This window comes from Bombina bombina, chromosome 4, assembly GCF_027579735.1.
Source record: "Bombina bombina isolate aBomBom1 chromosome 4, aBomBom1.pri, whole genome shotgun sequence".
In the NCBI taxonomy this organism is placed as follows: domain Eukaryota; kingdom Metazoa; phylum Chordata; class Amphibia; order Anura; family Bombinatoridae; genus Bombina; species Bombina bombina.
Window position 1 is genome coordinate 871189125 of NC_069502.1, and position 281158 is coordinate 871470282.

General features: G+C 39.1%; 3 protein-coding genes and 1 long non-coding RNA gene across 6 annotated transcripts in view; 1 reads left to right on the forward strand and 3 right to left on the reverse strand.

Annotated features, from left to right (window-relative positions):
* Positions 1 to 60289: 60289 nt before the first annotated feature.
* Positions 60290 to 110694, reverse strand: LOC128657367 (oocyte zinc finger protein XlCOF6.1-like). 2 transcript variants are annotated; one of them, XM_053711690.1, is made up of 6 exons: positions 110576 to 110694; positions 109453 to 109557; positions 106326 to 106433; positions 102877 to 102981; positions 102144 to 102248; positions 60290 to 61873 (listed from the first exon to the last, which is right to left on the reverse strand). In XM_053711690.1, exons 2-6 carry the CDS (start codon positions 109502 to 109504, stop codon positions 60936 to 60938), a joined length of 1308 nt encoding a protein of 435 aa, XP_053567665.1. In that variant the 5' UTR covers positions 109505 to 109557; positions 110576 to 110694; the 3' UTR covers positions 60290 to 60935. The 2 variants fall into 2 exon arrangements, with proteins under 2 accessions (XP_053567665.1, XP_053567666.1); XM_053711691.1 differs by having other exon boundaries at positions 109453 to 109552; positions 110576 to 110663.
* Positions 110695 to 110779: 85 nt separating this feature from the next.
* On the forward strand, positions 110780 to 218226 carry LOC128657371 (oocyte zinc finger protein XlCOF6.1-like). Of its 2 annotated transcripts, none has more exons than XM_053711696.1 (5): positions 110780 to 110874; positions 112370 to 112475; positions 117841 to 117945; positions 131038 to 131185; positions 217811 to 218226. In XM_053711696.1, exons 2-5 carry the CDS (start codon positions 112398 to 112400, stop codon positions 218188 to 218190), a joined length of 711 nt encoding a protein of 236 aa, XP_053567671.1. In that variant the 5' UTR covers positions 110780 to 110874; positions 112370 to 112397; the 3' UTR covers positions 218191 to 218226. The 2 variants fall into 2 exon arrangements, with proteins under 2 accessions (XP_053567671.1, XP_053567670.1); XM_053711695.1 differs by lacking the exon at positions 217811 to 218226 and adding an exon at positions 154551 to 156849.
* Positions 218227 to 221750: 3524 nt separating this feature from the next.
* Positions 221751 to 222733, reverse strand: LOC128655671 (uncharacterized). The gene is made up of 3 exons (XR_008401874.1): positions 222678 to 222733; positions 222128 to 222184; positions 221751 to 221981 (listed from the first exon to the last, which is right to left on the reverse strand). It is a non-coding gene; the product is annotated as an uncharacterized LOC128655671 (long non-coding RNA).
* A 23679-nt stretch (positions 222734 to 246412) lies between these two features.
* Positions 246413 to 281158, reverse strand: part of LOC128657373 (gastrula zinc finger protein XlCGF57.1-like) — a 44394-nt gene continuing 9648 nt past the window's right edge. Inside the window, exons 2-5 of the mRNA XM_053711700.1 lie at positions 276607 to 276711; positions 268715 to 268822; positions 264636 to 264740; positions 246413 to 248199 (exon numbers count right to left, since the gene is read on the reverse strand). Of these exons, the coding sequence (XP_053567675.1) occupies positions 246671 to 248199; positions 264636 to 264740; positions 268715 to 268822; positions 276607 to 276658 (1794 nt within the window). The 5' untranslated portion in view covers positions 276659 to 276711 and the 3' untranslated portion in view covers positions 246413 to 246670. The remainder of the gene's footprint in view (positions 248200 to 264635; positions 264741 to 268714; positions 268823 to 276606; positions 276712 to 281158) is intronic.

Consider the following 281158-nt stretch of genomic DNA (forward strand, 5'->3'; position numbering starts at 1 on the left):
GAGAGGGGTCTCTGTGTGTGAGATAGAGGGAACTTCTCTATAATCTTATATAACTATATAAAGATCAGAGGAAGGTGCTGTGTGTGTGAAGCAGGTGAACAGCTCTATATTATGATATACCTGTATGTTAAGGTGACCATATTTTTAAATTGAAATCCGGGGACATTTTTTTTTTAATTGGCAAATGGTAAAAAAAATATTTTATTAGCACAGGATACTCCACAGTTGCTTACAAATTGGGTGATATTATGGGGGTGTAATAACATTTTGGTTGGGAGATCAAGGATACAATATTATAAAAAAAAATACAGCAATTAAAAATATCTTCCTACTAATTAAGCAAATAGTGATAGAGGCTTGACAGTCAGGCAATGAGGACCTGCAGTGTTTATCTCACTGGCTGCTTACTGTGACAGACAGCTCAGGAAGCAGCAGGGTTCACCGGCTGGTGGCAGATGTAAAAGGACACAGGGGGCAATATAATATAATAAAACATAACCTGGCTCCAGGTTCTTCTAGTGTCTCTTGCTCTGTGTGCCCCATCCCTCACCTAAACTCTGCTCAATTAGAGCCTTATTGCAGGAAAAGATCCCTGAGCCGAGTGTGGCCAGAGAACAGAGGGAGAAGTTTAAATCAAGCACACAAATGTCAGGGATCAAAATGCCAGCTCCTCTCACCTCCTCTCCCTGGACATGCATGCTGATGGTACAGGATTACAGACTGCATACATGTTTAGCGTGCTGCAAGAAGAGGTGGGCGGGGCTAAGGTGCAACTAAAAAAGCTATGGTAGGATAGTGTTACTTACAGAGCTGCCACCTATGCCGCACAGTTTGTTAATGCTTGTGCTTGCTGAACAAAATACAGTCACACAGTGCATGTGCTGCCGATTGCACTGAATATAGCAACTTCTGCACCGCTAGTAGTAGCTCCGCCCCTGGCCAACTGAACGTGCTGAAGATGTGAGAATGTTTTGTAACAGGAGCGGTACAGACCATCTGTCTTCCGGGGACATTTCCGGGGACATAATTTGTCCGGGGACAGTCACCTCAATCCGGGGACTGTCCCCGGAAATCGGGGACGTCTGGTCACCCTACTGTATGTATAAGGAACTAGGGAGAGGACTATGTGCGAAAGTCAGAGGAACTCAGGAACCTCTCAATAATATTTATATATTCGTATATAAGGAACTGAGGAGATGGCTGTGTGTGTGTGGCAGAGGAACCTCTATAAAATATTATATGTCTGCATATAAGCATATAAGTTACTGGGGAGGCGCTGTGTGTTTGAAGCAGAGAAAACGCTCTATAATATATATCTGTATATAAGGAACTGGTAGGGGGCTGTGTGTGAGAAGTATATATAGGGGACTTAATATATATATATATATATATATATATATATATATATATATATATATATATATATATATATATATATATATATGTTACTGGAGAGGGGACCTCTCTAAAAATTAGAAAAAAAGGTATTAAGGAGTGGGCTGTGTGTGTGATGCAGATGGAACCTCTCTATAATATATATATATATATATATATATATATATATATATATATATATATATATATATATATATAAACAGTACTGGAGAGAGTGCTGTGTGTAAGGCAGATGGAGCTTCTCTATAATATTATATATCTGTATATAAGGTACTGGGGAGGGGGCTGTGTGTGTGATGCAGAGGGAACCTCTCTATAATATATCTGGACATACAGTACTGGGTAGGGTGCAGTGTGAAGCAGAGGGAACCTCTCTATAATATTATATATAATATATATATACAAATATATATATACATAAGGGTTTGGTGTGCGAGGAAGCGGTAACCTCTTCATTGTGTTAAATGTGTACATATAAGGTCCTGGCAGGTGATTAAGACATAGAACATCTCTTTAGTACTGTATATCTCTAAATTAGGTGCTATAGGAGGCGTGGTGTATGTGAGGCAGAGATAATCTCTCTATAATATTATATATCTGTATACAGGCATACCTCGTTTTTATTGCGCTTTGCAGATATTGCTCTTTTTACAAATTTGTGGTAACCCCGAGCAAGTCTATTAGCGCCATTTTTCCAACATATATACAAATATAAATACACATGAATATATATACATCACCAGAAAAAAGATTATGACTCACTGTAGGCTCAGATGATGGTTGGCATGTTTTAGTAATTAAAGAGACAGTCAAGTCCAAAAAAAACTTTCATGATTCAAATAGGGCATGTAATTTTAAACAACTTTCCAATTTACTTTTATCACCAATTTTTCTCTGTTCTCTTAGTATTCTTAGTTAAAATGCTAATTTCTTAGACCTTAACCCCTTAATGACCACAATGTACCCTGTATGTCAATGGTCATTAAGGGTTTTTTCAGGACATAATAGCACAAGTCTAGCAAGAACATGCTATTAATGCCCTCCCTCCAGCAGGCTTTGTGGAATAGAGCAGTCTCAACGCTGGTGGCAAGACCGCGCTATAAAACAATCAAGTCCCAAAAAAAGGCCAGCGACATACAGGGTACGTCGCTGGTCCTTAAGGGGTTAAAGGCCGCCTCTAAGCTGAATGCATTTTGACCACTAGAGGGTGTTAGTTCATGTGTTTCATATAGATAACATTGAGCTCAGACACGTTAATTTACAGAGGAGTGAGCACTGATTGGCTAAAATGCAAGTCTGTCAAAAGAACTGAAATAAGGGGGCAGTCTACAGATGCTTAGATACAAGGTAATTACAGAGGTAAAATGTGTATTATTATAACTGTGTTGGTTATGCAAAACTGGGGAATGGGTAATTAATGGATTATCTATCTTTTAAAACAACAATAATTCTGGTGTTGACTGTCCCTTTAAGTTTTTTTTTTAGACATTATGCTATTGCTAGGCTGACCATATTGCCGCTTTAAAAAGGGACACATATGAAAAATACATGTGTCAGGGCTGTTTTCAGGGCTGTTTAAAGAAATGGTTTTGTATAAGAACCCTCACATATGTATTTTTCATATGTGTTCCTTCTTAAAGCGGCAATATGGTCAGCCTAGCTATTGCACTCTTAATAGACTACAGTATAGTGTAAATATAATCTTTATATACACTGTGACTCACTTTATTTCTATATTCACTTTATTGCAGTGGTCTGGAACTGAACTCACAATGTCTCTAAGGTAAGCCTTTATAAGGAACTGGGGAGGGACTGTGTGAGGCAGAGGAACCTCTCCATAATATATATCTTTATATAAGGAACTGGGGAAGTGGGCTGTGTGTGAGGCAGAGTGAACCTCTGCATTGTTTTATATGTTTACATATAAGGTGCCGGCAGTGTGTGTTTAAGACACATGGAACCTCTCTATTGTACTGTATATCTCTACATTAGGTGCTATAGGGGCAGAAGCTCTCTCTATAATATTATATATCTGTATATAGGGAACTAGGGAGGGAGCTGTGTGTATGAGGCAGAGGGTATCTTTCTATAATATTGCATATCTGTATAAAAGGAACTGGGGAGTTGGCTCTGTGTGTGACTGAGGCAAAGGAGCCTCTCTATAATATTATATATCTTGGCCCCCCTGGTAATAAAGTGAGACACCCTCTCCTAAGGAGCGTGGATAGAGCTATACACTCCCCTCATTAACCATAAAAGCCTTAGAGAGACACCACCCCTTCCTTCTCCTAGTTGTGTCCCCCAAGGCAGAACATACTGCGATGTGTGATCTCATCGCAGAAAATGTACCGTTACTGCAGAAAATTTGTTTTGTCTGCACTTTTCATTTCTGCCTGCAGGTGTCACTGTTTCATTCTTAATGTAAATATTTACTACGTTCCTCTATCTTCAATTTCCTCCCCCTTCCTGAACTCCAGTGCGTACAGGGTAACAGCACATTGCAGAAAAGGGAAGTCAGGGCTTAACAAATTTATTCTAGGTGTCTAGGAGCCAACCAAAATACTTTGGAGCCAGATTTATTTTGTGTGTATATGTGTGTATATATGTATGTGTGTGTGTGTGTATATGTATTTGTGTGTGTGTGTATGTATCTGTGTGTGTGTGTATCTCTGTGTGTGTATGTATCGCTATGTGTGTATATCTGTGTGTGTATGTATCTATGTGTGTGTATGTATCTGTGTGTGTGTATTTGTGTGTATGTGTGTGTGACTGTGTGTGTTAATGTATCTTTGTGCGTGTATGTATCTGTGTGTGTGTGTATGTATCTGTGTGTATATACTGTATGTGTTTATGTATCTGTGTGTGTATCTTTGTGTTTGTGGTGTGTTTGTATCTCTGTGTATGCGTATTTGTGTATTTATCTGTGTGTGTGTGTGTGTGTGTGTATGTATCTCTCTGTGTGTATCTGTGTGTGTATGTATCTCTGTGTTTGTGTATATGTGTGTGTATATATCTGCGTGTATGTATCTCTGTGTGTGTATTTCTGTGTGTGTGTGTGTGTGTGTATCTGTATGTATCTGTGTGTGTATCTCTGTGTGTGTGTATGTATCTCTGTGTGTATGTATGTATGTGTGTGTATCTCTGTGTTTTGTGTGTGTGTGTGTATCTGTATGTATCTGTGTGTGTATCTCTGTGTGTGTGTATGTATCTCTGTGTGTATGTATGTATGTGTGTGTGTGTGTGTGTGTGTGTGTGTGTGTATGTATCTCTGTGTGTATGTGTATGTATCTCTGTGTGTGTATGTATCTGTGTGCGTGTATGTATGTGTATGTGTGTCAATTTCCTCCCCCTTCCTGTACTCCAGTGTGGTACAAGGTAATAGCACATTGCAGAAAAGGTAAGTCAGTGCTTAACAAATTTATTTTAAGTCTAGGAGCCAACCAAAATACTTTTAGGAGCTAGATTTTATTTTTCTTTAATAAATGTGTGTGTGTGTATATGTCTGTGTGTATATTGTGTGTGTGTGTGTGTATGTGTGTATGTATGTATGTGTTTGTGTGTATATTATGTGTATATATGTGTATGTGTGTGTATATTATGTGTATATATGTGTGTATGTATATATATATATATATATATATATGTATATGTGTGTGTGTGTATATATATATATATATATATATATACAGGGAGTGCAGAATTATTAAGCAAATGAGTATTTTGACCACATCATCCTCTTTATGCATGTTGTCTTACTCCAAGCTGTATAGGCTCGAAAGCCTACTACCAATTAAGCATATTAGGTGATGTGCATCTCTGTAATGAGAAGGGGTGTGGTCTAATGACATCAACACCCTATATCAGGTGTGCATAATTATTAGGCAACTTCCTTTCCTTTGGCAAAATGGGTCAAAAGAAGGACTTGACAGGCTCAGAAAAGTCAAAAATAGTGAGATATCTTGCAGAGGGATGCAGCACTCTTAAAATTGCAAAGCTTCTGAAGCGTGATCATCGAACAATCAAGCGTTTCATTCAAAATAGTCAACACGGTCGCAAGAAGCGTGTGGAAAAACCAAGGCACAAAATAACTGCCCATGAACTGAGAAAAGTCAAGCGTGCAGCTGCCAAGATGCCACTTTCCACCAGTTTGGCCATATTTCAGAGCTGCAACATCACTGGAGTGCCCAAAAGCACAAGGTGTGCAATACTCAGAGACATGGCCAAGGTAAGAAAGGCTGAAAGACGACCACCACTGAACAAGACACACAAGCTGAAACGTCAAGACTGGGCCAAGAAATATCTCAAGACTGATTTTTCTAAGGTTTTATGGACTGATGAAATGAGAGTGAGTCTTGATGGGCCAGATGGATGGGCCCGTGGCTGGATTGGTAAAGGGCAGAGAGCTCCAGTCCGACTCAGACGCCAGCAAGGTGGAGGTGGAGTACTGGTTGGGGCTGGTATCATCAAAGATGAGCTTGTGGGGCCTTTTCGGGTTGAGGATGGAGTCAAGCTCAACTCCCAGTCCTACTGCCAGTTTCTGGAAGACACCTTCTTCAAGCAGTGGTACAGGAAGAAGTCTGCGTCCTTCAAGAAAAACATGATTTTCATGCAGGACAATGCTCCATCACACGCGTCCAAGTACTCCACAGCGTGGCTGACAAGAAAGGGTATAAAAGAAGAAAATCTAATGACATGGCCTCCTTGTTCACCTGATCTGAACCCCATTGAGAACCTGTGGTCCATCATCAAATGTGAGATTTACAAGGAGGGAAAACAGTACACCTCTCTGAACAGTGTCTGGGAGGCTGTGGTTGCTGCTGCACGCAATGTTGATGATGAACAGATCAAAAGACTGACAGAATCCATGGATGGCAGGCTTTTGAGTGTCCTTGCAAAGAAAGGTGGCTATACTGGTCACTGATTTGTTTTTGTTTTGTTTTTGAATGTCAGAAATGTATATTTGTGAATGTTGAGATGTTATATTGGTTTCACTGGTAAAAATAAATAATTGAAATGGGTATATATTTGTTTTTTTGTTAAGTTGCCTAATAATTATGCACAGTAATAGTCACCTGCACACACATATATCCCCCTAAAATAACTATAACTAAAAACAAACTAAAAACTACTTCCAAAACTATTCAGCTTTGATATTAATGAGTTTTTTGGGTTCATTGAGAACATGGTTGTTGTTCAATAATAAAATTAATCCTCAAAAATTCAACTTGCCTAATAATTCTGCACTCCCTGTATATATATATATATATATATATATATATATATATATATATATATATATATATATATATATATATATATATATGTGTGTGTGTGTGTGTGTAGTGAGACACTCCAGAAACATTTTCACTAAAAAAAATCTCATTGCAGAAAATAAAATATAATTTATGCTTACCTGATAAATTCATTTCTCCTGTAGTGTAGTCAGTCCACGGGTCATCCATTACTTATGGGATTATATCTCCTCCCTAACAGGAAGTGCAAGAGGATCACCCAAGCAGAGCTGCCACATAGCTCCTCCCCTCTACGTCATATCCAGTCATTCGACCGAAACTAAACAAGAAAGGAGAAACTATAGGGTGCAGTGGTGTCAGGGATTTATCTCTTTTCCTACTGTGCCTTTAAGGATGTCAACTCACTACCACTATTTAAGGCTCCTCCCAACAGAACTCATTGCTTGGTAATTTGTTGCTCAGTGTGAAGCTGCTTCAGAAGAGACCTAGCCGTTTATACTACTTTGTATTCTCAACTTATTGCTCCCCAGGAGTATCTGCCTATTTGAATCAACTTGCAGATTCTCTTTTGTGCTTGAAGATTCACCCCGTTTGTTCACTAAGAGATTTCTCAGTCTCTCTCCTGTAGTGAGGTTGTTCCCCTGCAGCGTGTGACGTCACGCTCCTGATTCTCCCGCCGCGGATCTCTGCCAGGCTTACTGCGATACTCCTAGGACTTGTTGCTGTGTGGTAACTGTATCGCTATGTGCTAATATCATCTACAATATTTCTAGTCTATATATATTGCATTCTATGAACTGTGTGTATTGCTGCAACCTCATCTTTCCTTCACTTGCTATATATTGTGGAACACTCATTTGCTGGATTTCCATATTCGCTTCAGATATCAAATATGCACTAAACCTTTTTACTGCTATTTACCATATTACAAACAAATAACTGTGACAAAGATTATTACAAAGTACCATTATTCATTATCGGATTGCATAAGCATAATTCAAACTTTACGCAATTAACCTCTATTGTGCTTGAAATGAACTGTTTGCTCTAACTTAAACTATATCAGTTTCCTCAAGTTTACCACAGCTTATATTACTCTGATTGAACAACTCTGCAAAGTATTAATATTCATTATCAAAGTATGGTTTGCAAAATGACCAGAGGTTGATTTATTCACTTATCAAAGTACTGTGTTAATTTCAGTGTGTTTGTTAAAGCCTGCTGCATAAACTATTTCCATTGCAACTCTGTTTGAATTGAGGCACCTGCACTAATTAACTCTTTCACTACTGCTGCAGTCAATCCTATAAGACTTACTCTCTTTTCTGCTTTAAGCATTTATTGTTGCGTGAAGGTTCCGGTTTCACTCAGCAACCCTGCTGTAGTGACCCTCAGATCAATGAGCATATCAGGGTTCCCTTAAGTTAAATCTGTGGGAATCCGAGGTAAGGTGTGAGACTGAGTGGTCCTGCATAAAGCAGGGGCTGTAATTGTAGTGTTCTCTAAAAACAACTAAACATATCCTTACAAGTGGTGACTGGAGTTTAATGAAAATTTAGACCTGCCGTAAAAAACAGGGCGGGCCGTGGACTGACTACACTACAGGAGAAATGAATTTATCAGGTAAGCATAAATTATATTTTCTCCTGTTAAGTGTAGTCAGTCCACGGGTCGTCCATTACTTATGGGATACCAATACCAAAGCTAAAAGTACACGGATGACGGGAGGGACAGGCAGGATCTTTACACGGAAGGAACCACTGCCTGTAGAACCTTTCTCCCAAAAACAGCCTCCGAAGAAGCAAAAGTGTCAAATTTGTAAAATTTTGAAAAAGTGTGAAGTGAAGACCAAGTTGCAGCCTTTCAAATCTGTTCAACAGAGGCCTCATTCTTAAAGGCCCAAGTGGAAGCCACAGCTCTAGTAGAATGAGCTGTAATCCTTTCAGGAGGCTGCTGTCCAGCAGTCTCATAGGCTAAGCGTATTATGCTACGAAGCCAAAAAGAGAGAGAGGTAGCCGAAGCTTTTTGACCTCTCCTCTGTCCAGAATAAACGACAAACAGGGAAGAAGTTTGACGAAAATCTTTAGTTGCCTGCAAATAAAATTTCAGGGCACGGACGACGTCCAGATTGTGCAGAAGTCGTTCCTTCTTTGAAGAAGGGTTAGGGCACAATGATGGAACAACAATCTCTTGATTGATATTCTTGTTAGTGACTACCTTAGGTAAGAACCCAGGTTTAGTACGCAGAACTACCTTGTCTGAATGAAAAATCAGATAAGGAGAATCACAATGTAAGGCCGATAACTCAGAGACTCTTCGAGCCGAGGAAATAGCCATTAAAAACAGAACTTTCCAAGATAACAGCTTGATATCAATGGAATGAAGGGGTTCAAACGGAACACCTTGCAGAACGTTAAGAACCAAGTTTAAGCTCCAAGGCGGAGCAACAGTCTTAAACACAGGCTTAATCCTAGCCAAAGCCTGACAAAAAGCCTGAACGTCTGGAACTTCTGCCAGACGTTTGTGTAAAAGGATAGACAGAGCTGAAATCTGTCCCTTTAACAAACTAGCAGATAAACCCTTTTCTAAACCTTCTTGTAGAAAAGACAATATCCTAGGAATCCTAACCTTACTCCATGAGTAACTCTTGGATTCGCACCAATATAAGTATTTACGCCATATTTTATGGTAAATTTTCCTGGTAACAGGTTTCCTAGCCTGTATTAAGGTATCAATCACTGACTCCGAGAATCCCCGCTTTGATAGAATCAAGCGTTCAATCTCCATGCAGTCAGCCTCAGAGAAATTAGATTTGGATGTTTGAAAGGACCCTGAATCAGAAGGTCCTGTCTCAGAGGCAGAGACCATGGTGGACAGGACGACATGTCCACTAGATCTGCATACCAGGTCCTGCGTGGCCACGCAGGCGCTATTAGAATCACTGATGCTCTCTCCTGTTTGATCCTGGCAATCAATCGAGGAAGCATCGGGAAAGGTGGAAACACATAAGCCATGTTGAAGACCCAAGGTGCTGTCAGAGCATCTATCAGTACCGCTCCCGGGTCCCTGGACCTGGATCCGTAACAAGGAAGCTTGGCGTTCTGGCGAGATGCCATGAGATCCAGATCTGGTTTGCCCCAATGATGAAGCAGTTGGGCAAACACCTCCGGATGAAGTTCCCACTCCCCCGGATGAAAGGTTTGTCGACTTAGAAAATCCGCCTCCCAGTTCTCCACGCCTGGGATGTGGATCGCTGACAGGTGGCAAGAGTGAGACTCTGCCAAGCGAATTATCTTTGAGACTTCCATCATCGCTAGGGAACTCCTTGTTCCTCCTTGATGGTTGATGTAAGCCACAGTCGTGATGTTGTCCGACTGAAACCTGATGAACCTCAGAGTTGCTAACTGAGGCCAAGCCAGAAGAGCATTGAAAATTGCTCTTAATTCCAGAATGTTTATTGGAAGGAGTCTCTCCTCCTGAGTCCATGATCCCTGAGCCTTCAGAGAATTCCAGACTGCGCCCCAACCTAGAAGGCTGGCGTCTGTTGTTACAATCGTCCAATCTGGCCTGCGGAAGGACATCCCCTTGGACAGATGTGGCCGAGAAAGCCACCATAGAAGAGAATCTCTGGTCTCTTGATCCAGATTTAGCAGAGGGGACAAATCTGAGTAATCCCCATTCCACTGACTTAGCATTCACAATTGCAGCGGTCTGAGATGCAGGCGCGCAAAAGGTACTATGTCCATTGCCGCTACCATTAGGCCGATTACCTCCATGCACTGAGCCACTGACGGGTGTTGAATGGAATGAAGGACACGGCAAGCATTAAGAAGTTTTGATAAACTGTCCTCCGTCAGGTAAATTTTCATTTCTACAGAATCTATAAGAGTCCCTAAGAAGGGAACTCTTGTGAGTGGCAATAGAGAACTCTTTTCTACGTTCACCTTCCACCCATGCGACCTTAGAAATGCCAGAACTAACTCTGTATGAGACTTGGCAGTTTGGAAACTTGACGCTTGTATCAGAATGTCGTCTAGGTACGGAGCTACCGCTATGCCTCGCTGTCTTAGTACCGCCAGAAGAGAGCCCAGAACCTTTGTAAAGATTCTTGGCGCCGTAGCTAACCCGAAGGGAAGAGCTACAAACTGGTAATGCCTGTTTAGGAAGGCAAATCTTAGATACCGGTAATGATCCTTGTGAATCGGTATGTGAAGGTAGGCATCCTTTAAATCCACTGTGGTCATGTACTGACCCTCTTGGATCATGGGTAATATGGTTCGAATAGTTTCCATTTTGAACGATGGAACTCTTAGGAATTTGTTTAGGATCTTTAAGTCCAAGATTGGTCTGAAGGTTCCCTCTTTTTTGGGAACCACAAACAGATTTGAATAGAATCCTTGCCCGTGTTCCGACCGCGGAACTGGGTGGATCACTCCCATTAGTAAGAGGTCTTGTACACAGCGTAGAAACGCCTCTTTCTTTATCTGGTTTGCTGATAACCTTGAAAGATGAAATCTCCCTTGTGGAGGAGAAGCTTTGAAGTCCAGAAGATATCCCTGAGATATGATCTCCAACGCCCAGGGATCCTGGGCATCTCTTGCCCAAGCCTGGGCGAAGAGAGAAAGTCTGCCCCCCACTAGATCCGTTTCCGGATCGGGGGCCCTCACTTCATGCTGTCTTAGGGGCAGCAGCAGGTTTTCTGGCCTGCTTGCCCTTGTTCCAGGACTGGTTAGGTTTCCAGCCCTGTCTGTAGCGAGCAACAGTTCCTTCCTGTCTTGGAGCGGAGGAAGTTGATGCTGCTCCTGCCTTGAAGTTACGAAAGGCACGAAAATTAGACTGTTTAGCCCTTGGTTTGGCCCTGTCTTGAGGCAGGGCATGGCCCTTACCTCCAGTAATGTCAGCGATAATTTCTTTCAAACCGGGCCCGAATAATGTCTGCCCTTTGAAAGGAATATTAAGCAATTTAGATTTAGAAGTCACATCAGCTGACCAGGATTTAAGCCACAGCGCTCTACGCGCTTGAATGGCGAATCCGGAGTTCTTGGCCGTAAGTTTGGTTAAGTGTACTACGGCATCAGAAATAAATGAATTAGCTAGCTTAAGGGCTTTAAGCTTGTTCATAATCTCATCCAATGGAGCTGTGCTAAGGGTCTCTTCCAGAGACTCAAACCAGAATGCCGCTGCAGCAGTGACAGGCGCAATGCATGCAAGGGGTTGTAATATAAAACCTTGCTGAACAAACATTTTCTTAAGGTAACCCTCTAACTTTTTATCCATTGGATCTGAAAAAGCACAGCTATCCTCCACCGGGATAGTGGTGCGCTTAGCCAGAGTAGAAACTGCTCCCTCCACCTTAGGGACCGTCTGCCATAGGTCCCGTGTGGTGGCGTCTATTGGAAACATTTTTCTAAATATAGGAGGGGGTGAAAAAGGCACACCGGGTCTATCCCACTCCTTGTTAACAATTTCTGTAAGCCTTTTAGGTATAGGAAAAACGTCAGTACACGCCGGTACCGCAAAATATTTATCCAGCCTACATACTTTCTCTGGAATTGCAACCGTGTTACAATCATTCAGAGCCGCTAATACCTCCCCTAGTAATACACGGAGGTTCTCAAGCTTAAATTTAAAATTTGAAATGTCTGAATCCAGTTTACTTGGATCAGATCCGTCACCCACAGAATGAAGCTCTCCGTCCTCATGTTCTGCAAATTGTGACGCAGTATCAGACATGGCTCTATTATTATCAGCGCACTCTGTTCTTACTCCAGAGTGATCGCGTTTACCTCTTAATTCTGGCAATTTAGATAGTACTTCAGTCATAACATTAGCCATGTCTTGCAAAGTGATTTGTATGGGCCGCCCTGATGTACTTGGCGCCACAATATCACGCACCTCCTGAGCGGGAGGCGAAGGTACTGACACGTGAGGAGAGTTAGTCGGCATAACTTCCCCCTCGTTGTCTGGTGATATTTTTTTCACATATAAAGTTTGACTTTTATTCAAAGTAACATCTATACATTGAGTGCACAAATTTCTATTGGGCTCCACATTGGCCTTTAAACATAGTGAACAAACAGCTTCATCTGTGTCAGACATGTTTAAACAGACTAGCAATAACACTAGCAAGCTTGGAAAAAAACTTTTAAATAAATTTACAAGCTATATAAAAAACGCTACTGCGCCTTTAAGAAACAAAAAAATGTGACACAGTTGAATTAACAATGAACCAAATATGTTAAAACAACCAAATTTTAACAGAAAATGTATAAAGTTAGCAGAGGATTGCACCCACAAGCAAAAGGATGATTAACCCCTTAATACCCAAAACGGATAACAGTTGAAATAATAAACTTTTTTATCACAGTCAAACACACTGTCACAGGTCTGTAGTGACTGATTACCTCCCTCAAAACTAGTTTTGGAGACCCCTGGGCTCTGTAGAGACGTCCTGGATCATGGAGGAAGAAATAGGAAAATTGTGACTAAATTTTTACTGCGCAATAAAGCGCTAAAATAGGCCCCTCCCACTCATATTACAACAGTGGGGAAGCTTAGTAAACTGTTTTTATTCAGAAACAAACGACAGCCATGTGGTAAAAATCATGCCCATAAAGTTTTATCACCAAGTACCTCAGAAAAAACGATTAACATGCCAGTAAACGTTTTAAAATTGAAAATTATGAAGTGTTATTAATAAGCCTGCTGCTAGTCGCTTTCACTGCAGTGCAGGCTCAAATATTACTTTAATATAGACAGTATTTTCTTAGTGAAATTCCATTCCCCAGAAATACCTCAGAGTATACATACATACATATCAGCCTGATACCAGTCGCTACTACTGCATTTAAGGCTGCACTTACATTACATCGGTATTAGCAGTATTTTCTCAGTCAATTCCATTCCTTAGAAAATAATGTACTGCACATACCTCCTTGCAGGTGGGCCCTGCATGCTATCCCCTGTTCTGAAGTTACCTCACTCCTCAGAATGGCCGAGAACAGCAAATGGATCTTAGTTACGACCGCTAAGATCATAGACAAACTCAGGTAGATTCTTCTTCTAATGCTGCCTGAGAAGAAACAACACACTCCGGTGCTGTTTAAAATAACAAACTTTTGATTGAAGAAATAAAAACTAAGTTTAACACACCACAGTCCTCTCACACGTCCTATCTTTAGTTAGGTGCAAGAGAATGACTGGATATAACGTAGAGGGGAGGAGCTATGTGGCAGCTCTGCTTGGGTGATCCTCTTGCACTTCCTGTTAGGGAGGAGATATAATCCCATAAGTAATGGATGACCCGTGGACTGACTACACTTAACAGGAGAAAAAAAGTTCTCCCTCTGGGGTTCTGTCCAGCCTGTTAGGTGGACAGGGCTAGGAGTCCCTCTCCGTTTTCCTACCTTCTGGGCTAAAAAAGTTTACTTTTGTTTCCATGGCTTCTTGTTGCCTATTGTGAGCTGGTGATGCTTCCAGCTGTTTGTTGCTGTGGCTATGATCACTAATTTGGCATTAGGCGGTGGGAAAACCGCTCCTTACTGTTTCCTTGTGGGGGCCACCATGTTACTGTGACATCATCTGTAAGGGACGTTATGGGGGCCGCGTCTGAGGGCTGTCATTTTAGTACACAAGGATATCTTTTGAATCTCTTCAATCACTCCTGAAAAGGCAATCCTGAGATCCTTCCTCCAGCTTTGATTCAGAATTCAGCTTTTTTTTTTCAGGTGTAACACAAATATGTATTTGGCTTTAATTGCAGGCATATTTATACATGTATTGCAGAAAGAAAAGGATATTTTGTCCTAAATAAACTGTTGTCTTGTCAGGTTTGCAGATGTTTTTAAACCAATAACATTTTCATTATCAACCAATAAACATTAGTAGAAAATGAACATTATTACGTCTGTAAAACAGCCTCACTGCGATTGCTTCCACAGTAACAATATATCAGGTTTCTAATACCTTCTCTATGGGATAGTTGCGCTCAGCATAGTTGTTTTTTTTTTGGAGCTGCAATTGACAAAGCTTGTAATTGTTTTTTTTATAGAGGTTCATTACAAGGCATACAACATTGTCAGAATAATGTGCATATCACATGAAGTAATGTCAGGTATACAACGACAACAACCAAATGGGATAATGAAAAAGTACACATAGGGTAGTACAATTATGTGAATAGTTTAAAAGGAGTATGCATCTAGAGACCTGCTAAATGACACAATAGGCTACTCTTGGACCTCCAAAAATAGAATGAAATTTTAAAGCTACAGGTGATCATTTGATCCTAGAGAGACCACTCTTGGGTTTTGGATACCAAACCTCTTTTTTTTTTTTTTTTTTTTGTAATAATGAAAACATATGTTTTTCTGTTACTTATATATTTCAAATTATAGCATTAGAATTATAATTATAGCGTTAAGGGTACCCCAAATGTAAAGAAGGTCACTTGGTAGTTTGAGCTGTACATATATAACCTTTAGGGGTATCAAACTATGGGCATATGCATCTTGTATATTTTAAATAATAACATTGGGATTATAAATATAGCATCAAGGGTCCCCAAATGTAAAGAGGGTCACTTGGTTAACCTCTTTGAGCTGTAAATATATAACCTTAAGGGGGTATCAAACTATGGACATATGGATTAGAATATATGCGGAAACAATGGAATAGTAAAGTCTAAGCAAGAACCACCATGTATTAATTAAATGAGTTACATCAAAATAATGGCTGTTCACTATAAACTGAACTATGCAAACATATAAGAAAGTGGTAGCACCACAATATAGTGTAGCGGCTGACTCTAAACTAGAAGGTCTAGGGGACAAATATGTCTCTCCTGCTAGTGAGGAAAGGAAATTAATATATATACCTGGCAATAGTGACTCTGAGCGGCACCATTATATAGGCCTGTAAAGATAACTAAGGTACAGCTAATACATATACTTATACAGGGCCGGCGTTTGTGTAAGGCAGTTTAGGCATCTGCCTTAGGGCGCCTCAGCAGGGGATTATATAACAGCAGAATTATATAACATTATTTTTAAGGTTTACTGTCCCTTTAAATGTTAAGGTGACAGGTCATTTGCCGGTACCGGAGCAGCAGCGCATTCTATGCATCAAACAGTAACGTCAGCTGGAGAGACACATAGATACAATCGAGTCTTCCCCCTGGCTCGGAGGCTCCTATGCTGCTGACTGCCAAACGGTGTGTGTTTATCTCAGACTCTGCTATGCAGAGCAGTGCTACCATCATGTACTCCTGTCTGTGTATTACTGAGAGAAATTAATATGAATGAATATAGGGTGACCGACCATAAATTAAATGATAAAGAGAGAAAAAATAGACTGCAGGGCTACACAGCTTCAGCATTTATTCTTACACAGGTTACTGAAATGTTAAACATCGGGACCCACGCATCGCACATGCTTTGTTTCTATTTACACACAGACACAGCATTCTTTCAGCAAGTATTTTCCAGGATGCCCACTGTCAGAAAAGACCAGCGCAGCTTGCTTTATATAAAGGTAGGTGCTATCGCGACAGGAATGAGGAACAGTTAGGTAATATTTATTTTTACTAAAAAATGCTACTGCAGAAAGTAATTTTTTAATGTTTTTTTTTTAACTAACTCAAACTGTTTGAAGGGTTAACAGTTAGCATGGGTAGGTTAGCTGATTGCTCTAGGTGATGAGACAGTATCACATCTTATACTTAGCTAGCAGCTGAGCTGAGCAGAGGTGGAACGGCAGGCTGTAAAGGCAGTGTATTTACACATGAGCCTGTGGAGGGGGGAGGGGCATCTCACCCCAGACAGCTTGAACTGCAGTGCGGGAAGAACTCACTGAGATGTGACACACAGGCAGACAGGTCACAGGAGCCACGAAGGTTAGTTCTGAACTGTACTGTACAAGCAGTAAATTAGTTTCCAGATGTCCTAACAGGAAGAAATAGGGTCCAGAAGTGCTTGTGTGTGTTAGGAATGGGCTCACTATCCCACCATGCCAAAACAAACATTTTGTTTATATGCAAGCTACATAATCATTTTACTTTCAGGTGTATTACTACTATATGGTAGCTGAAGGGAAATAGTTTTTTTTACAGCTTTGCTGATATTTCAGACGTTTACTGACTTGCAGATATCACAAAATTGCTCCCTTCTTTAACCTTCCCCCTATAACACTTCTTTTATCTTTGAGTGTGGGAAGGGGGGGGTTATAAAAAAAATAGCTTTTGCTGAGCCCTATTTACTCTAAGCAACTTTTAAAAGAGTTCCCACTCCTTGTTTAGAGAGTATTGACCAATGCATTAAATATTTGCTGTTATTTAGGGTCATTTTACAATGTATTGTGGGCTTTGTTGCTTCCCTTGCATCTGAAAACCTAGTCATAACCTAGTGTGTTTATGTGTATTAGTGTCTGTGACTGTGTATTAGTGTGTGTATATGTGCATTAATGTCTGACTGTGTGTCAGTTACGTGTGTATTAGTGTCTGTCACTGTGTGTCAGTGTGTATGTGTATATGTGTATTAGTGTCTGACTGTGTGTCAGTGACGTGTGTATTAGTGTCTGTGACTGTGTGTGTTTGTATATGTGTATTAGTGTCTGACTGTGTGTCAGTGTGTATGTGTATTAGTGTCTGACTGTGTGTCAGTGATGTGTGTATTAGTGTCTGTGACTGTGTGTCAGTGTGTGTGTGTATGTGTATTAGTGTTTGACTGTGTGTCAGTGTGTGTATATGTGTATTAGTGTCTGATTGTGTCAGTGACATGTGTATTAGTGTCTGTGACTGTGTGTCAGTGTGTGTGTGTGTATGTGTATTAGTGTCTGACTGTGTGTCAGTGTGTGCATATGTGTATTAGTGTCTGATTGTGTCAGTGACATGTGTATTAGTGTCTGTGACTGTGTGTCAGTGTGTGTGTATGTGTATTAGTGTCTGACTGTGTGTCAGTGTGTGCATATGTGTATTAGTGTCTGATTGTGTCAGTGACATGTGTATTAGTGTCTGTGACTGTGTGTCAGTGTGTGTGTGTATTAGTATCTGACTGTGTCAGTGACGTGTGTATTAGTGTCTGTGACTGTGTCAGTGTGTGTGTGTGTATATGTATATTAGTGTCTGACTGTGTGTCAGTGTGAGTGTATATGTGTATTAGTGTCTGTGTTAGTGTATGTTTGTGTATATGTGTTAGTGTCTTTGACTGTGTGTTAGTGATGTGCTATGCAGCACTACTACTGTTTGATTTTAATTTAGCCACCAATCAGCAAGTGCTACCCAGAAACTGAACCAAAAATGGGCTGACTCCTAAGCTTACATTCCTGCTTTTCAAATAGATACCAAAATAACGAAGAAAATTCATAATAGGAGTTAATTAGAAAGTTGCTTAAAATGTCATGCTCTATCTGAATCATAATATAAAAAAATTGGGCTTCATATCCCTTTAACTAGCAATGGGATAGTATGTAATCGGGGGGGGGGGCGGGGGCGGCAAAATGTATCTTCGCCTGTGTGGCCAAAAATCCTAGCACCGGCCCTGGTTTTAGCAAAGGTTTAATGACCATCCATATTTATTTCTCGGTCTCGTTATTAAGATACAAACAGAAAATACAGGAAATATGTACACAAAATATAAAACCCCCCACAATATTCAGAACAAAATGGCTTCTTCAGGCTAAAGTCAGTATTTAGGGGTCAATTTATCAAGCTCCGTATGGAGATTGATGCCCCGTGTTTCCGGCGAGCCTTCTAAAGATTGCTGCTCCATAACCTGTCCGCCTGCTCTGAGGCGGCAGACAGAAATCAACCCGATCGAATAGATCAGGTTGATTGACACAACCCAATCTGCAGGGGGCGGCATTGCACCAGCAGTTCACAAGAACTGCTGGTGCAATGATAATTTCCGACAGCGTATGCTGTCGGCATTTATCGATGTGCGGCGGACATGATACACTACATTGTATCATGTCTGTCCGCACTATCATAAATAGACCCCTTAGTGTGACCTCCCTTGGCACTAAGCACATCTTGGACTCTTTTGGGGAGACTGTCCTGAAGTTTTCTGAAGTAATCTTCTGGTATATTATACCAGGCTTCTTTCAGCACTTGTCAAAAAAAGAGAAAAATGGTTCAACGCAACAGAACAAACAATTTACTGCTTTAACTTAAAGTCCAGATATAAAAAAAAGACATATATATTCTTTTTATGATCCCAGTGGTAATCAAAAATGCAATTGCAATATTATGCCTCCCTCTCTCATGGAAAAAGTAAAGACTAAAGGTAAGCGTTATATTTTGTATATTTATCTTTCTTCTGTGATACGCTATTCATTAACTAAGTCACTATGCTCAGCATATCCCCAATTCACAACTTATGACCCAGCGTGGCCAAATCAGCAAAACAGCATTCAAGGAAGGTCCCACATATATATATGACAAAGTCAGGTAATCCATGTTCAATTTTATTTGCCCATGTACACTATGCGTACCTCCGCTCCCTCCGTGCCCCAGTACCTCTGACCTGAGCTCCTTAGTCCTCTGTGCGCTGTTCCGGACCCTCGTCCGTCCACACCATGCGGATTCAGCGTCTTTCGTCTCACCCACGTGTGGCGTGATGTCACTTCCGGGTCCTCCTGCTTGTTTGCGGTATTCGATAGGTACACTGGGCGTGGAGCCTGAGGGCGTGGACCAATCGGCGTATGCCTTCTGACTGTCATTCAAATCCCACTGTACGTATACATATGGGAAATAGTGTGACGATATATCCAACAATGCGTTCCAAATGTTTTATAGAAGCTGTTATGTTGTAGTAGTATTTAGGGAGCCAAAAAGTCTTTATCCAAGGAGAGGGTTTAGGCAAATCCGGACCACAGTGCAGCTTAGGTGTTATAACAGCAAACTGACCTGGGCAAAAGATTCCAGCTCAGAAAATAAAACAAAATGTCAGTTGCTGTTATTTAATTAAAAAGTCTCTTTATTGAAAAATTTTGAGATTGATGCCCCGTGTCTCCGGCGAGCCTTCTAAAGATTGCTGCTCCATAACCTGTCCGCCTGCTCTGAGGCGGCAGACAGAAATCAACCCGATCGAATAGATCAGGTTGATTGACACAACCCAATCTGCAGGGGGCGGCATTGCACCAGCAGTTCACAAGAACTGCTGGTGCAATGATAATTTCCGACAGCGTATGCTGTCGGCATTTATCGATGTGCGGCGGACATGATACACTACATTGAATCATGTCTGTCCGCACTATCATAAATAGTCCCCTTAGTGTGACCTCCCTTGGCACTAAGCACATCTTGGACTCTTTTCGGGAGACTGTCCTGAAGTTTTCTGAAGTAATCTTCTGGTATATTATACCAGGCTTCTTTCAGCACTTCCCAGAGTTCTTCTTCAGATTTAGGTTGTCTTTTATTTATGTTCTATGTCCAGGTGATACAACAGTCCAAAAGACAGCAGCACTCACCACTTCCAAAATTGCAGAAATTTATTGAAACACCAAGGTGCACAAGTATAACAACGTTTTGGACCTCAGTCCTTAATCATATCAGTCGTCCGAAACGTTGTTATACTTGTGCACCTTGGTGTTTTCATACATTTCTGCCATTTTGGAAGTGGTGAGTGCTGCTGTCTTTTGGACTGTTGTATCACCTGGACATAGAACATAAATAAAAGACAACCTAAATCTGAAGAAGAACTCTGGGAAGTGCTGAAAGAAGCCTGGTATAATATACCAGAAGATTACTTCAGAAAACTTCAGGACAGTCTCCCGAAAAGAGTCCAAGATGTGCTTAGTGCCAAGGGAGGTCATTTATACTTGGGACCTGGTGTGGAGCCCTTGACAGAGTTGCACCTTCTTGTCTGTTGTGCTGTTCCTATTTCTGACTATTTCCAGGTGATCCCATACTGCCTCTATAACATTCAGGTCTGGACTCTGTGGAGGGCAGTCCATGACTGTCAGTGTTTTATCAGCTGTTTTTCTCTCCAAATATGATTTCACTGCATTAGCAGTGTGCTTGGGATCATTTTCATGCTAAAAATGAATTAAAACCTGTCTGTACTTTTCAGCATTCATGAACCCATCAATTCGGACAATATCGCCAACACCAATGGCAGATATGCAGCCCCAAACCAGGACACACCATCTACCATGTTTCACTGAAGGCTGCAAGCACTAATTCTTCCGTCTCTCTATCTCTTCTTCTCACATATTGTTGATGATTGGACCCAAAAATATAAAACTTGGATTTGTCATTCCATAATACTCTTTTCCATTGATTTTTATTCCAATATTTGTGAGCTTTAGCATATCTTAGCCTTTTCACCCTGTACCCCTTCCGAAAAAGTGGTTTCTTGGCTGCTACCCTTCCACAAAGACCATTTCTGATCAAGCTTCTTCAGACTGTAGAAGGGTCAACTTGGCATCTTGATGAAGCTGCCAGATGCTGAGCCAGGTCATTGCTGGACATCTTCCGGTCTCTCAAAGAAGAAACTCTGAGAAACTTCTCAGAAGAATTTTGAAAGTTTTCTTGGCCTTCCAGTCCTTTTTTTTGTCCTTGACTTCTCCTGATTCTTTACATTTCTTTATAACAGTTTCAATATCACATCTTGAGTGTCCAGTTTGCTTGATTATTTCCCTTTAAGAGTGACCTTGCTGATGCAAAAGTATGATTTTATGTCTGTCGAATTATGTGATCTTTGGCATTTTAAATGGAATGATGTGAATAAAAGTTGGTTTTATTAACAAGTTTCCAATTAATTAAACTCATACCACCTATGTATGTAATGCTCAAGCATGTCTTGCACAAAACTAGTATAATAGACCTTTTTCACAGCAGTCATTTTGACATGAAATAGTAGGACAAATAAAGGTGTTAGCAAATATGTTAAAGGGACACTGAACCCAATTTTTTTCTTTTGTAATTTAGATAGAGCATGCAATTTTAAGCAACTTTCGAATTTACTCTTATTATCAATTTTTCTTCGTTCTCTTGCTATCTTTATTTGAAAAAGAAGGCATCTAAGCTTTTTTTCTTGGTTCAGTAAACAGGACAGCACTTTTTTATTGGTGGATGAATTTATCCCTTAATCAGCAAGGACAACCAGGTTGTTCACCAAAAATGGGCCGGCATCTAAACTTACATTCTTGCATTTCGAATAAAAATACCAAGAGAATAAAGAAATTTGATAATAGGAGTAAATTAGAAAGTTGCTTAAGAAAAGATTTGGGTTCAGTGTCCCTTTAATTAGGGTTCCATTCCATTTAGGTTTACGAGAGCCAGGTTCCTGTTATTGCTCAAGTGTAAGGGCAGGTCACACTAAATACTTGCCACTTTAGCCTATTGAAACCATTTTTTTCTGGGGGGGTTTCTGTTTTTTTTAATACTCTTTTTGAACTGGCATTCTATTGGCTGATTGGAACAGCCAATAGAATGCCAGCTCAATCCTATTGGCTGATTGGATTAGCCAATAGGCTTGAACTTCAATCCTATTGGCTGATTGCATCAGCCAATAGGATTTTTTCTACCTTAATTCCGATTGGCTGATAGAATTCTATCAGCCAATCGGAATTGAAGGGACGCCATCTTGGATGACGTCATTTAAAGGAACCTTCATTCAGTCGTCGGCCGTGGAAAGAAGAGGATGCTCCACGTCGGATGTCTTGAAGATGGACCCGCTCCGCGCCGGATGGATTAAGATAGAAGATGCCATCTGGATGAAGACTTCTGCCTGTCTGGAGGACCACTTCTGCCTGGTTGGATGAAGACTTCTCCCGGCTTCGTTGAGGACTTTGGCCCGGTTGGGTGAAGACGTCTCCCGGTAAGGTGATCTTCAGGGGGTTAGTGTTAGATATTTTTAAGGGGGGAGTGGGTGGGTTTTAGAGTAGGGTTAGTTGTGGTTGTGGTGGTGGGTTTTAATGTTGGGGGGTATTTGTACTTTTTTTTACAGGTAAAAGAGCTTGTTACTTTGGGGCAATGCCCCACAAAAGGCCCTTTTAAGGGCTATTTCTAATTTAGGGTAGGGCTTTTTTTTATTTTGGGGGGGGCTTTTTTATTTTGTTAGGGGGATTAGATTAGGTGTAATTAGTTTAAAAATCTTGTAATTTCTTTATTATCTTCTGTAATTTAGTGGGTTTTTTTCCCTACTTTAGATCATTTTATTTAATTGTAATTAATTGTATTTAATTTAGTTAATTTATTTAATTATAGTGTAGTGTTAGGTGTTAGTGTAACTTAGGTTAGGTTTTATTTTACAGGTAAATTTGTCTTTATTTTAACTAGGTAGTTATTAAAAAATTAATAACTATTTAATAACTATTCTACCTAGTTAAAATACATACAAAGTGGCCTGTAAAATAAAAATAAACCCTAAGCTAAATACAATGGGGCCTAGTTATCAAGCCGTCAACCTCAAATACGCTGGAATTCCGCAGCGTATTTGTGGCGAGGCTGATTCGCCTTAGTTATCAAAGGCTCGAGACCGGCAATAGTAGAATTTTGTGACGTAAGCATCGATCCGCCGGACTCAGTCCGACACAGATCGATTCTTACGTCACTCCAGATGTTCTGCACACAAGTGCGGCACATTCTCACTACTTTTGCTAGTTATCAAAAAACTAGCAGGTACGCTCGGCACTTTTACGGCCCAGCGTACCTGGTTTTCAATCCGCCACCCCTGGAGGCGGCGGATCCCATAGGAATCAATGGGAGTCTGACCATAGCGAAAGTACAAGTTCGCTGCTGACAGACATCCCATTGATTTGTATGGGAGCTGTCTACACCTAACACCCTAACATGTACCCCGAGTCTAAACACCACTAATCTGTCCCCCCTACACCGCCGCAACTAAATAAAGTTATTACCCCCTAAACCGCCGCTCCCGGAGCCCACCGCAAGCTACTCTATACATATTAACCCCTAAACCGCCGCTCCCGGAGCCCACCGCAACTATAATAAATGTATTAACCCCTAAACTGCCGCTCCCTGAACCCGCCGCAACCTATATTAAATGTATTAACCCCTAATCTGCCCCCCCTACACCGTCGCCACCTATAATAAATTTATTAACCCCTAATCTGCCCCCCCTACACCGTCGCCACCTATAATAAATTTATTAACCCCTATCCTGCCCCCCACTACGCCGCCGCCACTGTAATAAAATTATTAACCCCTAAACCTAAGTCTAACCCTAACCCTAACGCCCCCCTAACTTAAATATTAATTAAATAAATCTAAATAAATTAACTCTTATTAACTAAATGAATCCTATTTAAAACTAAAGTTATTAACTATTTAATAGCTTACCTAGCTCAAATAAAGAGAAATGTACCTGTAAAATAAATCCTAACCTAAGTTACAATTACACCTAACACTACACTATACTTTAATAAATTATTCCTATTTAAAACTAAATACTTACCAGTAAAATAAATCCTAAGATAGCTACAATATAATTAATAATTATATTATAGCTATCTTAGGATTTATATTTATTTTACAGGTAACTTTGTATTTATTTTAGCTAGTTAGAATAGTTATTAAATAGTTATTAACTATTTAATAACTACCTAGCTAAAAGAAATACAAAATTACCTGTAAAATAAATCCTAACTTAAGTTACAATTAAACCTAATACTACACTATCATTAAATTAATTAAATAAACTACCTACAAATAACTACAATTAAATACAATTACATAAACTAACTAAAGTACAAAAAATAAAAAAAGCTAAGTTACAAAAAATAAAAAAATAAGTTACAAACATGTTAAAAATATTACAACAATTTTAAGCTACTTACACCTAATCTAAGCCCCCTAATAAAATAACAAACCCCCCCAAAATAAAAAAAATGCCCTAACCTATTCTAAATTAAATAAAGTTCAAAGCTCTTTTACCTTACCAGCCCTTAAAAGGGCCATTTGTGGGGGCATGCCCCAAAGAAAACAGCTCTTTTGCCTGTAAAAGAAAAATACAACCCCCCCCCCCAACATTAAAACCCACCACCCACATACCCCTAATCTAACCCAAACCTTCCTTACAAAAACCTAACACTAATCCCCTGAAGATCATCCTACTTTGTCTTCACTCAGCCGAGCAGCGATGGAACTGAAGTGGACATCTGGAGCGGAAGAAGTTAATCCTCCAAGCGGCGCTGAAGAAATCTTCCATCCAATTAAGTCATCATCCAGGCGGCGCTGAAGAAAAGTCTTCGATCCGGCCGATGTCATCTTCAAAGAGGCGCTGAAGAGGTCTTCTATCCGGGCGAAGTCATCTTCCAAGCCGGGTCTTGAATCTTCCTTCCGCTGACGCGGAACCTCCTTCTCCACCGACAGACTACGACGAATGACGGCTCCTTTAAGGGACGTCATCCAAGATGGCGTCCCCTCAATTCCGATTGGCTGATAGGATTCTATCAGCCAATCGGAATTAAGGTAGGAAAATTCTGATTGGCTGATTCCATCAGCCAATCAGATTCAAGTTCAATCCGATTGGCTGATCCAATCAGCCAATCAGATTGAGCTCGCATTCTATTGGCTGATCGGAACAGCCAATAGAATGCGAGCTCAATCTGATTGGCTGATTCCATCAGCCAATCAGATTTTTCCTACCTTAATTCCGATTGGCTGATAGAATCCTATCAGCCAATCGGAATTGAGGGGACGCCATCTTGGATGACGTCCCTTAAAGGTTTAGGGGTTAATACATTTATAAGAGTTGCGGCAGGGTCTAGGAGCGGCGGTTTAGGGGTTAATACATTTATAAGAGTTGCGGCAGGGTCTAGGAGCGGCGGTTTAGGGGTTAGTAACTTTATTGAGTTGCGGGGGGCTCTGGGGGCGCCGGTATAGGGATAGAACAGTGTAGTTTAGTGTGAGTGCTTAGTGACAGGCTAGCAATAAAGCTGGGAAAAAGCCGAAGAGCAACGAGATCGGATGAGTGATAACTGTCACAGTCCGCTGCTCATCGCCCCGCGGCTTTTTGACAGCTTTATTTGATAACTTAGGCGTATTTTTTCAGGTCCGCGGCGGCGATGTGAGGCGAGCTTAGGCGGGCGAAGCCAGAAAAGTAGACGGCTTGATAACTACCCCCCAATGTAACTATTAGTTATATTGTAGCTAGTTTAGGGTTTATTTTATAGGTAAGTATTTAGTTTTAAATAGGAATTATTTAGTTAATTGTAGTAATTTTATTTAGATTTATTGTAATGATATTTAAGTTAGGGGGGTTAGGGTTAGACTTAGGTTTAGGGGTTAATACATTTAATATAGTGGTGGCGACGTTGGGGGCGGCAGATTAGGGGTTAATAAATGTAGGTAGGTGGCGGCGATGTTAGGGACGGCAGATTAGGGGTTAATAATATTTAACTAGTGTTTGCGATGCGGGAGTGCGGCGGTTTAGGGGTTAATATATTTATTATAGTGGCGGCGATGTCTGGTTCGGCAGATTAGGGGTTCAAATATTTATTTTAGTGTTTGCGATGTGGGGAGGCCTCGGTTTAGGGGTTAATAGGTAGTTTATGGGTGTTACTGTACTTTTTAGCACTTTAGTTAAGCATTTTATGCTACTGCGTTGTAGTGTAAAACTCTTAACTACTGACTTTTAAATGCGGTACCAGGCTTGATAGGACAGGGTCTACCGCTCACTTTTGGTCAGACTCGTAATACCGGCGCTATGCAAGTCCCATTGAAAATATAGGATACACAATTGACGTAAGTGGATTTGCGGTATTTCCGAGTCTGGCCAAAAAAATCATCGTTACACCTGTACCTGCAAGACTTGTAATACCAGCGGGCGTTAAAAAGCAGCGTTAGGACCTCTTAACGCTACTTTTTAACCCTAATATAGTTTTCAAGAAAGTGATATTAGCGCTCCACTGTGTAATATCAGCGCATGCTAATGTGAGCTGGTATTATAAGTTAACAGCTATGTGAACGTGAGCTCACGTTCGCCTTGCTGGGAAGCATTGCGCCTTATTCTGATGCCGTTAGCGGTCGCGTGATAATTTAGTGCTCCACTTTTAATCTAGCCCTATATCTAAAATCTTTGAAATAAAATGCATGGTCATGTATAATACATCTTAGTTTAGATATTGGATATATAAATTAAAATAGATATTCTTGCTTGATGTATTTATTATTGTAAATAAAAATATGTTTTTAAAATAGATATTTATGTTATAAAAGACAGTTGCATTATAATTATAGTATTACATAACTGCATGTCTGTTATATAACAATACAATTGTAATACTAATGCCTTTTGTAACATGAATATACATTTTAAAATATATATTTACTAGTCCTAAAGCCCGTTCACACGGGCCATTTTTTGCAGTACAGCGGTCCCACCCCTTGCTCTCTCTCTCCCCCTCTCTTTTGTGCTCTCTCCCCCTCTCTTTTGCGTTCTCTCCCCCTCTCTTTTGCGCTCTCTCTCGCTCCACCTCTCTCTTTTGCTTTCTCTCTCCCCTCTCTCTTTTGCGCTCTGTACCCCTCTCTTTTGCGCTCTCTCCCCCTGTCTCTTTTGCGCTCTCTCTCCCCCTCTCTTTTACGCTCTCTCTCTCTCCCCTCTCTTTTGCGTTCTCTCTCTCTTTTGCGCTCTCTCTCTTTTGTGCTCTCTCTCTCCCCCCTCTTTTGCGTGCTCTCTCTCCCCCTTCTTTTGCGCTCTCTCTCCCCCTCTCTTTTGCGCTCTCTCTCTCCCCCTCTCTTTTGCGCTCTCCCTCCCCCTCTCTTTTGCGCTCTCTCCCTCCCCCTCTCTTTTGCGCTCTCTCCCTCCCCCTCTCTTTTGCGCTCTCTATCTCCCCCTCTCTTTTGCGCTCTCTATCTCCCCCTATCTTTTGCGCTCTCTCTCTCCCCCTCTCTTTTGCGCTCTCTCTCTCCCCCTCTCTTTTGCGGTCTCTCTCTCTCCCCCTCTTTTGCGGTCTTTCTCTCTCCCCCTCTTTTGCGGTCTCTCTCTCTCCCCCTCTTTTGCGGTCTCTCTCTCTCCCTCTCTTTTGCGCTCTCTCTCTCCCCCATCTCTTTTGCACTCTCTCTCCACCCCTCTTTTGTGCTCTGTTTCTCTCTCCTTTTTTTTTGCTCTCTCTCTCTCTCTCTCCATTGCTCTCTTTTGCTCTCTCTCCATTCCTCTCTTTTGCTCTCTCTCTCACCCCTCTATTTTGCTCTCTCTCTCCCCCCTCTCAAGTTTGATACGAGTCAAAGCCTGTACGAAACAGTGAACATCAGGAAGATTAGCAATCTTTCTGTGAAATAAAACAGAAAGAGCAGATATTTGTCCTTTCAAAGTATTGGCAGACAAACCTTTATCCAAACCATCCTGAAGAAACTGTAGAATCCTAGGAATTATAAAAGAATGCCAAGAATAATCATGAATGGAACACCATGAAATATAGGTTTTCCAAACCTTGTGATATATTTTCCTTGAAACAGGCTTACGAGCCTGTATTATAGTGTTAATCACAGAGTCAGAGAAACCTCTATGACTAAAGACTAAGCATTCAATTTCCATGCCTTCAAATTTAGAAATTTGAGATCCGGATGGAATAACGGGCCTTGATACAGAAGGTCTGGTCTTAGAGGAAGTGACCAAGGTTGGCAACTGGATATTTGGACAAGGCATACCAGAACCTGTGAGACCATGCTGGTGCTATAAGAAACACATAAGATTGTTCCATTATGATCTTTGAGATCACTCCCAGATGTGAAAAATGTAAGCAGGTTGGTAAAACCATGGAACTGCTAGAGCATTCATCAATTCCGCCTGAGGATCCCTCTTTGGTAAATTGATCCTCCAAACATGTCTTTGAAGAAACAACAGAAATTGTTTTGTGTGAGATTCTCTAAATGAAAAGATTGAGTTAGTACCAAGATATTGTCCAAATAAGGAAACACCGCAATACCATGCTTTCTGATTACAGATAGAAGGGCACCTAAAACTATTAAGACTATTCTTAGTGCTGTTGCAAGGCCAAACAGAAGAGCGACAAATTGGTAATGCTTGTTTAGAAAAGAGAATCTCTGAAAACAATAGTGATCTATCAAGCACATCATAGGTAAGTCCAATATGTACAAGCACCAAGGTAACCCCCACCACTGGGGTTGCAAATTTTTTAGGTGTGCAAGCTAACAGACCAGCACCGCGGTCTGAAAAAATATTTAAAAAAATTAGTATAGCAGCACCACCATTATGTAAAAAAATTTCTTTATTAAGCCAACATAAAACAGACGTTTCGGATTTTCATCCTTAATCATGTCTAATGTGAATACATTTAAAATCAACCTTAAATAGGCTAAAGCCACGTCTCCACATATACCTCCACCTGTCTTAACCCTTACTTAGACCAAATCATATCATTTTCCAAAGATAGTGCCATCTAGTGGCCAAAGCATATATTGTTTAAACACATAGTAAAAGATAACCCTTAGATCTATTTTTTAGAATCATTTAGTCAAATAATTACCATAATTAAAATTTAACACCTAACGGAATGGTTATCTATTCATTACAAGCATACCCCCCAATCCATTTCCTTATTCATCCCATTTGGGGTCATAGTCCCTAACTCATGTATCCAATATAGCTCCCTATTCTGTAAAAATGTTGTTCTATTTCCCCCTCTTCTGGGTATTCTTACATGTTCAAGTACCTGAAACCTGAGCTGATTTATTTGATGTCCAGCCATAATAAAATGGTTGGACACTGGGGCCTCCAAGTTACCTGTCCTGATATTACTTTTATGCTGGTTGATGCGCTCACACACCTTGCGAGTAGTCTCACCAACGTACCCAAGGACACTTAATTAAATATACCACATACTTTGTATTACAGGTATAATGATCTCTTAGTCTGTATTTTTTACCTGTACGAGGATGGGTGCAAATTGGGCCTTTGTTACAATTTTGGCAACTAAGACAGGGAAAATATCCCTGATTTTTCTCACCAATATAACTTTGGTTAACATTCTTTTTTGGACCAACATCTGCCTTGACCAATGTATCTTTAAGGTTTTTACCCCTTCTGAATGCAGTCATGGGGGGGCTTGTAAACTCCTTCACATGTGGATTTGAAATCTGTAAAATATGCCAATGCTTTCTCAAAACTTTCTGTATTTGACTGCTCCAGGGAGAATTTTCATTTATAAATATCATTTTGGGATTGCTCTTGACCTTTGTTTTATCTTTAAGTAAGGTGGTCCTAGGAATTTGCAATACATCCTTCATTCCCTGTTCAATTATATCTGCCGGGTATCCCCACTGTTTGAACCGTTCACCCATTTCCAAAAGCCTTTTTTCAATTAAATTCTCATCAGAGACAATCCGTCTCACACGCATGAATTGTCTTCTGGGTAAACTCCTCACCAGAGCAGGAGGATGTGCACTTTTAAAGTGCAACAAGTTGTTGCAGTCTGTTTGCTTCTTAAAAAGATCTACAGCCAACACGCCATCTTTCTTGTACACAGTAGTGTCCAAAAAAATCTATTCTTTCTTCACTCACACTTAGTTTAAATTTAATATGCTGTGTGGCACAATTTAGATCCTTAACAAAATGCTCCAGGGTTCCAATGTCCCCCAACCATATGCCATAAATATCATCTATATAGCGCCACCATGTGGCACCATATAGATGAAACAACTGATGACTATAAAAATATTCCTCAAATGTATTTATAAAGATGTTGGCATAGGTTGGGGCGACATTGGAACCCATAGCCGTACCCTGCAATTTCAAATAAAAATGGTCTTGGAACAGGAAAAAATAACACCTAAGGACAATATATAAGAGAACCAAAACAATTGCTCTCTGTCTCTCACTTATATTCAAATCTTGTACTAAACACCTATTCACAGAACCCATGCCTGCCTCATGAGTAAGATCAAGGTGTATAGACTTGTCACGTCAAGGCTGAATACCCTTGTTGTTATCCAGTATCACATTGTGGACTTTATTGACAAAGTCTCCTGTGTCTTTAATATACGAGATGGAGCAAAGAAATGGCCTAAGTATTCTATCAACACATATAGATGCTTTAGAAAGTACAGAGCCTACCCCTGCCACTATAGGATGGCCTGGAGGCCTTTCCATGTTCTTGTGGACCTTGTGAATAGATAACCATTCCTTTAGGTGTTAAAATTTAATTATGGTAATTATTTGACTAAATGATTCTAAAAATTAGATCTAAGGGTTATCTTTTACTGTGTGTTTAAACAATATATGCTTTGGCCACTAGATGGCACTATCTTTGGAAAATGATATGATTTGGTCTAAGTAAGGTTTAAGACAGGTGGAGGTATATGTGGAGGCGTGGCTTTAGCCTATTTAAGGTTGATTTTAAATGTATTCACATTAGACATGATTAAGGATGAAAGTCTGAAAAGTTGTCTGTTTTATGTTGGCTTAATAAAGTAATTTTTTTACATTAATGGTGGTGCTGCTTGTTACAGAAGCATTAGTTATTTTGTTGTGAAGAAACTTATTTCCCAGCAGCAATGCCTGAACCAGCCAAGCCAGCGCCTAAGAAGGGCTCCAAGAAAACTGTAACAAGTATCATTTCATAAAGGGTTAACTCTGTTCAGTTTTGAGAAAACTATTTTCTGAGGCAGGTTTCCTAGCATATTGTGTACTGTAATTAAGTTTGTGATAAGCATTCACTGCTAGGTGATAAGAAGGACTCAATTGTTTTCTTGTGTGTACTTGTTATCTGCGGTGGCCTGTCCAAGGGCTTTGTCTAAATGTGTGATGGGGGATTTTATGCTTCCCCCCCTGGGAGTGCCCTGTGTGCATGTAACCTAAATAAAAAGCAGGCTGGGCATCCCAGTCCTCAGTTCTTGGTTGTCCCTCAATCGCAGCGTTGACTCGTTTTTGTGGGCAGAAGGGTATCCTAGCTGTACTACAGCTAAGGGGGATTATTCTACATTTGCGAGACTCATATAGAATACTATGGAAAGCAGTTTCTCCCCTCTTCAGCAATAGGAATCCAGGCTACTAAGCGGTCCATCTCTCAGCGAGACTAAGGGTAACCGTAACATTTGGCGGCAGCGGTGGGATTTTTCCTGGATTTCCTAGGAGAGGTACAGAACGGATGGAGAGCGCTTACGAAAAATTGAAGCGTACAACCCTAAAGGATTTACTTGAAAGCAGAGGGGGGTACGCCAGCAACCGGCCGAGGAGAGAGCTGATCGCAGAATTGACCGAACTGGATCAGAGCTTCACAATGGCGGAAACACCGACCACGATTAGTGACGAAAAAAACCAGGATTGTTCGGGAGAGGCTCTCACTGTACGGGCCGAACCCCTCCATGGAATTGGTACAGCAGTTGATGGCGGAAGCGGACAAGGATATACGAGAGACTCGAGCCCACGAACTCAACCTAGCGAACGCACACCGCAATGCTGAAGCCCCGCAGGTAATCATCCCTGTCGAAAATGCTGGGAGGCCCAAGATACCCTATGCGGCATTTCGACCCTTCCTAGAGAGCGAGACAGGGATTGATGAATATTTGGCGGACTTCGAAAGGCAATGTGCCCTGCACCAGATTCCCAACAGGGAGTGGCCCACGATATTGTCTGGGAAACTATCCGGGCGAGCCCTGGAAGCCTTTCGTACTCTGGGTGCTGAGGAAGTGACACAGTATGAGCTAGTTAAGGAGACACTGTTGCGACGGTACGCAGTAACTCCGGACGCGTATCGCCGACAGTTTCGGGGCACGAAAAAGAAGCCTAACGATACCCATATGGAATGGGCGCACCGAATGCGGAGAGCGGCAAATCACTGGATGAGCGGAAGTAAAGCGGTGACTGGTGAGGAAATTTTACAATTGTTTCTCTTAGAACATTTTTATAATGGCATGGAACAGCAAGGGAAGGAATGGCTGCGAGACAGGCGACCTTCTACCTTAGAAGAAGCAGCCAAATTGGCCGATGAACATTATGACTCCCGTCTTCACGAACCCAGAGAGGTTTACCGTGCACCCCCTCGTGCTGAATTCCGAGCCCCGGTGCCCGCAGGGCCCGCCCGACACTCAGGACCACCCAATAACAGCTCTGAGCGTCCCAGACCGACTTGCCACCGATGCAAGCAACCAGGGCATTTCATGGCTAGCTGCCCCCTTAATACGCACCAGACACCCAGGAATTACAATTACCCCTCTGGGGCATATCGTCCGGCCCGGACCCTCTGTGTTAACCAAGAGGCCCCTATGGAGGAATATTTGGGGCCGCTTCACGAGGCGGACCCTGTATATGCTGCCTCAGATAACCGCCAGCACCATCGGCAGAAGGTATGGCTCGAGGGGCGATCTACCGAGGGATTGAGAGACACAGGGGCTACTATCACGCTGGTACAGAGTCATTTGGTTCCGGAGCACAAGCGATCTGGACAGACTGTGGCCGTTAGAGTGGCGGGGGGGGATGTGTACAAAATTCCAACAGCTAAAGTGCATCTTGATTGGGGAGCGGGAAAGGGGGCTGTGAACGTGGGCATAATGGATAATTTACCTGCCGAAGTACTACTGGGCAATGATTTGGGCCCCATGACTTCTGCCTATGCTCCAGTATGCAACAACGAGGCGGACCCAGTGACTACACGGGCCCAAGCCCGGACGGAGCGAGAACTCTCACCAGTGCGGGAGACACAGGTAAGACCTACCCCGACATTGCCTGACATGTTAGGCCCCATACCCTGGGACACCCCAGATGCTTTCGAGACAGAGTCTAAGACTGACCCGACCTTACAAAAGTACCGGGAACGAGCAGAGACCGGAGGGGGCGGGGCAGATAATGAAACATTCTTATGGGAAAAAGGGAAACTATACCGCTGGACAGAGAAAAGGGGACAGCGTAGGCGACAGCTGGTAGTGCCCCACAAATACCGTCAAGAAATCCTCAAGATAGGCCATGACATCCCCTTAGCAGGCCACCTAGCTGTAACCCGTACCCTACACCGCATTACTCACACGTTCTTTTGGCCAGGGGTACACGCCGACGTTAGAACTTACTGTAACACCTGCGATGTGTGTCAACGAGTAGGAAGGCGAGGCGATCACCCTAAAGCCCATCTAGTAAATATGCCCATTGTAGAGGAACCCTTCAGCCGGGTTGCTATTGACCTAGTGGGACCACTGGCTACCCCTAGTCCCTCCGGTAAGCGCTACATTCTTACCGTAGTGGACTACGCTACCAGGTACCCAGAGGCTGTCGCCCTATCCAACATACAAGCGGATACGGTAGCGAATGCACTAGTACAGGTGTTCTCCCGGGTAGGATTTCCAAAAGAAATCCTATCCGACCGAGGCACCCAATTTACGGCTGAATTGACCCAACAACTCTGGCAGGTTTGCAAAATTAAGTCCCTCCTGAGCTCCCCATACCACCCCCAGACGAACGGGCTGTGTGAGAGGTTCAATGGGACCCTCAAGCAAATGCTCAAGACGTTCACTCAGGAATACCGAGACTGGGAACGCTTCCTGCCGCACCTCCTTTTTGCTTATCGGGAGGTGCCCCAGGAAACGACAGGGTTCTCTCCCTTCGAGTTGCTCTACGGAAGAAAGGTACGGGGACCCCTAAACCTGATCCGGGAGCACTGGGAGGGAGAGATGGAGACTGACGGTGTCCCCATTGTGCCATACGTGCTGGAACTCAGGGACCGAATGGAGCAATTAGCCAAATCCGTGCGGGCTAATCTCCAGTCGGCCCAGAGAAGACAGAAAGTATGGTACGATCGGGGGGCCCGAAAGAGAATCTTTACCATAGGACAAAAGGTGTTAGTACTTAAGCCGGTGAAGACAGACAAATTGCAGGCGTCCTGGCAGGGCCCCTACCAGATCGTAGAGAAAAGGGGAGACACCACTTATGTGATAGCTAGCTGCCACGACAACAATCTTAGAAAGACATTCCATGTAAACATGCTCAAGGAATATTTTGAGCGACCAGAGAACGTGACGGCCGTATGTTGTTCCCCTCAGGAAGGCCCCGACAGTCTACCCATTCCAGACCTATTAGAAAAGAGTCTCCCCACAGGTATAGTGGCTCAGGTTCAGATAGGAGACCGACTTAGCCCCACTGAAAGGGAGCAGCTCAACCAACTCCTACAGTCCAAACACCTCACCTTCTCCCCGAAGCCAGGGTACACTACTTTAACCACCCACCAGGTAGATACTCCGGGACAAGCTCCCTTGCGCCAGGCTCCGTACCGAATCCCCGAAGCAGTTAGGATAGGAATGAAGAAGGAGATCGATGAGATGCTCCAACTCGGGGTAATTGAGCCCTCCGATAGTCCCTGGGCCTCCCCAGTTGTCTTGGTGCCCAAGAAAGATGGGACCACCCGGTTCTGCGTAGACTATCGGAGGCTCAATGAAAAGACCGTGACGGACGCTTACCCTATGCCCAGGGTAGACGAGCTACTCGATCGTATAGCCAGGGGAAATTACCTGACCACTATTGACCTCTGCAAAGGTTACTGGCAGATTCCCCTGGCCCCGGAGGCTATCCCCAAGTCGGCATTCGTCACCCCATTCGGCTTATATCAGTTTAGGGTAATGCCGTTTGGGATGAAGAATGCCCCAGCTACATTCCAGCGCTTGGTGGATAGGCTCCTGGATGGCTTCCAGAGTTTTGCTTGCGCCTACCTGGACGACATAGCGATCCACAGTGAGTCATGGGAGGACCACTTAGCTCACATAGGAATGGTTCTGGATCAGATCCGGGCTGCTGGCCTGACTCTGAAGCCAGAAAAATGCCACTTTGGGATGGCCGAGGTACAGTACCTGGGTCACCGGGTGGGGTGTGGAAAGCAGCGACCAGAGCCGGCCAAGATAGAAGCTGTCGCCAATTGGCCCACCCCCATCACTAAGACTCAGGTCCTAGCCTTCCTGGGCACGGCAGGGTACTATAGACGGTTCGTACCAGACTACAGCACACTTGCCAAACCCCTGACTGACTTGACCAAGAAGAACTTACCTCGACAGGTCCTGTGGTCTCCCCACTGTGAAACGGCTTTCCAGGCTCTCAAAAATGCTCTAATTAACGCTCCTGTCTTGGCGGCTCCAGCCCTTAACAAACGTTTTATCGTCCACACAGATGCTTCCATGTTCGGGCTGGGAGCCGTCCTCAGCCAAGTAGGCGAAGATGGAGGGGAGCATCCAGTTGCCTACATCAGCCGGAAGCTCCTGCCCCGCGAAGTCAGCTATGCAGCGGTCGAAAAGGAGTGTTTGGCTTTGGTGTGGGCATTAAAGAAATTGACTCCCTATTTATATGGGCAGGAGTTCACTCTGGTCACCGACCATAACCCGTTGGTGTGGCTGAACCGGGTCTCTGGAGATAATGGCAGGCTATTACGTTGGAGTTTATCGTTGCAACCCTTCAATTTCACCATTACTTACAGACCTGGGAAACAGAATGGCAACGCCGACGGGTTGTCCAGACAAACCGACCTCAGCCCCGCATAACCAGCGGTCTGGACAGCCTTAGTCTGCCCCGAAAAGGGGTCAGACCGTGTCTGCCAGAGTGTTCCACAGAAAGGGAGCACTGTTACAGAAGCATTAGTTATTTTGTTGTGAAGAAACTTATTTCCCAGCAGCAATGCCTGAACCAGCCAAGCCAGCGCCTAAGAAGGGCTCCAAGAAAACTGTAACAAGTATCATTTCATAAAGGGTTAACTCTGTTCAGTTTTGAGAAAACTATTTTCTGAGGCAGGTTTCCTAGCATATTGTGTACTGTAATTAAGTTTGTGATAAGCATTCACTGCTAGGTGATAAGAAGGACTCAATTGTTTTCTTGTGTGTACTTGTTATCTGCGGTGGCCTGTCCAAGGGCTTTGTCTAAATGTGTGATGGGGGATTTTATGCTCCCCCCCCTGGGAGTGCCCTGTGTGCATGTAACCTAAATAAAAAGCAGGCTGGGCATCCCAGTCCTCAGTTCTTGGTTGTCCCTCAATCGCAGCGTTGACTCGTTTTTGTGGGCAGAAGGGTATCCTAGCTGTACTACAGCTAAGGGGGATTATTCTACATTTGCGAGACTCATATAGAATACTATGGAAAGCAGTTTCTCCCCTCTTCAGCAATAGGAATCCAGGCTACTAAGCGGTCCATCTCTCAGCGAGACTAAGGGTAACCGTAACACTGCTATACTGATTTTTTGGTATCAAGCACATCATACTTCACCACCTCCTAAGGAGGCAAAGTTTGTAAAACTGAGGTATGAGTGAGGTGGGAGGTGTATTTATAGGCATTTGAGGTTTGGGAAACTTTGCCCCCTACTGGTAGCAATGTATATCCCATACATCACTAGCTCATGGACTCTTGCCACCTATATGAAAGAAATGGCCTTTTGAAGGGTATTTCCCTAAAGTGATCAGCTCTTTTGCCAAAAAAAAACAATTACCACCCCTTACAATACAAGTAACCCCCAAAATAAAATCTAACTCAAAAGTGCTGGAACAGCCAAAAGAATGCCAGCTCAATCCTATTGGCTGATTGCATCAGCCAATAGGATTTTTTCTACCTTAATTCCGATTGGCTGATAGAATTCTCAGCCAATCGGAATCTAAGGGACGCCATCTTGGATGACGTCACTTAAAGGAACCGTCATTCAGTAAGAAGACACCGGATGAAGAGGATGCTCGGCGTTGTATGTCTTGAAGATGGAGCCGCTCCGCTTCAGATGGATGAAGATAGAAGATGCCGTCTGGATGAAGACTTCTGCCCGTCTGGAGAACCACTTCACCCGGCATGGATGAAGACTTTGGCCCGGTTATATGAAGACTTCTGCCGCTTCCTTGAGGATGGATGTCCGGTCTTCAGAACAGTAAGTCGATCTTCAGGGGGCTAGTGTTAGGTTTTTTAAGGGTGTATTGGGTGGGTTTTATTTTTTAGCTTAGGGTTTGGGCCGCAAAAGAGCTAACTGCCCTTTTAAGGGCAATGCCCATCCAAATGCCCTTTTCAGGGCAATGGGGAGCTTAGTTTTTTTTTAGATAGTATTTTATTTGGGGGGTTGGTTGTGTGGGTGGTGGGTTTTACTGTTGGGGGGCTGTTTGTATTTTTTTTACAGGTAAAAGAGCTGATTTCTTTGGGGCAATGCCCTGCAAAAGGCCCTTTTAAGGGCTATTGGTAGTTTAGTTTAGGCTAGGGTTTTTTTTATTGGGGGGGGGCTTTTTTTATTTTGATAGGGCTCTTAGATTAGGTGTAATTAGTTTAAATATCTTGTAATTTGTTTTTTATTTTCTGTAATTCAGTGTTTTTTGTGATTTAGCTAATTTAATTTAATTTATTTAATTGTTTTTAATTTAGTTCATTTATTTAATTGTAGGGTAGTGTTAGGTGTTAGTGTAACATAGGTTAGGTTTTATTTTACAGGTACATTTGTCTTTATTTTAGCTAGGTAGTTATTAAATAGTTAATAACTATTTAATAACTATTTTACCTAGTTAAAATAAATACAAACTTGCCTGTAAAATAAAAATAAACCCCAAGCTAGTTACAATGTAACTATTAGTTATATTGTAGCTAGTTTAGGGTTTATTTTATAGGTAAGTATTTAGTTTTAAATAGGAATTATTTAGTTAATGATAGTAATTTTATTTAGATTGATTTAAATTATATTTAAGTTAAGGGGTGTTAGGGTTAGACTTAGGTTTAGGGGTTAATAAATTTAGAATAGTGGCGGCGACTTTGGGGGCGGTAGATTAGGGGTTAATAAGTGTAGGTAGGTGTCTACGATGTCGGGGGCGGCAGATTAGGGGTTAATAAAAATAATGTAGGTGTCGGCGATGTTGGGTGCAGCAGATTAGGGGTTAATACATATAATGTAGGTGCCGGTGATGTCCAGAGCGGCAGATTAAGGGTTAATAAGTAAAATGCAGGTGTTGGCGATGTCGGGGGTGGCAGATTAGGCAGATTAGGGTGGCAGATTAGATAAGTGAAATATTAGGGTGTTAGACTTGGGGTTCATGTTAGGGTGTTAGGTGTAAACCAGGGGCGTATTTACGTTTTGTGCTGCCCTAGGCACTCAAAATTCTGCTGCCACCCCAGTTTAAAGGCATTTTTTATAGACATTTTTTTTGTGTGGTCAGGGTGTAAAAAAAAATAAAAAAAAATAAGTCTTTAAGTAGATGTTCACCAGGGCTTGCATTCACTATGGTCACACACACACACACACACACACACACACATATATATATATATATATATATATATATACACACACACACATATATACATACACACACATATAAATATATATACTGAGTGAGTGATATATATATATATATATATATATATATATATATAATATAGTGTGTGTGTACATGTCTCTCATATATATATATATATATATATATATATATATATATATATATATATATATATATATATATATATATATATATATATATATATATATATATATATATATACATACACACACACTACTAAGTCCCAGTCCCATGTCTGATCCCATTCCCCCACTCTTTCAAAAGTTTCAGAAATAGCACTGAGTAAAAGCTTGCTGAAGACACAGCTTTCGTTACTGACAATGCAGTAAAGAAAGAAGACCAGCAGCAAAAAAAGAGACAGCATTTATTCAGTTAAAGTGAAAGTAAAGTATTCCTCATTGCAATATATCCTAATACTCTATATGTTCAATATATCATTTTCGCCAGTTTTTTTTTGCTTTTACTTGGATCTAATCATTTATATTTACCTTATTTATTTCCCTACCGTTATTGGCTTTACTCCTCCCACCCTCCTCTTCCTGGATTTTGTAGTCATTACGTATAGAGCAGTCCCACCCGCTCTACACATAGTCTTCAAAGCTCGTTCACGATATTGGTAAGTATTGCGCATGCGCTAATCGGCGAACGGCGTCCAAATGCGCATGCGCGACGCTGAAAATCTTGGCAGCAAATGATCATCTGGAATACGCATGCGGGAATTGTGAACGCGCGACTGACATCAATTTGCTTTTATTGGACTCCGCACATGCGCATTCGATGCAAGCAGGCTGTGACGTAGCTTTCTGGCCGCCGATCGGCCAGAAAGTCAATTGGTAAATACAAACAACGTGACCAGGAAATAAAGTGACTCAGCAGAGACGGGCTGAATTGAAGAGGACAAAAATATGCGGTTACATGCGGCGAAAAGGGTATTTATGTGCACAATTTAAAAATATCATGAATGAAACTGCTAATGTTTTTTAATCATTTATGTAAATCTGCAGAGCTGAAGAGATAAGTTTACTTTCACTTTAATAAACATCATACCCCCCTTGTCGGCTGTTTTCTTCATACTGACAGCCCAACCCACCGCTGCTGCTTTCACTGAGTTCCGTGGGAGTCTGGGAGAGCAGACATTCTCCAGCTGTCATTACCTCAGGAGTAGGAGTCGGAGTCTTTAGTGCACATACCGGCATTTCAAAAGCATTTTTTTTGCTTCTTAATGTGGCTGGGCCGTGGGCAGTATATTAGGCATGCAAACAGAGCTTATTAGAAAGGCAGTATTTTTTTTTCATTTCAGTGAGCATGGCAAAATTTACTGAGCCTTATTTCCCCCCTGCCTTTTTAATAAGCTCTGTTTGCATGCCTACTATACTGCCTAGCGGCAGCCACATTGAGAAATAAAAAACTGCTTTTAAAATGAGCGGGTAACTTGAGACTTAGAAGTTCCTCTAATGCCGCCCTCCTCCTCTGCTAGTGCAACAGAGAAGTGCCGCCCACAAAATCTGCCGCCCTAGGCACTGGCCTCGTTGGCCTATGCAGTAATACGCCCCTGGTGTAAACATAAATTTTATTTCCCCATAGGAATCAATGGGGCTGCGTTACTGAGTTTTACGCTGCTTTTTTGCAGGTGTTAGACTTTTTCTAAGCTGGCTCTCCCCATTGATTCCTATGGGGAAATTGTGCATGAGCACGTTACACCAGCTCACCGCCGCTCACTTAAGCAGCGCTGGTATTGAAGTGAAGTGTGGAGCAAAATTTTGCTCTACGCTCACTTTTTGTTTTTTAACGCCGGATTTGTAGAAACTCGTAATACCAGCGCTGTAGGAAAGTGAGCGGTGACAATAACGTGCAAGTTAGCACCGCACCCCTCATAACGCAAAACTCGTAATCTACCCGTAAGATAGTATTTTGAGTTAGATTTTGTTATTTTGGTGTGGGTAAGGGGTTACTTGTATTGTAGAGGGTTTTTTAAAATATTTTTTGGCAAAAGAGCTGATCACTTTAGGGCAATGCACTACAAAAGGCCCTTTTACTGTTAGGGGTTTTATTTATTTTTATGGGGAATGTAGATTAGTGTTAGGTATAATGTAGTTTATTATTTCTTGTAACCTAGGGTTTTAGTTTAGAGGGAGTTAGGTGTTAGGTAGAGTAGGGTTAGATTGCTTTTGGGGTGGTGGCAGATTTTTGTTGTAACTTACAGCTAGATTACGAGTTTTGCGTTATGGGTATATCGCTGCTTTTTCACTACCGCTGGTATTACGAGTCTTGTAGGTATAGGTATACCGCACACTTCTTTGGCCGTCACGCAACGTAACTACCGCACCTTTCAAAAAGTCATTTTTCAATGGGACTTTCATAGCGCCGGTATTATGAGTTTAACAGAGAATAACTGAAGGAGCGCCTAAATAGAGGCAAGGTCTACTAGCAATGGGATAAAGAATTTGGAGGTAATCTATAGCTCATATAAAAGTGTAAATATTTAATAACAAAAATTGTATATACTAGTTATACAAAACATCAATTAAAATATGAATAAAAGATTACAAATAAATGCATGGATCCATGTCTAAAAATGAATGTAATCTTAAAACAAGACAGATAAAAAGAAGCGTTGTATATCAACAAATATATGCTCTAAATAGTGCGACAGTCAGTTAAAAACATAAGACATTGGGGACAATATTAGCAGTGAATAGGATACATATAATATCAACATATGAAATGTTTTAATTAAAAGTTCATCGTATAGTTCAATCAGTTATAAACAGTTCTCCTCCTCCTATTGGTCCAAAGTGTAAGTGCAGAAAATGAAGAGAAATCCACAATATGTGATGGTGCAAAAAACGACTAAAAAATCCAAAAGAGTCCAATGAAAAATACAATAAAAACAAAAAATCAAAATATCAAAAATATGTGAAAGCTTGTGAAAAAAATAAAATATAATAAAACATTATAAAACGTTTGTGAGTATCCAAAAAACAATAACAAAAAACAAAAGGTTGCAGACCAAAAAAAGAATGTATAATCTAGTATTGGTCAGAGAAAGTATTCAGTGACAAAAAAAAACAATTTATAAAGTGGTATATCCAAAAGTGTGAAAATCCTCAAATCCTGTGAATAGAAAACAATAACATAGTACAGTAATGTTTAAAATATGTAATAAAGAATTGAAATGTAGCTCACCATATATTGTTAACGCGTTTCGGCCCACTGTAGGGCCTTTCTCAAGACTAATATATGGTTTTGGTGAGTCAGCTCTTATATACCTTTGTGTGGCCAATCAAAGTGTTTCAGAATCGCCAAAATTAATCGTGTCAGTTGTTACTGGAAATGGTATACCGGATCCATTGACCTCTTGATCCAGATATAGTATACCGGAGGTGATTCTAAAATCTTATGTTACCTTAGTTATCCAAATTGTCCCATTACCCTGGTATGTGTTATGAAAATTGGTGCCCAGATGCTCAGAGATATTTATATATTTCCTCGAATATTCTATTGAGTACTTTGGCCCCTTACGCTATGTTATATTCTTACCGGAAGTGGTTTGTTTCTTCAAACCGGAAATATGTATGACACGTACATCCGTTATCTGCCGGATATGGAATGATGTGTCTTTTGTTTATCGGCCAGGATGTATGATGGGTATAATGGGGACTTTGGATAACATTATGATACTATTGAAGCCATAATAATATAGATCCAAAAAGAGTTGGGATCGATAAACAAAGGTATATTACATATTGACTTAAATTAAGAAATATAAAAGGTTAAAAACATACAAAAAGTTATAATAATACAACAATGTTAAGAAAAAAGCAAAAAAATTAAAATATATAAAAAATGCTAAAAATTAGGCATTATAGCCCATGTAGAATGTGGCTATCAGAAATGATCAAAAGATGATGATGTAAAAGATAATAATACAGATAATTGGGTCATTATCATACAGGTACAACCCCTAAAGGGACAACGATAGAATGTATTTCGCAAGATAGAAAATAGATGTCCCGATATATATGGAAACCTCCTCCAAATGTACATGTGTGATAATTATAAGGTAAATTAGATGTATGGCACCAAGTGCCCATGATGAGTGATGTAACACCAACCTAAAAACAATATCTGGAAGTCGTGTAATAAAAACATAAAAATGTAAAACTGTATTAATAATGTCGGAATAGAAATCATAATAGTCCGATCGGCATAGAGAGTAAAACAGCAACCTATTGATAAAAGTCATAATAGACTGGTAAATACTATACAAACTATAAAAATATATAGAAATATATAAACATTTATGTAACTGGAAAAACAATTAAAGATATACAATGATAAGATGGTACATGAAATTGATCTGTCCTGGAGTCGTAATAAGTATATCAAGGGATTGATAAAAAAATCTTCCGGATCCACCCTATGACATATAACACCTTATAACCGATTGCATGGATATAAGTAATTCTGTCTGGTCTTACACAGATATCCCCTATTGGGTGAGATAGCTAATCTATGGGTGATATTCAACATTTTCTATGTACAGTATAATAATAAGTAATCAATTAAAACACTAAGAGATAGTAATTAATGTTGATAAAAGGGGTGGTATAAAAGATAGCTGTCCTGGAGGGGATATCTATATCTTATGAATATTAATTTGTAATATAAATAATATTTATGGATCACACTGAAAAGCGGTTAGTCAAGGTGTATGTGGGACTAACTTCTCCACAATGGGGTAAGGGAGACTGATCCCAGTGTTGTTGAAGATATAACCATAACAGGATCTCTTGGTATATGTCGTGTTTTGGTGCCCACTAAACCCAATTAATAGAGGAGTGGTCATCATCATACCAGTCATTTGTGTACTTGATGGGTTCTCTTGTGCAGTATTCGCTAGTTCAATTTACTTAGAGTATTATGAGTTTGCCTGTCCGGCCGGTATTATGAGTTTGCCTGTCCGGCCAAAAAGTGAGCAGTACAGCCCATAACTACAAGATCTGTACCGTCATCTGAAAGTCAATAGTTATGGGTTTTATATTTGTGTCAATAAATATTGCATATTACAAAAAAAAAGAGACACAACCCGCTCTCAGGTTTACGTGATACTCATTACTGACTGGACGCTTCATCATTGGCACCAAAGAATAGCACAAACCTACACTGCACCCAGCAAGGCACTAGGATTTGGTTAAAACTGAAACTTCTGGAGTTGAAAAACTTATCAAGGGTTTAAATAAACACAAGCTGCACAGACACGGGAGCCATAGCTTTGTAACTGCACCGCACCTGTCCTGAAATCGTGCAGACACCTGCCTGATTGCGCTTTCCTTTTGGAGTGTAGTGTTTGGTGGTACAGCTGCAAGACAAGCAGCGTTTTTGGAGTAGCTGCATCTGTGCTTTTGAAGGAGTTTACTGGGATTGCATCTATCAACAGTAAGACTGTTCACATTTTTTCCATTAAGACTGTTCACATTTTTTCCATTAAGACTGTTCACATTTTTTAAATCTGGACTATATGTGCATCAATCTCATTGCCATATATTTGTCAATGGTTGCATTTTTAATTGTTCACTCGTTGATATAGCAACAATACTAGTATAACCAATTATTCTGATATATGTTCCACTATCATCATATATTCTAATTAGCATCTGATATACTATGCATATATTTATATACTTATTATTCATTATATATAGGATTCATCGGATCACTGAGTGAGTTTTGCGCTGATTTTTTAGTTCAGTGTGTGCGTAGTTATGGGCTTTACGTTACAAATCTGTACCATAGAACTCATAACTAAAGGGCTACAAAGTACACTAACACCCATAAACTACCTATTACCCTAAACTGAGGCCCTCCCGCATCGTAAACACTAAAATAAAATTATTAACCCCTAATCTGCCACTCCGGACATCGCCACCACTATAATAAACATATTAACCCTTAAACTGCCGCACTCCCGCATCGTAAACACTAGTTAAATATTATTAACCCCTAATCTGCTGCCCCCAATGTTGTCCCCACCTACATACACTTATTAACCCCTAATCTGTTGTCCCCAACATCGCCGCAACCTACATTACTGTTATTAACCCCTAATCTGCTGCCCCCAATGTCGCTGCCACTATACTAAAGCTATTAACCCCTAAACCTAACCCTAACGTAACCCTAACACCCACTAACTTTAACATAATTAAAATAATTCCAAATATTATAGAGACAATAACTAGTGCTTCAGTGATGGCGTCACTAAAGCTCTTGTAAGATGCGCCTAGGATTGGTATTACAAAAAATAATAATAATGATAAGTTGACGGTATGTGAGTTATAAAAATAGAAATAATTAATATATGAAATAGCAACAACAGTATTGTGATATTAATATTAGAGCATCAATATAATGGCACTCCAAAGTGAAGATAATAATACAAACTGTATAGTTCAGTGTATGTATTCTAATACAAAGTCCAGGAATACACAATGGCAATTCCAAAAACTGACAGATAGACGGGGGTATTCCAAGAAAGTGTAGGCCGCTCCTCCAGGGTGTTGTGCCGCAACACGGATGATATATCTAGGAAGGAAAGAATAGAGGGCGCCACATGGTGCAGATCATAAAAATAGATAAAAGCAACAATTGGATCACAAGAATCCTACTCACACAGTATAAAGCACCAATGTGCAGTATTCGCAGTCCGGAACCACACGTCGTCCGGTAGACCTCTTTTGAAGTGTGTCGTCAGATGGGATTCCTCGTCTCACCAGGGAGAGTCCAGGGAAATCCAAAGTGGTGAAATGGGAGCAAATCAGTGTCCAAAATAGCTCACACCAAAGATCCAAAAAGTTCCAAATAGATGGTAATACAATATGATAGGCCTAAGCCAAAATGATGCAGCAGGTAGAGAGTTAAAAAGTAAGATAAAATTTATTCCAAATTAAAAACAACAGCAGCGCGTTTCTCAGTGTTAAACACTGTTTCATCAGGCTATACAAACATACTCTCAACTGCCATATTTAAAATAAACAAGAACCAATCATTGATCGGAACAAAATCCACACCCTAATTGGGGTATACCATTATACACATAATAAGGTGAACAGCAGTTTTTATTTATAACATTGTTTTGATTAAAACTACATAAAATTCTATAAAATCTGCAGAACCTATTGTAGTATGCTATATAAGCAATCATTTTCCAAAGACAACAAAATGTGGTATCTTATTAGAGACATAAAGTAATTCTAGTATGTTATCATTTGCAACCCTGGCATAGTCAGATAGTGGTATGAACTGTTAATAGCAACAGCCTTTTGTTAGTAACAACTTTTTATTACATGTCATTTTGAACATACCAATATTTTTTATTATTAATAATGTAGTTACATATATTACTCCTTTACTGGTTTGGGGAATATAAAGAGATGATAATTAAAATGTTTATTAGTTTAGAGGGCGACTATAATAGACACTTCATGTTTCTATAGTAACCCTCCTGTGTCAATCTCGAAACAGGTTTGATGACAGAGAGGGGGTGTGTGGTTAAAGTCACGCCAAAAACTCTGGAACGGTCAGGCCAAATTTACAATTACCTGTTGAAGTGATATCTATAAATTGTAGACCACATCACTCTCGCTGTTTAGAAAGATCAGTTAAGATTAACAAAGTAACATAACACGGCGTCTGAGCTGATAGCGTCAATGTTGACCAGGGGGTGTGTGGATTACGGTACAGGGGTGTGTATCAGTGAGCCAATCAGAGTGGCCGAAAAATTCGGAGAACCAATCAAGTGAATAGATGAAAGCAAAGGGGATGGAGGATGTGACGTACACCCGTGTAATGGGGGCGTGAGTGTGAACGGACATAAGTGGAGATTGACAGTCTGTCTATTTATGGGGCCTGTCAGTGATCAAATATATGATGAGGGGAGCGGAACACACTAAGTCCATTCCTAACATCATAGTAGATGGTTAGATAGCATAAGAGAAAGCATAACGGTGATAGGTAATAAGGATTAATTAAATCTCGTGATATGTGCATACAAAATAATTTGATCAGATAATAAAGTCTATAAATTAACATGTTATAATAAATGGATGATTAATAATACCTTAAGGGTATATAAATATAAAAGAAAGTAATGATTTTTATAGTGCAGTGAATTAATATTAAAAATGGCCAGTATGGTGAAGATGCTAATATCCGTGATGTGACTACATGCATGTGAATTCTGCATGCAGTATGTGTAATCAGATGGGCTAACATTCAGTACCAAGTAAGGGCAATCTCATATAAGGTTGGTGTAGTGTGTATAGAGCCGTGACCGGCAACAATTAACCATCATAAAATATATAGGATATATGAATGAGAACTAGGAACCTAATATCTAATTCTTAAAAGGGAGGTTAAAGGTATATAAGGGTTAGTACTTCTTAAAGGGACATTATTATATGTGTCTAAAATATAGCCAATGTTATTGGCTACCAGTATTATAACAATATATAATCAGAACTGAATACCGAATGACTAATTAAACATAAGATATAATAAAATTAAAATTAGTAATAAATTCCTTAAAGGGACATATAAATGGCTACCAATGTTATAACATTATATGAACAGGATTGAATACCGAATGACCACTAGACGTGAAAAATAATAATATATTCCTTAAAGGGACATAAATAATATACAATACACAATAAGTGTGACCAAAATTACTGGTCTTAGTACTACAATATGGATTGTAACTATGCCAATAGGCAATTCGTGATGAGTGATAGTAGAAAGCAAAAGACATGGAAGGACATATGTGCTATATAAAGAATAGTACATTAGGGGAAGGTGGGTATATTCATACCAGTTAGTACCTTAATTATGTGCAGGCCTAAATATATAGAAAAAGAGGGTTTAAAAATCTGCTAGATCCATGTTAAGGTTGAGACCATAGGGAAAGAGTGTCCTAAGCTTATAAATCCAAAAAGTTTCCCTCTGTCTCAACCTATTGAATCTATTATACAGATGGGAATGGGGAATCATCTCAATTGGACAAATGTTAAATGTATTGGTGGTTCGTTTATGTATATTATTACAATGTCTAGGAACACTATGATGTTGGTACTTATTTTTAATGTTCCTTAGATGTTCGTTCCATCTATTCCTGACTACCCTACATGTGCGACCCACATATTGGATCCCACAAAGTTTACAGGTTAATAAATAAATGACGTAAATTGAGGTGCATGTTATAAATTGATGGATATTGTATGATTTCTTGGTGACACTAGATGTTAAAGTTTTACTACCAAATGAGGTATATTTACACATATTACAATTTTTCACAGAACATCTCCCTATTCCATTCTTTTTGGTTATTGCATGTGCATTTATTCCTGTACTACGTTTATGGACAACCACCTTACTAGGTGCTAAAACGCTTTTGAGTGTTGGAGCTCGTCTAAAAACACATTTGGGTTCAGGATCTACCAGTTTTCCTAAGATTGGATCTTTTTTTATTATACTCCAATGTTTTTGATGATGCGTTTGATTTTGGTATGATTAACATTAAATTGAGTGATAAACAAAGGATTGGAATAATCGGCTGATAAGGTATTTGCCTTATTATTCCTCGGTTTATGTGTAAAGTATAGATTTCTATTGTCAAGTTTTGCTCGTTCATATCCAGTATCAATTATTTGTTGAGGGTACCCTTTTTCTCTAAATCTGGCTTTTAGGACTGTGCTTTGTTGTTCAAAATCCTCAATATAACTACAGTTCCTGCGTATCCTCTTAAACTGCCCATATGGAATATTATTAAGCCAAGAGTTGTAGTGATTACTTTTATAGTTAAGGTAACTATTACAGTCAACTGTTTTGAAATGTGTGGTAGTAATGATTTTATTGTCATTGGAAAAGGATAAGCACATATCTAGAAATACTACAGATTGATGATCGATAGTGCTAGAAAAAGTAAGACCCATATTATTGGAATTTAGATGGGCAACAAAAGATTCGGCAGACGAGATATTGCCTTTCCATAAAAATAACAGATCGTCTATGTACCTGCCATAGAAGACCAGGTTCGCTCCAAAGGCAGATCTATATATGTACCTCTCCTCGAACAACCCCATGAAGAGGTTGGCAAAACTGGGAGCGAACCTGGTCCCCATGGCAGTACCTAGTATCTGTAAATAATATTCATCTTGGTAAACAAAATAGTTGTGTTCCAGAATAAACATAATCAGTTGTACAATGAACTCTTTCTGCAGTGTGGGAATGTAAATATCCTGTGACAGAAACTCAGAAACTGCTTCAATCCCTAATTTGTGTTGGATGTTAGAATATAAGGCATGGACATCACATGAAATCCAAATCAATTTCTCATCATAATTGATATGTTCCAATTTTTTAATCAGATCAGGAGAATCTTTGATATATGAATTTAATGTGGTGACATAGCGTTGAAGATACCAATCAACATATGCAGATATATTATCCGTTAGACTCCCAATGCCGGCTATAATGGGTCTACCTGGTGGGCATTGGGCATCTTTATGCACCTTTGGCAAATGATAGTAAAAAGCACAATTGGGTTTTATAGGGATTAGGAAGTTTTCAGTGAAATTTTTCAGTGGGGTCAGCATATAATTTTCTATAATATTTTTGATCACTTAATATCTTGTTAGCCTCACATAGGTAGTCTGAAATGTCCTGCAAGATAATACCTCCGCCCTTATCTGCCTGGCGTATTACAATGCTAGAATTATTCTTAAGGGCTTTCAATGCTTTTATTTCATTAGAAGTAAGATTATTATTTTTATAATGAGAGGTGGTGGGAAGTCTTTCTAGGTCTTCCAGTATATATTCTTTAAACAGTTCTAAATGGGTATTATTTTTTAGTACAGGAGTAAAGTTAGATTTCCTTTTTAGATCAGTATGGATATAATCATTCAAGAGGTGATCAGTTAAATTTTCGGGTTCATGATATATTATATTTTGGGAAATTCTAGCCTGCATATCATCTGTTAGTATTGGGCAGGTGTTTGATTTAAGTTTTTTTCTCAGCAAAATATTTTTGGAGTGACAGCTTACGAATGTATCTATTCACATCAACATATAATTCGAACATATTGTGGGAATTTGATGGGCTAAATGACAGGCCTTTTCCCAAAACTCTAATTTCATCATTAGACAGTTGATGTGAAGATAAATTAAATATGCCACTAGCTAATTTCTGTAGTCTGTTCTTTTTGAGGGTTGATTTTCGTCCCCTATTTCCCCGTCTTCGTGGGCCCTTTTGCCTCTCTGATTTGGAGTATTGGTGACTAGTGGCTGTAAAAATTCTGCTATTTTGGGTTGATGTAGTCTGGGTGTTGGGCGCTTGTCTAAAAAAGACTGATCGTAGTTATCATTACCTCTTCTACATGACTCAAAAGTGTTTGATGTTGATGGTTGGTTAGGATATTGTTCATCTGATCTATGTCTAGATCGTGTATCAAAGTTAGTTGATGTTGATGGGTGATTGGGATATTGGTCATCTGGTCTAGATCTAGATCGGGTATCAGGAGATTGTCCTGCTGATCTCAGTCTAGAGCGTGTGTCAGGATAAGAAATATGGGAAGAAGGGTTATGATGATTATGATTGGAATTTGAAAAGTTCTGATGCTGATTTTGACGTCTATTGGAATATGAGTAATGTTCTGACGTGTTATTCTGGTGCTGACCATTCTGTTTTGGTTTGGGATAAATTGGTTTATTATAAATAGGTCGATTACTATTATTGTTAAAATGTCTGGGGCCATGTTGGTATTCTGGCCTAGAGTTATAATTAGTGATGCACCGAAATGGAAATTCTGGACCGAAACCGAATCCGAAAATCCGGGATGCACTTGGCAGAAAACCGAAACTAATACCGAAAATGTATTTTTTCAAATTATTTTCAAATTTTCTTTTTTTTTTAGTTTTATTTTTGCAAAATTAGAGCCAATAAAAAAAGCCCACACTTTTATTGAAAGTAACACACTAAGATTGGACAAAAAGAAAAAGAAAAAAAAAGGCAAAAAATAATGCAATTTTCGGCTAAAATGTTTCTGCGACCAAAATTTGGGTGCATCTCTACTTAAAACAATTATAAATGTCAATATACTGTATTATTCTTCATTTAGTTCTATGTAACAGAATCATATTTAACAGGTTTTTTTTTTTACCAATTATCCAAATAAAGTATAGTCCTAGAAAACTCATTATATGCAGAACAGTAAGTCAAGTAATAAACCTAAACAGCAGCTCTAGGCTAGCATCAAATTTGAAACATCTACACAATAATTTTACCGAAAATAACAAGCAAAAAACCCGAAAACAGAAATAGCCAAAAATGACATTTTCGGCGGCCGAAATTTCGGTGCATCCCTAGTTATAATTAAACTCAGGTCTATTGAGGGACTTGTCTCTTAGCATCGCAAATCTATTATGAGATTCGTATCTATTGTAATCGATATTTCTATTTTGATCCGTATAATGTGTGGATCCTCTATGTGAATCATTCTGATGGTGATGTCTATTGGAATAATAATCATACTCAAAATGGTGATTGGAATGATTCCTGTGAGTATGATTCATATTGTTATTTGAATAATGTTCTTTGGGTTCATAATGACGATTGGAATAGTTATTGTGATGGTGATTGGAAACATCATTATTTCTATGTCTGTTACGAGTTCTCTCAACTAGTGTCCATTCATGTGTATTCTGTGGTTGATTATCCCTAGATGTTTGGGTGGTTCTACTTTCTTCTCTTTGGTTAGTACCATTAGTGTCTTGTGGTGTTTTTTTCATATAAGTATACACCACGCCTTGTTTGTAGTATTCGTTGTCTCTAGCTAATTTCTTGTTTTTAAGGTTAATAATATCTTGTTCATATTTGTCAATCCTATCCAATACTAGCTGATTAAGACCTTCATATTTCTCATTATTTTGTTCTATTAGTAGTTGTTTCTGTATTGATTCAATTTCTTTACTTGCTTCATTAACTAGTTTCTCTCTATGTGATATTAATATATTAATAAATTTAAAAGAACATTCATTGAGTGCTGTTTCCCATTCAGATAATAATGTGGGGTTATCTTTGAAGGAGCAACTTTTAAACATGCGCAGACCCCTGGGTATCTGTTTGAGACTCAGGTATTTCTTTAAAGTGTCTAAGTCCCACCAGTGTCTGCATTCGTTTTTAAGCTGCTCCTCCAATTTATAGAACATAGTTTGTATAGGGACTCCAGATGTATGTTCATTCATGGAATCATTATCAATTAACTGTGTGCTATTAGACCCTAAAAGTAGTCTTTTATTATGGCATTCATTTATAGATAACATCCTGGCTGCTCTCTTAAAGGGATTCGGCAAGTGTTATAATGTTATAACATTGGTAGCCATTTATATGTCCCTTTAAGGAATTTATTACTAATTTTAATTTTATTATATCTTATGTTTAATTAGTCATTCGGTATTCAGTTCTGATTATATATTGTTATAATACTGGTAGCCAATAACATTGGCTATATTTTAGACACATATAATAATGTCCCTTTAAGAAGTACTAACCCTTATATACCTTTAACCTCCCTTTTAAGAATTAGATATTAGGTTCCTAGTTCTCAGTCATATATCCTATATATTTTATGATGGTTAATTGTTGCCGGTCACGGCTCTATACACACTACACCAACCTTATATGAGATTGCCCTCACTTGGTACTGAATGTTAGCCCATCTGATTACACATACTGCATGCAGAATTCACATGCATGTAGTCACATCACAGATATTAGCATCTTCACCATACTGGCCATTTTTAATATTAATTCACTGCACTATAAAAATCATTACTTTCTTTTATATTTATATACCCATAAGGTATTATTAATCATCCATTTATTATAACATGTTAATTTATAGTCTTTATTATCTGATCGAATTATTTTGTATGCACATATCACGAGATTTAATTAATCCTTATTACCTATCACCGTTATGCTTTCTCTTATGCTATCTAACCATCTACTATGATGTTAGGAATGGACTTAGTGTGTTCCGCTCCCCTCATCATATATTTGATCACTGACAGGCCCCATAAATAGACAGACTGTCAATCTCCACTTATGTCCGTTCACACTCACGCCCCCATTACACGGGTGTACCTCACATCCTCCATCCCCTTTGCTTTCATCTATTCACTTGATTGGTTCTCCGAATTTTTCGGTCACTCTGATTGGCTAACTCATACACACCGCTGTACCGTAATCCACACACCCCCTGGTCAACATTCACGCTATCAGCTCAGACGCCGTGTTATGTTACTTTGTTAATCTTAACTGATCTTTCTAAACAGCGAGAGTGATGTGGTCTACAATTTATAGATATCACTTCAACAGGTAGTTGTAAATTTGGCCTGACCGTTCCAGAGTTTTTGGCGTGACTTTAACCACACACCCCCTCTCTGTCATCAAACCTGTTTCGAGATTGACACAGGAGGGTTACTATAGAAACATGAAGTGTCTATTATAGTCGCCCTCTAAACTAATAAACATTTTAATTATCATCTCTTTATATTCCCCAAACCAGTAAATGAGTAATATATGTAACTACATTATTAATAATAAAAAATATTGGTATGTTCAAAATTACATGTAATAAAAAGTTGTTACTAACAAAAGGCTGTTGCTATTAACAGTTCATACCACTATCTGACTATGCCAGGGTTGCAAATGATAACATACTAGAATTACTTTATGTCTCTAATAAGATACCACATTTTGTTGTCTTTGGAAAATGATTGCTTATATAGCATACTACAATAGGTTCTGCAGATTTTATAGAATTTTATGTAGTTTTAATCAAAACAATGTTATAAATAAAAACTGCTGTTCACCTTATTATGTGTATAATGGTATACCCCAATAAGGGTGTGGATTTTGTTCCGATCAATGATTGGTTCTTGTTTATTTTAAATATGGCAGTTGAGAGTATGTTTGTATAGCCTGATGAAACAGTGTTTAACACTGAGAAACGCGCTGCTGTTGTTTTTAATTTGGAATAAATTTTATCTTACTTTTTAACTCTCTACCTGCTGCATCATTTTGGCTTAGGCCTATCATATTGTATTACCATCTATTTGGAACTTTTTGGATCTTTGGTGTGAGCTATTTTGGACACTGATTTGCTCCCATTTCACCACTTTGGATTTCCCTGGACTCTCCCTGGTGAGATGAGGAATCCCATCTGACGACACACTTCAAAAGAGGTCTACCGGACGACGTGTGGTTCCGGACTGCGAATACTGCACATTGGTGCTTTATACTGTGTGAGTAGGATTCTTGTGATCCAATTGTTGCTTTTATCTATTTTTATGATCTGCACCATGTGGCGCCCTCTATTCTTTCCTTCCTAGAATTCCAAATATTACAAGAATACATTTATCTAAATTCCAAAAAATAATAAACACTAAATTACACAAAATAAAAAAGAAATGATCAAATATTTAAACTAATTACACCTAATCTAATAGCCCTATCAAAATAAAAAAGCCCGCCCAAAATAAAAAAAAACCTAGCCTACACTAAACTGCCAATGGCCCTTATATTTATTAACCCCTAATCTGCCGCCCCCAATGTCGTCGCAACCTACCTACACTTATTAACCCCTAATCTGCCGCCCCCAATGTCGCAGCCACTATTCTAAATTTATTAACCCCTAAACCTGTCTAACCCTAACCCTAACACCCCCTAACTTAAATATAATTTAAATAAATCAAAATAAAATTACTATCATTAAGTAAATTATTCCTATTTAAAACTAAATACTTACCTGTAAAATAAACCCTAAGATAGCTACAATATAACTAATAGTTACATTGTATCTACCTTAGGGTTTATTTTTATTTTACAGGCAAGTTTGTATTTATTTTAACTAGGTAGAATAGTTTCTAAATAGTTATTAACTATTGAATAACTACCTAGCTAAAATAAATATAAATTTACCTGTAAAATAAAACCTAACCTAAGTTACACTAACACCTAACACTACACTACAATTAAATAAATTACCTAAATTAAATACAATTAAATAAATTAAATTAGCTAAAAAATCCCCCAAACCCCCCACTAAATTACAGAAAATAAAAACTAAATTACAGATCTTTAAACTAATTACACCTAATCTAATAGCCCTATCAAAATAAAAAAAAGCCCACCCAAAATAAAAAAAAAACCCTAGCCTAAACTAAACGATCATTAGCCCTTAAAAGGGCCTTTTGCGGGGCATTGCCCCAAAGAAATCAGCTCTTTTACCTGAAAAAAAAAAATACAAACAACCCCCCCAAACCCACCACCCACACAACCAACCCCCCAAATAAAAGCCTAACTAAAAAAACCTATGCTCCCCATTGCCCTGAAAAGGGCATTTGGATGGGCATTGCCCTTAAAAGGGCATTTAGCTCTATTGCAGGCCCAAAGCCCTAACCTAAAAAATAAACCCACCCAATACACCCTTAAAAAAATCCTAACACTAACCCCCGAAGATTCACTTACCGGGAGAAGTCTTCATCCAACAGGCAAGATGTCCTCAAGGAAGCCTGCAGAAGTGGTCCTCCAGACGGGCAGAAGTCTTCATCCAGACGGCATCTTCTATCTTCATCCTTCCTGCGCGGAGCGGGTCCATCTTCAAGACATCCGAAGCGGAGCATCCTCTTCTTCTGACGGACTAACAACGAATGAAGGTACCTTTAAATGACGTCATCCAAGATGACGTCCCTTAGAATTCTATCAGCCAATCGTAATCTATCACCCAATCGGAATTAAGGTAGAAAAAATCCTATTGGCTGATTGGACCAGCCAATAGGATTGAACTTCAATCCTATTGGCTGATCCAATCAGCCAATAGGATTGAGCTCACATTCTATTGGCTGTTCCAATCAGCCAATGGAATGCAAGCTCAATCCTATTGGCTGATCCAATCAGCCAATAGGATTTTTTCTACCTTAATTCCGATTGGCTGATAGAATTCTATCAGCCAATCGGAATCTAAGGGATGCCATCTTGGATGACGTCATTTAAAGGTACCTTCATTCGTCGTTAGTCTGTCAGAAGAAGCAAGCTGTTATTTGAGAATTCTGTACACCACACTGTATATCGGAGATTGTATCATACACTATACAGCGCTTTTTTATATCCCCTTAATGACCAGCGCCGTACCCTGTACGTCGCTGCAGTCCTGGGCTTATCTCTGCCGTGATTGCGCTCAAAATTGCGAGATTGCGCTATATATATGCATGCCCCACGAGTCGTGCACTGCAGAAATAGAGTTGCAGAGTTACCAAAGCAGACAGGGCCACTCTGTGGCCCTGTCTGCATTGGACAGCAGTGGGACTGATCGTTGGTGTGTGGGAGCGTAAGAAGGGAGGTGGGTGGGCGGCCCATCGCTGGAGGAGGGCAGGACCGCTACACCACGCTACAGGGAAAAACAAAACAAACTTAAAGCTGCGTGATTGAGGAGGAAGGAGGGGCAATGTGGGGGATCCTATGTGGGATAATTTGAGGAAAAGGGATCTGGGAGGGGGGTTTGGGTATTGAGGGGGGCAGCTACACTACAGAAAAATGGGTATTATATATATAGGTGGCCCTCGTTTTACACCGTTTCAGAATAACAACCTTTTTTTTCCTGTCATGTGACTGCTATTGAAAAGCATTGAGAAGCAGTGCATTTATTAAAATAGCCAGTAGATGGAGCTGTCCGCTTGTGTTGCAGCAAAGCCAAGCAAGCTGAAATAAATCAGTTTAACCAGACCTGAGCTATCGAGCAGATTTCAAAGGAACAAGATCTTCCTGTCTATAAATCAGTCCAGATTGGAATGCATAGAAAGAACTGTTTGCAGAAAAATGCAAGTTAAGTCTGTGTTGTGTGATTATTTTATTAGGTTTATAATGCTGTTTAGCAAATGTTTTTGTTCATTTAACTTAGTGTAATTATATATTCTGTGTTGTGTGATTATTTTATTAGGTTAATAATGCTGTTTAGCATTTAAAGTCTTCATTTCAAAGCTTCAAAAATAATGTATTAGGTGTTACTTATGACAATTTTGAGAGGGGCCCGGAACCTCTCTCCCTCACTTCCCATTGACTTACATTATAAACTGGGTTTCAATTTACAACGGTTTCGATTTACAACCATTCCTTCTGGAACCTAACCCGGCGTAAACTGAGGGCTACCTATATATATATATATATATATATATATATATATATATTTTTTTTTTTTAAATTGCCTATTTTGCAGCAAACTGGGTACTGGCAGACAGCTGCCAGTACCTAAGATGGCTGCAAATAGGTAGAGGGGGGAAGGTTAGAGAGCTGTTTGGGGGGATCAGGGAGGTTGGGAGGTAAGGGGGGATACTAAGCTGCAGAAAATATATAATTAAAGAAAAAGCAAAAAAAACAACAACAACCTTTGATTTTATACTGGCAGATGTTCTGCCAGTACTTAAGATGGGGGTGACCTTTGGAGGGTGGGGGAGAAAAGAGCTGTTTGAGAGGGTTTAAGGAGGAGGCTGATCTCTACACTAAAGCTAAAATTTACCCTACAAGCTACCTAATTAACCTTTCCACTGCTGGTCATAATACAAGTATGGTGCGCAGGGGCATTTAGCGGCCTACTAATTATCTAAAAGCAATGCCAAAGCCATATATGTCTGCTATTTATGAACAAAGGGGATCCCAAAGAAGCATTTACAACCATTTGTGCCATGATTGCACAAGCTGTTTGTAAATCATTTCAGTGAGAAACCTAAAATTGTGAAAAAGTTAACAATTTTTTTTATTTGATCACATTTGGCGGCATGAAATATACCAAAATGGGCCTAGATCAATACTTTGGGTTTTCTACTAAAAAATATAGTTTTGATAGGGAAAAAAAAGGCTCTATTTCTGTTTAAATGTGATACTGAGACTAAAATATAATTTTTATTGAAATTAAACTAAAAAACAGGGAGCAAATTAAAATGACTACCTGGGACAGAGTAAGCATGATAGAGATTACTAATGCTGATAATACAGTGGTGTGCAATGGTTCATTGAGAGTGGTGTGAATAACCAATAAATGTGCCTAATCAAAAGGACATCACTAGCAGCTGTACAATGCTAGAGATATGATAGTACCTTTGATGATAGGCACGAGTAACTATTGGGCTCTATATTACTTTGCACCTGTACAGTACAACATCCACACATCAACACAGCGGTGGTTATAAGGAGAAACTAAAAGTTAACACAGTTAAACGTAAGTCACTGTTATGTATCAGTGATGGATTGTTATAAAATATAGTTAAACTCTACATATCTCCATCATTAGAATGAAGTAATCTTCACCATTGTATGGTACAAATAAAAGTAATCTCTTTGACAAAGCAGACAAGCGGCGAAACATGTTAGGGCTCTGGTGAGGAGTCTAGGGAACTCCTGTGTTTTAGGTTAGCGTTCTGGTGGCACGAGTAGCGTGACCCCTTATTTTTTGTGCACAGTCTTTTATTGCTGAATGATCCGTAATATACCGTTATCGATAACTTATTGAGAGTAACTCTTTGGGCTCTAAGGGCTCGGGCAGCCTGTGATACAATAATACTTTCGGATCACAACGTATTATTCCTTTACAAACCGCTACCACGGCTACTCATATATGCGGTCACATATTTACATTTGATCTCTAGACTCTTTGTTTATTATACCGCATAAAATACGAATGCTCATGCCCCTACTATAATTGGCACTGGTACATAGTGTGCACTTCAACAGCTACTGCTCAAAGAGGGTATCTATGGTTACATATGAATGTTCACAGCGATCTCCTACTTAACCGTTTGTGTCCTGTATTAAACGGGATTAATGCTGAATGCTTTTTAGTATTTAAGGCATATTCATATATTGAGCATTTATATAATACCATCTCAAGTTAAGCTCAACATTCTTGCTTGTTCAAATAAAAATAGAATGAGAATGAAGAAAAATTAATATTAGGAGTAAATTAGAAAGTTGCTTAAAATTGCATGCTCTAACTGAATCGTGAAAGAAAAAATGTGGGTTTAGTATCCCTTTAAGAGTGGCTACTCTGTTCTCAGGTTTACACTATATACCTAGCAACTAAACAGCATAATGTTGGTATGTTCTTAACATATATATGCAGACTTAAATATTATATGTGGAAGTCAACCCACTGAAATATATTACAGCATATTAACAGTTATTCATACTGAGGTGGGGAATAACTTTGAGCCCAACCTCTTATAATCCTGACTACCGGATTGGCCTGACAATTTGGTATCAACTACTGATATTCCAATATAAGCCTCTCTCTTCCTTTTCCTCAATATTGTATGCACCAATCATGCCTTTAACAATACAATGTTGCTAGGGATTTAATAATAATGTTGAATTAGACACATACTTTAAAGTTGGGCACGCTTATAAATATCACTACTGCAATCCAGTAAAGTATTGTATATTCAAATTAACAATGCTGGCTTGTGCAGTTATGCATTAATAATAGCTCACTTTTGAGTTATATCCCAACACTCGTATATATTGTATTACGCATCAACATTTGTTCTCTACAATATTTGGTATATATGTAATTTGCACTTATTTAGTAATTGCTAACAACATTCTGTGGCTACACAAAGAGATTACATCATTCTAATGATGGAGATATGTAGAGTTTAACTATATTTTATAACAATCCATCACTGATACATAACAGTGACTTACATTTAACTGTGTTAACTTTTAGTTTCACTCTCCTTATTATAATGATGTGTGGATGTTGTACTGTATAGGTGCAAAGTAATATAGAGCTCAATCGTTACTCGTGCCTATCATCGAAGGTACTATCATATCTCTAGCATTGTACGGCTGCTAGTGATGTCCTTTTGATTATGCACATTTATTGGTTATTCACACCACTCTCAATGGACCATTGCACACCACTGTATTATCAGCATTAGCAAACTATCACGCTTACTCTGCCCCAGGTCGTAATTTTAGTTTGCACCCTGTTTTTTAGTATATTTTAATATTTTAATCTCAGTACCCGAGCCAGATCTTTTGTTTATTAATTGGATTTATCCTGGACTCTAGAGTGCTATTTGTGTATACTTAGGAGGGTCTTACCCTCCCATCCTCCCTTTTTTTGTCTACTAGTATTGTACACAGCACCGCGCCTTGAATCTACAGCAATAATATTGTGGATTTTACAAATGAGGCAGTAGTCCTCACTCTTAGTAGTGCCAATGTTTTTTCTTCTCTATTTAACAAGACATTTACCTAAACTATAGAAACTGAGGGGAATTGGAAAGCCACAATTTTTAGTGACCACATATAAAAGGGACAACATAAGTAATCAAAATATTGTGCAAAGTAGTTTTAATACCCAAAATTAAACATATAAAAAAAACTACATTTACATCATTTCGCAACATGACAATTATATTGCATTGTCTCAATTGTTTACAACTTCATACAAGGTATCATTTATATAATCAATTTAAACTTCATTGCTTTTCTATAAAAATATCAATTGAAAATCAAAAGTAAAAATCTGTATTTTTTATTTGTTTCTGCACAATGCATTTTATGCAACCAGGAGGGCTCATCCCGACAAGGGTTTTTGGGGGGCCTCTTACACTTTTGATAATGTAGGCGCTCATCCTGTACACCTAAACAACTGGTCAATCTAAATTCCCACTAGGGAATGTTGTCACCTGAGCAATCACCTGACTATAATGCCCTCAACAGTACCTAAGTTTCAAAGAGGGGTTTATCAACATACAAATATAGGCCTTTGGATTTATTTATATAACTTTGATCTACACATGGGGGCTCTCCCAGGAATGATGAATACACTAGGCCAACTTATAACCATTTAAGATGCAGAGGGGGAATTAAACAGCTCCAAAAGTGCACCCCTCAGACAACATGTAGTCATCATCTGTACTCTAGGCATAGTGCGGATGATGACTATGTGGCACTCTCTGAACTTAAGAGGTTAAGCTCTAACTTCCATTATTTTCTTTAATATCAATTTTCTGATGAGGACTATGATTTGACTTCTGAGTAAAACATTTTCCATATTCAGAACATGAAAATGCTTCCACTCTTGTATGAATTCTCTGATGACTAATAAGATATGGTTTCAGAGTAAAACATTTCCCACAGTCCGAACATGAAAATGATTTCTTTCCTGTATGAATTGTCTGATGCTGAGCAAGAGTTGATTTCCGACTAAAACATTTGCCACATTCAGAACAGGAAAATGGCTTCTCCCCAGTATGAACTTTCTGATGTGAAATAAGATTTGATTTCAGAGTAAAACTTTTTCCACAGTCAGAACATAAAAATGCTTTCTCTCCTGTATGAATTTTCTGGTGCCTAATAAAATCTGATTTCAAAAGAAAACATTTCTCACAAACAGAACATAAAAATCCTCTCTCTCCTGTATGAAGTTTCTGATGATAAATAAGAGTTGATTTCCGAATAAAACATTTCCCACAGTCAGTACAGAAAAATTGCTTCTCTCCTGTATGAATCTTCTGATGATGAATAAGAGTTGATTCCCTAGTAAAACGTTTCCCACAGTCAGAACATGAAAATGCTTTTTCTCCAGTATGAATTGTCTTATGCTGAATAAGAGTTGATTTCCGAGTAAAACATTTCCCACATTGAGAACAGGAAAATGGCTTCTCTCCTGTATGACTTTTCTGATGCTTTGTAAGATTTGATTTTAGAGTAAAACATTTTCCACAGTAAGAACATGAAAATGCTTTCTCCCTTGTATGAATTTCTTGAGGGTTAATAAGAGTTGATTTCAGAGTAAAACATTTCCCATATTCAGAACATAAATTTCCTACTTGGCTGCTTTGAGTTTGAAGAAAATTCAAAGAAATATCGGCACTCTGACCATGACTAGATGTATTGCAGTTTGGGAATTCACCTGTTGATAATAAATATGAGAGTGATGTTATTTATTAATTATATATTTTTTTATTTTGAGAGAATTTGAACTGTTCTAAAGTCTAAAACAAGGAAAAGACTATGACCCCTACACTTTTTTAGCTCCATGCTAAAGCTTAAAGGGACACTGAACCCAATTTTTTTCTTTCGTGATTCAGATAGAGCATGCAAATTTAAGCAACTTTCTAATTTACTCCTATTATCAATTTATATTCGTTCTCTTGCTATCTTTATTTGAAAAAGAAGGAATCTAAGTTTGTTTTTTTGGTTCAGGACTCTGGACAGCACTTTTTATTGGTGGATTTATTTATCCACCAATCAGCACGAACAACCTATGTTGTTCACCAAAAATGGGCCGGCATCTAAACTTACATTCTTGCATTTCAAATAAAGATACCAAAAGAATGAAGAAAATTTGATAATAGAAGTAAATTACAAAAGTTACTTAAAATTTCATGCTCTATTTGAATCACGAAAGAAAAAATTGGGTTGTGTCCCTTTAAGGGCAGTCTACTAGACATCCTATACTTGTTAATTGCTGAAATAGGTTAAAAGAAATAGGTTAAAAAAAAGCATTTAAATGTATTTTTTTTTTAACTTGGTCACAATCATTTCAGTTCCAAAAGTTCTCTTTATAACTATTGCTTACACAAAGCATTGAACTTAATTTTTTAAAATTTTGCTTTTCCACCATTTTTTTTTGTAATGAAGAGTTTCTGAACATCAAATTATCATTTCATATAAAAAAGTAATTAATGATGTGTGCAAATTATGACTTTGTGTCTTCTTCCTAGGAGGTCCCCTTTCCAATCCTGATACTGGGAACCCCCTACATCAGAGCAAGGAAAGGAGGCTACAGTCTCCTTAAGGCATGGGCATTTGGATCATGTGTAAGGATCCAAATGCAGAAGGCAGCCCCTTGCAACATTTGGCCTTTTTTAAAGCCAGATTTCTTAGTGTGTTGTGCTTTCATAAGAAGAAATCCATCTCAGAAAAGAGCTATATGCTGCGAGCATCCACCTTATTCAGTATTCAAATCCTCCAAATGTATATGCCTAGTCTCATTCTTCTTTACCAGGTCTTGATGGAACTGCCTGTGATGCTGCCACGCTCATGTGTGATGATGTCACAGATATCCAGGAACTCCCTGCTGAGTCAGGGGATTATTTGTTGTAATCCTTGGTCGGGGGGGGGACGGGGACGGAGAAGAGGACAGAGGATTATAAGAACCTATATATATCCCAAACCCCAGACTACTAACAGGACAAAGAGACCTCAATTTGAAAGCGGCCCCACTAAGATGCAAGTGATCACCATAAAAAGGCAATAACCTGCAGCAGCACATGATGTTATGTGTACATTAAAAGGACAGTTTATTTAAAAATGTTCTCCCATTTAATTTGCTCCCAATGATCCACTTTAACTGCTGGAGTATATTAAATTGTTTAAAATTATATCCATTACCCTTATATTGGCATTTGATTAGTTTATTTAGCCTATGGTATCCCCACCCATCCTGAAAGTTTTTGGCCTCAAGGCCAAGCTGTATTAACACAGCCAGTTGAAGAAATTACACTCCCAGTGGGTTATAGAAGAGATAAGGTTATAAAATGTTAATTTTCCATTGTTCTCTCCAAGTATTGGTGATTGATTTATAGACAGATAAGGAAGCAGGTATATGTACACAGTGTGATAAAGAAATTAGATCTGATTATGCCTACAAGCTCAACCCATTTGATTAGGTTGTGGCTTCAAACCACAAAATCAGCTCATTCATATACACAGATAAGCCTTAAAAAAAGCAAATCTCATACATTGTATACTCTGCTGCTGGTACAAAAAGTAATTGGCAACACATTAAGGGAAAAACAATTTTATTTTATACTGTTCCTTTAAGGGCAAGGAGGCTCTAATGGAGTCCCTACCTCCCATTATGTTAATAAGATACAAGTGATCCCTCATTTGAAAGAGGGGTGCCTGCCTTACTGAACATAGTTTTACGGGTAATTGCAGCTTTTAATTGATTACCCACATCTTACAGAGACAACTCATTTGAAAACAGGGAGTCAGCCCTTTTAAATTAAAGTGGCAATAACCTGCAGCAGCAAGAAAAATAGCTGTTTACACTGACAAGGAAGGGACCCTAACAGAGCTCTTGGGACCGATCCGATATGCAGCGTCGCCCGCAAAAGCCGGCGACGCCGAATTTTGCGCGGGTTTGGTATCCTATATACGGCGTAACCTAGAAGTTACGCTCGTATATTTCTGCCTTCGGCCGTAGTTTTTTGGGCCATAGGCAGGTATACCAAACCCGCGCAGTTTGGTATCCAATATACAGCGTAAGGACTTACGTGGCGAAAATCTTACTCCATTTCACCTCGCCACAAAAAGCAGCCGTAGTAAGCCTTACGCTGTCTATTGGAGCCCCGTAACTCCCTAAACTACCTGCTAAATAAAACCTAACACCTAACGCATGCGCAATGTCTATCTACCTGTCAACCGCGATCCCCAGCCGCAATCCCTAATAAAGTATTTAACCCCTAAACCACCGCTCCCGGACCCCGACGCCACCTACATTAAAAGTATAACCCCCTAATGTGATCCCCCTACACCGTCGCCAGCTACATTACCTACCCCCTAATGGGAGCCCCTTACACCGCCACCACCTACATTACCTACCCCCTAATGTGAGCCCCTTACACCGCCGCCACCTACATTACCTACCCCCTAATGTGAGCCCCCTACATTAACTACCCCCTAATGTGAGCCCCCTACACCGCCGCCAGCTATATTACCTACCCCCTAATGTGAGCTTCTACCCCGCCGCCACCTACATTACCTACCCCCTAATGTGAGCCCCTTACACCGCCGCCACCTACATTACCTACCCCCTAATGTGAGCCCCCTACACCGCCACCACCTACATTAACTACCCCCTAATGTGAGCTCCTACCCCGCCGCAAGCTATATTACCTACCCCCTAATGTGAGCTCCTACCCCGCCGCCATCTACATTAACTACCCCCTAATGTGAGCCCCTTACACCGCCGCCAGCTATATTAAAATTATTAACCCCTAATTTAATCCCCCTATACCGCCGCCAGCTATATTAAATACATTAACCCCTAATCTAATCCCCCTACACCGCCGCCAGCTATATTAACCCTAATTATATTAGGGTTAATATAGTTAATATCGTTATTATATTATATATATATATATATTATTATATTATTATATTATACTTAATATATATATATATATATATATTAAGTATAATAACCCTATCTAACTCTAACATCCCTAACTAAATTCTTATTAAAATAAATCTAATTAATATTAATAATTAAAATATTCATATTTAAATCTAAATACTTACCTATAAAATAAACCCTAAGATAGCTACAATGTAATTAATAATTACATTGTAGCTATTTTAGGGTTTATATTTATTTTACAGGTAACTTGGTATTTATTTTAACTAGGTACAATAGCTATTAAATAGTTAATAACTATTTAATAGCTACCTAGTTAAATTAATTACCAATTTACCTGTAAAATAAATCCTAACCTAAGTTACAAATACACCTACACTATCAATAAATTAAATAAACTACAAATATCTAAACTAAAATACAATTAAATAAACTAAACTAAATTACAAAAACCCCCCCACTAAATTACAAAAAATAAAAAAAGATTACAAGATTTTTAAGCTAATTACACCTATTCTAAGCCCCCTAATAAAATAATAAAGCCCCCCAAAACAAATGTCCCTACCCTATTCTAAAATACAAAAGTTAACAGCTCTATTACCTTACCAGCCCTTAAAAGGGCCTTTTGCGGGGCAAGCCCCAAAGAAATCAGCTCTTTTGCCTGTAAAAAAAAAACCACAATACCACCCCCCAACATTACAACCCACCACCCACATACCCCTACTCTAACCCAAACCCCCCCTTAAATAAACCTAACACTACCCCCCTGAAGATTTCCCTACCTTGTCTTCATCCAGCCGGGCAGAACTCTTCATCCGATCCGGGCGATGTCTTCAATCAAGCGGCAGAGAAGAAGTCTTCCATCCAGCGATGTCTTCATCCAAGCGGCAAAGAAGAAGTCTTCCATCCGGCGATGTCTTCAATCAAGCGGCAGAGAAGAGGTCCTCCATCGGGGCGAAGTTTTCTTCCAAGCGGCATCTTCAATCTTCTTTCTTCGCTCCTCCGACGCGGAACATCCATCCGGCACGACTACTTCCCGACGAATGAGGTTCCTTTAAATGACATCATCCAAGATGGTGTCCATCGAATTCTGATTGGCTGATAGGATTCTATCAGCCAATCAGAATTAAGGTAGAAAAATCTGATTGGCTGATTGAATCAGACAATCAGATTAAAGTTCAATCCGATTGGCTGATTGGTTCTCTGCCGCTTGATTGAAGACATCGCCGGATGGAAGACTTCTTCTTTGCCGCTTGATTGAAGACATCGCCCGGATCGGATGAAGAGTTCTACCCGGCTGGATGAAGACAAGGTAGGGAGATCTTCAGGGGGTAGTGTTAGGTTTATTTAAGGGGGGTTTGGGTTAGGAGTAGCTGTATGTTGGTGGTGGGTTGTATAATGTTGGGGGGTGGTATTGTGGTTTTTTTTTACAGGCAAAAGAGACGATTTCTTTGGGGCATGCCCCGCAAGAGGCCCTTTTAAGGGCTGGTAAGGTAATAGAGTTGGTAACATTTGTATTTTAGAATAGGGTAGGGACATTTTTTTATTTTGGGGGGCTTTATTATTTTATTAGGGGGCTTAGAATAGGTGTAATTAGCTTAAAAATCTTGTAATCTTTTTATATTTTTTGTAATTTAGTGTTTTGTTTTTTTGTAATTTAGTTTAGTTTATTTAATTGTATTTTAGTTTAGATATTTGTAGTTTATTTAATTTATTGATAGTGTAGGTGTATTTGTAACTTAGGTTAGGATTTATTTTACAGGTAAATTGGTAATTATTTTAACAAGGTAGCTATTAAATATAATTAAAAAAAGGCCACACAAAAAAACACACCATGAAATTCTGAATGAAAAGGAACTATGATGTAAGAGTCCAAAAAGATCAGAATCATAATACAAATTGCTTTCTTCTCGCTCAATTCTTACAGCAGATGAAGAAAGGACAAAAGTATATTCCCAGGGACAGAAATGTTGGATAGTGACTGAAAAATAATGTAATCTGATAAAACCTGGAGGCCATAAAAACAATTTATGGTAACCCAAAATAATGGTCCCTACTAGCTGCCATTCCATCTGGAAAACTCTGTCTTAAAATTTGTGTACCCTGAACATCAAAAACAGCTAGAGCGTGCACAATGTTGTGCCTACAGCAGGATGACAATACTTTTGCTGCTATCATCTGAGTTCTTGAATGTAAATTCTAGTTCTGTTAACTGTGAGAACCTTCACTGTTCTCCCTGAGGCCCCAATGTTCAAAACATCGACGGACCACTGGGAAACTGCATAGATTTTCTTATCGGCATCGCAGCCCAACGATCTGTCGGGATTTTCTGAAAAACATAATTTATGTAAGAACTTACCTGATAAATTCATTTCTTTCATATTAACAAGAGTCCATGAGCTAGTGACGTATGGGATATACATTCCTACCAGGAGGGGCAAAGTTTCCCAAACCTTAAAATGCCTATAAATACACCCCTCACCACACCCACAAATCAGTTTAACGAATAGCCAAGAAGTGGGGTGATAAGAAAAAAAGTGCGAAGCATATAAAATAAGGAATTGGAATAATTGTGCTTTATACAAAAAAATCATAACCACCACAAAAAAGGGTGGGCCTCATGGACTCTTGTTAATATGAAAGAAATGAATTTATCAGGTAAGTTCTTACATAAATTATGTTTTCTTTCATGTAATTAACAAGAGTCCATGAGCTAGTGACGTATGGGATAATGACTACCCAAGATGTGGATCTTTCCACACAAGAGTCACTAGAGAGGGAGGGATAAAATAAAGACAGCCAATTCCTGCTGAAAATAATCCACACCCAAAATAAAGTTTAACAAAAAACATAAGCAGAAGATTCAAACTGAAACCGCTGCCTGAAGAACTTTTCTACCAAAAACTGCTTCAGAAGAAGAAAATACATCAAAATGGTAGAATTTAGTAAAAGTATGCAAAGAGGACCAAGTTGCTGCTTTGCAGATCTGGTCAACCGAAGCTTCATTCCTAAACGCCCAGGAAGTAGATACTGACCTAGTAGAATGAGCTGTAATTCTTTGAGGCGGAATTTTACCCGACTCAACATAGGCAAGATGAATTAAAGATTTCAACCAAGATGCCAAAGAAATGGCAGAAGCTTTCTGGCCTTTCCTAGAACCGGAAAAGATAACAAATAGACTAGAAGTCTTACGGAAAGATTTCGTAGCTTCAACATAATATTTCAAAGCTCTAACAACATCCAAAGAATGCAATGATTTCTCCTTAGAATTCTTAGGATTAGGACATAATGAAGGAACCACAATTTCTCTACTAATGTTGTTGGAATTCACAACTTTAGGTAAAAATTCAAAAGAAGTTCGCAACACCGCCTTATCCTGATGAAAAATCAGAAAAGGAGACTCACACGAAAGAGCAGATAATTCAGAAACTCTTCTAGCAGAAGAGATGGCCAAAAGGAACAAAACTTTCCAAGAAAGTAATTTAATGTCCAATGAATGCATAGGTTCAAACGGAGGAGCTTGAAGAGCTCCCAGAACCAAATTCAAACTCCAAGGAGGAGAAATTGACTTAATGACAGGTTTTATACGAACCAAAGCTTGTACAAAACAATGAATATCAGGAAGAATAGCAATCTTTCTGTGAAAAAGAACAGAAAGAGCGGAGATTTGTCCTTTCAAAGAACTTGCGGACAAACCCTTATCTAAACCATCCTGAAGAAACTGTAAAATTCTCGGTATTCTAAAAGAATGCCAAGAAAAATGATGAGAAAGACACCAAGAAATATAAGTCTTCCAGACTCTATAATATATCTCTCGAGATACAGATTTACGAGCCTGTAACATAGTATTAATCACGGAGTCAGAGAAACCTCTATGACCAAGAATCAAGCGTTCAATCTCCATACCTTTAAATTTAAGGATTTCAGATCCGGATGGAAAAAAGGACCTTGTGACAGAAGGTCTGGTCTTAACGGAAGAGTCCATGGCTGGCAAGATGCCATCCGGACAAGATCCGCATACCAAAACCTGTGAGGCCATGCCGGAGCTATTAGCAGAACAAACGAGCATTCCCTCAGAATCTTGGAGATTACTCTTGGAAGAAGAACTAGAGGCGGAAAGATATAGGCAGGATGATACTTCCAAGGAAGTGATAATGCATCCACTGCCTCCGCCTGAGGATCCCGGGATCTGGACAGATACCTGGGAAGTTTCTTGTTTAGATGAGAGGCCATCAGATCTATCTCTGGAAGCCCCCACAATTGAACAATCTGAAGAAATACCTCTGGGTGAAGAGACCATTCGCCCGGATGCAACGTTTGGCGACTGAGATAATCCGCTTCCCAATTGTCTACACCTGGGATATGAACCGCAGAGATTAGACAGGAGCTGGATTCCGCCCAAACCAAAATTCGAGATACTTCTTTCATAGCCAGAGGACTGTGAGTCCCTCCTTGATGATTGATGTATGCCACAGTTGTGACATTGTCTGTCTGAAAACAAATGAACGATTCTCTCTTCAGAAGAGGCCAAAACTGAAGAGCTCTGAAAACTGCACAGAGTTCCAAGATATTGATCGGTAATCTCACCTCCTGAGATTCCCAAACTCCTTGTGCCGTCAGAGATCCCCACACAGCTCCCCAACCTGTGAGACTTGCATCTGTTGAAATTACAGTCCAGGTCGGAAGAACAAAAGAAGCCCCCTGAATTAAACGATGGTGATCTGTCCACCACGTTAGAGAGTGCCGAACAATCGGTTTTAAAGATATTAATTGATATATCTTCGTGTAATCCCTGCACCATTGGTTCAGCATACAGAGCTGAAGAGGTCGCATGTGAAAACGAGCAAAGGGGATCGCGTCCGATGCAGCAGTCATAAGACCTAGAATTTCCATGCATAAGGCTACCGAAGGGAATGATTGAGACTGAAGGTTTCGACAGGCTGTAATCAATTTTAGACGTCTCTTGTCTGTTAAAGACAAAGTCATGGACACTGAATCTATCTGGAAACCCAGAAAGGTTACCCTTGTTTGAGGAATCAAAGAACTTTTTGGTAAATTGATCCTCCAACCATGATCTTGAAGAAACAACACAAGTCGATTCGTATGAGACTCTGCTAAATGTAAAGACGGAGCAAGTACCAAGATATCGTCCAAATAAGGAAATACCACAATACCCTGTTCTCTGATTACAGACAGAAGGGCACCGAGAATCTTTGTGAAAATTCTTGGAGCTGTAGCAAGGCCAAACGGTAGAGCCACAAATTGGTAATGCTTGTCTAGAAAAGAGAATCTCAGGAACTGATAATGATCTGGATGAATTGGAATATGCAGATATGCATCCTGTAAATCTATTGTGGACATATAATTCCCTTGCTGAACAAAAGGCAATATAGTCCTTACAGTTACCATCTTGAACGTTGGTATCCTTACATAACGATTCAATAATTTTAGATCCAGAACTGGTCTGAAGGAATTCTCCTTCTTTGGTACAATGAAGAGATTTGAATAAAACCCCATCCCCTGTTCCGGAACTGGAACTGGCATAATTACTCCAGCCAACTCTAGATCTGAAACACAATTCAGAAATGCTTGAGCTTTCACTGGATTTACTGGGACATGGGAAAGAAAAAATCTCTTTGCAGGAGGTCTCATCTTGAAACCAATTCTGTACCCTTCTGAAACAATGTTCTGAATCCAAAGATTGTGAACAGAATTGATCCAAATTTCTTTGAAAAAACGTAACCTGCCCCCTACCAGCTGAACTGGAATGAGGGCCGTACCTTCATGTGAACTTAGAAGCAGGCTTTGCCTTTCTAGCAGGCTTGGATTTATTCCAGACTGGAGATGGTTTCCAAACTGAAACTGCTCCTGAGGACGAAGGATCAGGCTTTTGTTCTTTGTTGAAACGAAAGGAACGAAAACGATTGTTAGCCCTGTTTTTACCTTAAGACTTTTTATCCTGTGGTAAAAAAGTTCCTTTCCCACCAGTAACAGTTGAAATAATAGAATCCAACTGAGAACCAAATAATTTGTTTCCCTGGAAAGAAATGGAAAGTAGAGTTGATTTAGAAGCCATATCAGCATTCCAAGTCTTAAGCCATAAAGCTCTTCTGGCTAAGATAGCCAGAGACATAAATCTAACATCAACTCTAATAATATCAAAAATGGCATCACAGATGAAATTATTAGCATGCTGGAGAAGAATAATAATATCATGAGAATCACGATTTGTTACTTGTTGCGCTAGAGTTTCCAACCAAAAAGTTGAAGCTGCAGCAACATCAGCCAATGATATAGCAGGTCTAAGAAGATTACCTGAACATAGATAAGCTTTTCTTAGAAAAGATTCAATTTTTCTATCTAAAGGATCTTTAAACGAGGTACCATCTGACGTAGGAATGGTAGTACGTTTAGCAAGGGTAGAAATAGCCCCATCAACTTTAGGGATTTTGTCCCAAAATTCTAACCTGTCAGGCGGAACAGGATATAATTGCTTAAAACGTTTAGAAGGAGTAAATGAATTACCCAATTTATCCCATTCCTTAGCAATTACTGCAGAAATAGCATTAGGAACAGGAAAGACTTCTGGAATAACCGCAGGAGCTTTAAAAACCTTATCCAAACGTATAGAATTAGTATCAAGAGGACTAGAATCCTCTATTTCTAAAGCAATTAGTACTTCTTTAAGTAAAGAGCGAATAAATTCCATCTTAAATAAATATGAAGATTTATCAGCATCAATCTCTGAGACAGAATCCTCTGAACCAGAAGAGTCCAAAGAATCAGAATGATGGTGTTCATTTAAAAATTCATCTGTAGAGAGAGAAGATTTAAAAGACTTTTTACGTTTACTAGAAGGAGAAATAACAGACAAAGCCTTCTTTATGGATTCAGAAACAAAATCTCTTATGTTATCAGGAACATTCTGCACCTTAGATGTTGAGGGAACTGCAACAGGCAATGGTACATCACTAAAGGAAATATTATCTGCTTTAACAAGTTTGTCATGACAATTATTACAAACAACAGCTGGAGGAATAGCTACCAAAAGTTTACAGCAGATACACTTAGCTTTGGTAGATCCAGCAGGCAGTGGTTTTCCTGTAGTATCTTCTGGCTCAGATGCAACGTGAGACATCTTGCAATATGTAAGAGAAAAAACAACATATAAAGCAAAATAGATCAAATTCCTTATAAGACAGTTTCAGGAATGGGAAAAAAATGCCAAACATCAAGCTTCTAGCAACCAGAAGCAAATGAAAAATGAGACTGAAATAATGTGGAGACAAAAGCGACGCCCATATTTTTTGGCGCCAAATAAGACGCCCACATTATTTGGCGCCTAAATGCTTTTGGCGCCAAAAATGACGCCACATCCGGAACGCCGACATTTTTGGCGCAAAATAACGTCAAAAATGACGCAACTTCCGGCGACACGTATGACGCCGGAAACGGAAAAGAATTTTTGCGCCAAAAAAGTCCGCGCCAAGAATGACACAATAAAATGAAGCATTTTCAGCCCCCGCGAGCCTAACAGCCCACAGGGAAAAAAGTCAAATTTTTGAGGTAAGAAAAAATATGATAATTTAAAGCATAATCCCAAATATGAAACTGACTGTCTGGAAATAAGGAAAGTTGAACATTCTGAGTCAAGGCAAATAAATGTTTGAATACATATATTTAGAACTTTATAAATAAAGTGCCCAACCATAGCTTAGAGTGTCACAGAAAATAAGACTTACTTACCCCAGGACACTCATCTACATGTTTGTAGAAAGCCAAACCAGTACTGAAACGAGAATCAGTAGAGGAAATGGTAAATATAAGAGTATATCATCGATCTGAAAAGGGAGGTAAGAGATGAATCTCTACGACCGATAACAGAGAACCTTATGAAATAGACCCCGTAGAAGGAGATCACTGCATTCAATAGGCAATACTCTCCTCACATCCCTCTGACATTCACTGCACGCTGAGAGGAAAACCGGGCTCCAACTTGCTGCGGAGCGCATATCAACGTAGAATCTAGCACAAACTTACTTCACCACCTCCCTTGGAGGCAAAGTTTGTAAAACTGATTTGTGGGTGTGGTGAGGGGTGTATTTATAGGCATTTTAAGGTTTGGGAAACTTTGCCCCTCCTGGTAGGAATGTATATCCCATACGTCACTAGCTCATGGACTCTTGTTAATTACATGAAAGAAAAAGGTGTGTGTCCAAGTGATGTCGCTTCCATAGAAGTCAATGGGAGTGTGAGGTCACCGCCCGCAGCAGGGGGGGGTGCCCTATTCGAAGTGTACTTACACGGGACAAATGGTGCACTCACTGAAACTAAAATTATTTTCAGTCTAGGCACACTTCAAATATTGCCATGGGGAGATTTTAATTAATTTAATTACAGCTACACTAACTTGCTCAGGTGATGCTGGCGAGACAAACATGTCTGCTAACACCCTCTCAACCTGCACTTTGCTGTTTTGAACATATTGATCTTGTGACGATGTGTCCAAAGCAAAATACAGGCTACTCCTAGCACGCCTTGCTAACTCCCCCTGAACGCCTACAACTACGTCACACCTAAGCTACACTCCCCCTGCTCTGCCTCACTAACTCCCACCGACCGCCTACATCTACATCACGGCTTACCTACACTCCCCCTGTACCGCCGAGCTAACTCCCCATGATCGCCTACACCTACATCACTCCTAATGTACACCCCCCAAAACACCCATTTAAAGGGACAGTCAACACCAGAATTGCTGTTGTTTAAAAAGAAAGTTAATCCATTTATTACCCATTCCCCAGTTTTGCATAACACAGTTATAATAATAATACACGTTTTAGCTCTGTAATTACCTTGTATCTAAGCTTTTGCTGACTGCCCCCTTATTTCAGTTATTTTGACAGACTTGCATTTTAGCCACAGTGTTTACTCCTAGGTCACTTCACATGCACAAGCTCAATGTTATCTATATGAACAAACATGAACTAATGCCCTCTATTGGTCAAAATGCATTTAGATTAGAGGCAGTCTTAAAGGTCTAAGAAATTAGCATATGAACCTCCTAGGTTTAGTTTTCAACTAAGAATACCAAAAGAACAAAGCAAAATTGGTGATAAAAGTAAATTTGGAAGTTGTTTAAAATGACATGCCCTATTTAAATCATAAAAGTTTTCTTTGGACTTGACTGTCCCTTTAAGTCCCTAATACCGCCTACACTAACGTAATGTGTAAACAACACTCCCCCTGTAACACCAATCTAAATGCCTAATTTTACAGGTAATTTTGTATTTCTTTTAGCTAGGTAGTTATTAAATAGTTAATAACTATTTAATAACTATTCCAACTAGCTAAATAAATACAAAGTTACCTGTAAAATAAATATAAATCCTAAAATAGCTACAATGTAATTATTAATTATATTGTAGCTATCTTAGGGTTTATTTTACAGGTAAGTATTTAGTTTTAAATAGGAATAATTTATTAAAGTATAGTGTAGTGTTAGGTGTAATTGTAACTTAGGTTAGTTTTTATTTTACAGGTAAATTTCTCTTTATTTTAGCTAGGTAGCTATTAAATAGTTAATAACTATTTAATAGCTATTGTACCTAGTTAAAATAAATTGAAAGATGCCTGTAAAATAAAAATAAATCCTAAAATAGCTACAATATAATTATTATTTATATTGTAGCTATATTAGGGTTTATTTTAAATAGGATTAATTTAGTTAATAAGAGAAATATTATTTAGATGTATTTCATTAATATTTAAGTTAGGGGGGTGTTAGGGTTAGTGTTAGACTTAGGTTTAGGGGTTAATAATTTTATTACAGTGCCGGTGGTGTAGGGGGGGCAGGATAGGGGTTAATAACTTTATTATAGGTGGCGACGGTGTAGGGGGGGCAGATTAGGGGTTAATAAGTTTAATATAGGTTGCGGCGGGGTCCGGGAGCGGCGGTTTAGGTGTTAAACTATTTATTTAGTTGCGGCGAGGTCCGGAATCTGCAGGATAGGGGTTAATAACTTTATTATAGGTGGCGACGGTATAGGGGGGGCAGTATAGGGGTTAATAGGTATAATGTAGGTGGCGGCGGGGTCTGGGAGCGGCGGTTTAGGGGTTAACATATTTATCATAGTGGCGGTTTAGGGGGTAATAACTTTATTTAGTTGCGGCGGTGTGGGGGGGGGGGCAGATTAGGGGTGTTTAGACTCGGGTACATGTTAGGGTGTTAGGTGTAGACAGCTCCCATAGGAATCAATGGGATGTCTGGCAGCAGCGAACATGAACTTTCGCTATGGTCAGACTCCCATTGATTCCTATGGGATCCGCCGCCTCCAGGGCGGCGGTTTGAAAACCAGGTACGCTTGTCCGGAAAAGTGCCGAGCGTACCTGCTAGTTTTTTGATAACTAGTAAAAGTAGTCAGATAGTGCCGCACTTATGTGCGGAACATCTGGAGTGACGTAAGAATCGATCTGTATCGGACTGAGTCCGGCGGATCGAAGCTTACGTCACTAAATTCTACTTTTGCCGGTATCTAGGGCTTGATAACTAAGGCGAATCAGCCTCGCCACAAATACGGTGCGGAATTCCAGCGTACTTGAGGTTGACGGCTTGATAACTAGAGGCCAATGTGTCCAGATAGGTCAAGGAGGTTTTGCCGGTGCCACTGGCATTTTAGAGCATCTCTGTGACAAAATATGCATAGTCATGTACAATGTAGATTATTTAAAGTATTGGATACATCTTAAAAGCTGCTTGCTATTATTTCAAACAAAGATATATTTGCAAACATTAAATCTATTTTAAGGTATCTACAATCATTTAAACAATATGCATTGTACATGACTATGCATATTATTTAAACATTAACCCCCTAATCTGCCATAAACTAAAAACTAACTGTATAAGCTTAGGCCCAAAACATAAATATTAAAAATGTAAATGATGCATTGTTATGTACAATGCATAATGTTTAAATATTTGCATATTCATTAAAATGTGATTAATAATATAATATAATTAATATTAGCTACATACCTGTTATCTAAAATATATGATTTAATGATACCGACTACTGTGACAAATATATATTAACATATATATGTATGTTATCCCTAATAAAACAACAAGCTTACATTAACACATTTTAATGTATATGCAATAGTTAAACATTATACAATATACATGCATAAGTGTTTAAATAGTGAATATCAATGCAAGGTCTGACTACATTATGTCTACAATCTTTGAAATAAAATGCATGATCATTTATAATGAATATTAGTTTAAGTATTGGATATTATAAATTAAAATGTAGATATTTTTTAAAATAGATATTTAAGTTATAAAAGACGATTGCTTTTCTATTTGATAATTTGAATCAGCCAATAGAAATAACTTTTTTTATATTTAAATTCTAATTAGCCAATAGGGAATGACTGATTTGAAATCAGCCAATCAGAAAGGGGTTCCACGCATCCGGGTTGTGGGGCCGGAGATCGCATGAACAGGAGGGCTCCCTGAAGAAAAGCAGCGAAGCGGAAGCGGCTGCCATAGTCCGCCTCCGCGAAGATGGGCCCACAGCACCTTGAGGATGGATGAAGATTGGCCCCACCATTGATGAAGATTGTGGAAATATATATACTAGGCGATAAGCCTGCGCAGAGGGAATTTTTTTTTTTTAAAACTACAAACCCCAAAGCTAATATTACAAAAAATTAAAAATGTAAAATGACAGAAAAAAATAAACAAAGCTATCCAAAATTAAAACATTAAACCTAAACTAATACCCCTATAAAAAATCACCCCCAAAATAAAAAAACACCCCCTCAATCAATAAACTACCAATAACCCTTAAAAGAGCACTTTGTAGGGCATTGCCCTAAATAAATCAGCTCTTTTTCAAACAAAAATGACAAAGTAACCCCTAACAGTAAAACCCTCCACCCAACCAACCCCCCCAAAATAAAAAAAACTAAGTCTAAAAAAACCTAAGCTACCTATTGCCCCTAAAGGGGCATTTGTATGGGTATTGCCCTTAAAATGGCATTCAGCTCTTTTACTGACAAAAAAACCCTAATCTTAAAAAAAAAAAAAAACCATCCCAAAAAATAAAAAAAAGACTAAGCCCCAAATAGGTACTCACCGTTTCTGAAGTCCGGCGGTGAAGGTCTTCTTCCAGGCGGCTCCATCATCTTCTATCTTCATCCAGAGCGAAGGCATGGAGCAGTCTTCCCCGATGTGTGGATTCGAATCGGCGGTCCTCAGTGGTGTGGAGGCTCCTCTTCATCCGATCTCCGTCGTACACTAAAAATTGAATGAAAGGTACCGCATTTAATTTAGGGTACCTTGCATTCCTATTGGCTGAAATTTTGAAATCAGCCAATAGAATTAGAGCTACTGAAATCCTATTGGCTGTTCAAATCAGCCAATAAGATTTCAGTAGGTCTCATCCTATTGGCTGATTTAAAAAATTCAGCCAATAGGAATGCAAGGTGCCCCATATCTTCAGTGTGCAGCGGAGGATCACATGAAAAACATAATTTATGTAAGAACTTACCTGATAAATTCATTTCTTTCATATTAGCAAGAGTCCATGAGCTAGTGACGTATGGGATATACATTCCTACCAGGAGGGGCAAAGTTTCCCAAACCTCAAAATGCCTATAAATACACCCCTCACCACACCCACAATTCAGTTTAACGAATAGCCAAGAAGTGGGGTGATAAAAAAGTGCGAAAGCATATAAAATAAGGAATTGGAATAATTGTGCTTTATACAAAAACATAACCACCACAAAAAAAGGGCGGGCCTCATGGACTCTTGCTAATATGAAAGAAATGAATTTATCAGGTAAGTTCTTACATAAATTATGTTTTCTTTCATGTAATTAGCAAGAGTCCATGAGCTAGTGACGTATGGGATAATGACTACCCAAGATGTGGATCTTTCCACACAAGAGTCACTAGAGAGGGAGGGACAAAATAAAGACAGCCAATTCCTGCTGAAAATAATCCACACCCAAAATAAAGTTTAATGAAAAAACATAAGCAGAAGATTCAAACTGAAACCGCTGCCTGAAGTACTTTTCTACCAAAAACTGCTTCAGAAGAAGAAAATACATCAAAATGGTAGAACTTAGTAAAAGTATGCAAAGAGGACCAAGTTGCTGCTTTGCAAATCTGATCAACCGAAGCTTCATTCCTAAACGCCCAGGAAGTAGAAACTGACCTAGTAGAATGAGCTGTAATTTTCTGAGGCGGAGTTTTACCCGACTCAACATAGGCAAGATGAATTAAAGATTTCAACCAAGATGCCAAAGAAATGGCAGAAGCTTTCTGGCCTTTTCTAGAACCGGAAAAGATAACAAATAGACTAGAAGTCTTTCGGAAAGATTTAGTAGCTTCAACATAATATTTCAAAGCTCTAACAACATCCAAAGAATGCAACGATTTCTCCTTAGAATTCTTAGGATTAGGACATAATGAAGGAACCACAATTTCTCTACTAATGTTGTTGGAATTCACAACTTTAGGTAAAAATTCAAAAGAAGTTCGCAACACCGCCTTATCCTGATGAAAAATCAGAAAAGGAGACTCACAAGAAAGAGCAGATAATTCAGAAACTCTTCTGGCAGAAGAGATGGCCAAAAGGAACAAAACTTTCCAAGAAAGTAATTTAATGTCCAATGAATGCATAGGTTCAAATGGAGGAGCTTGAAGAGCCCCCAGAACCAAATTCAAACTCCAAGGAGGAGAAATTGACTTAATGACAGGCTTTATACGAACCAAAGCTTGTACAAAACAATGAATATCAGGAAGAATAGCAATCTTTCTGTGAAAAAGAACAGAAAGAGCAGAGATTTGTCCTTTCAAGGAACTTGCAGACAAACCCTTATCTAAACCATCCTGAAGAAACTGTAATATTCTCTATATTCTAAAAGAATGCCAAGAAAAATGATGAGAAAGACACCAAGAAATATAAGTCTTCCAGACTCTATAATATATCTCTCTAGATACAGATTTACGAGCCTGTAACATAGTATTAATCACAGAGTCAGAGAAACCTCTGTGACCAAGAATCAAGCGTTCAATCTCCATACCTTTAAATTTAAGGATTTCAGATCCTGATGGAAAAAAGGACCTTGAGACAGAAGGTCTGGTCTTAACGGAAGAGTCCACGGTTGGCAAGAGGCCATCCGGACAAGATCCGCATACCAAAACCTGTGAGACCATGCCGGAGCTACCAGCAGAACAAACGAGCATTCCTTCAGAATCTTGGAGATTACTCTTGGAAGAAGAACTAGAGGCGGAAAGATATAGGCAGGATGATACTTCCAAGGAAGTGATAATGCATCCACTGCCTCCGCCTGAGGATCCCGGGATCTGGACAGATACCTGGGAAGTTTCTTGTTTAGATGAGAAGCCATCAGATCTATTTCTGGAAGTTCCCACATTTGAACAATCTGAAGAAATACCTCTGGGTGAAGAGACCATTCGCCCGGATGCAACGTTTGGCGACTGAGATAATCCGCTTCCCAATTGTCTATACCTGGGATATGAACCGCAGAGATTAGACAGGAGCTGGATTCCGCCCAAACCAAAATTCGAGATACTTCTTTCATAGCCAGAGGACTGTGAGTCCCTCCTTGATGATTGATGTATGCCACAGTTGTGACATTGTCTGTCTGAAAACAAATGAACGATTCTCTCTTCAGAAGAGGCCAAAACTGAAGAGCTCTGAAAATTGCACGGTGTTCTAAAATATTGATCGGTAATCTCACCTCCTGAGATTCCCAAACTCCTTGTGCCGTCAGAGATCCCCACACAGCTCCCCAACCTGTGAGACTTGCATCTGTTGAAATTACAGTCCAGGTCCGAAGCACAAAAGAAGCCCCCTGAATTAAACGATGGTGATCTGTCCACCACGTTAGAGAGTGTCGAACAATTGGTTTTAAAGATATTAATTGAGATATCTTTGTGTAATCCTTGCACCATTGATTCAGCATACAGAGCTGAAGAGGTCGCATGTGAAAACGAGCAAAGGGGATTGCGTCCGATGCAGCAGTCATAAGACCTAGAATTTCCATGCATAAGGCTACCGAAGGGAATGATTGTGACTGAAGGTTTCGACAAGCTGTAATTAATTTTAGACGTCTCTTGTCTGTTAAAGACAGAGTCATGGACACTGAATCCATCTGGAAACCCAGAAAGGTTACCCTTGTCTGAGGAATCAATGAACTTTTTGGTAAATTGATCCTCCAACCATGATCTTGAAGAAACAACACAAGTCGATTCGTATGAGATTCTGCTAAATGTAAAGACTGAGCAAGTACCAAGATATCGTCCAAATAAGGAAATACCACAATACCCTGTTCTCTGATTACAGACAGAAGGGCACCGAGAACCTTTGTAAAAATTCTTGGAGCTGTAGCTAGGCCAAACGGCAGAGCCACAAACTGGTAATGCTTGTCCAGAAAAGAGAATCTCAGGAACTGATAATGATCTGGATGAATCGGAATATGCAGATATGCATCCTGTAAATCTATTGTGGACATATAATTCCCTTGCTGAACAAAAGGCAAGATAGTCCTTACAGTTACCATCTTGAACGTTGGTATCCTTACATAACGATTCAATATTTTTAGATCCAGAACTGGTCTGAAGGAATTCTCCTTCTTTGGTACAATGAAGAGATTTCAATAAAACCCCATCCCCTGTTCCGGAACTGGAACTGGCATAATTACTCCAGCCAACTCTAGATCTGAAACACAATTCAGAAATGCTTGAGCTTTTACTGGATTTACTGGGACACGGGAAAGAAAAAATCTCTTTGCAGGAGGTCTCATCTTGAAACCAATTCTGTACCCTTCTGAAACAATGTTCTGAATCCAAAGATTGTGAACAGAATTGATCCAAATTTCCTTGAAAAAACGTAACCTGCCCCCTACCAGCTGAGCTGGAATGAGGGCCGCACCTTCATGTGGACTTAGAAGCAGGCTTTGCCTTTCTAGCTGGCTTGGATTTATTCCAGACTGGAGATGGTTTCCAAACTGAAACTGCTCCTGAGGATGAAGGATCAGGCTTTTGTTCTTTGTTGAAACGAAAGGAACGAAAACGATTATTAGCCCTGTTTTTACCTTTAGATTTTTTATCCTGTGGTAAAAAAGTTCCTTTCCCACCAGTAACAGTTGAAATAATAGAATCCAACTGAGAACCAAATAATTTGTTACCCTGGAAAGAAATAGAAAGTAGAGTTGATTTAGAAGCCATATCAGCATTCCAAGTTTTAAGCCATAAAGCTCTTCTAGCTAAAATCGCTAGAGACATAAACCTGACATCAACTCTGATAATATCAAAAATGGCATCACAGATAAAATTATTAGCATGCTGAAGAAGAATAATAATATCATGAGAATTGTTGCGCTAAAGTTTCCAACCAAAAAGTTAAAGCTGCAGCAACATCAGCCAAAGATATAGCAGGTCTAAGAAGATTACCTGAACACAGATAAGCTTTTCTTAGAAAGGATTAAATTTTCCTATCTAAAGGATCCTTAAACGAAGTACCATCTGACGTAGGAATAGTAGTACGTTTAGCAAGGGTAGAAATAGCCCCATCAACCTTAGGGATTTTGTCCCAAAATTCTAATCTGTCAGACGGCACAGGATATAATTGCTTGAAACGTTTAGAAGGAGTAAATGAATTACCCATTATCCCATTCTTTGGAAATTACTGCAGAAATAGCATTAGGAACAGGAAAAACTTCTGGAATAACCACAGGAGCTTTAAATACCTTATCCAAACGTTTAGAATTAGTATCAAGAGGACCAGAATCCTCTATTTCTAAAGCAATTAGTACTTCTTTAAGTAAAGAACGAATAAATTCCATTTTAAATAAATATGAAGATTTATCAGCATCAACCTCTGAGACAGAATCCTCTGAACCAGAAGAGTCATCAGAATCAGAATGATGATGTTCATTTAAAAATTCATCTGTAGGGAGAGAAGTTTTAAAAGATTTTTTATGTTTACTAGAAGGAGAAATAACAGACATAGCCTTCTTTATGGATTCAGAAACAAAATCTCTTATGTTATCAGGAACATTCTGCACCTTAGATGTTGAGGGAACTGCAACAGGCAATGGTACATTACTAAAGGAAATATTATCTGCTTTAACAAGTTTGTCATGACAATCAATACAAACAACAGCCGGAGGAATAGCTACCAAAAGTTTACAGCAGATACACTTAGCTTTGGTAGATCCAGCACTAGACAGCGATTTTCCTGTAGTATCTTCTGACTCAGATGCAACGTGAGACATCTTGCAATATGTAAGAGAAAAAACAACATATAAAGCAAAATTGATCAAATTCCTTAAATGACAGTTTCAGGAATGGGAAAGAATGCCAAAGAACAAGCTTCTAGCAACCAGAAGCAATAAAAAATGAGACTTAAATAATGTGGAGATAAAAGCGACGCCCATATTTTTTAGCGCCAAATCAGACGCCCACATTATTTGGCGCCTAAATGCTTTTGGCGCCAAAATGACGCCACATCCGGAACGCCGACATTTTCGGCGCAAAATAACGTCAAAAAAATGACGCAACTTCCGGCGACACGTATGACGCCGGAAACGGAAAAGAATTTTTGCGCCAAAAAGTCCGCGCCAAGAATGACGCAATAAAATGAAGCATTTTCAGCCCCCGCGAGCCTAACAGCCCACAGGGAAAAAAGAGTCAAATTTTTTGAAGGTAAGAAAAAAATGATTAATTCAAATGCATTATCCCAAATATGAAACTGACTGTCTGAAAAATAAGGAAAGTTGAACATTCTGAGTCAAGGCAAATAAATGTTTGTTTATAAAGTTCTAAATATATGTATTCAAAGTGCCCAACCATAGCTTAGAGTGTCACAGAAAATAAGATTTACTTACCCCAGGACACTCATCTACATGTTTGTAGAAAGCCAAACCAGTACTGAAACGAGAATCAGCAGAGGTAATGGTATATATAAGAGTATATCGTCGATCTGAAAAGGGAGGTAAGAGATGAATCTCTACGACCGATAACAGAGAACCTATGAAATAGACCCCGTATAAGGAGATCACTGCATTCAAATAGGCAATACTCTCTTCACATCCCTCTGACATTCACTGCACGCTGAGAGGAAAACCGGGCTCCAACTTGCTGCAGAGCGCATATCAACGTAGAATCTAGCACAAACTTACTTCACCACCTCCATCGGAGGCAAAGTTTGTAAAAACTGAATTGTGGGTGTGGTGAGGGGTGTATTTATAGGCATTTTGAGGTTTGGGAAACTTTGCCCCTCCTGGTAGGAATGTATATCCCATACGTCACTAGCTCATGGACTCTTGCTAATTACATGAAAGAAAGGAGCCTCCACGCCGCTGAGGACCGCTGCTACGGATCCACGCATCAGGGAAGCCAGCTCCGCACCTCCGCTTCTGCGCTGCTCTTGCTCCGGATGAAGATAGAAGATGATGGAGCCACCTGGAAGAAGACCTTCTCCGCAGGACTTTAGGAATGGTGAGTAGCTATTTGGGGCTTAGTCTTTTTTTTATTTTTTGGGATGTTTTTTTTTTTTTTTAAGATTAGGGTTTTTTGGGCTGTAAAAGAGCTGATTGCCCTTTTAAGGGCAGTAAAAGTGCTGAATGCCCTTTTAAGGGCAATGCCTATACAAAAGCAATGGGTAGTTTAGGTTTTTTAGTGTTAGGTTTTTTTTATTTTGGGGGGGTTTGGTGGGTGGGGACTTAGTATTTTTTTTACATCTAAAAGAGCTGTTTAATTTAGGGCAATGCCCTACAAAAGGCCCATTTAAGGGCTATTGGTAGTTTAGTTTAGATTGGGGATAGAAACATAGATATTGATGGCATATAAGAGCCATAGGCCCAGCAAGTCTGCCCGATATTACCTAACAGTATAAACTTATCTAGTTTGTAGGATAGCCTTATGCCTGTCCCATGCATTTTTAAAGTCAAGTTTTTATTTGGGGGGAATTTTTTATTTTCATAGGGGTATAAGATTAGGTTTAAATTTTTTTATTTTTGATAATTGTTTTTTTTTTCTGTAATTTTAGATTTATTTTTTTGCAATTTTAGATACATTTATTGTAATTTGTTAGGTATTATTTTTAAATTAATGTTAGGATTTAGGGGTTAGTAATTAAATTAGTTATTTGCGTTGTGGGGGGTTGGAGGTTTAGGAGTTAATTGGTTAATTAGGTGTATTGCGATGTGGGGGTTTGGCAGTTTAGGGGTTAATAGGTTAATTAGGTTTATTGCAATGTGGGGGGCTTGGCGGTTTAGGTGTTTGTTAATATTTATTGCGGGAGCTTAGGGTTTTTTGTTAATACTTCGTACAAGCGGTTAGGTTTTTTTGTGTTATACTTCGTTCGGGGGGTAAGGTTATTTTAATATTTTGTGCGGGTGGTTACGTGTTTTTTTTGTTATTTCGTGTGGACGGTTGAGTGTTTTTTTCTTAATGCTTCGTTTGCCTACACTGCATCCATGTGGATTCTGAAAATGCCAGGGTGGTGAAAGAATCCACCTGGATGCTTCACTGCATCCAGGTGTATTCTTTTGGCTGCCTTGCAAAACCAACATTCCTTTGAGGATGCGTGCGCAACTGGTGACGGACGCATACACACACATACATATATATTTATTTATTAAACTCTCAGTTAACCAGAACTCAAGCAACCGGCACTCTCAAGCAACCAGAATATTTTTTTTTAAGATACTGTACATTAAAATTAACATTTACTTTGCTCCGCAGCTTCCTTTCTCTATAGTGGGTTCTCAAAGGTAAAGGCAAGCCCTTTTCATGCCACCAGACCCTACATAACGGCTCTTGAAAGTTGTGAACACAAGGCAGTCTGATATTAGACATCATGCTGCCACTGGGTGCCCGGGACTGAACGGTGGCGGCATTAATATTAATCATTTGCTTTTATTTAAATATTAATATCAAGTAAATACAGCATTTATAGTATAGTGAGGGATATAGAACTATTTAGGCCTATTTTTAATAGTAACTCTCAAGCAACCAGAAACTACACTTAACCTGAATCTACCAATTCCCATGGGTGCAGGTTAACTGGGAGTTTACTACGAGCAGCAGTGACATCACTTCCGGTTCTCACAGTCCAGGCAACACGGACAACACAGAAGCCGGAGCTGCATCTTGCATCTCGAAACAAGACTCACAAAGGATTCACACAAAATTAACTATTTTAAATCTATATATGCTGGATGGGTATCTCTCGATAGATTATTAGTATGTATGGGACTTCCTGGGCATCTTACATAAGAGCTGATTATTTTCTCACCAGCATTTTTTTTACAATCACTCCCTCTTGTTTGTGCACTTTGGTTAAAAATAGAAGTGTTATAAACACGAGCACACAGACATTATTGCTGCAGCCTAAACACAGTAGAAGTTTTATACCAAACAAAGAAATCAATTTACTTCTTGTAAATAAAATATATTCTGTTTTGTTAAATATGAAAAACTGCAATAAGCTATGTGTATAACACCATTACACTCTACCACTACATTCATAGTAGGTAAAGTACAAGGAGTTAAGAACACCATCTTTACCACAGTGTGGAAATATTTCCTACCCACGCTAGTCACTTACCTCATATGATTGAGGTAGTACCAGGTAAGAAGTTCTCATATTCAAGCACAATAAGCCTCTGTTTTATTACACTATAAGTCTCTCTCTTTTTATTGTCCCCTTTTTTTGCCTCCTCCTCCTCTTGGCTCTTATTTACTCACTCATACCCCTTGGGCACAGTCCTACCCATACAGAGTACATTTCTCTACAACAGACTCCCCTCAGAGATGGCACTGAAGGGCAAAGTCTGAACTGGGTCAGCAGCACAGGGCTTTTTCTGCATTTCTCCTTCTCTCTTTTTTCTGAGATTTATTGTATATTGCTATTTAAACTCATAGCTATATCAGACACTTCCACTTAACTCAGTATTACTAGCTCTATTACCACCCCCCTAATACACACTCCACACACACACATATATAAAATATATATATATATATATATATAGATATATACACACACACATATATAAAATATATATATATATATATATATATATATATATATATATATATATATATATATATATATATATATATATATATATATATATATAGATATATACACACACACACATACATGTATATGTATGTTGTTAAAGCCCTTTGCTTGTCTTTCTTTTCTCTAACACCTGAGACCTCATATCTCTGAGCCTCTATAACAATTGTGTGCAATATTTTTTTTAAATCATTTTTATTAGATGGTGTTTTTATCAGTAACTGTACTTTGTAATGTATTTGTGATGTATTTTCTGACACCTTTGTTTCGCGAAACAGTTAACCAGAGTGTTTACTTTCAACGTGTAATACGAGCGGTAAACCCGACGAATGCAAACACCCGCAATAAACCCCTTTTACTCACGTGTAACTGTTAGCACTCTACTTACAATCATAAGAGGGGGAGCGAGTCCACAAGCCATTACTCCTGTGAACCAATACCTAAGCTGTAGATCTACAAGTAATTTGTGAGGGACAATTTTGTTTTATTTATTTTTTTTTTAACTGCTGCCTGGAGGACTCTTACAAGAAGCAAAAACTTAAGTGTTAGAATTTAGTAAAGGTATGTAGAAATGACCATTGCTGCCTTGCAAATTTGTTCAACAGAAGCCTAATTTTTAAAATCCCAGGAAGTACAAACTGATCTGATAGAATGGGCTGCAATCTGTTTTGGGGGAGAGACTACCCTGCCGCAAAGTGAGTCTTGTGAATCAGAGGATCTACCCTCTAAAAGGATCGAAAGTAATGAAGATAGTTTCAGTATGCTCCATTACAAAAACAAAATACAGACAATATTTAAAGGGATACTAAACCCAATTTTTTTCTTTCATGATTCAGAGAGCATGCAATTTTAAGCAACTTTCTAATTTACTTCTATTATCAATTTTTTCTTCGTTCTCTTGCTATCTTTATTTAAAAAGCAGGAATGTAAAGTCGGCCCATTTTAGGTTTAGCACCCTGGATAGCACTTGCTTATTGGTGGGCTACTACAGTAAAAGGAACACTGAACCCATATTTTTTTCTTTTGTGATTCAGATAGAGCACGCAATTTTAAGCAACTTTCTATTTTACTCCTATTATCAATTTTTCTTCGTTCTCTTGCTATCTTTATTTGAAAAAGAAGGCATCTAAGCTAAGGACCCAGACAATTTTTGGTTCAATACCCTGGACAGTACTTGTTAATTGGTGGGTGAATTTATTCACCAATCAGCAAGAAAAACCCAGGTTGTTCACCAAAAATGGTCCGGCATCTAAACTTACATTCTTGCTTTTCAAATAAAGATACCAAGAGAATGAAGAAAACGTGATAATAGAAGTAAATTAGAAAGTTGCTTAAAATTGCATGCTCTATCTGAATCACAAAAGAAAAAAATTTCGGTTCAGTGTCCCTTTAAGCCACCAATAATCAAGCATAACCCAGGTTCTGAACCAAAAATGTGCTTAAAATTGCATGCTCTTTCTATATCATAAAGATGGAGATAATAGTGCCAAATACTGAGAGGCTTATAGCAGCAAGCCCGAGAGAGAGAGAGATAAAAAACTGATGGACTAGGAAATGAGGTTAATAAACACAATAAATGTATATTATATATATATATATATATATATATATATATATATATATATATATACACACACACACACACACACATATATACACACACACACACACATATACAGTTGATATATATATATATATATATATATATATATATATATATATATATATATATATATATATATATATATATATATATATATATCTCAACAGTAGAACAAGAAGAGGTAGAGGTTTACAATAAAACCCCATCAAAGACTGGGTATTCAACACAAATAATGTATGAAAAAGGAGGTATTTTTAATTCTCACACTGTGTTAAGCTCAGGCCCTCAAAAAGACAGTATCCAAACAGATGGATGTTGTAAATATTATGTTAAAATCATGAAATATATAATATCCAATATATACATATTATCAAGAATGCATTAGGACCGGTCCATGTGAAAAGACATGCATTAGAAAGTAAATATGCTGTAATAGCTGTACCCAAATATATGATAATAGTCTATAGATAATAGAGTTGTCCAGGCACAAAATGCAAAATGTAGCTCCCAAAATATGTGCAGACCCGAACAGGTTTTAATAGAACTGAGCATAAGGATTAATACATATGTGCATGGACATCCATATCCTTAGTATGGGTAAAGATAAATACCATACATTAGTGTATACAATCTGGGCTTAGCGTAACATAGCCTAAAGACTAAAAAATCTACACATATATGGGGTATGTTGTAAGAGGCGGAAAAGCGGGTGTTACAATGATATCAAAACCAACAAAAATAATGATACCAGAATTTGAGAGCCAAATAGACTATATAGTCTCCTTTGTAGATATCAAGCTTCCTTTATAACCGTAGGTAGAATTTATGGTAGGTTATATTGAACATCTTAAGTCAAAGCATACGTGGATATGGAGCAGATGGTTTAGCATTTGAAGCATAAGTATTAGTATTGCGGCAGGAAAAAGTAGTAGTAACACAGACAGAGATGCAGGAGGATATCTTGTGTTAGTAAGAGTTTCCCTCTGTCAACTGCACCAATCTAGTATAAATCCCCAACAGATACTTAAAATGTAATAAAAGCAGAATTAATCAGCACAGTATTGGCACAAAAAGCAAAGTTACAGGAGGATACAACGTGTGTGTGTCTGTATCCCTCTGTCGACTACACCTAATTGCTTGCCGGGCTTCACCACTCCTCCTTCCACTTGGCGAGACTGAACTTTTTCTGTTGGAGCAAACGATCTGCTGCATATATCATCAGAATAATGTCCATATCCCTTGAGACATCTTCCAAAGAGAGTAAACTTGTTTTGGCTCACGAGCTTTGTTATACACACAAATTTATCCGCAAGCGATCCACAAACAAGCGTGTCGAGTCACATGGAGCAGCCAGCCAATTGCCGACGCGCGTTTCACCCCCTCATCACTAGGGAGACAGGGTTTCCTCAGGGCTTTGTAAAGTGACGTTTCCTTAGGCTGTTTTTAAGCTACACAGACTCCGCCCTTCTGGGAGGTGAACTTTTCAAGCTTAAATTGAGATATTTTACTTTACAATAGAAATACACAGTATTTATCAATCAACTAATATTCATCCATAATACACAAGTATTACTTATCAAATTTATAATGACCTTTAAGTTTTAGACGATTACATAAAGTTTCAAGTAGATATTTCATAGGAAGCAAGCCATATCAAGTCTCTCATTCATCCCATTGGGACCAATATTAGAGAGGCTAAATATCCATTTACATTCCTTCTGGAGTAAGACTTTATCGTTATTGCCACCTCTGCCACTGGTTATACCTCTGGCTATGCCTGTCACTCTCATGCAGTCTGGACTACTATTGTGAAAACATTCAAAGTGTCTTGCCACACTGCTATTTTGTATTTTGTTCTTAATGTCATCTCTATGTTCAAGGATCCTATCTTTCAAAAGTCTCTTTGTTTTCCCAACATAGAAACTGGGACAATTGCAACTAAGTAAATACACCACTCCCTCCGTATTGCAATTAAAGAAGTATCTTAATTTATAGACCTTTTCAGTACAAGCAGAAAAAAAACTTTGGTTTTGTCATAAATTTGCAGGCAACACATTTTTTACATGGAAAGTTACCTACCAATTTTTGGCTCAGCAGCCAATTCTTTTGTGGAGTAATGCATCTGCTTCTCACAATTTTATCTTTTAGATTGGGTGCTCTTTTTGCTGTTAATGTTGGAATTATTCCAACTTCCTTCGCTACATTCTCATCATTGAGTAGAATTTTACCTCTGTTGACGTCTTGCAAATAATTAACCTGTCCTCCTTTAGCCTAAACCAGGCGCATATAAGTGTTCTTAAAAAGGGTTTGTTATTTTGCCCCACAAATGGATTTGATAAATTTGAATTCATAAAAGATCTATATGGTTTTGCTAGGCGTATAGTCCTATCACAAATGTTCAAAGGAAAAAGTAAGAACCTTATTGATGACCTGTCTTTGAGTAAAGAGGATAAGTTGGCTTTGCATGACTTAGAAGAACTCTTACTATCCAATACTACTGACGCAACCCAATCCCACCCAACCTCCCCACCTTTTCAAGTTCAAACTAAAGTAAATTCAGATTTTAGACCAAAATCTATGTTTATGCCACAACTGTCCACAGTTCCAGTAGTGAACATTTTTGTAAGACAGGTAGAAAAAGTCATACGTAGCATGACTTTTACAAATATAGTTCATGACAACTTAACCAAATCTGAAAGAAAATCTTGGTAACTATATTGATTTTTTACTAAAACCCTTTCTGAGCACTATGCCGTCTTACGTGATAGATACTGCAGATTTTTTGAGGAAAATTGATTGTCTCTCCATTCCATATAATGCACTTTTAGTTTCATTAGACGTAGAGGGTCTTTATTTGTCCATTCCGCATAATATAGGAATTGAGGCAGCAAAGCATTTCTTAGATTCTAGAGGAATGAATGGCCTTTAGTAATCACACTGACTTTGCTATTGACCTGCTACAAATTGTGATTGAGGACAATGTTTTTACATCTGACAATAAGATTTACAGGCAAGTTAGAGGTACTGCAATGGGGGCAACTTGTGCCCCCACATATGCATGCCTCCACCTTGGAGCCTGGGAAATGGAAGAAGTATATCAGAAAAAAATCTTCAATGAAAAAGTCCACCTATGGCTTCACTATGTGGACGACATATTTGTTATCTGGGAAGGCTCTCAAATTGAACTTAACTCTTTTGTTGAGGATCTGAATTCAAATAGTAGAAACATTGTTCTCACTGTTAATTCTAGCAAGACCAACCTTTCATTCTTAGACATTGATATAAAGGTTGAAAATGATATCTTAGTAACTGAAAATTTTTGCAAGGCAACTGCAACAAATAGCATTCTACTAGCAAAGAGCCATCACCCGAATCATTTAATTAAAGGTATCCCTAAAGGACAGTTTCTGCGTCTTCGCAGGAACTGTTCTTCGAAATCGAAATATGATAAACATGCTGCCCTTATGATAGACAGGTTTAAAGCTAGGGGCTACCCCAAACGTATTCTAAAGAGTGCCAACAATGAGGCAAGAAACACAGATAGGGAATCTCTTCTTTTCCCTAAAGAAAAAGAAAACAGTAGCATCATTAGGCTAGTGACAAAATACAATTGCCATTGGAGTGGAATTAGAGAGATTCTTAAAAAGAATTGGAAAATTCTACTCAATGATGAGAATGTAGCGAAGGAAGTTGGAATAATTCCAACATTAACAGCAAAAAGAGCACCCAATCTAAAAGATAAAATTGTGAGAAGCAGATTCATTACTCCACAAAAGAACCGGCTGCTAAGCCAAAAATTGGTAGGTAACTTTCCATGTAAAAAATGTGTTGCCTGCAAATTTATGACAAAAAACAAAGTTTTTTTCTGCTTGTACTGAAAAGGTCTATAAATTAAGATACTTCTTTAATTGCAATACGGAGGGAGTGGTGTATTTACTTAGTTGCAATTGTCCCAGTTTCTATGTTGGGAAAACAAAGAGACTTTTGAAAGATAGGATCCTTGAACAGAGAGATGACATTAAGAACAAAATACAAAATAGCAGTGTGGCAAGACACTTTGAATGTTTTCACAATAGTAGTCCAGACTGCATGAGAGTGACAGGCATAGACGAGGTATAACCAGTGGCAGAGGTGGCAATAACGATAAAGTCTTACTCCAGAAGGAATGTAAATGGATATTTAGCCTCTCTACTATTGGTCCCAATGGGATGAATGAGAGACTTGATATGGCTTGCTTCCTATGAAATATCTACTTGAAACTGTATGTAATCGTCTAAAACTTAAAAGTTATTATAAATTTGATAAGTAATACTTGTATCTTATGGATGAATATTAGTTGATTGATAAATACTGTGTATTTCTATTGTAAAGTAAAATATCTCAATTTAAGCTTGAAAAGTTCACCTCCCAGAAGGGCGGAGTCTGTGTAGCTTAAAAACAGCCTAAGGAAACATCACTTTACAAAGTCCTGAGGAAACACTGTCTCCCTAGTGACGAGGGGGTGAAACACGCGTCAGCAATTGGCTGGCCGCTCCATGTGACTCAACATGCTTGTTTGTGGATCGCTTGCGGATAAGTTTGTGTGTATAACAAAGCCCGTGAGCCAAAACGAGTTTACTCTCTTTGGAAGATGTCTCATGGGATATGGACATTATTCTGATGATATATGCAGCAGATCGTTTGCTCCAACAGAAAATGTTCAGTCTCGCCAAGTGGAAGGAGGAGTGGAGAAGCCCGGCAAGCAATCAGGTGTAGTCGACAGAGGGATACAGACACACACACGTATCCTCCTGCATCTTTGCTTTTAGTGCCAATACTGTGCTGATTAATTCTGCTTCTATTACATTTTAAAAAGTATCTGTTGGGGGATTTATACTAGACGGGTGCAGTTGACAGAGGGATACTCTTACTAACACAAGATATCCTCCTGCATCTCTGTCTGCGTTACTACTTCTTCCTGCCGCAATACTAATACTTATGCTTCAAATGCTAAACCATCTGGTCCATATCCAAGTATGCTTTGACTTAAGATGTTCAATATAACCTACCACAACAAAGGTTATAAAGGACGCTTGATATATACAAAGGAGACTATATAGTCTATTTGGCTCTCAAATTCTGGTATCATTATTTTTGTTGCTTTTGATATCATTGTAACACCCGCTTTTCCGCCTCTTACAACATACCCCATATATGCGTAGATTTTTTAGTCTTTAGGCTATGTTACGCTAAGCCCAGATTGTATACACTAATGAATGGTATTTATCTTTACCCTTAATAAGTATATGGATGTCCATGCACATATGTATTAATCCTTATGCTCAGTTCTATTAAAACCTGTTCAGGTCTGCGCATATTTTGGAAGCTACATTTTGCATTTTGTGCCTGGACAACTCTATTATCTATAGACTATTATCATATATTTGGGTACAGCTATTACAACATATTTACTTTATAATGCATGTCTTTCACATGGACCGGTCCTAATGCATTCTTGATAATATGTATATATTGGATATTATATATTTCATGATTTTAACATAGTATTTACAACATCCATCTGTTTGGATGCTGTCTTTTTGTGGGCCTGAGCTTAGCACAGTGTGAGAATTAAAAATACCTCCTTTTTCATACATTATTTGTGTTGTTATATTTTCTAAGTTAAAAAGAGTGCTGAATTCCCAGTCTTTGATGGGGTTTTATTGTAAACCTCTACCTCTTCTTGTTCTACTGTTGATAATTATTTAATGGGTCTGCACCATATGCACTAAATGCTGACCATCTCACTAAACTTATATATGAGTTGGTTTTTTGTGTGTATACTTGAGGATATCCAAATATACACTCACAGCACTATATAAATTATAGCAGTTTTTCCATCCATTTTTTTAAAATTAGTTAGGTTATATATATAGGAAAACATCAAGCAGGGGATCTGCACACACAATAAATTTCCAACTTCTAGTGAAATGCTTGTGCAATGCTGCCCCCTACACACTGGAGGCCAAGCGGCCGCTAGCACAAGCCATCAATCATATCGATCGGATCGGGATGATTAGGTGGCGGAGAAGTTAAGGAGCAGTAGTTGTACGACCGCTGCTTAACATCCTTTTCTGGCAGACCAGAAACGGTGGGGCTTCGATGCAGCATCCGCTGCTTAATAAATCGACCCCATAGACTGAGTTTTGTACCTACTAAAAATTTATTTTTTTCAGGACCATGCTGGATGTGAATAAACTAGTTTGCAATGTAACCTTACAAAAACATTTTTATAATACTGATGCCGGTGATTTGCATGACAGCCCTAAAATAATATGAAAAAATCTAATTTATTTAATTCATCTGAACTGAACTTTGAAAAGACTTGCGATCTTATTTCTTTACAAGAACAACTTGAACATAAAAGTTATTCTAGTACATTTAATACTAAAAAATATTGGTGGTATACATTATATCCAATACAGAGTAGGGGCTCTGTAATAGACTTTCTACCAGAGAGTAGAGAGTTTTGACTAGTTTGTCTGAAAACTGTACACTTAAAAATAACAATTTAACCAACCAGGAACATAAGGCTCGAGATGATCTGAGTAATAATAATGAAATAGTGATCTGAAAAACAAATAAAGGAGGGTTAGTTGTTGTTATGAATCGTAAAGATTATATTAAATGAAGCACTGTGACAACTATCTAATGATACAAACTATTCTGTTTTGCAGTTTTGATCCCACTAAGAAATTTCAAAGAGAACAGTATGGACTTTTGGATGATGGACTGGTGGCAAAGCATTTGGATTGAGACACGTTTGAGTATCTTTATGTGCATTATCCGGTCATGCCCATTTTCCATCTTTTTCCAAAAGTCCATAAGTCATTAATTGATGTAAAAGGACGACCCATAATTAGTGGGATAGGTTCGCTCTTTGAATATCTGTCACAATGGCTTGATGACAACCTCCAACCCTATGTTACAACATTACATAGTTACTTAAGGACACCAAACATCTATTGTATACAATTTCAGGGATATCCTGGCAATCAGGGTTTGGATGGTTGGCCCTAGATGCAGTTAGTTGGGTTAAATACATCTGTTCCTCATGATAAAGGACTCAAAGCTATATAGAGTTTTTTTTTTTTTTTTTTTAATTATTCGAACTCCATCAGGGAGTTTCAACAATATGTTCTCCGAGTGGTGTCATTTCTCCTTACCCATAACTTTTTCCGTTTAAGGGGGAGTTTTAACTCCAGATATGTGGGACAGCAATGGGGGCAAAATTTGCCCCCTCATATGTCAACCTGTATGTGGGTTGGTGGGAGCTGTCCCACATCTTTGGATATGAAAACTGCAAACATTCCATAGACAATCTTATCTTGAAATGGAATGGACCACCAGAGATTGTTAACAACTTTGTAGATTGGATAAATAACAATGAAGTTCTTTATTATGTATACAGGGAGTGCAGAATTATTAGGTAAATGAGTATTTTGACCACATCATCCTCTTTATGCATGTTGTCTTACTCCAAGCTGTATAGGCTCGAAAGCCTACTACCAATTAAGCATATTAGGTGATGTGCATCTCTGTAATGAGAAGGGGTGTGGTCTAATGACATCAACACCCTATATCAGGTGTGCATAATTATTAGGCAACTTCCTTTCCTTTGGCAAAATGGGTAAAAGAAGGACTTGACAGGCTCAGAAAAGTAAAAAATAGTGAGATATCTTGCAGAGGGATGCAGCACTCTTAAAATTGCAAAGCTTCTGAAGCGTGATCATCGAACAATCAAGCGTTTCATTCAAAATAGTCAACAGGGTCGCAAGAAGCGTGTGGAAAAACGAAGGCGCAAAATAACTGCCCATGAACTGAGAAAAGTCAAGCGTGCAGCTGCCAAGATGCCACTTGCCACCAGTTTGGCCATATTTCAGAGCTGCAACATCACTGGAGTGCCCAAAAGCACAAGGTGTGCAATACTCAGAGACATGGCCAAGGTAAGAAAGGCTGAAAGACGACCACCACTGAACAAGACACACAAGCTGAAACGTCAAGACTGGGCCAAGAAATATCTCAAGACTGATTTTTCTAAGGTTTTATGGACTGATGAAATGAGAGTGAGTCTTGATGGGCCAGATGGATGGGCCCGTGGCTGGATTGGTAAAGGTCAGAGAGCTCCAGTCCGACTCAGACGCCAGCAAGGTGGAGGTGGAGTACTGGTTTGGGCTGGTATCATCAAAGATGAGCTTGTGGGGCCTTTTCGGGTTGAGGATGGAGTCAAGCTCAACTCCCAGTCCTACTGCCAGTTTCTGGAAGACACCTTCTTCAAGCAGTGGTACAGGAAGAAGTCTGCATCCTTCAAGAAAAACATGATTTTCATGCAGGACAATGCTCCATCACACGCGTCCAAGTACTCCACAGCGTGGCTGGCAAGAAAGGGTATAAAAGAAGAAAATCTAATGACATGGCCTCCTTGTTCACCTGATCTGAACCCCATTGAGAACCTGTGGTCCATCATCAAATGTGAGATTTACAAGGAGGGAAAACAGTACACCTCTCTGAACAGTGTCTGGGAGGCTGTGGTTGCTGCTGCACGCAATGTTGATGGTGAACAGATCAAAACACTGACAGAATCCATGGATGGCAGGCTTTTGAGTGTCCTTGCAAAGAAAGGTGGCTATATTGGTCACTGATTTGTTTTTGTTTTGTTTTTGAATGTCAGAAATGTATTTTTGTGAATGTTGAGATGTTATATTGGTTTCACTGGTAAAAATAAATAATTGAAATGGGTATATATTTGTTTTTTGTTAAGTTGCCTAATAATTATGCACAGTAATAGTCACCTGCACACACAGATATCCCCCTAAAATAGCTATAACTAAAAACAAACTAAAAACTACTTCCAAAACTATTCAGCTTTGATATTAATGAGTTTTTTGGGTTCATTGAGAACATGGTTGTTGCTCAATAATAAAATTAATCCTCAAAAATACAACTTGCCTAATAATTCTGCACTCCCTGTATAATGTAATTACCATTTTCATCAACAGCAGACTGAATACTTAGATATAGTTTTGAAAGGAATACTAGACACATTGTATTCAGGAAACCAATAGCAGGCAACTCTTTGTCCCAGATATGTATTTATGGTGTTTCAAAAGGAAAGTTTAATAGATTAAAGCGCAAATGCACAAACCAAAAAGATTTTGTAGAACAAGCAGATATCTTATCTAAGAGACTACTTGAAAGAGGTTATAAGCCCAGTTATTAAAATAGCATTTAATCAAGTAGCAAACATACAACCAGATTACGAGTTTTGCGTTATGAGGGGTGCGTTGCCAACTTGCATGTTATTCTCACCGCTCACTTTCCTACAGCGCTGGTATTACAGGTTTTTACAAACCCAGCGTTAAAAGGCAAGAAGTGAGCGTAGAGCAAAATTGTTTTCCATACCGCACTCCAATACCAGCGCTGCTTAAGTCAGCGGTGAGCTGGTTGTACGTGCTCGTGCACGATTTCCCCATAGACATCAATGGGGAGAGCCGGCTGAGAAAAAGTCTAACACCTGCAATAAAGCAGCGTAAAGCTCAGTAACGCAGTCCCATTGATTCCTATGGGGAAACTAAATTTATGTTTACACCTAACACCCTAACATGAACCCCGAGTCTAAACACCCCTAATCTTACACTTATTAACCCCTAATCTGCCGCCCCTGACATTGCCGACACCTACATTATACTTATTAACCCCTAATCTGCCGCTCCGGACATCGCTGCAACTATAATAAACATATTATCCCCTAAACCGCCGCACTCCCGCCTCACAAACACTAAATAGTATTAACCCCTAATCTGCCGTCCCTAACATCGGCGCCACCTACCTACATTTATTAACCCCTAATCTGCCGCCCCCAACGTCGCCGCCACTATACTAAATTTATTAACCCCTAAATCTAAGTCTAACCCTAACTTAAATATAATTAAAATAATTCTAAAGAAAACCTACTATTAATAACTAAATAATTCCTATTTATATATAAATACTTACCTGTAAAATAAACCCTAAGCTAGCTACAATATAACTAATAGTTACATTGTAGCTAACTTAGGGTTTATTTTTATTTTACAGGCAAGTTAGAATAGTTACTAAATAGTTATTAACTATTTACTAATTACCTAGCTAAAATAAATAAAATTTACCTGTAAAATAAAACCTAACCTAAGCTAAACGCTAGGATTTACTTTCACTTTAACTTAAGAAGGAAGTCATCTCAAAATACCTAGTGCTACGGAGGAACACAAACATTATGAGCCTACATATAACTAACTGTATTTTTCTGTATAGAGTACTGCAAGGCTTGTTGATAACATGTTGATAATTTAGGTGTAAATAAAAAGAGAGATGCACTCAGCTGAGACAGAACAAAAGCTGGAAAAACTTCCGTGCCTGTTCATTTTATTATAGTGTGCCACTCAGGGTGCATACTCTTTTAGCACACTATGCCCCTTCACAGAGAAAAAAATATCCTGTAGCATATCAGTCTGACCCTGCCCAATGACAGTCCAGCGCCGAAATACCAGGCAATTCTTCTCTGAACAAGAGAAAACAACAACCCCAGACAATCGTTTCGGCCTTCTGTGGGCCTCGTCAGTGAGGTGCAGTCGCATCTCTCTAAGGGCATGTGTGCAAGGAGTCCACGTCTGGTTTCCCCTTTTACTCTTAGGGAGACCCAAGAGCAATTTGCATAAATAAAAAGAGACTGCACCCTGAGTGGCACTGGCCTTGTGGACAAGCACGGAATTTTTCTAGCTATTGTTCTGTCTCAGTGAGTGCGTCTCTCTATTCTCTTGATTTTATGTAAATTACTCTTAGGTCTCCCTAAGAGTAAAAGGGGGAAACCAGACGTTGGACTCCTTGCACACATGCCCTAGAGATATGCAACTGCACCTCACTGACGAGGCCCAAGAGAGGCCGAAACGCACGTCTGGGGTTTGTTGTTTGTCTTGTTCAGAGAAGAATTGCCTGGTATTTCGGTGCTGGACTGTCATTGGGCAGGATCAGACTGATATGCTACAGGATATTTTTTCTCTGTGAAAAGGCATAGTGTGCAAAAAGAGACTGCACCCTGAGTGGCACTGGCCTTGTGGACAAGCACAGAAGTTTTTCTAGCTATTGTTCTGTCTCAGTGAGTGCGTCTCTCTATTCTCTTGATAATTTAGGTGTAGCATAAAATATCAGATATGATATTAACGCTTTCATTTTCTATATCACCCCACAGCAGTGATTTAACCCCTGCTTGTCTAGAATATATCTGCTAGCAAGGGGTTATATAGATGTCACATTCAATAATTGTCCAGAACACACAGCAGTAAGATCAGAGATTAAATGCAGTGCACACAATGTAAATAACAGTATGCAAAGGTATACCCCAACGTCCAGTGCAGCAGGGACCAGTTGTGTTTAAACTAAATATTAGATCATTTTCGTTGTGGATGGGTGGCAGATTAGGGTTTAATTACTATATTAGTTACTTTGCGATGTGGGAGTTTGGGGATTAGGGGTTAATACATTTATTAGTTAATGCGGTGGGGGGATGGCGGTTGAGAGATACATATTGCGCATGCGTTAGGTGTTTGTTAGGGCTTCTAGGGGGTTACGGTGCATACATACTCAACACAAGGCTTGCTACGCCTGCCTATGTGTGGCGAGGTAAAATTTCACCATTTTTGCCGCTTAAGTCCTTGCGCTGAATTTGTGATACTGACTGGCGACACAAGTTCTATATTAGTTTATGGGAGTAAAAACTGCTGGCGACGTATAAAATATATGCACGTAACTCGTCTGCTGCGCCGTATATATGTGATCGCTAAATTCACTAAATTGGGTTTTGCAGGCGACGCCGCATATGTAATCTCGCCCTTAGTGTCTATAAAACAATGGGAGCTGCCATGTTGTAACTTAGGTTACTTTCTCTGCTGTGGCCAATTAGGGACAGTTATAAATAAGTCGCTAGGGTGTACAACCAATGGCTGTATGGAATGTAACAGTGTTCTGCATTTCCATTTCTAACAGGAACGGAAAAGCTCACAAAATATATATATATATATATATATATATATATATATATAATTTTATTTTTTTATTGTGTTTCGCAGTTAATGCCTTTTTTACAAATTGAAGCTTTGTGCCAACCCTGTGTCGAGCAAGTCTATCAGCGCCATTTTTCCTACATATATACACACATATATACACACCACCAGCAAACAGATTATAACTCACTGAAGGCTCAGATGATGGTTGGCAAATTTTACAAATAAAGTATTTTTTTAAATTAAAGGGATATTCTGCTCAAAATTTAAATGCACGTAGATTAATTACCTCTTTGAAAAGAAACAGATTTGCATTATACATGCATTGGCAAAAATGCTTCAAGTAAAAGATATCACTTTTGTATTTCTCTGCCCATGCATGTGAAGCATAGCTAGATATTCTCAGTGCACCAGCATTTTACATACTGCAGCTGCTCAGATCACCACTGGGGCTTGTATCATGTCAGCAGTTAACAAATTGAGTAATTTACAGATGGTTCAAGCACCTTAGGCTCTCTGTGCAAGTGCTATGTTTAAAATGCTGGTGCACAGTGCATACTTAAAGGGACAGTCAACACCAGAATTTTTGTTGTTTAAAAAGAAAGATAATACCTTTAATACCCATTCCCCTGTTTTGCATAACCAACAGAGTTATAATAATTCACATTTTACCTCTGCGATTACCTTGTATCTAAGCATCAGCAGACTGCCCCCTTATTGCAGTTCTTTTGACAGACTTGCATTTTAGCCAATCAGTGCTGACTCCTAGGTCACTTCACGTGTATGAGATCAATGTTATGTATATGAAACACAAGAACTAATGCCCTCTAGTGGTCAAAATGCATTCAGATTAGAGGCAGTCTTCAAGGTCTAAGAAATTAGCATATGAACCTCCTAGTTTTAGCTTTCAACTAAGAATAGCAAGAGAACAAAGCAAAATTGGTGATAAAAGTAAATTTGAAAGTTGTTTAAAATTACATGCCCTATTTAAATCATGCAAGTTTTTTTGGGATTTGACTGTCCCTTTAAATACACATTTAAAACAGCTATAGCTTTTATTAGAAGCATTTTTGCCAATACATGTATATTACAAAAATGCTTCTATTGAAAACTGAAATGCATCTATGTGGATTCCGATTTTGGCTGGTATGTCCCTTTAAGATATGTACATGGTTTCATTTAGACATAACGCTATTGCACACCTAATAGATTACAGTATAGTGTAACTATAACTATTATATGCACTGGGAAACAAAGAAAATATTGTGACTCACTTTATTGGAACCAAACCCACAATATCTCTGAGGTATGCCTGTAGTATATATAGTACACTTACCAGGAACAGTTTTATTAACAGCTACATGTCTGGTTAGGTGATAAAGTTTATAATCTGCTCTGTATAATCTCATGTTGTGTTTTATGCACATGGCTTTGTATACAGGTATTCTGCAAAGCAGAGGCTCATTTGTGATACAAACACAAAATGACTTTGCTATACCTTTAAGAGCTGCTGCACAGTGTATATCAGTAGTGGAGGAGATGATTATGACAGCACAAAACATAAACACTGCTGCCTTATAAACTGCATATAGCTGCTGACCTTGTATCTACATAATTACTTATCCTGTCCGTGTGTTATTAGCTATTTAAAAGGCACAATCATATAAACAAACTAACATGCGTCTGCCGTGTAACCATCTGATAAATATTACAGTTATTTACATGAGACAAAATGTCACCATCACAGAATCTTCCCTTTACTTAAAGGGACAGTCTCCTCCAAAATGTTTGTTTAAAAAGATAGAAAACGCCTTTACTACCCATTCCCAGAAACATTGTTATATTAATATACTTTATAACATTTAAACATCTAAATGTCTGTCTGTTTCTAAGCCTCTGCTGGCCACCTTTATCTCAGGGCATTTTTTTGGCTTTTCAGAGCAAGACACTTTTTGTTCATGTGTGCCATATAGCTAACATTGTGCTCACTTCCGTGAAGTTATTCTTGAGTCTGCACAAATGATCTAAAATGTCTGTAAATAGAACTGAGATAAGGAGGGAGTCTGAGAAGGCTTAAATCCAGGTAATTACAGAGGTAAAAAGTATATTAATATAACCGTGTTGGTTGTGCTAAACTGGGGAATGGGTAAAAAAGGCATTATCTATGTTTTTAAACAAACATTTTGTAGTAGTCTGTCCCTTTAATATGTGCTAATCACCTGTAGCCGTATTTATAGGAACTTCATCCTCTTCAGTCTTCACCTGATCATGCGTAAACAGATCTTCTGTTATTTCAACTTTCACTATATCAATGTTATCAGCATCTGTACAAATAAAGCAGACTCTGTTTTTATATCACATGATCTAGTTTTTTTATCACACAATCTTGTTTTTATAACTTTACCATACAACAGTTTGTGTATTTCCCAGGCAGACAATAGCCCCAAATACACACACTGTGATACTAATCCTATTACTTTTCTGTTACTTATTTTACTTCTTTTTTGGCAAATTTTACACAACACACATGCACTCACGCCTATAACCTGGTTTCCTCAGACACATGTGTACACTTACCTGTAAGCTGCCTCCCTCAGACCCAATGCATGTGCACACTCACCTGTAACTTGCCTTCTTCAGACCCAATGCATGTGCACACTCACCTGTAACCTGGTCTCTCAGACACAACATGTGCACATTTAACTGCAACCCGCGTCCCTCACACACAACTTATATACACACTGATATGTAACCCACATCCCTCAGACACAACATACGTGCACACTCACTTGTAACCTGCATTCTTCAGACACATTACACATGCACACTCACCTCTAACCTGTGTCTCTTACATGTGCACACTCACCTGTAATCAGGGTCTCTCAGACACACCATATGTACACACTTACCTGTAAACTGCATTCCTCAGGCACAACATATGTGCACACTCACCTAGGCTGGTACGGTTACCGATTTCCTTATTTGGAGCTCCCAGCCGTTGCCTCACACACAGATCTTCTGTTATCTCAACTTTCACTATATCAGTGTTATCTTCATCTGTACAAATAAAGCAGATTCAGTTTTTAGAACCCATGATCTAATTTTTATAACTTTACAATTTATATATTTCCCAGATAGAAAAAAAATCCAAATACACAATGTAGTGCTTTATCTCTCTTTTTACTTTTTTCAGCTTAAAGTTGTTTTTTTTTCCTGGGCTGTGATCTGCTATATTCCAGTATAAAAATACAACATGGAGGGGGGCGGAGCCAGCCGTGCATGCGAGCGGTTGCATGGTATAACAGCTCTGACACTGAACCACTTTGAATAACTGCCTTGCACCACTATTTTGATATTGGAGTGGCCCAGCAGCTATACGAAGTGTGGGATACCACCTTGCAACTTTTGAAACAACCTCCTGAAGCCTACAATAACGACCATAAGTGTGATATTGGGGCTGCGCAGAGGCCATAGGCGGCCATCTTTTTTCTTTCTAGAAACTAGTTCCATTTACTGTTCGTCAAATTTAGACCTAGAGGTACTAACATATCGATTGTGAACTAGCAGGATGATAACCACTATACACTCTATGCTATCTGAACTACAGCGTCTGCTGCAATTGCACTATGTACAGTTTTGCACGCAGCTGGAAGCGTTGTCCGGGAACGACTACAATGCTACAGATATGTCCACTACTGCATTGGATCACCCAGAAGAGGATTCAAATCCACATTGAGGCCCACATTAAGTTTGGTAATGATATAGAGAGGCAGCAGTTCTGGGCTTATATACGGGGATCTGTCAAAATACTCCCAGACATTTGGGATTCATTTGTGGATACAGCCTTAAAGCTAATGCCTGAGAAATTACCAAGGACACGTTCCCCGGCTGACGAATGGATACTGCAGATTGTTTTCTTAACCCTGCAACTGCCTCTACAAACATTGAAAGTTGGTGTCGGCTAAGATTTACTTTAGACTTTGACAGTATTTGAGACAGTACGTGAGGAGTTATAATTTGTGACCAACATGATGTACATACTGCGTTATAAATGAAGAACTACTCCAGACTTTTTATTTTTAATTTTTTTCCTGCTGGCTTAGTTTCATGTGGTCCTGCAAATGTTGGAAGGCAGTTCTACTATTTGTTTGTTTTTTTTGGCAGACCGACATTACAGTTAGATGTAAATTACTGTATCTTTTTTCACTGTCAATATATACGCTATATTGTGGTGTGGTTTGTACCAAACTGACACCCTCATATGCCTATTACTCATCTTGAATTTTTATAATTATTTAGCTTAAGGATGTAGTGGGTGTCAGTTAATTGGTCTTCCTTTCTTTTCAGAACATGTTATCTTTGATATTTTTCCTCTATGCTTATCTGTATGCTCAGAAAAGTTGGGGTGGCTTCAGGGGGGTTAGACACTCTCCATATTTTACAGTATGTTCTAACTTCTTCGTTATTGCTTTGTATGTATACCTCTATGTGTTGCAAGCATGTTACATCTACGCAGATAGTATTTGAGCGTAATGGTACAACATACTTTTTCAAGTAAAACTTTCAAACTGACAGATAGCGTAGAGAATCACATATATTATATATTTTCCTACCACCAATACATTTTTACTAGTAAATGTAAGATGTTGTCCTCTCAAGTTCATCACTAATTTTCAGCTCCATTTAATCTACAACATGTTTATATTATCATTGTCTGCTGGACATGGTCTCTCTCCTCTTAATATATAGTAACTCTATTATTTTTATTTTCTACATACACATTCACTCTAACACGTAAATATTCTCTAAGCTCTCCCATAAGTTATAAAAGACTACGGTTGGAGTTGAAAGACATAACTGCCCACTCACCTTATGCGTAATATGTAGAGTTAGGTCATTTTGGACTATGTTTAGGGCTAAGGTTATGGCTAGTATGTCACATTTCTATAGATAGTACCCAAGCTATTACTAAAAATTGTATATACCTCTATCACAACCTTCAAATATTTGCCCAGCTGGCCCCACACTATTTTACCCCCATCCTTTAAAGTACTCTGGGTATGTAATTTTCCCCCAGAGGATATATTTGCGGATTACCTCAAAACATACTGCACTTAATATTTATATACATATATATATATATATATATATTCTATATTTTATGTCCTGTTGCAGCAGTGATTGAAATTATGCCATTAATTTAGTAGCATTGGGAAGACATGGTGTGAGTAGGGATTATCATATTCAGCTGCAATACAGCTCTAGTAAGGGGTTTTAAGTATTTAAATAAGTCTTTTATTTACTTTTGTTTGTCTTTGCTAGGGTCTGGTGTCGGCCTGAGGGCCCTGGACGGCACCGGGTTCAGTGCAGTGTACATTAGACTATGTCTCTTAGATTCATATATACTTACCCTACACATATGTGTGTATATATATATATATATATATATATATATATATATATATATATATATATATATATATATATATATATATACACACTTGTATATTTTGATAGTCTTGGTTTCTTGCTGCTGATCATATGCATCCTCTCATGTTTTTTCCTTTCTCAATTTACACCGCCTAATAAGTTGAAGGTGTTGCAACAGGTCCCTATTTTATTATTTATTTATTTTTTTATTTTATTTTTCAAGATCTTAACATTTATATTACCTACTACTATATTGAACCAATAATATGATCATAAGCGTACAGTTAATCCAATACCTTTATTATCCAGAACTAATATTGTAAACAAATTATTTATTTACAGTGAAGACACTTAAGATCTATATTAGATATCCCAATTGATGTACATTCTTTTTTATTTATATATGGTTACCATATATTTGGGTTTATTAGGATAATATAAAATGTACATTCTCATACAAGATATACTAGTTCATGTTAACTCTTAATTTAAAGCAACAGGGTATTTTTTTATGTGTATATGGTTGCTCAACTTCTGAGCTTATCATTTATTTAGTATATCCTTTTACACTATAGTACATATATTTGTCATGTGAGATTTATTTCAAATCCTTACAAAACAAAGAAAAAGATGACATCACTGTTATTCTTATTTGTATTTTGAAAATGTGAGGTTCATTATCTATTTATTTCAAATTATCCTGTGATGTAACAGGTATGATTGTGTAATATTTTTATTAAGACAATGGATATGATTTTTCTTTCTGTACCAACACACTATTTGAAGTATTGCTCATCTGCTATTGCATATCAAACCTCAATAAAAAAAAAATAAAAAAAATACAACATGAACTAAACAAGGGTTAAACTCATTTTGTTATCTGCACTTATAACCCAGACAGTAAACTACAAGGGAGAGCAGTAAGTAACTGTGTGCACAGCCCCGGCAGACTCTCACGTATTACTACTCACCGGCAGGGAGGGACCAATGTATTTCAGTCTGATGACTATTCCTGTCATCTGTCTCATCCTCTTCCTTCACATTTAATAGCCCAGTGCCCGAGTTTTCCGCTAGATGTCCTGTAATTACAGCAGGAAAGTTATCTGATACAGGGTATAACAGTGCTCGAGAAATATATTCAAAATCTAGGAGCCAATTATATTTAGGGGGAAGTACGTGTGTTTGTGTGTGTATAGTTACACTCCTGAGCCTACCTTAGTATGCTCTCATGACAAGCACTGTTGCCATATATAGAGCATTCTCTTGTGCCTACCTCAATATGTTCTCATGACAAGCACTGCTGCATATATAGATCACACTCCTGAGCCTACATCAGTATGCTCTCATGACAAGCACTGCTGCTATTTATAGAGCATTCTCTTCTGCCTACCTCAATATGTTCTCATGACAAGCACTGCTGCATATATAGATCACACTCCTGAGCCTACATCAGTATGCTCTCATGACAAGCACTGCTGCTATTTATAGAGCATTCTCTTCTGCCTACCTCAATATGTTCTCATGACAAGCACTGCTGTCATATATAGAGCACACTAGCCACCAATCACCAGCTAGCTTCCAGTAGTGCATTGTTGGTACTGAGGATATGTACATATGTTTTTCAACAAAGGATACCAGGAGAACATGTGAATTTAAACGTTTCTTAATATCCTCTACCTGAACTATAAAAGTTTAAATTTTTACTTAAATATTTGTTTAAACACATACTGATACTGAGCATGTGCATGTGGTGCCGATTAAAGGATTACAAACTTTAATCTTTTTCTTTTATTAAAACACATTTCAAATTACTTTGATGAAATAAAAATTACCAACCTCAAACTCTTTCAAAACGAAGCCTCAAACTTTTAAATCCGTTTTTAAATTTTCGTCTATAACATCATCTAATCCATCCCACTTTTTAGCCCCTACGTGTATATAACAATCAACCAATCATTTTCGCCGCTTTTGAATGTAATATAATAATAAATTTGTAGACAATCGCATGCGCACAAAACCAGGCCAAAATAGCACTTGCGCATTGTGTCTTACTGACACCGCAATTTCCAGGACATCATAGGGAATAACGCATGCGCATTGTCAATAGCAATCAATGCCATTGTTGTATATGACGTTGCGCAATCTCGCACATGCGCAATTGAAATTTTGGCTACCATCTTCAAACTGCGGTTTGCACACCGGATTGGCTAGGAGCGTCAGCTACCCACGGAGTGGGTTTGGAAATATTTTTTTTATAAATCGGATTGCAGCGATCAGATAGGAAAGACATAAAGACATCCTATGACAAATATGTTTATAAAGGTTTAAAAAAAACAACAACAAAAAACACAATAAGTTGAATTTACAGTGGTCCTTTAAGTTATAAACAAGGTTAAATGTTTTTAAATGCTGCTTCTGTACAGCCTCAGCACACTACTAACCGTTGTATCCCTTTAAGGTGATCAGATCACTGAGGTTCTTTTATTGTAAATATCATCCCCTACTGATGACAACACCAGGTGACATGCACGTGACGTCCTGCTTACCTCCATGTGCATCAGGAAGGTCTGAGGTTTGGTTACAATAAATATTATCCCCTACTGATGACAACACCAGGTGACATGCACGTGACGTCCTGCTTACCTCCATGTGCATCAGGAAGGTCTGAGGTTTGGTTACAATAAATATTATCCCCTACTGATGACAACACCAGGTGACATGCATGTGACGTCCTGCTTACCTCCGTGTGCATCAGGAAGCTCTGAGGTTTGTTTATTGTAAATATCATCCCCTACTGATGACAACACCAGTTGACATGCACGTGACGTCCTGCTTACCTCCGTGTGCATCAGGAAGGTCTGAGGTTTGTTTATTGTAAATATTATCCCCTACTGATGACAACACCAGGTGACATGCATGTGACGTCCTGCTTACCTCCGTGTGCATCAGGAAGCTCTGAGGTTTGTTTATTGTAAATATCATCCCCTACTGATGACAACACCAGGTGACATGCACGTGACGTCCTGCTTACCTCTGTGTGCATCAGGAAGGTCTGAGGTTTGGTTACTGTAAATATTATCCCCTACTGATGACAACACCAGGTGACATGCACGTGACGTCCTGCTTACCTCCGTGTGCATCAGGAAGGTCTGAGGTATGGTTACTGTAAATATTATCCCCTACTGATGACAACACCAGGTGACATGCATGTGACGTCCTGCTTACCTCCGTGTGCATCAGGAAGGTCTGAGGTTTGGTTACTGTAAATATCATCCCCTACTGATGACAACACCAGGTGACATGCACGTGACGTCCTGCTTACCTCCGTGTGCATCAGGAAGGTCTGAGGTTTGTTTATTGTAAATATTATCCCCTACTGATGACAACACCAGGTGACATGCATGTGACGTCCTGCTTACCTCCGTGTGCATCAGGAAGGTCTGAGGTTTGGTTACTGTAAATATTATCCCCTACTGATGACAACACCAGGTGACATGCATGTGACGTCCTGCTTACCTCCGTGTGCATCAGGAAGGTCTGAGGTTTGTTTATTGTAAATATTATCCCCTACTGATGACAACACCAGGTGACATGCATGTGACGTCCTGCTTACCTCCGTGTGCATCAGGAAGGTCTGAGGTTTGGTTACTGTAAATATTATCCCCTACTGATGACAACACCAGGTGACATGCATGTGATGTCCTGCTTACCTCCATGTGCATCAGGAAGGTCTGAGGTTTGGTTACAATAAATATTATCCCCTACTGATGACAACACCAGGTGACATGCATGTGACGTCCTGCTTACCTCCGTGTGCATCAGGAAGGTCTGAGGTTTGTTTATTGTAAATATTATCCCCTACTGATGACAACACCAGGTGACATGCATGTGACGTCCTGCTTACCTCCGTGTGCATCAGGAAGGTCTGAGGTTTGGTTACTGTAAATATTATCCCCTACTGATGACAACACCAGGTGACATGCATGTGATGTCCTGCTTACCTCCGTGTGCATCAGGAAGGTCTGAGGTTTGGTTACTGTAAATATTATCCCCTACTGATGACAACACCAGGTGACATGCATGTGACGTCCTGCTTACCTCCGTGTGCATCAGGAAGGTCTGAGGTTTGGTTCTCAGTGGTGTCAGACATTGTCTTGTTCTGCAACTGATATTCTCAGATATTCTTATAATGTTTCTCCTTTACTGACAAACAAGGAGGAGAGAGACAGAGAGAGAGAAAGACAATATAAAAAGTGATTATCAAACAATAAATACATAATCTGCAGTAACAATACATATTCCGGATCTGATTAAACAAATTGGAAACTTTTGATTAAAAATTTTAAACCTGCAGAGATTCCTTCTGCTTAATTTGCTCCACCACCTACTATAGCACTATATATATATATATATATATATATATATATATATATATATATATATATATATATAGTAAAGCAGTTATGGATCCCACGGACGGACTCCGTGTTGCAGCAAGGACCCAAGAAAAGCAGGCACACAGGTTTTTTCATAAACACTCCGGTTTATTTGCAAAGTTGATTACCAAACGTTTCGGCTCACACACGAGCCTTTGTCAATGGTGTACAAAACCAAATGTGACAAAGGCTCGTGTGTGAGCCGAAACGTTTGGTAATCAACTTTGCAAATAAACCGGAGTGTTTATGAAAAAACCTGTGTGCCTGCTTTTCTTGGGTCCTTGCTGCAACACGGAGTCCGTCCGTGGGATCCATAACTGCTTTACTGTTTGTCTCTCCCTAGTGTGAGCACCAGGTAGCTGACATACTCGTGAGTGCCGTTCACCTCTGCAATTTTATATATATATATATATATATATATATATATATATATGTATAGTGGCTCCAAATGTCTTACCACACATTTTAAATGCAGAGGTTAGTACCATGTGCAGTACTGTATATACAGCTATATATAATAGAGAGGTCCCCTCTGCCCCACACACAGCACAATGCCCAGTACCCTATATAGATGGATATATAATAAAATAGAGAGGTCCCCTCTATTCCAATTAAGCACAGCCCACTCTCCAGGTACTTTGATACATTACGATAATTTAATAGAGAGGCTCCCTCTGAAACTGAGAGAAACACATACAAGTTCCTGCTGCCTCATAACAACATACACAAACCTCCTGTAGTACAGGTGTATACTATTATAAAAATGTGGCTTTATTCATGTTTACCTTTGTGAAATCGTTGAACACTAAGACAATAGCGGACAGATCCCGCCCAGCTAAAAGACCTGTGTCATTAAAAGTCACGTGAAATTACTAGCAAGCTCGAACTATAGGAAGTAGTTGGGCGGGACACAAAAAAAAAAAAAAAAACTTCCGTTAGCTCGTTTTTACCATTTGCTCGCTGGAATCACGTGCCTTCTGCGGCGGTTCCCGTCCTTTAGCTGATTAGGAACAAGCTGCTACGGTTTCAGCTCTCAATATTTTGGTTTCTTGTAATAAACTACCACAACCTATACTTATAGGTTGTAAGTATAGTTGCATGTTCGTGTCAGTGTATCTCTAAATATCTCTATATAAAACACTGCAGTGTGTATCAGGAAGATCATCTCTATAAAGGCAGAGGGTATCTGTATTTACAGTAGGTTGTTGTGTGTGCTCGGCAGACGGAAGCTCTTTATAATAATATATATTTTTTATATAAAGTACTGAATAGTTGGCTGTGTGCGCATGAAGCAGCAAGAACCTTTCTAAAATATTTACTAGCTGTGTCTAAGATACTTGTGCTTTTGCATTTTTTTATATGACCCTTCCCCTGCCAGCCTAACTCCCTATCTAACACACAGCCTCTGCTCACTCTCTGAACCCCCTCTCATTCACTCATACACAGCCTCAGACTCCCCTCTCACCCCTCTTTTTCCTCATTTTAACTGGGGTGAAAACAAAATACGATTAATCATCAGTTTAGCATGTGTCTGGTGTTGTAGAAGTAGGTATATTTGTATATGTATGTTTATGTGATGTGTATATGTGAAGGAATAAGTAATGTGTAGATGTTTGTGTGGGTATACAGGTTTATTTTTGTTTCAGGGTCGAGTTTGTTATATCTATATAGATGTGTATGTGTTTGTATACCTATCTAGTGTGTGTATTTATATAAAGGTGGCCCTCGTTTTACAACGGTTCAGTTTACACCGTTTCAGAATAACAACCTTTTTTTCCAGTCATGAAAAGCATTGAGAAGCAGTGCATTTATTAAAATAGCCAGTAGATGGAGCTGTCCGCTTGTGTTGCAGCAAAGCCAAGCAAGCTAAAATGAATCAGTTTAACCAGACCTGAGCTATCAAGCAGATTTCAAAGGAACAAGACCTTCCTGTCTATAAATCAGTCGAGATTGGAATGTATAGAAAGAACTGTTTGCTGTAAAATGCAAGTGAAGTCTGTGTTGTGTGATTGTTTTATTAGGTTTATAATGCTGTTTAGCAAATGTTTTTGTTCATTTAACTTAGTTTAATTATATATTCTGTGTTGTGTGATTATTTTATTAGGTTTATGATGTTTAGCATTTAAAGTCTTAATTTTAAAGCTTTAAAAATAATGTATTAGGTGTTACTTTATGACAATTTTGAGAGGGGCCTGGAACTTATCTCCCTTACTTCCCATTTACTTACATTATAAACTGGGTTTCAATTTACAACGGTTTTGATTTACAACCATTCCTTCTGGAACCTAACGTCCGGCGTAAACTGAGGGCTACCTGTGTGTGTGTATGTATATATGTATAGGTTGCAGGTCCATCTATCCATCCTCAAAATAATTTTACAGAGCAGCATGTATATAATTACTATTACATACTAACTTACTGAGTAGCCTTTGCACCAGGGCCCCATGTTGAGTAGGTCTGCTACTGTGTATATCTCAATACAGATATAGGGATAGTTGTGTGGGTGCATATGTGTTTTTGTTTCTACAGCCTTTATTCCCATATGTGAATTTTCTGTCATGTATGTACCACTGTTGCAGGTCTCAGTGTTACACAATCTAACTGACCATGAACAAGATGAAGAAGAAGCTGCCTGAGCAGATACTGTATCACATCCTGGAGATTCTCTACCTGCTGACGGGGGAGGTGAGAAAATATTGTAATGACACCACGGTAACCTTCTGCAGTGCATATGTGTATTAGTTGCTTAGCAACAAGAGGTGACAGATGCTCAGAGGTAAAGAAAGAACTGGGGTTTCTTTCATGATTCACAGAGCATAAAATATTTAACAACTTTCTACTTTACGTCTTATTATCAATTTTGCTTTGTCTTTTTGGTATCTTTTGTTGAAGGAGCAGCACTACTGGGAGCTAGCTGTTACACATCAAGTAATCCAATGAGGCATATATTTGAAGCCACCAATTTTGCTGCTCTTGAGCTTACCTAGGTATTTGTTCCAACAAAGGATAGCTAGAGAAAGAAGCACCTTAAATAATAATCGTAAGTTGGAAAGTTGTTTAAAATGACCTACTCTGTCAATATTTCATGTCCCTTTAAGGTGCTTGAGCAACTACAAAAGTGAAGAGTTGTTCTGTTGTAGAAATTCACCCATACAGAGGACTGCAATAAATCACTCTTTATTTTGCCTTCAGCATTTATAAAACATCTATTGTGCACACCATTCATTTTCAAACCTGTCCTCAGACCTCCCAAACAGGCCACATTTTAAAGATATCTGATTTGGAGCACAGGTGAAATAATTCTCTTCCAAGGTAATCGTGAAAACCTGGACTGTTAGAGAGGCTTGAGGACAGGTTTGAAAACCAGTGGTGTACGCAGACCATTTGCAACACAGCATTTAATTTCTGATGTATAATATGCGGCTATAAAACGAGTATTGTGTCCAGAAATTTTGCATTGTTGCACTTAAAGTGATTGTAAAATTGAATGATTTAAAGCCCAGTATTTAAAAATACTTTAAAAACATGGGCACTTTAAGTCATAAAAGCATCTCCTTCAGTACTTAGCAGATCAATGACAAATCTGGCTTCCTCCAATCGTTGTGTGCCTCACAAGCTGGACGTCAAATGGGGCACACAACGATTGGAAGAAGCCGGATTCATCATCGATCTGTTCAATACTTCAGGCGATGCCGTCAGAGGATCGTCTGTGTGTTTACAGTAACAAAAAGGTAAATATTTTTAAAAAGCGTAATTGTAAAGATTAATGACTTAAAGTGTATTTTTAAATACTGGGCTTTAACCCCTTAATGACCAAGGACGTGCCAGGCACGTCCTCCATAGGAGGTCACTTAACAACCAAGGACGTGCCTGGCACGTCCTCTTGGGTTTGAAGCTCTGGAAGCGATCCTGATCGATTCCAGCAGCTTTTACAATACCTTTTTTGGCACACCGATGCAGAGAGAGCAACTTTATGGCCCTCTCTGCATTGGCCAGCGATGGTGCCGATCGTTGGTGGGTGGGAGCAGCTGCAGGGAGGCGGGTGGGTGGCCCATCGCTGGCAATTTTCCGGCCAGCAGTCGGAAATGATTGTTGGATGTGCGCAGGAGCGCGCGTGGGGGGAGTGCACGTACGCGTGCATGCGTGCACCCGCGATCGTTCAGTTTTAAATTCTGAAGTGGTGGGAGAGGATGGTGGGTGGTGGTGGTTGTGGGTGGAAGAGGAGGGGGGAAATAATTTTTTAAAATAGGTCTGGGAGGGGGAGGGAGTAGGGTTTGGAGGGGGGCAGCTACACTACAGAAAAATAGTGGTTTATTTTAGAAAAACACATTTTAAATGCAAAGTGGGTACTGGCAGACAGCTGCCAGTACCCAAAATGGTTGAAAAAAGGGGGGATCCTTCACAGCAGAATATATATTTTATTTAAAAAAAAAAAAAAAAAAGCCTTTTATTTTAGTACTGGCAGACTTTCTGCCAGTACTTAAAGGGACACTGTACCCAAAATTTTTCTTTTGTGATTCAGATTGAGCATGACATTTTAAGCAACTTTTTAATTCACTCCTATTATCAAATTTTCTTCATTCTCTTGGTATCTTTATTTGAAATGCAAGAATGTAAGTTTAGATGCCGGCCCATTTTTGGTGACTGGCTGATTGGTGGATAAATCCATCCACCAATAAAAAAGTGCTGTCCAGACTACTGAAACCAAAAAAAAAGCTTAGATGCCTTCTTTTTCAAATAATGATAGCAAGAGAACGAAGAAAAATTGATAATAGGAGTAAATTAGAAAGTTGCTTAAAATTGCATGCTCTTTCTGAATTGCAAAAGAAAAAAATTGGGTACAGTGTCCCTTTAAGATGGCGGGGGCAATTGTGGGGTGGAGGAGGGATAAGAACTGTTTGGGGGGGGATCAAGGGGTGGGATGTGTCAGGTGGGAGGCTGATCTCTACACTAAAGCTAAAATTAACCCTTCAAGCTACCTAATTAACCCTGTCACTGATGGGCATAATACAAGTGTGGTGCGCAGCGGCATTTAGCGGCCTTCTAATTACCATAAAGCAATACCAAAGCCATACATGTCTGCTATTCCTGAACAAAGGGGATCCAAGAGTAGCATTTACAACCATTTATGCCATAATTGCACAAGCTGTTTGTAAATAATTTCAGCGAGAGACCTAAAGTTTGTGAAAAAGTGAAGTTTTTTTTTTAATTTGATCGCATTTGGCAGTGAAATGGTGGCATGAAATATACCAAAATGGGCCTAGATGAATACTTTGGGTTGCCTACTAAAAAAAAATATATGCATGTGAAGGGTTATTCAGGGATTCCTGACAGATATCAGTGTTACAATGTAACTATCGCTAATTTTGAGGAAAAAAAAATGGTTTGGAAATAGCAAAGTTCTACTTGTACTTATTGCCCTATAACTTACAAAAATGACAAAGAACGTGTAAACATTGGGTATTTCTAAACTGAGAACAAAATTTAGAAACTATTTAGCATAGGAGTTTTTTTGTTGGTTGTTGATGTGTAACAGATTTTGGGGGTCAAAGTTAGAAAAAGTGTGTTGTTTTTTTTTCCATTTTTTCATCATATTTTATATATTTTTTTATAGCAAATTATAAGATATAATGAAAATAATGGTATCTTTAGAAAGTCCATTCAATGGCGAGAAAAACGGTATATAATGTGTGGGTACAGTAAATGAGTAAGAGCAAAATTACAGCTAAAAACAAACACTGCAGAAATGCAAAAATAGCCTTGGTCCCAGACGGTCAACAAATGGAAAAGTGGTCTGGTCACTAAGGGGTTAAATCATGTAACTTTACAATCACAATAAAGGGCCATTTTAGTGAAAAACTTGCTCTAATAATTTGCCAGTATCATAAATAAACATATTTTTTGTGTACACAGACCTTTTATAATGTGTTAATTGTACAGTATGTTCAAACTTTTACAATGCACCACTAAGTTACTTCTATAAGTACTGTGCGTATATAACATTTATTGTGTTCACAGATATTTTGTAATGTGGCACTTAAAGGGACACACAAGTCAAAATTAAACTTCATGATTCAGATAGAGCATGCAATTTTAAACAACTTTCCAATTTACTTCCATTAACAAAATGTGCACAGTATTTTTATATTTACACTTTTTGAGTCACCAACTCCTACTGAGCATGTGCAAGAATTCACTGCATATACGTATATGCATTTGTGATTGGCTGATGGCTGCCACATGATACAGGGGGAGTGGAAATATACATAACTTTGCAATTGATTTAACAAAAATCTACTAGTTATTTGAAGTTCAGACTAAGTGATATTGCATTGTCTTCTTATCATGCATTTGTTGATTATGCAAATCTACAGTGTTGACTGGTCCTTTAAAGGGACATGAAACCCCAATTTTTTTCCTTCATAATTCAGATAGAGCCTGCAATTTTAAACACCTTTCACTTTTATTTCTATTATCTAATTTGCTTATTTCCCTTGTATTTTTTTTGGTGGCTGCACATTATATGCCTATTGCCCCTCGAGTGCATTGCTCCTTCTTCAGCAAAGGGTACCAAATAAACTAAGCAAAATTGATAATAGAAATAAACTGGACAGTTGTTTAAAAATGTATGTTCACTATCAGGAATTTCATAGACAAACTTGCTAAAAATACAGAAGAATTTTTAGCACTTATGCTATCACTCAGTTTAAACAGAAATAGAGCTTTTTTTTTATTTATTTACCTATGAAAACTATATATATTTTTAAAATAGACAACCCCCAAAGTATTGATCTAGGCCCATTTTGGTATATTTGATGCACTAAATACGAACATATGGGGGGGGGGGGGAGTTATTTTTTTTCACTAACCTTGGTTTTTCATTGAAATTATTTGCACACAACCACTGTAGTCATAAGACAAAAAGTTATAAAAGCTTCTCTGGGGTCCCCTTTGTTCAGAAACAGCAGACATGCGTGACTTTGTCATTGGTTTTTGAAAACTAAAAGGCAGCTAATTGCAGCTTCGCACAGCACCTGACACCTCCTACCCCCTGCCAGTAATAAATTATACTTATTATATATATTTTTTATTTTATATCTATTAAATCTTTTTTTTGTAGTGTAGGGGACCCCTCAACCTCCTTCCAAGATCATTTTTCCCCCATCCCCCTCTGTAGTGTAGGACACTATCCCTTCAAAATATTTTTTTTTTAGTGTAGGAAACATCTCCCCTCCCTACTCCTCCACTGGGCCGCCCATCCACTTCCCTCCCACCGCTACAACTCTGCAGCAACGGAGGATTGTTACAGATAGTTAGTGTCACTCTGTAACAATCGCCAATCTAGCTTCATATGGTAAGGGAGCACGATCAGCACTCCCTTACCATATGTAGACAGAGGCCTTCTGCCCCCAGCTTCAGTCTACACTGTCAAAGCTGGCAGCAAGGACCACATCATGTGCCAACATGTGGGACGTAGCTACTATGTCAACACAGTACACTGGGCAAAGAACTCTATGAGGTAGTATCTAGGTCTATATGGTGCAGGGGGTTAATTGCTGATACATATGCTGTGCATGTATAACATTTATTGTGTGCACAGACATTTTGAAAATAGGCACCTAAAGAGATGTGAAACCCACAATTTTTCTTTCATGATTCATATAGAGCTTCTACTATCAATTTTGCTTCATTTTCTTTATATCCTTTGTTGAAGAAGCAGCAATGCACTACATGGAGCTAGCTGAACACCTCGACTGAGCCAATGATAAGAGGCATATCAGTAATGTCACCAATTAGCACCAAGAAAAGAAAGCAAATTTAGAAGTAAATTAGAAAGTTGTTTGAAATTGCCTCTCCTATCTGAATCTTGAATGTTAATGTTCTGTTAACAAGGATGGTATTTAGCAGTAACATTGTGTTGGCTACTGTCAAACTCACCAATGGCATTTTACACACATTCTCAGAATGTCACCATGATGAGATGGAAAATAACAGGATACACACGTAATGTGAGAGTGGTCAGTGCTGTTTTTATGTTTCACTCTTGCAGCGTGTGACTAACTCACTGACAGTGAGTCACATGACCGGGGACAAGATGACAACAGAGAGGATACTGACCCACACCCTGCAGATCGTGTACCTGCTGACAGAGGAGGTGAGAGCTGATGAAATATGTCATAATAACAGCTGTGTGTCCCTGTGACTTGGTGCATTGTTTTGTTTTATCTTTTATTGCAGAGCCTAAGATATTTATATTTGTCTATTTACATTATAATGCACCGGGAATCTGACATTTTGTGGTGGGGTTTATTGTAATTGGGGCTCTGGCAGTTTAGTTAACGTAATGAGGATACAGTAGAGTTTGTGATGGTATCACTTCACACTAGTACAGAATGCACTAATTTACCTAAGAACAACAAACAAGATTATATATATATATATGTATATGTATGTATATATATCTATATATATATCTATATATATATATATATATATATATATATATATATATATATATATATATATATATATATATATATATATATATATATATATATATATATATATGAACTAGGAAAGGGAGGGCACTCTCAGGATTTGTGTAATTTGCATATAAGCAATACAAGTCAATTTATTGTTTTTGACAACAACATTAGTAAGTCATAGACAAATGGAATCCACAGCACCAATTAGGTAAAAGAAAATACCTTTATTTTCACATTACATGCGACGTTTCGGCCTTCACAGCCTTAATCATGCATACAAAAAACTTCAGCCTCTGTCCACAGTATATAGGCTGATCAATTAAAACATTAATTACAAACAGATTTGACAAAATGTTTCACACAGAGCAATTACTCCCTCTAGTGTTAGTCATATTTTACTACATCCTATAAAATTTAACTCTCAAGTTACCAAAAATACAATTACTAGAGGAGTTTCCACTGAATGTACAAGTGTCATTAAAAACAAGAAAATATATAGGAACAAGTCTTACTGCAATCTTATATTTCTATAGTAACACTACTAAAGTATATTACTGACACATTTTACCAATCTTACTGATAAACTTTACCTATGTGTTTAAGTGAACAAGTGACTTTACCTATGTGTTTAACTAAACCAAAACTAACTAAAAAATTTTTTTGAAGAAAATGTTTTTTGTTTTGAATTTTTACTTTGTTACATTTAGAGAAAGACAGAGAAATCTATTTCTCTATTTAACCCTTTAGGGTACATACAATCTAATTTATGGATCCAGTAAGTTTCTTTTTTTTGCCCTGTTCTTGGATGGGAAAATTCTTTCCCTTTTATCATTGCATGGCAATTAGAGCACCCTAGACAGGGATAAGAACCATAAGATTTCTGACCCATATGGCTTTGTTTAAGACTTTTGGAGGGTCCCAAATCATTTTTAATCAGTGTGTCTCTCAAATTTCTAACCCTCTTAAAGGCCATAATGGGATTATTTTGGAATATCTCCATATCTCTATTACAATTTTTAATAATATTCCAATGCTTTCTTATGATTTTAGTAACTTCAGTACTGTATGAATTATATTGTGAAGTAAATACCATCCTCCTACTTTTATTTTTACCATTTTTATTATTATCTTTAGGGGCATTATTATCCCTGTACATTTTCTTCTCTCTCTGAAGCCTTGAGATCTCTTCCTTAATGAGGTTTTCAGGATAACCTCTGCTAACAAATCTGTTGCCCATTTCCATCATTCTGGTAGATAATATTTCTTCATCCTTCACTATTCTACAGACCCTAATCAGTTGACTCCTAGGGAGTGAGTCTTTTAACCTAGTTGGATGGAAACTATCATAGGCAAGCATAGTATTCCTATCAGTGGATTTTCTAAAAAGATCTGTTTTAAGGGTCCCATTATCTTTATAAACCCTAGTGTCTAAGAATTCCACTGAAACCTCACTATGTATAAGGGTAAATTCTATCCCTGGGATAGCGGAGTTTAAGTCACATACAAAGGATTCTAGGGATCCAACGTCACCCCACCACACGCCAAACACGTCATCTATAAAACGCCACCAGGCTGCACCATATTCCAAGAACATCTTATTAGTATATACAAAATTCTCTTCAAAGCTGTTCATGAACAGGTTGGCGTATGCTGGGGCAACGTTGGATCCCATTGCAGTCCCCCTGACCTGTACATACCAGTTGTCTCGAAATAAAAAATAGTTCCAGTACAGGATAAGAGTTAATAAATCACAAATAAATTCTATTTGAGGAGAATTATATGTACCAGTACCACTTAAAAGTTTCCTAATAACTCCTATACCTGTCTCATGCTTAATGGCAGTATAAAGACTTTTTACATCAAGTGTGAAGAGTATATATTTCTTACTGGGTAGATGTAAACTGTATAATTTATCAAGGAAATCACTAGTATCTTTGATGTAGGCCGACATTTTAATTACTTCATGTTGTAAAATTTTATCAAGGAAAATGGCTATGTTAGTGAAGATAGAATCTACACTGGAGACTATGGGCCTCCCTGGGGGGCATTTAGCATTTTTATGCACTTTTGGCACAGTATAGAATATGGGTGTCCTAGGATGTTCTTTGTACAAATAATCACCATTGTTCTTGATAAACAATATTATGTAGAGGAAATACTGTCACAATTACAAGATAATACTACATATCATCCACTTGCAGGGGATCCAGTATTTAAAATACAAAAGGAAATTAAACACATACTTGCCAAGGCAGTTAAGAATGATATTATTGATACTAAATTATCTGATTATTTGTACAAAGAACATCCTAGGACACCCATATTCTATACTGTGCCAAAAGTGCATAAAAATGCTAAATGCCCCCCAGGGAGGCCCATAGTCTCCAGTGTAGATTCTATCTTCACTAACATAGCCATTTTCCTTGATAAAATTTTACAACATGAAGTAATTAAAATGTCGGCCTACATCAAAGATACTAGTGATTTCCTTGATAAATTATACAGTTTACATCTACCCAGTAAGAAATATATACTCTTCACACTTGATGTAAAAAGTCTTTATACTGCCATTAAGCATGAGACAGGTATAGGAGTTATTAGGAAACTTTTAAGTGGTACTGGTACATATAATTCTCCTCAAATAGAATTTATTTGTGATTTATTAACTCTTATCCTGTACTGGAACTATTTTTTATTTCGAGACAACTGGTATGTACAGGTCAGGGGGACTGCAATGGGATCCAACGTTGCCCCAGCATACGCCAACCTGTTCATGAACAGCTTTGAAGAGAATTTTGTATATACTAATAAGATGTTCTTGGAATATGGTGCAGCCTGGTGGCGTTTTATAGATGACGTGTTTGGCGTGTGGTGGGGTGACGTTGGATCCCTAGAATCCTTTGTATGTGACTTAAACTCCGCTATCCCAGGGATAGAATTTACCCTTATACATAGTGAGGTTTCAGTGGAATTCTTAGACACTAGGGTTTATAAAGATAATGGGACCCTTAAAACAGATCTTTTTAGAAAATCCACTGATAGGAATACTATGCTTGCCTATGATAGTTTCCATCCAACTAGGTTAAAAGACTCACTCCCTAGGAGTCAACTCCTTAGGGTCTGTAGAATAGTGAAGGATGAAGAAATATTATCTACCAGAATGATGGAAATGGGCAACAGATTTGTTAGCAGAGGTTATCCTGAAAACCTCATTAAGGAAGAGATCTCAAGGCTTCAGAGAGAGAAGAAAATGTACAGGGATAATAATGCCCCTAAAGATAATAATAAAAATGGTAAAAATAAAAGTAGGAGGATGGTATTTACTTCACAATATAATTCATACAGTACTGAAGTTACTAAAATCATAAGAAAGCATTGGAATATTATTAAAAATTGTAATAGAGATATGGAGATATTCCAAAATAATCCCATTATGGCCTTTAAGAGGGTTAGAAATTTGAGAGACACACTGATTAAAAATGATTTGGGACCCTCCAAAAGTCTTAAACAAAGCCATATGGGTCAGAAATCTTATGGTTCTTATCCCTGTCTAGGGTGCTCTAATTGCCATGCAATGATAAAAGGGAAAGAATTTTCCCATCCAAGAACAGGGCATAAATATAAAATTAATGGTTATTATACATGTGAGACATCCTACGTAATCTATCTTATTAAATGCCCATGTTCTCTTATTTACATTGGAGAATCGACTAGAAAAGGCAGGGAAAGAATTAATCAGCATAAGTCCAACTTGAGATGTGGTAATAAAGAAGCTCCTGTTTCTAATCATTTTATCCAGGCAGGCCACAACATAAGTCAAATTAGGTGGCAGATTATTGACCATGTAGGCACATTAAGAGGAGGGGGTGACAGGGAGAGGATCCTTAAACAAAAAGAAACTTACTGGATCCATAAATTAGATTGTATGTACCCTAAAGGGTTAAATAGAGAAATAGATTTCTCTGTCTTTCTCTAAATGTAACAAAGTAAAAATTCAAAACAAAAAACATTTTCTTCAAAAAATTTTTTTAGTTAGTTTTGGTTTAGTTAAACACATAGGTAAAGTCACTTGTTCACTTAAACACATAGGTAAAGTTTATCAGTAAGATTGGTAAAATGTGTCAGTAATATACTTTAGTAGTGTTACTATAGAAATATAAGATTGCAGTAAGACTTGTTCCTATATATTTTCTTGTTTTTAATGACACTTGTACATTCAGTGGAAACTCCTCTAGTAATTGTATTTTTGGTAACTTGAGAGTTAAATTTTATAGGATGTAGTAAAATATGACTAACACTAGAGGGAGTAATTGCTCTGTGTGAAACATTTTGTCAAATCTGTTTGTAATTAATGTTTTAATTGATCAGCCTATATACTGTGGACAGAGGCTGAAGTTTTTTGTATGCATGATTAAGGCTGTGAAGGCCGAAACGTCGCATGTAATGTGAAAATAAAGGTATTTTCTTTTACCTAATTGGTGCTGTGGATTCCATTTGTCTATGTTGCTGTAAGGGTGGCAGTAACCCTTTCTCCACGGGCATCACACAGAACTAAAACCTGCTTTAAGGAACCAACAGGTGCTGTACTCATTTACTACTTTTGTGATTAGTAAGTCATAGGTCGACGTTTCGGATTCTATCCTACCGGTGTTGTTGTATGCGGCTGTGAGACGCCGATAAGAGTTTTTCACTTGTCTTGATGAAGGCTTCTACGTAAGCCGAAACGTCGACCTATGACTTACTAATGTTGTTGTCAAAAACAATAAATTGACTTTTATTGCTTATATGTAAATTACACAAATCCTGAGAGTGCCCTCCCTTTCCTAGTTCTTATCTACATTTCATAGAGGATTTCACCCAGGTGCTTCACTACATATAGAAGCTGGAGTGCTGGAACACGTGCTAATTGGATTATATATATATATATATATATATATTTATTATTATTATTATTATTATCCAATGGCGTATGGGGCATATTCCAACCCGTGGTCTAATGGCTAGAAAATGTGTTCTTTTTTTTTTTTATACTTTATTTATATCCAGCAATGTGTAATACAAACAAAAAGAACACACAAGTTCGTCATTTTGCGCCTCGCAGGGCTTCTTATCATGCTTTACATAAAAGAAAATCAGACAAAGCTAGCCGCTTTTTATCTTGTTAACATTTCATAGTCAAACTGCTTTACACACAATGCTGGGTTTTTAAACATAATTCTTAAAAAACCTTTTACATTCAAGTTTACCCTGCTGCACATACCAACAACAAAAACAAGAAGAAAAAAAGAAAGAAGAAAGGAAAGGAAAAAAAAAAAAAAAAAAAAAGGAAAATTAGAGCTAGTCCCTCTTCCCCTCTCCCCCCGGTCCCCAACACTACACCATCCTCTCTCTTACTTCACCCCACTGATAGGGTATCTTCTCTTCACATATCAAAGTCTGGAAAGCTAAAGAATTTCTTAGCGGGGCTATAAATTGTTTTTGTATCTCAATTGGCCATTCTACAATTATTTTAAGCCATTTATTGAAATATTTTCGGAGATTATGCTCCAAGGCTAGTTTTTTGTCGTATATTTCTGCTGTCATTTGTGTCCTTATCAGCTTTGTAAATTCCACCATCTTTGGGGATTTTTTAAGTTTCCATTTTCTTAAAATTAAATTTCGCGCTGCCATAATAGAAGTATTAATTAGTTGTTTATCTCCTGGCCTTATCTGTTTTTGGTATAATAAAAAGACAACCTCTGGATTAAAATCCATCCGTATTTGAATGTATCTATTGAGCCAATAGTTAATTCTTCCCCAGAATTGTCTGATCTTGGGACATGACCAAAAACAATGCAAAAGGTCCGCCCTTTCCGCATTACATTTATAGCATCCCAGACTCAGGCCCTCTGCTGCCCATTTGTTAATTCTGTCTGGACTAAGATAGTAGTTATTCAGTATTTTCCAATGAGCTTCCCTCCAGCTAACTATTGGGGTGGTCTCTACAACTACTCCTATACTCTTCTTGATGTCCTGCTCTTGTATGTTAGGAAAGTATTTTTTAAATTTATCTCTTATCCCCGTCAGGTAATTGTCCCCCAGTTTTATAAATATCGCCTCGTACCAGTAGGATATTGCTCTAATCCCCCCCTTATAACGTTTAACACCTGCCTCTATTTCTCGTAGCCTCCATTCCGGATTTGTCTCCGCTATTAATGTTGTAATAAAGCTTCTAGCTTGTAGAAACGCAAAAAAGTTATTTGAAGGGAGCTGAAACTTACCCGCGATCTGGCTAAATAGTTGTATATTGTTTGTACCTTCCATTAACAGCTGCGCAAAATATGTAACTCCCTTGTTTTGCCATTCCCTAAATACTACATTGTGCATGCCTGGTGAAAATGCTGGTGATCCAATTATGGGTAGATATTGTGATATTCTATATTCTATCCCCAATACTTTACAATACTTTTGCCATGCCAAAATTATATTTGAAAATGTCAACAACTGTTTGATATTACCAGGCAATTTTCCATATGAGTGGTGTAGGACGGCTTTCAGATTAAAGGGGGCTATCAACTCCGACTCTATATCATAATATGTAATATATTGCGCCTCCGTTAACCAGTCTATTGCATATTTTACCATGGTGGTCCAATTGTAGTATCTTAAATTTGGTAGAGACATACCACCATATTTTTTGGGTATAGTTATCCTGTCTGTCGCTATTCTGGGTCTCCCTTTTCCCCAAAAGAACTTTGCGCACGCTTTGTTATATCTAAGTAAATCCTGCTTAGGAATAAACAGTGGTAGATTTTGTAATAAGTACATTAAACGCGGAAATAAGATAGCTTTAATTACCATAACTTTAGCTGAGAGGGAAAGGAAAAGCAATTTCCATCTTTGTAGTTCGGTTTCCAACTTTAAAAAAAGCTGCGTATAGTTCAGGGTATACCACATATAAGGGTTGTTTCCTAGCTTAATTCCTAGGTATTCTATAGTAATCACTTCTCTAAATGGATGTTTAATATAACTTGTTTTAGTCTTATTTAGCCATAAAATCTCAGATTTCTGGGTGTTGATCTTATATCCCGTAAATTTACTAAAACAGTTTATTATTTCTAGACTTTTTGGGATATCTGTCTTTGAATCGCTTAAGAATAGCATGATGTCATCTGCATAGAGTGATACGACTATTTTTTGTTTACCAAAATTAATCCCCCTTATCTCTTTTCTCAAGTAAATTGCAAGTGGTTCTAATGAAATATTAAAAAGTATTGGGGATAGCGGGCATCCTTGCCTAGTACCCCTTTGAAGTGTTATGTACGGCGTGAGCGCTCCATTTACATAGATTTGTGATCTGGGCATTTTATATATTAATTCAATTATATTGACCATATTGCCAAAGAACCCAAACTGCTTCAGAGAAGTCATCATGTGATCCCAAATTATCGAATCAAATGCCTTCTCTGCGTCTATAGTTACTAGTGCCAAATCTGATTTGCATTTGCTGTCTGTTTTATGTAATTTATTATAGTAATGATCAATTGTTAATAATACTCTACGAATATTTCTGGCGGCATTTCGCCCTGGCATAAATCCCGTCTGGTCTGGATGGATAATGTCCCCAACTACTTTCTTAAGCCTATCTGCAATAATAGCCATTAGTATCTTATAATCATTATTAAGTAGAGATATGGGTCTGTATGAACCCATATCTTCTTTTGGTTTGCCTTTCTTATGAATCAAGGTCACTATCGAATCCGTAAAGTATGGTGATTGTTTTTGGTTATGCCCAAAATATAGATTAAAAATTTCACACAAAATTCCCGCCAGGTCTGGTTTCAATATCTTATAAAATTCGGCAGATATTCCATCAGGGCCTGGAGCTTTCCCTGATTTCATTGCTTCAATGGCTATATTGACTTCCTCAATGCTTATTTCAGTATTTAATTGAATTGCTTTCTCTCTATCCAGCTTAGGTAAAGTGATTTCTTTCCAGAACTTCTCTTTTGCCTGCACGTCTATTTCCCCTTGTGAGTAAAGTTTTTGATAATATTTATGAAAGGCGTCCCGAATTTCAGTCGCTTTCGTATAAGTGTTATTTTTAACTTTTATCAGAGTACATAGGTTTTTATTTTTCCTAACCTCCCTCATTTTGGCCAGATGTTTGGCTGATATTCCTTGGATACCTTGCCAGTAATTCCTGTTTTTAATATCCTCTAATGCCCATTTATTGTTCAAAAACAGCTCTCTCTCTGCTTTGGCCCTCACATATTTATCCCAGGATACCTTATTGGGGATTAAAATATACTTTCTATATAGGTTTTTAAGTTGGTTCGCTAGTTGTACCTCCCTAGCTATCTGTTTCTTTTTCTTTCTGATCATATACTGTTTAATTTCCCCTCTCAATACGGCTTTACCCGCTTCCCAGAAAATTTCTGGTTTGTGTCTGTATCCTTGATTCAAATCAGCATATTCCTGCCATCTTTGTGTCAGCCAGTTACAAAAGCCTAAGTTATTAACCATATACCCAGGGAATCTGAAAGTGTTTACATTTGTCTGCTCTGATACACGTAATATCAACTTAAGGGATATAATAGCATGATCCGATAGAATAAAGTCTAAAATTTCCGTTTCAATATCAATTTGCAAAATTTTTTCTTCTATTAGAAACATATCAATTCTAGAGAAGTTTTTATGCGCTTTAGACTCACAGGAATATTCCCTCGTGTCTGGATGTTGGGCTCTCCATATATCCTTGACTCTTAAGGTTTTACAAAATTCTCTGAAAAAACTAGCCTCTCTTTTATATTTACTAGCGCTTTTCTTTTGTCTCCATCTGTCTACTTCTGGGTATAAGGTCATATTGAAATCACCCGCCAGGATTAAATTCTGGTCTAAATAAGGAATTAATTTATCTTTAAGTTTATTCCAGAATTCCTTATCAAAGCTGTTTGGGCCATAAACATTGCAAAATGTCCACCTCTTTGAATCTATTTCTATTTGAGCTATTAAAAATCTGCCTTCAATGTCTCGTTCTGTCTTTATTATATTATAAGTTAACCTGTTATTTATCATTATGGCGACGCCGCCTTTCCTTGTTAGGCAGGGAGTCGCTATTATCTCAGCTACCCACTTGGGCTTAAGTTTAGGAATTTCATTTTCTCTTAAATGGAGTTCTTGTAAAAGAATTATATCAGGGTTACATTTTTTGATAGTCTTTAAAATACCTTTGCGTTTCATTGGGGAGGTTACACCTCCAATATTCCATGAAATGCACTTCAAATTATCTCCCATATCACCTGTATTTTAATTTCTGAGTAGAGAGAGACAGGAGGGAGGGGGGAGAAGAAAAAAGCAAAAAGAGAAGAAAGAAAAAGGGAGAAGAAAAAAAAAAAAGAAAACCCCACCCAACTTAGTCTAAAATAAAACCCTAACCATACTAATCTTATTATTCTGTTAGCCATCAATATAATCATTCTTGTCTCATTTAAACCTGTTATGTGTAGCCCAGAGGAGCTAGATAGTTATCTCATTTTTGATACAAAATTGCTTTGCTTCTTCTGGGGAGTTTAACACTACCTGCCCTTCCTTTTCTTCAGCAATTATTTTCGCAGGATATCTTAGATTCGCTTTCATCCCTGCCTTAATCAATCCTGAACAATAAGGGGACATTTCTTTTCTCTTGTTAGATGTATCTACCGAAAAATCCTGGAATACTAATATCTGTTTACCATCTATAATCAGTGGGTGACATTTTCTATATTGCCTCATGATTGTTACTTTATCTTGAAAATTAAGATAGCGAATCGTGATCATTCTAGGTCTATTTTTAGTATCCATACCCGCCCTGTTGGGGCCGGTACGGTGTGCTCTCTCTACTGCTAATTGTCCCCCTTGAGCTGTCATACCTAAGGTGTGAGGCAGTGTCACAGAAGCAAATTGCAAAAGATCACTATACTCAGGTGTTTCAGGTAGGCCTACCACTCTCACGTTGTTTCTTCTTGACCTGTCCTCTAGGTCCTCTACTTTGTTCTGTAAAGTTTTTATAGTGTCTGTAAGTTTCCGTGTGATCTCCTCCTGGTGGATATATGTATCCTCCAGCTCAGAGACCCGCGTCTCTACTTCTGTCAGTCTGTTTGAGAATTGCCTGATCTCAACAGTGAGACCAGACAGTTCCTTTTTAATTACCTCAAATTGTGGGAGTAGTAGATCGACTATTTGGTTGTTCGTAATTTGTGTGTCTACAGCTCTCTCTCCTGTCTGATGTGACTCTGATGCTGTTTCTACCATTACCTCTTGTACTGTTTTATTACATTTTTTGTCTTTCCTTGGTGGCATGGCTGGGGATCTAGGTTTGATATTTTTTACGTATTTTTCCATTAGTTTCTGGGTTCTAAATACACCCAGAACTTCTGTGCAAATTCAGTGGTCGGCTTGAAAGAATCCAAGCGTGCTTATTTATTATGACTCCCTATTGGAGAAGGACACAAAAAGAAGAAGAGAGAAGGAGAGGAAGGGAAAAAAAAAAAAAGGGGGGTGTGAATGTGAAGACAGTGCACACACTCAAATAATATACCAAGTGTAAAAAATCATTAAAAAGTGTCAATCAGTGCTAAGTGCCTCTAAGAGGACTAATTATTTTTTATCTCTTGTCCCTAGAACCTCAATACCATCAAAGAAGTCTTGCTTCTTTTAAGTTCAAATATCTATTGGTTAAACCTCTTAATTTCGGTTTCCACTTTCAGTACTTATACTACTTCTTTCTCTTGCTTTTGTTAGGTAGATTACTCAGTCCTATTTTCAAGTGGCTAAGTTTCAAGTCAATATAATCAACAAACAGCTTTTAGGTCCACTACGTTAAGAGACTACATGAAAACCTTTAGCTTATCTATATAGCTACTCTTTCAAACTAAAGACCTTTATTACCTTTATTACTTAATTTATTCTGTAATACCCCTCACTGGACATTTTGAAGTCTAGCAGGCGTAGTTAAAATATTTTTTTTGTATTCCCTTTTGTTATTGTAATTTTTGTTTGTTATTGTGCTTATAGTGCATTTGAATTATAAATGCTCACAACTCTATATGTATCACCTATCACATATGGGTATATGTATTTCAGGGGTTGTAACGGACCGGCAGCACTTTCTGGACCTTTGCCTGCCGTCTTTCACTATTATGTCACCTTAATATTACAGATCCGTTGTGTATCTAAACATAAGCATAATATCTCCAATACAGTTGTTAGATTTAGCCCCAAAACTGCTTCTTAGGTCAAATTTTAAAGTGATCTTTTCCAGCTTATATATACATTCTATTTCCAAATAATAGGTCACCCAGTCAAACATTCAGCAATACATTAACCAACAATATTCAGCCAGCTCATACCCTGCGCAGTTGTATGTTGCTAGAATGCTGCCTATATAATGTTTTAGGGCTGACTTGCAAGTTCAAAATTAAGAAAAGAACAACTTTGATCATATATACATATTTGCCTGCCGGACAAAAAGAAAATTTGTTACTAATATGTTAGAATGACCTTCTGTTACATATGGCCAGCGACTAATGTCCAGCACATGTGCTTGCCTCAAAAAAAAACCTTAAAAGCGAAATACACGTATGCCCGTGTTGTTGTGAGCTTCTGCCAGATATGCTTTATAGGCCTTGAAGTTTTCAGATACTTCTGTAATATACACTCTATGGCCAACCTGTTTTCCACTTATAATTTAAAGATATTGCTTAACGTCACTTGGGGCCACCAATAAACAATTTTCCCTTCTTTTTTGAGATTATTATCCCTTCTTAGAACACATGTCCTCTGGACTTTCTTATCAGGGCAAGTTTGTTGAGATGGTTCCAAGTTTTTTTCTCCCACAAGTACCTGGCTACCTCTACTGACCCCGGCAGCAAAAAAGAAATATAGAGTTCTGCGCCGTGCACAGGCTTATACTTGCGTTTATCGATAGTCCTTTGGTAGCTCTCTCTCCAGATTTGGCTGCTTACCGCTGCACCACAGCGCCACACTTGCCGTTAGGGGGGGGGGGGCCGGCCTGCTCAGGACACCTCCCGAACTTGCCCGCCTCAGTCACCGCAGCGTGTCACTCTTTGCAGCTTTGCCGTGTCTCAGCTTTTCTTCTATTTTACCAGCTACCCGCTGTATATCGGCTCCCAGCTTTGTATCGGCTCTTAAGCATTCCACTTTAGCCTTGCTGCTTGCAGTGTATCTCCTCTGAGAGACCGTCTCTGCTGGTCTTTGCTGTCAAATAGTATGGCTATTGTCGGTACCACCCGACCATGGTGGTAACTTGGGACCTCCTATCTGCTCCGCCTAGGCTTTCTCTTCCCAGGGCGATCTCTCGTGTCAGACCGCCAACAGAAGCTCAGAGCTGGGGAGATGTAACGTTAGAGCTCGGTACACAGAGCTCAGAGCGTGCGTGTCTTGTCTCACGCTCCTCCCACCGGAAGTCCTAGAAAATGTGTTCTATAGAAATTCAGGAATACAGAAAAAAAAATCTCTTCTCCACATTATCATTAACATTATCCCCCACAGCAGCATTCACAGGCTGAGCAGATATGTGAGCGCTGCTAGGCAATGTGACATTATAACAGGATCAGGGCAAAGTGACTCCCATTACTGAGCCACCTGGCCCTGTATGTAGTTCCTACTTTCTGCCTGTGTCTCTGCATGTTCTCAGTAACATTATCCTGACTCTGTCAGTAAAAATGTTTGACAGAACCAGGCCCTGTGTCAGCAGTGAATCAGTTGTGTGTGTGTTTCAGGTGCCTATAAAGTGTGATGATGTAGCCGTGTATTTCTCTATGGAGGAGTGGGAGTATATAGAGGGACACAAGGAGCTTTACAAGGACGTCATGATGAAGACTCACCAAGCACTTAGGACTAAGGAGATCCCAGGAAATGATAGCTCAGGTAACGCTCAGGAAATGACCATACAATACTGACGTGACTGTTACTCCATATGTGCACTAATAAACTGTCTGATTATAAACAAACAAGCTTTATTTATACTCAACATAAATATTAAAAGCATTTTTACAGTGTTTGAGAGGAAAAAAGTTTGTCAGGAATATTTAAGGGACAGTGAACACATTGTAATTACACATCTCTTTTGTGTTGCTATAGAACAACATATCAGCCAAGTCTCACATTAAAGTGAAGGTCAATTTTCATGTGGAAGTGCCCGGTTTTTAAAAAAAACTATTAAAAGCAGGGGCACTTTCATTTATGAAAATTGACATAGCACCATATTTTAAAAATACTTACCTTGTTCTTCTGAAACGCCGGATCGCCGTTCTGAAACGATGCCCCGCCTGCTTCTTCCTGGTTTACTTACCCAGCAATGATGATACCGGCTTCCTCCAATCACGGCGTTGCCTCAGGCAATGATTACCCGGGGGGGGGGGGAGCCGTGATTGGAAGATGCCGGAATCGTCATTGCTGACGTATGAAGAGGCTTGGGACGGGCTGGTGAAGCACTGGAGCGGCTTTAAGAAGAAAAGGTAAGTATATTTTAAAATAAAAAATATGAAAGTGCCCTTGTTTTTAATAGTTTTTTTTTTTTTTAAAAAACCGGGAACTTTCACATAAAAATTTTACTTTTTTTACTGCAATTATTTATCAAAAGCCAAACTCACAATTTGCCTTATTTGTAGGAGCCAATCTGGGCTTTAGTCGGCAGACAACAAGGCTAGCCACAGCTCTAATGTTAATATAGAGTGCATTGTTATTTAATTGTAGAAATATATATATATAAAAGAGTTAATCTTGAGAGGTTTGCAGGGTGCAGTTTATATTCAGAGAATTAGAAATTGCTCAATTCTTAAAGGGATAGTCTAGTCAAAGTTAAACTTTCATGATTCAGATAGAGCATGCAATTTTAAAGGGACACTGAACCCCAAATTTTTCTTTTGTGATTCAGTTAGAGCATGAAATTTTAAGCAACTTTCTAATTTACTCCTATTATCAAATTTTCTTTATTCTCTTGGTATCTTTATTTGAAATGCAAGAATGTAAGTTTAGATGCCGGCCCATTTTTGGTGAACAACCTGGGTTGTCCTTACTGATTGGTGGATAAATTAATCCACCAATAAAAAAGTGCTGTCTAGAGGTCTGAATCAAGACAAAAGCTTAGATGCCTTCTTTTTCTAATAAAGATAGCAAGAGAACGAAGAAAAATTGATAATAGGAGTAAATTAGAACATTGCTTAAAATTACATGCTCTACCTGAATCACAAAAGAAAAATTTTGGATTCAGTGTCCCTTTAAGCAACTTTCTAATTTGCTCCTATTATCAATTTTTCTTCGTTCTCTTGGTATCTTTATTTTAAAAAGCTGGAATGTAAGCTTAGGAGCTGGCCCATTTTTGGTTCAGCTCTTGGCTAGCGCTTGCTGATTGGTGTCTAAATGTAGCCATCCAATCAGCAAGCACTACCCAGGTGCTGAACCAAAAATGGGGCGGTTTTCTAACGAAGAAAAATTTATAATAGGAGTAAATTAGAAAGTTGCTTAAAATTGCATGCTCTATCTGAATCATGAAAGTTTAATTTTGACTAGACTATCCCTTTTTAAGAGCTAAATAACATACGGCTAGATTAGAAGTGTTGCTGTATGGCTAAACTGCCCAAAAATTGGCCATTGCGCGTGGAATGGCCAGTAACGCATATTACGAGTTGCGGCGGTATAGCTATACCGCAAGCATTTTAGCCTGTAACGCAACGTCCATTTTGCACTAAAAAAAAATTACGTTTGAGTGCAGGATTTTCCATAGCGTCGTATTACAGGTTGTGCGGTCCAGCTAAAATGCTTGCGTTACAGCCTATACCGACACGATCCGTTCCGCCATCTGAGAGCAGTAGTTATGGATTTTGCAAAACAAAAATGTTTCACAAAACTCATAACTAAACTGTTACAAAGTACACTAACGCCCATAAACTACCTATTAACCCCTAATCTGCCGCCCCCAACATCGCCCGACACTAAATAAACCTATTAACCCCTAAACCTCTAGCCCCCACATCGTAACTACTAAACTTAACCCATTAACCCCTAAACCCCTAATGGTATTCTTGAAAGAACCAAACAGGACCAACTGTCCCAAAAGGAAGTACTACCAATGCTTTATTTTACCCAGGATTAGCTTCTACAAACAAACCAGTAAGTTTCTGGTGACACACACTCCATAAAACATAAACATAGAAAATCATATAGGAAACAATATAATAATGAAATATAACTTTGCCAACCGGATGGAGGATTCAGTTGGTTCTACACAGTAACACTAATAGCCACCTGTTTGCATTTTTACCCTATGCAAATACATGCAAATTAGTCATTTCTCTATACACATTTTTAGTGGTGAACTTGCAACCAATAGAAGGCGCTGTCGCTGTGTTATATGATGTTATGAGGATAGTTCAACCAATAGATGGCGCTGTGTTACACATGGCCCATATATGTTACTGGCGAACTGTCACAGTGCCCCCCCTTGACCAACGGTCTGGCAGACTGAGCAAGATCCTGAATGGATCAGCTTTGGGCTGTCCTGGGAAGAACAACCACCAAGGGAGTTCATCAAGGGAGTTCCTGTAAAGCACAACATTATTCAAACAAGCTGCGTAATCCTCATTTCAGTTTGCCGTGACAATCCGGCATTGCCGTTTTGTTTCTCAGGTCTATACTGGATGGAAAAATTGTAAGGCTGCAGGGCTAAGCTCCACTGCAACAGCCTGGTGTTGTCCTAGTCACTCAGTTCAGCCAAACCAGGGGGTTGTGATCTGTGAGCATAGTGAAGTATCGGTCTTATTACTAAGGCTGCAGTTTCTTGAGGGCCAAAACCAGTGCCAAACTTTTTTTTTTATAGCCACATAGCTGACTTGCCATGGCAGGAGCTTTCAACTGATGTAGGCGACCAGATGTTCCCCATCGTCCTCCCCATTCTGACTCAAAACTGCTCCAAGTCCAAACATGGAGGCATCTGTGTGGACTAGAGATCGTTTAGATGGATCCGGGCCAGCCAGGACCAGGGCACTTGGGGAACAACTGGATTTGTTCCAGGTAGCACTTAATATGGCAATATCATCTAGGTCTTGGAGGCCATCCAGGAATTGATCCACCATCCGTTGAAAGTGTCTGGGGCATTTTTCAGGCATGACTTTAAACTGATATAAACCAAACTGGATGATAAATGCAGACTTGGGGATGGCCTTGGAGTGTAGGGGAATCTGCCAATACCTTTTACATAAATCAATGGTTGTCAAGAAATGTCCCTGGGACATACAATCCAATAATAATCTATCCTGTGCATGGGGTAGGCATTCGTAATGGTCTTGTCATGTAGGTGTCAGTAATCGACACAAAACCATGTAGAGCAAACCTGTTTCAGTACATGTATGACAGGGGATGCCCATGGACTGGTGGAATGTTCAATAACTCCCAAGTCCAACATTTCCTCTATCTCCCTCCTCATACCTTTCCTTACAGCATCAGGGATCCGATAAACAGGTTGCCGGAAAGGGGGTCTTCCCTGGTGTTTCTACCTAATGGACTGTCAATGTAGTATATCCTGGCTTGGCCAAAAACACATCCCTCCTGTCCTAAAGTAAGGAGTTGATCTGCTCCCATTTCTAAGCTCCTAGATCCTCACCTAGCCTTACTACCTCCAGAGACCCCGCTCTACTCGCCTCCTCTAACAGATTAGGTAGAGTGGGGCTATCTACCTCTTTGGGAGCAGCCGCACATACTGCCGCTACTGCCTCTTCCCCATCTACATAGTCTCTGTAGCATGTTCACATGGAATGTCCTCTGGACTCTCATCTGAACAACATGCAACTATATAGTAGTGTCGCAGAAATTTTTTACTTTAGTGTAGGGACTCTGCAATGCTGCCTGCAAATTATTCTGTCTGGTATTCTGGAGGACCAAGACCACCTGCCCCACCAAGAAGCTATGGTTACGGGCACCCCTGTCAAACCAGACCTTCTGCTGGTTTTGGGCTGCTTGAAGATTCTTACGGACCACTCCAGTCAGCTACTCCAAACGGTCCCGCAGTTCTAAGACATATATGGGATGATGGGGGTTTCTTCCTGACTTGCCTTCCTCTCCCAGTATTCCCTAAGTAGATCTAAGGGTCCTCTAACCCTCCTCTCATACAATAACTCAGACAGAGAGAACCCTGTTAATTCCTGGGATACTTATGTATAGGCAAATAGAAGATGGGGCAAGAATCGTTTCCAGTCCCTGCAAGAGATTACAAAGGTTCTGAGCATCTGTTTCAGGGTGCCATTGAACCATTCAGAGGCCGTTAATCTGGGGATGGTAGGGGGAACTCCGAACAGGCTTAATCCAGATGAGCTGCTGAGTTAGCTCGATGGTAAATTGGATTACTTGGTCTGACACTATCTCCCGGGGAAACCCTACCCTTGAAAATACCTTAAAGGGATAGTAAATACCATTAAAATAAATAAACATTTTATTGTTTAAAAAGAAAGGCAATCCCTTTTTTACAATTCACCAGTTTTGCATAACCAACACTGTTATATACTTTTTTTTTGAGTTTCAAACCAACACTGTTATATACTTTTTACCTTTGTAATTACCTTGTATCTAAGCTTATACTGACTGCCTCCTTATCTCAGATCTTTTGAAAAACTTGCATTTCAGGCAATTAGTGCTGACTCTTAAATTACTTCCTGTGCATGAGCACAGTGTTATCTATATGAAACACATGAACTTATGCCCTCAAGGGCTTAGAAATTAGCATATGAGACAACCTAGTTTTAGCTTTCAACTAAGAATAACAAAAGAACAAAGCAAATTTGATGAAAAAAGTAAATTAGAAAGTTGTTTAAAATTGCATGCCCTATTTGAATCATGAAAGTTTAATTTGGACTTTACTATCCCTTTAACTAGAGCATCAGCCACTGTCTCAGCATGTATATTGGTGAGCGCAACTTCCTCTGGATACCGGGTATATCTACTGGGGTAAGGATGTATATCTTACCTCTGGGACTAGATTTAGCTAGGGGCCCAACTGTATCCACGGCTACAAGGTTCCCCCGCATGGGGCGAAGTGGAGCCGTGGAGTGATCACCCCTCCACCCGACCCCCTAGCATGTGTCACTGGAGCGTCAGTAGCGCCGGACATAATCATGGGCCCCGTGCCAGAAAAATGTCTTGGTTAGGCAGTGTAATGTGCACCTTTTCCCTAAGTACCCTTCTAGGGGAACATCATGGACTATCCTAAGAAGCTCGGAACGGTACTTCTGAGGCACTACTAGTTGCCTCTTGGGGATCTGTGTAACTCCCCAACCTGCCCCTTCAGTCACCCTGTACAACAGTCCCTGACTCCACTCTATGTGCTTTCCGTCCAACCCTGTGGGGGCTGCCTCTGCCCTGGGGCGATATGCTGCCAAAGTGGAGTCCTCCCTCGCGTCCCTCCTAAATTCTATCAGTATCTTATATCAGTTGGGGTGCTGCTATGGTTGAGTCAGGGAAACATGGTCTTACCTGGCCAGCTGCGAATCGTGCTTGGGCTTCAGCCGTCAGATCACTCATAACCCCTACCTCTATTGTAGGGCTTCTGCATCCCAATCTAAATGCACCAGAGTGGTCAACAACAAATGTATTGCCCCCCCCCCCCTGCCATTCTGAACACCAATGGTGCGCCCAGTCTTTCCTTCCCTTTTGACTGGGCTTGGTGTGGCTGTATTAGGGTTAGGGTAGCTCCAATGTCCCTTAGCCTCTGCTAAGGGACATTGATGTTTCCGGTTGTCCTGGGCTGCTGCTTGTCCAGGATCTATTTCCTTAGTTTTAAGAGGATCAGCTCCTAAATTAATCAGTGGTTGTTGGTTCCCCTCCATAACCTGACTCACTGGGTCAGGGTTTTCTGCCACAAGATGAGAGGATTCCCAGACAGGTCCTGTTGGTGATTGGGTCCATGACTGCCAGGGCATAATGACGGATGAGACATACACAAACTGGTATCACAAGCAGAATACTTGCAAGACCAAGTACAAGAGTTGCTTGAACACAGGATACAGCAGAGGTTAAACACAGGCCTTGGCTGTTCAGGCAGGCAGAGGTTAAACACAGATTAAGGAATTGCAGGGGAGCAGGAGTACTTATGAGTGGCAGTAGACAAGGTACACACTGTAACTGAAGAGGACCAGGAAAGTTCAGGCACTGCAGCAATAAGATGGCATCAGGAACTGCATCTTAAACCAGGAAACAAAGTCAGACTAGAGGGATTGGTATCTCTCTGGCAAATACAGTACAAGGTAAATCCGGAGGCTTGTTCAGAAAACAGGCAAGATAGTAAATCCAGCAGTTCTAATAGAGGATTAAGAGTGGTAGGATAATACTTTCAATAGATTACATCTATTTTCTCAAATGAGATCCACTGCCACTTAATCATACACTCACTCCCCAAACTGTTCTCCCTGGAACTCAATAGTCTCCCAGTATGGTACCCTTGGTACTCTCTTACCCTGTTTTGGAAGGAGTGGATCATATTTTTTCTACAGAGTAAATCCAGCAGGTCAGACCAAAATCAGGTTTCAAGGCAAAAGGGTCCCACATAAACAGAATCAGTAAAGGTCAATACCAGAAAGTAAATGGCAAAAAGATTCTTCTTCCACAACCAGAGGCACAGACTGAGAAAACTCTGTCAGGACAAAGACTGATTAGCCAGGCAGGTTTAAATCGTCTGTTGGTAATTGCACACCACCAACAGCTGACAGGAGATGGAGCTACAGAGCCTGAGAGAAAAAGCAGAAAAACAAAAGGAAAGCATCCACAACTAAAGCCCTCTGGTGGCTCAGTGAAAATTCACTGGCATGCAACATGAGACCAGAGTTCAAGACCCGATGTTGGCATGACAGATACTATATAAGAAATTCAATTGCAATATTGGTTTAAACACTTTATAAACGCCAGCTGTATGGAAAACGTTTTTGGCTTGGTGTAATGAAAACAATGTTGGAATTCCTATAGTTCTTAAGTTTTTACAGGATGGCTTAGAGAGAGGCTTATCAACCAGTTCTCTTGAGGGTCAGATTTTGATAATATCTGCTCTGTATCACAAGAAAATTGTTAACATTCCTGATATTCAGACATTTGTTCAGGCCTTTTAGAATTAAGCTTATGATTCTGACAGTTACTCCTCCTTAGGAAATCTGGGTTCCTGAAACGTGCCCAACTACTTGGAGTATTAAGTGACTACTTCACAACCTAGATGTGATAAGGAATATGAAGTTCTGTGTGGAAGCTACAAAATCCTTCAGACAAGTCCGGCTCTTGTTCTGTACAGCTGGTGACCGAACTTGTTTTGCACTCATTTGCCTTGCTTTGTCCTTTTCCTGCTTTTCTAGTTTTTTTTTTTTTTCTCTTTACTTGGCCATTTGTATGACTGAGGGATTGTAGGAGGAATTAAAGGGACAGTTTACTCAAAACATTTGCTCCCCTTTAATTTGTTCCCAATTATCCACATTACCTGCTGTAGTGTATTAAATTGTTTACAATTATGTCCTTTACCCCTTATATTGGCATTTTATTTAGTTGATTTAGCCAGTGGTATCCCGACCTATTCTGAAAGTTTCTGACCTTAGGTCCAAGCTATAGATAAGTTGTGTAAACACAGCCAGCAGAAGAAAATACACTCCCAGTGGGTATAGAAGAGATAAGGTAATAAAATGTTAATTGTCCATTGTTCTCTCCAAGTATTGATCTTTAATTTATGGACAGATATAAGATAAAGAAGCATGTATATGTACACAATGTGATAAAGTAATGAGATCTGATTTTTACCTACAAGCTCAACCCATTTTATTAGGTTGTGGCTTCAAAACACAATCAGCTTTTTATATACATAAATAAACCTTAAAAAGCAATTTTTTATACATTTTATACAGTTGGTAAAAAAAAGTAATTGGAAACACATTAAAGGAAAAACTTTACAGTATACTGTCCCTTTAAAGCTCTGGTTTGTAGGTGAGTTTGCCTCCTTCTAGTTGGGTGACGTGTAATCTTACATGTGATGATCTTCAGACTCTTGCCATCATGAATGAAATGGATTTATCAGGTAAGCAAAACCAAAAACAATATGGCACCACTCTGCAGAGGCGACAGGCAGCTTGGCTGGAAATGTAATAATGCTAGGTTTCTAATATAGTATTGTTTTACCTTTTTGTATTTATTACTCACATTCTTGTTTTAATGTACCTCTTAAAGTAAAAGTAGCATTTGTGAAACGCTAGGATTGATAATTAAAACAAATAAAGGGGACTTTCATTCATGAAGTATAAAATACTTTGTGTTGGGGGCGGAGCTAAGCCATGCTGGAGGATGGCTGCCGAGTAAATTAGCTCCCAAGGCATACATAAAACACCACAGCGATGCCTATGGACACATCTACAGCTTAGCCAAGTGTCATCGACAGTTTAAAGAAGACTGGAGAGAGCCCTATATTTAAATCTCTCAAAGTTCTGGATCTCGAACAAACTGCAGCCTACCACAAGGCACTAAACCCGCACCATCACCACTTCAGCAAAGCCACACATCAGCACCCAGCATTGCGGGGCGCTTACCCCCTCAAGCAATACTCTAGCATTAGCACCGCATTGCTAAATTACTCCACACATCGAAGGGCTAGTGATAGGCTGGCAACTCGGCCTCCGATGCAATAAGCAGCATACAGCTTAAGGAAACAGCAAAACAGGAGTCAAAGCTTGACAGGGGTCAATAGAAATACAAGCGGCTACAAAATTTGTGCCGCATAAGTGAGTGATCACAGCGACAACAGGGCAAAAGTGCAACAGATCCCTACACATTACTGAATAGGCCAAGATCTAAACATAGCCACCAGACAAGGCACCAGCGTGGCCTGGCATTGGAGAAACCTAATACCCCATACTGCAAAGGGATCTACCACAGCAGCAATTCCCAAGCAACCCATTCTACACAAGCAGTATGTAAAGATTTTTATTTGGGCCACAGAGGGAAAATACACTACGCTAAGAACAAGACAGTGTAAAAAATAGACCCAAGTCAGACCAACATAACCACATATATTGGCACATGAGTTCTCTCCTAATAGCAGCACAAACCCACAAATCATCCTGAGGCGGCTTGCCAATAACATAATTAGCACCTCAAAGCAAAGGTAGTTTACTAACACTAAGAGATACCCCCTGCTCCAACAGCCAACAACAAAGCACCATCGCTTAAACTCCACAGACAGCAGCAGAAGAAGCCCAATTATAAAAACAGAACAATAAAAAATAAAATAAAAATCATGGCAGACATCATTGCCAACAAAAGTTTTTGCAGACAATAAATTCTCTAAAGTACCATCTGGTAATGCCTTGCAAGAAATAAAATAAACCAGATAGTCAACAAAAATCCAAGATGATTAATCCATATCTAATACAGGCCGAAGCTACCCCGCCTAATACAGGTAGACAGCCTCCCACCTCAACCCTTGGCCCAGATACACCACTACAAATGACCCAATAACTAAAGAAGATCTAAAACTATTGACTTCCAAAGAAGACATGAAAGAGATGTCAGAGATGCAATCTCTATTTAGGGAACTCAAAAAGGACATTGGTAAACTAGACCGCAGGGTCGCCACTTTAGAAAACAGTCATAAGACGACTAATCAAGATATTCAAGAGGTCTCACACCTCCTATACACACAAGATGTAACAATATGCTTCCTAATGGATAACGTGGAAGGTCTAGATAGCAGGTACAACCTGCGTATAAGGGGCATACCTGAGTCCATCTTACCCGCGCCAATACCTGGCTACCTACAAGACCTATTGCTGTAACAATTTATACTAACAACCTATTTATCCTTAAAAGTTATTACAAATGTTGTGGAATATTTTTTTTATAAAAACTTGTTTCAATTACAAATTGTTAATCGCTAGGATGTTCTAAAAATGTATACTTTAAGTTTTACCAGCACAATTGCTTGGGGGTAAGGGATATTACCCTCATTGTTATTTGATGTTTATTAGCATACTTATTGTTTACTTAACTCTATTTCACTTGATTTGTGTCATCACACTGTTTTATTACCAAATTCGACTATAACACTATTCCCCTTGAAACATCACACTCAGATATACCTCATCAAGAACCAAATCCCCCTTCATTTTCCACCCCCCCCGCAGTCCCCCTAACTTTAACAACAACATACATATCAACACAAGCTAAATAACACTATTTCCCTATAGATTTTCAGATCACCTCCTCTTCAAATTTTGCTTCATAATGGCGTCCACTACCATACACACACAAATAAAGAGATCTTAGCAGATCATTACAATTAACACCAAAGGGCTAAGCAGCCTAGAAAAAGGTCTATGGCCTTTTCGAGACTTACAGACATCATGGGGATATCATTTACCTGTGGGAAACATATTTCAAAATGGGCAGGGAACCCAAACTGCTTAGCCACAGATGTCCAACAACATATGTATCCTTGGGCTCCTCCAAAACATGCAGATTGGGCATCCTACTCAAAAACACTCTTCAGTTCCAAGCCACACATGTCAAAAAAGACAAAGGATGATACATCAAAGTAATTGGCCTCCTTTATGGTAGGCCAATCACCCTAGCCAATATATATCTCCCCAATACAAAACGACACATAATATTAAAGAAAGACACAAAAACTCCTAGAACAATCAAAAGGAGTTATCATTTTAGAGGGCGACTTCAACCTACCCCTAGACCCCACAATAGACACCTCCAATAGGCAGTCACACTCTAAGAAAACAATAAAATCGGTACACGCACAACTTACTCAATTACACTTACATGATATTTGGAGAATCAACCATCCCACTGAGAGAGATTATATTTTCTTTCTAATGACACGGTAAGTTCATGGATCATCAGTAATTACTATTGGGAATATCACTCCTGGCCAGCAGGAGGAGCCAAATAGTATCACTTCCCTTCCGACAACCCCCAGTCATTCTCTTTGCTTCCGTTGGTGGTAAAGTTTAGGTGTCTGATAGAAATTTCTTAAATCAATATTTTTTTTATTTTAAAGTTGAGTAGGTTGGTTCTGATCTTTCCTGTGGTTTAGCCGTAGTCCACTTCAGTCTCTTCAGTAGAGCAGTGGTGGCTTTTAAGCAATTGGGAACTTGTGGGGTATAATCCTCACTGCTCCTCCCAAACAGTTGTTGCTGCCCTGTCTTGAAAGCCTGAGTAGGATTATTCAGTCTTTCTTTGCTTTTCACAGGTCCATGTGAGGAGGTTTGCCTCTCAAACCAAGTGAGCTACCCTGTTGCCGGTCAGTGTTGAATTCAGGTAAGTGCCTAATTTTATCTTCTTGGGTCAGGAGAATATCGCACTTTTACAGTTAAATCTGTATGGGACTTTTTATATTTACAATCCTATTTAGGCTTAATGGGATTAAGGTAGGCAGTTTATGCAGGCACTGGTGGCTTGAGGAGAAGTAGCATATTTACTGGTATTGCTGCTGTTATGTGTGTTCTTGAGAGGTAATTCGTTATAAGAGGTTCAGCTCCGGTTTAATTCCGGACTTGGTGGAATGTGTTTTGTATGTTTTACTTATGTGACGGCTACAGGGAGGCTAATGGCGACCAGGAGTTCAGTTTAGTCATGCCCACGATTAGGAGGGCAGACTTTTCTGAGACGGCAAGATAGTCTTGCGCACATCCGGTTTCTCCTTCTGTGTGGTCCAGCATAGAGGGGTGTTCGTTGCGGCTCTGCTAGCAAGGAACTTGTTGTCTGGTAGCCTGTTTGAGCAGCTCTGGGTCCGGATCGTTGAAATCTCTTCTTTCCATTTTCCAGCAGGACAGGTAGGCACCTCAGCAAAGAGTGCTGAGGTAAAGAGGCTGTCTGAGGTTACGAGTGAGCAGCTGCTCTGCGGTTGCGAGTTGAATATAAAGTTTCTTTTTTAAATTTAAAAGTGACAGTAACGTTTTTTTTTTTATTATTTTAAAAATTAAATAAGGACATATTTATTTAATTTGGTTTGTTTTTTGGGTAAAAATGGACCAAGAGGTCCTGCAAAACATTACATGTAGCCTGTGTTTTGATTCCAATGTTGAACCACCATTCATTTTTTTGTTCCTCATGTATTGAGAGAACATTACATTACAGGGATAGACTTTCTGATTCTGAGCCATCATTATCTAAAGCAGATGCTGCTGTTCAGGGGTCTCCTGTTCAAGATATGCTGCAGCTTTCTCCTCAAGTGTCCCAAACATTATCTTTCCCACATGCAGTGCCCTGCACTTCCTCTCACACTCCGGTTGGAGTTACCGTGCAAGACATTGCTACCCACATATCCTCTGCGGTAACTGTTGCGCTGTCTGCTTTTCCCATGCTGCAGGGAAAGCGCAAGAGGAGATGTAAAGAATCAGTGAGTAAGGTTAAGGTAAGACCTTGTTTGGGCCGGGCTTGGCTGAAATGATTTCAGACATTACGGGAGAAAAGGGTAATTTCCTCCCTCAGGATAAGAGGAATAAGCAGAAAGGACGTCAGAGTAATTTTCGTTCCTTTCAAAACTTTAATAGTAAGCCTTCCTCTCCCTCTGCCAAGCAGGAACAGTCCAAGTCTTCCTGGAAGTCCAATCAATCTTGGAACCAGGGGAAGCAATCTAAGAAGCCAGTTAATGACTCAAAGTCAGCATGAAGGGTCTGCCCCCGATCCGGGAGCGGATCTTTTGGGGGCAGACTTTCTTTCTTCGTTGAGGCCTGGGTTCGGGATGTTCCAGATCCCTGGGCGGTGGACATCGTGTCCCTGGGATACAAACTAGAGTTCAAGACCTTTCCTCCCATGGGCAGGTTTCTGCTCTCAAGATTATCTGTATACCAGATAAAAAGAGAGGGGTTCTTACACTGTGTCCAGGACCTTTCCGTCTTGGGAGTGATAGTTCCTGTTCCAGTACAGGAACAGGATCTGGGATTCTACTCCAATCTGTTTGTGGTTCCCAAAAAAGAAGGAACTTTCAGACTGATTTTAGATCTCAAGAGTCTAAATAGGTCCTTCAAGATGGAAACTATTCGTTCCATTCTTCCCTTGGTTTAAGAGGGTCAATTAATGACAACAGTAGATTTAAAGGATGCGTACCTGCATGTTCCCATCCACAGGGATCATCACAAGTTTCTGAGGTTCGCATTTCTAGACAAACACTTTCAGTTTGTGGCTCTTCCATTCTGCCTTGCCAAAGCTCCAAGAATTGTCTCAAAGGTCCTGGGAGCACTGTTGGCGGTGCTCCGGTTGCGGGGAATTGCAGTGGCGCCTTATCTGGACGACATTCTCGTTCCGGCGCCATCTTTTCCAAACACAAACTTCCACACAGAGATCTTATCTTTTCTGCACTCTCATGGTTTTAAGGTGAATTTGGGGAAGAGTTCCTTGATTCCAGCTACAAGGGTAGTGTTCTTGGGAACCATAATAGATTCCTTATCAATGAAGATATTTCTGACAGAGGCCAGAAAAACAAAGTTCTTCGACTCTTGTCTTGTCCTTCAGTCCTCTCTTCGGCCGTCAGTGGGCCAATGTATGGAGGTGATTGGTCTGATGGTAGCTGCCATGGACATCATTCAGTTTGCCCGGTTCCATCTCAGACATCTGCAGTTATGCATGCTCAAACAGTGGAACGGGGATTATGCAGATCTGTCTCCGCAATTACAACTGGATCAGGCGACAAGAGATTCTCTTCCTTGGTGGTTGGACTCGGTTGAAGTCAGTTATCCCCATAAACATCCTAGAGTTGAGGGCAATCTTCAATGCTCTTCTGTCCTGGCCTCAGTTAGCTTCAGCCCGGTTTCGTAGGTTCTAGTCGGACAACCTAACTTCAATGGCTTACATCAACCATCAGGGAGGAACTCGGAGTTCCTTGGCCATAACAGAGGTAACCAAGATTATTCAGTGGGCGGAGACCCACAACTGCTGTCTATCTGCAATCCACATTCCAGGAGTGGACAATTGGGAAGCGGATTTTGTGAGCACACAGACCTTTCACCCGGGGGAGTGGGAACTCCACCCAGAGGTGTTTTAAAGCTTGATTCTCAAATGGGGACAGCCGGAGCTGCATATCATGGCATCTCGACACAATGCCAAGCTCCCGGGGTACGGGTCGAGGTTAATGGATCCTCAGGGTGTACTGATGGATGCTCTGGCGGTTCCTTAGAATTTCAGTCTAGCATACCTATTTCCTCCGTTCGCTCTCCTTCCATGGATCATTGTTCGAATCAAACAAGAGAAGTCGTCAGTGATCCTCATTGCACCGGCGTGGCCCGCAGGATCTGGTATGCAGACCTAGTGGAGGTGTCTTCTCTTCCACCTTGGAGACTTCCACTCAGGAAGGACCTTCTACTTCAAGGGCCCTTCCTTCATCCAAATCTCGTTTCTCCTGAAGCTGACTGCTTGGAGATTGAACGCTTAATTCTATCTAAGCGTGGGTTTTCAGAGTCGGTCATTGAGACCTTGATTCAGGCTCGTAAGCCTGTGACGAGAAAGATTTACCATAAGATATAGCGCAGATATCTGTTCTGGTGTGAATCCAAGGCGTTCTCGTGGAGTAGAGTCAGGATTCCTAGAATTTTGTCCTTTCTCTTGGAGAGTCTGGAGAAGGGTTTGTCTGTGAGTACTTTGAAAGATCAAATATCTGCCCTCTGATCCGTGGACTCACCGTGTCAAGAAATAAATAAATTATCAGGTAAGCATAAATTTTGTTTTTTTACTGTCACCCACATAGCTCCTACTCCAGGATAGGCTTCCTAACAGACTCTCTAGGGTTATCACTGGTTCCTGCGATGGACATCCTCCTACAGACATGGTCGGACCATTCCCACTGTCATGTAAATTTCAATGTCCAAAACACACCCTTACACCATGTATTTGGAGGCTAGATGAACAACTTTTAAATGACAGTCTCAAACAAATAAATTTAGAAAGTCCCCTCAGGGAATTCTTCACAAATAATACACTGGAATTGCATACTCCCTCCACTATATGGGAAACACATAAATGTGTCATGAGAGGCGAATTCATGCAGTTAAAAGCCAAACAAAAATAACATCACAGACAGCTCTTAAACTCACTTTTATTACAGATCTCATACAACACAACAAATACCCCTCCTCAACTGATATTACTAACTCACTAGCACAGGCCAGAGAGGCGCTAAATACATTCCTACTTAAGCAAATACAAACTAAACCACTACACTTGAAACACTATTACTAGACCAGGGAGGATTTCCACCCAGCATGTTAGAAGCCCACATATCAGTTACCAAAACGGGTAAAAGCCCAGACCGACCTGAAAACTTTCAATCAATATCTCTGCTAAACACAGATATTAAAATCTTTGCGAAGATCTTAGCTAACAAAATCAACTAATTCCTACCATTCCTCATACATTTAGACCAAGTGGGATTCATTCCGGGAAGAGAAGCACGGGACGACACCCTCAAGATCCTCCAACTCATGACACACACACAAATTACACAGATACCAGCTGCACTCATCTCTACAGATGCTAAAAAAGCCTTTGATAGAGTGAGTTGGCCATTCCTACACACCACATTGTCCCATGTGAACTTCAGCAATAAATTCATCAACCTGATTGTGACAGACCCTTCTGTCAGGACTGAAGGAGTTAATTGTGTTTAGCTAAGAAACTAATTTCTAAAGACAGAGTTGCTGGCTCCAGCTATAATCTAATTAGTGCTAAGCATTCTATTGTTTGATCACCTCCAGAGAGAAAACGCCTAAGTGATAAGAAGGGCCAAGAGTGTCTTGTGGTTGAAGTGTTTAAGTAATATAATTCTATTGTATCATGTCAAAGGGCTTGTTCCCTCCATGTAATGTACAACAGCCTTTCAACCCCCATCTGGGGGGGGGGGTCAGACCTGCATAAATACTAGGCATAGCCTTTAATAAATGACATTCTGTTTTAAACCTGAAACTGGCTGGGTTGTGAATTGCTGATTCCCTATGCAGGACATTGTTCATCTGGTATTAACCCTTGGTACACTGTTGGTACCGTAACAATTGGTGGCAAGCGACGGAATGAACCTTATCGCCCAGAAGAGCAACTACACAAGCCAGTAACCTCATGAAGAGGGGGATTATTACAATACTGACTAAGATGGAAAGAGTACCAGGGACAGAAGGAACCAATGGGCCCAGCATATCAGACAGAACCCCTGAAGAAGCAAGCTTTGATCGGGCGGTTAAAATAAGACTGGCATATTATGGCCCCAACCCATCTGCGGAAATTATCGACCGGGTCATAGCAGCTGTGGAGGCCAACCTACTTCGCCAAAGTAGCGCTGCAGCAGCCCAAGTGGAAAAGAGAAAAGTAAATTTTGCAGCTTTTAAAAACTTCCTGGAAACAGAAGGAGAGATTGATGGGTTCCTTGCGGATTTTGAGAGGCAATGTGCACTACACAAGGTACCCGCAGAGGACTGGGTCATGATATTATCCGGAAAATTATCCGGCCGGGCCAGTGAGGCTTTTCTGGCCATTCCAGATGAGGAAGTCGGGGATTATAATACTGTAAAAGAGGCTCTGCTCTCCAGGTATGCGGTTACACCGGAGGCATACCGGAGGCGGTTCAGAGACACTGTTAAATTAGCTGGTGATTCCTACCTTGAGTGGGCATGTAAGGTGCACTGCACAGCAGCTCACTGGATAGCGGGGTGCCAAGCCGTATCTGGGGAAGAGGTGCTGCAGCTATTCCTGTTGGAACATTGCTTCGACAAGTTACCCGCAGGAGTTCGAGAGTGGATTCGGGACCGTAAACCCTCCACCCTGCATGAAGCGGCTCGCTTGGCAGATGAGTATACGGATGCCCGCAAACTGGACACTGCTACCACTAAGCCCCCTGCTAGAGTGGAGTACAGACCCCCAGTCACCCCAGCAGCTGCCAGTTACCAACCCCCGGCGCACCGCTATACCACACGGCCTCCGGCCACGAACTACCCTCAGAGAGCCCGGTTCAATTCACGGGGCTACTCACAGCCTATTTGGTGCTTTGGATGTAAGCAACTAGGGCACAAAAGACCAGAGTGTCCCCTAAATGCAGCGAACCAAGCACAGTCCTGGAGAAGACCCGCCGGCGGAATCCCACGTAACTCTCAGCCTGCGGCCCGCTACGTAGAGGCGCAAGAATGCTGGAGCATCCTACATGAGGCAGACCTTGTGCAAGCTGCCCACCGGAATAACCGGCAACTGGTTAAAGTGAATGGGAAGAAGGTCAGTGGTCTACGGGATACTGGTGCTACCATGACCTTGCTTCAAAAGAACTTGGTGTCTGAGAAACAGTACACTGGAGACACTGTGGCTGTGAGGGTAGCAGGGGGCGATGTGTTCAGCCTACCTGTTGCCAGGGTACATTTGGATTGGGGAGTGGGCGCTAGACCTGTGAATGTGGGGGTCAAGAAGGACTTACCTGCTGATGTTCTTCTTGGAAATGACTTGGCTCCCCTTGTTTCTGCCTATGCTCCCATGGGTCCCGCTGATGTTAACCCTGTGACTACCCGTGCTCAGATCCGTGCAGCAGAGACTGACCCCCCTGCTGCTAAGCCCCAGGACGCTGAGCTCAGTAAATCTCTATCCGCTATTGATACGTGGAAGTCCCGTTACAATGCGCTGATGAAGGAGAAGAGGAGCGCAGAGGAAAAAGCACGTTTAGAACGTGAATCTCTGCTACACAAGCTGCACCGACAGACTGCAGAAAACACCAGCTTGAGAGTGGGACATGAAACCTTAAAGACAAACTTAGCGACACTTGAGGAGAAGCTGACGCTGGCTCATAGTGAGGTGCAGCAACTCAAGGGCACCCTATGTCAGTATGAAGGGATTGTGGATACCTATAAAGAGCAGGTACAGAAAACTCGTAAAGAAGCTGATGGGATTTTGAAGGACTGTTTAGCCCTAGTCTGGGCACTGAGGAAGTTGAACCCTTCTTTGTATGGACAGGAATTCTCTCTCATAACGGGAATACAGATGGATTGTCCTGGCAAACTGACATGCCTACCACCTCCTAGTCCGGTCATCCCCAGGTTGACCCGCCAAAGGGTCAAGCCGGGTCTGCCGGAGTGTTCCACAAGGGGGGAGATATGTGACAGACCCTTCTGTCAGGACTGAAGGAGTTAATTGTGTTTAGCTAAGAAACTAATTTCTAAAGACAGAGTTGCTGGCTCCAGCTATAATCTAATTAGTGCTAAGCATTCTATTGTTTGATCACCTCCAGAGAGAAAACGCCTAAGTGATAAGAAGGGCCAAGAGTGTCTTGTGGTTGAAGTGTTTAAGTAATATAATTCTATTGTATCATGTCAAAGGGCTTGTTCCCTCCATGTAATGTACAACAGCCTTTCAACCCCCATCTGGGGGGGGGGGGGTCAGACCTGCATAAATACTAGGCATAGCCTTTAATAAATGACATTCTGTTTTAAACCTGAAACTGGCTGGGTTGTGAATTGCTGATTCCCTATGCAGGACATTGTTCATCTGGTATTAACCCTTGGTACACTGTTGGTACCGTAACACTGATCTTCACCCTATACAGTGCCCGTCAGCAAAGATTAGGGTAAATGGGTTATTATCAGACAAATTCCATATATCAAATGGTACAAGACAAGGTTGCCCATTTTCACCTATCTTGTTTGTGCTATCTATAGAAGCATTAGCCCATAAAATTAGAAATGATTAACATATATCTGGGATCAAATTGGGGGGGGAGGGTACTGAACGCAAACTTACCATGTACGCTGACTATGTCCTTTTGACACTCACAAATCTACACACCTTACACTATAGAGCTCTGAAGGTCATTCCAGAATATGGAAAGGTTTCAAATTTCCAGCTCAACCTAAAGAAATCAGAGATACTAAATATATCAGTGCAACATGACTCCTTCATACAAGCCACATCGGGCATTCCCCTTCGCATCCAAAGCAAAAAAATTAAATATCTGGGAATATATATCTCCCCCAACCTAAATACACTATTTGAATCTAATTACAATTCTCTAACACACTCCATCATCAGAGATTTATCAAATTGGAAAAATACAACTATATCCTGGTTGGGTAGAATAAGTGTAGTCAAAATGAACATCCTCTCTAGAATTTTATACATCCTTCTTCAGACATTACTGATACCGTTACCTCACGCATACATTCACAAATTACAAAACCACTTAAACAATTATATATGGAAAGATAGAAGACCACGTATACACAAAAAAAAAAAACATATCTTCCAAAAGAACGGGGAGGATTGGGGTACCTGACATATACAAATACAGACTATCAATTTTCCTACGACTTTTAGACTGGAGCATAAACAAGGAAAATAAACAATGGACACGTATAGAGAAAAATTGCATAGGGACAATACAGGCACAAATGCGTGGCTACACGCAAAACATAGACTAACGCAAGTTGCCGAATACCCCATATTGAGGGAATTATTTTTGGTGTGGGACTCGGTAACTAACACATCTAGCAAAATTTCAACTAAATCTCCACTGACCCCTTCAAACACAACTCAGCGATACCTATACCTAATTTTACAATATGCTCCAATAACCTAATTCACATTGAAAAAAGCATCATTCCAACATCTCCTACAAGATAATAAATTAAAAACATATGAGGAAATCACAAACTCAGACCCTGGACTCTTGCCTAACTGGTTTACATATGCCCAACTAAAACACTTTTTTGAAACCCACACCCATAAACACCAGCTAACTAGACAACGATCCGCTTTTAAAAAACTATGCCTAATGCAGCACTCACTGTCACACTCAACTTCACTAATCTATAAGATTTTACAAGCACCAGATACAAATTCTCTGCCGAGCTACACTAGTGCTTGGCACAGGGAACGTGGCACAGACATGACACATCAAGAATGGACAGAGATCTTTAAAATAACAAAGGCCTCCTCCGTATCCTCCAGGATCTTGGAAACCAATCTCAAATTTCTAACATGTTGGTACTTAACACCCCACGGACTACAAAAGATCTATCCTAAAACCTCTGGCAGATGTTGGAGGGGTTGTGGGGAAGGCAGCACCACGTTACACATTTGGTGGAGCTGCTCGAGAATACACAAATTACTGGGAGACATGACGGCCAGAATAAGCGCAATCATTGGGTCACTTGTACCTAACAGACCAGAAATACTCTTATTCAAGGGTGTCTCCAAAATAAAAGATAAAGCAAAAAATGCATTAATGATCCTAATGTTTAATAGTATTAATGTTTTAATCCCCAGACACTGGAAATCCACAATAACCCCCACCATAGGGGAATGGTCAACTCAAGTAGACTTGCTCCTACAAATGGAGAGATACCATTAACTTAAATCCGACACAATTGAGATCCACGAAACAATGTTATATACATGGAAACAGATACCCCAGAGAGTCTGAAGGGAGAATGAGATAGAAAAATCCATACTAACCCATTTGATATCTTCCCCCCACCACAAACCACCCATCCCGATAAAAAGAATACACATACAACAAGACCAAATGTAAAGTGAAACCTTTATTCATTGACACCTGGTTACCATGATTTAGAGCAATAAGTACGGCGTAAGCCAAACATTTATTTGTTTTGTTATTCAAGTAAAAATGTAGAACACCTGTGTTGAACGCCTCATACGGCGTTCGATATTTCTTATCTATGTCATCTGAACTTTATAAACCTCCTTTCATCGCATAGTAGGCATAACTAAATACAAAAATATACCACTTGCCCTTAATGATTGTATGACCTTGTTTATATATCAATGTACTGTTTAATTTTTCTAAATAAACAATTAAAAAAAAAAAAATACTTCATGCTGAAAGCTCCTTTTATTTGTTTCAAGCGTTTGCCGTTCTGAGCTGCTCAGGAAGCCCGCGGCAGAACGCTGTTTTGCTAAGAAGTGACGTTTCCACCTCTTTACCAAATAGCGTCACCTGCGACCGGCGTCACAGAAAGACAAGCCAGATTTCTCGCACGGCTATTGGCTAAGAGGTGAATACGTCACCTCTCAAGCAAAACCGTGGGCTGCATTAGCAGCTCAGTGCGACAACGCTTGAAACAAATAAAGGAACTTTCAGCATGAAGTATTTTATACTTCATGAATGAAAGTCCCCTTTATTTGTTTCAATGCTCAATCCTAACGTTTCATAAATGCTTGGATTGACTTTTACTTTAAATAATGTACTTTTTTCTGAGATTGGTATACAGTTACGTCTATTTAAACCTTTTATTTGGGCAATCAAAGGTTAAGTCATCAAGTTGACACTTCAAAATTACTGGCTTCTAAATTTTCTGGGCTGCCTCTTTGTTTTGAACAAATTTGTCTGGCCTGCAGTACCTGATACAGAAAAGGACACTAATTAATATAAAATCTAACAAGGAGAAACTGTGTGGGATTACTTGATGGATTTTAAAATGACCTTGAAGTACAAGTGGTTCCATTATTTAGTTTTAGTGCATTTTAAAGAAGATTACATTTTCTTTGCATTAAAGGGCACATAATTAATATTTTAAAATTAGATCATAAAATATAAGTAGCTGTTTGAAAAATACAGCCTTGCTTCATTTCATGCTGGAAAACAAACCAGAGCTAATATGTGAGTAATTCCTGGGTGTGGGCTTTTGGGGGAATGTGTTTTTTGAAGGGCAAGTGGAACTTTCTAAAGGCATTGTTCACTTTTGAGTTTTGAAATGAAGGAATGCTGAATCTTTCAGACAGATAAGTTTTGCTTTATTTCAGGAAAAGTTTGATGTTATTCATCATACACTTAGAAACGGTATATTTAAAGGGACAGTCTACTTGATATTTTTTATTGTTTATAAAGATAGCTAATCCCTATATGACTCATTCCCCAGTTTTGCATAACCTACACTGTTATATTAATATACTTGTATAACCTCTATATTTGCCTTTTATAACCTCCTGCAGGCCGCCTCTTACCTAATTTTCTAAAATAAATGTTTGTAAAAAGCACTAAGATAAGGGACAGTTTTACCTCTGTATCTAAGCCTCTGCTTAGATGCACTGAGACTGCCCCTAATCTCAGTGCTTTTTAGAAACAGGCATTTTAGCCAATTATTGACGGATCGTGCATAACTTATAGTTATCTATATGGCACATATGAACTAGCACTGTTTGGCTGTGAAAAGCTAACAAAAAAAGGCTTAGGAGCTAGCTACCATTTGGTGGCTGCACACATACCTCTTGTCATTGGTTTATGAGTGTTTTCAGGTAGTTCCCAGTAGTTCATTGCTTCATCTTCAATAAAGGATATCAAGATAATGAAGCAAAACTGAAAATAGCAGTAAATTTGAAAGTTGTTTAAAAATGACATGCTCTATATAAATCCGGAAAGACATTTTTTTCTTTAATATAACAATGTTGGCTGTGCAAAGCTGGGTACTGGATAGTAAGGGCGTTATCTATCTATCTTTTTAAACAATCAAAAATATCAAGTAGACTGTGTCTTTTAAGTGCGCTAAAAATACATATATTGCCTAAAGATTCAACTGAATAGCATTTATCAACGAGGAAGCAAGTTTTACAATGTCAGTAAAAGGCATTATGAGAGCCAAAAAAAATTAAGCAACATTTGTTCACACAAACAAGTGTTTTGACTGACATCATTTATTAATGACATTTTATCTGAACATCTTTTTCAATTACAATAAAAAAAGTAGCAAAATGAATTCCAGAAATATGTTTTTGTTTATGTTCACTACTTAGTTAATGTTAAATATTATACATTACTTTTTTACATTAAATTGTAATCTGATGTGTAGAAATTTGTATTACAAGTAAAGGATGTGGTATAAATGCAACATTCTAAAAAATAAATAAAGCTGAATGCTTTGTGCGTATAAGCAATAGTTATAAACAGTAGTTTTGGATCTAAAATAATTACATTGCTAACATTGTCTATGAACATAATTTTAAAAGCTTTACATACATTTTTTTTAAAAAATGTTATAAAAGTAAAAGATTTATTTCTTTTTATTTTAGTGATTAACAAATATGGAATGCAGAGGCATCCCAGAAAATAGTACATTATGTCCAGTAAACTGCCCTTAAACTTTAGCATGGAGGCTTGGAAAAGGTCTAGGGTCATAGCCTGTTTTGTACCCTTGTGGTAGAAATTTATGCAGAACAGTAAAAATGTTCACAAAAGAATATAATTATGCAATTAATAAATAACATTACTCTCATATTATTTCCTATTTCTTATTTACAGGTAAATTCATAAACTGCAGTAATCCTAGTCAAGGCCAGAGTGCTAATACTTCTTTCACTCTTCTCCAAAATCAAAAAAGCCACATAGAAAATGTATGTTCTGAATGTGGGAACTGTTTCACAGAAAAATCAGATCTAATTACTCACCAGAAAATGCATACAGGAGAGAAAGCATTTTCGTGTTCCGACTGTGGGAAATGTTTTACTAGGAAATCAGTTCTTATTACTCATCAGAAAATTCACAAAGGAGAAAAAGCATTTTCGTGTTCCGACTGTGGGAAATGTTTTACTCGAAAATCAGATCTTATTTCTCATCAGAAAATTCATACAGGAGAGAAAGCATATTCATGTTCTGACTGTGGGAAATGTTTTACTCGGAAATCAGCGCTTATTATCCATCAGAAAATTCATACAGGAGAGAAAGCCTTTTCATGTTCTGACTGTGGGAAATGTTTTACGCGGAAATCAGATCTTATTAGGCATCAAAAAATCCACACAGGATTAAAAGCATTTTCATGTTCTGACTGTGGGAAAAGTTTTACTTATAAATCAAATTTTATTACGCATCACAAAATTCACACAGGAGAAAAAGCATTTTCGTGTTCTGACTGTGGGAAATGTTTTCCCCTGATATCTGGTCTTATTAGGCATCACAAAACTCATACGGGAGAAAAAGCATTTTCATGTTCTGACTGTGGGAAATGTTTTACTCAGAAATCAGTTCTTATTAGACATCAAAAAATTCACACGGGAGAAAAAGCATTTCCATGTTCTGACTGTGGGAAATGTTTTACTTGGAAATCAGATCTTATTAAGCATCACACAATTCATACAGGAGAAAAAGCATTTTCATGTTCTGACTGTGGGAAATGTTTTACTCAGAAATCAAGTCTTATTAATCATCAGAAAATTCATAAATGAGAGAAAGCATTTTCATATTCTGACTGTTAAAAATATTTTACTTGGAAATTAGATCTATTACTCATCACAAACTTCACACAGGTGAAAAAGCATTTTCATTTTCTGACTGTGGGAAATGTTTTATTCAGAAATCAGTTCTTATTAGACATCAAAAACTTCACAGGATTTTTAAAAGCATTTTCATGTTCTGACTGTGGAAATTTTTTTACTTGGAAATCAGATTTTACGACGTATCACAAAATTCACACAGACAAAAAAGCATTTTCAGAAGTGTTTTATTCTAAAATCACATCTTATTAGCCATCAGAAAATTCACACAGGAGAGAAATTATTTTTATGTTCTGAATGTGATAAATGTTTTGCTTGAAAATCAAATCTTATTAGTCAGCAGAAAATTCATATTAAAGGAAATCAGAAAAATTGATGATTAACCTCTTAAGTGCCGAGAGACATAGTCATCATCTGCACAATGTCTAGAGTGCTGTATTGACTACATGTGGTCCCCTGCTGGATGTGCTTTTGGAGCTGTTAGAGGATCCCTTTGCATCTCAAGTGGTTACAAAGTAACCCTTTGTGTTTGTCGTCCTCAGGGGAATCTAGGGTCCATATATAGGTTTGAGTAGCAAAGTGATCATCTGGCACAAATAAAATGTGCCTTTATTTGTGTTACATGGGAGGGCATCCCTACGTGCAGATAAGTATACTTAAAGGTTCTTATTTATATGTTGATAAACCCTTCTTTGAAATGTAGGTACTGTTGAAAGCATTATTGTCAGATGATCACTGAGATTCCCTAGCTGGAATTTAAATTGACCAGGTGTATAGATGTACAGGGTGATTGAGCCCCTGTATTAACATCAAAAGTATGAGAAGCCTCCAAAAGCCCTTGTCTGGATCAGGATAAGCCCCTACCCTTAAATATAATATATATATATATATATATATATATTTCTCATTTCCTTCATACATGTGGTGAGAGTCCACAACCTGTTACTCTTGGGGAATTACTCTTCTGGAGGTGGTTGAAGACTAAAGATGTGTAGTGATTCTTTAGAGAAAGGGGTCTTCTGTGTATGTTGAGGTCTGGTTCCCTTTAGAGTACAGTGCTTGTCAGAGGGATGCATTTGGGGTATGGTTTATGATTTAATGGTTTCACCTTATGGGAAAGAGACCCTCTCTAATCAGTCGCACGGATGTGTCTTCTGCCTCCCTTTATAGATCTATGTTATATTCCTATTTTCCTAAACTCCGCTGATATGTTTTAGTACAGGAAACAGAAAGATATACAAGCACTGAAAAAGACCTATAGAATATATCACTAGTACTTATAAATGTAAATGAGAAATATAAAACATAATAAAATATATACGTCACAATGATATCATGACAACATGTGTTGACCGTTCAACAATACCAGTTCACTAAAGATGCATGCCTCTCACAATGTAGTCAGTGATACAACCCCAAAAAAGTTTGGACAGTATGGAAAATGCAAAAAAAAACACAAAAATAGTAATTTGAGAATTCAATTTACCCTGTATTATATTGAAAACACATTAACACATTATTTAATGTTTTACTTTGTGAATTTAATGCATTTTTGAAAATATACACTCATTTCCAATCTGATGACTACAACACATTCCAAAAAAGTTTGGACAGTCGACTGTTTACCACTGTGTAACATCACCTTTTCTTTTAAGCGTTTGGGCACGGAAGACACCAGTTCGTTAAGTTTAGCAAGCAGAATTTCCCCCATTAATCAATTATCCATGTCTTCCGCTGTGCAACTGTGAGGGGCCTTCGTTGCCTTATTTTGCACTTCATAATGCGCAACACAATATTTTTTATATATATCATTTTTATTTTATTGAGGAGCAGGTTCAAGTACATATCTATGAAAAAAAAAAAACGAGAAAATGACATGAGATTGTACATTAATATCAGCCAGTTATACAACAAGGACTGGCGAAAAAGCTAATCACAAAACTTGTACAGTGTTGAGTATAAAAAACGGTATATTCAGTCAGTGTACTTATTTTCACTTAAATCAAGAGCTCTGCACCTCAAGGTTTTTCATATGAACTATAATAGACAGTGTCTTATGCTGCTAGTTCTAAAAGGTAACATCATTAGTAAGAACAGCTCCAAAAGTATGAGCTGGGGAGTGAGGGGTCAGGGTTAAAATGAGGAGTAGGATATGGAGGATTGGGAAAGGAGAGGAGAGAATTTTTTTTTTTTAAAGGTCACAGGAGCAACAGGTAGGAGTCTAAATCAGTCAGGATATTTCTCAACCCATGGAGACCAGGTCTCTTGGTAGAAGTCCACTTTGTCTAGGATTCTATGTGAATATAGTTCCATCTGTTTAATATAGTGGACTGTAGTAAGAACTTGAGATATAAGAGGAGGGTCCTTGTGCTTCCACATTCTGGCAATCGATAGCCATAAGGAGGTATATTACTAGGGCTTCTCTAGCGTGCGTTAAATTTGGGGTGTGCATGTGGAGTAGGAATATCTCTGGCTTGAATGGAAGGGCAATGTTTAAGGAGTTAAATATTCTGAAGAGCTTCCGCCAGAGCGGTTGGATCCTGGGGCAAGACCACTGCACATGTAGTGAGGTCCCCAGTTGCCCGCAGTCTCTCCAGCACATGGGGGATTGAGTGCGGTATATCCTATGCAAAGTAGAGGGTACCATGTGCCATCGGACTAGAATTTTGTACTGTAGCTCCCAAAGAGTAGCACAGTGCAGGAGTTTTTTAGTTATAGTGATGCGTGTGTGCCATGTATCGGTGTCGGCCTCAAAGCCTATCTCCCTTTCCCAGGCTCTGTGGCGCAACACAATATTTAATTGCAGACAGGACTGCAGGCAGGCCATGCTAGCACCCTCACTCTCTGTTTATGCAACCATGCACTTGTAATCCGGGCAGAATGTGGTTTGGCGTTGTTCTGCTTAAAAATACAGGGTTGTCGCTGAAAAAGATGACGTCTGGATGGCAGCATATGTTGCTCCAAATTGTATACATATCTTTCTGCATAAATGGTGCCCTCACAGATTTGTAAGTTACCCATGCCATGGGCACTGAGACACCCCCATACCATGATAGACGCTGGCTTTTGGACCTGATGCTGATAACAACTTGGATAGTCCTTTTCCTCTATGGCCCGGAGAACACAACGGCTGTTTTTTCCAAAAACTATTTGAAGCGTTGACTTGTCGGACCATAAAACATGATTCCATTGTTTTACTGTCCATCTCAGATGAGGCCGATCTCAGAGAAGTCGGTGACGCCTCTGGACAGTGTTGATGTATGGCTTCTGCTTGGCATAGTAAAGCCTTAACTTGCATCTGTGGATACAGCAGCGAATGGTGTTGACTGACAAAGGTTTACCAAAGTATTCCCGAGCCCATGTTAGGATATCCATTACAGACTCATTATTGTTTTTGAGACAGGGACGTCTGAGGGATCAGAGATCACACCCATTCAGAAGTGGTTTCCGGCTATGTCCTTCACGCATCGAGATTTGACTGTGTTCCTTGAAGCTTTTAATTATATGGTGCACTGTGGAAATTGAAATGCTCAACATCTTACCGATTTGTCTTTGGGGAATGTTGTTCTCAAAGTGTTGGATTATTTGCTGACGCATCTGTTGGCAGATTGGTGAGGCTCGACCCATCATTGCTCTTAAAGGACTAGGCCTTTTTTGGATGTCCTTATATACTATGATTAAACAATTGCCTCATGTGTTTCACATCACCTTCTTATTTCAACTTATCACATCGCTATTAGTCCTAAATTGCCCGGTCTTTTGTATATCAAATGTTTGAGAGCCGCTAGAGTTGTAAAAAGAGGTTGACTGATTGATGTGATTACACATACTACATCTTGGTTTACCACACATTAAGGTCCCTTTTTAAATTTGTTAACCAATTTGTATTTTCTGATGCTACAGTTTTTTTACTTTTTTTTAATGTTATTTGTGTTTTATCTTCCAAAGTGGGTCCCAATATTGGATCTGCTTTTAGAATTGCCCAATGTTTATTCAGAGTTCTTTTAATCAGAGAGGCTCTCTCATTATATGTTGTGATAAACCTTACTGTTTTTCTTTCCTTATCACATTTTGTTATTGCTTCTTTTATTATTGTTATTGCTATTATTATTTGATCTTAAAAGACATGATCTTTCTTGTACCAGTGCTCTTTTCTTATCCAGCAATTGGCTGCTAGAGTTTCTGTCAATGGTTGCTCTCTGTTTTCTTTCTATTTTACTGAGATGTTTCAGTACTTGTTTGGCTATGTTTTCCCCCTAGCTCTGCGCGTGTCGGGTTTGGTACTCTTTTTTGCACACGTCGAGTGTACGCTTGTCGGGTTTGCGCTCGTCCCTTAATTTAGCGTCTCAGGTTACCACATCAGGTAAGTGCTCTCATACACATTAAGGTATGCACGTTGGGCGAGAACTCGCATGCGCATTAAGATAGATCGGGTTAGTGCACTCTTTCTCGGTTATGTATGTGTCAGCTTTTGGCGTGTTCTTTTGTCTATTTGTCAGTTAGTTGTTTGACGCGTGTTTTCTCTGTATTCTATGCTTGGTTTTGCACACATCAGCTCTGTTAAGCTGCTATTGTGGGTAAAGGTTTCCTTGTCTCAAGAGCTTTCTTAAGGTTTTTTTTCTATAGTGTTTTATTGCATTACACTACTTTTGTTTAATGCTATAATGGAGCAGCAGGTTTTTGTCCATAAAATTACCCAAGAAACTGAGTCTCCTGAACACCTTTCTATCATTATTAGGTGTGCTTATTGTAAAAAAACTGAAGTCCCTTCTTCAACTCATTTATGTGGCTCATATTTAGATTTGTTGATGCTTACTAACCAATCTAATGCTGTTTCTTTGGGTACTAACGCACCTACTCTTTGTTCATTACAGGATAATACGGATGTGGTGCCATCAGCTATTAAGAACTTTATTAAAGATGCAGTCTCTGATGTCTTGGCTGCTCTCCTGCCTACAACTGAGTCTAAAAGGTCAGTTCAAACGTTATACCTTCTACAAGTACTATGTGCCCTTATGCTATTGATACTGTGGTATCTTCTGATGGTGAGATTTCCTCTGAGAATGAGGATTCTTCATCTAAAGTATAACCTGAAATTTCCTCTCTTTTGTTTAAAGTTGAACATATTCTCTTTTAAATTTTCTGCCGTTAAACCTTGTAATCGTTTAAATTCAGTTTGCCAATCTTCCCAAGGTTTTCTTGTGCGTGATGCTGTCTCTGACATGATTGCTAGAGAAGTCTAAGCCCAGGGTGTCTTTTTTTTAATCCTTCTACAAGGTTTAAAAAGTTATATCCTTTACCTACTGCTAATCTAGAGTTATGGTAAACAGTCCCCAAAGTGGACGGGGCCATTTCTACTCTAGCTAGACGTACCACTATTCCTTTGGAAGACCGTACTTATTTTAAGGACCCTTTAGATAGGAAAGTTAGAATCCTTTCATAGAAGGGCCTTTTCTATTCTGGTTATTTGTTTAGGCCAGCTATTTCTATTGCTGATGTGGCAGTTTTCTGATGCCTATGTTAGTGCAAATTTATTGGGTTTACTTCAGAGTGCAATTACTTTTATTTGTGAATCTATTTGTGATATGAAGATTAATGTCAAAAGCATGTCTTTAGCTATCCTTGCCAGAAGAGCCTTGTGACTTAAATCCTGGAATGCTGATATAGGCCGCGATCCGATATAAATCGTCGCCCGCAAAAGCTGGCGACGCCAAAATTTGCGCTGGTTTGGTATCACGTATACGGCATAACATAGAAGTTACGCTCGTATATTTCTGCCTTCGGCCGTAGTATTTTGGCCCATAGACAGGTATACCAAACCAGCGCAGTTTGGTATCCAATATACAGCGTAAGGCCTTACGTGGCGAAAATTGAGAAATCTTACTCCATTTTCACCTCGCCACAAATTGCAGGCGTAGTAAGCCTTACGCTGTGTATCGGAGCCCTGTAACTCCCTAAACTAGCTGCAAAATAAAACCTAACACCTAACGCATGCGCAATGTCTACCTGTCAACCGCGATCCCCGACGCAATCCCTAATAAAGTGTTTAACCCCTAAACAGTAGCTCCCGGACCCCGCCGCCACCGACATTAAATGTCTAACCCCCTAATGTGAGCCCCCTACACCGTCGCCACCTACATTAAAATTATTAACCCCTAATGTAATCCCCCTACACCGCCGCCATCTATATTAAAATTATTACCCCCTAATGTGAGCCCTCTACCCCGCCGCCACCTATTTTAACTATATTAACCCCTAATCTAATCCCCCTACACCGCCGCCACCTATATTAAATGTATTAACCCCTAATCTAATCCCCCTACACTGCCACCACCTATAATAAATTTATTACCCCCTAAAATACTAAACTGTCCCTACCCTAAACTAAATTAACAATAGCCCTGAAAAGGGCTTTTTGCGTGGCATTGCCCCAAAGTAACCAGCTCTATTACCAGCCCTTAAAAGGGCCTTTTGCAGGGCATTGCCCCAAAGTAACCAGCTCTTTTACCAGCCCTTAATAGGGCTTTTTGCGGGGCATTGTCACAAAGTAATCAGCTCTTTTGCCTGTAATCTAAATCCCCCTACACCGCCGCCACCTATAATAAATGTATTACCCCCAAATCTAATCCCCCTACACCGCCGCCACCTATATTAAAATTATTAACCCCTAATCTAATCCCCCTACACCGCCGCCACATATATTAAATTAATTCACCCCTAAAATACTAATATTTCCCTACCACTAAACCTAAGTCTAACCCTACAAATAGCCCTGAAAAGGGCTTTTTGCGTGGCATTGCCCCAAAGTAACCAGCTCTATTGCCAGCCCTTAAAAGGGCTTTTTGCGGGGCATTGCCCCAAAGTAATCAGCTCTTTTACCAGCCCTTAAAAGGGCTTTTTGCGGGGCATTGTCACAAAGTAATCAGCTCTTTTGCCTGTAATCTAAATCCCCCTACACTGCCGCCACCTATAATAAATGTATTACCCCCCTAATCTAATCCCCCTACACCGCCGCCACCTATATTAAATATATTAACCCTAGTTATATTAGGGCTAATATAGTTAATATAGTTATTATATTATATATATTAACTATATTAACCCTATCTAACTCTAACACCCCTAACTTAATTATTATTAAAATAAATCTAAATAATATTAATAATATTAACTAAATTATTCCTATTTAAAACTAAATACTTACCTATAAAATAAACCCTAAGATAGCTACAATATAATTAATAATTACATTGTAGCTATTTTAGGGTTTATATTTATTTTACAGGTAACTTGGTATTTATTTTAACTAGGTACAATAGCTATTAAATAGTTAATAACTATTTAATAGCTACCTAGTTAAAATAATTACCAATTTACCTGTAAAATAAATCCTAACCTAAGTTACAAATACACCTACACTATCAATAAAGGAAATAAACTACAAATATCTAAACTAAAATACAATTAAATTCACTAAACTAAATTACAAAAAACAAACAAACACTAAATTACAAAAAATAAAAAAGATTACAAGATTTTTAAGCTAATTACACCAATTCTAAGCCCCCTAATAAAATAACAAAGCCCCCCAAAATAAAAAAAAATTCCCTACCCTAATCTAAATTACAAAAGTAATCAGCTCTATTACCAGCCCTTAATAGGGCCTTTTGTGGGGCATTGCCCCAAAGTAATCAGCTCTTTTGCCTGTAAAAAAACAACCCACCCAATCCCCCCCTTAAAAAACCTAAGTCTAACCCCCAAGTGCTCCTTACCTGTCCTGAAGACCGGCGGAGAAATCTTCTTCCAGGCGGCGACCTCTTCTTCTTCCAGGATCCAGCCGGCGTGGAGTGGAGGAGTTGAAGACCGATGACCGCGGAGCTGAAGACCGTCCATCTGGAACTGAAGACCGGCGATGCTGGAACTGAATATATAATTAATATAGGTGGCGGCGGTGTAGGGGGATTAGATTAGGGGTTAATATATTTAGTATAGGTGGCGGCGGTATAGGGGGATTAGATTAGGGGGTAATACATTTATTATAGGTGGCGGCGGTATAGGGGGATTTAGATTACAGGCAAAAGAGCTGATTACTTTGTGACAATGCCCCGCAAAAAGCCCTTTTAAGGGCTGGTAAAAGAGCTGGTTACTTTGGGGCAATGCCCCGCAAAAAGCCCTTTTAAGGGCTGGCAATAGAGCTGGTTACTTTGGGGCAATGTCACGCAAAAAGCCCTTTTCAGAGCTATTTGTAGGGTTAGACTTAGGTTTATTGGTAGGGAAATTTTAGTACTTTAGGGGTTAATTAATTTAATATAGGTGGCGGCGGTGTAGGGGGATTAGATTAGGGGTTAATTAATTTAATATAGGTGGCGGCGGTATAGGGGGATTAGATTAGGGGTTAGTAATTTTAATATAGGTGGCGGCGGTGTAGGGGGCTCACATTAGGGGTTAATATAGTTTAAATGGGTGGCGGCGGTGTAGGGGGATCATATTAGGGGGTAATATAGTTTAAATAGGTGGCGGCGGTGTAGGGGGATCATATTAGGGGGTAACATAGTTAATGTAGGTGGCGGCGGGGTAGGGGGCTCACATTAGGGGGTAAAACATTTAATGTAGCTAGCGGCGGTGTAGGGGGCTCAGATTAGGGGGTAATATAGATAATGTAGCTGGCGGCGGGGTCCGGGAGCGGCGGTTTAGGGGTTAATATATTTATTGTTAGGAGTGAGAGGGGGGATTGAGGATAGAGGGGTATACGTGTCGGGCTATGTTTGGGAGCCGTGTTAGACAGTAACGGGAGATTTAATAACTTAGTCAGGTTTTTTATGCGGTGGCAGTTTCTAAAGTGCCGTAAGTCACTGGCGACTCCAGAAATTTGTACTTACGCAGATTTCTGAACATCGCTGGTTTGTCAGACTTACGGCACTTTAGTATCTGACGGCGCCGTATATAAGATAGCTTGAGTTGCGAGCTGAAACTACGGGCGGCGCAGGTTTCCATGCTTGTGCCAAAACCTGCGCCGTATATTGGATCGCGGCCATAGTGTTTAAATCCAGATTATTATCTCTTTTCAAGAAAATAAGTTGTTTGGGTTTGATTTAGGTTCAATAATTTCTACCATCACTGGGGGTAAGGGATCTTTTATTCCTCAAGACAGGAAGTCTAAGGGACAATCTAAAGCTTTTAATCGTTTTTGTTCTTTTTTGTCAAATAAAGAACAGAAAACGGACTCCTCTGCTTAAAGACATGTTTTCTCTGGTTCAGTCTGGAGGCCTAATGCTAACTGGAACAAATCCACACAGGGTAAGAAGTATGTACCCTCTTCTAAATCCAGTAGTGATTGTAGGGGGCAGATAAGGCCTCTTTTAGAAAACCTGGTTTAAGTCTGTTCTAGATCCCTTGGTTTGAAATATTATTTCTCATCGGTATCAAATTGGATTTAAGACAGTACCTCCCCAGAGGAAGTTTTTTTCTGTCCATTGTGCCAAGGAATCTGTAAAAGTTTAAGCCTTTTTCCAATCTGTTTCAGATCTGGAAACTATGGGAATGATTGTTCCAGTTCCTTTGAAAGAACAGGGGATACAATTTCATTCAAATCTCTTCATTGTTTCAAAGAAGGAGGGTACTTTTAGACCAGTTCTGGATCTAAAGTCTTTGAACAGATTTGTAAGGGTTTCAACGTTCAAAATGGACTATTCTGCCTTTTATTCAGCAAGGTCAGTTTATGTCTACAATAGATTTAAAGGATGCTTATGTTCATGTTCCAAATCACTCAGAACATTACCAGTTTCTGAGGTTTGCTTTTCTAAACAAACATTTTCAGTTTGTTCCTCTTCCGTTTGGTCTGGCTACTGCACCAAGAATATTTACCAAGGTTCTGGATGCTCTTTTGTCTGTAATCAGAATGCAAGGTATTGCAATAGTTTCTTACCTAGAGGATATCTTGGTACTAGCTCCATCTTTTCCCTTAGCAGACTCTCACACCAAACAACTATTGTTTTTTTGTCAAAATCATGGTTGGAGGATCAATTTGCCAAATAGTTCTTTGATTTCTCAGACTTACTTTCCTAGCGCCTAGATTACGAGTTTTGCGTTAGAAGCTGTGCGGTGCTAACGAGTAGTTTATGCTCACCGCTCACTTACAGACAGTGCTGGTATTACGCGGAGCATCCTCTTCTTTCCACGGCCGACAACTGAATGAAGTGTCACGAAAACCTCAGGATTTAGCTAAGAAGGGGTTAATTCTGTGTAGCTTGAACTCAAAACAGTTATTTGTTTTCAAGAAGAATTGTGACTTGTGTTTTCTTTGAACTGCCAGGAGTCTCCTAAATAGCCCTACCAAATGTTATTGTGTATGCATTGAGTCATAAAGCCACTCAAGCTCTTAGTCCCAGAGATACACAGGATAAAGTTTATGGCTTAGGCTGTCAATAGAATACATGATGCAAAACAGGCCCTTCATCACCAAAAACTGACCAGTTCACTGAAAGGACATTGGTATATTATGTACATATGTGTGTTAAAACTGTTATAACCTTAAAGGAAGGTAAATATGACAACCTATGGCATATTTGATATCAAACCGATTCTCCCAATAAAACTAAAAGGTTCTAGATATGCAAATATAGAAATTGAGTTACCTAGCAGGACTTATAATGGATTGTATAATTTCAGGCAAGAAATTAGTCTATTGAAGGTCATAAAGACAGGGGGGTTTTCTTAGCCCGCCCAGGAGGGTGTGGTCAGGCAACTTGATCTGTGGAAAATGGTATAAGAATTTTATGTTTTAACAATAAGATTGTCATTCTTACAAGGGAGGCTGTGACAACACAGAGTAAGGACTCAATTGCTTCATGCCATCTCTCTGGTAACAGATTCCAAAGACTAGTACAGTGTAAGGTTTCTAATTTTCTTGTTTGCGTGTGTAATTTGATTTGTAACAACTTTTTATTAATAATGCATTGTGCATAATATTTTTGGCATAATAAATAATTCCTTTATTAAGTTTGGCCTTTGTCTAATAATTGACCCACGTTACTGAAAGAGACTGGAATTTTAGAACTGTATAATTTAGGTTATTTTCTGCTAAATTGTATTTCTAGAGTTAATGTGTAAAGTCTGGGTTTTTTCTTAGGATTTTCCCTTTAATAAATTTTAAGTGGTGGCAGTATTGGAACTATAGGATTGATAGTTTATTGTGGGTGGCATAGGGAGTGTGGTTAACCCTTGCACCCACTAAACTGAATCACAAGCTTGCCTGGTGTGGCTAGATTGTGACCTATTGGTGACAGAAAAAGGGGGCTGATAACCCTTTCTGTACCAAATAAGTGACTGGCGCAGGGTTGGATAACCTTGGTTCGTCACATGAAGGTTCCTTTAAATGACGTCATCCAAGATGGCGTCCCTTCAATTCCGATTGGCTGATAGAATTCTATCAGCCAATCGGAATTGAAGGGACGCCATCTTGGATGACGTCATTTAAAGGAACCTTCATTCAGTCGTCGGCCGTGGAAAGAAGAGGATGCTCCGCGTCGGATGTCTTGAAGATGGATGAAGATAGAAGATACCGTCTGGATGAAGACTTCTGCCCGTCTGGAGGACCACTTCGCCCGGCTTAGATGAAGACTTCTCCCGGTTTCGTTGAGGACTTCGGGCCGGTTGGGTGAAGACGTCTCCCGGTAAGGTGATCTTTAGGGGGTTAGTGTTAGGTTTTTTTAAGGGGGGATTGGGTGGGTTTTAGAGTAGGTTTGGTTGTGAGGGTGGTGGGTTTTAATGTTGGGGGGGGAATTGTAATTTTTTTTTCAGGTAAAAGAGCTGATTACTTTGAGGCAATGCCCTGCAAAAGGCCTTTTTAAGGGCTATTTGTAATTTAGTGTAGGGTAGGGCTTTTTTTATTTTGGGGGGGCTTTTTTATTTTGTTAGGGGGATTAGATTAGGTGTAATTAGTTTAAAAATCTTGTAATTTCTTTATTATTTTCTGTAATTTAGTGGGGTTTTTTGTACTTTAGATAATTTTATTTAATTGTAATTAATTGTATTTAATTTTGGTAATTAATTTAATTGTAGTGTAGTGTTAGGTGTAATTGTAACTTAGGTTAGGTTTTATTTTACAGGTAAATTTGTCTTTACTTTAACTAGGTAGTTATTAAATAGTTAATAACTATTTAATAACTATTCTACCTAGTTAAAATAAATACAAAGTTGCCTGTAAAATAAAAATAAACCCTAAGCTAGCTACAATGTAACTATTAGTTATATTGTAGCTAGCTTATGGTTTATTTTATAGGTAAGTATTTAGTTTTAAATAGGAATAATTTAGTTAATTGTAGTAATTTTATTTAGATTTATTTAAATTATATTTAAGTTAGGGGGTGTTAGGGTTAGACTTTTGGGCTTAATAACTTTATTATAGTGGCAGCGACGTTGGGGGCGGCAGATTAGTGGTTAATAAATGTAGGTAGGTGGCGGCGATGTTAGGGCCGGCAGATTAGGGGTTAATAATATTTAAATAGTTTTTGTGATGCGGGAGTGCAGCGGTTTAGGGGTTAATATAGTTATTATAGTGGCGGCGATGTCCGGTTTGGCAGATTAGGGGTTAATAGGTAGTTTATGGGTGTTAGTGTACTTTTTAGCACTTTAGTTAAGAGTTTTATGCTACGGCGTTGTAGTGTAAAACTCTTAACTACTGACTTTTAAATGCGGTACCAGGCTTGACAGGAGAGGGTTTATCGCTCACTTTTGGTCAGACTCGTATTACCGGCGCTATGCAAGTCCCATTGAAAATATAGGATACGCAATTGACGTAAGTGGATTTGCGGTATTTCCGAGTCTGGCCAAAAAAGTGAGCGGTACACCTGTACCTGCAAGACTCGTAATACCAGCGGGCGTTAAAAAGCAGCGTTAGGACCTCTTAACGCTGCTTTTTAAGGCTAACGCACAACTCGTAATCTAGGCCTAGGTTTCCAAATATACTCTGTGTCCATGAGTGTTTCTCTAACAGAGCAGAGACTGATGAAATTGGTATCCGCTTGTCTAAACCTTCATTCTCTTTCTTTTCCTTTAGAAGCCCTGTGTATGGAAGTGTTGGGTTTCATGATTGCAGCCTCAGATGCAATTCGATTTGCTCGATTTCATATGAGGCAGCTTCAGCTTTTTATGTTGCGCCAGTGGTGTCGGGATTAAACTCTGCTATCTCAAAAGATATGCTTAGATTCCATTACAAGGCAGTCTCTGACTTGGTGGCTGAATCATCAGCTTATTATTCAGGGGACCTTATTTTGCTTGTCCTACCTGGTCTTTGATAACCACACATGCAAGTTTTTTAGGTCGTGGAGCTGTTTGGGGGTCTCTAACTGCACAGGGAGTTTGGGATCCTCAGGAGGCGAGGTTACCATATATATTCTAGAACTCTGTGTGATTTTCAAGGCCCTTCAAGCATGGCCCCTGTAGAAAATTGATTCTTATCTCTCTTTCCAGACAGACACTGTCACAGCAGTGGCTTACATAAACCATTGGAGGAACTCACAATTCCCTGGCTATGATGGAAGTGTCTCAAATTCTCTCTTGGGCAGAAATCAATTCTTGCCTAATTTCTGCAATTCACATCCTAGGAGTGATCAATTGGGAAGGGGACTTCCTCAGTCATCAGTCTCTTCATCCAGGGGAGTGATCTCTTCATTAGGATGATTTAAATTGGATTGTGTATCTTTGGTGCCTTCCAGAAATAGATCTAATGGCCTCTCTTTTTAACAACAAGCTTCCCGGGTACTTTGCAAGATCCAGGGATCCTTCTTTGATCTTTTTATCCTGCTCATCTCTTTTCTCCTCTGGTCCTTCTTCCCAAAGTAATTTCCAAGATAAAGCTAAATAAGTTGTTTGTGATCCTGATTTCCCCAGCATGGCCTCACAGGATTTGGTATGCGGATTTGGTTCAAAAGTACAGTTGCCCCCCTTGGCCTCTTCCTCTGAGGCCAGACCTTCTGTCCCAAGGCCTGTTCTTCCATCCGGATCTAGAGTCTCTCAACTTGATGGTATGGAATTTAAACTCTTAGTTCTGAGACACAGAGGTTTCTCAGATTCTATAATTGAAACTTTGATTCAGGCTCGTAAGCCTGTCTCTAGGAAGATTTATCACAAGGTTTGGAAAACTTTCATTTTCTGGTATATAGATCATGGTTAATGATGGCATTCTATTAGGTTTATGAGCCAGTTCCTTGAAAGGTCAGATTTCTGCTCTTTCAGTTTTGTTTCACAGAAAGATTATTTGCTAATCTTCCTGATGTTCATTGTTTTGTTCAGGCTTTAGTCCAAATTAAATCGAGCCTATTTCTCCTCCTTGGAATTTTAAAGGGACAGTCAAGTCCAAAAAAACTTTCATGATTCAAAGAGAGCATGTAATGTTAAACAACTTTCCAATTTATTTTTATCACCAATTTTGCTTTGTTCTCTTGGTATTCTTAGTTGAAATCTAAATTTAGGAAGGCTCATATGATAATTTCTAATCCCTTGAAGGCCACCTCTTGTCACATGCTTTTTTTATTTGCTTTTTATAACAGGGGAGAGCTAGGTCATGTGCGCCATATAGATAACATTGTGATCATGCTTGTGGCAGACACTCACTAATTGGCTAAAATGAAAGTCAATAGATAATAAATAAAATGTCATGTGATCAGTGGGCTGTCACAAGATGCTTAGATACAAGTTAATCACAGAGGTAAAAAGTATATTAATATAACAGTGTTGGTTATGCAAAACTGGGGAATGGGTAATAAAGGGATTATCTATCTTTTTTTAACAAAAATTCTGGTGTTGACTGTCCCTTTAACCTAGTGTTAAGGGTTTTGCAACCTATGCATAAATTGGACAGAAGAGTTTCTGGATTGTCTGCTCTTTCTTGTGAGTCTTCTTATCGGATTTTCTATCAGGACAAGGCTGTCTTACGGACTTCATTAAAATGTTTGTCTAAGGTTGTTTCCTCAGACAATATTGCTAGAGAGATTGTTGTTCCTCTATTATGTCCTAATCCTAAGAATGCTTCAGAAAGATCCTTGCATTGTCTAGATGTTGTTAGGGCATTTACAAACCTCTAGTTTGTTTGTTCTTTTCTCTGGGTCTAGGAAAAGGAAGAAAATATCTGCTATTTCTTTAGCCTCCTGGTTGAAACTTTTGATTCACAAAGCTTATTTGGTGGCAAGGCCAGCCTCCACCACAGCGGATTACAGCTCATTCTACTACGTCATTTGCCACTTCTTGGGCTTTTAAGAATGAGTCTTCCATTGATCAGATGTGCAAAGCAGCTGCTTGGACTTCTTTGCATACTTTTACTACATTTTATCATTTTGATGTTTTTGCTACCTCTAAATCAGCTTTTGGTAGAAAGGTCCTTCAGGCAGCTATCTCAAATTGATAGTAACGCTCGGTTTTAATTGCATTTAAAAAACAACTTTTTTGGGGGGGTTGCAGATTTATTTTCTCAGTGAAAAAGATGATTTTTAAATCCCTCCCTTTATGTTATTACTCGTGGACTTTCACAGCTTGTGTATTTGTTCTAAGGAGTAATGGATCGTGGAAACTCACCAACGGTATGAAGGAAACCTTAATTTATGCTTACCGGATAAATTAATTTCCTTCATGGAGGTGAGAGTCCATGAGCCCCGCTCTTTTTTTTTTTTCTTGTGGTTTCTTTTTTTAGCACATAATTCTCTGTTATATGGCTCTTTATCCTTTTTTCTTACCTCACTTGCTTGGCTATACATTAGACTGAAGTATGTGTGGTAGGAGGGGTTTTATAGAGCTTTTGGGGTTTGGGAATCTTTGCCTCCTCCTAGTGGTAGAGAAGAGTAATTCTCAGGAGTAATGGATCGTGGACTCTCACCACCATGAAAGAAATTAATTTATCAGATAAGCATAAATTATGTTTTTTTTTTTTTGTTTTTTTTTTGTTATTTATTTTTAATAGAGAAACACTGAATTAATATTTATTTCTGCTCATTTTAGAAAGATCACTTAATACAAAAGTTTGGACTATACATGTTTACAACTATGTTTATTAAAATTTTAATAAATTATATGCATTTGTTCGAACATTTGGTTCTAGATTTCTCACACATCATAGACTATACATAAAATAATTGTATAGTTTAAATCTGCTGGGAGAAAAAACAATATAAAACTTGTATGGGTTTCTCACTTAATAGTGATTTCCAGTAGTGCTTAAATTTCAGCAGCATCTAAATGCTCAGAAACAGTTCAGCACAGGGTGTGAAATGGTTCAGCAGTGAAGGGGTGAAAAGGACAATAAACACTTTTAGATTGTGAAATATAATGTTTAATTATGTGTATTAAAACTACCCTGTAATATTCATTCATTATTTATTTTGTGATGTAACTGTGAATATTGTTGGCTTTCCAAATCCCATGTGTTTCTTTAAAGAAATGGGAGCTGCCGTGTTAACATCTATATCTCTCTTATTTAAATAGACAATTTAGCCTAAATGTTTCTCCCCTTAAATTTGTTTCCAAAGATCCATTTTACCTGCTGGAGTGTATTAAATTGTTTACAGATAGCCCCTTTACCTTTATTTCAACATTTAAAATAGCTGTGGTATCCCTACCTGTACTTAAAGTTTCTATACTTAAGTATTGGCTATAAAAAAAGCTGTGTGAACATAGCCAGTAGAGAAAATTACACTCCCAGTAGGAGGTAGGAGAGATAAGCAATAATATGTTAATTTAAATTATTCTCTATAATTATTTGACTTTGGTAAACAGATCCCCCCCCCCCAAAAAAAAAATGGAGCTGCTTAAAATTTATGATTTATTCTGTTTCACATCTTCAATACGGCTAACAATAGGAATAAAATCGCAAATACAAAGACTGCAGGCATGCTAGGGGCATGTCTTACGCGTTTCGGCCCTAGCAGCCTTAATCATAGACAATAAGCCCCTCCACCTGTCTCTTCTTATATATGCACTACTATCAAATCACATGCCTGCATCAACATACAAAAGCTTTGAAAATCTTAGTGGCAGTGTCACCTGTATCAATATAATTCATTTTCCCCGTTTTACTCAGTGGTGAAATAGGTGGTGAAATAATCTAATTGAAAATCCATGCTCATCGCATATTTGCAAGCTGTATAGTTTCTAGTGCCACATTTGAGATGTCCTTTACAATGGAGCCAGCTAGTCTCCTTTTTCTTTCTTTTCAAATCACTTGGAGATAATAAATTGCCAATAGTTACATTACGTCATGATTGAAAATTACATACCCCTTGATAACATCTTTCGGATGTTCATCAGCCCTTAAGATTGGAAGGTTATTTTGTATCTCATTACAAACAGCATATTGATTGCGGTATGTAGTTATGAAAGTAAATGGCTTGGTTTTACCTTTATTTCTATGGTGTTGTGCTGGTAATAATGTTTCTTCCCTGCTCATATTCCTATCCTTGTTAAAAGCTCTCAGAATCAGATTCTCAGGGAAGCCCATTGCTCTCAACCTTGTCAGTAACATCCTGCTCTCTTCCAAATATACATCACCCTTAGAACAATTATGCTTGCGTAAAAATTGTCCTTTCTCTTGTTAAGTGTATCCAGTCCATGGATCATCCATTACTTGTGGGATATTCTCCTTCCCAACAGGAAGTTGCAAGAGGATCACCCACAGCAGAGCTGCTATATAGCTCCTCCCCTCACTGCCATACCCAGTCATTCTCTTGCAACTCTCAACAAAGATGGAGGTAGTAAGAGGAGAGTGGTGTATTATAGTTAGTTTTTAACTTCAATCAAAAATTTGTTATTTTAAATGGTACCGGAGTCTACTGTTTTTATCTCAGGCAACATGAGAAGAAGAATCTGCCTGCGGTTTCTATGATCTTAGCAGAAGTAACTAAGATCCACTGCCGTTCTCACATATTCTGAGGAGTGAGGTAACTTCAGAGGGGGAATGGCGTGCAGGTTATCCTGCAATAAGGTATGTGCAGTTAACATATTTCTAGGGATGGAAGTTGCTAGAAAATGCTGCTGATACCAGATTAATGTAAGTTAAGCCTAAATACAGTGATTTAATAGCGACTGGTATCAGGTTTATTACCAGAGATGCATACTCTTATAAAAGTGCAATATAAAACGTTTGCTGGCATGTTTAATCGTTTTTATATGTACTTGGTGATAAAACTTATTGGGGCTTAGTTTTTTTCCACATGGCTGGCTTGATTTTTGCCTAGAAGAGGCTTTCTACTGTTCTAATATGAGTGGGAGGGGCCTATTTTAGCGCTTTTCTGCGCAGTTAAAATTACAGACAGAGACATCCAGCTTCCCTCTGCATGATACAGGACATCTCTGAAGGGCTCAAAAGGCTTCAAAAGTCGTGTTTGAGGAGGGTAACATCCACAGTAGATCTGTGGCAGTTGTTGTGACTAGCTTTAAAAACGTTTTTTTTTCATTTATAATTCCGTTTTTGATATTAAGGGGTTAATCATCCATTTGCAAGTGGGTGCAATGCTCTGCTAACTTGTTACATACACTGTAAAAATTTCGTTAGTGTAACTGCCTTTTTTCACTGTTATTTCAAATTTTGACAAAATTTGTTTTTCTTAAAGGCACAGTAACGTTTTTTATATTGCTTGTTAACTTGTTTTAAAGTGTTTTCCAAGCTTGCTAGTCTCATTGCTAGTCTGTACAAACATGTCTGACACAGAGGAAACTACTTGTTCATTATGTTTAAAAGCCATGGTGGAGCCCCATAGGAGAATGTGTACTAAATATATTGATTTCACCTTAAACAGTAAAGATCAGTCTTTATCTATGAAAGAATTGTCACCAGAGGGTTCTGTCGAGGGGGAAGTTATGCCGACTAACTCTCCCCACGTGTCAGACCCTTTGCCTCCCGCTCAAGGGACGCACGCTAATATGGCGCCAAGTACATCAGGGACGCCCATAGCGATTACTTTGCAGGACATGGCTGCAATCATGGATAATACCCTGTCAGCGGTATTAGCCAGATTGCCTGAATTAAGAGGCAAGCGCGATAGCTCTGGGGTTAGATGAGATACAGAGCGCGCAGTTGCTGTAAGGGCCATGTCTGATACTGCGTCACAATATGCAGAACCTGAGGACGGAGAGCTTCAGTCTGAGGGTGACATCTCTGACTCGGGGAAACCTGATTCAGAGATTTCAAATTTTAAATTTAAGCTTGAGAACCTCCGTGTATTGCTTGGGGAGGTGTTAGCTGCTCTGAATGACTGTGACACAATTACAGTGCTTTAGTTAGAATTAAGCCTGTGTTTAAACCTGTTGCTCCTCCATTGAGCTTAAACTTGGTTCTTCAAGGGGTTCCGTTTGAACCCCTTCACTCTATTGATATCAAACTTCTATCATGGAAGGTTCTTTTTCTGATGGCTATTTCCTCGGCTCGAAGAGTCTCTGAGTTATCTGCCTTACATTGTGATTCTCCTTATCTGATCTTTCATTCAGATAAGGTAGTTCTACGTACAAAACCTGGGTTTTTACCCAAGGTGGTTTCTAACAAGAATATCAATCAAGAGATTGTTGTTCCATCATTATGTCCTAATCCTTCTTCAAAGAAGGAACGTCTTTTGCATAATCTAGACGTAGTCCGTGCCTTGAAGTTTTACTTACAAGCGACTAAAGGTTTTCGTCAAACATCTAGCCTGTTTGTTGTTTACTCTGGACAGAGGAGAGGTCAAAAGGCCTCGGCAACCTTTCTTTCTTTTTGGCTTCGGAGTATAATCCGTTTAGCCTATGAGACTGCTGGACAGCAGCCCCCTGAAAGGATTACAGCTCATTCTACTAGAGCTGTGGCTTCCACCTGGGCCTTTAAAAATGAGGCTTCTGTTGAACAGATTTGCAAGGCTGCGACTTGGTCTTTGCTTCATACTTTTTACAAATTTTACAAATTTGACACTTTTGCTTCTTCGGAGGCTGTTTTTGGGAGAAAGGTTCTACAGGCAGTGGTTCCTTCCGTTTTTAAGTTCCTGCCTTGTCCCTCCCATCATCCGTGTACTTTAGCTTTGGTATTGGTATCCCACAAGTAATGGATGATCCGTGGACTGGATACACTTAACAAGAGAAAACATAATTTATGCTTACCTGATAAATTTATTTCTCTTGTAGTGTATCCAGTCCACGGCTCGCCCTGTCCTTTTAAGGCAGGTCTAAATTTTATTTAAACTACAGTCACCACTGCACCCTATGGTTTCTCCTTTCTCGGCTTATTTCGGTCGAATGACTGGATATGGCAGTGAGGGGAGGAGCTATATAGAAGCTCTGCTGTGGGTGATCCTCTTGCAACTTCCTGTTGGGAAGGAGAATATCCCACAAGTAATGGATGATCCGTGGACTGGATACACTACAAGAGAAATAAATTCAAAATCAGGTAAGCATAAATTATGTTTTTGCCACTCCATAATGGATATGTTTAGGGTGGCAGCTTTTGGCATAGAGCAGGGTGTTTGCTGATATGTGTTTAGTGTACAGACTAGTCAAAACCGTACTTGAGGTACTTTCCCCTAATAGTGTTACATCTAATTAGGACATAATTGATATTTATAGGTAAAACGTAATCCCACTTTATTGTTATTCATATAATTCACAAACATTTCACTATCTTCTTCTGAACCAGACCAGAAATCATTTATATATATTTTAAATCCAATCAGTTTTCCACAGAATGAGTTATTATCTGAATAAACGTGGGACAGCTCACACCAACCCATAAAGAGGTTTGCGTAAGCGGGGGGCAAATTTGGCCTCCATAGCTGTCCCACGTTTCTACAAATAAAACGGTCACATCTGAATTAATTGTGGGTTACACAGACAGAGATAATATAAATATTGCATATGTGTGTACAGAAAGTGTTCTGTTTAGAGCTAAACTACATGAAAAGAGGGCAAAATAAATAAATAAAATATATTGAAAAGTAATTTCATTATGCATCAATAAACATTTTATTTAAAAATCTAAAGGTATTTACTGTCCCTTTAAGGGAAAAAAATATTTTACAGTACACTGTCCCTTTAATTTCTTCTGTTAAGGTTAAACAAGGACAGATAAATTGTGCAGTCTCTGTGCGCAGAAATTATCTTGGCCCTCCTTGGTAGTAATTCCTACTAGTGAAAACCCCTCCCCGAAGGGACGTGGACAGAACTGTCCACTCCCCCGGTTACTTGTACATAGGTAACTCCCAGACAGTATCACCCCCTCTTCCTAGTTCTGTCCAGCCTTTAAAGTGGACAGAGCTAGGAAACCCTCTGCATATTTTTTGTACAATTTTTTGTTTCTTTCATTGGTGTGTGGGCGTTACCTGGCTTCTCTAAGGGTTATACTTACTCGTTTTCATTGCACAGCAAAGTTATTTGTCCTGGGGGTACTGTGATCCTGTGCGGTGGATTCTTCACCCGAAGCCGTCTTGTGGAGGCAGCCATTTTAACTGTGATGTCATCAAGTCATGACGTCATGGGTTACCTCATTTGAGGGCTTTTCCGGAGGCATGCGCCCCCCATTCTCTAGAGCCTTGGTGTTGGCTTGCCGGTGCGTTTGTCTGCTGCTTTCCTTAAAGGGACACTGAACACAAATTTTAAATTTCATGATTCAGATAGAGCATAAAATTTTAAGCAACTTTTTTTAAGCAAATTTTAAGTGTATTGATCCCTACACATATCTATTCTTTAATTATCTTATATCCTAGTACATTCCCTATTACTATGTTTAGCACTGCTCCCCTTCTTTGTACTTTCCATAGCGTTGCCCATTACAAGTTACTGAGAAACCTCTTTGTGCTGTGCAGTATGGTGCGATAAGCTCCATACCACACAAAAGCCAAGGGCTGAGTTTACGTGCTTGTGCACACTTTCCCCCATAGACATCAATGGGGAGAGAGTGTTAAAAAACTAACACCTGCAATCTCGGAATGATAAATCGCCGTAACACAACCCCGTTGATGTCTATTGGGGAAAGAAAGTTACGTTTAAACCTAACACCCTAACATAAACCCCTAGTCTAAACACCCCTAATCTGCCGCCCATGACATCGCCGACACTAAATAAACTGATTGACCCCTAAACCACCACCCCCGACATCGCCGTCACTAAATAAACTGATTGACCCCTGTTACGGTTGCCTCCAGGCTGGCTGGAAGTTGGACCGTAGAAAAGGATGCTCCTAGCGCTCACCAAAGGAGCAGCAGCACCGTGGACACTCTATAACTGCTGCGTAGCCACCATAAGTAACGCAGACTCCACGAACCACCGCTGCTGGGCTGGTATCTCGCCGTCTGCTCTGCGCCCTGGACCTACGACCAGGCTCCAGTAGGTGAACCTCTTCCTTCTGTAGCAATCCCTGTAGCTAAGGGAGTATGAAAAGCATAGCAATCCCTGTAGTGATTATAGCTGAAGCTGTCCCCTACAAACATGAGTCAAAGCTGCAAGTTAGAGGGTCAGAAATAGGTCTGATGTGCTGGAGCACACAGCCTCCTTTTTATTGAGGTTACATGCAAACAGGACACTCTCAGGGGGAGGCATAAAATCCCCCATCACACATTTGATATTAGATAGAGAGACACTCCCTTTGACAGGCCACAACATTTACTTCAGCAGATAAAATTACACACAATAAATCAATGCAGTCCACCTTATCAATACTAGTCTGATTAGACAATGGGAAAGTTGATCACTAAACCTAATTAGAGCTAATCCCAGCAGACTTGTATTTAGAATAGGTTTCTTGAAGCTGAACAAAATTTAACTCTTAATGGCACACAATGAAACTGAACCAAGTGGGAGAAAGCCAGGGACAAGTCATTTCACAGGTCTGGGGACATAGTCTTAAAGGGGGCATTGTTCACCAAAGTCACAATATGTCCCCAGACGGTTCCCAAAGGGCCACACACACCCAACAAAAGTCAATATACTCTCAGGGGCACAATCTTCCAGGGGCCATAGTCATGAGGAAGGAGGCTGGCAAATAGGCTTCTCCAAAATCCAGGGAAGCAGGGCAATTTTCCATTTAAAGGGCCAGTTACAAACAGCAGTTTGTAACATATCTCCCCTTTTGGAGGGAGACTAACCAGGCACCTGACCTTCTGCCGGTCAGTGCCTAAGTTAGTCTCGTAACCCACCCACAAATAATCGTTAGCAGCAAAGTAGCCCCCCCCACAATACGTAGTACTGGCCTGTAAGTTCCAGGTTGTAGGATGAAAGTGTAGCATCCTCGGCCTTCCTGGCGCAGCTGGGCAAATAGCTGATGGTACTTGGGGGGCAGAGGCCAGCGGCACTCTGCCCTGGTGCCAGCGCTTCTGCTGGGGTGAGGGGTTTGCAGGCCAGTCCTGTAACAAGGACAAGGTCTGTAGGGCAGAGGCCAGCAGCGCTCTGTCCTGATGCCAGCTCTTCTGCTGGGGGAATTGGGGCATAGTCCTGCCCGGTGGCAAAGGGAACGTGGGGGCCAGTGGGGGTTAACATCTCCACTGTTAACCCTGGGCCCAAGTTAGGAGTTAGCTGGGGAGGGGGAGATTGGCTTACCTCCTCCTCCTGATACTCCGGCGGCCGTTGGGAAGGGAGGTCGATGCTCTCCGCTTCCTGTGGAACATGCTGCGGCTGGGGAGAGAGACCGGTTGTCTCCTCTCCCTGGAAGGCACACTCCGGCTGGGGAGGGAGGTCGATGCTCTCCCCTCCCTGTAGCTGGGTCTGTCGCTGGGGATCTGGGCCGCCTGCCCAGCATCCCTGTAGGGCCGGTAGAGAGACTGCGGTCCCATCTCCACCTGCCTGCTGGGGGTCCTCCCAGGACCAGTCTATGAGGCCTGCTGCCTCTGGTATCTCTGGTTGGGGTTGGGGAAGGAGACCGGTTGTCTCTTCCCTCTGCACAGTATACTGCCGCTGGGGAGGGAGGTCGCTGCTCTCCTCTCCCTGTGGAACATGCTGCGGCTGGGGAGAGAGACCAGGTGTCCATACCCTCAAACTCCACAGTTGGCGCTCAAAGGCTCGTGCCGCTTCGTTCTCAGTAGCCAATTCCCGGATGAGGCGACTGACTACCTCCTGTGCAGGGTCTGGACCATATTGGACTAGCCGCCTCTTTACCTCTGGAACGAAATCAGCGCCCTCATAGCGACGGATCAGGTTGAGGTGCTCTTCACAGGGTTCTGACCAGTGTCTTGTCAGCTCCATGCTGCTGTAGGTAGGGACGCTGCGCAGTGGCTAGCGTTGCCCTCAATTACTCTCCTACGATACCAGTGCTGTTGTGGTGCTGCTCCTTGCGCTAGGACGCGATCCCACCGCTGCCGCCAAATGTTACGGTTGCCTCCAGGCTGGCTGGAAGTTGGACCGTAGAAAAGGATGCTCCTAGCGCTCACCAAAGGAGCAGCAGCACCGTGGACACTCTATAACTGCTGCGTAGCCACCATAAGTAACGCAGACTCCACGAACCACCGCTGCTGGGCTGGTATCTCGCCGTCTGCTCTGCGCCCTGGACCTACGACCAGGCTCCAGTAGGTGAACCTCTTCCTTCTGTAGCAATCCCTGTAGCTAAGGGAGTATGAAAAGCATAGCAATCCCTGTAGTGATTATAGCTGAAGCTGTCCCCTACAAACATGAGTCAAAGCTGCAAGTTAGAGGGTCAGAAATAGGTCTGATGTGCTGGAGCACACAGCCTCCTTTTTATTGAGGTTACATGCAAACAGGACACTCTCAGGGGGAGGCATAAAATCCCCCATCACACATTTGATATTAGATAGAGAGACACTCCCTTTGACAGGCCACAACATTTACTTCAGCAGATAAAATTACACACAATAAATCAATGCAGTCCACCTTATCAATACTAGTCTGATTAGACAATGGGAAAGTTGATCACTAAACCTAATTAGAGCTAATCCCAGCAGACTTGTATTTAGAATAGGTTTCTTGAAGCTGAACAAAATTTAACTCTTAATGGCACACAATGAAACTGAACCAAGTGGGAGAAAGCCAGGGACAAGTCATTTCACAGGTCTGGGGACATAGTCTTAAAGGGGGCATTGTTCACCAAAGTCACAATATGTCCCCAGACGGTTCCCAAAGGGCCACACACACCCAACAAAAGTCAATATACTCTCAGGGGCACAATCTTCCAGGGGCCATAGTCATGAGGAAGGAGGCTGGCAAATAGGCTTCTCCAAAATCCAGGGAAGCAGGGCAATTTTCCATTTAAAGGGCCAGTTACAAACAGCAGTTTGTAACAACCCCTAAACCACCACCCCCGACATCGCCATCACTAAATAAACTGATTGACCCCTAAACCATCACCCCCGACATCGCCGTCACTAAATAAAATGATTAAACCCTAATTTCCCGCCCTCTGACATTGCTGACACTAAATAAACATATTAACACCTAAACCACCGGCCCACAACATCGCAACTAATAAACTAAACCTATTAACCCCTAAACCACCGCCCCCACATTGCAAATCACTAAATTAAACTATTAATCCCTAAACCTAACACCCCCCCTAATTTTAAATTAAACTTACAATATAACTATCTTTAAATAAATAAAAACTTAGCTGTGAAATAAAAAAAAAAAATAGTTTAAACTATAAACTAACCTAACATTACTATTTTAAATAAATAAAATAAATGAAAAATAACAAAACCTAAATTACAAATTAAAAAATTCCTAACACTACGAAAAAATCAAAGGGATAGTAAACTCCAAAATGTTATTTCTTCTATAAGGTACGACGAGTCCACGGATTAATCCTTTACTTGTGGAAATGATCCTCCTGCTAACAGGAAGTGGCAAAGAGCACCACAGCAGAGCTGTCTATATAGCTCCTCCCTTAGCTCCACCCCCCAGTCATTCTCTTTGCCTACTCTAAGTAATAGGAAGGGTAAAGTGAAAGAGGTGATAAAATATTAGTTTTTTATTTCTTCAAGCAAGAGTTTTTTTATTTTAAATGGTACCGGTGTGTACTATTTACTCTCAGGCAGCAGATGGATGAAGACTTCTGCCTGGAGGCTGATGATCTTAGCATTTGTCACTAAGATCCAGAGCAGTTCCCACAGAGGCTGAGGGGTACAAGAAACTTCAGTGTGAGGAACGTTTTGATGCTATATAGCAGTGAGGTATGTTCAGTCATTTTTTCTGGAGAGACTGTGGTATTTCAGAAAGGCTGGCAGTATCCCCATGAGGGTAAGGGTAAGCAGTAATCCTAGGAGTTAGAGATGGGTATTACTAAGCTTGCATAAGGGGCTAATTAAAAATGGTTGACACTGAGTTTTGAATGTTTGTGGGCAAACGTTTTGTGAACTGGGAGTGCTGTTAACGTTTTTTGGGCAATAACGTTTTTTTGGCAATCTTTATTGAGGGTACACTTGGCTTATTTTTTGGGTCTCAGAACCCACATGGCTAGTTTGGAACCGCTCTGGGGCGGTTCATTTAGGCTGACAAAACATTGAGTGAGATGGGCGGGGCCTATTTTCGCACCTCAGATGCGCAGTTGTATTTACTAAGCAAGCAGCAAGCTCCAACTCCAGAGGGCCCTTGTGGAAGTATTGGGCCAAATCGAAGCTTTAACCCCATTTTTACAATCCCTGAGGGCAGGTAGGCGCCACAGCGGGGCTGTAGCGAGGTGCTGGGGGTGTTTTTTCCGGATTTAGGCCTTATTATCGATCTGGTTTTCACAATAAAGGGTTAAATGTTTGGTTTTCTCGTGGGGCAAACTTAACTACACATATTGAGTCTTATATCAAAAATTTGAAAAGATTGGTGTATTTTAAAGCAGTTTTGCAGAACGTGTATGCTTTTTTTCTCTTAAAGGCGCAGTACCGTTTTTTAAGATTGTTATTTTAAAAAAAAATAAAAGCCATTGTGGAACCCCCACTTAGAATGTGTCCCTCATGCACTGAAAGGTCAATAAATTGCAAAGAACATATTTTAGCTAATAAAAGTATGTCTCAGGATGATTCTCAGTCAGAAGGGAATCAGGTTATGCCGTCTAATTCTCCCCAAGTGTCACAACCATTAACGCCTGTACAAGCAACGCCAAGTACTTCTAGTGCGTCTAATTCTTTCACCCTGCAAGATATGGCCGCAGTTATGAATACTACCCTCACAGAGTTTTTATCTAAGCTGCCTGGGTTGCAGGGGAAGCGCAGTAGGTCTGGTGTGAGAACAAATGCTGAGCCCTCTGACGCTTTATTAGTCATATCCGATGTACCCTCACAATGTCCTGATTTGGGGGTGAGGGAGTTGCTGTCTGAGGGAGAGATTTCTGATTCAGGAAAGATGTTCCCTCAGACAGACTCAGATATGACCGCTTTTAAATTTAAACTAGAACACCTCCGCTTGTTGCTCAGGGAGGTTTTAGCGACTCTGGATGATTGTGAGCCTATTGTAGTTCCAGAGAAATTGTGTAAAATGGACAGATATCTAGAGGTTCCTGCCTACACTGATGTTTTTCCGGTCCCTAAGAGGATTTCGGACATTGTTACTAAGGAGTGGGATAGACCAGGTATTCCGTTCGCTCCCCCTCCTACTTTTAAGAAAATGTTTCCCATATCAGACACCATGCGGGATTCGTGGCAGACGGTCCCTAAGGTGGAGGGAGCTATTTCTACCCTGGCTAAGCGTACAACTATACCTATTGAGGATAGTTGTGCTTTCAAAGATCCTATGGATAAAAAATTAGAGGGTCTCCTAAAGAAAATATTTGTTCATCAGGGTTTTCTTCTGCAACCTATAGCGTGCATTGGTCCTGTAACTACTGCAGCTGCTTTTTGGTTTGAGGCTCTGGAGGAGGCTCTTCAGGTTGAGACCCCATTAGATTATATTCTGGATAGAATTAGGACTCTCAAGCTAGCTAATGCTTTCATTACAGATGCCGCTTTTCAACTGGCTAAATTAGCGGCAAAGAATTCAGGTTTTGCCATTTTAGCGCGTAGAGCATTATGGCTTAAGTCCTGGTCTGCTGATGTGTCATCAAAATCTAAGCTTTTAGCCATCCCTTTGAAAGGTAAGACCCTATTCGAGCCTGAACTGAAAGAGATCATTTCAGACATCACTGGAGGAAAAGGGCCATGCCCTTCCTCAGGATAGGACAAATAAGATGAGGACTAAACAAAATAATTTTCATTCCTTTCGAAACTTCAAAGGTGGTCCCTCTACCTCTTCCCCTGCTGCAAAACAAGAGGGGAATTTTGCTCAATCCAAGTCAGTCTGGAGACCTAACCAGACTTGGAACAAAGTTAAACAGGCCAAGAAGCCCGCTGCTGCCACCAAGACAGCATGAAGGGGTAGCCCCCGATCCGGGACCGGATCTAGTAGGGGGCAGACTTTCTCTCTTTGCTCAGGCTTGGGCAAGAGATGTTCAGGACTCGTGGGCTTTAGAAATCGTAACCCAGTGGTATCTTCTAGATTTCAAAGATTCTCCTCCAAGGGGGAGATTTCATCTTTCTCAATTGTCTGTAAACCAGACAAAAAGAGAGGCGTTCTTACGCTGTGTAGAAGACCTATATACCATGGGAGTGATCCGCCCAGTTACGAAAACAGAACAGGGTCAGGGGTTTTACTCCAATCTGTTTGTGGTTCCCAAAAATGAGGGAACCTTCAGACCAATTTTAGATATCAAGATCCACCTAAACTAATTCCTCAGAGTCCCATCCTTCAAGATGGAGACCATTCGGACTATTTTACCAATGATCCAGGAGGGTCAATATATGACCACCGTGGACTTAAAGGATGCGTATCTACACATCCCTATCCACAAAGATCATCACCAGTTCCTCAGGTTTGCCTTTCTGGACAAGCATTACCAGTTTGTGGCTCTTCCCTTCCGGTTGGCCACAGCTCCCAGAATTTTCACAAAGGTGCTAGGGGCGGTTCTAAGGCCGCGGGGCATAGCAGTGGCGCCTTATCTGGACGATATCTTAATTCAGGCGTCAACTTACCAACTAGCCAAGTCTCACACGGACATCATGTTGGCTTTTCTAAGATCTCACGGGTGGAAGGTGAATGTAAAAAAGAGTTCACTTATCCCTCTCACAAGAGTTCCATTCCTGGGAACTCTGATAGATTCGGTGGACATGAAAAATTTTCTGACGGAGGTCAGGAAATCAAAGATTTTAACCACCTGCCGAGCTCTTCATTCCATTCCTCGGCCGTCAGTGGCTCAGTGTATGGAGGTAATCGGACTAATGGTAGCGGCAATGGACATAGTTCCGTTTGCTCGCTTGCATCTCAGACCACTGCAACTATGCATGCTCAAACAGTGGAATGGGGATTATGCAGATTTATCTCCTCAGATAAATCTGGATCAAGAGACCAGAGACTCTCTCTTTTTTGGTGGTTGTCACAGGATCATCTGTCCCAGGGAATGTGTTTCCGCAGGCCAGCGTGGGTCATAGTGACGACGGATGCCAGCCTTTTGGGCTGGGGTGCAGTCTGGAATTCCCTGAAAGCACAGGGTTTGTGGACTCAGGAGGAGGCTCTCCTCCCGATAAATATCTTAGAACTGAGAACGATATTCAACGCGTTTCCGGCGTGGCCTCAGCTGGCTTCGGCCAGATTCATAAGATTCCAGTCGGACAATATCACGACTGTAGCAAATATCAATCATCAGGGGGGAACAAAGAGTTCTCTAGCGATGATGGAGGTTACCAAAATTATTTGATGGGCAGAGACTCACACTTGCCATCTATCAGCAATCTATATCCCAGGAGTGGAGAACTGGGAAGCGGATTTTCTAAGTCGTCAGACTTTTCATCCGGGGGAGTGGGAACTCCATCCGGAGGTGTTTGCACAATTAATTCAGCAATGGGGCACACCAGAATTGGATCTGATGGCGTCTCCTCAGAACGCCAAACTTCCTTGTTACGGGTCCAGATCAAGGGATCCTCAGGCAGTACTGATAGATGCTCTAGCAGTACCCTGTTCGTTCAACCTGGCTTATGTGTTTCCACCATTTCCTCTCCTTCCTCGTTTGATTGCCAGAATCAAACAGGAGAGAGCTTCAGTGATTTTGATAGCACATGCGTGGCAACGCAGGACTTGGTATGCAGAACTGGTGGACATGTCATCTCTTCCACCATGGACTCTGCCACTGAGACAGGACCTTCTGATTCAAGGTCCGTTCCAGCATCCAAATCTAGTTTCTCTGTGGCTGACTGCCTGGAGATTGAACACTTGATTTTATCCAAGCGGGGTTTCTCTGAGTCGGTCATAGATACCTTGATTCAGGCTCGAAAGCCTGTCACTAGGAAAATTTATCATAAGATATGGCGTAAATATCTTTATTGGTGCGAATCCAAAGGCTACTCATGGAGTAAGATCAGGATTCCTAGGATTTTGTCCTTTCTCCAAGAAGGATTGGAGAAGGGGCTGTCAGCTAGTTCCTTAAAGGGACAGATATCTGCTTTATCAATTTTACTGCAAAAGCGCCTGGCAGATGTTCCAGACGTTCAGTCATTCTGTCAGGCTTTAGTTAGAATCAAGCCTGTGTTTAAACCTGTTGCTCCGCCATGGAGTTTGAATTTAGTTCTTAAAGTTCTTCAAGGGGTTCCGTTTGAACCTATGCATTCCATAGATATTAAGCTTCTATCTTGGAAAGTTCTGTTTTTAGTTGCTATCTCTTCGTCTCGAAGAGTTTCTGAACTATCTGCATTGCAATGCAACTCACCTTATCTTGTTTTCCATGCTGATAAGGTGGTTTTGCGTACCAAACCTGGATTCCTTCCTAAGGTTGTTACTAATAGGAATATTAATCAGGAAATTGTTGTTTCTTCTCAGACAGAGGACTCTGAGTTCATAGAAATGTGGAATACTGTGATTAATGATTGTTTTTTTAGGTTGATGAAATTGTTGATTACCTATAAATCCAAAATGTTAACATCTGTAAGATCTGAGATTGTGGAAGTACAACTGTTATTGAATGCTTATTCTTGCACAGTAGATTATCCCAATTTTGACAAAGTATTACAGCGAACCATATTAGAAGTGAAAAGTGAGATAGTCAACATTAAACATACTAAATTTATCAGAGATAAGGCAGACTATGACAGCAATAAGATTTATATTTGGAACAAAAGCCAAAGATCCCAATTCAGGAGATCTCAGAATTTCACAAGTGGGGGTAGACGTAGCAGGGGGAGAAGATCTAGGGGCAGAAGAGTTGTAACATTTTCTGAAAGTGAGGCAGACTCCGGTGGAGATAGCACACAATCAGAGAATGAGGATGGTAATTTCTCTCAGGAGGTTGTCAACATGAATACTGAATTTAATAGGAATGGGGGTCATGTATACCATCAGCATAGAATTGATAGTAGAGCAGGACCTGGGAGGGGTAGAGTAATTTATAATTCCTCTCGCTCTAGGGGCCAACAGAGTCAACAAAGAAGATACCAGCCTACATTTGACCACTCCTACCCTCCTGCCCAACCTGTTGCTAACACAACTCAGAATAGGGATGATGCGCTATTACAGTTGGAGCAGGTTTTTCAGGTAGGACACCACCCCCGGGAAGGGGGAGGTACGACTTTGCAGGGACCCCAACAGGGGAGATATCCATCTCGCCAGACGAGAGCCCCGTCAAAGTACATACCGTCATAAATCTTTCTAATCACATCCTTACTAATTACGAGGAAAGGGTGCTATCGCTAGGTCTAGGTTTTGTGCCAACAGTTTTTAATCTGTTTAAAACAATGTTGGATTTAAATAACATTGCGTAAACATTTTTCAGACACAGACCAAGAACTAGTATCCAATGTGACAGTAACCCAAGGAGGTCTCCTTCAGGAATTAGATTTTCTGGAGACATGTGATCTTATTACCCTAAGTGAATTGGAAAGAGAGGGAATACCAGGTTCTGAGCAGCCAAACCCTGATAGGGTTAGAAGATATAGAAATCCCTCTACCTTCTACCCTATCCAAAGTAGGGTTAACATCATAGAGACCTTCTATAGAAGGGTAGAATCAGATCTAAGGCAACTAACCCTGTCTCAGGCAAATCCTATAAGGAATATGTCACTAAATGAAAGGAAAGCCCTCAAATCCTTGGAAGAGAATCCGGATGTGGTCATCAAGCAGGCGGATAAGGGGGGCTCAGTAGTCCTCCTTAATAGATCTGATTACATCACGGAAGCCCTGAGGCAATTGGAAAATGTGGAAAATTATGAACATCTAAAACAAGACCCCACGCACAGCTTTCAGAGGGAACTTTTTGCACCTTCTTGATGGTGCAATGGAGGATGGACTGTTAGATGAGAAGACTTCCAAATATCTTTTTGTGGAACATCCGGTCATCCCCCTGTTCCATCATCTTCTGAAGGTGCACAAGTCACTAGAGAATGTACAGGGTAGACCCATAGTGAATGGCATAGGGTCTATGCTGGAACATCTCTCCGAGTGGCTGGATGGAGTACTCCAACCCTTGGTTAAATCTCTTCCCAGCTATGTCAGGGACTCTAAACAAGTATTGAACTTGGTAGAAAAGGTACCTTGGGAACGGGATTTTGGATGGCTCACTGTGGATGTTGTGTCCCTATACTCAATGATACCACACGAATGGGGCATACAAGCATACAAGCAGTAGCACATTTCTTGGAGAGTGGAACAACCCACAGTGAGCCTTTCATATCCTTTGTACTTGATGTCACCAAATTCCTGCTATCCCATAACTATTTTCGATTTGAGGGGGAGTTCTACCTGCAGAGACGTGGGACCGCCATGGGGGCGAAGTTCACCCCCACTTACGCCAACCTTTTCATGGGTTGGTGGGAGCGGTCCCACATCTATGCGGCTGGAAACCCCTTCAGATCGAAAATTAGACTATATATTCGTTATATAGACGATCTCTTGTTTATATGGAAGGGAAGCATGGAACAAGCAAAAGATTTTGTTGACTATCTGTGCTCAAATGAAGTGAATCCAAGATTCACATATGAGTATAGCCCAACCTGGGTACACTATCTGGATTTGGAGCTAAGGGGCTGGCCATCTGGGAGGGTCTCCTCACAGGTGTACAGGAAGCCTATTTCGGGGAACAGCCTCTTACACGCTAAGAGTTGCCATCCTAAACACATGCCCTACTCAGTGGCCAAAGGCCAGTTTGTGCGTATCAAACGCAATTGTACTTTACCCCACATGCGGATGACTTGGAAAGACGCCTGCTACAACGGGGGTATAGTAGAAAAGTTATCAGGAGAGCCAGAAATGAAGTAAATAGCATTTCACGAGAAACCCTCCTCCAGGATAAGCATATTCCAACAACAACAAAAAAACAGATAATACACTGACCTTTGTGACAGATTACTCAGCCCAATATCTACAAATTTGTGGTATAATCCGTAACCATTTTCAGTTATTGGTGGCTGATGATGCCCTTACAGAGACAGTAAAGAAAGGCTGTAGGTTTTCCTACAGGAGAAACAAAACAATAGGTAATCTTGTTTCCCCTTCCCAACTAAAAAGACCCACCTCAGAGACGAGTGCATCCTCTTCTTGGCTTAGCCATAGGGGAACTTATAAATGCGGGTATTCACAATGCAAAGCATGTGAATACGTTCAAGTGGGCACCTCATTTTCCTCAATGGTTACAGGGGAAACTTTTGATATCTCCTCATGTGTGAATTGCAAATCGACATATTGCGTTTACCTCCTTTGGTGCGAGGAGTGTAACCTGCAATATGTGGGTTTGACCACCAGGGATGTCCGCTCTAGGATACGTGTACATTTGTCCACTATCCGGGTGGGCAAGAGTAGTACCACACTGGTGACCCATTTTGTACAAAAGCATGACAAGGATTGCAATTCATTAAAGTGGAAGATTATTGAAAAAATCCAAGCCCAGAAGAGAGGTGGAGACCGTTTCAAGGTCCTTTCGAGGCAAGAAATGTATTGAATTTTCAGGCTCCAAACCAAGAGACCTTGGGGCCTGAATTCAGAATATGATTTTATTAACTATTGGTCTTGATGTAATTATAATAAGATACTTGTCTAGATCCCTGTGAACGTACCTATAAGGTTTGATTTAGATTATTTGGTTTAACAATATTTTTGTTATTTAAGTTTCTAGTCATAGGCTCAGTTACAGATACAAGGATATATATAATAATTTTTTCTTTTCTTCTATATTTTTTCATTTTTACTTTTGAATACTAGTCTAGTATGGCCAGGATAATTTATGTGAGTGTAGACTTCCCCTCATGTATTTATTTGTTTATTTTATACATTAGTTTTGTGACTTTATGTATATATGTGTTTGGGGGGGTATTATACCCACTCTATGTGCCCTCAGTAGGATATTGTCCTCTTTTAACAATGGTTAGGATGGTTTCAAACCCTAATGTTTCAAATCTAATTGTTTTGTAACAACTTTGTTAAATTGAAGTATCTCTTGTCATAGGCTCATTTTTCACTTTTTTCATTTTTTTTTTCATTTTTTCTATATTTTTTCTATATTTTTTGTAGTTATTTTCTGAGCGATAGTAGGATGTAGTACCACTCATGAGACAGTATATATATATATGAAAAAAGGATCTTTATAATTTTGATTTTTGATAGAAATGAATTGTAATTGACAAGTACATTCCTATTACAAGGTTTAACCCTTATGTATGTTTTTCACTTGTAACACAAATAAGTTTATATGTGATCATTCTATGCCCCCAATTGGACACTTAATGAAATTATTAAAGGTTATCTTGCTATTTTCCAATAAGTTGAATAGAACATAATATAGCTTGAAGCTAGTGGAGACAATGTGCCTTTAAATTTCAATTAACTGCCCAACCAATCACAATGGAACACTGGGTATTTATGTCAGTGTGTTTTTAGTGGTTTTAGGGACTATGAGTACGGCTCTCCTAGCCGAAACGCGTTAGTCTGTTTTTTGGGGGTTACCCCACATTCTCAACCCCTTTATACTCTTTTTAATTGTTATAAATAAAGTTCAAAGTTTTATTTTTATCTACATGGTGCTTGGCTTGTTTTCCTGATTTTTTGATTCATGCCTATTTACCATTAGCCAGCACCACCTGCATAGCCCACCGGAGCAACCATCTGTGAGGAGGAAGAAGAAATATAATATGATTTTTGCCCTCTTCGGAAGTTTCAGTCTATGGTAACCGTAACCTTTGCCTTTACAACCTTGCCAGTGTATGATTTTTTGTGCCTTCCGTATATGCCTTTTTTCTCTTACGCTAAGGAAAGCTTTCACACCTTTTGGGGATCACTTCCAGCTGATGGGGTACTGTAGGAGACTTTCAGTACGCCCCTGACACCTCCAGTACGCCCCTGGCTTGTACCGGTAGTGACACGCAGGATACGTCACTATACTGGATACCCATTGGACCGGAGCCGGGTGTGACACGCTGGATACGTCACGATACCAGTCTGTCTGAGCAGCTGAATGCTACACGCCACGGGTATTAGCCGTTTGTAGGAGATTGCCCGGCAAGTGGAACGCTCGATCCGCGGTGGTGGACAGGCTGGAGCATGGGAGAGCGTATTACCTACAGCCGGTGAGATACAATTTACTTCTCCTATCTTGATTTGGGGTATAGTGAAGCCGAGGAGTGGTGTTGGAATATAAGGAACAAAGTATGTTATACAAAGACTGTGCATAACGGAAGGGGCTTGCATACTTGGATATATATGTTTTAAACAAGTGTGTGTTTTTTTTAATCACCTGGCGTTTGTTGATTTCAAGACTATATTATATGATATACAAAAACTGTACAAAGGATATGGTTGTTAGGCATTGGCTGTAAAGGGTTAAGTGACTTTCCAGCACACTTTCTATAGTGCAGCAATTGGATTAACACATACTAAGATGAATCCCATGGCGTAACTTCTTGATACAGTCCAGAGGTCTATATTTAAAGTTTGTGTTCCGGATTATAACCACAGTGGGGCTTTTCAAATAGACTAGTTGGAACTTTTCCTTTTGTTAAGGTGGTTTTGCGTACCAAACCTGGATTCCTTCCTAAGGTTGTTACTAATAGGAATATTAATCAGGAAATTGTTGTTCCTTCTCTGTGTCCTAATCCTTCCTCTAAGAAGGAGCGTCTGTTGCACAACTTGGACGTGGTTCGTGCTTTAAAGTTTTACTTGCAAGCGACCAAAGACTTCAGTCAAACCTCTTCTTTGTTTGTTGTCTATTCTGGAAAACGTAGAGGTCAAAAAGCTACGGCTACCTCTCTTTCTTTTTGGCTGAAAATCATCATCCGTTTGGCATACGAGACTGCTGGACAGCAGCCTCCTGAAAGAATTACAGCTCACTCTACTAGAGCGGTGGCTTCCACATGGGCTTTTAAAAATGATGCTTCTGTTGAACAGATTTGTAAGGCTGCGACTTGGTCTTCGCTTCATACCTTTTCCAAATTTTACAAATTTGATACTTTTGCTTCTTCGGAGGCTATTTTTGGGAAAAAAGTTCTTCAAGCAGTGGTGCCTTCTGTTTAGCCATCTGTCTTGTCCCTCCCATTCATCCGTGTCCTGTATCTTTGGTATTGTATCCCACAAGTAAAGGATGAATCCGTGGACTCGTCGTACCTTATAGAAGAAAAGTAAATTTATGCTTACCTGCTAAATTAATTTCTTCTATGGTACGACGAGTCCACGGCCCGGCCTGTCATTTTAAGACAGATTATATTTTTTTGATTTAAACTTCAGTCACCTCTGCACCTTTTAGTTTCTCCTTTTTCTTCCTGTACCTTCGGTCAAATGACTGAGGGGTGGAGCTAAGGGAGGAGACATATAGACAGCTCTGCTGTGGTGCTCTTTGCCACTTCCTGTTAGCAGGAGGATAATATCCCACAAGTAAAGGATGAATCCGTGGACTCGTCGTACTATAGAAGAAATTAATTTATCAGGTAAGCATAAATTTACTTTTTATGATTCAGATAGAACATACAATTTTAAACAACTTTCCAATTTAATTCTATTATCAAATTTTCTTCATTCTCTTGTTATCCATTGCTGAAGGGACAGCATTGCACTACTGACAGGAAGCTGAAAATATCTATTTAGCCAATCACAAGAGACAAATGTGTGCAGGCACCAATTAGCAGCAGCTCCCACTAGTGTAGGATATGTGCGTATTCATTTTTTAGTTTTCAAAAGAGCTTTATTGATATAAACTGAACATACACATCATAATTTGAATATACGGTGAGAGTAATACATAATAGTTTGACGATATATTGCTTCAATATAATGTTTGTGAAAAAACCATAGGGCTCCATGTACGAAGCAGCGAAAGCTGCTCTGGAGCCTTTGCGGGGCAGGTTCGCATATGCCAGCCTGCTTCCCGCAATGTGAGAAGCAGCGGTCATTAGACAGCTGCTTCCTACACCCTACGCCACCTATTAGGTGGCGAAGCAAAATCACAGAGAGCACGCTCGCTCTCGGTGATTGACAGCCCCTTCAGTCGCGTGATTGGTCGCGCGATTGAAGGGGCAGGCATTACACACTCCGATGAGTGTGTAATAATACATACGGGCAAGCGGATCAACAGATCCGCTGCCCGTGTGTAGCGAAGGCAGGCGGACAGCTTCGCAAGTTAAGAAGCTGTCCGCCCGCCATTTAGTACATGGCGCCCATAGTATACATCATATACAACTTACATACCAACTTTAACATGTAAAATTAGTCTCATCACATCTGTGTGTATCATGCAAGGCCCTGTTTTAAACTATATATGCCATATATATGTCATTATTTAGCCTGTCTGGGCATATGTGAGGAGAAAGGATAAGGGGTGAGGGAAGGGAACAGGGGATAGAGGGGAAGAAAAAGAGAAAAAGCCAAAACTGAGCTTACTTTAGAGAAAGTTTAAACAGATACTAAAACTAAAACTAGGTCGCCTGTAGGCGCCTTTTTATGCGTTAAATGCTAATGCGAGAACGTTTGCAAGGGGCATAGCACATGCTGCTGGATATGTTTGTAAGATTATATTGCTAAACTGTCTTTTTATGGATCTGCAATCTGTATCGCCTGCAAATATAAGATGCTACTGTTTTTCTACCTGGAGGTTGGTATGTGAACATTGATCAATCCACCCTACTTAGGCCTCAGCCGCTGGCCATGTGGGTGAAATAACATATGCGACACTCCATCACTTGTATGCTATTGCGCATTATACAAAAAGTATGTGGGTAACAGTATATTTGAACATTACAATCTATCCTCTTATATTGCAGTTAAGCTTGTCGATCTTCATCTGCGTAGCAATTTTATAGATATTTACATATTTCAGCATTCACAATCATAAATTGGCAAAAACCCCTACCTGATAGGCAATACACCTAGGAAGCTTAAACAGTTGTTAATAGCAATTTTAAAGTCAGAGAAACTGAATTAAACGGAGGATTTAGTATAACCACCAAACCCTACAAATAGGCAAACGCCAACAATATGTCTATGAGGAATCTGCATATTTCATATGGCAAAAGCCAAAAGTTCATATGGTCAGTCTCCAGGATTTACCTCCTGAAAGCAATGTTCTCTATATTGGCTAAGAGATTGTTGTTTTTGAGGTCTGGTTGTGCCATGTGGGGTAGGTTAGCTTTCTCACCTCTGAATCCATTTTTGTTATTAATACTACTTGTGAGCTTCTGAGCAGTATGTCTAAGGTTGAGGTTGTTACCTCGAGCACCGTTCTTATTGAGCGTGTCCGTCTTGATTTTACAGTTCAGAGCTGTAGTCGCGGCTCCCCTGGGGCCCCCTCCTAGCTTTTCCGCTGGCCCCACTAGCACTGAAATCCGGGCCGCTATTTCATGCCTTTTTGGTTCAGCTGGTCTCCATATTTGAGTTGCGGCGTCCGCCCTAGAGCCACCCATGTTACTAGGTAGTGTGATAGCTATTTCCATCGTGTCATGTAGTTTGCCATCCGAGGTGAGTGATTGCATCATGATATAGTCAAGCTTATTCTTGCCGGATAAGATAGCCTGTGTTTTTGCTGGAATCTTTATGTAGTTTGCGCTCACCACTCCCGGCAATGCAGCATTGGCGCCATTCTGTCTATCTAACTTGACATCCAGAGAAGGTGTACACGTTATGGTGTTGTCGGGCTTCTCCTTGCAGGGTAGATTAGTCTGTGTTTTTGCTGGGATCTTTAGATAGCCTGCGCTCACTGCTCCCGGCACTGCAATATTGGCGCCATTCTGCCCACCGGGCACTATGTCTCCATCACAGCAAATAAAGGATGCGTTGGGACTGTATGTCCTGCTTATTAGAAAGTCATATGGTGCTTTTGCAATAAGTCTTTCCACAATTCTCTCCAATCTTTCTAGTGTCATAATAAAGTGATCTTGTACCTCCATTTTGTCCGTTGTAGCTGCAGTGAAGTATATTGAAGTGCTCTGTTCTTCCCCTTATCGATTATGCTTCTGTTCACAATGTCAGGGTACAATATACGGGATTGGCACAGCGACCTAGTTGTTATTATTTCAGTTAGGGCTAGATACCTCGGCAAGCCGAGGGGAGTGCGTTGCCTGCAAAGTCGCCGCCGCTGCAGGCCTTCCTTTTCCGATCTCTGGCTCCAGTCTTCAAAAATACAGCTAGATTTCCAACTCTCTGCACACAGTAAAGTGTTGTAGTTGTATATTAGGTTCGATCTTGGTCCATAACTGTTGTATTCTCCCTATAATCGGCGGATTATTTGAAGTTCAGACGGAGACCATGAGAAATGTGACCACACCAGGGATACTAAGAGAACGAAGCACATTTGAAAATATAAGTGAATTTAAAAGTGTCTTAAAATGGCGTGCTCTATCTGAATCATGCAAGTTTAATTTTGACTTTCCTATCCCTTTAAATAAAATTACATTACTAATAAATAAAATCTCTAACATTAGGAAAAATAAAAAAAACTCTACGATTACAAAAAATAATAAACAAAAATATCAAAAATAATAACAATTACACCTAATTTAAGATCCCTATAAAATAAAAAAAAGCCTCCCCAAAATAAAAACACCCCCTAACCTAACACTAAACTACCAATACCCCTTAAAAGGGCCCTAAGTTAAACAGCTCTTTTACCTTACAAAATTACAAAGTCCCCCCTAAAAGTAAACCCCCCACCCAACCGACCCCTCAAAATAAAAAAAACCTAAGTCTAAAAAAATCCTAAACTACCCATTGCCCCAAAAGAGGCATTTGTATGGGCATTGCCCTTAAAAAGGCATTCAGCTCTTTTACACTGCCCATCCCTAATCTTAAAAACCCACCCCAAAAAAAACACAAAAAAACACACTAACCCCAGAAAATCTACTCACAGTTCCTGAAGTCCGGTCATCCATCCTCATCCAAGCGGCTACATCTTCACCATTGTGGGGGCATCTTCTTTCTTCATCATATTGGTGTTCAAATCAGCCAATACGATTTCCGTAGCTCTCATCCTATTGGCTGATTTCAAAATGTCAGCCAATAGAAATGCAAGGTACCCCATTTTTAAACGAGTACCTTGCATTCAAGCTTCAGTGTAAGGCGGTGAACATATAAAGAGGACGCTCCGCGATGGATGTCATTGCCGGTCCTAGACAGCTCCGCGCCTCCACAGCTCCGCGCCACCGGGATGAAGAAAGAAGATGCCGTCTGGATGAGGATGGATGACTGGCCTTCAGGATCTGTGAGTAGATTTTCTGGGGTTAGTGTTAGGTTTTTTTTATTTATTTTTTTTGTTTGTTTGTTTTTTTTAAATAATTTTTATTGAAGTCTTAAACGTGTACAACACAAAGGGTATGCCCCAAAACAGTAACAAAAAAAAAAGAGCATATACCGTATCATTAAGTCAAAATTACAGAAGAGACCCTGTATAGAGGGTATTATGTATCTATATAGCTCAAACATTATTATAAGATTTGGGCAATTTATAGCAAGACTTCAGTTTTATAATAAAGACAATGAGAACAGAAATGGTCCTCTCCTTACCGTATAGAAAGTAGAGTATAGTATTTATTCAAGTGAAATTAGGGCTAGGGGGGAGTTAGCTATGGTTTTATGGGGGGGGGGGGTGCAGCGGGCAAGAGCCGCTCGATATAAAGTAGTGGGGGGGGGTGAAGGTGGAGGGCGGAGCCAGTCAGTATGTCAGGTTAGTAAATATGGGGGTCATGATTAAACTTTATTTCCCTATAAGGTAAGTGAGGAACCATATATTAGGTATTATCTAGGAACCATAGTAATTTGCAGCCAGTATACATATGCACAGAATATATCTTTTCACGTTACCATAAAGTATGCAATGTCTACAGTAAACTTTACAGTGCTAACAAACACTACCTAGCGAGAACTGAAAATTGCATTTGTCGCATTAGATCAATCATATGGACGAGGATAATTAGCCATGTAAGTAGGGTCTTAGTAAACTCTCATGAAACTATATTGTATCATATAGCAGTACATATAGTAGGTGAAGCAGTAATGACCGCCAATAAATATAAAAACGGAAGGTAAAATATTTTACTATGGGATTATAGTGGTTTATGGGTATCTTATAGGGAATATTCTGGTTGGTCTGCTATTTTATCAGGGTGAGTTGTCAAGTAATGTATATTTAATATTAGCTTTCTTTACCCATGGTGGCTTAAATATGAGTAACCATCTCAACTTAACCATTAATGGCTGTAATATGTACCTATCTAAGAGACATTCAGAGTGTCGAGGTCAAACACAGAGATATAACAGAACCCCATAAAAATACTAAGCAATTAAACTTTGTAAACAAACTTGTGTCTAAAAAACATGTATAGAAGATTTCTTAAATTACACCATGAGATGAATAGTTTTGTCAGGCATTAGCACATTTTAACAAGATCAGGAAATCTATACCTAGATATTCGTTGCCTTTTCCTTAGGGTAACTGTAGATATAAGGTAAGGGGAGAGAAATGATCTCATATAAATATTGGATACTGGGATCTAGAGCTTAACAAAGTGAACACATACAACTTGTAGGCTATACTAGCGAGGGTTAAATCCCCTGTAACAGGCCTCTTTCCAAAATGGCGTTATAAACACATAGCAATAGGGAATGCTTATCAACCTTAACAATTGCTTGATATAAAAAACTGCTATTATAAGGTATTACTTATTTAACATTATCTATATAGGGCAGTAAATAGTTAACATAATACAAATAAGCTAGTATACTTCAATAAAACTACAGATCAGTTATTAGTCAGTGTGCGGATATATCCTTGCAAGAGACCTAATTAAAAAAAAAAACCCTGGGTACTCAGCGTTACACTACAATAAGCGATGTATTCTGCAGGATGCTGCTGCTTAATATGTCTAACAGACCATGTTCACATCTACAGCGTTCCCGAACATAACTCTAGCCATAGGTTGGAGTCAGCGTGTACCCCATAGGAGATAGTAACCTGCAACCAGTGTGGGCGCGATCAAAGAGTCCAAAGGCTGAAGTTGGTATGTCTTTATCCCAATTCCCCTAAGGGACAGTCATTTGACAGTAAATCAGCTCTCCTGATCTGTCCGGTACTCTTCAGAAAAGAAAGTGCTTACCCAATTCCAGCTCGGGTATCAGAACATTCCCCTCTAATGAGATCAGTGTAACTCTGGGTGAGTCCAGGCAGGGGGTGACGTTTAGGAGGCAGCTTCAAGTGGGCTTCGGGATCCAGTGACTTGCTCTGCAGCGCCTCTGTGTCTGTACTTCTTATCAGGTCAGACTCCATGTTGAGATTAGGAGGGTGAGATGCGACATTTAGGTTACCGATCCGTCTCCTTCTTTTCACTTGTCCCAGAGCCGTCTTCAGCAGCATTGCGCCATGCCGCTCAGGATTAGTGTATGCATCTGGGAGCTGCATAGTGCTGTGTCGTTCACAGAGAGGCATCCAGTCTGTCAGCTCAGGACTGGGTCTCTGGATAGCTGTGCTGAATACTCCCTCTGCCTCCCGATGCGTATTCAGATTCCCTGACGGTGTATTTAGATCATAAACACCAGCAACCTCCTCAATTCTCTCTGGCGGTAGCTCAAGCTGTTGCAGAGCCATGGCGGCTCTCAATTCTCTAGTAAGGGCTTGTCGGTGGTTGTCTAGCAAAAGCCCTAAATCATGAAGTGCAGCTATTATATTTGCCTTTCCATAGTGTAGGTTATAGAGCTCTAAGACAATAGGAGATTTTACTATAAATAAAGAGACGGTGCTTAGTCGTTTTCAGAATGGCGGTTCACCCCATGCCACGATCTTAGCAAGCAGAAAAGTCTTTGTATTTGTTACATAGTCCACTATTTGTCTCCCAAAGCCCCAAATCACATGTCCTCTTGTGCTATTACATGTTAAAAGATCGAATAATGGGGAATAAAAGATCTCAACTTGCCATAAATATAAGTATTTTTGAGTAAATATCAGGAGCTCAAATATGGCACGTCTTGTGGCTTCGGCTGCTGGCTCCGCCGTTTTTTTTTGTTTTTTTTTTTAAGATTAGGGATGGGCAGTGTAAAAAAACTGAATGCCCTTTTAAGGGCAGTAAAAGAGCTGAATGCTATTTTAAGGGCAATGCCAGACAAATGCCCCTTTAGGGGAAATGGGTAGTTTAGGATTTTTTTAGACTTATGTTTTTTATTTTGGCAGGGTTTACTTTTAGGGGGGACTTTGTAATTTTGTAAGGTAAAATAGCTGTTTAACTTAGGGCAATGCCCTTCAAAAGACCCTTTTAAGGGCTATTTGTAGTTTAGTGTTAGGTTAGGGGGTGTTTTTTGGGGGGGGGCTTTTTAATTTTTAAAGGGCTATTAGAGTAGGTGTAATTGTTATTATTTTGGATATTTTTGTTTATTATTTTTTTGTAATTGTAGTTTTTTTTATTTTTCGTAATGTTAGCATTTTTATTTTTTGGTAATGTCATTTTATTTAATTTTTTCATAGTGTTAGGATTTTTTTTAATTTGTAATTTAGGTTTTGTTATTTTTCGTTTATTTTATTTATTTAAAATACTAATGTTAGGTTAGTTTATAGTTTATACTTAGGTTTTTTTTTATTTCACAGGTAAAATTGTATTTATTTAAAGGTAAGTTTAATTTAAAATTAGGGGGTATTAGGTTTAGGGGTTAATAGTTTAATTTAGTAATTTGCAATGTGGGGGACCAGCGGTTTAAGGGTTAATAGGTTTAGTTTATTAGTTATGATGTGGGGGGCTTGTGGTTTAAGGGTTAATAGGTTTAGTTTATTAGTTGCAATGTGGGGGGCTGGAGGTTTAGGGGTAAATACTTTATTTTATTGTTGGTGATTGTGGGTGGCGGCAGATTAGGGGGTAATAAGTTTATAATATAGTATTTGCGATGCAGGAGGGTGGTGGTTTAGGGTTTAGGGGTTAATATGTAGTTTATGGGTGTTAGTGTACTTTGTAACATTTTAGTTATGAGTTTTGTGAAACATTTTTGTTTTGCAAAATCCATAACTACTGGTCTCAGATCGCGGAATGGCTCAAGGCGGTATAGACTGTAACGCAAGCATTTTAGCCAGACCGCACAATGGTGCTATGGAAAATTCTGCACTCAAACGTAATGTTTTGAGAACGGAATGGAGGTTTGCATGAAGGCTAAAATGCTTGCAGTATAGCTATACCGCAGCGACTTGTAATATACGTTACCTGCCATTCCACGCACAATGGACAGTTTTTCAGCGGTATAGCCATACCGCAGCATAATGCAAAACTCGTAATCTAGGCCTTAGTTAATGTGTTTTGTCAGTTCACAGGTTCCTATCCTGGCATATTAATTTGCATACAAAGAGAGAAGCACTCTACCAGGAACAAACAGCTCATCAGCTAGTTCTATGGCGATTTGCCACCCAGGAGCAGCATCTTTTAGACCAGTGTGCTTTTCACAGAGGAAAACTTTCCTGAAGTATAGCAGTCTGATCCCGCCAAGTAAGGTCAGTTTCCAGCCCCGAAATACCAGGCAATTATCCTCTAAACAAGGAACATGACAAACCCAGACAATCGTTTTGGCCTCCTATGGTCCTTGCCAGTGAGGTGCAGCCACATTCCATTAAGCACACTGGGCAAGGAGTCCACTTCTGGTTTCCCCCATCACCCTTAGGGAGACCTCCCCAGGGTCATATTAATTTGCATATGAAGAGAGAAGCGCTCTACCAGGAACGAACAAGAGCTCATCAGCTAGTTCTGTGGCAGTTTACCACCCAGGAGCAACCTCTTTTAGACCAGTGTACTTTTCACAGAGGAAAACTTTCCTGAAGTATATCAGTCTGATCCCGTGAAATAAGGTCAGTCCAGCCCTGAAATACCAGGCAATTTTCCTCTGAACAAGGAACATGACAACCCCAGACGATCATTTCGGCTTCCTATGGGCCTTGTCAGTGAGGTGCAGCCACATTCCTCTAAGCACAATGGGCCAACGAATCCACGTCTGGTTTCCCCCATCACACTTAGGGAGACGAAGAGAGGGTCATTCTACTAGGAAAGAACAGCAGCTCATCAGCTAGTTCTATAGCAATTTACCACCCAGGAAAATGCTTAGAGAGCTTTATTTCAGCATTATTTTATGAATCCGTTTTCTTTTTTATAAATATTCACTCTGTTTACCATTCTCTCAAGCCTGTTATTTATATATTTTTACATATATATATATATATATATATATATATAATATTTATTTTCAAATTATGTTTTTTGCAATTTTGTCTCAAACTGAACCTGCCTCTGATGTTACCTAACGCCTAGATTTAGAGTTTGGCGTTAGCCGTCAAAACCAGCGTTAGGGGCTCCTAACGCTAGTTTTGGGCTACCGCTGGTATTTGGAGTCAGTCAGGAAAGGATCTAACGCTCACTTTGCAGCCGCTACTTTTCCATACCGCAGATCCCCCTACGCCATTTGCGTATCCTATCTTTTCAATGGGATCTTTCTAACGTTGGTATTTAGAGTCTTGGCTGAAGTGAGCGTTAGAAATCTAACGTCAAAACTCCAGCCGCAGAGAAAAGCCAGGAGATAAGAGCTTTCTGGGCTAACGCTGGTTCATAAAGCTCTTAACTACTGTGCTCTAAAGTACACTAACACCCATAAACTACCTATGCACCCCTAAACCGAGGTCCCTCCACATCGCTGCCACTCTATTACATTTTTTTAACCCCTAATCTGCAGACCGCACACCGCCGCCACCTACGTTAAACTTATGTACCCCTAATCTGCTGCCCCTAACACCGCTGACCCCTATATTATATTTATTAACCCCTAATCTGCCCCACCCAACGTCGCCGCCACCTACCTACAATTATTAACCCCTAATCTGCCGACCGGACCTCACCGCTACTATAATAAATGTATTAACCCCTAAAGCTAAGTCTAACACTAACACCCCCTAAGTTAAATATAATTTAAATCTAACAAAATAAATTAACTCTTATTAAATAAATTATTCCTATTTAAAGCTAAATACTTACCTGTAAAATAAACCCTAATATAGCTACAATATAAATTATAATTATATTGTAGCTATTTTAGGATTAATATTTATTTTACAGGCAACTTTGTATTTATTTTAACCAGGTACAATAGTTATTAAATAGTTAATAACTATTTAATAGTTACCTAGTTAAAATAATTACAAAATTACCTGTAAAATAAATCCTAACCTGTTACAATTAAACCTAACACTACACTATCAATAAATTAATTAAATAAAATACCTACAATTATCTACAATTAAACCTAACACTATACTATCAATAAATTAATTAAATACAATACCTACAAATAAATACAATTAAATAAACTAACTAAAGTACAAAAAATAAAAAAAGAACTAAGTTACAAAAAATAAAAAAATATTTACAAACATTATAAAAATATTACAACAATTTTAAGCTAATTACACCTACTCTAAGCCCCCTAATAAAATAACAAAGCCCCCCAAAATAAAAAAATGCCCTATCCTATTCTAAAATACAAATAGAAAAGCTCTTTTACCTTACCAGCCCTTAAAAGGGCCTTTTGCGGGGCATGCCCCAAAGAATTCAGCTCTTTTGCCTGAAAAAAAAACATACAATACCCCCCCCAACATTACAACCCACCACCCACATACCCCTAATCTAACCCAAACCCCCCTTAAATAAACCTAACACTAAGCCCCTGAAGATCTTCCTACCTTATCTTCACCACGCCGGGTATCACCGATCGGTCCAGGCTCCGAATTCTTCATCCAAGCCCAAGCGGGGGCTGAAGACGTCCATCCTCCGGCTGAAGTCTTGATCCAAGCGGCGGCTGAAGAAGTCCATCATCTGACAGAAGTCTTCATCCTATCCGGGCAGAAGAGGAGATCCGGACCGGTAGACATCTTCATCCAAGTGGCATCTTCAATCTTCTTCCATCCGACGACGAGCGGCTCCATCTTCAAGACCTCCGGCGCGGATCCATCCTCTTCTTCCGACGTCCTAACACAGAATGAAGGTTCCTTTAAGGGACGTCATCCAAGATGGCGTCCCTCGAATTCCGATTGGCTGATAGGATTCTATCAGCCAATCGGAATTAAGGTAGGAAAATTCTGATTGGCTGATGGAATCAGCCAATCAGATTCAAGTTCAATCCGATTGGCTAATCCAATCAGATTGAGCTCGCATTCTATTGGCTGATCGGAACAGCCAATAGAATGCGAGCTCAATCTGATTGGCTGATTCCATCAGCCAATCAGAATTTTCCTACCTTAATTCCGATTGGCTGATAGAATCCTATCAGCCAATCGGAATTCGAGGGACGCCATCTTGGATGACGTCCCTTAAAGGCACCTTCATTCTGTGTTAGGACGTCGGAAGAAGAGGATGGATCCACGCCGGAAGTCTTGAAGATGGAGCCGCTCGTCGTCGGATGGAAGAAGATAGAAGATGCCACTTGGATGAAGATGTCTACCGGTCCGGATCTCCTCTTCTGCCCGGATAGGATGAAGACTTCTGCCCGATGATGGACTTCTTCAGCCGCCGCTTGGATCAAGACTTCAGCCGGAGGATGGACGTCTTCAGCCCCCACTTGGGCTTGGATGAAGAATTCGGAGCCTGGACCGATCGGTGATACCCGGCGTGGTGAAGATAAGGTAGGAAGATCTTCAGGGGCTTAGTGTTAGGTTTATTTAAGAGGGGTTTGGGTTAGATTAGGGGTATGTGGGTGGTGGGTTGTAATGTTGGGGGGGGGTATTGTATGTTTTTTTTTACAGGCAAAAGAGCTGAATTCTTTGGGCATGCCCCGCAAAAGGCCCTTTTAAGGGCTGGTAAGGTAAAAGAGCTTTTCTATTTGTATTTTAGAATAGGGTATGGCATTTTTTTTATTTTGGGGGGCTTTGTTATTTTATTAGGGTGCTTAGAGTAGGTGTAATTAGCTTAAATTGTTGTAATATTTTTATAATGTTTGTAAATATTTTTTTATTTTTTGTAACTTAGTTCTTTTTTTATTTTTTGTACTTTAGTTAGTTTATTTATTTGTATTTATTTGTAGGTATTTGTATTTAATTTATTTATTGATAGTGTAGTGTTAGGTTTAATTGTAGATAATTGTAGGTATTTTATTTAATTAATTTATTGATAGTGTAGTGTTAGGTTTAATTGTAACTTAGGTTAGGATTTATTTTACAGGTAATTTTGTAATTATTTTAACTAGGTAACTATTAAATAGTTATTAACTATTTAATAGCTATTGTACCTGGTTAAAATAAATACAAAGTTGCCTGTAAAATAAATATTAATCCTAAAATAGCTACAATATAATTATAATTTATATTGTAGCTATATTAGGGTTTATTTTACAGGTAAGTATTTAGCTTTAAATAGGAATAATTTATTTAATAAGAAATAATTTATTTTGTTAGATAAAAATTATATTTAACTTAGGGGGGTGTTAGTGTTAGGGTTAGATTTAGCTTTTGGGGTTAATACATTTATTAGAGTAGCGGTGAGGTCCGGTCGGCAGATTAGGGGTTAATAAGTGTAGGTAGGTAGCGGCGACGTTGGGGGCGGCAGATTAGGGGTTAACAAATATAATATAGGGGTCGGCGGTGTTAGGGGCAGCAGATTAGGGGTACATAGCTATAATGTAAGTTGTGGCGGTGTACGGAGCGGCAGATTAGGGGTTAAAAATAATATGCAGGTGTCAGCGATAGCGGGGGCGGCAGATTAGGGGTTAATAAGTGTAAGGTTAGGGGTGTTTAGACTCGGGGTACATGTTAGGGTGTTAACAATGGGGCTGCATTAGGAGCTGAACGCTGCTTTTTTGCAGGTGTTAGGTTTTTTTTCAGCTCAAACGGCCCCATTGTTTCCTATGGGGGAATCGTGCACGAGCACGTTTTTGAAGCTGGCCGCGTCCGTAAGCACCGCTGGTATTGAGAGTTGCAGTGGCGGTAAATTATGCTAAACGCTCCCTTTTTGGAGCCTAACGCAGCCCTTCTGTGAACTCTAAATACCAGCAGTATTTAAAAGGTGCGGTGGGGGAAAAAAGCCAGCGTTAGCTGCGCGGGTCGTTACCGACAAAACTCTAAATCTAGCCGATAGGATTTGAGCTGCCTGAACATGTAACTACCAAAGCTAAGTGTGTTTGTTGTAAAAAAGCTGATCTAAATTCTTCAGCTCAATTATGTGGCTCTTGTTTTGACAATTTGTTAAATGCTGATAATATATCTATGAGTACAAATGCACCCACTGTTATTCCATATCAGTCTTTTGTACATAGCATTCCTGCAGAAATTAAAAATGTTATTGCTGCAGCTATAGAGAAGGCAATGACTGCTACTTTGCCTTCAAATAAACATAAAAGGGTTTTGCAACATTTTCCTAAACCTAGTGAATTAAGTTCTGACTTGCAGCATACTGATGTATCTTCTACTGATGGGGTTTCCTCTGATTCAGAGGATGCCACGTGAGAGACAGATATAGACAAATAATCTTTTTTTATTTAAGATAGAATATATTCGCTCTCCCTTAAAGGATGCTTTGTTTACTTTGGGTATTGAGGAGTCTAAACCTCCTGATGATAAAGCTAGTAATCATCTAAATTCTGTATTTAAGACTACTGTTATTACTCCTGAAGTATTTCCTATTCTAGAAGCTAGCTCTAATGTGATTGCTAAAGAAGACTGTTTAGCACAGCAGTTGTCTTCAGATTCTGAATATCTAACATTATTGTTTTACTTCAACATGCAAATCATTTTATTTGTGACTAGTGGGAAAGCCTGCCCAGAAGGCAGTCCATTGTGGTGACGGAACCACCCTGTCATTTTTGGAAGGGCAGTCTATTGTGGTGACGGGACCACCCTGCCATTTTCGGAATCCACCTGGATGCATCTTACGCAGCATCCTGTTGGATTCTTTCACCACCCTGCCATTTTTGGAATCCACCTGGATGCAGTGTCACCATCTGTAACGATCAGGCATCTGGCCTCATATGGAGGCGGAGCACCAATCACGCTCTGGCTCCATATGCGGCAGATGCCTGAAGCTTCAGGAGCTTCAGCTCTCAGCAGTTATGTTACAGCTGAGAGTTTGAGCTCCTGAAGCTGTCTCGCGCTGAGGTGGCTGCGCACGCATCCAATTTTCCTTTTGAAGATGCATGCGCAACTGCCGATGGCGACGGACATGTTATAAACATAGTTATAGTTTTGATGCTATATTTGATGTTATGAAGATCAATGTCACATCCATGTCTTTAGCCATTCTAACTAGAAGAGCTTTATGGCTTAAATCTTGCTGACATGGTGTATAAAAATAGATTATTATCTCTCTCTTTTGTAAGTAAAGATCTTTTTGGTTCACAATTGGATTCTATTATCTCCACTGTTACTGTGGGTAAGGGAGTTTTCTTTCATGTAATTAGCAAGAGTCCATGAGCTAGTGACGTATGGGATATACATTCCTACCAGGAGGGGCAAAGTTTCCCAAACCTTAAAATGCCTATAAATACACCCCTCACCACACCCACAAATCAGTTTTACAAACTTTGCCTCCTATGGAGGTGGTGAAGTAAGTTTGTGCTAGATTCTACGTTGATATGCGCTCCGCAGCAGGTTGGAGCCCGGTTTTCCTCTCAGCGTGCAGTGAATGTCAGAGGGATGTGAGGAGAGTATTGCCTATTTGAATGCAATGATCTCCTTCTACGGGGTCTATTTCATAGGTTCTCTGTTATCGGTCGTAGAGATTCATCTCTTACCTCCCTTTTCAGATCGACGATATACTCTTATATATATACCATTACCTCTGCTGATTTTCGTTTCAGTACTGGTTTGGCTTTCTACAACATGTAGATGAGTGTCCTGGGGTAAGTAAGTCTTATTTTCTGTGACACTCTAAGCTATGGTTAGGCACTTTTTTATAAAGTTCTAAATATATGTATTCAAACATTTATTTGCCTTGACTCAGGATGTTCAACATTCCTTATTTTCAGACAGTCAGTTTCATATTTGGGATAATGCATTTGAATCAATCATTTTTTTCTTACCTTAAAAAATTTGACTTTTTCCCTGTGGGCTGTTAGGCTCGCGGGGGCTGAAAATGCTTCATTTTATTGCGTCATTCTTGGCGCGGACTTTTTTGGCGCAAAATTATTTTTCTGTTTCCGGCGTCATACGTGTCGCCGGAAGTTGCGTCATTTTTTGACGTTTTTTGCGTCAAAAGTGTCGGCGTTCCGGATGTGGCGTCATTTTTGGCGCCAAAAGCATTTAGGCGCCAAATAATGTGGGCGTCTTATTTGGCGCTAAAAAATATGGGCGTCTTTTTTGTCTCCACATTATTTAAGTCTCATTATTTATTGCTTCTGGTTGCTAGAAGCTTGTTCTCTAGCATTTTTTTCCCATTCCTGAAACTGTCATTTAAGGAATTTGATCAATTTTGCTTTATATGTTGTTTTTTTCTATTACATATTGCAAGATGTTCCACGTTGCAACTGAGTCAGAAGATACTTCAGGAAAATCGCTGCCCGGTGCTGGAGCTACCAAAGCTAAGTGTATCTACTATAAACTTTTGGTATCTGTTCCTCCAGCTGTTGTTTGTATTGAATGTCATGACAAACTTGTTAATGCAGATAAAATTTCCTTTAGTACTGTTACATTACCTGTTGCTGTTCCGTCAACATCTAATTTTCAGAGTGTTCCTGATAACATAAGAGATTTTATTTTTAAATCCATTAAGAAGGCTATGTCTGTTATTTCTCCTTCTAGTATACATAAAAGTCTTTTAAAACTTCTCTTTTTTCAGATGAATTTTTAAATGAACATCATCATTCTGATACTGATAATGGTTCTTCTGGTTCAGAGGTTTCTGTCTCAGAGGTTGATGCTGATAAATCTTCGTATTTATTCAAGATGGAATTTATTCGTTCTTTACTTAAAGAAGTATTAATTGCATTAGAAATAGAGGATTCTGGTCCTCTTGATACTAAATCTAAACGTTTAAATAAGGTTTTTAAATCTCCTGTAGTTATTCCAGAAGTGTTTTCTCTCCCTGATGCTATTTCTGAAGTAATTTCCAGGGAATGGAATAATTTGGGTAATTCATTTACTCCTTCTAAAACGTTTTAAGCAATTATATCCTGTGCCATCTGACAGATTAGAGTTTAGGGACAAAATCCCTAAGGTTAATGGGGCTGTCTCTACTCTTGCTATATATTTAGCGGATGTTGCTGCAGCTTCAACTTTTTTGGTTAGAAGCTTTAGCGCAACAAGTAACAGATCATAATTCTTTTAGCATTATTATTATTCTATAACATGCTAATAATTTTATTTGTGATACCATCTTTTGATATCATTAGAGTTGATGTCAGGTATATGTCTCTAGCTATTTTAGCTAGAAGAGCTTTATGGCTTAAAACTTGGAATGTTGATATGTCTTCTAAGTTAAACTTTGCTTCCCTTTCTTTCCTGGGTAATAAATTATTCGGTTCTCAGTTGGATTCTATTATCTCAACTGTTACTGAAGGGAAGGGAACTTTTTTACCAAAGGATAAAAAATCTAAAGCTAAATTTAGGTCTAATAATCGTTTTTCGTTCCTTTCCTCACAACAAGGAACAAAAGCCTGATCCTTCATCCTCAGGAGTGGTATCAGTTTGGAAACCATTTCCAGTTTGGAATATATCCAAGCCTTATAGAAATCCAAAGCCAGCTCCTAAGCACCCATGAAGGTGCGGCCCTCATTCCAGCTCAGCTGGTATGGGGCAGATTACGTTTTCTTCAAAGAAATTTGGATCAATTCCGTTCACAATCTCTGGTTTCAGAACATTGTTTCAGAAAGGTACAGAATTGGCTTCAAGTTAGGCCTCCTGCAAAGAGATTTTTTTCTTTCCCGTGTCCCAGTAAACCCAGCAAAGGCTCAGCATTTCTGAAATGTGTTTCAGATCTAGAGTTGGCTGGAGTAATTATGCCAGTTCCAATTCTGGAACAGGGGCTGGTGTTTTATTCTATCTCTTCATTGTACCAAAGAAGGTCAATTCCTTCAGACCAGTTCCGGATCTATCAATATTGAATTGTTATGTAGGATACCAACATTCAAGATGGTAACTGTAAGGACTATCCTGCCTTTTGTTCAGCAAGGGCATTATATGTCTACAATAGATTTACAGGATGCATATCTGCATATTCCGATTCATTCAGATCACTTTTAGTTTCTGAGATTCTCTTTTTAGACAAGCATTACCAGTTTTTTGGCTCTACCGTTTGGCCTAGCATCAGCTCCAAGAATTTTTTCAAAGGTTCTCGGTGCCCTTCTGTCTGTAATCAGAAAACAGGGTATTGGTATTTCCTTATTTTGGACGATATCTTGGTACTTGCTCAGTCTTCACATTTCGCAGAATCTCATACGAATCGACTTGTGTTGTTTCTTCAAGATCATGGTTGGAGGATCAATTTACCAAAAAGTTCATTGATTCCTCAGACAAGGGTAACCTTTTTAGGTTTCCAGATAGATTCAGTATCTCTGACTCTGTCTTTGTCAGACAAGAGAAGTCTAACATTGATATCAGCTTGTCAAAACCTTCAGTCACAATCATTCCCTTTGGTAGCCTTATGCATGGAAATTTTAGGTCTTATGACTGCTGCATCGGACGCGATCTCCTTTGCTCGTTTTCACATGCGACCTCTTCAGCTCTGTATGCTGAACCATTGGTGCAGGGATTACACGAAGATATCTCAATTAATATCTTTATACCGATTTTACGACACTCTCTGACGTGGTGGACAGATCACCATCGTTTAGTTCAGGGGGCTTCTTTGTTCTTCCGACCTGGACTATAATCTCAACAGATGCAAGTCTTACAGGTTGGGGAGCTGTGTGGGGGTCTCTGACGGCACAAGGGGTTTTGGAATCTCAGGAGGTGAGATTACCGATCAATATTTTGGAACTCCGTGCAATTTTCAGAGCTCTTCAGTCTTGGCCTCTTCTGAAGAGAGAGTTGTTCATTTGTTTTCAGATAGACAATGTCACAACTGTGGCATACATCAATCATCAAGGAGAGACTCACAGTCCTCTGACTATGAAAGAAGTATCTCGAATTTTGGTTTGGGCGGAATTCAGCTCCTGTCTAATCTCTGCGGTTCATATCCCAGGTATAGACAATTGGGAAGCGGATTTTCTCAGTCGCCAAACGTTGCATCCGGGCGAATGGTCTCTTCACCCAGAGGTATTTCTTCAGATTGTTCAAATGTGGGAACTCCCAGAAATAGATCTGATGGCTTCTCATCTAAACAAGAAACTTCCCAGGTATCTGTCCAGATCCCGGGATCCTCAGGCGGAGGCAGTGGATGCATTATCACTTCTTTGGAAGTATCATCCTGCCTATATCTTTCTGCCTCTAGTTCTTCTTCCAAGAGTAATCTCCAAGATTCTGAAGGAATGCTCGTTTGTTCTGCTGGTAGCTCCAGCATGGCCTCACAGGTCTTGGTATGCAGATCTTGTCCGGATGGCCTCTTGCCAGCTGTGGACTCTTCCATTAAGACCAGACCTTTTGTCGCAAGGTCCTTTCTTCCATCAGGATCTCAAATCCTTAAATTTTAATGTATGGAGTTTGAACGCTTGATTCTTGGTCAAAGAGGTTTCTCTGACTCTGTGATTAATATTATGTGACAGGCTCGTAAATCTGTATCTAGAGAGATATATTATAGAGTCTGGAAGACTTATATTTCTTGGTGTCTTTTTCATCATTTTTCTTGGCATTCTTTTAGAATACCGAGAATTTTACGGTTTCTTCAGGATGGTTTAGATAAAGGTTTGTCCGCAAGTTCCTTGAAAGGACAAATCTCTGCTCTTTCTGTTCTTTTTCTCAGAAAGATTGCTAATCTTCCTGATATTCATTGTTTTTTACAAGCTTTGGTTCGTATAAAACCTGTCATCAGTCAATTTCTCCTCCTTGGAGTTTGAATTTGGTTCTGGGGGCTCTTCAAGCTCCTCCTTTTGGACCCATGCATTCTTTGGTCATTAAATTACTTTCTTGGAAAGTTTTGTTTCTTTTGGCCATCTCTTCTGCCAGAAGAGTCTCTGAATTATCTGCTCTTTCTTGTGATTCTCCTTTTCTGATTTTTCATCAGGATAAGGCGGTGCTGCGAACTTCTTTTTGAATTTTTTACCTAAGGTTGTGAATTCTAACAACATTAGTAGAGAAATTGTGGTTCCTTCATTATGTCCTAATCCTATGAATTCTAAGGAGAAATCATTGCATTCTTTGGATGCTGTTAGAGCTTTGTAATATTATGTTGAAGCTACTAAGTCTTTCCGAAAGACTTCTAGTCTATTTGTCATCTTTTCCGGTTCTAGAAAAGGCCAGAAAGCTTCTGCCATTTCTTTGGCATCTTGGTTGAAATCTTTATTTCATCATGCCTATGTCGAGTCGGGTAAATCTCCGCCTCGAAGGATTACAGCTCATTCTTCTAGGTCAGTTTCTACTTCCTGGGCATTTAGGAATGAAGCTTCGGTTGTTCAGATTTGCAAAGCAGCAACTTGGTCCTCTTTGCATACTTTTACTAAATTCTACCATTTTGATGTGTTTTCTTCTTCTGAAGCAGTTTTTTGGTAGAAAAGTACTTCAGGCAGCGGTTTCAGTTTGATTCTTCTGCTTATGTTTTCATTAAACTTTATTTTGGGTGTGGATTATTTTCAGCAGGAATTGGCTGTCTTTATTTTATCCCTCCCTCTCTAGTGACTCTTGCGTGGAAAGATCCACATCTTGGGTAGTCATTATCCCATACGTCACTAGCTCATGGACTCTTGCTAATTACATGAAAGAAAACATAATTTATGTAAGAACTTACCTGATAAATTCATTTCTTTCATATTAGCAAGAGTCCATGAGGCCCACCCTTTTTTGTGGTGGTTATGATTTTTTTGTATAAAGCACAATTATTCCAATTCCTTATTTTTTATGCTTTCGCACTTTTTTCTTATCACCCCACTTCTTGGCTATTCGTTAAACTGATTTGTGGGTGTGGTGAGGGGTGTATTTATAGGCATTTTAAGGTTTGGGAAACTTTGCCCCTCCTGGTAGGAATGTATATCCCATACGTCACTAGCTCATGGACTCTTGCTAATATGAAAGAAATGAATTTATCAGGTAAGTTCTTACATAAATTATGTTTTTCTGCCCCAAGACAAGAAATCTAAGGGTAAATTTAAAGCTCCCAATTTTTTTCATTCCTTTCAACAGAATAGAAAACAGAAAACCACTCCTTCCCCTAAGGCAGAGATTTCCAAAGTATGTGTGATGTCGACAGGGCAAGTGTGAACTTATTAATTTTTTAAAGCCAATCAGTATTAATGCCGTGTTTTTAAATTTGCACATAAAATTTCCTTGACGCGGCAACAAATCTCCACGCCTACGTCACGTGACACCGGGCGCAAACTCCCATAGTGAGTGAGATCAATCACAAGCAAGAAGGAGGAAGCCGAGCTGAAGACAACGTGGGCCGGTGTTCTAAGTTTTCCTGGAGCACATGACATAGGGAGAGGCAGGACACAGCTGTAAGCACAGCAATTCTGAGTTCTGACAAGAATAGGTTACATCTCTCCTTGGCAGATGTAGATTCTCTGAGTCTGAAGAAACAACACAAAGCCTTGTAACTTGTCCTCCCCTGTTAAAGAAATATAATCCACCTCTAAAGCCTTTTTACATATAAACTACATATTACAATTTATTTATTATATATATATATATATATATATATATATATATATATATATATATATATATATATATATAAATTTAAGCTGTCCTCATTTAGACATCATAGCCTCAAGTCACTGATCAACCTAAATATCAACTTCAAAGAGAATATCGTAAAAGTTTTTTAAGAGACCATATCATCTACCATTCTCCCCAAGTGCTTTAACCAAATAAATAATTACAACTAATGCCCTTGCTTTCATATGTCTGCTTCATTAACCTCTCTATTGCCATGAGAGGCTGCAGCACATTGAGCAGTTATCCGTTTTTATATGCCATGGCAGTGGAGAGGATAATAAAGCAGGAAACAAGATAGAGCTGCACTTGGAAGGCACAATGTGAAATAAAATCACTGTTTATTGGAGAATTATTTAAAATAAAGGCACAGAACAGGAAAAATCCTTACGCGTTTCGTGCCGCAAGTGGGCACTTAATCATAGGTATAGGTAATTCAACTTGACACCCCCTTCTTAAAGGGAAAAGTGACCAATCGAATAGCTAGTTGATAATTTAAAACAACCTACACACTATAAAAAACATGCCTAATTAGACATGATAATGTAGTACATACGGTGTCAGGAAGAAATCAAGCAATATAAATGTATATTTACTAATACAAATATGTTACAGTATAGAATCATTGTAACAAAATATAAGCATTAATGACAGGATAAAGTATTTAAACAGTCTATAATCAACATAATATATACTAAATATTGCTTAATGATTATATCATATATAGCAAGTATAGGTTGTCATATTTGAATGTGTTTTCAAAAGAATACACACTGATATCAATCAATGTACATATACATTTTTATGCAAATTGTAGAAGTGAGCATGTGGTATATCTTTTGGAGTGCAACATTTGCAAAATGCAGTATACTGGATAGACATCAAGGCAAAATGCAGTATACTGGATAGACATCAAGGCAAAATGCAGTATACTGGACAGACATCAAGGCAGTTAAGATCACAAATGAAAGAACATATCAATGACACCAAGAACTTTAATAAGAATTCAGCAATTGCCAGACATCACTTCTCGATGCATATGACCAATAAGTTCAATATGGGAGTAAAAGTTATTGATATAGTAAGGCCAATAAGAGGAGGGGATAGAAATAAACTATTATTAAAACAAGAAATGTTCTGGATTTATAAATTAAGAACTATCACCCCAGGTGGAATAAATAGGGAATGGGATATGAGCCTCTTTTTAGAATAGAGTTATCAGCACATCTCAATACATACTAAATGTATCCTGTCTAACCCATATACTTTAATTCCATTATTATATATTACCATATATTATTATATATTGTAATCTTTAATATCTTACCCCCTATGTGAAACATCTGGCATAATGCTTAATTAGAGGCCTAGGCTTATGTACAGCATCAATTGCTGTGCCTGTAAAACTGATAATACTTAGATATGATATCTATATAATCATTGTTTGACACATGGTCAAATTATGTTTTTAGACCAAATTAAGACAGATCCAAAACATATTTATCTATAGCTTAAAAATGACTAACTGTCCATAAAGATTGTCATAGGTGATGTGTTGCCTTTTCCAACAACTTTTTCCAAATGCCTTTTGAGACTTATGGATCCGGTTTATGTCTCTTTGTGCTTTTATATGTGCTTAAGGTTATGTTTAGCATTTTTGTCATGCTTAGAAAAATTAAACAAATTTATATGCAAATTGCTTTATCATGACTAATGTGTAGTCGAACTAGGTTTTTAACACATTTATTTTATTTTCTCTGTTATATTCTCCATTATTGACTTTTTGTAATTGATTGGAGGATCAATTTGTTTCTTTATATATTATTATGTATATGTACATTTATATATATCAGTGTGTATTCTTTTGATAACACATTCAAATATGACAACCTATACTTGCTATATATGATAGAATCATTAAGCAATATTTAGTATATATTATGTTGATTATAGACTGTCATTAATGCTTATATTTTGTTACAATGATTCTATACTGTAACATATTTGTATTAGTAAATATACATTTATATTGCTAGATGTCTTCCTGACACTGTATGTACTACATTATCATGTCTAATTAGGCATGTTTTTTATAGTGTGTATGTTGTTTTAAATTATCATCTAGGTATTCGATTGGTCACTTTTCCCTTTAAGAAGGGGGTGTCAAGTTGAATGACCTATTCCTATGATTAAGTGCCCACTTGCGGCACGAAACACGTAAGGGTTTTTCCCGAGTGCAGCTCCATCTTGTTTTCTGGCATTTTTTGCGGCTTTCGCTTAGCCACGTCTAGCTTGCACCTCACGGGTCTGTGTGACTCCAGCTCCGGCGGCGTCCGGCTTCCCCTCATCCACGCTGGGATCTGCAGCCGCCTGGTTTGTTTTTTTCAGGTTAATAAAGCAGACATATGAAAGCAAGAGCATTAGTTGTAATGAGTTCTTCGATTTCCAAGTGAAGACAGCTTAAAATAAAATAATATATATCCTATATTATAAAAGGCCAAGTGTGTTTGTCCGAAGCTGTCATGCGCAGTAGAGACTGCGCACGAGGACAAACACACCTGGCCTTCTAACTCTTCCCCCAGCGTCGCGTGTGGTGGAGTGGGCGTGGCCGACGGACGTGGTGTGGGCGGGACCCGGGCGTGCCATGGGCGGAGTCGGGCGGGCCGAGCATGACGCGGGCGGGGCCAGGTGCCGAGTGTGTGGCTGTGCACAGTGAGTGAATCATAAGAGGTGCCGGGTGTGTGGCTGTGCACAGTGAGTCAGTGAATCATAAGAAGACAGATAGCTCTAAAAAGAAGGGGATAGTGAGAGCAGAAGAGGGGGATAAAGAGATTGGGGAGATAGCACAAAAGAGATTGGGGAGATAGCACAAAAGAGATTGGGGAGATAGCACAAAAGAGATTGGGGAGAAAGAGAGCACAAAAGAGATTGGGGAGAAAGAGATTGGGGAGAAAGAGAGCACAAAAGAGATTGGGGAGAAAGAGAGCACAAAAGAGATTGGGGAGAAAGAGAGCACAAAAGAAATTGGGGAGAAAGAGAGCACAAAAGAGATTGGGGAGAAAGAGAGCACAAAAGAAATTGGGGAGAAAGAGAGAGCAAAAGAGATGAGGGGGGAGAAAGAGAGAGCAAAAGAGATGAGGGGGGAGAAAGAGAGAGCAAAAGAGATGAGGGGGAAGAAAGAGAGAGCAAAAGAGATGAGGGGGGAGAAAGAGAGGGGGGAGAAAGAGAGAGCAAAAGAGAGGGGGGAGAAAGAGAGAGCAAAAGAGAGGGGGGAGAAAGACAACAAAAGAGGGAGAGAGACAGCAAAAGAGAGGGGGGAGAGAGACAGCAAAAGAGAGGGGGGGGAGAGAGAGCAAAAGAGAGGGGAGAGAGCGCAAAAGAGAGAGGGGAGAGAGCGCAAAAGAGAGGGGGGAGAGCGCAAAAGAGGGGGGGGAGAGAGAGAGCAAAATAGGGAGAGAGACAGCAAAAGAGGAGGGGAGAGAGAGAGCAAAAGAAGGAGAGACAACAAAAGAGGGAGAGAGACAGCAAAAGAGAGGGGGAGAGAGAGCAAAAGATGGAGAGAGAGAGCAAAAGAGGGAGAGAGACAACAAAAGAGGGAGAGAGACAGCAAAAGAGAGGGGGGGAGAGAGCGCAAAAGAGAGGGGGGGGAGAGACAGCAAAAGAGGGAGAGAGACAGCAAAAGAGAGGGGGGAGAGAGCAAAAGAGAGCGGGGGGAGAGACAGCAAAAGAGGGAGAGAGACAGCAAAAGAGAGGGGGGAGAGAGCGCAAAAGAGAGGGGGGAGAGAGAGAGCAAAAGAGAGGGGAGAAAGAGAGGGGATATAGAGAGAGAGCAAGGGGTGGGACCGCTGTACTGCAAAAAATGGCCCGTGTGAACGGGCTTTAAGGGCTCCATGTACTAAGCAGTCAGCGAGCTACCCGCAACAAATCTCGCGTCAAAACTCGCAAACTGTACAAAGCCGTAAATTATGTAAAAACTCGCATCTTTAAAATTGCGAGCGTACTTATCCGCCATACCTCGCTACCTCTCCATTTTTTACTGTAATTAGACACATTTGACCACCAACTCGCCAAAAACGAATGTACTAAAAAATCTATTTGTCCGCTCGCGTCAATCTCCGCCCCCACCTCGTTATTTTTGCCTCGCCACCTTTTAGGTGGCGGGCAAGGTACAAAACAATAGGAAAGCCACTCTAGACGCCAGTCTATACATATATAAAAGGCAGTAATATCAGCATTGTACTTACATTGTTCATTTCAGCAGCTATGGAGAGAATTCTGTTTTTGTTTATTCTCCGTTTGATGCAAATCCGGGCTAGAAGACAGAATACTGGAAATGTAGCTAATCGATTGGTTAGAAGAAGGAGAGTTCGAGTCCCCCGTGTATTCTTTCCACGGGTTGGTTTGCACGGCCTTTCTGACCGAGAGATCATACAAAGATTCCGGCTTGATCGTGAATCGATATTACACCTGTATCGAGAGATTGAAGATCATTTGGAGCTGATGACTGCTCGTTCACAAGCTATTCCGGGACTTCTGAAACTATTAGCTGCATTGCATTTTTTTGCAACAGGCTCCTTTCAGGCAGTTTCTAGCGTCATTATTGGAATGAGTCAATCTGCTTTTTCACGCCACTTATCCAAAGTAATAGGGGCTATGATGGTTATTTTTCATCGATATGTTTGTTTGCCATCTACCCCTGAAGAATGGCAATCTATCAAGTCAAATTTCTATAGGATGGCTGGGATGCCCAATGTCCTAGGTGCCATAGACTGTACCCATGTTGCTGTAAGACCACTTCAAGCTCGTGAGGAGATCTATAGGAATAGAAAGCATTTCCATTCCTTGAATGTCCAGATGGTCTGTGACCCCCACATGAGGATTATCAGTGTCCGTTCTAACTTTCCTGGCTCCTGTCATGATTCTTACATTTTAAGGCAGACTGGGTTATACCGGAAGTTCGAGGACGGAAATATGCCTGACGGATGGCTTCTAGGTAAGCATAACTGGCGTCTAATATGTCTCTCATTTCAATGTACCAAAATTGCGCCCAATTTGTCGACTGTAATCTGTATAGTTTGTATTGTATAGTTCTGAATCTTTATAATTATTCTTATATTAATATTTATATTTATTATATCTTCTATTAGGAGATGGAGGGTACTCATGTACAGAATGGCTGTTGACTCCCTATAACAACCCACAGACCAGAAGTCAAGTACGTTTCAATGAAGCTCACCGATCTACCAGGGGGATTATTGAGAGGACTTTCGGTATTTTGAAAATGCGGTTTCGATGTCTTGATCGTTCTGGTGGTGCTATGCAGTATGCACCAGAGAAAGTTGCAAAAATTATATTGGTTTGCTGCATACTGCACAATATTGCAATTAAAAGAGGCTGTCCATTAGAAGATGAAGATCCAATAGATGCTGATGATTTACCAGAAGAAATATGTGTAGAACAAGCTAATAGGCGTGGAAATGCAACAAGGGACATGGTTTCAGAACAATATTTTGTGTATGAGGATTAAAGTTTCAGTTGATCAATAAAAAACTTTCTTTATTAACTTGTCTCCATTTTTTTTTTAAGAATTAAGGTTATTAAAAATCACTCATGATAAACAGTTAAATACATAACAGTTGTTGTTCTTCAATTATCAAAGGTTTAAAATAAATAAAGTTTATGCTCAAAGTTATTACAGACAATATATTATAGGTAATACATTGTCTTTGTGACATCACACTAGTGTCTACAGCTGCTCTCACTCTTTTACATTATGTGATTAGTGTAATGTAATCCCTCCATAGCTGATGCTAATTCATTGTATTGTGTCATTGAATTGTAGCTGTAACAAGCGACAGTATATTCAACAGTGCTTTATGTTATCAGATTGGATTTTTGAGTTAAAAAAGACTTGCTAATTTTATTTGTTTTATTCTAACCTCTATTTTTAACAGCTACTAGGTTTTCCCATATTCAAATAAATACCTTAAGGGCTTACTCTTAACACTTATTTTCTTAACCTTTATAATATATTTTTGCATTCAAGATTTGTTAAAAGAATAGTGGCATATAGAAAATAATGGCAAAATAAATTATTTTATTACAAAATTAGAATCTTTAAACATTATATATTAACAATTGTAAACCAAAGTAACTTGTAATACATATAAACACATCTGAAAAAAAAGGAAATGTTTAGAAACCAAATAACAATTGTAAACCAAAATAAATTCTAATACATATAAACACATATGAAACAAAGAAAATGTTTAGAAACAAAATAACAATTGTAAACCAAACAACATTTTAATACATATAAACACATCTTAAACAAATAAAATGTTTAGAAACAAAATAACTATTGTAAACCAAAGTAAATTTTAATACATATCAACACATCTGAAACAAAGAAAATGTATAGAAAACAAATATCATTTGTAATAACTATAAACATCGATATTTACAAACCTTCATAAAATACATTAATCTACAGATACATTATATTTTTCTCTATTTTTCGGGGATACATATCTATATCAATGCGCTAATGATTGACATAACGATTAATCACGTCATCGTCTAACATGTCGCGTCCTGAACCTTTTGGTGCTGGAGAATTGGTGATATTAGTTTATGCCATGGATAAATATTTCCCTAAACGGATTGGTGGTGTGAGGGGAGTGAAACAGGAATGCAGAGACAAAATTATATACGAGATGCTGAGAAGAATGCATCGTATTTCAAAAATTAAAAGAACAAGACGACAGTGTCTTAGAAAATATAGTGATTTGAAGAGAAGAGAACCGAAGTACTATAAATCGATTCGAAGATTGATAAGGACATGTAAGTTTCAAAATTATATATGAAATAATTTTTAATAATATAAAAAAAGGGTTTATTTTTGAACTGCGTCATCATTGACAAATCCAGGACAATATTATTTTCTGAGTGTTACTTTGACTATATTAGTATATACAATTGCAAAAAGTTACAAAAGTAAGCATGCAGAACTGAGTTAGTAGATTAAAATTTAACTATATTACTATATACACTTAAAAGGTTAGAAAACTTAGCATACAAAAATGAGTTAGTAGAGTAAAATATAACTATATTAGTATATACCATTGAAACATGCAGAACTGAGTTAGTCGAATAAAATATAAATATATTACTATATAACATTGAAACATGTTAGAAAACTAAGCATGCAGAACTGAATGTTTTGAAAACAAAAAATTACTTGGAATAATTAGATTAAAAATTTTTATTCCAAATTTTTTTTATATATATGTTTATAGATATGAGAAGTAGGAGAATGAAGTGTGCACACCCACCATGCTACCTAAGGTCAATGTTGGTGCAAACACCCAGAAGTGAAGCTCTTTCTCCACCTTTGCCAATAACACTATTGGATATTGAATTATCTCCAAATCCATATGAAATTTGTCATAAAAAGACACAGACAGGTAATGACTTATTATTTAAATTTTAAATCATATATTTTATGTTTTGGCTTAAAAAGTTTTAGCATGCAATATTAATCAAGTTGCTAATTTACTTCTATTATCATTTTTTTCCTCATTAACTTTCTATCTTTATTTGAAAAAGAAGGCATCTAAGCGAAGGAGCCAGCCAATTTTTGGTTGAGCACCATGGACAGCACTCTTTGATTGGTTCTGTCCAATTAGCAAGTACAACACAGTTGGTGCACCAAAAATGGGCTGGCATCTAAACTTAGATTCTTGCTTTTCAAATAAAGATGCAAAAAGAATGAAGTAAAATAGAAAGTTTATTTAAATTTCATGCACTATCGGAATCATGAAACTTAGAAATTGGGTTCTATGTCCCTTTTAATGATTATTAATATTGTTTTAAATAATATATCCTATGTTTTTGATTTAATAGTTTTCTATCTTTATCTTTGTAATTACGTTCATAGATATTACCATGGAAGACATGGAAACTAGTATGGAAATGGAAGAATTTCAAAATCCTGATAGTGTGACAATATTTGAAGCATTGACTTCAGATGATACTCAACCAAGGATAGAAGTTTTACCAACAATGATGTTAGATAAAGGTATGTTTCATACTCAGTAATCTTAAATCTAAGAAAATCCAAGTTTTAACTAATACATATTGTATATTTCAAATAGGAGTTGGCTCAGATGAAAGCTTTAAAGGAGTGGACATAAGTGTAGAAGCTAATATAGTAGATATCGTAGATAACAGCACATCAGGAGGTAATATTTGTGATGAAAAACCCTATCATACATTGAATATGTATATGAAAATTGAATTAAAATTTGCTTTGCATTTATTTTTCTACAGATTTATCTTCAACATCAACTATTGAAACTGCAGACAAAAGTACTCAGAGTTGTCTTGAAGATCATGTGAAACAAAAAATTTCTAAAATTAGGGCAACTTTGGGAATGTTAATGGAGCAAGTAGATTTTTTATACCGTAAATATGTTATTTGATTTCATTTTTTGTTTTGTCATGATGATTGTCAGAAGAATGACAATTAATAACTGAGAAAAACTTTTGTGTTGAAGAATCAAAAGTGAGTTTGAATTTATGTAAATAAACTTTTTTTTTGGCCATAAAAAAAATTGTCTTTATTAAATAATAACATTTTAAACTTAAAATACACAAAAAATAACTTATTAAACAATATATAGATAAAAAAAATTAACGGTGACTAATATAGTGTTATAAATAATACAATAAATGTTCACTCCAGACGTGGCCTCTTTGGGTCTGTTGTACCCTCCCTTTCACTGACAATAGCCAACAGAGATTGTAATGTCCTTTCACTGATGGTTAAAGCTCTGTTAATTTGCTGGTTTTTCTCTTCATCCATCCGCCTCTGCCACTGGAACATCTCTCTTTGCAGCTGTAATTTCTGCATTTCTATCTCATTCCTTTGCATTTCTATTTCCACATTTTTTTCTGAAAGAGCAGCCCAGCGGTCAATATTTGTGTTAATAATATTTTGCATTTCTCTGTGGTCCTCTCTGTATTGCCTTGCAAGTGTCAACATTTCCCTCAATGCAACATCGCCCAATAGTCCTTCTGCCGGTGTATTGTCAATATTTACACCACCTGTTTGCAGTGCAATTGGTGGTGCCTGTGTTTCAACAGGTTCCTCAATGTTTTCTGGTGTGTGAATTTCATCCGGTTGCGCATCTCCCAAATCTTCAAGAATATCTGGAGTCTCACTTCCATCATGCCCTCCTGGTGGTTCATCTTGAATGGGATTTTCCACTATCGGCATGAGATTGATAGTGATCTCCCTTGATGAGTTTTCTTCTTCTAGATCAAGACATAACAAATTGTTAGTAAATAAAAATAAAATTTTATAAAAACACTTGCAGAAATAGAATAGAAGGAGAGAGCAGATACAACCGTCATACAACAATTTAAGTTATATTATATATATATACATATGTGATACATACCATCAAATAATGGAGATGAATGTCCAGTCAATCCCTGGAAAAGACGTCCCAAATCACCTATAAAAAAATACATAACATAAAAATAAATAAATAAATAAAATTAAAATGTTTTTTTTGTCAATGTAACTATATATTCAAAATTATTAATGGAAATGTATTTTGCAATTAACTGGACACTGAAGCAAAAATAATCTTTTTGAGAATAAGATATATTGCATGGAATTTCTATCAACTTTCTTATGTAATACTATGATCAATTCTCAAAAAGAAAATAATGATACATTTTAAAACCATTAGAAAGTTGATTAAAATAGCATGCATGCTCTACACGAATCCTCATTTAAAAAAATTTGTACAGTGTCCCTTTCATGAAAATCCATGATCATTGCTATTTGTCCTTCAAATTACATTACATCTGTAAAAGATCTCGAAATAGAATATGTCAATAATGACATTTGACATTTAAAAAAAAAATAAAAAAAAAAAAAAATTGAGAGATAAAAGAGATAAAACACACAACATTGAAATTATTCATTTGTAAAGTACTTACCAGTTGATCTACCAACACCAGTTTGTGGAGTGCTGGTCCTTAGATCAGGAAGTGTGTCCGCCGAGGAAGCTGTGTGTGTAACATTAGATGTTGAGCGTATTAATTGTCCATGTGTAAAACTGGCCGAAGGTCTGGAAACAGCTGCACTGTGTGGTCTTGACACCGCAGAAGATGAAGTAGAACAAGTGGGCACTTCGTTACTCCTCACAGGCTCGGCTTGTGTTGTTGGCGTCGCTTTAAAAAAAAAATTTAAAAAAAATTAGGTTTATTTTTATTTCTAGTTGAAACTGAAAGCTAAAAGTGTTAATAATAATAATTACAGCAGTGAATGCAGGCTCAATCATTAAAGGGACATGCCAACCACCTTTTTTTATGATTTGGAAAGAGAATCCAGTTATAAACATCTTTATAATTTACTTATATTATCTAATTTGTTTTATTCTCTTGATATTCTTTGTTGAAAAGCATTTGATTGCTGCACAAAGAAGCCTCGTGTGATTGGCTCAACATGTGTATTTATTTTTCTTCAACTAAGAATATCTAGAAAATGAAGCCAAAGAAATAATGGAAGTAATTTGTAATGTTGTTTAAATTTCAATTCTCTATCCGAATCATTAATAAAAGATTTTGGGTTTAGTGGCCCTTTAAACAAATATAATTCCCTTTACAAATTGCAGAAAAAAAAGCTTTTTCAAAAATATTTAATTGTATTATGTTTTTGCCTTCATTGGATTTTTATACTTTGAGGAAAAGCAAATCTATACATGCACAGTAAATGATCATTGGTTGATGCACATAGATGGTTCATGTGACTGCGTCAACTATGTGCATAGCTATATCTGAAAAAAGTATATGTTTATAAAGCGGAGAACAATTTGGAAAGACGTTAACAATAATATTCTATAGTCAAATAACGCAACATGGAAGTCAATAGATCAGAAATTTAAGAAGGCATGTGATCTGGGGTTAGTCTCATGATTAATGTCGGACATACAATATTATTTTAATAGTTTCAAATTACATTATTTCTATTGTCATTATCTCTTTAAGGTTTCTATGCAATACTGGTTTGAAAATAAACACATGGGTGTTATCTTTAGGGATCACTATATTAATAATCAACAAATCTTTAGTTACGTTAGACCATTAAAAAAAAAAGGCAGTATAACAACACTATTATTGTACAATCCCTTATACATATATGCGACATAAATGATTACTGTATTTGGGGCCTAAATGGCTTGTACAATCCCTTATACATATATGCGAGATAAATGATTACAGTATTTGGGGCCTAAATGGCCTATATAGATTAGGATACTGAAGCGTAAGAAGTCAGATAATGTTATTTTAAAGAAATATATATTGGAGACAATGACCTATCATAACTTTAAAAAAAACATTTACGTCAACTATGTTGTACATTTACCTCTTAAATCACTGTCACAATCATCCGTTATGCCAGTGATGATCTCTGGTCCCAGACGCTGAACAAGCTTCTGCTCATAATCATTGAGGTCTGCCACATATGCTGGTCCACCTCCGGTAGCACGTGCCGAATTTTTTTCTCTGGCCAATTTAGCTTTGGCGAAGCGTTTAATGTCGTTGTAACGCTTCTTCAGCTGATCGACATCCTTTTTTCCTGGACCCTGGGCACTAACAGCGTCGCTGATCCTTTGCCAGATCTGCTTCCTCCTAGAAAAATTTGTCTGTTTCACACGACATCCAAACAAATAATCATAAGAGTCAATAATCATGTCAATCAAAACGACGTTTTGCTGATGAGAAAAGTGAGGATTCTTGGATTTTGAAGCGGTTTCAGATCCAGATGAAGCCATATCGAAATTGTAAATAAAGATCACAAAAACGAGCGCTCTGTAATTACTCTCCAAAAATTTTGGAACAATAATAAAGTTGTTTAGAAAAGTTGTACATTTATAGGAGCAAAATTCTATTCCCGCGACTACTATGACGTTCATGACACCTTACATGTCACGTGTTAACAATTGGCCAGACAATTCAACTGAAAGTTAAGTACATCAGCTTAGTCGCGGCGAGCGAGGCGTCAAATTTATCAATATTCCGCCACTGCTCGCGGCGGGCTAGACGTGTCTATTTATTGTGGGATTATTAGTACATAGCTACAGCGGACACCATTTCGCCCGCGGCGAGTAACGGCGAGTTTAGCCGCGTCTAAAATGACGGATGAATTGACGGCTTAGTACATGGAGCCCTAAGACTAGTAATTATATATACTGTATGTATATATATATATATATATATATATGATCAACCTCTCCACTGCCATGAGAGGCTGCAGCACATTGAGAAGGCATCTGTTTTTTTTTATACAGTAAACAAGATGTTAATTACCCAGGATTCAATTAAGGCAGATATCATAATATTCAACAATTGTAGTTTATATGTAAAAAGGCTTTAAAGGTGGATTTATATTTCTGTACAGGGGAGGACAAGTTACAAGGCTTTGTGTTGTTTGGTCAAGGAATATCTGTCTGCCAAGAATAAATGTAACTCAACAAGAAATGGAGTAATAATATTAAAGTTGGAAAGAGGAAAATAAGGTTGAGGGTAAATATGAGATAGAATGAGTAGTAGATGATGCGTGGAATAACCTACTGTTATTTTTACCTCATGCCCAGGTTTGCTAAACGTTCATTTTATAATGTCAAGTTTACCATAGTGAGCAACAAAGGCACTGTTCCTTTCCATTTCAGCTTTGCAATAGTCTGTATTAAAAGAACTTAAAATGAGGGGTCTTGGTGCAGTTAGATAATTAATCTCTGAATTAAAAATATATTTTAGAAATTTAATTAACACAAGTATAAGAAATATATATATTAAAAAGAGCATCAATAAGCAAATCATTTGTAGAGGAGATTAGTACCAATCTGTTGCAAATGGTGAAAGCAAGAGGATAACCATGTGATCACAGTTAAAAGCTTCAATATAAAGGCATGCAACATGTTTAACACTTCGTTACAGACCCCTCTGGAGTAGGAATACACTTATGCTCAGGAGCTAGACACAATTAGCCTCAAATTACTGATTTGTGTTCAGCCCAGAAGGAGAAATGTAGTGCTCCTCTAGAGCAGACTTTAAATATGTGTTTAAACCATTTGTAGGGTTAAATATTCCACCAGGCACTATCCAACCCACACATAGACAACTACACACAGTCTTATACTCATTCACACACATTCAGGTATTTGCCATCTCTTATGCACATACTCCTATGCACCCCTAAAAGATGTTTGTCCTTCCTTGTGCAGACTACCTTGGCTCACTGCCCCCCTTTATGCACACATCCCACACTTATACACAAACCCTAGCCTAGGCATTCACATACTCTTACATCCCCAAGCTTTCAAGTAATCTTATGCACACCTACTACTACTATGACCTGGTCCTCCCCTACTCTCAAAGACACCCCAGCAACTTTAACCTTACTGCAGTGATACAGTATTCCCACTCTTATACACCCCTTTGCTCTTAAGGGTCACTTAAGTCAAAATTAAACTTTCATGATTCAGATAGACCAGCAGTTTAAAAAAAAAAATATATACTTCCATCAAAAAACGTACACTATCTTTCTATATCCACACTTTCTGAGCTACCAGCTTCTACTGAGCATGTGCAAGATTCATAGGATATAAGTAAATGCATTTTCTTTCATGTAATTAGCAAGAGTCCATGAGCTAGTGACGTATGGGATATACATTCCTACCAGGAGGGGCAAAGTTTCCCAAACCTCAAAATGCCTATAAATACACCCCTCACCACACCCACAAATCAGTTTTACAAACTTTGCCTCCTATGGAGGTGGTGAAGTAAGTTTGTGCTAGATTCTACGTTGATATGCGCTCCGCAGCAGGTTGGAGCCCGGTTTTCCTCTCAGCGTGCAGTGAATGTCAGAGGGATGCGAGGAGAGTATTGCCTATTTGAATTCAATGATCTCCTTCTACGGGGTCTATTTAATAGGTTCTCTGTTATCGGTCATAGAGATTCATCTCTTACCTCCCTTTTCAGATCGACGATATACTCTTATATATACCATTACCTCTACTGATTCTCGTTTCAGTACTGGTTTGGCTTTCTACTACAGGTAGATGAGTGTCCTGGGGTAAGTAAGTCTTATTTTCTGTGACACTCTAAGCTATGGTTGGGCACTTTTATATAAAGTTCTAAATATATGTATTCAAACATTTATTTGCCTTGACTCAGGATGTTCAACGTTCCTTATTTCAGACAGTCAGTTTCATATTTGGGATAATGCATATAATTTAATCAATTTTCTCCAACATTGGTGTGTCCGGTCCACGGCGTCATCCTTACTTGTGGGATATTCTCTTCCCCAACAGGAAATGGCAAAGAGTCCCAGCAAAGCTGGTCACATGATCCCTCCTAGGCTCCGCCCACCCCAGTCATTCTCTTTGCCGTTGCACAGGCAACATCTCCACGGAGATGGTTAAGAGTTTTTTGGATCCTTGGGCGCTAGAAATAGTTTCTCAAGGTTATCTCCTGGAATTCAAGGAACTACCCCCAAGGGGAAGGTTCCACAAGTCTCACTTATCCTCAAATCAAATAAAGAGACAGGCATTCTTACATTGTGTAGAAGACCTGTTAAAGATGGGAGTGATACACCCAGTTCCAATAAAGGAACAAGGAATGGGATTTTATTCCAATCTGTTCGTAGTTCCCAAAAAAGAGGGAACGTTCAGACCAATTTTGGATTTGAAGATCCTAAACAAATTTCTCAGGGTACCATCGTTCAAAATGGAAACTATTCGAACGATTCTAACCACCATCCAGGAAAGTCAATTTATGACTACCGTGGATCTAAAGGATGCGTACCTACATATCCCTATCCACAAGGAACATCATCAGTTCCTAAGGTTCGCTTTTCTGGACAAACATTACCAGTTTGTGGCTCTTCCATTCGGATTAGCCACTGCTCCAAGGATTTTCACAAAGGTGCTAGGGTCCCTTCTAGCGGTTCTAAGACCAAGGGGCATTGCAGTAGTACCTTACTTGGACGACATTCTAATACAAGCGTCGTCCCTGTCAAAGGCAAAGGCTCATACGGACATCGTTCTAGCCTTTCTCACATCTCACGGATGGAAGGTGAACAAAGAAAAGAGTTCTCTGTCCCCGTCAACAAGAGTTCCCTTCTTGGGAACAATAATAGATTCCTTAGAAATGAGGATTTTTCTGACAGAGGTCAGAAAATCAAAACTTCTAAGCTCTTGTCAAGTGCTTCATTCTGTTCCTCGTCCTTCCATAGCGCAGTGCATGGAAGTAATAGGATTGATGGTTGCAACAATGGACATAGTTCCTTTTGCACGAATTCATCTAAGACCATTACAACTGTGCATGCTCAAACAGTGGAATGGGGATTATACAGACTTGTCTCCAATGATTCAAGTAGATCAAAAGACCAGAGATTCACTCCGTTGGTGGCTGACCCTGGACCATCTGTCCCAGGGAATGAGCTTCCGCAGGCCAGAGTGGGTCATTGTCACGACCGACGCCAGTCTAGTGGGCTGGGGTGCGGTCTGGGAATCCCTGAAAGCTCAGGGTCTATGGTCTCGGGAAGAGTCTCTTCTCCCGATAAACATTCTGGAACTGAGAGCGATATTCAATGCTCTCAGAGCTTGGCCTCAACTAGCAAAGGCCAAATTCATAAGGTTCCAATCAGACAACATGACGACTGTTGCTTATATCAATCATCAAGGGGGAACAAAGAGTTCCCTGGCGATGAAAGAAGTGACCAAAATAATTCAATGGGCGGAGGATCACTCCTGCCACTTGTCTGCGATCCACATCCCAGGAGTGGAAAATTGGGAAGCGGATTTTCTGAGTCGTCAGACATTTCATCCGGGGGAGTGGGAACTCCATCCGGAAATCTTTGCCCAAATAACTCAATTATGGGGCATTCCAGACATGGATCTGATGGCGTCTCGTCAGAACTTCAAGGTTCCTTGCTACGGGTCCAGATCCAGGGATCCCAAGGCGACTCTAGTAGATGCACTAGTAGCTCCTTGGACTTTCAACCTAGCTTACGTATTCCCACCGTTTCCTCTCATTCCCAGGCTGGTAGCCAGGATCAATCAGGAGAGGGCCTCGGTGATCTTGATAGCTCCTGCGTGGCCACGCAGGACTTGGTATGCAGACCTGGTGAATATGTCATCGGCTCCACCATGGAAGCTACCTTTGAGACAGGACCTTCTTGTTCAAGGTCCATTCGAACACCCAAATCTGGTCTCCCTCCAACTGACGGCTTGGAGATTGAACGCTTGATTCTATCAAAGCGTGGGTTTTCAGATTCGGTGATAGATACTCTGGTTCAGGCCAGAAAACCTGTAACTAGAAAAATTTAGCATAAAATATGGAAAAAATATCTGTTGGTGTGAATCCAAAGGATTCCCATGGAATAAGATAAAAATTCCTAAGATTCTCTCCTTTCTTCAAGAAGGTTTGGAGAAAGGATTATCTGCAAGTTCTCTAAAGGGACAGATCTCTGCGTTATCTGTCTTACTACACAAAAGATTGGCAGCTGTGCCAGATGTTCAAGCATTTGTTCAGGCTCTGGTTAGGATCAAGCCTGTTTACAGACCTTTGCCTCCTCCCCGGAGTCTAAATCTAGTTCTTTCAGTTCTTCAAGGGGTTCCGTTTGAACCCTTACATTCCATAGATATTAAGTTACTATCTTGGAAAGTTTTGTTTTTGGTTGCAATTTCTTCTGCTAGAAGAGTTTCAGAGTTATCTGCTCTGCAGTGTTCTCCTCCTTATCTGGTGTTCCATGCAGATAAGGTGTTTTTGCGTACTAAGCCTGGTTTTCTTCCTAAAGTTGTTTCTAACAAAAATATTAACCAGGAGATAGTTGTACCTTCTTTGTGTCCGAATCCAGTTTCAAAGAAGGAACGTTTGTTACACAATTTGGACGTTGTCCGTGCTCTAAAGTTCTATTTAGAGGCTACTAAAGATTTCAGACAAACATCTTCCTTGTTTGTTGTTTATTCTGGTAAAAGGAGAGGTCAAAAAGCGACTTCTACCTCTCTTTCCTTTTGGCTTAAAAGCATTATCCGATTGGCTTATGAGACTGCCGGACGGCAGCCTCCTGAAAGAATCACAGCTCACTCCACTAGGGCTGTGGCTTCCACATGGGCCTTCAAGAACGAGGCTTCTGTTGATCAGATATGTAAGGCAGCGACTTGGTCTTCACTGCACACTTTTGCCAAATTTTACAAATTTGATACTTTTGCTTCTTCGGAGGCTATTTTTGAGAGAAAAGTTTTGCAAGCTGTGGTGCCTTCCGTTTAGGTGACCTGATTTGCTCCCTCCCTTCATCCGTGTCCTAAAGCTTTGGTATTGGTTCCCACAAGTAAGGATGACGCCGTGGACCGGACACACCAATGTTGGAGAAAACAGAATTTATGCTTACCTGATAAATTACTTTCTCCAACGGTGTGTCCGGTCCACGGCCCGCCCTGGTTTTTTTAATCAGGTCTGATGAATTATTTTCTCTAACTACAGTCACCACGGTATCATATGGTTTCTCCTATATATATTTCCTCCTGTCCGTCGGTCGAATGACTGGGGTGGGCGGAGCCTAGGAGGGATCATGTGACCAGCTTTGCTGGGACTCTTTGCCATTTCCTGTTGGGGAAGAGAATATCCCACAAGTAAGGATGACGCCGTGGACCGGACACACCGTTGGAGAAAGTAATTTATCAGGTAAGCATAAATTCTGTTTTTTTCTTACCTTAAAATGTGACTTTTTTTCCTGTGGGCTGTTAGGCTCGCGGGGGCTGAAAATGCTTCATTTTATTGCGTCATTCTTGGCGCGGACTTTTGTGGCGCAAAAATATTTTTCTATTTCCGGCGTCATACGTGTCGCCGGAAGTTGCGTCATTTTTTGACGTTTTTGCGCCAAAAGTGTCGGCATTCCGGATGTGGCGTCATTTTTGGCGCCAAAAGCATTTAGGCGCCAAATAATGTGGGCGTCTTTTTTGGCGCTAAAAAATATGGGCGTCATTATTGTCTCCACATTATTTAAGTCTCATTATTTATTGCTTCTGGTTGCTAGAAGCTTGTTCACTGGCATTTTTTTCCCATTCCTGAAACTGTCATTTAAGGAATTTGATCAATTTTGCTTTATATGTTGTTTTTTTCTATTACATATTGCAAGATGTCCCAGATTGACCCTGAGTCAGAAGAAACTACTGGAAAATCACTGCCTGGTGCTGGATCTACCAAAGTTAAGTGTATCTGCTGTAAACTTATGGTATCTGTTCCTCCAGCTGATGTTTGTAATGAATGTCATGACAAGCTTGTTAATGCAGATAATATTTCCTTTAGTAATACTACATTACCTGTTGCTGTCCAATCAACATCTAATACTAGTGTTCCTGTTAACATAAGAGATTTTGTGTCTAAATTCATTAAGAAGGCTATGTCTGTTATTCCTCCTTCTAGTAAACGTAAAAGGTCTTTTTAAACTTCTCATTTTTCAGATGAATTTTTAAATGAACATCATCATTCTGATTCTGATAGTGGTTCCTCTGGTTCAGAGGATTCTGTTTCAGAGGTTGATGCTGATAAATCTTCATATTTATTCAAAATGGAATTTATTCGTTCTTTACTTAAAGAGGTTTTAATTGCATTAGAAATAGAGGATTCTGGTCCTCTTGATACTAAATCTAAACGTTTAAATAAGGTTTTTAAATCTCCTGTAGTTATTAAACGTTTTAAGCAATTATATCCTGTGCCAGCTGACAGATTAGAGTTTTGGGACAAAATCCCTAAAGTTGATTGGGCTATCTCTACTCTTGCTAGACGTACTACTATTCCTACGGCAGATAGTACTTCCTTTAAGGATCCTTTGGATAGGAAAATTGAATCCTTTCTAAGAAAAGCTTACTTATGTTCAGGTAATCTTCTTAGACCTGCTATATCTTTAGCGGATGTTGCTGCAGCTTCAACTTGTTGGTTGGAAGCTTTAGCGCAACAAGTATCAGATCATAACATGCTAATAACTTTATTTGTGATGCCATCTTTGATATCATTAGAGTTGATGTCAGGTATATGTCTCTAGCTATTTTAGCTAGAAGAGCTTTATGGCTTAAAACTTGGAATGCTGATATTTCTTCTAAGTCAACTTTGCTTTCCCTTTCCTTCCAGGGTAATAAATTATTTGGTTCTCAGTTGGATTCTATTATCTCAACTGTTACTGGAGGGAAAGGAACTTTTTTACCACAGGATAAAAAATCTAAAGGTAAATTTAGGTCTAATAATCGTTTTCGTTCCTTTCGTCACAATAAGGAACAAAAGTCTGATCCTTCATCCTCAGGAGCAGTATCAGTTTGGAAACCATCTCCAGTCTGGAATAAATCCAAGCCTTTTAGAAAACCAAAGCCAGCTCCCAAGTCCACATGAAGTTGCGGCCCTCATTCCAGCTCAGCTGGTAGGGGGCAGATTACGATTTTTCAAAGAAATTTGGATCAATTCAATTCACAATCTTTGGATTCAGAACATTGTTTCAGAAGGGTACAGAATTGGCTTCAAAATAAGGCCTCCTGCAAAGAGATTTTTTCTTTCCCGTGTCCCAGTAAATCCAGCGAAGGCTCAAGCATTTCTGAAATGTGTTTCAGATCTAGAGTTGGCTGGAGTAATTATGCCAGTTCCAGTTCTGGAACAGGGATTGGGGCTTTATTCAAATCTCTTCATTGTACCAAAGAAGGAGAACTCCTTCAGACCAGTTCTGGATCTAAAAATATTGAATCGTTATGTAAGGATACCAACATTCAAAATGGTAACTATAAGGACTATCCTGCCTTTTGTTCAGCAAGGGCATTATATGTCCACAATAGATTTACAGGATGCATATCTGCATATTCCGATTCATCCAGATCACTATCAGTTTCTAAGATTCTCTTTCCTAGACAAGCATTACCAATTTGTGGCTCTGCCGTTTGGCCTAGCAACAACTCCAAGGATTTTTACAAAGGTTCTCGGTGCCCTTCTGTCTGTAATCAGAGAACAGGGTATTGTGGTATTTCCTTATTTGGACGATATCTTGGTACTTGCTCAGTCTTCACATTTAGCAGAATCTCATACGAATCGACTCGTATTGTTTCTTCGAGATCATGGTTGGAGGATCAATTTGCCAAAAAGTTCATTGATTCCTCAGACAAGGGTAACCTTTTTAGGTTTCCAGATAGATTCAGTGTCCATGACTCTGTCTCTGACAGACATGAGACGTCTAAAATTGGTTTCAGCCTGTCGAAACCTTCAGTCTCAATCATTCCCTTCGGTAGCCTTATGCATGGAAATTCTAGGTCTTATGACTGCTGCATCGGACGCGATCCCCTTTGCTCGTTTTCACATGCGACCTCTTCAGCTCTGTATGCTGAACCAATGGTGCAGGGATTACACAAAGATATCTCAATTAATATCTTTAAAACCGATTGTACGACACTCTCTGACGTGGTGGACAGATCACCATTGTTTAGTTCAGGGGGCTTCTTTTGTTCTTCCAACCTGGACTGTGATTTCAACAGATGCAAGTCTGACAGGTTGGGGAGCAGTTTGGGGGTCTCTGACAGCACAAGGAGTTTGGGAATCTCAGGAGGTGAGATTACCAATCAACATTTTGGAACTCTGTGCAGTTTTCAGAGCTCTTCAGTCTTGGCCTCTTCTAAAGAGAGAATCGTTCATTTGTTTTCAGACAGACAATGTCACAACTGTGGCATATATCAATCATCAAGGAGGGACTCACAGTCCTCTGGCTATGAAAGAAGTATCTCGAATTCTGGTTTGGGCGGAATCCAGCTCCTGTCTAATTTCTGCGGTTCATATTCCAGGTATAGACAATTGGGAAGCGGATTATCTCAGCCGCCAAACGTTACATCCAGGCGAATGGTCTCTTCACCCAGAGGTATTTCTTCAGATTGTTCAAATGTGGGGACTTCCAGAAATAGATCTGATGGCTTCTAATCTAAACAAGAAACTTCCCAGGTATCTGTCCAGATCCAGGGATCCTCAAGCGGAAGCAGTGGATGCATTGTCACTTCCTTGGAAGTATCATCCTGCCTATATCTTTCCGCCTCTAGTTCTTCTTTCAAGAGTAATCTCCAAGATTCTGAAGGAATGCTCGTTTGTTCTGCTGGTGGTTCCAGCATGGCCGCACAGGTTTTGGTATGCGGATCTTGTCCGGATGGCCTCTTGCCAACCGTAGACTCTTCCGTTAAGACCAGACCTTCTGTCGCAAGGTCCTTTTTTCCATCAGGATCTCAAATCCTTAAATTTAAAGGTATGGAGATTGAACGCTTGATTCTTGGTCAAAGAGGTTTCTCTGACTCTGATTAATACTATGTTACAGGATAGTAAATCTGTATCTAGGAAGATATATTATAGAGTCTGGAAGACTTACATTTCTTGGTGTCTTTCTCATCATTTTTCCTGGCATTCTTTTAGAATTCCGAGAATTTTACAGTTTCTTCAGGATGGTTTGGATAAAGGTTTGTCTGCAAGTTCCTTGAAAGGACAAATCTCTGCTCTTTCTGTTCTTTTTCACAGAAAGATTGCTAATCTTCCTGATATTCGTTGTTTTGTACAAGCTTTGGTTCGTATAAAACCTGTCATTAAGTCAATTTCTCCTCCTTGGAGTTTGAATTTGGTTCTGGGGGCTCTTCAAGCTCCTCCATTTGAACCCATGCATTCTTTGGACATTAAATTACTTTCTTGGAAAGTTTTGTTTCTTTTGGCCATCTCTTCTGCTAGAAGAGTTTCTGAATTATCTGCTCTTTCTTGTGAGTCTCCTTTTCTGATTTTTCATCAGGATAAGGCGGTGTTGCGAACTTCTTTTCAATTTTTACCTAAGGTTGTGAATTCTAACAACATTAGTAGAGAAATTGTGGTTCCTTCATTATGTCCTAATCCTAAGAATTCTAAGGAGAAATCACTGCATTCTTTGGATGTAGTTAGAGCTTTGAAATATTATGTTGAAGCTACTAAGAATTTCTGAAAGACTTCTAGTCTTTTTGTTATCTTTTCCGGTTCTAGGAAAGGTCAGAAGGCCTCTGCCATTTCTTTGGCATCTTGGTTGAAATCTTTAATTCATCATGCTTATGTCGAGTCGGGTAAAACTCCGCCTCAAAGGATTACAGCTCATTCTACTAGGTCAGTTTCTACTTCCTGGGCTTTTAGGAATGAAGCTTCTGTTAATCAGATTTGCAAAGCTGCAACTTGGTCTTCTTTGCATACTTTTACTAAATTCTACCATTTTGATGTATTTTCTTCTTCTGAAGCAGTTTTTGGTAGAAAAGTACTTCAGGCAGCTGTTTCAGTTTGATTCTTCTGCTTATAATTTCAGTTTTTTTCATTATAAGATTTAAACTTTATTTTGGGTGTGGATTATTTTCAGCGGAATTGGCTGTCTTTATTTTATCCCTCCCTCTCTAGTGACTCTTGCGTGGAAGATCCACATCTTGGGTAGTCATTATCCCATACGTCACTAGCTCATGGACTCTTGCTAATTACATGAAAGAAAACATAATTTATGTAAGAACTTACCTGATAAATTCATTTCTTTCATATTAGCAAGAGTCCATGAGGCCCACCCTTTTTTGTGGTGGTTATGATTTTTTTGTATAAAGCACAATTATTCCAATTCCTTATTTTTTATGCTTTCGCACTTTTTTCTTATCACCCCACTTCTTGGCTATGCGTTAAACTGATTTGTGGGTGTGGTGAGGGGTGTATTTATAGGCATTTTTAGGTTTGGGAAACTTTGCCCCTCCTGGTAGGAATGTATATCCCATACGTCACTAGCTCATGGACTCTTGCTAATATGAAAGAAATGAATTTATCAGGTAAGTTCTTACATAAATTATGTTTTTGGCTGATGGCTGCCACATGAAACGAGGAAGAGAAAATTGAAGTAATTTTTAAAATTTGTCAGAAAATAATTTACTAGTTTTCAGATATTGTTGCATTGTCCTTTTATAACACATTTATTGATTATACAATTCTACTGTATGCAATGGTCCTTTAAGTATTCCCATCATCTGTTAATTTGTTCTCTCCCCCCCCCCCCCCAAAGTGCTCACCTACCAAGTTTTATCATGTTTATTGACAATGGCTGCAATCCGGCTCTTTCTGGTATCAGAGGGGTTAAAGGAACTTTACCTAATCAGAAGACTAGACATTTAGGACAGCTGGCTCTTTGGTGGTGATAGAGCAATACATGGGAACTGGATCATATCACCCTCCTAGTCACTAATGCCCAACTGATTTGTTATTAGCAAACATGTCTCAGACAAGCAGTGTGAATGCACATGGATGGTGGATCTTTCTGAAACTAGCTAGTAATATATTCACAATGCTAATTAATTCCCATGAACAACAGGTAGTTATTATTTCTTTCACTTTTTTAAATTCTAAGTTCCTCCTTCCATGTTTGCTAATAACAAATCAGTTGGGCATTAGTGACAGTTCTAGGAGGGTTATATGCTCCCCATATATTGCTCTATCACCCCAAAAGATGCCAGCTGCCCTAAATTTGCGCTCCATGGAGCTTTATATAATTAGTCAGAAAGAATAGATATAGTAAGTTTGTGATTGTAAATAAAGAATAGTAATAGTGGCTTGTTTTCAAACTGCTGGTAGCAAAATAATTATATTGCAGTTTATCTAAATCTGCCTGTAGTTATAAGCATATACATAAATATTTACTGGGAACACACAGTTCCCATAGACCACAATGTAAAGGCACTTTTCAGTGCTGTTTTTTATTTTCTAACACCCAACATGTGAATGTGTTTTCAAAAGAATACACACTGATATCAATTAATGTACATATACATTTTTATGCAAATTGTAGAAGTGAGCATGTGGTATATCTTTTGGAGTGCAACATTTGCAAAATGCAGTATACTGGATAGACATCAAGGCAAAATGCAGTATACTGGACAGACATCAAGGCAGTTAAGATCACAAATGAAAGAACATATCAATGACACCAAGAACTTTAATAAGAATTCAGCAATTGCCAGACATCACTTCTCGATGCATATGACCAATAAGTTCAATATGGGAGTAAAAGTTATTGATATAGTAAGGCCAATAAGAGGAGGGGATAGAAATAAACTATTATTAAAACAAGAAATGTTCTGGATTTATAAATTAAGAACTATCACCCCAGGTGGAATAAATAGGGAATGGGATATGAGCCTCTTTTTAGAATAGAGTTATCAGCACATCTCGATACATACTAAATGTATCCTGTCTAACCCATATACTTTAATTCCATTATTATATATTACTATATATTGTAATCTTTAATATCTTACCCCCTATGTGAAACATCTGGCATAATGCTTAATTAGAGGCCTAGGCTTATGTACAGCATCAATTGCTGTGCCTGTAAAACTGATAATACTTAGATATGATATCTATATAATCATTGTTTGACACATGGTCAAATTATGTTTTTGGACCAAATTAAGACAGATCCAAAACATATTTATCTATAGCTTAAAAATGACTAACTGTCCATAAAGATTGTCATAGGTGATGTGTTGCCTTTTCCAACAACTTAATGCCTTTTGAGACTTATGGATCCGGTTTATGTCTCTTTGTGCTTTTATATGTGCTTAAGGTTATGTTTAGCATTTTTGTCATGCTTAGAAAAATTAAACAAATTTATATGCAAATTGCTTTATCATGACTAATGTGTAGTCGAACTAGGTTTTTAACACATTTATTTTATTTTCTGTTATATTCTCCATTATTGACTTTTTGTAATTGATTGGAGGATCAATTTGTTTCTTTATATATTATTATGTATATGTACATTTATATATATCAGTGTGTATTCTTTTGATAACACATTCAAATATGACAACCTATACTTGCTATAAATGATAGAATCATTAAGCAATATTTAGTATATATTATGTTGATTATAGACTGTCATTAATGCTTATATTTTGTTACAATGATTCTATACTGTAACATATTTGTATTAGTAAATATACATTTATATTGCTAGATGTCTTCCTGACACTGTATGTACTACATTATCATGTCTTTATAGTGTGTATGTTGTTTTAAATTATCATCTAGGTATTCGATTGGTCACTTTTCCCTTTAAGAAGGGGGTGTCAAGTTGAATGACCTATTCCTATGATTAAGTGCCCACTTGCGGCACGAAACACGTAAGGATTTTTCCTGTTCTGTGCCTTTGTTTTAAATAATTTTCCAATAAACAGTGATTTTATTTCACATTGTGCCTCCCGAGTGCAGCTCCATCTTGTTTTCTGGCATTTTTTGCGGCTTTCGCTTAGCCACGTCTAGCTTGCACCTTACGGGTCTGTGTGACTCCTCCTCCAGCTCCGGCGGCGTCCGGCTTCCCCTCATCCACGCTGGGATCTGCAGCCGCCTGGTTTGTTTTTTTCAGGTTAATAAAGCAGACATATGAAAGCAAGAGCATTAGTTGTAATGAGTTCTTCGATTTCCAAGTGAAGACAGCTTAAAATAAAATAATATACATAATTATATATACTGTATGTGTATATATATATATATATATGATCAACCTCTCCACTGCCATGAGAGGCTGCAGCACATTGAGAAGGCATCTGTTTTTTTTATACAGTAAACAAGATGTTAATTACCCAGGATTCAATTAAGGCAGATATCATAATATTCAACAATTGTAGTTTATATGTAAAAAGGCTTTAAAGGTGGATTTATATTTCTGTACAGGGGAGGACAAGTTACAAGGCTTTGTGTTGTTTGGTCAAGGAATATCTGTCTGCCAAGAATAAATGTAACTCAACAAGAAATGGAGTAATAATATTAAAAAAGTTGGAAAGAGGAAAATAAGGTTGAGGGTAAATATGAGATAGAATGAGTAGTAGATGATGCGTGGAATAACCTACTGTTATTTTTACCTCATGCCCAACAAAGGCACTGTTCCTTTCCATTTCAGCTTTGCAATAGTCTGTATTAAAAGAACTTAAAATGAGGGGTCTTGGTGCAGTTAGATAATTAATCTCTGAATTAAAAATATATTTTAGAAATTTAATTAACACAAGTATAAGAAATATATATATTAAAAAGAGCATCAATAAGCAAATCATTTGTAGAGGAGATTAGTACCAATCTGTTGCAAATGGTGAAAGCAAGAGGATAACCATGTGATCACAGTTAAAAGCTTCACTATAAAGGCATGCAACATGTTTAACACTTCGTTACAGACCCCTCTGGAGTAGGAATACACTTATGCTCAGGAGCTAGACACAATTAGCCTCAAATTACTGATTTGTGTTCAGCCCAGAAGGAGAAATGTAGTGCTCCTCTAGAGCAGACTTTAAATATGTGTTTAAACCATTTGTAGGGTTAAATATTCCACCAGGCACTATCCAACCCACACATAGACAACTACACACAGTCTTATACTCATTCACACACATTCAGGTATTTGCCATCTCTTATGCACATACTCCTATGCACCCCTAAAAGATGTTTGTCCTTCCTTGTGCAGACCACCTTGGCTCACTGCCCCCCTTTATGCACACATCCCACACTTATACACAAACCCTAGCCTAGGCATTCACATACTCTTACATCCCCAAGCTTTCAAGTAATCTTATGCACACCTACTACTACTATGACCTGGTCCTCCCCTACTCTCAAAGACACCCCAGCAACTTTAACCTTACTGCAGTGATACAGTATTCCCACTCTTATACACCCCTTTGCTCTTAAGGGTCACTTAAGTCAAAATTAAACTTTCATGATTCAGATAGACCAGCAGTTTAAAAAAAAAATATATACTTCCATCAAAAAACGTACACTATCTTTCTATATGCACACTTTCTGATCTACCAGCTTCTACTGAGCATGTGCAAGATTCATAGGATATAAGTAAATGCATTTTTGGCTGATGGCTGCCACATGAAAAGGGGAAGAGAAAATTGAAGTAATTTTTAAAATTTGTCAGAAAATAATTTACTAGTTTTCAGATATTGTTGCATTGTCCTTTTATAACACATTTATTGATTATACAATTCTACTGTATGCAATGGTCCTTTAAGTATTCCCATCATCTGTTAATTTGTTCTCTCCCCCCCCCCCCCCAAAGTGCTCACCTACCAAGTTTTATCATGTTTATTGACAATGGCTGCAATCCGGCTCTTTCTGGTATCAGAGGAGTTAAAGGAACTTTACCTGATCAGAAGACTAGAAATTTAGGACAGCTGGCTCTTTGGTGGTGATAGAGCAATACATGGGAACTGGATCATATCACCCTCCTAGTCACTAATGCCCAACTGATTTGTTATTAGCAAACATGTCTCAGACAAGCAGTGTGAATGCACATGGATGGTGGATCTTTCTGAAACTAGCTAGTAATATATTCACAATGCTAATTAATTCCCATGAACAACAGGTAGTTATTATTTCTTTCACTTTTTTAAATTCTAAGTTCCTCCTTCCATGTTTGCTAATAACAAATCAGTTGGGCATTAGTGACAGTTCTAGGAGGGTTATATGCTCCCCATATATTGCTCTATCACCCCAAAAGATGCCAGCTGCCCTAAATTTGCGCTCCATGGAGCTTTATATAATTAGTCAGAAAGAATAGATATAGTAAGTTTGTGATTGTAAATAAAGAATAGTAATAGTGGCTTGTTTTCAAACTGCTGCTAGCAAAATAATTATATTGCAGTTTATCTAAAACTGCCTGTAGTTATAAGCATATACATAAATATTTACTGGGAACACGCAGTTCCCATAGACCACAATGTAAAGGCACTTTTCAGTGCTGTTTTTTATTTTCTAACACCCAACACCTGCCAAATTTAAAGTCCTAAAACTGCCTAGTGAAGTTGTTTTTATTTAAAAAAAAATGCTACTTTTTTTTTAATAAAAACTTGAATTCCCTCTATTTTTATGGCATTTGGGGCACTTTTAGAAAATTAACCAGAGAAAGGGACGAAAACTGCCAGATTGGTAACCCTTGGATTTGGATTACTTATCCTGGGGCAGAAAAGCACCCTTCCCCACAGTTACTATAGAAATAATCAAGTTCAAACCTGGGCCAAATAAGGTCTTACCCATAAAAGCCAAGGAATGAAGTCTAGACACCATATCAGCAGACCAAGACTTCACCCAAAGATTTAGCATTATAGCATTACAAATAAAGGCATTGACTGTCTTAAGAGCCTCAATCATGCCCTAATATCCTCCAGTTTCTACTAGAGTCATATCAGATACAGTCACACCAGAAAGTGGCAGCTCCAGCAATCGATGCGATCCCCGCCACTGGTTAAAAAAGCAGACCCATCTGATTAAACATCCTTCTCAGGTACCCCTCCATCTTTCTATCCATGGGTTCCCTGAAGGAGGATAGTCCTTTGTTTAGCTAAAGCGGAGATTGCACCATTCACCTTGAGAATAGAACTCCACAACTTCAGATGAGACTCAGGAACTGGGAACATTTTCTTAAAATTAGAGGATGAAGAAAACGGAACTCCAGTTTTTTTCAACTCTGTTACAGAAGCATTAGTTATTTTGTTGTGAAGAGCTTATTTACCAGCAGCAATGCCTGAACCAGCCAAGCCAGCGCCTAAGAAGGGCTCCAAGAAAACCGTAACAAGTATCATTTCATAAAGAGTTAACTTTTTTTCAGCTTTTAGAAACTATTGTCTAATCACCTCTGGAGCCAGACTGCTAATTGATAAGATGAACTTGTAAACTTGTTATCTTAAGTACTGTAATCCTATTGTGGCCTGTCAAAGGACATTGCTCTCTATCTAACTGTGTGATGGGGGATTTTGTGCTTTCCCCCCCCCCCCCCTGGGAGTGCCCTGTGTGCATGTAACCTTAATAAAAAGCAGGCTGGGCATCCCAGTCCTGAGTTCTTGTTTGACCCTCAATCGCAGCGTTGACTCGTTTTTGTGGGCAGAAGGGTATCCTAGCTGTACTGCAGCTAAGGGAGATTATTCTATATTTGCGAGACTCATATAGAATACTATGGAAAGCAGCTTCTCCCCTCTTTAGCAATAGGGATCCAGGCTACTAAGCGGTCCATCTCTCAGCGAGACTAAGGGTAACCGTAACAAACTCCTTGGAGATAACGTCCGCCATTCGAGCAGGGACTGGAAAAACCTCTGGAGCTTTTCTTCTTTTTGGTAAACCATGTCTAATTTAGGAATTTTCTGTTCCTCAGACTTGTCTCAGGAACATCCAGAGTGGACAATACTTCTTTAAGTAAAAACCACAAGTATTCAAGTCTGAACCTAAAATTAACCTCCTCTGGTTCTTTAACCCCTTAATGACCGAGGACGTGCAGGGTACGTCCTCAAAAAAAGGGCAGTTAACACCTGAGGACATACCCTGCACGTCCTCGGTGTGGAAAGCAGCTGGAAGCGATCCTGCTCGCTTCCAGCTGCTTTCCGGTTATTGCAGTGATGCCTCGATATGGCGGCATCCTGCAATAACCATGTATGGCCATCCGATGCAGAGAGAGCCACTCTCTGGCCCTCTCTGCACCGGACATCGATGGCCGGTATCGTTGGTGGGTGGGAGGCGGGTGGCGGACATCAATGGGCCCAGTGATGTGGAGGGGGGGCGGGATCGTGGGCGGGGATGACCGGGGGCGCACACGTGCACGATAGGGAGGGGGCGGACGCGTGCACGGGTAGGGAGCGGGTGGGAACCGCTACACTACAGAAAATATGCACCATAGGATTTGGTAATCAGGGTTTATAAAATCTAATAAAAATACAAATAAAAAGCTAAATCAGGGGGTGTTGGGTTGGTATGTGGGAGGGAAGCTACACTACAGAAAAAAAACTGGGAACATTTTTTAAAAAAAACATTTTTTTCTGCAAACTGGGTAATGGCAGATAGCTGCCAGTACCCAAGATGGCCCCCAAAAAGGCAGAGGGGGACGGTTAGAGAGATGTTTTGGGGGGGATCAGGGAGCTTGGGGGCTAAGGGGGATCCTACACCGCAGCATATGTAAATATGCTATACAATTTAACAAAGATTCCCTTTATTTTTGTACTGGCAGACTTTCTGCCAGTACTTAAGATGGCGGGGACAATTGTGGGGTGGGGGAGGGAAGGGAGCTGTTTGGGAAGGATCAGGGGGTCTGATGTGTCAGGTGGGAGGCTGATCTCTACACTAAAGCTAAAATTAACCCTGCAAGCTCCCTACAAGCTACCTAATTAACCCCTTCACTGCTAGACATAATACACGTGTGATGCGCAGCAGCATTTAGCGGGCTTCTAATTACCAAAAAGCAATGCCAAATACATATATGTCTGCTATTTCTGAACAAAGGGGATCCCAGAGAAGCATTTACAACCATTTGTGACATAATTGCACAAGCTGTTTGTAAATAATTTCAGTGAGAAACCTAAAGTTTGTGAAAAAAATTGTGAAAAAGTGAACAATTTTTTTTTATTTGATTGCATTTGGCGGTGAAATGGTGGCATGAAATATACCAAAATGGGTCTAGATCAATACTTTGGGATGTCTTCTAAAATAAAATATATACATGTCAAGGGATATTCAGGGATTCCTGAAAGATATCAGTGTTCCAATGTAACTTAGCGCTAGTTTTTGAAAAAAAGGGGTTTGGAAATAGCAAAGTGCTACTTGTATTTATGGCCCTATAACTTGCAAAAAAAGCAAAGAACCTGTAAACATTGGGTATTTCTAAACTCAGGACAAAATTTAGAAACTATTTAGCATGGGTGTTTTTTGGTGGTTATAGATGTGTAACAGATTTTGGGGGTCAAAGTTAGAAAAAGTGTGGTTTTTTTTCCATTTTTTTCCCTCATATTATATAATATTTTATATAGTAAATTATAAGATATGATGAAAATAATGGTATTGTTAGAAAGTCCACTTAATGGAGAGAAAAACGGTATATAATATGTGTGGGTACAGTAAATGAGTAAGAGGAAAATTACAGCTAAACACAAACACCGCAGAAATGTAAAAATAGCCTTGGTCCCAAACAGACAGAAAATGGAAAAGTGCTAGGTCATTAAGGGGTTAACTCTTGCAGTGGCAGAGTCAGAAGAAGAAAATTATTCTTCAGAAGCCACAGAGGAATTATCATCAGAATGTTGAGAAAGACTGACCAAAGCAGCCTCCATGGCATTACTGTTCCCCATGTCAGAGGAAACATGTTTCTCCTTTCTTTTCCTCTTCCCTCACTTATGGAAAAGCACTCAGCACAGCACACAGCTGACTGAGGCGTGTCACAAAATCAACAGGGAGACATACAACCCCAGAAGTAGAGGCTGAGCCACAGTGCACTGCTTGTGAAATGTTAGGGGAAAAAGTCAGAGGCAAAAAGGTTTGCTTATCGGGGTTAACAGAGTCCTGAGATGTTGAAGGTTCTGAAAGATTAATCTGAGTAGTAGACATTAAAGCAGCAGAAATAGCCTTAGGTCCCTTTGAACAAGACTTCAAAACAGATCCCAGACAAGCTGAACATAATTGTGCAGGAGGGTATACCATGGCCTCAACACATAACATACATATATTGGAATTAAGGGGAACAGGAGAGTTGACCTCCAGAGGAGAAATTCGACACTAGTATCCAGCAGTTAAACTAAATTAAATTTAACAACCAGCACCTATATAGCCCAGTGCTGAGACCAGGCTGACTCACCACCTCCCAGGCCTGGTAATGAACGATCCCGGAGGAACTCTATGAACATCTGAGCCCAGTTTAGATGCAGCTAGAAAGAGCACACCGACCCATGTGGCATAACGTTCTGGCTGAGGCACCTCCCCCATCAAGTCTGGGAAAGCATGCAAAATTGCGCTGACCAACGCCGCCCGCAAGCAGCTAGTAGAAAACACCCCTTATCTGAATAAAGGCTACAAGCCTAAATATAAGGCCAACCGCCTCATAAAAGTGTAGTGTGGCGGTAGATTAACCCTTCTTACACCAATCGTATTGTGGCCGTATTGCCAGTCTTACACCCACACATGGCTTAAACCCTGCAAAGACATGTAGTCCCAGTCTGCTCTAAAAGCCAGCCCAAATATTCCACAGTAATAGATATCTAAAGGCCGTCTGTAAATACACCTCGTGAGAAGGGAATAGTGCCACCTGGTCAACCTGAACAGTTCCTGTTTATTTTATTTTCCTTGTTAGCAGCCCAGACATAGCAGGCCCTAAGAAGAGAAACTTACCCTTCAGAGGTCTTCTGCTGTGAAGCAGTCACAGCACTTCCAGATCTGACAGTGCACCATATTAAGACATGGACCTGGGAACAGAGGAAAGCAGTGTAACTAACACCAGATTCCTGGAGGGGTGTAAGCAGTGAGAAACTGGAGGGAGGCAAGGGAAGCTTCACTGCGACATTCAGAGGCTAACTTTCACCAAAACCCTTACTAAGAGAATTACATGGCTACTAAATATACTCCATTCCTTTCTTGCAGGAAATCCAATCTTCATCAGAGCACACTCTCTGCCATCCTCTTAGTAGATGAGGCAAATAATTACTGGGAGGGTAGGGGAAGTGGGAGGGATACCTAATGCTTTGACTGTGGTGTTTTTGCCTCTTCCTGGTGGCCAGGTGTTGCATTACCATTGGTAATGAACGAATTTGTGGAGAAAGAAATATTAAAAATGAATTTTTAGTGTCTGCATAATCAATGTATGTGCATACATATAAATCACTCATACTACAATGGAATAAAAGAGATAACAAATATATCTTATCTCTAAAAGATCTCCACACATAGTGAAAATATTCATGACCCATGTCTATTATCTGCATGAAAGAACCTTTGTGCATATAAATTACACATAAATTAAGTATAAAGAGATACCAACAGATCTTTATCTCTAAAGGATCTCCACTGTTACATTTACAGATAAATCCTGTTTACAGATAAATCCTGCAAACTGCAACAGGAAAGAAACCTGAACAGTACAATGAATGAAAGGTATATACCTAGAGGGGTATATACTTTAGATTGTGTACACTAATAGTATAGGACATGTAATGCCTTGCATCCACAAAGACAGGAGTTCTGCCTCTGTGAAAAAGGTATAATTTTTTTAACAGTACAGTGTACAGCATCCGCAAGATGCAACTGGCATAAATAATCTGTTTAAATTCCCTGGCAATGAAGAGAGTATAATTGACTTATAAATAATTATTAATAGCTTAGGTATAATAGATGGTAATGGCACCATATGTTATGTTTAGTACAATAGTACTTTATATATTAAAAAAACTGGCGTGGATTTAAACTTGATATGGATTTAAAGCACTTTCTTTTAACATGACTAAGGGATAACTCCCGAAACATTGTTGTGCAACTGCTTTGCCATGGAATAAAGAATTTGAATATAGTTGGTGTTGCTGTATTATTTCTTGTGGATAATTTTGGGTTTTAGCAGGCATCAACAGCAGGCACAGGATTGATATCAGTAAGTGTGCTGGACAATTTGTATTTAATGAATTTTCTTAAGTGTAATAAGATTTGATTTCTGAGAAAAAAATGCCCACATTCAGAACATGAAAATGCTTTCTCTCCTGCACAAGTTTTCTGATGTGATATAATATATTTCAAGGTTCCACATTCAAAACATTAAATATGCTTTGTCTCCTATAAGTTTCCTGATGCTTAATAAGATGTGATTTTAGAATGAAACATTTCCCACATTCAGAACATGAAAATGCTTTCTCTCCTTTATGAATTTTCTGATGCGTAAGAAGATATAATTACAGAGCAAAACATTTCCCACATTGGGAACATGAAAAAGATTTCTTTCCTTTATGAATTTTCTGATGTGTAATAAAACGTGATATCAAGGAAAAACATTTCCCACATTTATAACATGAAAATGCTTTCTCTCCTGTATGACATTTCTGATGCGTAATAAGCTTTGATTTCTGAGTAAAACATTTCCCACATTCAGATCATGAAAATGCTTTTTCTCCTGTATGAGTTTTCTGATGTCTAATAAGATGTGATTTTAGAATAAAACATTTCCCACATTCAGAACACGAAAATGCTCTCTCTCCTGTATGAGTTTTCTGATGCCTAATAAGATTTGATTTCATAACAAAACATTTCCCACATTCAGAACATGAAAATGCTTTCTCTCCTGTATGAGTTTTCTGATGCCTAATAAGATTTGATTTCATAACAAAACATTTCCCACATTCAGAACATGAAAATGCTTTCTCTCCTGTATGAATTTTCTGATGCATAATAAGATTTGATTTCAGAGTAAAAAATTTCCCACATTCAGAACATGAAAATGCTTTCTCTCCTGTATGAATTTTTTTATGTACAATAAGACTTGATTTCATAACAAAACATTTCCCACATTCTGAACATGGAAATTCTTTCTCTCCTGTATGACTTTTCTGATGTCGAACAAGTTCCCATTTCTGAGAAAAACATTTTCCACACTCAGAACATGAAAATGCTCTCTCTCCTGTATGAGTTTTCTGATGCCTAATAAGATTTGATTTCAGAATGAAACATTTCCCACATTCAGAACATGAAAATGCTTTCTCTCCTGTATGAATTTTCTGATGCATAATAAGATTTGATTTCAGAGTAAAAAATTTCCCACATTCAGAACATGAAAATGCTTTCTCTCCTGTATGAATTTTCTGATGCATATGTAGATATAATTTCAGTGCAAAACATTTCCCACATTCAGAACATGAAAATGATTTCTCTCCCGTATGAATTTTGTGATGTGTAATTAAATGCGATTTCATGGAAAAACATTTTCCACATTCAGAACATGAAAATGCTTTCTCTCCTGTATGAATTTTCTGATGTGCAATAAGACTTGATTTCTGAGTAAAACATTTCTCACATTCAGAACATGAAAATGCTTTCTCTCCTGTATGAATTTTTTGATGTAAAATAAGACCTGATTTAGAAATAAAACATTTCCCACATTCAGAACATGAGAATGCTTTCTCTCCTGTATGAATTTTTTTATGTACAATAAGACTTGATTTCATAACAAAACATTTCCCACATTCTGAACATGGAAATTCTTTCTCTCCTGTATGACTTTTCTGATGTCGAACAAGTTCCCATTTCTGAGAAAAACATTTTCCACACTCAGAACATGAAAATGCTTTCTCTCCTGTATGAATTTTCTGATGCTTAAGCAGAGCGGATTTCTTCGTAAAATCTTTCCCACATTCAGAACATGAAAATGACGTCTCATGTGTATGAATTTTCTGATGCTCAGTAAGAGTAGATTTCTGAACAAAACATTTTCCACAATCAAAACATGAAAAAGCAATATGTCCTGTATAACATTTCTGTTTTAAAATATTTGGTTTCCTAGAAAAGCATGTCCCATCTTCAGAATATAAATTTTGCACATTGCTTCGTTGATGTTGAAGAAGATTGAAAGAAGAATCACTACTTTCACCATGACTAGGACTAGAATTACTGCAGTTTGTAAATACACCTGTTGATAAGAAATACAATTGGATTAATGTTAGTTATTAATTACATAATTATTATAATTTGAGGACATTTTAACTGTTCCTAAATAAGTGTGTAACACAAAAATAAGGGTAAGGTTATGACCTCTACACCTTTTCCCAGCAGTTCAGTAGACAATAAGGAATATTTTATATAAATTTCATAGTAAACATTTAAAAAAATAAAAATCATGTAACAAATTTATGCTTACCTGATTAATTAATTTCCTTCTAGGCAGTGAGAGTCTACAAGAACATACTTAACCTATGGGAATTACTCTACCTGGCAACCAGGAGGCAAAGACACCCCAAAATTATAAATATCCCTCACACTTCCCCTACCCTCTCAGTAGTTCAAGCAGAGGATAAGGAAAAGTGAAGAGAATACAGAGGTGCAATAAAATGACTACCGCCGCTACATATTAAGTAACCAGGCAGGATTGTGGACTCTTACTGTCAAGAAGGAAATTCAGGTAAACATACATTTTATTTTCCTTCTAGTGGCAGTGAGAATCCACAAGAACATTCTTAACATATGGGAAACCAATACCCAAGCTGGGGAGTTCACAAATGTTTAGGAGGGAAAGCTAGGGAAGGCAGTCTTAATTACTAGGCACCAACGCTTGTAGAACCCTTCTCCCAAAAGATGCCTCCGCAGAAGCAAAAACATAAAATTTATAGAACTTCATGAAAGTGTGCAATGAAGACCAAGTTGCAGCCTTAAAGATTTGCTCAACTTAGGCCTCATTCTTGAAGGCCCAAGTAGTAGACACCGCACAAGTGGAATGCGCTGTGATTCTCTATAGGGGCTCCTGACCCACTTTATTACACGCCATGCAAATCAGACTTCTCAACCAAAAGGAAATAGTGACAGTTGAGGCCTTCTGCCCCTTGCGCTTACCAGCATACAGGATGAATAAGGAAGAAGATTGACAAAATCCCTTAGTAGTGTGAAGGTAGAACTTTAACGCTCTGACCACATCCAAATTGTGCAACAATCTCCTTGGAGGATGATGGATTGCGACAAAGTGAAGAAACCGCAAGCTCCTGGTTGATGTATTAACTACATTAAGAAAAAAACCCTAGCTAAGTCCTCAACTCAGCCTTATCCTGATGGATCACCAGATGCAGAGGATAACACATCAACGCCAAAAGCTCTGACACTTTGCGAGCAAAGTAAATAGCCAACAATAGAGGCTCAATTGGAGACCTCTGAAGAACTTTTAGCACTAAATTTAGGCTCCATGGAGGAACTACAGGTTTGAAAACAGGACAGTTTCTGACCGACGCTTGCACAAACTCCTAAACATCTGACGAAACTAGCCAACTTCATGTAAAACAGTGAAAGGGCAGAGATCTGATCCTTGATAGAACTGGCTGATAGGCTTTTCTCCAGACCCTCCTGGAGAAACTCTAAAATAGGCGGATATATTACTCAACACCAAGAGAAACCTCGCTGATCACACCAGTGAAGATAAGTCCTAAAAATAGTGACAATTTATTACATATAATGACATATAAAAACAGTGATTAAGCATATAAAAATACAATAATGCAATGATACAATGGCTAAAAACTACATGGATCCATGATATATGTAAAAACAGTCTTGAAAAAGGCCTGTGAAAGGCCGAAACGCGTTGAAAAATGTAAAAACTTTATTGCACTATTGTTTTTTCTTGTTTATTTACAGGTTCAGGATATTCAATTTTTTGGGGTATTTTGCTCTCATTTTTATTTTTCACTTTCTTGTACTTTACTTTTACACACATCTATAGGATCCAACATTTCGTGTTCACTCTTTGGAAATCCAACATTCTGTGTTCACTCTTTGGAAATTCATCTGGAGACCCACCGTTTCGCTAAAAAAAAATGTACAATTTTTTCCGCATTTTTCATGACACATTTAAGTTTGGATTGATTATTACACACCAACGTTTGGACATTACCATTTGAACACTTTGTACTTAATTTACATTTTCTATCTTTGTAACTTTTTATTCACTGATTTCAAGTTTTGAAGTTGTGATTGCCACACACATCACACGACTGGTTATTCTCCCAAATTTTTTATTTACATCTTGCTGTGCTATCATTATTTGTACATAACCAACTATGGTATAGCCTCAACATGTACCAACTGTTTTACATATATCATGGATCCATGTAGTTTTTAGCCATTATATCATTGCATTATTGTATTTTTATATGCTTAATCACTGTTTTTATATGTCATTATATGCAATAAATTGTCACTATTTTTAGCCTTTTCAGCTTCTAGCGCTCCCTTCCATACCCATTTTATAACCGTTTCCTTCTAAGTCTGCTAGGGGACTTTTGGAAGTGAGCTTAAGGCATATATACTAGCGCTCGGTTTACGACATCCAGATAATTAATGAAGATAAGTCCTCCAGACCTTGTGGTAGATGTGTCTGGTGACAGGCTTACAAACCTGGATAAAAGTATCAATCACATTGTCAGAAAAGCCTCTCTGAGCTAAGATTAACCGTTCAATCTCCAGGCAGTCAGCCTCAGAGTATCTAGGTTTTGAAAACAGAACAGACCAAGAGGCAATTGCCAAGGATGAGCAGACGAGTTCACCAGGTCTGCATACCAAGTCCTACGTGGCCACACAGTGGCTATCAGAATAGTTGGTATTCTCGCCTGCCTGATCCGAGCAACCACTCAGGACAGGAGAACAATCAGTGGAAACATGTAAATTAGGTGGATGTTCCACGGGACTGCTAGAGCGTCCACTAGCTCTGCCTGAGGATCCCTGGACCTCGATCCATATGTCGGGAGTTTGGAACTGAAGCGGGAAGCCATCAGATCTATGCCTGAAACACCCCATATGCGAGTTATCTCCAGAAACACCTCCCGATTCAGGGACCACTTCCCTGAGTGGAAAGTCTGCCTGCTCAGGAGATTCCTTCCATATTTTTCACACCTGGAATGTGGATAGCTGTGATCTGAGATTGATATCTCTCTGCCCACTGCAGGATTTGAGACACCACTTGCATCATCAGAGAGCTCCGTGTGCCTCCCTGATGTTGATCCGAAGGGAAACTCCTTCCTTGCACCAGGTTCCTTTGGCTCTCAGGGAAGCACACACTGCACCCCAGCCAGACAGGCATCTGTGGTGATAATTGTTCAAGAAGGGCGACAAAGACACGTCCCTAGGAGAACTGGAGTAGTCTGGGCATCCAGGCAGATGATCTGCGACAGATCTGAATGATATTCATTCCACTGCCCGAGAATTCACAAGTGTCTCAGATGAAAGCGAGCAAACGGTATAGCATCTGATGCCGACACCATTAGCCCTACCACCTCCATGCATTGTACCTTGGTGAACACTCGTGGTGCCGTAGCCAAGCCAAATGGAAGCCCAACAAACTGGTAGTGCTTGTCTAGAAAGGCAAACCAAAGGAAACGGTAGTGATCTTTGTGGATCGGAATGTGAAGGTACATGTCCTCATCGTCTATAGTAGACATGAACTTACACCAGGGGGAGGATGGATATTTTCGTTTCCATCTTGAAAGTGGGAACTCTTACGAATCTATTGAGTCCCTTCAGGTCCAAAATTGGGTGAAGCATACCTTCTTTCTTGGGAACCACAAACAGATTGGAGTAGAAACCCCCTCCTCTCTCTGATGGAGGAACTGGAACCACCACACCCATGGCAATGAGGTCTTCCATGTAGTGGAGTAGTGCCGCTTTCTTTACTGCATTTCCTGACACTCTTGATAGTAAGAAGCGGTCCCTTGGGACCAAAAGCTTATTCTGTATTCTGGATGGACTAAACCCATTCCCTCTGAAACAGAGAAACAGTTATCTTAGGAAGCTTTTTTGGTCTGTTGTTCCACCCCTGGTTGGGTTTCCAAGTAGTCCTGGCGGACTCCATCTTAGGCACTTTTGCGCTCCTCTAACGCCTGTTTGGACAAAAGTAACAAAAATGTCCAGCGAACAACCCATGGGTTCAGATTTCTTGTTTTTCGTTAGGAAAGCTCCCTTTCCACCTGTGACGGTGGCAATAATGCTCTTAAAGGACAAGGAAAGTAGTCTAGTCTTAGACACATTATCTGCTGACCACGACTTGAGCGACAAGGCTCTCCTGGTCAAAGAGGGAAAAAAAAAAAACCTATACTGCAGTATAGTGGTAGAGTGCGCCAAATAGCTAACACATCAACGTGTTCCTAATCAAGGTGACAAGCCCCTATACTCCAGGGCGACAATTAATGAAAACAAAATCGTCACAAAAATTAATAGTGTGACAATGTGAAAAAATATATATGCAAATGGAAACAAAAATAATAAAACCAAAGTAATAAAACAAATCAATAAAGCAAAAAAAGCAGATAAAAATTAGTACATTTGAATACAATATCTCTATAAAAAGAAAGAAATGTTTTAAGTGCTTATCATTTTGATGTCCCAAAATGTGATTGTGAGCAGTTTCTCAAACAATAAGTGTCTCTGTGGACAAGTCGAAGACTTTGGCAAGGTGATAATGTCTGAAGGCGGCAGGCAGCTAGTCTTGGGACTGGATGATCAAAACAGTGTATCTAGAAAGTGAGCAAAAGACAGCGCCTCATAGTGCAAATAAGTTCAATAAACTGGAGTCACAAAAAGAGACAAACTGTTGTAGATATACTCACAAGAGTACTGGCACTCTTATGTAAAGAAGTGCGAATGGGCAGGCTGACGTTTTGTGCTGCAGTCAGTACGCTGATACAGAAAGCATCCAAACTTCCAAGGTGCAGCTGTGTGCTCTCCTTCACGTTTTATGCAGCAGTCAGTATGCTGATACAGAAAGCATCCAAACTTCCAAGGTGCAGCTCCACAGATGGAAGGGAATCATCTGGAGCAGCAGTGTATAAAAGAAAGCAGCTATAGCTGCATGCAGCATCCACTTTGCGCTAATATTCGTCAAAAGTGTCTCAATAAAAATGAACCCTTACAGAAACGGCAGGGTTTATGGGGGGTTATTTGGATAGACAAAAGCCAGAAAAACAAGGTTTGAATAATAAGAAATAAAAACAATTTATTTGCAGAGCTTTAAATGCGTTTCTCAGCTGCAAGCTCCTGGCCGTTTCATCAAGTATAATGAATTACACATGTAAGTTGATAAATTTAAAAAGAGTGCCAATACATTTCATAGGTCAAAATTAGACCAATCATAGCCTGAGACACGTCATGTACAAGTTGTAGAATGTAGCCATATTGAAACAAATTGCATAAATATCAATGAATAGAAACATCTTTGCTCGTTAAATAAAAACATATTAAAATATACGTCTGTGTAAACTTGAATACATTTGGTCTGGAAGCTATTATGAGACATCGTATATATAAAAATAAATGTTTATCAGAGGTGTATGAAATTTGTTGTGTTTGACACTGTGTTCGATAATGTCCAAATGTTATATAAGTATATGTGAATTATGAGATTGAGAACAAACTAATGTCAATATGCGCAAAGTGAAATCTATACTCCGCATCACGGACTTGAATTGCAAAATATATATGCTGGTGCAAATGATTGTAGGGATTTGCGAGAAGATTTAGTAAAAATTCTAAATGGAGAAAATAATAAGAGTTAAATTATGAACGCTCTGAAAGAAAATAGGAATATGCACATTCAAAATCAATATATTGCATTTAAAAATGTTGATGTATGAATAAGATAATGATTATATTATACCAAAAAGATTCTTTTGGCAATTTAGAATGACCAAAAAAGACAACTCAGTACCATATTACGTTTGGCACTGTATGTGGTGGTTTTGAATCACAAAAACAGACAATACCACGTAATGTCTGACATTGCATGTGCTTTTCTCTAAAAATTAAAAAAACTTATTAAATATAAAATCAACTATCTAAAAAGTATATTTTTAATGCTTGGTGGTATGATAAACTGGTAGGTCCAATGCTATATAGGTGAGAGACGTGGCTGAAAGCGGTTCCTATTTGATAATAAAGAAATTTTCTGTTAAAAAACGGTTCCTATTTGACAATAAAAAAAAAAAATTATCAAAATTTATAGAGTGTTTTGTGTATTTGTTACAAAGATCAAAGAAGAAAAATAAGGAGAAAAACTATATACTTTTTAGATAGTTGATTGTCAACCTTGTTTGTTGGGCACTGCAACCAATACATTAAGCAGACTTTTTGCAATAATTTCCAAGTTCCAGCGTCAAGGTGCTACTCCCACATTGAGTTTCTAGTGGGTGTAGCCGTTACATTACGTAATGTAACGACTACACCCACTAGAAACTCAATGTGGGAACTCTGTTGCAAATTATTGCAAAAAGTCTGCTTAATGTATTAGTTACAATAACCGCTGGAAATAGTTATGCCCGGTAACACTAACCTGTGCTAAACAACAGATGAGGAAGGCCGTTTGCATCCTAACGGAGGGTCAGTGTGCAGTGCCCAACAAACAAGGTTGATGGCGTTAAGAGCCGACTGCAGCACGAGGATCCGGTGATTTACACAAACCAAGTTCGGTAACGTAGCCGGAGGGAGGGTCTGTGTGCAGTATCCAACAAACAAGGTTGACGGCGATCGTAGCCGACTGCAGCACGAGGACCCGGTGGAGTGTGCAAGCCAAGTTTGGTAAAGTAACCGGAGTTAAGAATTTAAGGAGGAAATCTAATATTTGGTGAGACAAACTGTCATACTTAAGACTCCCCAATTTTGGTAATTCTCTTTTACGGGAAAACGAGTTTAAGGATTATGTGATATTAAAGCAACTTTATTGCACTACATGATCGGGACATTTAATTCACATGTGCTTACAGTCCGTTGAAGAGAATATGTGGTTATTGTGATACCGTATATATGCCATTTAATTTGCATTCTAATTTGTATTGCATGTATAATTATGAGTGTATAATAATTGGCCTTTGGGGTACCCCATTTTCAGCACTTAGTACTAGTTCCTGCTTTTCTATAATATAAGCTGACTGTCAGATGTATCTGGTTCAGGATATATAAATATTTTTTTCTTTTGAACGCAATCTGGGTCTGTCTCTTTCATTGTGACACAGTATGTGGAGTAATTAGCTGGATATAAGTTTGTGCCGGATATAATCTACTGCATATTCTTTGTGTATATATCTCTATCTCTCTCTCTCTATCTCTCTCTATACACACATATAGATATATATACACACACACATATACAATATATATATATATATATATATATATATATATATATATATATATATATATATATATATATATATATATACATACATACACATACATACATATACACACACATGATTTATCCTTTTATATTGCTATCTCAAAATGCTTAATGACCCTTTAAAGGGGTAGTAAAGTCAAAAGTAAACTGTCATGATTCAGAAAGAGACTGCAGTTTTAAACAACTTGGCAATTTACTTGTACAAATTGCTTTGTTCTCTTAGTATCCTTTGAAGCAGGCTCATAAGAGCTCAGGAGCGTGCACATGTCTATAGTATTCTTTGGCAGCAGAAAACACTGCTGCCATAGAGCTGGCACAAAGTCAATAGCCTGAATTGTACCATACTAGAATTAGCATCATGAAAAGCTTGGAATCATCTAGCTACACGTATTCATGCATCTGGGTTTTCTATATCCCCGATATGCTCTGACAATCTAGAGTTAAGACTTAAACTCTCTCTTCATTTTACCCACATATTGTATGTGACATCCCAAGATGTAAAATATAGATCACATATGTACTAACATGATTAAGGGGATATCATATTTAATTTATTTTTCATGCGTGTGGAGATCTAAAGGCGTCACCACATGATCACAAGTTTTACACTATGAAACACCACATTTAGTAGCAGAATTAGCAAGGTTCTAATGTTACTTTACAGATCATTTGTTGGGCCTCATCTGAAATACTATGTACAATTCTGGAGACCATTCTCCAGAAGGATATAAATAAACTTAAAACTCTCAAAAGGATGGCTACTAAAATGGTATACGGTCTAAAATATAAAAATGTACAAAGAAAGACTATGACATACTGTAAATAGGTATAGTTTAGAGGAGAGAAGGGAAAGAGGTGACATGATAGAAACCATCAAATAGAGGAAGAGACAAAGTGGAAGCTGAAAGCATTTTCCACAAAAATAAATAATAAATGCCATAACAAAGGGTCTTAAATGACCAGTAAATACAGTAGATTTGCATAATCAACAAATGCATGATGAAAAGACAATAAAATGGCAATTAGTCTGAAATTAACTTCAAATGAGCAGTAGATTTTTTTCTGACAAATTTCAAAGTTATGTCTTTTTCCCCTCCTCGTCTATTATGTTATATCCATCAGCCACTCACAAATGCATACACGTATATTCTGTAATTCCTTGCACATGCTCAGTGTGTGTAAATATAAAAAGACTGTGCATATTTTGTTAATGGAAGTAAATTAGAAAGTTGTTTAAAATTCCATGCTCTATACGAATCAAGAAAGTCTAATTTTGACTTAAGTGTCCCTTTAAGTTAGAGGGAAGCAGATTCAGGAGAAATGGTGGAGGATTCATAGAATAAGCTTCCAACAGATGTGATGAACACAAGGACTGTAAGAGAATTAAAAACATTCCTGGGACATGCATAAGGCTATCCTATGAAAAAAGTAACTTGTAATATGGGTAGACTTGATGGGCCTTTTTGGTTCTTATCCATCGTCAAATTCTATGGCCTAGATTTAGAGTTTGGCGGTAGCCGTGAAAACCAGCGTTAGAGGCTCCTAACGCTGGTTTTAGGCTACCGCCGGTATTTGGAGTCACTGAAAAAAGGGTCTAACGCTCACTTTTCAGCCGCGACTTTTCCATACCGCAGATCCCCTTACGTAAATTACGTATCCTATCTTTTCAATGGGATCTTTCTAACGCCGGTATTTAGAGTCGTGTCTGAAGTGAGCGTTAGAATTCTAACGACAAAACTCCAGCCGCAGGAAAAAGTCAGGAGTTAAGAGCTTTCTGGGCTAACGCCGGTTCATAAAACTCTTAACTACTGTACTCTAAAGTACACTAACACCCATAAACTACCTATGTACCCTTAAACTGAGGTCCCCCCACATCGCCGCCACTCGTTTTTTTTTTTAACCCCTAATCTGCCGACCTCAAAGCGCCGCCAGCTAAGTTATCCCTATGTACCCCTAATCTGCTGCCCCTAACACCGCCGACCCCTGTATTATATTTATTAACCCCTAACCTGCCCCCCACAACGTCGCTGCCAGCTACTTACAATAATTAACCCCTAATCTGCCGACCGCAAAGCACCGCCACCTACATTATAGCTATGTACCCCTAATCTGCTGCCCCTAACACCGCCGACCCCTATATTATATTTATTAACCCCTAATCTGCCCCCCACAACGTCGCCTCCACTTATTAACCCCTAATCTGCCGAGCGGACCGCACCGCTATTATAATAAAGTTATTAACCCCTAATCCGCCTCACTAACCCTATAATAAATAGTATTAACCCCTAATCTGCCCTCCCTAACATCGCCGACACCAAACTTCAAACATTAACCCCTAATCTGCCGACCGGAGCTCACCGCTATTCTAATAAATGTATTAACCCCTAAAGCTAAGTCTAACCCTAACACTAACACCCCCCTAAGTTAAATATAATTTTAATCTAACGAAATTAATTAACTCTTATTAAATAAATTATTCCTATTTAAAGCTAAATACTTACCTGTAAAATAAACCCTAATATAGCTACAATATAAATTATAATTACATTGTAGCTATTCTAGGATTAATATTTATTTTACAGGCAACTTCGTAATTATTTTAACCAGGTACAATAGCTATTAAATAGTTAAGAACTATTTAATAGTTACCTAGTTAAAATAATTACAAAATTACCTGTAAAATAAATCCTAACCTAAGTTACAATTAAACCTAACACTACACTATCAATAAATTAATTAAATACAAATACCTACAAATAAATACAATTAAATAAACTAACTAAAGTACAAAAAAAAAAAAAGAACTAAGTTACAAAAAATAAAAAAATATTTACAAACATAAGAAAAATATTACAATTTTAAACTAATTACACCTACTCTAAGCCCCCTAATAAAATAACAAAGACCCCCAAAATAAAAAATGCCCTACCCTATTCTAAATTACTAAAGTTAAAAGCTCTTTTACCTTACCAGCCCTGAACAGGGCCCTTTGCGGGGCATGCCCCAAGAAGTTCAGCTCTTTTGCCTGTAAAAAAAAAAACATACAATACCCCCCCCCCCCCCAACATTACAACCCACCACCCACATACCCCTAATCTAACCCAAACCCCCCTTAAATAAACCTAACACTAAGCCCCTGAAGATCTTCCTACCTTGTCTTCACCTCACCAGGTATCACCGATCCGTCCTGGCTCCAAAATCTTCATCCAACCCAAGCGGGGGCTGGCGATCCATCATCCGGTGGCTGAAGAGGTCCAGAAGAGGCTCCAAAGTCTTCATCCTATCCGGGAAGAAGAGGCGATCCGGACCGGCAACCATCTTGATCCAAGCGGCATCTTCTATCTTCATCCGATGACGACCGGCTCCATCCTGAAGACCTCCGACACAGAACATCCATCCTGCCCGACGACTGAACGACGAATGACGGTTCCTTTAAATGATGTCATCCAAGATGGCGTCCCTCGAATTCCGATTGGCTGATAGGATTCTATCAGCCAATCGGAATTAAGGTAGGAATATTCTGATTGGCTGATGGAATCAGCCAATCAGAATCAAGTTTAATCCGATTGGCTGATCCAATCAGCCAATCAGATTGAGCTCGCATTCTATTGGCTGATCGGAACAGCCAATAGAATGCGAGCTCAATCTGATTGGATCAGCCAATCGGATTGAACTTGATTCTAATTGGCTGATTCCATCAGCCAATCAGAATATTCCTACCTTAATTCCGATTGGCTGATAGAATCCTATCAGCCAATCGGAATTCGAGGGACGCCATCTTGGATGACGTCATTTAAAGGAACCGTCATTCGTCGTTCAGTCGTCGGGCAGGATGGATGTTCCGCGTCGGAGGTCTTCAGGATGGAGCCGGTCGTCATCGGATGAAGATGCCGCTTGGATCAAGATGGTTGCCGGTCCGGATCGCCTCTTCTTCCCGGATAGGATGAAGACTTTGGAGCCTCTTCTGGACCTCTTCAGCCACCGGATGGATGGATCGCCAGCCCCCGCTTGGGTTGGATGAAGATTTTGGAGCCAGGACGGATCGGTGATACCTGGTGAGGTGAAGACAAGGTAGGAAGATCTTCAGGGGCTTAGTGTTAGGTTTATTTAAGGGGGGTTTGGGTTAGATTAGGGGTATGTGGGTGGTGGGTTGTAATGTTGGGGGGGTATTGTATGGTTTTTTTTACAGGCAAAAGAGCTGAACTTCTTGGGGCATGCCCCGCAAAGGGCCCTGTTCAGGGCTGGTAAGGTAAAAGAGCTTTTAACTTTAGTAATTTAGAATAGGGTAGGGCATTTTTTATTTTGGGGGTCTTTGTTATTTTATTAGGGGGCTTAGAGTAGGTGTAATTAGTTTAAAATTGCTGTAATCTTTTTCTTATGTTTGTAAATATTTTTTTATTTTTTGTAACTTAGTTCTTTTTTATTTTTTTTACTTTAGTTAGTTTATTTCATTTTAGTTATTTGTAGATATAGTATTTAATTAATGTATTGCTAGTGTAGTGTTAGGTTTAATTGTAGGTATTTTATTTAATTTATTTATTGATAGATAGTGTAGTGTTAGGTTTAATTAGAACTTAGGTTAGGATTTATTTTACAGGTGATTTTGTAATTATTTTAACTAGGTAACTATTAAATAGTTCTTAACTATTTAATAGCTATTGTACCTGGTTAAAATAATTACAAAGTTGCCTGTAAAATAAATATTAATCCTAAAATAGCTACAATGTAATTATAATTTATATTGTAGCTATATTAGGGTTTATTTTACAGGTAAGTATTTAGCTTTAAATAGGAATAAGTTATTTAATAAGAGTTAATTAATTTAGTTAGATTTAAATTATATTTAAGTTAGGGGGGTGTTAGTGTTAGGGTTAGACTTAGCTTTAGGGGTTAATACATTTATTATAGTAGCGGTGAGCTCCGGTCGGCAGATTAGGGGTTAATAAGTGTAGGTAGGTGGCGGCGACGTTGGGGGCGGAAGATTAGGGGTTAATAAATATAATATAGGGGTCGGCGGTGTTAGGGGCAGCAGATTAGGGGTACATAAGGATAATGTAAGTAGCGGCGGTTTACGGAGCGGCAGATTAGGGGTTAATAATAATATGCAGGGGTCAGCGATAGCGGGGGCGGCAGATTAGGGGTTAATAAGTGTAAGGTTAGGGGTGTTTAGACTCGGGGTACATGTTAGAGTGTTAGGTGCAGACGTAGGAAGTGTTTCCCCATAGGAAACAATGGGGCTGCGTTAGGAGCTGAACGCGGCTTTTTTGCAGGTGTTAGGTTTTTTTTCAGCTCAAACAGCCCCATTGTTTCCTATGGGGGAATCGTGCACTCTGGTATCGAGAGTTGCAGATGCGTTAAAAATGCTCTACGCTCCTTTTTTGGAGCCTAACGCAGCGATTCTGTGGACTCTCAATACCAGAGTTATTTTTATGGTGCGGCCAGAAAAAAGCCGGCGTTAGCTACGCGGGTCGTTACCGACAAAACTCTAAATCTAGCCGTATGTTTCTATTTAAAAAATGCCCTTTCTTCTAGAATGCGGCAGCGTGGATCATTGAACTTCCCATCATGGTTATAGTCACATTTCTATATGCATTGCCTGCCTTTAAAAAAAAAATTCTATTCATATGGATTTATTTTTGAGTGCTTTGGCCCTTCAGGATTTGTTTTGTGGGGGATGCCTGGTATATTAATGGATTATCATAACTGTTTCTGTTTCTTCTGCATTTGCCATGTGTCTAGCCTGAACAAATGGTAATATGGGCCCATGTAGATTTTCCGTCAGTCTTGTAAATTAATTAATATGTCAATGTGACTTTTTTTAAATGTATTAATACCTTGTTTGTTGCAATTGTTTTTCAATAGCCAGTCACCACTCAACACTTGCCTTGGAGGAACTGATCCAGAGTTGTTACTGGAGTAGACACAGCTAACCAGTTTAACATATCCACTGTTTTGTAGTATCTTATCACCTCTGCTGAAGCCAATTAGAGACAGATATGTAGCAGCGTTAGGTTTGTGAGGTGGATATTGTATTTCATCATTTGTTCCCGTGTGTGTAGCTATAAAAGGTGTCAACATAAGTTACATGATCACAAGATTTACACCTTTAAATACCACACTTAAAAAAAGCCCTTTTCTTATAGAATGCCAATGTAATTGCATGGAGTCATTGCCTGTTTGTTAACAAATTTTCAATAAATATGGATTGATTTTATTTTTGAGCGCTTTGGCCCTTTAAGATTAGTTTTGTGGCGAATGACTGGTATATTGATAGATTACTCTGATATCTACAGTGGGCACATGGTTTCTTTAAAAAAAAAAAAAAATTCTATTCATATGGATTTATTTTATTTTTGAGTGCTTTGGTCCTTTAGGATTTGTTTTGTGTAGGATGCCTGGTATATTAATGGATTACGCCGACGTCTACAGTGTGCATGTGGTTTCCTGCACCCGCCCACTCAATTTGTGTGGAGAAGTATTAAAGCATCTGTTAGACACGCAGGGATCTGTCCCCATTAAACAGCTTCTTGAGTGCTGCAGCATTTGCTTTTGGTTACAGATAAAGTAGCCAGTCCCATTAAATATAGACATGGGACAAAAAAATCAATTTTAATTTAATCCACTTGGGGTCTAAACAAAATAGCAACAATGATTCAACTAGACCCTTAAAGGAATGGTAAAGTCAAAATTAAAGAGTAGTGTGTCCAAAATGGATGTGAAACTTCTCAGGGTGTAATATTACCCTCTGAACAGATCAGGGAGGCAGAAAGTCACTATGAGACCTTCATATAAGGAACAGGAAGCTTAGATCTGGGAGTAAGGGCCTCTCAGAGCATAGTGATATATTAGAAGAGAGAGAACAGCACTCCTGAGATAGAACAAAGGCTAGAACAACTTCCATGCCTGTTCCTTTATATTGCAACTCAGGGTGCGCGTTCTTTTAGCACTGACTGACTTTAGGCAAACTTACTTTGGATAGTGATCTCTACAGTGATACTCAATGGCCAGCACTGGAGTGTCTGTTAGTGATCTGGAAACTTGTGACGTGCAGTTTGAAGAGACTTTCCAATTTACTTTCATTATCACAGTCTTTTTATATACAGTACAAACTATCAGAGGCACCAACTCCTACTGAGCATGTGCAAAATTCACAGGATATTTGTATATGCATTTTCTGATTGGCTTATGGCTGTCACGTGATGCAGTGAGAGGGAAAATAGAACTAACTTTAGAATTTGTCAGAAATAAATCTACTACTTATTTGAAATTCAAACCAAATACTTTTGTATTGTCTATTTATTATGCAATGCTACCGTGTTTAGTGGTCTTTTAATTCAGAGTAAGTTTCATTGCATTGTCTTTTTATGATGCACCTGTTAATTATGCAACTCTACTGTATTTAGTTGTCCTTTAAACCTTAACGTATTAACTATTGCAGACAGGCTGATTGCAAGCTCATGTGGTTAGTGAGACTGCATAGCATTTTACCGGACATAGACTGCTGAACTACTGAGTCTCCACAAGTATAAGGGGTGTTATATTTGTTTCTGTTATATTATTGTTGGGTGGAACATGCACCGGCATAAGATAAGGTTCATGAGTTTATATAATAAATACACCTCTGCATTATGAACTGCATATTACTGCTGAACTTTTACCTAGATAAGCACTTATCCTATCTGTGTGTTATTAGTTATTTAAAAAGACAAAATCCTATAAACAAACTAATGTGTTTGCTGTGTAACCATTTGATTACTGTTATTTACATGAGACAAAATGTCACCATCACAGAATCTTCCCTTTAAAGGGACAGTCTAAACCAAAATGTTTAAAAAGATAGATAACACCTTTACTACCCATTCCCCAGCTTTGCACAAACATTGTTATATTAATATACTTTATAACCTTTAAACATCTAAATGTCTGCCTGTTTCTAAGCCCCTACAGGCCGCCTTTATCTCAGAGCATTTTTATGGCTTTTCACAGCAAAACATAATTTATGTAAGAACTTACCTGATAAATTCATTTCTTTCATATTGGCAAGAGTCCATGAGCTAGTGACATATGGGATATCAATACCCAAGATGTGGAGTCTTCCACTCAAGAGTCACTAGAGAGGGAGGGAATAAAAATAAAAACAGCCATATTCCGCTGAAAAAATTAATCCACAACCCAAAACAAAAATAAGTTTATTTCATCTTGAAAGAAAAACTTAAATCAAAAGCAGAAGAATCAAACTGAAAAAGCTGCCTGAAGAACTTTTCTACCAAAAACTGCTTCTGAAGAAGCAAATACATCAAAACGGTAGAATTTAGTAAATGTATGCAAAGAGGACCAAGTCGCCGCTTTGCAAATCTGATCAACTGAAGCTTCATTCTTAAAAGCCCACGAAGTTTGAAACTGATCTAGTAGAATGAGCTGTAATTCTCTGAGGCGGGGCCTGACCCGACTCAAAATAAGCTTGATGAATCAAAAGTTTCAACCAAGAAGCCAAGGAACTAGCAGAAGCCTTCTGACCTTTCCTAGGACCAGAAAATAAAACAAATAGACTAGAAGTCTTCCTGAAATCTTTAGTAGCTTCCACATAATATTTCAAAGCTCTTACCACATCCAAAGAATGTAAGGATCTCTCCAAAGAATTCTTAGGATTAGGACATAAGGAAGGGACAACAATTTCTCTACTAATGTTGTTAGAATTCACAACCTTAGGTAAAAATTGAAAAGAAGTCCGCAAAACTGCCTTATCCTGATGAAAAATCAGAAAAGGAGACTCACAAGAAAGAGCAGATAGCTGAATTTTGGGTGTGGTGAGGGGTGTATTTATAGGCATTTTGAGGTTTGGGAAACTTTGCCCCTCCTGGTAGGATTGTATATCCCATATGTCACTAGCTCATGGACTCTTGCCAATTACATGAAAGAAAACACTTCTCGTTCATGTGTGCCAGATAGATAACATTGTGCTCACTCCCATGGAGTTATTCATGAGTCTGCACATATTGTCTAAAATGCAAGTCTGTAAATAGAACTGAGATAAGGAGACAGTCACAGAAGTCTTAGATCCAGGTAATCACAGAGCTAAAATGTGTATTAATATAACCGTGTTGGTTGTGCAAAAGTGGGGAATTGGTAATAAAGGGATTATCTATCTTTTTAAAACAATAGAAATTTTGGAGTAGACTGTCCCTTTAATATGCGCTAGTCACCTGTAGCCGTATTTATAGGAACTTCATCCTCTTCAGTCTTCACCTGATCACGCGTATACAGATCTTCTGTTATCTCATCTTTCACTACATCAGTGTTATCAGCGTCTGTACAAATAAAGCAGATTCAGTTTTTATATCACATGATCTAGTTTTTATATCACATGATCTAGTCGCTATAACTTTACCATACAACAGTTTGTGTATTTCCCAGACAGACAATAGCACCAAATACACTCACTGTGGTACTTTTCCCTCTCACTTGTCTGTTACTTATCTTACATATTTTAGCTGAAAGAGAACGTTAGACACGTGTACACACTCACCTGTAAGCTGCCTCCCTCAGACACAATGCATGTGCACACTCACCTGTAACCTGCCTCCATCAGACACAATAATTGCTGTGGAGCAATTAACCCTTCCATTTACTTCTACCTTTTACATATATAATACAATAACTTCTAATATACAAAACTACTAGTATATAAATCTATTAAAAAAGCAACAAGTAATTACTATAAATCATTGGGATACTTGGATACAATATTATGTTATTAACTCTGATATACATAATCAAACCGTTATTGTTACAAAAAAATTGATAAATCCCAATCTTTATTTAATCCTCTGGGTTCAAGAGTACCTAATTCAAAAATCCAAAATGATTCTCTTCGCTTGAGTAGTTCTCTATCACCTCCTCTACGAGGTAGTTTTACATGATCAATAATTTGAAACTTAAGTTGGCTGATGGAATGGCCCATTTTTAAGAAATGATTAGCTACTGGAGATTTTAGATTACCTGTGCGGATATTACTTTTATGCTCAATGATGCGATCTTTTGCGCATCTTGACGATTCACCAATGGACTCCACCACATGGACATTTAATCATATAATGTAAGTGGTTAAACAGGTCAAATAACCCTTGATATTATATTTCTTACCAGTGTGGGGATGATAAAATACTGAACCTTTAGTGACGTTATTACAACATGAGCAACTTAGACACGGAAAGCAGCCCACATTTTTAGATGACAAGTAACGTGTATTGTTTTTTAAACTTAGAGCCTACGTCTGCTTTAACTAATTTAGTCTGGGTATTTAGTAACCCCTTTTATATGCAGGCATAGGATTTACTCTAAATTCTTGTATATTGGGGTTACAATTTGCTAAAACGCTCCAGTGTTTATTAATAATTTGCACAATTTCCTTACTTTGAGCATTATATTCTGATACAAAAATAAGCCTATCCTTATTAAAGGGTTTAATCAATTCAGCCATCTTGCTAGTTTTAGATTTTAATAAACTAACCCTAGGGATAGATTTCGCAATGTCTATCTCATCATTTATTAATGTTTCTGGATATCCTCTCTCCTTAAATCTTTCACCCATTTCTTTCAATCTAGTGTTAATTATATCCTCATCTGAGACAATTTTTCGTACCCTTAACATTTGGCTGTGAGGAAGACTTTTAATAAGAGAGGGTGGGTGAACACTTTCATACCTAAGCAGACTATTACGGTCAGTGCTTTTTCTGAATAAATCAGTACTAAATGAATTGCCCATTTTGATGACTCAACATCAAGAAAATCTAAATATTCTTCACTCCAGATTAGTTTGAATTTAATTTTACTGGTAGCTATATTTAGTTCAATAAATAAATTAATTAGGGTTCCAACGTCGACCAACCATACCCCGAATATATCGTCGACATAGCTCCACCATGTGGCGCCATATCGAATAAACAAATGATTAGAATAAACATACCTTTCTTCATATAAATTCATAAAGATATTGGCATAGTTGGGAGCGACGTTGGAACCCATAGCAGTACCTTGGAGCTGAAGAAAGAAGTCATCCTGAAACATAAAATAGTTTCCATACAGAATAATTGTTATCAATTAAACAAAAAAGTCAATTTGAGCATTATTGTATTTGTTATCAGACTCTAAAGTGACTTTAATTGAATCTTTCCCACTGGTATGTTTAATATTAGTGTATAAACGTTCAACATCTAAGCTATAAATAATAAACTTAGAAGTGGGGAGGGCTAAAGAGTCCAACTTAAGTAGAAAATCTCCTGTGTCTTTAACAAAGGAATTAGATCATTCTACATATGGGCAAAGTATTTTGTCTAAGACTATAGAGATATTCGTGAAAACTGAATTAGTGCTTGCTACTATCGGGCGACCAGGTGGCTTAGCTAGACACTTATGCACTTTTGGCAGAACATAGATAACCAGGGTACATGGTTTGTCATTTATCAAAAAAGAAGCTACATCTTTCCCTATGATGTTATTTTTAACAGCATCAGAGATTACATTTTCTATTTCTTTCTGAATTTTGAATACAGGGTTAAAAGGCAATTTCTGATATACTTTATTATCGCCGAGTTGTTTTTTAATTTCAAGAATATATTCATTTTTATCCAATACAATTACAGCTCCACCCTTATCAGCTCTCTTAAAAATGATATCTTGCTGTTTTTGAAGGTTTTGTAAAGTAAGCTGATGTTGTTTGGTGGTGTTACTAATCCTAGGTTTATATCTGTTAATTTTAAGCCTATGCTGCTCGGTTTGAATTTGCAATTTAGAGATGTCATTCTGAACTAATGATATATAAGTTTCTATACTATGATCAACAGACCCAGGGTTGAAATGGCTTTTCTTTTTAAGCCCAAATTGATTTAAATGAATCGTAGGACTCTCATTTTTAGATATTTTATTATCCTAATTAAAGGTTTTAAGCTTTAGTGTTCTAAAGAATCTGAACAGGTCCTTTTGCAATTGAAAAAAATTGCAGTTCTTTTGAGGGCAAAAGGAAAGTCCTTTATTCAAAAGTTCCATTTCATCTTCCTTCAGAATATGTTTAGAAATGTTGATCACATTATTAACATCACTCCTTACTTTTACGTTACCAGATTTAGTTCCATAGCTTAAAGCTGTTACCCCAGAGGTCTCCAATGGCTCTAATTGCGTTGCCCGGACCGAAGTTGTCTGACCGTTTTCTTCTTGGTGTCTTTCCCAGGGCTTGTGCCGATGTTTGCGGCCTCCTCGTTTCTTTCGAGATCCGATTCCCCCGGAGAGCTGTCTGACGATCTGGTGCCGCTGCTGGTCTGCGCCTGGTTACGTCCTTGCCGTCTCTGCGTATGTTGCGTATACCTTCGTCTTGTGCCTTCAGGGTCAAAGCGCCATCTGTATACTCTCCCTGAGGAGTAATCGAGCTCATCTCTGGCAAATTTGGAACGTTTATGCTCTATGATTTTCTTCAGGTCTTTGATTTTATTATTTATTTCCAGCATGATTTTGTCAAAGTCATCTGCAGGTAATGCCTTTTTCAGATCTTTTTCCATCTCAGCCAATTTTGTATTCTGTTGCTCTATTTCTTTATTTAGGCACTCCACAGTTAACACGAAAAGTGAATAATTTTGGATTTTGAATTAGGTACTCTTGAACCTAGAGGATTAAATAAAGATTGGGATTTATCAATTTTTTTGTAACAATAACGATTTGATTATGTATATCAAATTTAATAACATAATATTGTATCCAAGTATCCCAATGATTCATAGTAATTACTTGTTGCTTTTTTAATAGATTTATATACTAGTAGTTTTGTATATTAGATGTTATTGTATTATATATGTAAAAGGTAGAAGTAAATGGAAGGGTTAATTGCTCCACAGTGCCACCTAGTGGTATGTATATAAAGGAGTAAAGTTTGTTTGTTAAGGTAAGGCATGAGGAAGGGATAAGATCCCGAAACGTCGCCTGTCTGTTTTTTGCCTCTGTTGATTAATTACTAACCATGGTGTAGTTTTTATAACTTTACAATTTATATATTTCCCATATAGACAAAATTGCCAAATACACAATGTAGTGCTTTATCTCTCTTACTTTCAGCAAAATGTTTTTTATTCTGGGCCGTGATCTGCTATATTCCAGTATAAAAATACAACATGAACTAAACAAGGGTTAAACTCATGTTGTTATCTGCGTTTATAAACCAGACGGTAAACTACAAGGGAGAGCAGGAAGTAACTGTGTGCACAGCCCCGGCAGACTCTCACGTATTACTACTCACCGGCAGGGAGGGACCAATGTATTTCAGTCTGATGACTATTCATGTCATCTGTCTCACCCTCTTCCTTCACATTAAATAGCCCAGTGCCCGGGTTCTCCTCTTGATGCCCTGTAAATACAGCAGGAAGTTACCTGATAGTACATGGTACAGGGTATAACACAGTGCTCAAGAAATATGTTCAAAATCTAGGAGTTAGTTATATTTAGGGGGATGTGTGTGTGTATATATATATATATATATATATATATATATATATATATATATATATATATATATATATATATATATATATATATATATATATCATAATTTATGCTTACCTGATAAATTCCTTTCTCCTGTAGTGTGATCAGTCCACGGGTCATCATTACTTCTGGGATATTAACTCCTCCCCAACAGGAAGTGCAAGAGGATCACCCAGCAGAGCTGCTATATAGCTCCTCCCCTCTACATCACACCCAGTCATTCGACCAAGAACCAACGAGAAAGGAGAAGCTAAAGGGTGCAGTGGTGACTGGAGTATAATTTAAAAATTTAGACCTGCCATAAAAAACAGGGCGGGCCGTGGACTGATCACACTACAGGAGAAAGGAATTTATCAGGTAAGCATAAATTATGTTTTCTCCTGTTAAGTGTGATCAGTCCACGGGTCATCATTACTTCTGGGATACCAATACCAAAGCAAAAGTACACGGATGACGGGAGGGACAAGCAGGATCTTTATACAGAAGGAACCACTGCCTGAAGAACTTTTCTCCCAAAAATAGCCTCCGAAGAAGCAAAAGTGTCAAATTTGTAAAATTTGGAAAAAGTATGAAGCGAAGACCAAGTTGCAGCCTTGCAAATCTGTTCAACAGAGGCCTCATTCTTAAAGGCCCAAGTGGAAGCCACAGCTCTAGTGGAATGAGCTGTAATTCTTTCAGGAGGCTGCTGTCCAGCAGTCTCATAAGCTAAACGTATTATACTACGAAGCCAAAAAGAGAGAGAGGTAGCAGAAGCTTTTTGACCTCTCCTCTGACCAGAGTAAACGACAAACAGGGAAGACGTTTGTCGAAAATCTTTAGTTGCCTGTAAATAAAATTTTAGGGCACGAACTACATCCAGATTGTGCAGAAGTCGTTCCTTCTTTGAAGAAGGATTTGGACACAAGGATGGAACAACAATCTCTTGATTGATATTCCTGTTAGTGACTACCTTAGGTAAGAAACCAGGTTTAGTACGCAGAACTACCTTATCCGAGTGAAAAATCAAATAAGGAGAATCACAATGTAAGGCTGATAACTCAGAGACTCTTCGAGCCGAGGAAATAGCCATTAAAAATAGAACTTTCCAAGATAACAACTTTATATCAATGGAATGAAGGGGTTCAAACGGAACGCCCTGTAAAACGTTAAGAACAAGGTTTAAACTCCATGGCGGAGCAACAGTTTTAAACACAGGCTTAATCCTGGCCAAAGCCTGACAAAAAGCCTGAACGTCTGGAACTTCTGACAGACGTTTGTGCAACAGAATGGACAGAGCTGAGATCTGTCCCTTTAAGGAACTAGCGGATAAACCCTTTTCTAAACCTTCTTGTAGAAAAGACAATATCCTAGGAATCCTAACCTTACTCCAAGAGTAACCTTTGGATTCGCACCAATATAGGTATTTACGCCATATTTTATGGTAAATCTTTCTGGTAATAGGCTTCCTAGCCTGTATTAAAGTATCAATTACTGACTCAGAAAATCCACGTTTTGATAAAATCAAGCGTTCAATTTCCAGGCAGTCAGCTTCAGAGAAATTAGATTTTGATGTTTGAAGGGACCCTGAATCAGAAGGTCCTGTCTCAGAGGCAGAGACCAAGGTGGACAGGAGGACATGTCCACTAGATCTGCATACCAGGTCCTGCGTGGCGACGCGGGCGCTATTAGAATCACCGATGCTCTCTCCTGTTTGATCCTGGCAATCAATCGAGGAAGCATCGGGAAGGGTGGAAACACATAAGCTCTCTCGAAGGTCCAAGGTGCTGTCAAAGCATCTACCAGGGCCGCTCCCGGATCCCTGGATCTGGACCCGTAACGAGGAAGCTTGGCGTTCTGTCGAGACGCCATGAGATCTATTTCTGGTTTGCCCCAACGTCGAAGTATTTGGACAAAGACCTCCGGATGAAGTTCCCACTCCCCCGGATGAAAAGTCTGACGACTTAGGAAATCCGCCTCCCAGTTCTCCACTCCCGGAATGTGGATTGCGAATTATCTTTGATACTTCCATCATCGCTAGGGAGCTTCTTGTCCCTCCTTGATGGTTGATGTAAGCTACAGTCGTGATGTTGTCCGACTGAAATCTGATGAACCCCCGAGTTGTTAATTGGGGCCAAGCCAGAAGGGCATTGAGAACTGCTCTCAATTCCAGAATGTTTATTGGCAGGAGACTCTCCTCCTGAGTCCATGATCCCTGAGCCTTCAGGGAATTCCAGACAGCGCCCCAACCTAGCAGGCTGGCGTCTGTTGTTACAATCGTCCATTCTGGCCTGCTGAATGGCATCCCCCTGGACAGATGTGGCCGAGAAAGCCACCACAGAAGAGAATTTCTGGTCTCTTGATCCAGATTCAGAGTAGGGGACAAATCTGAGTAATCCCCATTCCACTGACTTAGCATGCACAATTGCAGTGGTCTGAGGTGTAAGCATGCAAAGGGTACTATGTCCATTGCCGCTACCATCAAGCCGATCACCTCCATGCATTGAACCACTGACGGGTGTTGAATGGAATGAAGGACACGGCAAGCGTTTTGAAGTTTTGTTAACCTGTCTTCTGTCAGGTAGATCTTCATTTCTACAGAATCTATAAGAGTCCCCAAGAAGGGAACTCTTGTGAGTGGAAAGAGAGAACTCTTCTTTTCGTTTACCTTCCACCCATGCGATCTTAGAAATGCCAGTACTAACTCTGTATGAGACTTGGCAGTTTGAAAGCTTGAAGCTTGTATCAGAATGTCGTCTAGGTATGGAGCTACCGAAATTCCTCGCGGTCTTAGCACCGCCAGAAGAGCCCCCAGAACCTTTGTGAAGATTCTTGGAGCCGTAGCCAACCCGAATGGAAGAGCTACAAACTGGTAGTGCCTGTCTAGGAAGGCAAACCTTAGATACTGGTAATGATCTCTGTGAATCGGAATGTGAAGGTAAGCATCCTTTAAATCCACTGTGGTCATGTACTGACCCCTTTGGATCATGGGTAGAATTGTCCGAATAGTTTCCATTTTGAACGATGGAACTCTTAGGAATTTGTTTAGGATCTTTAAATCCAAGATTGGTCTGAAGGTTCCTTCTTTCTTGGGAACCACAAACAGATTTGAGTAAAATCCCTGTCCGTGTTCAAACCGCGGAACCGGATGGATCACTCCCATTAGTAACAGATCTTGTACGCAGCGTAGAAAGGCCTCCTTCTTTATTTGGTTTGTTGACAACCTTGACAGATGGAATCTCCCTTTTGGGGGAGAGGTTTTGAAATCCAGAAGATATCCCTGAGATATGATCTCTAGTGCCCAGGGATCCTGGACATCTCTTGCCCAAGCCTGGGCGAAGAGAGAAAGTCTGCCCCCCACTAGATCCGTTCCCGGATCGGGGGCCCTCAATTCATGCTGTCTTAGGGGCAGCAGCAGGTTTTCTGGCCTGCTTGCCCTTGTTCCAGGACTGGTTAGGTCTCCAGCCTTGTCTGTAGCGAGCAACAGCTCCTTCCTGTTTTGGAGCAGAGGAAGTTGATGCTGCTCCTGCTTTGAAATTACGAAAGGAACGAAAATTAGACTGTCTAGCCCTAGGTTTGGCTCTGTCTTGAGGCAGGGCATGGCCTTTACCTCCTGTAATGTCAGCGATAATTTCTTTCAAACCGGGCCCGAATAAGGTCTGCCCTTTGAAAGGTATGTTAAGTAACTTAGATTTAGAAGTAACGTCAGCTGACCACGATTTTAGCCACAGTGCTCTGCGTGCCTGAATGGCGAAACCGGAATTCTTAGCCGTAAGTTTAGTTAAATGTACTACGGCATCAGAAACAAATGAATTAGCTAGCTTAATGGTTTTAAGCCTGTTTGAAATTTCTTCGATAGTAATTGAGTCAAGAGTCTCTTCCAGGGACTCGGACCAAAAAGCGGCCGCGGCCGTGACAGACGCAATACATGCAAGGGGTTGTAGTATAAAACCTTGTTGAACAAACATTTTCTTAAGGTAACCCTCTAATTTTTTATCCATTGGATCTGAAAAGGCACAGCTATCCTCCACCGGGATAGTGGTACGCTTAGCCAGAGTAGAAACCGCTCCCTCCACCTTAGGGATCGTCTGCCATAAGTCCCGAGTGGTGGCGTCTATTGGGAACATTTTTCTAAATACAGGAGGGGGGGAAAAAGGGTACACCGGGCCTATCCCACTCCTTAGTAATTATCTCTATAAGCCTCTTAGGTATAGGAAATACGTCAGTACTCGCCGGTACCGCATAGTATCTATCCAGCCTACATAACTTCTCTGGAATTGCAACGGTGTTACAATCATTCAGAGCCGCTAATACCTCCCCTAGTAGAACGCGGAGGTTCTCAAGCTTAAACTTAAAATTAGAAATGTCTGAATCCACTCTATTGGGATCAGAACCGTCACCTGCAGATTGAAGCTCTCCGTCCTCATGTTCCGCATACTGTGACCCAGTATCTGACATGGCCCTAGTATTATCAGCGCACTCTGTTCTCACCCCAGAGTGGTCCCGCTTCCCTCTAAGTTCGGGTAATTTAGACAAAACTTCAGTCATAACATTAGCCATGTCCTGCAATGTGATTTGTAATGGCCGCCCTGAAGTACTCGGCGTTACCAAATCACGCACCTCCCGAGCGGGAGATTCAGGTACTGACACGTGAGGCAAGTTAGTCGGCATAACTTTCCCCTCGTTGTTTGGTGAATGATGTTCAATTTGTACAGATTGACTTTTATTTAAAGTAGCATCAATGCAATTAGTACATAAATTTCTATTGGGCTCCACTTTGGCTTTAGCACATATAGCACAGAGATATTCCTCTGAATCAGACATGTTAAACACACTAGCAATTAAACCAGCAGCTTGGAAATACTTTTCAATTTAAATTTCAATAGTATGAAAAAAACGTACTGTGCCTTTAAGAAGCACAGAAGTTATTACAGTTGAGAAACAATAAAATCAAATTTTTACTGGAAAAATATATATTTAGCAAAGGATTGTCCCCATTAGCAATGGATAACTAACCCTTAAATGACAGAAAAAAAGTACAGAATATAACGTTTTTTATCACAGTCAAGCACTATCTCACAGGTCTGCTGTGAGTGATTACCTCCCTCAAAATAACTTTTGACGACCCTTAAGCTCTGTAGAGACGAACCGGATCATGCAGGGAAGAAAAACAGACTTGTGACTGAATTCCTGATGCGTAGTAAAAGCGCCAAATTAAGCCCCTCCCCCTCACACACAACAGTGAGGGAGATCAGTAAACTGTCAAAAATTGAATAAAATGCCCGCCAAGTGGATAATTAGTGCCCAACACAATTTTTCACCCAGTACCTCAAAAAATTAAACGATTTAACATGCCAGCAAAACGTTTAACCTGATAATAAATTGTCACAGAAACCTACTGCTAGCCGTTCTCACTGCAATATAGGCTAAGGTTTATTCATACAGTATCATTCCAGTGAAGTGCCATTCCCCAGAATACTGAAGTGAAAATATACATACATGACAGCCTGATACCAGTTGCTACTACTGCATTTAAGGCTGAACTTACTTTATATAGGTATTTGCAGTATTTTCTAATCAATTCCATTCTCAGAAAATAATAAGCTGCTACATACCTCTTTGCAGGTGACCCTGCCCGCTGTCCCCTGATCTGAAGTATACCTCACCCCTCAGATGGCCGAGAACAGCAACATGATCTTAACTACTCCGGTTAAAATCATATAGAAACTCAGGTAGATTCTTCTTCAAATTCCCCCTGAGAATGAACAACACGCTCCGGTGCTGTTTTAAAATAACAAACTTTTGATTGAAGTCATAAAAACTAAGTAAAATCACCACAGTCCTCTCACACATCCTATCTATTAGTTGGGTGCAAGAGAATGACTGGGTGTGACGTAGAGGGGAGGAGCTATATCCTCTTGCACTTCCTGTTGGGGAGGAGTTAATATCCCAGAAGTAATGAAGTAATGATGACCCGTGGACTGATCACACTTAACAGGAGAAATATATATATATATATATATATATATATATATATATATATATATATATATATATATATATATATATATTGTGAATTTAGCGCATCTAATATTTTCCTTTATAAATTTCCTAGCTCATATAAAATGTTGCTACCATTAAAGATGTAAAAGAATAATTTAAAAAATGTCTATATAGAAATAGATGTATGTTCTATATATCTCTTACTATCTAGACAATATAGTCTTGGGAAATGTATCTAGAGAGACATATATGTTGGAAATAAAAGGTGATAACAATAAGTGAGGACTGATATTGTCTAAACAAGTGTTAAATACAACAAATGCCCAATAAAGTAACACAAGTTATTATAATGGATGAATTAATAACGAATAAAATGCATTAAAAATAGGCTGAAAATGTTGGTCATATAAATTGAACACAATAACATATGAACATATAGCACAAATGCCAAAATAAGTATGCAGAGTCTAAATATAAATCCACAATTAAAAAGCATAAGTCAAATAACACCAGGTAAAGCTCTGTAGCGTTGACAAAGTTTATAATACACCCATCTAAGTATCAGAGGTGATATTGAGATGTTATAATGTCCGTGGTGACTTTTCAACAAACGTTGCGATATGAGGAACGTAAGGATATCTTGTCCGTTATTACATCAAGATGGGTACACACCAGACTTCACCTCAATCATATGAGGTAAGTATCTCGCCCAAAGCTGTATTAAATTATGGTGGTTTAGGCGGTCTGTGACCGAAGGTGTAAGGTGCTGTATCCCCGTTCTTCCTCAGCTGGTACTAAGGGTCTGTATAGAACTCCGGGATGAGCATGCATAAAACAAGGAGAAGAACTAATAGTGTGATACTGTTTATTTTATAAAAACAAATATACACATATAAAGGAATCCTTTGTGAATATGCTTACTAGAGATAACCTCAACACATGAGGTATGTAACAGGTAAAAGAATAGGTGATTCACAGTGGCAGTAAAAACATGTTTTTTACAAGAAGAAGTACTCTATTATTGAGGTAGACTTCGAAACGCGTAAGGCGATATAATACTGCCCGGTCCTGGTAGTGTATTCCTATCGACTGACATGCTTGTAAAAAACATGTTTTTACTGCCACTGTGAATCATGTGTGTGTGTGTGTGTAAATGAATAGATAGAATGCTATTATGACAAGCACTGCTGCTGCTGAGCCTACCTCAGTATACTCTCATGTCAAGCACTGCTGCTATTTATAGAGCATTCTCTTGTGCCTACCACCAGCTAGCTTCCAGTAGTGCATTGTTGGTGCTGAGGATATGTACATATGCTCATCAACAAAGGATACCAGGAGAACAAGTGCATTTAAACAAGGTTTCTTAATATCCTCTACCTGAACTATAAGTTTACATTTTTACTTTAATGTCTGTTTAAATACATACTGACACTGAGCATGTGCATGCAGTGCCGATCAAGTTATAAACAAGGTTAAACGTTTTTAAATGCTGCTTCTGTACAGCCTCAGCACACTACTAACCGTTGTATCCCTTTAAGGTGATCAGATCACTGAGGTTCGTTTATTGTAAATATCATCCCCTACTGATGAAAACATCAGGTGACATGCACGTAACGTCCTGCTTACCTCTGTGTGCATCAGGTGACATGCACGTGACATCCTACTTACCTCCGTGTGCATCAGGAAGGTGTGAGGTTTGGTTCTCAGTGGTGTCAGACATCGTCTTGTTCAGCAACTGAATTTCTCAGATATTCTTATAATGTTTCTCCTTTACTGGCAAACAAGGAGGAGAGAGACAATATAAAAAAATGATCATCAAACAATAAATACATAAACTGTTGTAACAATACATATTTTTGTGACTGCATTAGAAGTAAGCTTTTTGCACTTGTCGTGTTGCGCTTGTATTATGAGTTGAATGTGTGTTTCTGGTATCCAATGGATTAACGCCTTAACTACCAGCGTTGTGCCCTGTACACAGCTGCTGTCCTGGGCCTCTCTCTGCCGCTATCTTGCAAAAAATAGCGAGATCAGGCTATTTCTGCTGCCCCACGAGTGGGGCAGTGCAGAAATAGACAGGAAGAGATACTGATGCACTCTGTGGCCCTCTCTGCATCGGACAGCGGTGGTGCCGATCATTGCTAAGTGGGTGGAGGAGGGAGGCGGGTGGGCAACCCATCTCTGGAGGGGGCGGGAGCAGGTGGTTCAAATGAATGTATATCTATCAGCGCCACAATAATACCATACAAGCTATATCTGATATAGGCGGAGTCTCCCAACCAGACTCCAAAAGTTAAGAGTAAAAAGAAATGCCAAGATACAGCGCTACACTACCCTCAGATGAGGGTTGGGTTGCTAAAGATGGTGTCCACGACTAGGAATGTGTATACATCAAGGTTAATATATAATATTGTGTTACACAAAGAATATATATAAAACCATGTGAAAAAGTACTTAAAAGGTAAAAGATTAAAAACAAAATATATATATATAGGATGTGATATTAAAATGTATTAAACAAACATTTTATTAACATAAACTGACAGTTAAAAATACAGTTAAAAATAGATTCAACAATCTAATGGATTGCCCCATACAATGTCCAAGAAGTTATGTCCTATGTAACATACAAGTGTTTAAGTCCCATACCAAACTGTCCAAAGCAAATGTTCAAGGTTAATATCCAAAAAAAATAAAAATGTTAATATGTCCAAAGTTGGTGTAAAAATCAAAAAGGTGAAAAAATGTAAAAAATATAAAAAATATATTAAATATTTTTTGAAAAAATGAATAAAAATATATAAAAAATATGAGTTGTGATCAGTAACCCATATGGAAGGAATATAATATATGTGATAGTGAATAATTCTCGTGAGGTGTACACCTAAAAAGTGTGTATATAAAAGGGTGTGGTAAAAAATGTGTCATAAAAAATGTGTCATAAAAAAGGATTCAAAATCCTGGTGAAATAAATAAAGTCCAAATTGCTCCAAAAAAATGTGTATATAATTCCAAGTATTCCAAATGTGAGTGTAGAAAGTGCTGGGTTGATGTTCCTCTTCTTAAAACGTTATCGAATGTAATGGGATATCCTCCTGTACCTAAAAAAGTGTACAGAAAATAGACATAGAGCAGGTGGGACCGCTACGCTACAGAAAAAAAAAATGTGTATAGCGGCAGTGAGTGGAAAGGAGGGAGGGGGAAGGAGAGGGTTCCTATAGTGGGGTCGAGGGTGTTAAAGCGATCCGGGAGGGGGAGGTTAATGAGGGGGGGCAGCTGCAATACAGAAAAAAATAATCTTCACATAAATAAAAATTATAAAAAAACTGGATACTGGCAAACAGCTGCCAGTACCTAAGATGGCGGCTAATAGGTAAAGGGGGGAGGTTTAGAGAGCTGTTTGGGGGGGGGGGGATCCTAAACTGCAGAAATACAGGGAGTGCAGAATTATTAGGCAAATGAGTATTTTGACCACATCATCCTCTTTATGCATGTTGTCTTACTCCAAGCTGTATAGGCTCGAAAGCCTACTACCAATTAAGCATATTAGGTGATGTGCATCTCTGTAATGAGAAGGGGTGTGGTCTAATGACATCAACACCCTATATCAGGTGTGCATAATTATTAGGCAACTTCCTTTCCTTTGGCAAAATGGGTCAAAAGAAGGACTTGACAGGCTCAGAAAAGTCAAAAATAGTGAGATATCTTGCAGAGGGATGCAGCACTCTTAAAATTGCAAAGCTTCTGAAGCGTGATCATCGAACAATCAAGCGTTTCATTCAAAATAGTCAACAGGGTCGCAAGAAGCGTGTGGATAAACCAAAGCGCAAAATAACTGCCCATGAACTGAGAAAAGTCAAGCGTGCAGCTGCCAAGATGCCACTTGCCACCAGTTTGGCCATATTTCAGAGCTGCAACATCACTGGAGTGCCCAAAAGCACAAGGTGTGCAATACTCAGAGACATGGCCAAGGTAAGAAAGGCTGAAAGACGACCACCACTGAACAAGACACACAAGCTGAAACGTCAAGACTGGGCCAAGAAATATCTCAAGACTGATTTTTCTAAGGTTTTATGGACTGATGAAATGAGAGTGAGTCTTGATGGGCCAGATGGATGGGCCCGTGGCTGGATTGGTAAAGGGCAGAGAGCTCCAGTCCGACTCAGACGCCAGCAAGGTGGAGGTGGAGTACTGGTTTGGGCTGGTATCATCAAAGATGAGCTTGTGGGGCCTTTTCGGGTTGAGGATGGAGTCAAGCTCAACTCCCAGTCCTACTGCCAGTTTCTGGAAGACACCTTCTTCAAGCAGTGGTACAGGAAGAAGTCTGCATCCTTCAAGAAAAACATGATTTTCATGCAGGACAATGCTCCATCACACGCGTCCAAGTACTCCACAGCGTGGCTGGCAAGAAAGGGTATAAAAGAAGAAAATCTAATGACATGGCCTCCTTGTTCACCTCATCTGAACCCCATTGAGAACCTGTGGTCCATCATCAAATGTGAGATTTACAAGGAGGGAAAACAGTACACCTCTCTGAACAGTGTCTGGGAGGCTGTGGTTGCTGCTGCACGCAATGTTGATGGTGAACAGATCAAAACACTGACAGAATCCATGGATGGCAGGCTTTTGAGTGTCCTTGCAAAGAAAGGTGGCTATATTGGTCACTGATTTGTTTTTGTTTTGTTTTTGAATGTCAGAAATGTATATTTGTGAATGTTGAGATGTTATATTGGTTTCACTGGTAAAAATAAATAATTGAAATGGGTATATATTTGTTTTTTGTTAAGTTGCCTAATAATTATGCACAGTAATAGTCACCTGCACACACAGATATCCCCCTAAAATAGCTAAAACTAAAAACAAACTAAAAACTACTATAATATATATAAAACATGTTGATATCTGTGCATATCCTAAAAGGGCTAATTAATTAAAAATAGTCTGCATAAAAAAAATATGTTAAAAATTGCTTGCAAGTATTTTAAAATAATTTTCAAAAATAAGCAAAATTAGCTACGTAGCTATGCTGTCTAGAGCAGTCTGATCCACTCCCGTTTATCAGTGTTTAACATCAGAAACACAGGCATTGTATTTCAACTGAGTTCACAGCAGCTTATTTGCTTCTCGGCATGCTCCAGCAGATAATGACTTAAAGTCTTACATTCTACCAAAGCTAAGGTGGATATAGATACAGCCATAAAAGGAATTGCGTGGGGCTATTTAGAACTGTACAATTTGGAATCTTAAAAGAAAGGGTTAATGGTGAGGCACTGCAGTATAAATTTGCAGGTAAAGTAATTAAAGCACATATTATATTTTGTCTCTATCCCAACTTGTTTTATGTCCCTTTAAGATGGGGGGTGACAATTGGGGGGTGGGAGAGGGAAGAGAGCTGTTTGAGAGGAATTAGGTAGGGATCAAGGGATGGTAAGTATCAGGAGGGAGAGTAATATCTACACTAAAGCTAAAATTAACCTTACAAACTACCTGATTAACCCCTTCACTGCAGGGAATAATAAAAGCGTGGTGCGCAGCTGCAATTGGCGGCCTTCTAATTATTACCAAAAAGCAATTGCACATAGTCACATATGTCTGCTATTTGTGCACAAGTTGTTTTTAGATAATTTCAGTGAGAAACCTAAAGTTTGTGGAAAAGTTAACTTCTTTTTTTTTTTTTTTTTTATTTGATCGCATTTGGCAGTGAAATGGTGGCATGAAATATACCAAAATGGGCCTAGATCAATACTTTGGGTTATCTACTTAAAAAAAAAAAAGGCAGACAGGAATTGCCACAATTCAACCAAATCGAATTTGATCGGGTTGATTGACACCTCCCTGCTGGCGGACGATTGGCCGCAAGTCTGCAGGGGGCGGCGTTGCACCAGCAGCTCTTGTGAGCTGCTGGTGCAACGCTGAATACGGAGAGCGTATTGCACTGTCGGATCAGGTCCGCAAGACCTTTGATACATAGCCCTCATAGTTTTGATAGGTAAATATAAAAAGGCTCTATTTCTGTTTAAATTTAGTGATGGCAAAAGTACTAAAAATGCTCTGGTCTTTTGGGGAAGTTTTAGTCTGAAATGCCCGGTCCTTAAGGGGTTAAAGGGACATTAAACACTTTGAGATGATAATATAAAATTATTATATATATATATATATATATATATATATATATATATATATATATAACACTGTTATATTCCACACAGCCATTGGCTGC

Coding starts and splice junctions, on each gene's coding strand:
- LOC128657367 (XM_053711690.1), bottom strand. CDS start 109,504: ATGTCTGACACCACTGAGAACCAAACCTCAGACCTTCCTGATGCACAC. Junction 102,982..106,325: donor ACATTGGTCCCTCCCTGCCG/GTGAGTAGTAAT, acceptor TTATTTGTACAG/ATGAAGATAACACTGATATA. Junction 102,249..102,876: donor CGGTAACCGTACCAGCCTAG/GTGAGTGTGCAC, acceptor TTATTTGTACAG/ATGCTGATAACATTGATATA.
- LOC128657371 (XM_053711695.1), top strand. CDS start 112,398: ATGAACAAGATGAAGAAGAAGCTGCCTGAGCAGATACTGTATCACATC. Junction 112,476..117,840: donor TCTACCTGCTGACGGGGGAG/GTGAGAAAATAT, acceptor TCACTCTTGCAG/CGTGTGACTAACTCACTGAC. Junction 117,946..131,037: donor TGTACCTGCTGACAGAGGAG/GTGAGAGCTGAT, acceptor TGTGTGTTTCAG/GTGCCTATAAAGTGTGATGA.